Consider the following 226,967-nt stretch of genomic DNA (forward strand, 5'->3'; position numbering starts at 1 on the left):
ATCCAACATTCCACAGAAAGAGGGACGGACAGATCATTGTTGGCTTTAAAGTAGCCAGTATGAGTACTGCGCTCTGCAATGGACTGGCTTCTGCCTTACGCTCAGTGTTACTGTGAAGAAGATTTGGCCTTTGCAACACTACAGTGGGTAGCTACATTCATTAAAAGACATGTCGTCTGCTCTAGGAGAGAGAATGTGCTTCAGTCCAGGACTGCTGGACAACTGCTTTATTCAGTACACCAAATGAACTGTACTGACCTTTGCTTAGTGTCACATGAATCACTCAGACTATTGCTTTGCTGACCTCAGACTGACAAGGCAATACAGCTCTTACATGTTGTTACCCATAGATCAGGTTAGTCTATCAACGGAAAGCTTATACTGGCCCGCATTAAGCACGCGTATGTAATTTATTCTGATTTCAACCACCAAAGGAAAGCTAAATGATGAACATTAGTATCAAATCCTGAGCAGTGAAATCCTGGACATCTCAACACACCGGCTCCACATAAACAATGCGCTGTATTCTCAAAGGCAGTCTGCAGTTCTACTTACTGAAGGTGATTAAAATGTCACATTATGCATACAGTATTTTTAACTGAATTATGATTTAAATACACACACACACACACACACACACACACACACACACACAAGTACTGGCATGTACGTATCCTTAGGAGTTTCAAGAAGCAAAGTAAAAGGACACGTTCTTAAGTGGAAAGACTGTTTCTCATTCTTAGTTAACCTGGCTGAACGAGTTTAAGGATATGTTTTCTGATACAAATCAACAATGGTGCACAAAGACCACCAAGCCTACCAGAATATATAAAGCCATGACAACAGTAACTAATGACAGAGTAAAATATGATTCAGAAAGTAAATGCAAAGTTTGCACATATAAAACATTTCCCATAGCATTATATTTTGTTTTTCAATTACATTTCCTTCTATTTTAATTATCCATCCATCCATTTTCTAACCCGCTGAATCCAAACACAGGGTCACGGGGGTCTGCTGGAGCCAATCCCAGCCAACACAGGGCACAAGGCAGGAACCAATCCTGGGCAGGGTGCCAACCCACCGCAGGACACACACAAACACACCAAGCACACACTAGGGCCAATTTAGAATCGCCAGTCCACCTAACCTGCATGTCTTTGGACTGCGGGAGGACATGAATTAAAAATGACATACAAGGTGTGTGTGTGAAGAAAAAACGAACATATATACTATATGTCCGCTGTGGTCATACCGACATCCACCCATCCATTATCTAATCCATAATATCCTAATTACAGGGTCACGGGGGTCTGCTGGAGCCAATCCCAGCCAACACAGGGCACAAGGCAGGAAACAAACCCCGGGCAGGGCGCCAGCCCACCGCAGTCATACCTACATTGTTTGATAAATATAGGTTTTTTGGTTTCACACAGTTTAAGTATTATGCCAAAACCACCTTCTGACTGCTGTTACCAAGACAAAAATGAGCACAATATGGAGGAAAGTCAAAGTAGGATGTACAGTATAAAAGGGGAAGAAGGTCACAAAAATCATGACGAGTAACACAAGTGTATGTGAACATACTGGAAACTAAAAAGCATGTTGAGCCGTGAAAGAGTTCTAAGATGACACTAAGCTTGTAGAATTATGTGAGAAGTGTTCAGAAATGCAAGCAGATTAGGATGACAAAATATATTTATTTTTAATTAATTAAGTATGGTGTGGCAACATTTAACACTGCTGCCTCATGAATGCATCATCCTAGTTGAAAAGTCTACACCCGGTTGCCGTCTGTCAGGAGCCTGCATGTTTTTCCATAGGTACTCTGGCTTTCCTTCCATATCCCCAACAATGTTCTCGTTAGGTTAGATTGACTAGACATGCGAAACTGGACTTGTATGAGTGGCTGCAGCTTAGGAATCGTGTTTGTCCAGGGATGATCCCCGTCTTGTGCACCGTGCAGCCTTGATAGTGTATCACGTCCAAAACAGCCCAAAATTCGATTAAGGAAAACCCCAACCAAACAAAAAAATGTTTTTAATGTGTTAATAACTCATTGTAGTTTGTAATGATGGCTGTGAAATATTTTTACTGCCATGTTTTCATGCAGAATAGAGATAAAAACATTTCTGATTCAAGTCCAATGCCGGACAACAGCAAACAATATCAAAACGTCCATTATTAAATCTTGTTACTCTTGTCTTATTATCTGTATTTATTTTTTCTCCAGCCGTCTGGAGTTTTTTTTGTTTTTTCTGTCCCCCCTGGCCATTGAACCTTACTCTTATTCGATGTTAATGTTGATTTATTTTTTTATAATTATGTCTTTCATTTTTCTATTCTTTAATATGTAAAGCACTTTGAGCTACTGTTTGTATGAAAATGTGCTATAGAAATAAATGTTGTTGTTGTTGTTGTTGTATGTCATATCATCCAGTTGTATGCACACAATAGCCCAAACACGTATTTTTTACCAAAACACTTTTAAATTATTCACATCCAGAAAATGCTCTTGTAAACTAAAATGGAACAGGCTTAGTATTTGAATTGAGGTTCCACTTCCTCCAGTCCAGCTGAGTAACAGATTATATCACTGGCCAACATTGCACTTCATGCGACATGGACAGTGTAGAGTGCAAGAGTTAAAGTTTTAAAAAAAAGTGAGAATTTGCTCCATACTTGTGCATATCTGAGATACTTCAACAAGCAGAAAGTCAATTCCCCCCATGCTCTTTTACAGACTGCCACTAAATAATCCTGAGGTGCTCCAGTTGTAGCTCACTGCCATAAATATAAATGTAATGACTAAAGGTGAGCGTACAATTCAAATGTTCATTGGCATCTTAGTGTCTTCTACTTTATTTCACAAGAGCCCTTTCCAGAAGGGAATTATTCAACAATATTATGGTAAAAATACATGTGTTTGCGAAGTTGTGAGCATACAACTGAATAACTTAACTTGTAGACCATGCGATACAAGTATTGTTGAGTTTTCTTTCATTGATATTGTCTGCTGTTGTCCAGCTTTGGTGACCACAGGCTTCTATTGTATCAGATGCTTTTTAATCTCCATTCTACAAAAAAACAAGACATTACATTTTTTTCCAGGCCACTGCTATATAAACTACAAGAAGTAACATTCAAAAAAAAAAAATCGGGAGTGCTCTCCCCTCGACTTTCTCGTGTACTCAGATATGGGGATGGATATTTGAGGAATAAACCGCAAGACAGTGATCAAATTGTTATATTATGTACATTAGAGAACCATCAACAACAAATCCATTCAAATTAATAATATATTGAACAATTATTATACAAGTAAAGTTGAATAAATCAAACTCTGCAGCTGCATGAATAAAAGGTAAAGTACCACTTCCGGTTAGCGGAAATAGCCCAAAAGTTGACAGAAATCGATGTTTTGTACCAAATACTTGTATGCAAAATCTGGTTGACCAAACTGAAAAGTGTACTCAAGTTATCGTGTTTACACAAACACACACACACACAGACAGACACAAACATAATTCCAAAAATGGCACTTTCGGACTCAGAGTTGTCTAAAATGCCGAGATTCATGAAAAACTTGACATCAAATCCTTGGACAATTACAATACTTTCCCTATACTTTGTATAAGAGAAAGTAAAAAAGACTTCAGAGATATGTTACGTCATTTTTTCATTGATTTTACTTGACAAGCTCCCTTTACTGTTGGATTTACCCTTATAGTGTTCCTTTTTCTTATGTCAATGCCATATTTATTTTGACAAATTTACTTTTAAGACTAACAACTCTTCATTTGGCCCCATACATACTCAGTCTTTAAATACATCAGGTTAATTATGAGTAAATACACTCAATTGAAAGGCTATCTGCTAAACAGATTGAAATTCCACAAGAATGCCCACGTTTTTTTCTGCCGTGTCTCATTCACAGCCGACTCTTTGCAAAAATACTTACATACCCCTTATGAAACTTTTATTCAAGCACTTTCTGCTGTAGAACAAACACAGAATGTATAATCAAGATTTTTTTTTATTAACAAGTGTATCTTTTTCGATAAAAAAAGCCCTTTTTCAACAATCAAGACAGACAGGGACAGGAGACGGACAGTAATTAAGGCAGACACAGTCATGGACAAGTAAAGCACTTCTGTAGTGTCTGAAAATCTTACACAAAATAAATAGTACCTTTGTAGAGAAAAACAGAATCAGGGCCTAAATTTTTAGAAAGGCATCCCCTGGCACATGAAAACTTGCAATGGGGAATGCTGAAAAATCCAGTGTAAAGACAATGGGCTCTCTCGGCCTTGCATTTGTAGTTTAGACACAGAGCCAGCAGCGGGACACCATTGATATAGTTTGCTCAAACACAATCAGCTCATATTCAGTGTCAGCATACATGGCTAACTGAAGTCATCCATTAAGAAGAAGATAGTGGACTCAAGAATAACAGTCAGGCTAAAGCAGCAGGCTTACTCTCAGTCAATGACGGCTCTCTGCGGAAAATGGCAAGTATCAGCAATTTCCTTCTGACTTTAAGGATTTCTCTTTTTGGGCAATTCCTTTTGATGACCAGCTTCAGGCAGTCTGCCCATTTACCAGACATGTTTATTGTACATCATCTCCGGTAACAGATCATTCCTGAACAATGATTTAATGAAAAGAAATGAAACACACAAAATTCCAAGTAGTGAGGAAATGACATCTGTTGCCATGTGAGTGTTCAAAATGTTCAAATCTTCCAATTGGCAGTATGACCAACACTGCTGGAGGAGAATGGCATCAGTTCAGACTTCAGCAGCAGAGCCTCGAATCTGCTCAGTAGAATGATTTGAATGAGGGTGGCCTGGAAAGCACCCACCAGTGCAACACGTGTGTAGTAAAACAGTTACTTCAGAGCAGCTAGGAATGGAGAAGTAAAACATATGTCTGGCGTTACTTCTCCAGAAAGTGCAAACCCACAAACTGCAGGCTGTACATCACAAGCCTTGGTACACTGGGAACTAGCTACCAACTAGAATGTAAGCGAACAGTGGGCAGCCAGAAAATGAAGAAAGTAAAACCACATCCATCCCAGGGAGAGGGTAAAATAAAAAAATGTGACGGATATTTATACACAGCCATACTCATACCATACAGTCTGTGGGTCATTATTAGGATCAGGGGAAGCTGGAGTGCTCTTAGAAGCACAAAGATCCTCCTTAGTGGTTCCCCCTGAACTGCCACCCCCTTCAAGAGATTTGTCTAGACTCTTTGAACCACTTGTATCTCTGTGTCTTAGCTCTCCACTGTCCTCTTCTTCCTTTGGGGAAACCACAGCTCTCACTGGGGTTACCATTGCAACTTCACCCCGGTGTTGGGTGATGGGACGTACCTGCTGTTGCTGTGCACACCTGGGGGGTGTATAATGCTGCATTGAGTAGTGTGTGGAAGATGGTGTGCTGAATTTCTCTGCTGGAGCAACTGCTGCATTGGGACAGTCTCCGGAAACATTTGTAGATAGTATGGAGGAGTAGAGCTGTTGAGAGGGTGAAAGGGGCCTTTCACTTTTTGGTGGTGCAAGTGACAGTCGTCTGGGGTCAAAAGAGCGGTACTGAAGCTCTCCACTTGGAGAAGACATTCCAGACAGCCTAGCAGACTGGGGTCTCTCACGGCAAGCTGCAGCAGGCCTCCGCAGAATCACACCAGTACTCTGGCTTGTGTCTGTTTGAGGCACTGGAGAATTCTCTGATCTGTATGTGTCAGGTCCACTTGACCGAAGGAGATCTGCAGAGGCCAAACTGTATGCTCGAGAAAGACTATTGCTGGTACTCCTTGAGGCTGCCAGCTGCTGAGACTGTACAACTCTTTCAGTTGGCCTTAATCCCCCAGTTGACCGTACTGGCAATGTTTGGCTCTGTTGGACAGAAGACGTATTCTCCCCAACTACCCTCTGAGGGGTAGGGTTACGAACATTTGGTTTGACACTATGGCCAGGCTTCTGAGATCTTGCATCCAAAGAATCATCTTGAATTCCTTTTAAAGTTGGCATGACATAGCCTCGGGGCATTATGGCACCTTCCTTCAAAGTAGGTGACTTCCTAATGAGGGGTGGTTCAGTAATTTTCTTGAAATAATCACTCATTAGGTCTTCACGGCTGCCTGCCTTGACCTAAAAAAAAAAAAAAGAGTAAAGTCACATATTAACAATCAATTTAGAACCAAAGCCCACCTGAAACATCTAGATAGATAGATAGATACTTTATTAATCCCAAGGGGAAATTCACATACTCCAGCAGCATCATACTGATAAAAAACAAGCAATATTAAATTAAAGAGTGATAAAAATGCAGGTAAAACAGACAATAACTTTGTATAATATTAATGTTTACCCCCCCAGGTGGAATTGAAAAGTCGCATAGTGTGGGGGAGGAACGATCTCCTCAGTCTTTCAGCGGAGCAGGACGGTGACAACAGTCTGTCACTGAAGCTGCTCCTCTGTCTGGAGACGATCCTGTTCAGTGGATTCTCCATGACTGACAGGAGTCTGCTCAGCGCTTGTCGCTCTGCCACGGATGTCAAACTGTCCAGCTCCGTGCCTACAATAGAGCCTGCCTTCCTCACCGGTTTGTCTAGGCATGAGGCGTCCCTCTTCTTTATGCTGCCCCCCCAGCACACCATTGCGTAGAAGAGGGCGCTCGCCACAACCGTCTGATAGAACATCTGCAGCATCTTATTGCAGATGTTGAAGGACGCCAGCCTTCTTAGGAAGTATAGTCGGCTCTGTCCTTTCTTACACAGAGCATCAGTATTGGCAGTCCAGTCCAATTTATCATCCAGCTGCACTCCCAAGTATTTATAGGTTTGCACCCTCTGCACACAGTCACCTCTGATGATCACGGGGTCCATGAGGGGCCTGAGCCTCCTAAAATCCACCACCAGTTCCTTGGTCTTGCTGGTGTTCAGGTGTAAGTGGTTTGAATCGCACCATAATACACTGTTAATGTACAGTGTATATAAAAAATATTCACCTTTGGATATTTGTGCATTTTTTTGTGATGCAACACTGAATCACAGTGAAGTTGAATTTTTGATACTGATGAACAAAAAAAAAACTAGGCTATCCAAATTAATTACAAATATAAAACACAAAATAATTGATCACTCAAGTATTTACCACCTTCAAGTCAGTATTTAGTAGATGCACCTCTGGCAGTAATTACAGCCTTGAGTCTGTGTGCATAGGTCACTTCCTATCAGCTTTGCACATCTTCACACTGCCATTTTTCACCAGCCTTCAATGCAAACTGCTCAAGCTGTGTCAGGTGTCACAGAGATCCTGAGTGAACAGCCTCTGTCAATTTCAGCCACAAACTCTCATTTAGATTGAGGTCTGGATTCTGACTTGGCCACTCTAGCACATTAACATTGTTGTTTGTAAGCCATGCCTGTGTAGCTTTGGCTTTTGGCTTGGGGATGGTGTCTTCCTAGAAAACAGATCTTCTCCCAAGGTGCAGGATTCCTGCAGACTGCTTCAGGTTTTCCTCCTGCATTTATCTGTATTTTGCTGCATCCATTGCACCCTCTATATCCTCACAGGCTTTCCATAGTCATGTTTCACAGTGTGGGTGGTGTGTTTTTGATAATGTGAAGTGTTTGGTTTATGCCCATTAGTCTGAGAGACAAAAAGTTCCAATTTTGGTCTAATCAGACCATAGAACCTTCCTCCAGCTGACTTCAGAGTCTCCCATGCACCTTCTGGCAAACTCTATCAGAAATGTCCGTTGTGTTTTTTCTCTCTGCCATTAAGCCGATACTGACACTGTGTGACCATGAGCAAGTCACTTGATCTAACAAAAGAAATGCAACCAATTGTTTCATAAATGTTGTACGTCACCTTGGATAAAGGCGTCAGCCATATAAGTAAATGCTCCCAATTTGACCCTAGTTCTTACTTAAAGAGGAAGTCTAAAGATAGTATTGTGGGTGACACTGCTCTGTGTAATTGAAGTGTACTAGAACATTAAAGACAAACACTTTCTCTAGCACTATAAAAGGCACCCCATCTGAAACATAGACTTCTGACACAGTAAGTTAATATTTACTGCGTCAGAATAATGAATGTATATGAATAAGGTTCAAAATTGTAATCACAAGATGACTATGCATACTGTTGCAACTGCAAAGGAAATGATATTAAATTTGAATTTTCACACTCATTCAGTTATCCTGAAACTGCAAAAACTGCGCAGAGTGTGAGTGAATGACAATAAAAAAATGAATGTTTTCAGAACAGTGTAACAAATCGGGTCATTTAGAAGAAAATGAGTGAGAAAAGAGAAAACATGAACACTGGAAATATGTTGCCAAAAGAATCAACATCAGCAATACCGTACCTCAACACTAGTAATGATCACACTAGTGGCCTTATCAGTAAAATAGATGCAGACTTTCACCATTATGTCTAGGTGTTCACTATGCATTTTGTTAACAGTCATAATAAGGGTCAATATAAGGGTCACAGAAAAAAGGTGAATTAATAGAAAAATGACAAAATAACTTCTGCCAAAACCAAAAATATTTCTAAATTTCTTATAAATACAAATCTCACACTGCTGCACTTTTCTAATTGTAAAACAAGAGAAGAAATAATAGAGGACAAGCTAATTAAACAGTGAGATTAAAGGTACAATTGGTTAAAGCAGAAGCCTGCAGCCATGGGTTGGCACCTCAGAAATACTGCTTTATTGTACCTAGGAAGTAGGATAAATAAGTGCAAATGAAGAAAGTACAACACTTGTGTAATGTAAGCAGTGTGCCAGCTAAGATGAACAAATATAACAGTAGAAAAAGCAGAAGATACTCATTTTCAAAATGCTTAAAAAATCTGGGTGACTTAAAGGTCACAGTGTACCACTCATTCACCTAAACAAGCAGCACTGGCACAACTAGCCGCTCAGCAAACAAGGCTCTCACCAGAGGCAGAAGCCATGCAACCAATCACAGAACCAGTCAGTCAGTCAGTCATTGTCCAACCCGCTATATCCTAACACAGGGTCATGGGGGTCTGCTGGAGCCAATCCCAGCCAACACAGGGTGCAAGGCAGGAAACAAATGCTCAGGCAGGGCGCCGGCCCACTACAGGAGGTGCTCAAATTAAAATAGAATTTGATTGTACAGTGTTTAGGCCCATCATTTCTTACTAGATATTTTACTAGTGCATATACAGAATAAGCAGATACAGTGAACAGCTGTAATAATTGCCAACTACCACACAAATATTGTATATTATGTTTGCATAAATGATCACAGCCTAAACCATTCCAGAAAGCAGGGAAATACATAGCTCACATTAAAAATATGTATATGATAAAGACTCCTAGTCAAAGAAAAAAAAAAAAGGAAAACCAGAGTGCCAAACTCAGATGTTCTAAAAGCAATGATGCTTGTTCTAGTTTTACTGTCTGTAAGAGGTGACCTGTACAAGAGAAAAGCTCATCTCTCATTTAAAAGCAAATATGTTTAAACACTACTGTCAGCATAACTGCCAAGAGATTAACTCATTTTGTTTGATATATAACATGGACACTATAATTACTCTTCTTTCTCAATCTAATAGTTTAATGAGATCTAAAATGAACCTAAAAATAATGGAGTACAAACCAAAAAGCAAAATACTGTATAATGTATAGTACATATTCAAAGCAAGGAGCTGTCTGATGGTGATTTTCGCTGTTGCCTCACAGCTGCCTGTACAAGGATGTGCAACTGAGCTCCAGCCAAGTTACTATCTGTGAAATATTCACATATTCTTGCTATGTGCAGTATGCACAGGTCTTTCCTCTGAACAATCCTTTTTCCTTCACAAATACCAAAGATATGCAGGTAAGGTTATATGGAATTTCTAAACTGGCTTAGTGTGATCTGAATAAGGGTGTGCGAGAAGCTAACATTACAAGTGATGGAAGAAATAAAAATCCTAGGCAGAGTAAAAGTGCAAAACACACTAAACAACAACACTAAAGACCAATCAACTTGGCACAATAAAAAAGCTCAACACACACATTGCAGTTCTTGCCAATAATGGAATAACTCATGAATTCAGGTCTTCAGTTTTGTTTCAGTTCTTGAATATTCCAAGTGTTACTAAAAAATCAGTAATTCTGATTTTGTTTTAATTGTCAACTCCAAATTGGCCCAATATAAGGGAGTGTAGGTGGGCAGGTGTGTATGTGATTCTTTACGTTCATGCAGTGTCTCTTATTCTATGAAGATTATCTCCCGTACCCTTGAACTGGTTTGAACAGATATTAAAATGAACTGATGGATATTCAAAGTCCTTAAAAGATACAAATCACCTAGACCTGACAGTAAATTAGTGTATCATCTCCAATTTTCAAGTCTCCATATTGAAAAGTGAGTTAACAGATCAACTGCACAACAGAGGGATCATGACTCTCTTTAGTATTGACTTCATTAAGCTAGGCAGTGTGGTTGACCTGTTCAGTATTTTTATTATCTCTCTATTATAAAAAAAATATCTTGGGACGAGACAAGACTTTTTATCCTGCGCTAAGATGTGATCTTTTGAAGAGAGACAGAAAGACACTTTCACGTCCCGCGAGACGGGACAAGTCACGTCATACTTACAACCTTTGGAAGCAAGTCCCGTGAGACTGTGACTTTTGCACGTCACACCCTACCTACAACCATTTTCAAACAAGACCACAGTCATCTAACCTCTCAGTTGTTGGAATGCTTTTGACAAACACACTTCCTGCGCTCTTAAAAATTTTATACGTTCTAGATGACACATCAACGACTAAGTGAAGAAGAAAGAGCAGCGCATCAAAAAGAGACCCAAAAGCGTTGCAGACAAAAGAATGCAAAAAAGAACAATAATAAGCTATGTGCAAATTCTGAAAATAAGGAAAGTAATAATCAGCCCGGACCAAGTGGAATTGAAAATAACAATAATAAAAAGACAACAACAGGTAAAATTTTAACAGGCGACAAGAAAGGTAATGTAGTAAATCTTCCGTGAATAACATTAGACACAAAAGGAGATCTTGATATGTTATTCGTATTAAAACGTTTAGTTTCCTGTTAGAATAGCTTTTGCTATGGCAATTAATAAATCACAAGGACAAACATTCGAAAAAGTTGGTTTATTTATTAGAGAGAAAGAAACGATTATATATATATATATATATATGTTGCGTTATCACGATGCAAGACCAAACACAGAATCAAAATTCAAGGCGATCTTGAAGAAAAGTTAATTCCAAATATTGTTTTTACTGAAGTTTTTAAAATAAAAGTGAAAATAATGCATATGTAACAATTCCCATGAAAATAACAATCTCTTTAAATTGTATTTCCTGTTAAACAAACCCGGGGGTGGATGAGCAAAGCGAGCAGGGGGCAGAGCTCCCTAGTTATACAGAAAAACAAACTCTAACATTGTGCCTCTTTATTGCATGCTGCTTCAGGTTCATTTTTAAGTTTTAGGTAGCTCATATACGAGATGTCATCTCAAACTCCTTCAGACTGTTAATACAGAGTAAGGACTTGCAGCATTTATGCACTTTATGACATGTTACCATTGGTGACCAGCTTTGTTCATGTGCATTCCCAGTGGGAGTTTTATGAGAAATAACCAGGGTTTGATTCTCTGCTTGGTTTTTACAAGAAGTTTTTCATGATTTCCTCTATTTAAATCAAAAGTAAAGGAAATGCAGTGAAAGAGTGTGGATAAGAAAAGAATTTCTTGCTGATGCCATTTTACTTTTTTTTTTTTAAAAGCAAAATGGGATGTAAAGTCAATATCATATCATAATTCTGTTAATTTAACACTAGAATTACCAGAGCCTACGAAAAAACTCGTAATTCCGTCCCACCTTAAACTGCTTCTTAAATCCCTTCACACCTCTCCGCCAGCGTCCTTTGTTCTCTAAATGTGCTGATAAAGAGAAGCTAGGAGCAGCCGACTATTCCATCCCCCCACCAATTTAGAACGTGCACGAACTTCTCTCAGCTCATGCCTTGATTGAGTATCTGGGAGTGAAGTGGAGTTTTAGAGTGGAAATAATAGATCGTTGTTTGGAACACACGCATTTCATGTCTGTTCCGTTTCTACAGTAATCTGTGTCAACACATTGTTAAAACAGAAACTTTTTTTTATATTCTAGTAGTAGATGACAAAATGTAGGCATAAACTATATAATGTATGAAGCCTGAAGTCCAAATAGCAAAGAAACATTTTCACAAGAATAACACAATTGCACTTTTATTCAAACATATAACTGCAGAAACAAAAAGCTGCCTTAACATGCGACATTGACACCAGTTTACTGTAACTGCCTCCGTGGTTCAATAGACTCAGGCCCCGCTTGGGAATCAAGGGTCAGGTTCGATCCTGCGCCCCTCCGTTTTGAGAAGTAAACTGCTCTTATTCTTACTGTTTTAGAATAAAAGCATACATTTGATTTCAGTCTGTAACTGCGGTGCAATTTATGATCCTTGTAAAGGTTAGCTTTTTTATTCACTTTTCATTCTCTCAGTCGCATTCAGAATCAATCGATACAACCCCATCTGACACGGCTGTTTTCACTAAAGACGCGCTATAGCTCTGCAGTGTACCACGATGCATACTAACGCCCCCAAGGGTTCTGACACACAAACGCTGGCGAAGCTGCCTTCTTTGTATCTCACCATCACTTGCTTTTCTTTTTATTCAGTTTTATTGAGTGTTCCTGCCAGTCCCCGCATGTTGCGGGGATGCTCAAAAAATACACATGTAATGCCACGAAAAGTGCACGCAGACACTTCTTTTCGCAAACAAAACAAGTGCACTTTTATTCAAAACTATCTGTATAACCGAAGAAAAAAGAAAGCAAGTTACAGTAGGCGATTGATACGACAGCTTGCATGGTGCAATGCTAAGAAGTGCTGATTTTCATTCCGTGCTATATAAAATCACTGGGGTGTTTGGCGTTAGTATGCATCGTGGTACACTGCAGAGCTATAGCGCGTCTTTAGTGAAAACAGCCGTGTCAGATGGGGTTGTATGGATTGATTCTCAACGCGACTGAGAGAATGAAAAGTGAATAAAAAAAAAAAAAAGCTAACCTTTGCAAGGATCATAAATTGCACCGGCTGTTACAGACTGAAATCAAATGTATGCTTTTATTCTAAAACAGTAAGAATAAGAGCAGTTTACTTCTCAAAATGGAGGGGCGCAGGATCGAACTTGTGACCTCTTGATTCCCAAGCAGGGGCTGAGTCTATTGAACCACGGAGGCAGCTACAATAAACTGGTGTCAATGTCGCATGTTAAGGCGGCTTTTTGTTTCTGCAGTTATATTTTTGAATAAAAGCGCAATTGTGTTATTCTTGTGAAAATGTTTCTTTGCTATTAGGACTTCAGGCTTCATACATTATATAGTTTATGCCTACATTTTGTCATCTACTACTAGAATATAAAAAACGTTTCTGTTTTAACAATGTGTTGACACAGATTACTGTAGAAACGGAACAGACATGAAATGCATGTGTTCCAAACAACGATCTATTATTTCCACTCTAAAACTCCACTTCACTCCCAGATACTCAATCAAGGCATGAGCTGAGAGAAGTTCGTGCACGTTCTAAATTGGTGGGGGGATGGAATAGCCGGCTGCTCCAAGCTTCTCTTTATCAGCACATTTAGAAGACAAAGGGTGCTGGCGGAGAGGTGTGAAGGGATTTAAGAAGCAGTTTAAGGTGGGACGGAATTACGAGTTTTTTCGTAGGCTCTGGTAATTCTAGTGTTAAGTGGGAAAGTGATTAAGTATTCTTATACTAGTACCTTTCACAGCACTCGCCTGTACAAGGCATGTTAGTTAGAAAGCGTTATCTCAATTCCTGCAAATTGTAATGCCAATTAATTCATACACACACATCAGTTTTCCATTCTCTCACAACTCAAACTAATCTATCTCAGGTACAATAAAAACTTTGTTAATGAATTTAGACTTACACAAGGTGGAGACTTATTACTGCTCTCTTGCAAGAACTCTTCTAAGGTGACCATTTCACTTCCAGGTGAAGCAGGCCGGGTAGGAACTAGATGTTTCTGTTGACCTGGAGAACTCTTTATTCCATTTTTGCTTGCTGAACCTGTGGGAGGATGGGTAGATGTTTCTTGCCCAAACATTACTTCATCACTGGATAAACTTGATGACCTCCCTTGTATATAGTCAGGAGAACCTAGAGGGATATAGACACACCAAGAGTGACAGATGAATGGTATGCAATTACTGTAAAAATAAAATAATAAAACAGACTTTACTTCTTTTTCTTGTTCAATGCTCATATTTCTGTAAAGTTTATCAGTATCATTTACTCTCAGGAGTTGCTGATCTGTACCTTATCTTAATCTTAAGATAAGATCTTAACAAGAAAGTAAATGACTTTGAGTGCGGCCAGGGGTAAACAAAGGGCACAATCCTCCCATTCCTGTGGTCCCTAATGAATAATTTTCAACAACTACAAATAAAAATAACTTACTAAAGTTATAAGAACAAGCAGTCTGGAAGACCAGGGCTTTAGCATACAAAACAAATGCCTAAGAATGTTTTGAAACATTTGCCATTTACAGAGTCAGTAGGAAAACAAAATTGCCTCCTGGGTAATGCTGTTCACATTTTGCAGAGAAAGCCCAATAGATACACATGAAGGGTTTTCAACCAAAACAGCTGCACAAGATCTACCAACAGAAAAATGAAATAATTCTTTTGACATTGCATTATATCTAGGGTTTTGTAGCCCTCTGAGCTTAATGAATTCATTGGCATTCTCTTTAGTACAAGCTCCACGTACAATTCTCTAAATATGTATGAGCAGCAATCAGTCATCAGAATACATTTACCGGTGGCTGACTTCCAAGTGATGATAGACTACTGGAAAAAAAAAAAACAGCTGATAATCTGAAATGTAGAAAATCATAAAATCACCTTTAGCCCCATGCACCCTGTTAGCAAATCCTACATCAGTTGACTGAAGGCAGAGATCGTCGTCAGAGGTAAAACCTAGAAGACAAAATAAAAATAATATTTCTTCTTTTCCTGCTCATGCAAGAACGCTTTGTTTGTGAGAAACCAGGGTGTTGAGTTACCTTTGGGTCGCAAGTTTGGCTTGGATCTAAAAACAGGAGAAGAGGTGGAGACATGTATGGCTGATGTAGAATAGGCCATAGAGCCTAAATCCACACGTCTCCGGCGGATGGCCTCTTCCTGATACTCTATGCCTTCATTGCTTCCACCACTCCGGCCGGCATCCTTAAGCCGGAAACCACTGTCGTTCACAGCTAAAATGACAATGGCAGTTAGTATTCATTCCAAAATGATTTTGATTACCACAATAGCAGCAAAGCTTTGGAAAACTGCAAGACTACCGGATTAAACACAAGCACAAACACAACAGGGATACATGTGCGTCGGCAGGCAAAGACAACAAAGACCAATCACGTGAGACTTCTCTTTTTTCTTGGGAGCCCATTGAAGTAAAGGGTGTGCTGAACTAGTTGCTTGGTCTGTGAAAAGAACTTCAGTGTTTTCATTGAAACATGCCACACTCTTTCTTGTTGGAATAAGGAATGGCAATCCCCCTGCTGCTACCCTACTGTAGGAAGAGTTGGTGTGCCCAGTTAGACCACTTTTACTTGTCTCCATATGACAGTTAAAAGCAAGCTATTTGCCAAGTCTAAAGTTGTACTTGAGTCGAGGCACTACTAACAACATATGGTGGACAGACGGGATGTTTTGTTTCATTCGGAACTTTCTTTACACGAAACTACTGTTTATTAGAAGGCTTAATATTTTTAAGAGCTAACATCTAGACAGATCTCAGTCATTGTCAATCCAGTTAATGCATGAAAATTCAACAATGTACAAATAGATATGTATACAATAAAGCAATAATATAATGGGAAGGAAAACCATGAAATACACGGTGAGCTGAAATAGACTACCTTTAGTAATATACATTTTTCAGTAAGAAATTGCTCTAAATAGTGTTGAGTATTTGAGTCCATTTGGGTTTTCACAATGTTACAATTAAAAACGAGCTTAACATAAAACATACAACATGCAAGGATTGTTATTGTAGCTATCAAGTATTTTGCCATAAAACGAATAAGGACCAACGCTCCAGCATCACACAGGAGCACTTGAATTCATAAGTGTACCAAATTTAGAATTTACAGGCTGTTGTAATCCCAGAATTTAACACCATATCCTATTCTAACAAACACAAAGAGTTAAACTTGTTTAGACTCGTGCAGAAGAGACGGCATGGGGACCTAATCCAAGTCTGCAAATTCCTCAAAAGCACTGATAAAGTAGATCCGGCAGAATTCTTTCAAATAAACAAAGGGGGTTTTGGACTCTGCGGAAAGGGGACTTCTCATTATATCTTGACTTTTTTGTATTTTTATATTTTTTTATACAGTTTTAATTTTTTTATTATATCTATTTGGTCTTAGTGGTCAAATTTATCAAACTCGGCAAATATTTTTGGTCAAATATGCAATAAAAACTTGACTAAGAATTAAAAGAGAAAGTAGAAAAGCAAGAAACCTCAGCTGCTATCATTCATCATATTTATCTAGTGCAAGCTTGTATAGTTGCTAATTTGTTGCTCCCATCCTTACTGACAAAAGTTCAAACCCTCATGAGTTGAAAGGAAGCGCCAGGAGCAAAAGAAAACACAGTTAAAGCCACTACAATAAAAACAAAGCATCACAGGATGTCCCCACCATGGTTAATTAACATGAACCTGTCATCAGTATTCGAGATCTATCTAGCATTCAACGCTTTTTGCCTGTGTATGAAAGTTTACTATTTTATTGTTAGAATAGCTTGTTAATATCATACATGTACCTCACTACAGCATACAGTTATGTAATTTCCAGAAGTTTAAATACTCATTCATGAACATTTCAATCGTATATTTTAAATATAATATAGTCTAATATCAGCTACTGGTTAACATCTCTACCAAAAACATTTAGGGCTTATCTCACAATAACTTGTCCAAAGTTAAATTTAGAAGATGTACTAATGTATGTTTTATATTAACAATTGAGTATTTCCTGTCTTTGGAGACTATTTAGATACCGAAAATCCATTTCCACAGTTTACAAAAATATTTAAGTTGGATTTAAATGAGTCAAAGAAAGTGTTGCCGGTGCAGTAGTAGTTTGACACTTTTTTGCCTACTGGAATATGACTTCAGAATGAACTTAGAATGACAGAATACATTGCTATATATTACATATCTGAATTACACCAACTAATATTTTATAACACTATATTATTGCATTGTGACCCAAGCATTTGGTTGGTATCATATCATGGTGTCCTTCGTAATGCCCACCGCTAGTGAGCAGAGACATGGTCAATGCAGCAAAATGTCACCATGATGCAAGACTTTTTGTGGCAAATGTGGAGTAAGCTTGACAGCAGGAGGAAAGACAAAAGCAAAGCTTAAGGAAAGGTGAAGACAATAAAAGGCAGAAGAATGAATGTGAGACACATTTTGGTGCAACATAAAGGCAAAGCTTGGTGCTAACTGACCTGCTGCCCATCCCTTTTACTACACTAACAGCCCCAAGCAGACTTCCACACAAATGCCAATGTATGAAGTGCCAAAAGAAATCACTTACGGGAAAACCCATTTTGAGCTGACTTTCCAGTACACTGGCATTGTTAAATGAAATCTTTTTTGAGTTTTTAAGGAATGGATGGTTTGGTAGAAATAAAGTGCTAAAGTGCAAATCAAGTCCAATTATTCAGCTCCTCTAATCACCCTTCAGTCTTATCAGCCTTGTCATGATGTGTCTCCCAGTTTTGATGGTAAAGAAAGAAATGACTGAGAAAAGGGAGAAAGATGAGCATTTAGAAACTCCCAATATCTGAGAGAGAGGTGGATTTATTCTGAGAAGATGGAATGTCAGAAGATGACCAGAAACGAAGCCGTTTAGAGAGAAGGGGTCGGCTGGACAAATTCTTTGGGGGGTTCTCCTTCTCCTGGCTTTTGCTCTTCAGAAAAGGGAATCTTTTCGATGATGATGCTACAGGGTTGTTGTACAAAAAAAGAAGGAACAGGTTAAGTGAAGAAAACAAAGCTCAAGTAAATGTAGATAACATCCAGCTTCTCCATGCCAAGAAAACTGGCATAGAGTACAATAGAAGAATATAGTGCAAGTCACTCTGTAAAAAGAATGCATGACTTCTACAAAGACATAGAAATGATAAATTCCATGAGAATCATCCATAATGTATGCTCATATGAAATACTATAAATAGTGTTTGACACAGAAATACAAACTTTGGGTCAAGAAAGAAGTGTACCTACTAACATCCACCATTTAGATACCAACCTACTGCACTCTCTCAAAGAAAAATGCTCCTTAAGTACACAGAGGAACACTAGTCTACAATATAAAACAGTGTAATACTGCTCTTTGTCTGGATGTCTCTACTGTTCCCAACACTTTACAACAGGCCTGTGTCCTTACCCTAACCCCTCTCATCACTATGCAGAAGACCACTGAGCTATTGTCTGAGGAGTTGCTTTTCATGGCGCTTGTTGTGTTGCTTACCTGTATGCATCTATATTGCCTTTTCTACTGTCTGAATGCTACATACCAGCACACAAGGCAAATAATTTACCAGTCGCTGGAGTTTTGTGCTAAGTCTGGTTGCAGGCAGCCCAACTGTTATAGTAAACATGAAAATGATCTTGTAAATAACTCAGCTGAAGGCCGCTTATTAATATTTTTACTTAAACATTGTGCTTTTTTGGCAGTGCTTTAATTTAATGACAGTTCTGAAGACCTAGTGTTGGCGAAGGTCTATGCCATATGCATTTTAGGCACTTATTGTGGACAAAGATACTTTTGTTTAAACTTATGTGGACAAAGATCGTCTTCATTAAAAAATACCAGATTTAAATGTAAATGTAGCAGTGTGGACATAGCCTCACTCACTGGATACCCAGCAAGTCCAACACTCATAATGCACAAGAAAGATCCAGTAGCAATAGACTTCTTACTTTGGCAGGTATACCTATTATCCAGAATATAGGGGGCACTTGTACTGACAATTGAAAAAACATCACTCGGCCATTACCATTAACATTATAGGAAATTTATGACGTGATGTCCACTGCTATAAAAACAGAAGGTGCAGTCAAGCTCCTATTGAACATGTGATAGACAGAAGTCTTACATGGAGGACAGGCCACCTAAAGATTAAACCAAGAGGTGAGGTCTGGACAATGACACACCCTGTATCTGTTTCTCTGCATCACAGTTTTCCCACTGTTATATGCCAATCATATCCCAGACGCTCACCTTTAGCACTAGCAGGGGAGGTGTTGTGCTCCAGTAACTGGGGACTCAGAGGACTGTCCACAGCAGGGTAAGAGTTGAAATTAGACAGTTGTTGTCCATCTGGGTTATCCTGTAGCGGCAAAGGGTTTTCACTGGTGGATCTGGATTGTTCTTTTGTAGTGTCTTTCTTTGGCTTAATCAACTTCACCAGAGCTTTAGCGCCAACCCAGTGGTTTTTTCTGAAACAGATATAGCACACAGTTACTTCTTTTCACATTGGTCTCAACTCCAGTTTTTTTTTCCTCTATTAGTAACGGAAGAGCTCTTATCTAAGTGGTATCAGTTACATGCAGTACTTTTAGAATGTTTTGTCAAATCAAATTAGTCTAAGTGAACAATCAAAATATATCTGTTTATGTAAATGCCAAATAAAGTGTTCTGGTAGTAAAACAATTCTTTTTTCCTACATGTGCATATGTGGTGGTGGACTTTGTAACACAAGTCTAAATAACTACTGAGTGTGTTGCATGCTGCTTTTGAAATACTTTAACTGGCAGGCTACATTTCCCTTAGGGGTGGCACGGTGGTGCAGTGGTAGCGCTGCTGCCTCAAAGTAAGGAGACCTGGGTTCGCTTCCCGGGTCTTCCCTGCGTGGAGTTTGCATGTTCTCCCCATGTCTGCATGGGCTTCCTCCGGGTTCTCCGGTTTCCTCCCACAGTCCAAAGACATGCAAGTTAGGTGTATTGGCGATCCTAAAGTGTCCCTAGTGTGTGTGCCCAGCCCGAGGTTTATTTCCTGCCTTGCGCCCTGTGTTGGCCTGGGATTGGTTCCAGCAGACCCCCCGTGACCCTGTGTTAGGATATAACGGGTTGGACGATGAGACATTTCCCTTACGCATTTAAAGAATTATTTGAGTCTTGAGAACATCTGGAACAAAATGTGAGTTTTATGATCCTTCTATTTATTGTGCCCATCTTTCTGCATGTCATACCCTAGTTGTTTAATAAAGTCTATAGACATTTGTTAGCAGGCACCTATATTTTGGGATATTCAGATTAACCCTTAATTTTTTAGATATGCAAGTTAACTGAAGGCATTACTGTTCCAAAAAAGTGTGTTTGGTACAATTATGACTGAATTTGCCATAGACTCATGTCAACAAGGCAAATGGTTATATCTGGCTAAAATATCTGCTTCCACTATCATTCAGTTCTATATATGATTACACCTTTCAAGTTGTGAACATGATTCACATAAGCCCCAAAAATACAGGATTCTGGAAGATCCTATAGCTAGAATGCAAAAATTATCTGCTTAATATTATAATTATAAAGACCCTGCTCAGGAAAAATGAGTTTGGAAGATGGATGGATGTCATGAATGGCATATTTTATCCCTTCTATTTGGGATGTTCTTATTTGAATTGTGACCTACTCTAAAATACCTGACTGCGAAAGAGATGCACATCACAAACCTTTTGAGAGTTTACTCAGACTAATAAAATATTGCTGTGCATGTAAACACAGTCATTGAACCACTGTGGCTGTAGATTTTACAAATTTAATAAATGCACAATCTGAGAAGAAGGGTCTAAATGCAGACCTCCAATGGCAGACCCCAATGTAGCAATTCCACCTTAAGGGCCCTGTGACATCAATCAATGAGTGGCCTGTGGCTGTAGGTTTGAAGTGGAGGGTCTTCGCAAAGTGTGATGTATGCATATAACGGCAGATACAGATACTGAGCAGAATAGCTAAATTTCATTAAAAAGGCATAATATCAGAAATTAACAAGTGTATGACTTCAATAATAAAACATATTTCTGCATTTGTACCATAGCATAAAAGCCCTTAAAACTAGTTGCATTACATGTGTTAAACAGTATCTAAAAGTACAATATCAAAATTTAATACATACAGTATACTACAACATTTCTATCAGTCCATAGTAGTCAATGAGATTAATAAAGTTCATCTAATATAATCTGTCACACAATGATTCCATTTAAAACTTGTATTAAGCTTGGTAATTTAACATTTTCGCAACATGTGCTTATGAAATGATCAGCAAATGCTGCTACAAAACCTAATGTGGGTGGGTTAGGGGTCAAGTCTGGCTGCTTACCTATAGTGGCAAACCCGTCTGCCGTTGCTCCAGGACACAGGACCCTAGCATCTTCTCAAGGAAATAAACTCAGTAAATTTAAGAGTATTTTTAGATATTAAATTGTGACTTTGTTTCACAGAAATAGTATAGTATTGTAGCAGCCAGCTGACTCCTTGAAGATGAGTGGGACTGAATCCTGATTGACAGCAACCTGATATGCTTAGCGTGAATCGCTGCATTTCATGCTGCATTTTTCCAAGAACAGAGAAATTAAAAAATGCAGTCTTTCAGAGGATAGAATAAATAGTTTTATGAGAAAAGATGAGGATGTTGTTGTTGGATCACAAGGAAACAGCACAACAGTGGGAAAAGCAATCAGTGATGTTAGACTTTCTGGGTGCAGATAGATGATTTGTTGTTAAATAAATGAGTCCACTGTTGGGCTTAACTATTATTCCATGGGTGTGTCAATCTTTTGTTCTTGGTATTCATTATGTATATTTAATGTGACAGTGCACTTGTTACTATTGGCAGAAGGACTATCTTGACAATACACAGTACAGTGGGTCCCCAGGACTATGTTTAGTAGATAAATGTATGTGTCAATATAAGGGCAGATATGGATGCCATTCATAAATAAACTGGTTTATATTGTGTGTACATTTAACTAGCAAATATTGTACTCTCCTGTTATATACAATGTAACAAACACAGAGATAAAAGACTGAGACACACACAAAATAGTAGGTACCTCTAACAACAAGAGTATTTATTTTACAAAGACACATCATCTATCCATACTCCAGGAAGTCTGACGTCACTAGTCACACTTTTCTGCTGTTACTGGTCACTGAAGACGGCTCATAAAGTAACAAATACACACTTGGCATGTGATGCAGCTATGCTTGCCCTGTCCTGTGTTGTCTAGCACTGCTAGAATTTCTGGTCGGCCTTCCCACTGTTGCGCTTTCACCCTGTGATCCACCAAACAACAACCTTTAGCTTATTCACTGGGCTACTATTCCAAGTTCTATCTTGGAGTTTGCTAAATGACACCTGAAGGACTCTGAGATGGTGAGAAATAAGATTCTCTGGTCTGATGAGACCAAGATAGAACTTTTTGGCCTTAAATCTAAGCGGTATGTGTGGAGACAACCAGGCACTGCTCATCACTTGTCCAATACAGTCCCCACAGTGAAGCATGGCGGTGGCAGCATCATGCTGTGGAGGTGTTTTTCAGCTGCATGGACAGGACGACTGGTTGCAATCGAGGGAAAGATGAATGCGGCCAAGTACAGGGATATCCTGGACAAAAACCTTCTCCAGAGTGCTAAGGACCTCAGACTGGGCTGAAGGTTTACCTTCCAACAAGACAATGACCCTAAGCACACAGCTAAAATAATGAAGGAGTGGCTTCATAACAACTCTGTGACTGTTCTTGAATGGCCCAGCCAGAGCCCTGACTTAAACCCAATTGAGCATCTTTGGAGAGACCTAAAAATGGCCGTCATCCAACGTTTACCATCCAACCTGACAGAACTGGAGAGGATCTGCAAGGAGGAATGGCAGAGGATCCCCAAATACAGGTGTGAAAAACTTGTTGCATCTTTCCCAAGAAGACTCATGGCTGTATTAGCTCAAAAGGGTGCTTCTACTAAATACTGAGCAAAAGGTCTAAATACTTAGGACCATGTGATATTTCAGTTTTTCTTTTTTAATAAATCTGCAACAATTTCAAAAATTCTTTTTTTTGTCTGTCAATATGGGGTGCTGTGTGTACATTAATGAGGGAAAAATTAATTTAAATGATTTTAGCAAATGGCTGCAATATAACAAAGAGTGAAAAATTGAAGGGGGTCTGAATACTTTCCGTACCCACTGTATATGTATTAAACTGTGTTGTCATTTCTCATAAACACTACCATATATTTGACAAAAGAGTATTTTGAAATATTAGCTGGTTAAACACACATCTAATGTAACTAGTTCTAAGGTGTTTTCCAATATTGTAACAAATAGAAACAGTAAATTCCCTTTGTTATTGAAGTCATACACTCTTTAATTTATTATATTAGCCTTTTTAATGAAATGCAGCCACATTTATTTATGCTCAGCAGCCATATCTGCCTTTACATGCACATGTCACTCTGCACCAACTCTCCACTTCAGATTTTCAGCCACCGGGCCCTGAATTATTTCAGAGGGGTCTGCAGGTAGACTCTTGATTCTGAAGGCAATTTAGGGTTGCAAATAACCCTAGATTGCATGTAGTACACTGGATAGGACAAGACCCTTGTCAGTGTGGCTTTCCCATTTAAATCATTAAGAACTGTAGATGCAGAATACTTTTTTTAAATTTTAAAGTGAGTAGCAGCATTCAGTGTTTTCTGTTAGATACAGGCAAGCTATTTCTGGCTAAATATTTTTAGTACTGGTACTGGATATCAATCCCCTGTAGTTTGTTATCAGAAATGAAATGTTCATTACTGACATCTGTTTAAATTTACAGAATAATGCAAAATTAACTGTAATAAACTGGCAAGCAATGTATTCCTCAGAACAGCACCACCCACACTGTGTAATGTTTCTTAATGGAAAGGGATGAAAACAATGAACCTAAGTACACAAACTGCTTATTGGTAGACATAAATTAGCCACCAATTACAAGATCTGCTACAACTGAAATGTGCGCTAATGAGGTCTTTCAAGACAGCTTAGGTCTGGAGATATTCAAGTAAGCTATCCAAGGGTGGCGCACATCCACTACTCTTCAGGAACAAAGCCCATCTTGCTTACTTTTTAGGTGCAGGATCATAGAACTTGTACTGGTCCATTATTTTCTCTTCCAGTTTCTCCTTCTGTCTTCTAAGAGAATTTAGTTTGTCACTAAAATTCAAGTAAAAAAAAATATATATATATTATTCATTCCAGAATCCTTCTCTTCGGTTTTTAGCCCAAGAAATACTTAGATATTCATTCAAATAACAGCAAATTTGAAACATTCATCAAAAGGCTCCACTTTTATTTCCATTTAGCAAACAAACACGGGTGGTTCTTTCTACCAGTGCATACTTTGTCATTTTTTTGTTATACATGATGTTCTGGTATGTGGGAGGCATGTTAGATCTCCATGCCTACCTTGATAATATTGAAAGTCTTCTTTTTCAAATAGAAATCCCACAACTATTTCTTTGGGAAACAAAAGCAGCAGAAGCTGAGATTTTTCCTGCATATTTAAGCATCTCTCCATGGCCACAGCCTCCAAACACACATTTTTCTAAACTGCATAGCAGGAAGTCATTTTGTTATTTATAAATACAAGAATTACATTATGGAATATTTTTTATGTCTGCACTTATAATTTGAGAAAAAGAAGACTTTTGTTTAATAGAGAAAGGGAATATTGTGCAAAATTACACGTGTTTCTATGTCTTTGTGATGGAACTATGCAGATTTCTATGAGCAAAGCACACACAAAGCAGCAGAATCTCTCTGTTGAAGACAGCAGGGTGAGCATGGGACAAGTTCTTCTTATGCTGCTGTTCCTCTGGCGTGCTTTAGTCATATTACTTCTGCTCTCCTCCTTGTTGCATATTTGGCAGTTTGGGTATTGAGTGGTACAGGCTGGCATCAATGATGGAGGGTTTTCATGATTGTTGTAGGAATGCTATGCAGGATGAGATACCTGTGGTTTATGGGGCAGTAAATATGTGAGGAAAGGTATGATGTTCTGTTCAGGAAAGATGCAATACAACCTACTACAAAAATGATAGTTAACAGATATGTGGCAGGGTAAGTATTAAAATTTAGATTTTGGCATTGATACCAGTTTCCAGACCTCAGTAGCAGTAGCACAACCAAAGCAAACAACTGATAACTCCAAAACTCCACATCATTATTCCAGTCTCCCTGGTGCACTGTACCTTTGTGCTGCATTACAAACCTCAGCCCTCCTTGACAGCCGTGATGGCCCGACGCCATCGTAGCATTAAGAGGGTTTTTCGGTTTTCCCTGTGAAGTCCAGATTGTGTTAAAAAATAATCGGTGTGGGGTTTTGCAGTCAAATCCAATTCACATGTAAGAGGGGGTTGTTCCCAATGAAGTATTGATAGCAGTTTAAAAAATAAAAAAAAAAATCACAAAATGCTAGTACAGTACCATTTTAAAATTTGGCCTTTTTGCGTACTTTTCCTGCACCAGTATACCAAGCAACCTTAGTTGGAAGTAAATGACAAGTTATAAGAAAAGAAAATCTAAGAAATGACTTGAATTATGATTATAAAATGTACATTAGCTAAATGTAAAATATACAATGCGATTAAGCCTTTTTAGAATAGAACTGAGATGCATGTCCACATGACAAAAAACAAACACAATTATTAGATTATCATGAGATTATGCAGCAATGAAGGTGCTGAGAAGTTAAACTCATCAGTTTGATCTCTTATGCACTGGAATGTGAGATTCTAATGTGCACACCACATTGGCAGCAAACTTAAGGCAGGAATTTAATTTTTTTTTTATTTATTTAGAGAAAACAAAGAAAGGGCAATATATTTAAGTAAACATCACCTACACCGCTTTGAATATCTTTGAAAAACTCAAAACGAATGATTTAGCCACAGATATACTTAACTAAACAATATAAAATTAGGCCATAGCAAACAACTGGGATTAGCTATGAAGCTGTTGAAGAAACAGAAGGGGTCAGATGGGCTTTATGCTCACAGATGGCTGTAACACTTGCATTCAGTGTTATATGTCCTATGGACAGGCTCAGCTGTTAGCTTTTTTCAAATTATTTGAGAGAATTAAACTAGGGAAGGGAGTCTTCCTTTGCTGTACTAGACTTTCCTTTTAAAATGCCTGCCATTACTAAAATTCACCTAGACAGTGCCTACTCAAAATATTACAGTTAAATGGTTTTATTGCAAGAATGTAACTTAAATGTGACACACTCCTCAGGCTCTTATGTGCATTTTAAGCTGATTTGCAATTCAATATTATGACTTGAGGGATAGTAAATACAGTAGCCATTAACAAAAACACTCTCACTAAGGAGTTTACCTATTGTCGATTCAGTTTTATTAAAAATGCACACAACCCAAGCTGGAATAAATGCAGTAAATAAAATGAAAACATAAATGTCACATTCATTCAAGAGCCAAAAACAAATTATATTTTGTTGGCACAAAAGTGACCCCTAGAGGCAAAAAAAAGCAGTGAAAACTTCGTTACATAAATTTCTTTGAAATCTATTAAACATGTGGCATAAAATTCTCGGGTCATTTTCCCCCCGACCAGTCTCTTCATGTGACTCTTAGAGGAAAGATGCTAGGAAAACAAACTGAATCTAATTTATAGCTATGCAAACCTCTCATAAATATGCCTACATATCTACTATATCTACATATATATTATATATACAGTATATGTATATATATACTGTATATAAAATCCTAAGCCTAAAAGTGCAATGATTGAAGTGAGCAGTGGGCAGAGCCTCCTAGCAATGCTTATAAAGAGAAGTAAATTTTACAATTCTGACTTTGGGTTTTCAAAGGATTTACATACTGCCAGTATGCGTTTAGTGACACCCAAAATGTTCATGTTTTTGATAGAAATTGATACCTTCTTGTTTATCAAGATATTACTAAATTAATTTAAAAATACAGCCAAGACATTACTAGTATTTCTAATAGCTATTACAGCTTGAAATGACTATTCACTTTAACTGCAAAGCCTCTTTTCAAGAATGCAATGCCTAAAATGAGAAAGTAAATTGAAACATTTGGATATCTTATCTAAATTTAAACAAGTTTAAAGTGCTGCCTTTTCTCTTTGTAGCCAAGAACATAAACACGCATGCAACATAAATTAGGAAAAGGATTGCATTCCAGAGAATAACAAATTAAGTAATGAAAATAACTTAAAAAATAAGCTGCAAATCACTAACAATCTCCCAAAAGCACAACCAGAAATTTATATGAATGCAAACAAAGTGGGAAGGTTGCAAATCAACGCTAACATTTCCACACAGTGCAGAAACAAGCCCTGGATCTGTAATTTGTGACACCCCAGTACCAAGGCATTGTCTCTCACTCCTTTTTCTACCACCCAAGCTATTTATTTTGAACACCTCATTGTACTGAACTTGTATCTTTCCCTGCCTTGACCAACTTATATGCCATTTTGAGTGGAGACTTTGAATTTCGCTCATATTTTATAAAAAGCAGCCCGCTGACAAATACAAACATATGCTGAAAATACCCTGCTCTCATAACATTCTTAACTGCGTAAATAGTGTTATATGAGTGATTAACATATTGACAAAAGAACCACCCAATTTGTTGCATTTTTTTTTGGATGGTGTTGAGGCTTAAATATCGGGTGGTGCACAAAAAACTGAACCATCTCCGACTCCAACATCGACATAAGTTTCTTAGCCAATACACAAAATGAAAGATATGCAATACAAAAATCCAATTCAATTGTTTGAAGGAGCCACGTGCAATAAAATACACATTTTTCCTTGTCGTCTTCCTTCAGTTCTTGGACACAAGTTATTCTGTACGGCTTCATTTCTAGTGAGTGCAACACACGTTGACAAGACCTGCGTGAAACATTCGCTTGTTGTACCAATTTACGTGTCCATTTCCTAGGGCTTTTGGCCATCTGTTCCTGAATATCTGCTACAACCGCAGGTGTACGAACGGACGGGGCCCAATTCTTTTTGCAGTTTGCAACCCAGTCTTACACCACTTCTTCATCAACTCGTGAATACTGCTCTTTGCTGGTAGGTTTGCGCCAGGAAACTTCTGTGCGAAAATGTCCCGCGTTTCCGTAAAAGAACCGGTAGACACATACGCCTCCACTATTCCAATCCCCTGTTGCAGAGAATACATCTTCCGGATCTCTTTCATGCATGTTTATACCCACTGGCTCACAGCTTCCTTACTAATGCACAGTTGGGGCTGCTGACCCCGTTGTGACAACGACCCTAACCCTAAAGTGGTTTTACTCTGGAAACCCAGCATACTGCCAAAGGCATTATGCCCTGACAATATACATTTTTCAACAAAAAAATTGATTCTTTCATTTCATTCATAATAATAAAATACTGGCATGCAATACTGCTAAAATCGTAGCTCTCTGTAAGAAAGATTACTCCCTCAACACATCAGATTTTACTCCTGTGTGCAGTAAGTTAGTGTGATATATGCAATGCATTCTTTTCTGCTGAACTCATGTCAGTTAACAAGCTCCATAACAAGCCACCTTTCTATCTTTGCTATTAGGTTAATTTCTTTGCTAAAGAAAACTCATTTGTTAGATGCCCATTAACCTCTTACATGTACTGCTTCTGCTCCTCATGAAAGAGTTCCTTGCTCTCCATGGTCCTTTCCAATAACATCTGGTTCTGCTGACTCAGCATCTGGATTTGACTAAGCAGATGATGATTCTCTTCCTCCAGGTTTCCTTTCAGGCGGGTTAGCAGCTGCATCAAGGGATGAAAGAGTGAGCATGCTGTTAGCGGGACAGACCAGACGGACAATTTTAGCTCTAAATGAGTACCACATTCGTTAACCAAACCTCTGTCTATTATAAACACTTCCCTAGAAGTGCTGTATTCACTCCAAGGTAAAAGAAATAGTACCTTTAAGGCTACACACACCATGTGGCAAATCAAGTTACACTCTTATTCATGACAGACCTATTGTTGTAGAACAAAAACATTTAAACTTCAATAGCTAAACCCTAAGGGAGAAAGGTGCAAAAAATTACTTTTTTTAGAGGTAGGGTGTGCAAGTTCAGGCAAAATAAATGTTCTTTAAAATGCTTCTTCCACACACTCAATTTTGTTTGAAAAATTCTTTAATTACCACTGAGATGTGTTTAAAGCACATTTAAATGTTTTAATCAAATCAGTGCTTATCTGCTGCTTTTCTGTTTTCTTCTCATGCATAATCAACCATCGCTGCAACACTTAATCTTTAACACTCTTTATGACAGAGTGGCCAAGTCTATGATTCTCCTCACTAAAAGACACATGGAAGCTGGCTGGAAGTTTACAAAAAAGCACCTAAAAGACTCTCAGACTGTGAGAAGTAAGATTCTCTGGTCTGATGAAACTAAGATTAGCATCACGTCCAAAGGAAACGAGGCATCACTCATCACCGGTGCAATACCATTCCAACAGTGAATCATGGTGGTGGGAGCATCATGCTGCAGGAATGGGGACTAAGAGACTAGTCAGAGTTGAGGGAAAGCTGAACAGAGTAAAGAGCCGAGATATCCTTAATGAAAACCTGCTGTCTGGGTTGATGTGTCACCTTTCATCAAGACTAAGCAAATAAAACACTGGAGTAGCATAGGGGAAAACTCTGTGAATGTTTTTGAATGGCCCAGCCAGAAACCAGTTTCGAGTCCAATCAAACAGATCTACTGTAGAGAGACCTCAAAATAGATCTCTGCCAAAGGTTTCCATCCAACCTGACATAGCTTGAGAAGATCTGTAGAGAAGAAAGGTAGAAAATCCCCAAGTCCTGGTGTGTGAAGCTTGTCATGTCAGACACAAGGAAAAACTCCAGGCTAGAAACACTGCCAAAGGGGCTTCGACCAAGTATTGAGTAATGGGCCTGAATACTTGTGATAATGTGACATTTCACTTTTTTATTTTCAAAAACTTTGCAAACATTTCCATTTTTGCTTTATAATTCTGGGGTACTAAATACTGTTTGATGAGGGAGAAAATGAATTTAAATGATGTAGCCTGAGGCTGCAACATGTGGAAAAAATTAAGGGGTCTGAATACTTTCTGAATCCATTGTATAAACTGAGTGGGCACTTCATTAGGTACACATGCTCTTACCATGCACTCGACCACTCAAGTCAATGGTAGCTTCTTACGCAAAAAAAATACATTAATAATAACACATATTGTGTGTGTAATTCAGAAGCAGAATGGGCAAGAATAGTGCTTAAAATGCGTTGAATGTAGAAAGTTATTAGACACCAGAAACACTGGCACAAGCAGATGAGGAACTGCAGTCCTGCTAGGGATTTCCTATACTATGATAGTTTAAACAGTTGTATGAATAAAGGGCTTCTACCAACAATGGCCTGTCATCAAAAACAGGCCAATAGAGGCTTAGGTGCAGAGCTCTGCTGATGAACTCTGGAGCCCACAAATTGACGCTATTAGTGTGGAGGAGCTCGATAAACCTCTGTCATTATCAGAATTACTGGATGCTATAAAGTCACTCCAAGGTGGAAAAGCAGCAGGCCCTGATGGCTACCCTGCAGAGTTTTACAAGAAATTCTCCGCTCAGCTAGCTCCCCTCCTATTAGCAACATTTACAGAAGCCAGAGATAACCAATCTCTTCCACAAACCTTTCGCCAAGCACTAATCACTGTCTTTCCAAAACAAAATAAGGACTTATTACAATGTGCATCATACAGACCAATTTCACTTCTGAATAACGACGTTAAAATACTCTCTAAAATCATAGCTAGAAGGATGGAGAAAGTGCTCCCTCAGTAATATCACAAGACCAAACTGGATTTATTAGGGGCCGACACTTATCTTCAAATCTTCGACGCCTGTTTAATGTAATATACTCACCAACTAAATCAAACACCCCAGAAATATTATTATCATTGGATGCAGAAAAAGCATTCGACATGATTGAATGGAAATACCTTTTACTATTTTGGAGAAGTTTGGGTTTGGCCCGAACATTTGTGCATGGATTAAATTACTGTATACTAACCCAGAAGCTTCAGTTTGCATCAATAACATTTGCTCAGACTACTTTAAACTAGAACGTGGCACAAGACAAGGATGCCCTTTGTCACCACTGCTGTTTGCAATTGCCATTGAACCACTGGCAATACATTGTCGAAATACTGATCAGATAAAGGGGATTAGCAGAGAAGGACTGGAACAGAAAATCTCATTATATGCAGATGACATGGTACTGTATATATCGGACCCAGAAAATTCTGTGCCTGCAGTCTTAGCAGCACTCACAGAATTTCAAAAGCTCTCTGGTCTCAGAATTAATCTGAATAAAAGTGTACTCTTTCCGTGAATTCGCAAGCATATAATATTAGATTAGACACCCTTCCTTTTATCATTGCAGAACAGTTTAAATACCTCGGGGTAAACATCACAAGTAAACATAAAGCTCTTTATCAACAAAATTTCGCGTCTGTATGGAAAAAATTAAACAAGACTTGCATAGATGGTCAACCCTTCATCTCACACTAGCTGGAAGAATTAACACTGTTAAGATGAATATTCTTCCTAAGCTCCTTTTTATTTCAAAACATACCAATATACATTAATAAATCGTTCTTTAAGCAATTAGATTCAACAATAACCTCATTTATTTGGAATTCTAAACATCCACGCATCAAAAGAGCGACCCTACAAAGACAAAAGGCAGAAGGCGGCATGGCTCTACCTAACTTCCAGTTTTATTACTGGGCGGCAAATATACAGTCGATAAGAACCTGGACACAAATAGAAGAACATACACAGGCATGGACCGCAATAGAAGTAAAATCCTGCAGTACTTCTTTGTATTCCTTGCTTTGTGCTCCAATAAACACACGCTATCGGCAATACACTAATAACCCAATTGTGCTCCACTCACTTAGAATCTGGAACCAATGTAGAAAGCATTTTAAGACGGAGAAGCTTCTTTCTGTGGCACCCTGCAAAAGAACCACCTCTTTCAACCCTCACAAACATATGCAGTTTTTAATATCTGGAAAAAATTTGGAATTAACTTGCTTAGAGATCTTTATATAGACAACGTCTTTGCATCCTATGAACAATTACATTCCAAATTTAACATTCCAGCTACAAATTTCTTTCACTATCTTCAAATCAGGAACTTTGTTAAACAGAACCTTCCAGATTTTCCTCATCTTGCACCCTCATCCACGCTGGAAAAATTATTGCTCAATTTCAAGGAGTTAGACTCCATCTCTACAATATATAAAATCCTTTTACAATCCCTTCCTTTCAAAGATCCAAGAGGACACTGGGAAAATGACCTCTCAATTAATATATCAGAAAAGGAGTGGAAAGTAGCAATGCAGAGAATTCACTCAAGCTCCATATGCAAAGCATACAATTATACAACTCAAAATTATATATCGAGCACATCTGTCTCGACTAAAACTCTCCAAAATGTTTCCAGGGCATGATCCAACCTGCGAACGTTGCAACCAAGCCCCAGCCTCACTAGGTCACATGTTCTGGGCCTGCTCCAAATTAACATTATTCTGGACAAAAATTTTAATTACCTCTCAGACAGTCTTGGACTCACAATCCCTCCTAACCCATTAACAGCTGTGTTTGGGGTTCTTCCAGAGGGTCTTAAAGTGGAGAAAGACAAACAAATTGTGATTGCATTCACTACACTGTTGGCACGCAGACTTATTCTGATAAACTGGAAGAACCCAAACTCTCCTCTTTAAGTCAGTGGGAAACTGATGTGTTATATTATTTAAAATTGGAAAAATCAAATACTCAGTTAGAGGATCTGTGCAGACTTTTTCAAAACATGGCAGGATCTAATCAGTAATATTTTGAAATGATTTTATAAAGCACAGAGAATTTGTTGATTTAGGTATTTTTAAAAGCCTTAAATTTTACACCGCTTGGCTTGCTCTCTCTCTCAAGGGTGGGGATCGATCTGTTCTTAGCATAATTCTTTTTTTTTGTAAAAACTTGATTGCTATGTATTGATTGTAATAAAATTAATAAATAAATAAAAAAAAAAAAATAATAACACATATTGTGTGTGTAATTCAGAAGCAGAATGGGCAAGAATAGTGCTTAAAATGCGTTGAATGTAGAAAGTTATTAGACACCAGAAACACTGGCACAAGCAGATGAGGAACTGCAGTCCTGCTAGGGATTTCCTATACTATGATAGTTTAAACAGTTGTATGAATAAAGGGCTTCTACCAACAATGGCCTGTCATCAAAAACAGGCCAATAGAGGCTTAGGTGCAGAGCTCTGCTGATGAACTCTGGAGCTTGCATATGACTGACAATGTCAGCTCTGGTTTCTTGGCTTCCTTACTGTTTGATTACATAAGTCTGTGAATTCTAAATTCATCACAAATCAGCCTACAAGCATTCCAGTCAGTGTGAGGTGGAGATAAAGCCTGAAGGATGGCAGACTGCAAATCATGTGTTTCATATTAAGCATTGTGAAAACCTAAATGAGCCTAAATGCTCACCTTAAACATGGATAAGACATTTAGTGCTAATGCTTGTGTACGTCATCTTTTTTTATATAACACAGAATGGTTTTTAAAATTACAAAACACACCACATTACAAACATTAACACTTCTGTACAGATTCCCAAATCTGTACAAAAATAAAAAATATTCCCCATACTTGGCCTCAGTGTAAGAATACTTCAGTAGGTGTGTAGTGTCATTATTATCATGTACTTCACTGTACTGAATCCATCTAGCTCCAGCTATCAGGAACTGTGGGAGACGCCACCAAAATGAACCACGTATTTGACTTACTTTAGGCCTTCTCTCACTATAACTTACTAACACTCTGCTGAAGAAAGCTAACCCCACTAGGTTTCATCCACACAAAAACTGCCCTTGCACACCAGGTCATCAATATTTATCAGTAATACAGTACAAGTCAGAGGTTTGGAAACAAAAAACTGAGGATATACTGTATATTAAAGCATAATCTCTACAAAGATTTGGGAGTATGACAGCATGTTCCTCAAGCAACTCAGATTCACCTGACTTTTCAGGGTGTCATGTACAAGTGCCAAATTTGTTGTTTACAAGGACCTGAACACAGTGTGATTGAGTTAGGAGAATGTTAAATGGGATTCAATGATTAAACATGTTGACTTTTCACACTGCCCCATCTTTCTCACTCACTGCAATACTATAAAGATAAGAAGAGCTGCTTAAAAAGCCCTACCTCACAGTGGTTTTCCCGCTTGGCCAGAGTAATGTCCAAGCTCTGGCTTTGTTCTTTGAGTTCATCAACAAGTGCCTGCCAGCGGTTTAGATCCAGCTGTGCAGAGTTTAGTGTGCTCTTTAGGTCCTTGCTATGTACTTGAAGTGCACCGTATTCCTGCTGCAGTTGGCTGTGCTCATAGGTCAACCTGAAACGAGAACACTGCTGACTAGGCAAAAGGAAAACAAAAGGACTCTGTAAAATATTTACAAAATGTAGCATAATGACAAAAGTCATACAAACATAAAAAATGTGAAGAAGGAAAACGAGTTCTGTAACACACACACAGGTCAGTCAATAACAAACACAGAGACAATTCATTGTAAAAAGATATGGATGGCCAGGCCAGCCAGTGCCCAGCATCCTCACTTGTGTATTAACTAGAAAACAGTAGGAGGCTATCTGTGAACTACAATGTAGGCTGAAATGTATACACAGGAGTTCTTTTAGTGTATGTTTGCTTCTTTGCTAAAAAAAACAAAATTAAGTAATTCCTAAAATGGTATATTTTACCAGAATGCCACTAGAAAGTGTACATGCCTCCATGACAGTGCTTTGCTGACATTATTAAAGCTGACCACCAGGTGGAGCACAAGACTGCTCAAAACAGCCTATATTTTTCACCAGTCATAACCATTCATGTACATTTTACGTTATATCTGCACTACCACGTTTCATTTAAAAGCACAGACATTAGTTCTGGTTTTCTTCTGAAAAAGCTGGCTTGATGTTGCAGTGTGGAAGAGTCAAAGTGTAGCTCTGATTGGTTTGTGCTTGTTATGCAGCCCTTCCCCGACTTGATCCTACTCATTTCAGCGTCTCATTCTCAGATTGGTCACCCTTCATAGAAGAAAACTGTTTTCCAACACAGAAGTATTGCTTTCCATGGTGATTGCTATGTTGCTTAACTGAAAGTATCTAAATTGCATTTTGTACAGTTTGAATGTTGCACACTTATGCAAAAGGCAAACCATTTACCAGTCACTACAGTTCTGTGATAAATTCCTTGGCCAGCAGTGTTACAATCCCTTCAAACATGTTTCAGCCGATGCACGCATTCCCAGTGTAGGCAAACACCTATATCATATGTCCTTTCGATTATTTTAATGTGGAATAGGATTTATTAAACAATGTTGAAATACTAGTGTTTGGAAACGCCATTTTTAAATGAAAACATAGTAGTGTGGATGTAACCTTAGTTGTTAATTAATTGTTAAGTGGCACAAGAAAACTGGCATTTGTGTAATGTTTTCTCTGCAAAATGCAGGTGCTGATGAGCAGACTAACTTTATAAGTGAGGGACAAGTGGGGGAAAAAAAACTAACAGAAGCTGGTGATTTTGAACATGATGTCCCAGAGTTAGTCATTTATTTGCATATGGTTTGTCACCTCTGAGCAACTCACATTTTATAATGGAAAAAGAGGAGAGAATAACACACATGGCCAGTACTGACCTCTCCATCTCTTCTTTCAGACTCTCTTTCTCTCCCAATAGAAGGGAGTTCTTCATCTTTTCCATTTTTAAACTCTCACTTTCCTTCTTAAATGCCAACTCCTGTTGTTCCATCTCTTCTTTTCTTTTCAGTAGCACTGTGTACCTTTGAAGAGTGAGGTAAAGGAAAAGAGAGATTAAATAATGGAGGAGCCCTGTCACTTGGCTATTTGCATAGTAGATGAAGTAAATACTCCTGTGTTACCAAATTAGTACTGAAACTACGGCAACCTGTTTAAGCAGAATCTATTAACCAGTGGAAACCATGTGGAGAAAACTGTCAGCATAAAGACCAAAGTCAATTAGAAAGAGAAATACCTCATTGTGGAGTAACAAACAAAGCTATAATTGTAACAAAAAATATCCAAAAAAGCTGCAGCATATCCGTACAAATCTTGGGGAGGAGCAAAAGACCATCACTGCCTTATTAAATTAAAGAGGGAAATTTCCCTCTGTGCCAAAGGTTTTAGCCACCTGAGACCACATCACAGTGGGACTGTCTGTCAGAACTCTGTAGTGCTCAAGAGCGTCTGGCCTAATTAAGTGTCTCACTGGTTCTGTTAGAAATTTAATTTGCTTTTAATTATTCAGGGTATTACATCTGGCCACCAGACAATGCAGTCACAAAATGGTGCCCCAAGGGACTCATTGCTCAATTCTCCTACTTCGTTCTTATTAAAAAGTCCACTTCTGGTAAACAAGAATAGTAAGGAAATCCCTGAAGAAATTGATCTTGAGAAAAAAAATGGCTTATTAGGGCAGTTAAAAGAGTGAGCAACCTCTGTAAGCCAAACTCATTTTTATTCTACCAGCAACAGCAAGCAGGAAAGTTGTTCCAACAGTTGACTGGCAATTATATTGAACAATAAGCAACCTCACAGTAAGATGAAGAAATGCTCTCTCTGTATGTGTGACATGTCCACCTCTAGTTCACTGATGCCATACAATACAATACAATTTAATTTTTTACATAGCACAAAATCACAAAAGAAGTGCTGCCATGGGCTTTAACAGGCCCTGCCTCTTGACAGCCCCCCAGCCTTGACTCTCTAAGAAGACAAGAAAAAACTCCCAAAAAAAAAGGAAAGGCAGTTCAAAGAAAGAACCCTTTCCAGGTATGTTGGGCGTGCAGTGGGTGTCAAAAAGAAGGAGGTCAATGCAATACAGTACCATCAACGTGACACCTGTACAGCAGGAAGATGGAGAGAGATATGTGCTGCTTACCTCTCTCCCAGATCGCGGTACTCCTGTTCCAGAGCTCTGTGGGCTGCTTTTAAGTTTCCGTGCTGATCAATTAATGTTTCATACTCCTGAGACTGACGCTCGTGCAGAACCATAACCCTCTCGTGGTCTTGAAGGAGTGAGTCGTGACTAATCTTCAGCTCCTCTTTTTGTTTCATAACATTTTCGACTTCATTCTCCACCAATATCTGCTGACTTTGCATCATAGCATTCTGAGCCATTAGTGAAGCAGTCTGGGAGTTGAGGGTGGAGTTTTCTACCTGTGTCAAGAGAAGCACAGCAAGTCAGCAGGTGACTGTCCAGTGGGTGGAATACCAACAATATGTAGGAAGGGTAACATGATAAGAAAGAATAGTTGACAACTGGAATCTGCAGACAAGTACCAATTATTTTATATTACAAAATAAAATCCCATTTGATATTTCTGCTGCTGCTTCTAATTAGATAAGCATGGATTTTTTCAAGCTTACAGCTGCCAGGCCACACAGAGCCCTTTGGGGTAAATTTAATCACACCTGTAGTGTATGAAAGCAAAGGGAAACATTTATGCAAAGAGATATCTGTCACTGTGCTATCCAATCAGATTAAGAAAAAGATTCCTAGAGATCCACATGAAATCAGGCATGTCGTCATGTTCTCCTTACACTTGTAACAACACACAGTAGAAATATATTTAGAGTTCTGCAAAGGACTCTCATGTATAGGCCTTAGGGATATATAACAAAATTTATAATGCTTAGTGAAAGTGTCTATGGCAATCTTCCACTCATCCCCTTCATGAATACTTGTTAGGTTATATGCACTTTGTAAATTCAAATTAGTAAATACTGTGGATTTAAGCAAAGACAAAATAAGTGTTAAGAGGATTGTTGTTTTTAATTGTTTCCTTTAGCTCCCACTAATCAATATATAGCCATGTGCCAATTTATGGCTGACCGAGTAGACGCAGTTCATACTTATGACCAAAGGCCATATGAAATCAATAGGGTAATAATGTTCTACAAATTGCCAAAACCAGCCATCGTAATAAATCTTTCGTTCATATTATTCACATGTTTTCTGACTCTTTGAGGGATCTTTAAGGTTTTCTTTCATCAGCACTGCTCCACATGGCTAATTCAATGTCTCTGGCCTACACTGCTTTCCTTACTCCAGTATTTCTCAACCTTTACGGTCCTGCACATCAGTTTTAAAATTACTGATGACCCACTAGCAGCAATTGCAGATCACCCCCTTGGTGAATCAAAGTGTGACTGCAACCCATCCAGAAGATAAAAACAAGTTCACTTACAAACATGGAAACACAGCGCATATTGTTGCCAATCGTTTAGGCAACCCACTCGCAAGCCAATGACAGTAAACCACAACCCACCAGTAGAGAAGCACTACCTTACACGGAGTCGGCCATGCAGCCACCAAAAGAAAAACCTTTCACTGTATTTATCAGCCTATTCAGAATCACTCCTAGGAATTGCACTGAATGTCTGATTAGGATAAGAATTTGTTATACCCCAGAGTTGGACAGGAGATGTAATTATGGAGTGTCCTACACCCAATCCCAAGAGAAGTAAGAGTTCATGTTTGAGAATGAATGATGTCAAAATTGGATGGTGCCCGAGCTGCAAAATGCCACTCATGAAGTCGTTTTGTAGTTTCCACAGAAATCATGACAGCATTTTGTAGTTTTTGATACTAATGCCAAGGCTTCACCACAAAGATGATAAATAATAATAACAATAACAACAATATTCATTGGGATGTTATTACGTTAAAAAAGGTTTATGCCTGTCCCACAAAGTACTTTATAGTTGTGCATTCAATGAGGCCGCTTTGCAGCAACATCCAGAATAATACTGTAACAAGCATCAAGATAGAAATAATGAGACACACCAAATACCAAATGAGAGTAAAGCCTGATAATGGGTCTGATATATTTAACAATTAATAATTTACAGCCATACTTCCAGAAGAATCACCTTTCTGCTGTTTAGGCCGCTGAAAAATTGTCTTATAAAATAACGGTTTCTAAAATTGGCAACAGTTATTCGTGTGTTGTTTCTAATGTCGCGTTCACTCTTCAAGTGTTCCATATCATCACTTATTAGGTCTCTCTCCTTATCTTCTGTGAAGCAGGGCATGCTGGGAACTGTAGTGCCATGGAGCAGCCCTGTTGGGTTCTGAGGGTGCTGCCAGGGGGTGCTATGAGGATTCATGGTGCCCACTCTTGCAGACTTCTGCTTAACCCGGGGGTGTTCCCAACAGGCTATACCCTGGCCCCCACCAGGAGCAGATAGTTTGAACTGATTGCCTCCCCCTGTCTCTCCATGGAAGGATTTTCAGTCCAGCCACGCCGTGACAACAGTGAACCCCCTTCCACAAGGGCATCTCTTGTCTGCGTCCTGGCCGAGGCAGGACAGTGCATACCTTTCTTCTCGTGCCTGCAATGGGCTGGCTTCCTGTCCAGGTAAGGAATCTCGCCCCATCCCAGCCATGATACCTGCCCATGCATGTTGTCCGTCACATCACACATACTCAATCAAAGATGAATATAAATGTGAGCTGGATTACGGTATTTACTAGATATGAAACATGCAATAAAAGATTAGACTGAACCGTGTTTAATGGAGAGGTGGCTGTGGAGAATACCATTTTCAAAAAATTTTAAAAATGTTTACTATGCCACAGCACAGACATCCATTCCTAGGGACTACAGGTCAACAATTTACAACAGGCTTTAGCTACTAAAGAAGCTTGGTTCATACCTGAAGTTTTGCTGTCTGAGTCTGCAAGGCACTGTTATGCTCCTGTAATGAGGCTGCCTGCTTCTGTAGTGCCAAGATCTGACTATTGAGCAGATGGTTCTGGGTGTCTAGCTGCTTGAGTTGCTCCTTTAGCAGATGCTTCTCAACTTGAAGTGCTGCATTCTGGAAAAAAAAGCAATAAATACTAGTATCTGATAAAATTTAAGATTTTACAGAAATGCTAGTGATTAAAATTCCATTATCTGACTTTAACCAGGTTGGTTTATTGGTCCAGATGTTTCCTTAAGAGTGTTACATTTTGCTTAAAAAATCATAATCCTCCAACTGTGGCAGCTAAAGGAAATAAGATTCTAAATGGGTGAGGACACAGTATAGGAGACTCCACACCTGGTACAGGTTATAAAGATATAAAAAAAAGCACATGACGCATTAAAGGGTTCTATGTCCACCTACATTCTTTTCTATGTCAATAACTTGATCTTTCACTTTCAGCAGCTCCATGGTGGTCTCCCTGTGTTCTGTTTCCCACTTTTCCATGACTTGTTGGTTGGGCTGCTGATATGCCGGGGTGTAAGCCTCTTCTTCTTCCTTCCTCTGTTTCAGAGCCTCCAGATTCCTTTTCACCTGAAATATCCAAGACAAGCATGTAACCTGGAGTTGGATTAATGTGTAAGAACGCCCTTCTGTATGCAGTTAGGGAGTCAAATTTCACAAATCTAGATCTTCAAATAACCTCAGAGAAGAATTTGGGATGCCAACAGACTTGTTACAGTTTGTATTTAAAAACAGCAAAGTAACTAAAGGAAAGCTTCAAGAATATGAAAGCCCTCCCTACACACTTACTGATGTGAGTTCACTACGAAGCTGTTGGTTCAGGCTGCTGGATTCCTCAAGTCGCGACTCCAGGGACAGAATCTTCTCTTCTTTGATCTCAAGTGTCCTTTTTAGTGTTGACTCAATCTTCGACTCCAAAATTCTGTACTTGCTGTGGGAATACAGATTTTATAAAGCTGGGTTTACAAGACTTTATAATAAGATAATATCGTAGGAAATTTTATCACAAACACACACACAACTGCACCAGGTTGGCAAAAACAATGTTCGCAATTCAGACAAATTGGCAACGTGAAGAGGACATGAGAAAGCTTAACTCTTCTGAGCAACTGAGAAGCGTTATAAACTTATTATAAGTTATAGAAACAAAGAGATCCTGTCCGAACCTTGCAGAAGGAGGAGACACCAGGTTTAAACGGAACCATTGGGGCTCACTATTTTTATGGACTCTCTCTGGTTTTTAACCTCATCATTTTAAAAGAATATTTATTGAACTGTTTTTAACCACCACTAATTAACTTTTTATTTTAATGGATTATTTATTTTAAAAAGACGTTGCACTGCACTTTGGGACACAGTTTTGCTTAGATGATTTCTCATAAAAGTACTGAGCACCTTTACACTATCCCCTTGCTTTATGTGTGTTTTGTCCTCATCTGCCACGGTTATCCGGTTACATTATCGATGGTATCGGGTTCAAGAGGCTCCCAGATAAGAGTGGGAGCATGGAGCCAACCGTCACAAGAGTCTTCCCAGAAAAGTGGAGGTTGTTGTAGCTGGAAAGGTGGCCAACTCCATATTAATGCTCATGGTTTTAAATATACGTTCATATAGGAGTGATAATCAATTATCCACAAACTTTTGGCCATTTGACATTATATGTAGTATGGACTGCACTTACACTCTGTTGGACTTAAATGACAGAGCTGCACTTAAAATGTCAGATGAAAAGTCTACAATTTATCCTAGAACTGGCCATCTAGGCATTTAAAAAAGACAACAGTTAGCATCTCTATCACAGAATTAAATACTGCTGATCCATTTGAGTCGTAAGGGATTGTTTTGGTGTACACAGATGCTTACTTTTTAAACGTTTTAATCAGAGCTGGTTCACTAGTAAAGCCTTTGAGAAACTGCTAATGCACATAATAACAAGCTATGGCTACACATCAGACATCTAGGACTGTTACAACAAAACTGATCAGAATAGCCACTGAACATGTGGATAACTGAGATAACTCTCATGAAGGCCCTTACGATAAAATAAGACAATGAAATTAGCAGCATCACACAACAAAATGAAAGAGGCTGAGTAAATACTAGAATTGCCTTAACTTTACACAAAGTGGGAGCCTGTAGTGTACTATACGACAAATCAATCAGCCTTCCCTTTGATAACACACATAGCATCATTCGATACTGTATATTTCATCAGGACACTTCCCTGAATTAAACATGAAAACTAAAAATAAATATGTACGAACTCAATGAGCTGACCTATTTGTGCAATTAGCTATTGGTCAAATGGGGCTTCAGCTCCAGGGAAAATCAATGTAATTTCAGGCGTCCGACAAAGCACATTACATGTCAATCTCTGGCTCTCTGGGAACACCTCATCGTGTCATCTTGTTATTCCTGAATTTGGTTGTAGTAGGCAGGTTTATACATACAGACTGCATTTAATGCAAGACATTCATCAATCCATTCATCCATTTTCTAACCCGCTGAATCCGAATATAGGGTCACGGGGGTCTGCAGGAACCAATCCAGGGCAGGGTGCCAACCCACTGCAGGACACACACAAACACACCCACGGGCCAATTTAGAATCTCCAATCCAGAATCGCCAATCCACCTAACCTGCATGTCTTTGGACTGTGGGAGGAAACCGGAGCGCCCGGAGGAAACCCATGCAGACACGGGGAGAACATGCAAACTCCACGCAGGGAGGACCTGGGAAGCGAACCCGGGTCTCCTAACTGCGAGGCAGCAGCGCTACCACTGCGCCACCGTGCCCCCTACATTCTTAAATTCTTCTTCTTATTTAGTTATCTGCCATAACAGAGACCTTTTGATCGCCAGTTCTCCCATTGTATTTTGTCTTCTGCTTCTATTTTCATCTGTTGGTGTGATTCACTATCTTTCAGATAATATAACATGCCATGCCTTGGCCTTCCTCTTCATTTCTTTCTCTCCAGTTTATCCTCCAGCACTATTCTCAAGAACCCCCTCTCCTTTTAGTACATGACCCTTCCAGTTTTGTTGCTTTGTTCTCACCAATTCCAACATGCGACTTTCTTCACCATTTCCTTTCCAGCCATATTTTGATAGACAATTTATCCATCCAACTGATCTTTTCCATCCTTCTCCAAAGCCAAAGTACAAGTGCTTCCAATCTATTGATGTCTCCTTTTCCTCATTGTCCATGTCTCTGCTCCATACAACGCAACACTCCAAATTACTATTTTTATTATTCTTTTCTTCAATGTCCTATTCATTCTATTCGTTAAAAATTTTCATTTTGAATTGAAGCCTGTTTACTTATTGTTATACGTATTTTTTATTTCTTTTTTACTTCTTCTGTCAATTGACAGCATAATTCCCATATATCTGAAGTTGTCAGATTTTTCCAATTTTTATCATTACTGGTTTTGCTGCCATTGATTATTAGAAGCAGTTTACTGTTACGTTGATAAGCATTTCAAATCTCTGGTACTACATTATGAATCAGCTGTTTTTAAGTTTAAATCTTTACTGACAAAGAATAATAACAAGAATGTTCAAGAAATACATACAAATGTATTAAAGACGACCATAAATATTGAACATCTGTCACCCTAGGAACTAAAATACCAAAGGGTATTCCCTCAGTTTAGCTAGGTGGGATCCGAACAACGGACACCCTTCCCACTAAGACTGCCCACATACCCCCCCACCCCGATGCCCCCATCCTCCGACAGTTATCATGATCATATCTCTCATAATACAGTAGAATCTATTTTCTGTTTTTTGATAACTTTTTGGGCCTGCAGGTGGCAAAATTATTTCTATAAACTATATGTGACTGAGATGGCATCAGAGATCAACATGGCCTGTAGAAAACCACAAACAACAACAATTTATTTCTTGGATAGTCCAAGACCATGCAAGGAATGCCTGAATGTGCTTTAACAGGCCTTGTTTGTTGACAGCCCCCAGCCTAGACTCTTATAGGGGGGGAAAAAAAATGGAAGAAATCTTAAGAAAAGCAATTCATAAGGAGACCCCAGTATGGAAGTTTTTTTAATATAACATCGAAAACATCAATTGTAAACACTTAGCAGAACACATTGTATGCTGTTGACGTTAAGAGCAAACACTCTACAAATATTAAAATTCATCTACAGAGTCATCATAAATTGGCCTACAACCAATTTCTGGGCAAAGAAAAAGAAAGGATAAAAAGCACCAACACTCAGAGCACACGTGCAGGTCCAAGTCCACATAAAGCAAGACAGCAAACGTCAACATCATGTTAGGCAAAGGCAGCAACTTGAGGAACAAACTCAACTGAACACACATAACATGAAGGAGTACAAGATAATTTCTTTATATAAACTAACATGGCTACAAAACTATGTGACGGTCCATAGTTCAGAAAAATTGCTACTTCCCTCAACCTCAAACTTAACATGCCTTCTGCTGCATGAGTAAAAGGTATGGTGGGAATGTGGAAAAGTGAATTGTGCAATGATCTGCAGAATTGCTTTGAACGTTGGCAGGATCATATGTAGCTGGATGTCAACTCCCCTGAAGGTGATCGTAGTTAATTTTCTTAATTTGTTATATAAAAAGTGTTATGGGCACAGTCTTGTTTTTTTTTGTGCCAGACTTCGTATATATAAAAATGAAGTGTTTGTGAAATAAAAAATTCATTATGAAGGAAAACTAAAATTAAACAGAATTTCCAAGCAAGATCAGAAATAATATAGAAACACAAACTACATAAAAGGCAAAGCTTTAATAACCTCAATCCACATATGTAAGTAGACCTTTACTGTTCAACTTTAAAATGCCACATCCCAAAATGCACTTTAATAAATGAGGTCAAGCACCCACTTGTCATCTGTACTGTGCTCCTCCTGAAGCAACTTCTCCTTGTTCAGTCCAATTTTCTCCAACTCATGGTTCAGCTTCTCTAGTTCGTTGGACTGCTGTTGACTTCGTAGCTTTTCATGCACCAAATCCTACAGATCATACAATTGGTAGTGAGAATGATTAAATAATTTATATTATCTACTGGACATGGTTTGTTTTTTTGCCCCCTCTTACCTCTCTGAGGGTCGCTAGTGTCCGCTTGTCAATGGTGGCTTGTTTCTGTAATTCTTTTATCTCCTTCTCCAGCTCTTTAGCTTTGCTGTGAGCCTCCTTGAACTTGCTCAGTTCCTTTTCAAGCACTTTATTCTCCTTTTCTAATGTTGACATTTTGGCACAGTTCTCATCTAATGCTGCCTCTTTCACCTCCACCTGCTGTCGGAGCCGCTTGGCCTCCTTCTCCAAATGCTTTTTGTCCTTCTCCAGCTGACATACTTCCTGCTCAAGGCAATTCTGATCCAGCTCTAACTTTTCCAATCGTTTGCTGGTGATCTTCAGCTCCTCCATGTTCTTCTGTAGCACCTGGTTTTCCTTCTCTGTATCCTGCAGCTCTTTCTCTAGATGCTGCATCTTTTTGTTGCTATTCTCCAATGTTTGTTGGAGCCTCTGGTTTTCAGAATCAAGGCCTTGGTAAGTAAGCTCCAGCTTCTCATATTTTCTACTCAAGACCTTTAGTATTTCCACACTTCTAACCAACTCCTCCTTCTCTTTTTCAAGTTCTTTATGTTCAGCTTCTATTTGAGACAATTTCACATTTGCAAATTTCAAAGTCTCCACTGTCCTCCTCATTTCTAGATTCTCTTGCTCTAGCTGTCGGTTTTCAATTTCAAGGGCTTCTATCTTGAGGGATGCATTCTGTGCTGTATCGACTAGCTTCTTCAGTTTTCGGTTTTCTATCTCCAGCCCAGAGTTCTCCAGCTCAAGTGCTTTGATTTTGTCACATGTGATCTGTAAGGCGGCTACTTTTTTTTGCAGTCCTTCATTAGTATGCTCAAGCTTATGCACCTCTCTTTCCAGTTCGTCTGATTTCTCTGACTTTTCCTTCAGCAGTAGCAGCTCCTTTTGGATTTGCTTCTTCTCAAACTCCAGCTGAGTCAACTTGCTGCCTGTGTCTGTGATGCTCTCATGAAGGATCCTGTTTTCTTTTTCTATCTCCTTCACTCTGGCCTCAGTACTGACCTGGGTCCTCTGACGAAGGGAATCCACCGTCTGTCTTAGATGTTCGTTTTCATGCTGTAATTCTGAAATCTAAAATACAAGCATTGTAAAGTTTCATTTTCACTGTTGTAGTAATTTGCACCTCAAACAAACATGAAAGCAGTCTAAGTGTGAACACTGCTACTTGAACCAAGAAGCAGCACAGGACAGTTAAGACTATTTTAGAACTCAGCATCCTCTCTCTTTTGAATTCTATTGTTTCTTTCTCTTTAGATACCTTTGCCCATATGCAAATACATTACCAGCAACAGTAAACCTTAATATAATGGTTTGTTAAAAACCAGTTTTCTGTGCAAATGCATTACAGAGCCTGCAGTGTAAATGGCATGCCTAACAACAGGTTGGTTCTGCCAGTCTTACACGTACCTGTCTGTCTCTGTCAGTTTGTCTGCTCTCATTAGTATCCTTCAACTGCTGTTTCTCTTTTAGCAGGTCCTCCACCAGGGTCTCCATGTCTTGGTTTGCTTGTTTCTCCTTATCAAGCTGGGATTCAAGCTGCTCCACCTAAATAACAGAACACTAATTTATCATTGCAGGTGACAACAACTTGAGGTATTCCTTCCTTAATAATCTCAGCAAAATTATCTTGACATTTATACAAACTTTATAAAAAGAAAAGCAATATATACATGGTGCACATTTTAATTGGGATTGTAGCATACATGTGAGTAACAATTTCACTTCATTGTTGTGCAACTTAACTTAGCTCACACACACAGGAATGGACTTATGGGACATGGCTAGCAAGTGTGAAAAAGGGTCTTCATCGCATCACGCATTCTGTTGCAAATGCAGTAGCGTTTCATGTTTATAGTCAAGAACCATTAATGTTCAACTTTTAACACTAAGTGTAAAAAATTGATGAAAGATCTCCAAGTAAAATAATCTCTTTAGTTTTTTCTTACAAATATATCTAAATGCCCAGTTAGTCCATTTTGGAATAACCTTAGAAACTTTATAGTCCTTGACAGAGTGCAGAAATACTAGTATATTAAAATCGAAGTGCTTATAGCCCTAATGATTAATATACAATCATGCGCCACTTCACGATCGACTGTATTAAGGCCATTTATACTTGTAGCCAAAAGCCATAGGAAAATAATAGAGTAATAATGGTCTAGAAATTGTCAAAATTAGCTACTACAAGCCACAAAGGCTGTATGTCTTTTGTTTATCACATACTTGTGGCAGCACTGATAGCCAAAAAATGGTATACTCTACACAAACGAGGTGAAAGAAGCAGTGGTGGAGCTGCAGAGGTAGCAGTTCCCCAGCTGTCTTCCTTCCTGTACTGGTGCTGCACAGTGCAACCAACAAATGTCCACAAACCAGAAATTAGTTATATATATATATATATATATATATATATATATATATATATATATATATGTATGTAAAGCCCTCACTCACTCACTCACTCATCACTAATTCTCCAACTTCCCGTGTAGGTAGAAGGCTGAAATTTGGCAGGCTCATTCCTTACACCTTACTTACAAAAGTTGGACAGGTTTCATTTCGAAATTCTATGCGTAATGGTCATAACTGGAACCTATTTTTCTCCATATACTGTAATGGACTTTAGCTCGATGGCCGTGGGGGGCGGAGCTGCGTGTTACATTATCACGCCTCCCACGTAATCACGTGAATTGACTGTGAATGCAGTACATAGAAAAGAAGGAAGAGCTCCCAAAGAGCGCTGAAGAAAAACGCATACAAGCTTATTCATAAGTGCAGCTACTGTGGAAACAAAGCATGGTGTAAACCGTAAGTTTAAATTAAGTTTATGGACACGCTCCCACTGCCATTTGTCATGCCTTCGACGAATACTTTATTCGTAAGATACAAGTTTAATGAGAAGACACGAGGTATAAACGAGACTTTGGATCACTTTGTAACGGAGTTAAAATTGCTGTTGCGAGAAACTTTTAAGTACCGGGTCTCAGCTAACATTAAATAAAGCCGTGGACATCGCAACATCACACAAGAGAGCAGCTCACGTGAACTGACTGAACGCAGTACGAGTGATCACTTCCATGCATCAAACCTGTTCAAAAAACACATTACACAATTGACAAGGTAGGAAAAGAATATGCTCCGAGCTGAGCTCCACAGCTAACGCAGTCTTGTGGAAGCAACTTCGTCACGCTGCCACCAAATACTCACAGAAAAATCCACAAGTTAACACACATGCTGTCTCTAGAGTTTCTCCACACTCAATGTATTCCTCACGTCCCCTTTATACCCTCTGATCTCCCACTTCAATTCAGATGCCTCCAATTTCCAGTAAGGCTCTGCTTCGCAATGACAAGTAATAAGTCTCAGGGACAGACCCTACAAAAGGTTGCTATTGATTTCAGGCAAGATTGCTTTTCTCCTGGACAACTATACGTTACATTCTCAAGAGTGAGGTCACGCAGCTTTGTCATTTTACAACCGGAGCGCTGAACTGACAACTTTCTATATAAAGAGAACTATAACAATCGTAATAAACGAACAATAAAACAGCGGAGAACCTATGGATTAAATAAAAAGGCAGCTTCCTTGGCGAAGCAAGGAAAAAGGATGGCCTTATATAACGTTCGTTTATAAAACAGCGGAGAAGCTGTGTAAAGGCTGCTTCACAAAAAACCAGCGGAGTGCCTTATATGAGCAGGCAGTCAGCTAAAGAAGGGAATCAATAAATATCTATAATCACAATAAACGAACAAAAAATAGCGTACAAGCCGCAGATTAAATAAAGGAAATGGGTACCTGAACAGTAAAGTAAGTCTCGAATCGCTACACAATAACTATAAGAATCGTAATAAATGAACAATAAAACAGTACAGAACCGTGAAGCAAGGAGAAATGACGGCCTTATATGGCGTTCGTTTATAAAGCAGCGGAGAAGCTGTGTGAAGGCGGCTACACAAAAAAAAAAGCAGAGCGCCACACTCTGAATGTATTCCTCGCATCACCGTTATACCCTCTGATCTCCCATTTCAATTGAAATGCCTCAAATTTCCAGTAAGGCTCTGCTTCACGATGACAATTAATAAGTCTCAGGGACACACCCTACAAAAGGTTGCCATTGATTTGAGGCAACATTGCTTTCCTCCTGGATAACTATGCGTTGCATTCTCAACAGTAAGCTAGCACAGCTTGGTCATATTACAACCGGAGTGCTGAACTGACAACGTGGTATACAAAGAGATCCTTAACAGATAGTTATTGGTACATTTTCCCTCAGTTTAAAAAGGTTTTCTTTTCTTCTTAATAAAAATTAAAAGCAGTACTTCGTCGCTGCGAAGAGCTGGGATTTTGCTATATACAGGATATATATATGTAGATATGTATATATATATATATATATATATATATATATATATATATATGTATGTATGTGTATATGTATATATGTAGATATGTATATATATGTGGATGTGTGTATATATATATATATATATATATATATATATATATATATATATGTGTATATGTGTATATATATATATATGTGTATATATATATATATATATATATATAGATATATATATATAGATATGTGTATATGTGTGTGTGTGTGTGTGTGTGTGTATATCAGCAACACTCATAACAGTGACAAAACAATTACATTGACAATCATGTTATGTTATTTTTAAAATGTTTCCTTTTCTTTTTCATAACTTCTTTAACACACTACTTCTGCTATGCAAAGCGCTGGTATTTTGCTAGTATATATACATATATATTGTAAAAGATGCCCCAGACACAGACAGACACTGAGACAGCCAGATGTCCACAACACACACATCTACTTCTCTATTTTCTGCAACGCAGCACTCGCAAATGGACAATAATGGCTCAGTTCTTATCTCTGTCTTTTCTTCACCGCCTCCACTCCTCTCCTTCAAGTGGAGTGAGGTGGCCTATTTTATAGTTCACCCGGATGTGTTCCAGGTGCTTCCTGATGATCTTCCAGCAGCACTTCCTGGTGTGGCAGAAGTGCTGCATTCCAGGGCTCCATAATTATCCAGGTGCCCCCTGGTGGTGACCATGCAGACCAGGGTGGCTGCCCTCTCATGACCTGGGGGAGGTATTGTCCCTCTCCTGGTCCATCCAGGCATCCCAGCTGGGCTGAATCCCCAGCCATTCACCATAATATAATATTTTATATAGTGTATATATATATGTACACACACACATACAACTTATATTTGCGCTTACGGAGTTCCAGTGTTCAGAGCACTAATTGGCCATCTAGCGCAATATTTGTTTTTGAAGTGCCACTTCACGCAGCTGGCACGTCTTTTCTGTTTCCCATCTGTGCAGATGGTTCACATTTTTTTCTATCATCAAGAAGATAGAAATGCCTTGTACATAGTGACTTTACTGAAGCAGCAGACTCACATCCAAGCCAACTCCTACTAATAAACATAAACAAAAACAAGCCGGATGAGGTTTGATTTAGGTAGTGTCAGATATTTAAACAGATAATTAATACTGTACATCATAATCATGAAAACTTAAAACAGCTCAAGATGAAATAAACACACAAAGTCTTAACAATTCCCTTCTTTTAAAGAGAAACCATAATATTAAAACCTGCTACAATCCTAACCAACTCTCACTATGTCCATCCACAACTTAGCCATATACTCTGTCTCTCTTTCTTTTAAGATTGCCAACTCCTGACAATGGTAAGTTGCACCTCCAGACAACATTCTGTTCCTTTCACCATCAAGCAATATGCTTTATTAATGCTTAATTTGTCTGGAATGATGCAAAGCCAACACTTTTGTAGCAGTTACCCCTGTTCTTCAATCTTTGTAAAAGGACTCTGATAATGACAAGTCAGATACTCCTAGAGAGCGAATCCCACCTTTTTATTCAGCTGCTGGACTTGAAGATTACCCTCCTCCAGGGTAAATGATGCATCCCGCAACTCCTGGATCATATTCTGCAACCCCTGATTTTCTTTCTCTAGCTTTAGGATACGGCTGGATGCAGATTCATTGAGCTCAAACACAAAAGACTTGCAGGCTGTTGGGAACGAGAACGACACTGGACTAAATTATTCAGAAGATATGCATAGATAAGAAACCCAAGATTCTCTCCTTTCCACACAGCCCATGCCCATTTGACTAAAAGACTGGTCTCCATAGAAAACAGAGAAACTTAACTTCAATATATAAATGTACAGAGAGACAGAAACTAAGCTGCAAGTTCCTATGTAAGCAATGGCTCCTTTTGTGCCCTTTCAGCAAGAAACATGGACTGCCTGTGTTTGTTATAAGTGACACCCCATTCCCTAACACAGGATGAAATCAGATTACCTGAAACTATAATAAACATGATCAATTAATTTTGACTTTGGTGAAAAATAGCCTTTATACCCATGCAAAGCTCTGAACCATTCTGATTAATGAACAAGAACAAAAATGAAAAGAACTTTCTCTAACCATCATTGACATCAGTACTCTTGGAGAGCTGCTCCAGTTCCCATCCCAAATGGGCTGATTCATTCATGCTCTGCTTCTGAGCAATCTCCAGCATCATATTTTCTTCTAAAAGTTCCTCAATCCGCTTCTTATCTGTATCTCTGTCCTAGTAAAGCAAAACATACAAGAGAAATTTACTAAAAAAAATGGCCACCAGGCTAGAAGAATACACCCGTTTGAAAGAACTGTCACACCATTTTTTAACTCAATCACCGGGTTGCATAATAAACAAACAGAGACTGGCTTGAGCCCCATTCAAAGTTCCAATCAGAGTCTCCTTCACCATGTCCACCACAGAAAAGTGATGATCATCAATCATGCAGTATCAAAGTACAGCAATTTTTATCTCTCAGGTTCTGACATCTTGAACGAAAACTTATATTTATAGGTTAAAGTAAAGTATGTAGAGCTTAAGATCTGAAGCACCCAGACACCATATTTAAAGAATTATTCCACTATTACGCAAAACTAAACTGCGCTTGCACTGACAGGAGTCAACCTGCTATTACTTTCCCATCATGTTTTTGGTTGGCAGAAGACAAGAAAAATGTGGGTTCCTTGATCTTGCATCACACTTGAAGCCTATTAAAAATGCACAAAGAGCACAGAATTCCCATGTCATGAGAGTGAATGAGATTGCTTTCATCTGTGGGCCAAATATATTTTATTACAACTTAAAAATCCACTTTGCTTGGAGTTTGCCAAGAAAAACTATAGTTTGGGTAGAGTTGCAGCTTATGTGAGGTATGAGATATTGCACATAGAACCAAAACTGTCTATAGCCAACTTACCATAAGCATGTGTTTATACAAAAAATAACTGTACATGTTAAAATCACACTTTTATGAAAAATACTTCAAGTAATAATAATTAATAATATTCCTAAGCTCATAATTCAATTGAGAATACACACTGGGGTGCCAGGGTCTATCCAAGCAGTGTTGGCCAAAAGGTAGAACTAATTCAGATTTGACAGTAAAATTAGCCAACAAGGAGAAAACGTGTAAATTCTACAAAGTCAAAAAAATCTTTTATGGTCCTCAAATAAAGCAGTTCATGTGCATCTCATGAAACACAGAGCCCCAGGTCACTCCACCATCCGATTATCCTACAATCCTAATGTGCCAGTTACAAGGCTGTTAGCTGCCTCACATTCCTTGAAAAAAGAAAAAAAAAGAAAAATAAAAAGACATGCTACAGGTTGCCTACAAGAAAAATGACCAGGATTGTGGCTTCTTGGCGGACAGAGATGTGCTTGCTATGAAATCCTACAAAGAGTGATCAGTTCTAAAATTAAAATTTGCAAAGGACATATGTGCGGGGAGTAGGGGAAGGGCATGGGGTTATGCCAGTAATGGTGCAATGCTAGAGAAAAGCTGCAAAGGCAAAAACTACGCGCTTTTTTTTCATGTTTCATTAAGAAGATCAAATCAGTGTCATATCATCCATCCATCCATCCATTTTCCAACCCACTGTCATATCATGTAAGTGCTAAATAAGTTTGGGTCTTTGAGTGGGATTAAAACTAAAATTAGTCCCTAATACCTCTGTATTTAACTCACCAGTCTGCCAGGTATCTTGCAGATTTGACTGTCCTAATATAAATATAATTCTGTGAAAAAGAAGTGCAATGATTATTCCTACCCATTATTCCAGTTTGCAGTATCTTTGCTAACTTATGTAATGAACGCAACATAACCATCCAAGTAATGCACCTGTCAGTTTTTAAGTGAGATAGCAGATTACAGAGATCTTTTTTAGCATGCCAGGAGCAAAAGTGTAGGTAGGGCAGTGTTTTCCAAGCTTTTTCCTGTGGTGGAACGCTTTTGTAACCCAAAAAATCCCAATGACCAAAACAATTCTACCAAGCACAAAAGCATTAAATCTCTAGACTGTGGCAGACGACCAGGGATCTTGCCCCACCAGGACGCCTGGAAGAGGATTGGACCACGGGAGGGGCACTGTTTTTCCCTGGGCATAGGAGGGCAGCCCCCTTGGATTTCATCAGAGCCACGGAGAACCCTGGCGGGACCAGTGGCTACTGCCAGGGGGCACCTGGGTTGTCCTAGAGCCCTGGAGGACAGCACTTCCGCCACACCAGGAAGTGCTGCCGAACCAGGAACTATGTATGCCCGGATTGCTTCCGGGTGCAAGAGCAGCACTTCCCCCACACTAGGAACAGCTGCCGGAAGCCCATCACCAAGCACCTAGAGCACATCCGAGGCGTGATAAAAGGGGCCGCCTCACTCCCTTTGAGGAGCCAGAGTCGGTAGGAGGAAGACGGAGCTTGCGAGAGAGGAGTGGAGGTGGCTGAAGAGAGGAAAGTGTGGTGGTTGTGCACTGTAGTTGTGTGTTGTGTCGCAAAATAAACGTGGGTGTTGCGGACATCAGGTGTCTGTCTGTGGTCAGGCTATCTTTTTATAAGAGTATTAAACTGTCCAAAGGGGCAGGACAGGGGGGCATTAAAAAAGCAGCTTGGAGATTGCCGTTTGCAGACACAGCATTCGTGTAGACTTTACATGTGCAGGGTATAATTATCAAGCTGTTGATGTTGATGAACAATTGAGAATAGTACTTACAGAGTCTTAGCACAACTTTTAATGTATGCCCATTTTACAGATGTGTATTCTTTCAATTATATCGGACTTTAGCAGTGCATTTAAAGTCAATAGTCATTATGATCATTTTTTTTTTTTACATTGACACGTCTGTTTCTCATATGCTATGCCAATTTTATTAATTCCTTAGTGTTGATTCAGTGTGTATTTAATTCATGATTTATGTATTCATTTTATAATTACATGCTTTAATGTCAGATGTCATGATTAACAATACACATTTCTATAATTTGTTAATTCATTTTTTTAATCGATTCCCAGCCCATATCTACTCTCTAAAATCCAAAGCCTAAAAGTGCAACAATTTTGTGCAACAATTTTATGTGACTCTTTTGTCATGCTTTAAATCAGGCTTATTTTAAAACCTAAATATATATGTTTGGTATCATTCTTTTCAGAATTTATCGAACTTTAATGTGATGTTGTTAGATAATGCAAAGAGTACGCGACACAAGGCTTCACCTCTGATGCGGACGTCCAAGGTTCGATATCCGAGAGGGGGTGCAGTGAGTGTGTACGCTTGATGAGCCCAGAATTAGGGCGAAACACGTGTCGTACTCTTTGCATTATTTGACTTTAAACTATTCAACCATATATATATATATATATATATATATATATATATATATATCACACACATACATACATATACATATACCTGTATATACATATGGGCGGCATGGTGGCGCAGTGGTAAATCTGCCTCGCAGTTAGGAGACCTGGGTTCGCTTCCCGGGTCCTCCCAGCGTTTAGTTTGCATGTTCTCCCCGTGTCTGAGTGGGTTTCCTCTGGGTATTATGTGCGTATACATACAAACATACAAACATACACACACACACACACACACACACACACAATATATATTTTGTGGGCCAACAACTTGAAAACTGTGAGCACAGAAGGTTAAATGCACCTCAAGACTCTATTCTACTGAAACATGCACATTATCTGTACATTTACTTCCCATCAAGAAAAATCATCACAGCATTCTCTTTGTGACAGCCAACTGGCACACCCATGCTTTGCACAATGTGGTTTCCATGCAGTCAGCATGCAAGCCTGTAATCATGTATTGCTGAATAAGCAAGCACAAGACTATTCGCACACACTAATTTTCCTTCTAACACATCTGTGCATTTCTAAATTCAAGAAAAAAAATGTATACATGATGCCTTATGTACTTGATAATTTGCCATAAGTAAACAGATCTGTATGTCCACTTTGTATTTCATATCCTGTTCACAAGTATTACCATTGAAAAGTAAAGTGAATGTGGCAACAACAAAAGGCAACTAATAAAAAAAAGGTTTATGCAGCTTCTCTTGTAAATTAAAAAACTGAACATGCAGACTATTAGACACTTACAATTTCCAAGTCATGCAACTTGGATCTCAGTTGCAGGTTTTCTTTCTCTAATTCATGCAGTTTATCACATCGACTCCTTGTCAGGGTTAGCTGCTCCTCTAGCATCGCCTTGGTTTCCAGCAGTGTAACATTGTCATCACGGACCTCCTGCATGGGTGAGAATCAAGAGTAGGCATGTGCAAATGACATGGTATATATAAATGCACACACTCGCCACCTCACCTTCTTATAGATGGTTTAAATTCCTTGTTTTGCATGTACAAATGGGTGACAGAATTCTTAAAAATACCAGGGTAACATGGCTGTATTTTCAAATTCTAACTTCAAAATATTTTGTGTTTTCTTAAAGGTGAAGAACAAATGAAGCTTGGCATGATTGCTTTTTTAAAAGTTTTTTGAAAAGATGCTCCTTAAATTATAAGATTTAGGAACAAATCCCCACTGAACTCATTTTGATAAATTTGATAGTTGCATATATTATCAATTCCTCACTCACTGCACATATGTTCAGATGATAGTCAAAACTGTGATTAAATACAAAACACAATTAACTGAAAGAGTCAAGTACTGTATATTTTGTGGTATTATTTGCTTTTACTCAGCAGAGGGCGCCAGCTTCCCTAATGAGATCAAACCAGCTTTTGAACTTTTGAAAAATGAAGTCATACACTTTTTTTTGTTTTTAATTCCTTTTTGAAGCACTGAGCTCTGGATGATGCAGAGTCCAGACAAATGAAATTAAGCGATTTAAACATTAATTTGAAGCTGCAATCACCACAAACACACCTCCATGCGGGCTTTGTAGAAATGAACATCTTGAAGCTTCTCCTTGTACCGAGTCAACTCATTCTCCAGTCTGTCTACTTTGCTAGCCTTTTCACGCAGGGAATCCAATTCATCACGATAAGCACGCATGGATCGTGAGTCTGCCGATAGATGTGTGTTCTATGAGTTAAAAAAAAAACAAAACAATTTTTCATTAGCTCCAAGTGTCCCAATCACTATTTTCAGAAGGTCTCATTTGACAGACTGAATTAATTAAACACTACAAGGAAGTCTGAAAAGCTTAAATAGACTTGCCTCCTGCCGCAGTTTCTGCATCTCCACATCTAGTCGATCTACTTCATTTCTGGCGTCCATCAGCTGCTCGCTTTTTTCCTCTCTAGCAACAAAATCAGCAGTTCTTAGAAGGTTCCAAATTATCTGTTCATTTATCATACAGTCATTACTTTAATGAAACATCACCTCGCCAAGACGGACTATAGTATCCAGCTAGGAGTTGCGTCAGCAAAGAAATTCAAGAAGGAAAAACAAGTCTGCCTCAGAAAAATAAGCTGAAGCTTAAGAGTCTCCTTTTTGCAAATAAGCACAGGAAACCCCATCCTAGTCCTTGTGTATCTAAAAAACCTTTGAAAGCACTTTTCTAAATGTACAGTAGGCTCTGCTTACCAGGATCACCTCGCCTCTAGCCCTTAAGCTATTTGACCAAGTTGGCCTTGGCTACAGACTCCCTGAGCTGATTGTTCATAGCCCACATAAGAAAAGATCTTGACATTCATCATTTGAGAGCAACTTACAGCTCCTGCCTTGTCCTACGTAGCTTGGATTTGTATTCAGCCAACTCAACTGCCAAATGCTGTCGGTCATCTTTAGTGATTACGGAGATATTCCCATGTAGTGATTCAAGATTATTCTTCATGGGACTGGAAGGCTGTTGTGTCAGCAGATAATCACGCTCTTGTGTCAAATCCAAAATATGCTAGGAGACAATAAAAATATTTGTGAAATCAATTGATTTGCATTTCAGAAGCAATATAAAATGACTTTAAACAATTACAAACCAGTGAATCGGTTCGCAGCTGAGTGTGAAGTGGCTGGGATGGGAAACTGCACCTCCAAATCCAAGACCATGGTCCTCAGCCGGAAAAGGGTGGAGTGCCCTCTCAGGGTTGGAGGTGAGATCCTGCCCCAAGTGGAGGAGTTCAAGTATCTTGGGGTCTTGTTCACAAGTGAGGGAAGAATGGAGCGTGAGATCGACAGGCAGATCGGTGCGGCGTCCGCAGTCATGCGGGCTCTGCATCGGTCTGTCATGATGAAAAAGGAGCTGAGCCGTAAGGCAAAGCTCTCAATTTACCAGTCAATCTATGTTCCTACCCTCACCTATGGTCATGAGCTATGGATAGTGACCGAAAGAACGAGATCGCGAATACAAGCGGCTGAAATGAGTTTCCTCCTCAGGGTGTCTGGGCTTTCGCTTAAAGATAGGGTGAGAAGCTCAGTCTTCTGGGAGGGGCTCAGAGTAGAGCCGCTGCTCCTCCGCATCGAGAGGAGTCAGATGAGGTGGCTCGGGCATCTGATCAGGATGCCTCCTGGACGCTTCCCTGGTGAGGTGTTCTGGGCACGTCCAACCGGGAGGAGGCCCCGGGGAAGACCCAGGACACGCTGGAGGGACTATGTCTCCCGGCTAGCCTGGGAACGTCTCGGGATTCTCCATGAAGAGCTAGAAGAAGTGGCCGGGGAGAGGGAAGTCTGGGCATCTCTGCTCAAGCTGCTGCCCCCACGGCCCAACCTCGGATAAGCGGAAGAGGACGGATGGATGGATGGAAACCAGTTAAAGACAGTGGATGAATAGAAACTCTACAATGACCAAATGGTTAACTGCTAATTATAAATGACCATGCAAAGGTAGTATAAAAAAATAATACCAAATACACAACTAAGTACCCCAAAATCCATTGGGGCCTGAATCTGTAAAGTGCTAAGATAGTTTTCATATCCACATTTCAAGGTCATGCATTGTTGAATTTTCAATCAATCTGTACTTCAGGCTTATTCTATAAGCAAGGTTTCTCAACCTTTTTTTTTGGTGTTGTGATCCACTTTTAGCCATGTACAGTAAGTGTCTTTATGACCCACCTAGGGTTACCCTTGCCAAATGGAACATGATTGCCATTTCTTTATCATATCACCATTAGTGAAGCCAGCATGATCATCCAGGGATTTTAGTCAAAATCCCCCATGGTGAGTTGAGCATGATCGTCAAAGCGTTGCTCCCTTGGTGAATGGAGTATGACGTGACTGTCAAAGCCCTTTGAGGGAATCAAGGGTGACTGCTTGAGCGGCAACCACTGCGACTCAATACCATTATAAACAATAGCAACTTGCGAACCACTGCTGGTTGAATAACACTGTTCAATAATATGCATTAACTTAAAGAACTTAATACATGAGTAAATATATAACTTACAGTAACATCAGTGTAAACAGTTCATCAAAAAATAAAAGGGTAAATCATTACCCTGAAATGTGAATACAACTCTCAATAATTAATTTGCAGTAACACCAGTGTAAGATGCCGACATCTTATGTCCTCAGTCTTGTTTGGTATGATAGGTGTAGTTTTTAATGCTTAAATGCAAGTGTTCCTCATGACCTTCTGAATCAACGCTTATCATCATCTACCCATGATTAACGTACTAAAGAAATCAGGTAAAAAGCAAACCACATAAAGTTAATGCATCCTTGCCAAGCCTGGCACTGAATGTTATCAGATCAGGGGAGAGATGCAAAAACAGTCAGGAATATGTAAAGACATTAATTTCTTCCGATTCTTGAAAGTTCAGACTCACTATCAAGGGAAACATCTGAAATGTTCAAAAAAGCATTTGCTGTGATCACACACTTGTTGCCACTGCTATGTTGAGGTGGATGCTGGTCCTGCCTGCCTCTTTTACTGGACCACATCACCATGGCGGCAGTCTTAAATTCTGGTAGGTAATTTCTCTACTGTTTCTGTGCATCTGCAGATAAGGTTTGTGGTGAAGTGTTGTCAGGGGTCCGTGGTATATCTGAGCAGGTAGACATATTTTAAAAGAATTGTGCGGCTAAGACCGCATGAGTGTAGGAACCTCAGGGGAAAACGGTGTAGCCATTGAGAATTTAATGGGGTAATTGGCTAACAAGCGCAGACAGCACAGCCATCCCTCATTGGTGCTTTGTGAATTGTTTGCTGCCCTGTTATAAAAATGTCTGAGTAGGTCAGAAAGAGAAGGGGTAAAAAAAAAAAAATAAATAAAGGAAAAGAAAAGCATAGAGAAAGGGAGAGTAGGATCGGGAAGTCAGGCCAGTGCCATCGACAGAAGGTGAAACAGTTGGGAATGCCTTATGGAGGACCGAGGCAAACATCACTATAAGGAGCAAATCAGTCCTGCCAAGCAGCTTGAAGCAGAGGCAATCATGGGCTCCAGGGGTCCTGCTGGACCTTCAGAGGTAGCAGGATGAGGAAGGATGGTGGACTCTGTTTGCCAGTGTCTCTGCCCTACTAAACTGACCCATCGGGGTAAACAAGGGAAACAAGAGAGTAGAACACTGGAAATGAGATGGAAGATGATTCTGACTTTGGTAGCTATTTACTCATTAGATGTTTTATTGACTACGATGGACTGGCATCCTGCCCTGTGATTGCTGGGATAGGCTCCAGCAGACCGCCGTGACCCTGTTCAGGACTAAAAGTGGGCTAGCAAATAAATACCAATAAAAAAAAATCAGTCGGCCAGTTATCTTCTGACACAGCACTGTTTTTATGAATGATAATTCATTGAATGCACCACAATTTTAGATACTATGTATAAAAGTACTATGCACTTATGCATTTGTCTTAGTCAATCCTTGGTTATGACGAGCAATTTCATGGGAAAAGGAAGACGCATACATACACATCACACACGTGCGCATGGGAGGCAGCTAAAGGGCTTGAGTGAAGGCAGTTCTGAGGCATGCCGGGATGTGGCAGAGTGCACTGACTGATGCACTTGATGAGTTGCCAAGAGATTTAACCACGCCCCGAGCCGGAAATAAAAGACAAAGAGTAGATGACAAAGTAGAATGTCGTAAAGATGTTCAAAAATGTTAGCGCGATACACATGCTGAGCAGGTTAGAGATAATGGAAGTAGGAAAATTCAAAAGTCTCAAAAAAATGAGATTGCATTAACACAATCAAACAGAAATTATTACTCAATGAAATAACGGATCCGTGAGAAATAAAAGATTTGTTATTTGGTGAAATTGAAATCCAAAAACACTACAGGCAAAATATTCGAATCTACAAAAATCTGTTCATAAAAGCATCAATCAATGCTTAAAATGTAGATTTACATGATTCAGGACCATAAGCTATGAGAATGACAATTAAAGCTACTACAAGTTTTAATTTCAAAGAAAACACAATTTGGTCAGGTTTATAATTATGATCACGGAGAAGCGATGCAACAAAGAATCAAAGGAGTTAAATGATCAGACGTATCAGAAATTCTACATCCAATAATGGATACAAATGCATACGTCCAAAAGTTTCGCACTTTACATGAAATTAAATTGAAAATCACGGACAAAGAAGTTTTCTTGGATTTCTATATGAGATAATTTCAAGTCACGTGAGACGAGACTTTGTGCCAAGAGATTTAACCATGCCCAGGGCCGGAAATGAAAAACAAAGAGTACAAGACAAAGTACAACGTCATAAAGAGGTTCAAAAATGTTGGCGCAATACACATGCAGAGCAGGTTAGAGATTATGAAAGTACTGAAATAGTAAAGATTGCATTAGCACTAATAAACGGAAAATATTACACAATGAAATAACAGAATGAAAAGAGATCGAATATATACATAGGTGATATGACAGAAGTATGTAGATATTGTTCAGATTTAAACTTTAAGTCAGAGATTTGTAGATCGTCTAATTCATGTTCCCATCAGGGAAAAGTAGTGTTTCTTCCCAATGAAGAGACGTATCCGGTGAGAATTAAAAGATTTGTTTTTTGGTGAAAGTGAAATCCACATAAGTGAGCAGCAGAGACGCGAAGTGGCTGGAACGTAGCGCAGGCCGGGAGGATGGCGAGTGAAGCCCCCTAGTATAAAGTAAAATAAATACATCAAAAATAAATACTAAGGCAAAAAGATAGGCTTAAAGGTGGGATTTTAAAGTGACCAAAGTTGGCGATCACCTAATATAAAAAGGTAGACAATTCCAAAGCTTAGGGGCAGCTACTCAAAAACATGGTCCCCTTTAAGCTTAAGTGCACAACTCAGCATAACCGATAACTTCTGGATGGAGGACCTCAGCGATTGTGAAGGAGAGTGTAAGAGGTCAGTAAGACCATTCAGAGACTTAATAAACAAACGGTAAAATTATAAATTCAATCCTGTAGTGAACACGAAGCCAGTGAAGAGAAGCTACAACTGGTGTGATAGGATTCTGTTTTCAAGTGCCTGTTAGAAGCCTGGCAGCAGCGTTCTGATCCAGCTGAAGATGAGCAAGGGATGACTGATTAACTCCAATGTAAAATGAGTTGCAGTAGTCAAGCCAAGAAGAGATAAACGCATCAATTAGTGTTCAAAATCAAGTACAGAAAGAAAGGGCTTGACCTTGACCTGTAGTTAAACCCCTTGGAGTGAAAAGGTGAAAGTCTATACTTTGTATCAAATCTATTGTGGTGGTGTAAAGACGCAAAATTATGAAAGTTGTGTCACTGTCCAAATACTTATGGACCTGAATGTATAAACTAAAAAAATCAGATTACTTATCACTTATAAAAGTTCAAAGACAAATGATAAACAACTTAGCTAACTGTAAGGATAGGAGGGGATGCACTTGTTTTAACAGCCACAATCAAGAGAAAATCATTTTAAGCTAAACAATGTTATATGACTTAGAATCTCAAAATAAAACTGGGGTTAATTGACTTAAATAAGGTACACTAACAAACCTCAAAGCAGTCATCTCGGTCATCTATGAGCTTGCGAAGATGGGACATCATACTCCGACACACTGAATCCATCTCATCATATGGCAGACCACCAGGCTGTTCCAACCACTGAATATCAAAGACATTCTCTGGATTGTGGGTAACCTTCAAGAAAGCAACAGAACGGAAGCAACGGAGAGAAAAGCCCTGAGTGAGCATAGTTTATAATTCTTTATCAGGCAAAGGTGACACCTGTCAGCACAAACTCCTAGGAGATCATGTAACATCTGCTTATTTCAGCAGCTTACCTCTTGAATGTGACTGACTATAGCAGCTTGGGTCTCAATCTCCAACTGTTTAATTTTCTCAATAAATTCCTCCTTTCGTTCGCACTACGGAGAAAAGTGGGAGAAATTGTTTAATCCAAAGGGGAGAAAAACGTGCCAGCTAGTAATTTGGGGTAAACAACTAATATAAACTCATTCTGTGTTACAAATACGTGCACAAGCAGTTAAATATTACTGGTCACGTGAAGCTCAGTTAACTTTGAGTTACATGTTCTGTATAAAGGATATTGCATGTTTATATCAGATGATTTATTTTTATGTGCTATGTTTAATTCACTGTTTTGTTACAGCATGTTTCTGCATCTTTGGGGACAGGCAACCAAATAATTTGCATTGTACTGTAAGGTATCATGACATATCATATTTATCTGAACTTGATTAAAATGGAAAATCAAGGCTGCTGAAATTCTGATTAAAATAAAAAGGGAGACAGAACTTCTCCCTGTGCATCCCCACGTCTGGCCTTTCTAGTCTTTATAAGAAGAAGATGCAGCAGCCTAAAAGGATCATTGAAGTCTGACAGCTTTAACTGAATGCAAGAAAGCGGATGCTTCTGCCCAAAATAAAAAAAGAATACCCCACCACAAAAATTATATTTTTTAGCCTGTTCCTTACCCCCATATAGTTCTTAGTACTGGCCAAGAAAAAAAAAATAATTTCATGTTTTTTATGGAGAAAGATAGAATGGGACTCATTGGTAACCAATGCTAGACAACAGTGAACAATATCAAAAACGTCCATGAAAAAGTCTCATGTTATTTGTATCACATAATCCACATGTAAAATAATCCAGTCATGTGCCTACAGCATACAAACTGAATGTATTTCTCGCTAAAATAGGGTTAATTAAATAACTTCAGAAAATGAAAAACAGGAAGTCTCTTCAAATAGGATTGTTCTGTTCAATTAAAGACAGGACTCCTGACCAATGAATGAACAGGAGAGGCGGGTCTTAAAGTCAAAAGCACAACCCTGTGTGAGGGGGCTTCTTGTTTATGGAATATTTTCATTTTCCGAAGTTGTTTATTTAAAAATATCTCAGCAAGAAAATACATGCATTTTGCATGCTGTAAGCATACGATTTGACATGTGGATTAGTTAACACAAATAACGAGACAATATTTTAGCAAAAAAAGAGATGCGTTTTGACATTCTGAATATATGACTAGGTGACTGGAGGTCTGGATCATGTGCCACGATTACCGTGTGGCTTTTCCATGAGGTACTACATTCACGATTAGGGAAAAAAACAATATTTTGGGCTTCAAGAGAATAGCTACAGTACATCATAATTGCATTAAAAAATACCTGCACAGCACATCCCAGGATGAGGAGCAGCAATTTCTTCATTTCCTCTATGCTCTTTTCTGTAAAACAACAAAAATGGATGTTTATAGAATGCTACCTTGCAACCACTGTACACAGGCACATCCACTACACAACTGTACACCTGGAAAGGACAGCAGCCATACACAGAAATGTTATACTGAAATGCACACACAACTTGTAGACAAATCATTAATGAACACACACACAAACTCACCTCTCTAAAACAGCAGCATTCTACTGCTCACTGTTTATACTCACAAAGCAAAAGGTTGCAAAATATAGATGAACATCTCAAATATCTGAAAAGCACAATTATTGGAAAGCATCCCTTGAAAGAACAAAAAGCAAAACTCAAAAAAAGTAAGTGCAGTTAAAGAATGTGATCATGTGTCAACTATGTACTAAAGTAAATTGCAGCACATTCATTTTATGACTCCCTCCTTCTTCATTCCTCCCGCCACTCCCAGGAAGGACCTGCTCTGCACTTTGGAACAACTTCCTTTACATTTATTGTTAGCTTTCAATGCAATAAAAATTACTCAAGCTTCTCAAAGCAGGCACCTCTTTGTTGCTATTTTACACTTACATCAAAATGACTACATAGCCTCGTCAGTGATGGTTCTAAACTACCAAAGTGACACTGTGGGACTCAAGAGCTGGTCACCACAAGTTATCTGTTTAAGTATTAAGCTACCACTTCTGCATCAAATTCAAGACTTGTACCTGCCCATGCGAAATTAACAAATTCTCCATGTGTGTGCATGGGGTTTCCCACCACATCCCATACAGGGTACATTAACTGGCAAGTGTAATATGTCCCAGTAAGAGTGAGGTTTGTGCAAAAGCACCCAGCAATGTACTTGCAACCTATTCAGGGCTGAGACCTTCCAAGATAGTCCCAGATTTAGATAAGCAGGATAAGAAATTAATGGAGCACACAAAATTTTTTTTAAAAAGACACAACTAGAGCCATTAGCCATACAACATGCACTTCAGAACAGGTCACCCAACTGAAGCTAAGCACGTTCAGGCCCGGCCAGTACTTGGATGGGAGACCATCTAGGAAAAGCTTGGGTTGCTGCTAGAAGAGGTGGCAAGGAGAGCAGGGGGCGTTTACCCTGCCGTCTGTATGTGGATCCTAATGCCCCAGTGCAGTGATGGGGACACTGTGCTGTAAAAATGGTGCCAACCTTCAGATGAGACATAAAACTGAGGTCCTGACTCTCTGTGGTCATAAAAGATCACTGGGCAACTTTTGCAAAGAGTAGCGTATATCTCCATGTCCTGGCTAAACTGCCCTCCATGACCTAGTCATTCTGGACCCCTAATCATCCTCTGTCTCTCTCACCCCTTCACCACATAACAACTCATGTACTGGTGCAAAAATGGCTGCTGTCACATCATCCAGGTGGGTACTACACATTAGTGGTGGCTGAAGTGGCTTCCCACTTACTATATGTGGCCAAGGTAAAACCTTTTAAAAGGAATAATGAGACCAGAACATGTCAAAAATAAAATGTCTTTCACTGCAATGAATAACAATCTTACCAAGGGGTATCAGGTCAAGAGGCTGCAGCGTGTAGGAAGTTTAAAAGGAAGGGGATCAGCAGAAAAGCAGCTAAAAACTTCAGCCTCCTTGAACGCACAGGGAAACATGTGCATCCTCTCCAGCCTGACCAGTTATATTAGAACAAATGGAAATACAAAATAAAAAATTTTAATGACAATGAGAAAATAAATGAAAGTTGAACTGAATTCTGGCCTTGTGAATACCAATCTAAAGGCCAGGAACTGAATTTTAAGGGCCTGGAAGCAACCTGGGCGTAGGTTCACACAAGTACTGACCCCACTACTTACGTGCATAGCAAACAAGCAGCTAAAAACGATCTGAAAGGCCCCCTGAAAATGGACCGGCCCACCTCCAGTGCGTCATTGGAAACAGCTGGCCTCAGCAAATACTGTCTGGAGCAATTATATTTTGAAGGCAAAATTGATTTTGGGAACACAGCACATCTACCAAACTGCCATTTAAATTACCGAGCTTTACAAAAAAAGGAAAGTAAGATTTTAATTAGAATCAGCACATCCTATAGGCTGTGTGAGGCATACAAGAAAAGGCCACTTAATAAAACTGAGGTTGGAATGCGCATGGCACTCTTCCGAGTTTTAATGTTCATAGTACCTAATAAGCAGTTTGAATTGTGGGAAGTGTGTTAGCAAATTTGAAAATTAAGATCTGTTTTGTTTAAAATTTACGACATTTAACTGAGGCTAGGATTCTGAGCCGGCAATCAGAAGGTTGCCAGTCCGAATCTCTTAAACGCCAGAAGTGACTCTACTCTGTTGGACCCCTGAGCAAAGCCCTTAACCTAAGTCTCTGTTTTTTTGTCAGTGAGGCTTTGACATCATGGACCATAACGTGCCTACTAATTCAGCGTAAGCAGGAACACTCAATAAAATTGAATAAAAAAAAAAAAAAAGTGACAGTGAGATATGAAGAAGGCAGATTCGCCAGCGTTTGTGTGTCAGCTTTTATCCTTCCAGATCAGAGAAGGTCCAGTTCCACTGCCTCAAAACACCACTCACATCTACAGTTATTCCCAGCTGCAGATAAAAAGTAACAGTGTCAGATCCCTGGGGGGCGGGTCGGGGCATTACTATGTATCGTGACTGAGAGAATAAAAGTGGAAAAAGAAAAAAAAAAAAGTAACTTTTACAAGTACTATACATTTACAGCGGATGTTACAGACTTAAATCAAATGTATGTATTTATTGTCTAATAACAATAAGAGCAGCTCACTACTCAAAATGGTAAATATATGAGGCAGGCAGGATCAAAACGGGGGACTCGAATATAAGTCAGCAATTTTTACCGCTGCGCCACGGATGTTGTTGTGTCATTCTTGAACCTTCTGTGAAAGTGTTTATTTGATCTTTGCAGTTCAGGCTTTACACATTGTATAGTTTATGTCTGCATTTTGTCATTTATTACTAAAATATGAAAAACGTTTCTGTTTCAACAATGTGTTTACACAGATTATTGTAGAAATGGAAAACAAATGAAATGCATGTATTCCAAATAACGATCTATTATTTCCATTCTAAAACTCCAGCACTTCACTCCCAGATAATGAAGGCCGGAACAGGGAGAACTTTGTGGCCATTCTGCGGCGGTGGGGGAATAGAATAGCAGGCTGCTTGCGGCTTTTTTTCATCGGCACATTTACAGGACAAAAGGCGCCGACAGAGAAGTGCGAAGGGATTTAAGGTAGGCCAGATTTACGAGTTTTTTCATAGATTTTGGTAATTCTAATGTTAACCTGCATCCAGCCCTGCAAGCATGTCCTCCAACTTACAGGGAAACCTTGGGTGTTGGTGGCAGGATTGGCACTCCGGCCAACATAAAAAACCTCACACAGTTCCAGTGTGGTACTGAGGTGTCACCCACTGCACGGCTGCTCTCAGGTCCCAAATCCAGGTGGTTTGTCACGTGGTCGTTGTGGCAACGTGCTATCAGCGCATGGAGAGATAGAGTTGTTTTTCCATCCATCCATTATCCAACCCTCTATATCCTAACTACAGGGTCACGGGGGGTCTGCTGGAGCCAATCCCAGCCAACACAGGGTGTAAGGCAGGAAACAAACCGTGTTGTTATTCATTTATGTTAATGAGTTACTATTTTGTTTTTGATGTGTTTTAACAAATCTGTGTCCTCATACTGTATGTGACAGCTATGTGTTTAGTGAGTGCTATAAACTGTTCTTGCATTTATGAGGTGGGCATGATAGATTGGCCATCTAGCTCTGTGAAGAGGTTTACTTGTGTTCTGTTTTTTCTGTTTTATTTGCCCTATTTTTTTGATACCCATTGTATGCCCAACCTACCTGGAAGGGGGTGTCTCTCTCTGAATTGCCTTTCCCAAGATTTCTTCTATTTTTTTCCCCTACAAGAGTTTTTTTAGGATCATTTCCTGGTCTTCTTAGAGAGTCGAGAGTTGGGGGGCTGTCAAAAAATGGGGCCTGTTAAAGCCCACTGCGACACTCCTTGTGTGCTTTTGGGTTATACAAACATATGTTAGTGTCTAGCACAGCTAGTAATGGACCAGACATCTGTGGAGCAAAATTAAGGGGAACAGAGCACTGTAGGTGCTTTTGTACTAGAAAACTGTATTTAAATCAAATATTGCTGGAGAGGATATTCATGTAAACACTTAAAGGGATCAAAATGCGCCTTCTTGCGAGGCTTCAGAGCCATGTTTCAGAGTCCATACTGTTTCATTTGATCTTTTGCAGTATGCTGTGAATGCCGTGCTGAATCTGGCCTCATAATGCACTGTAAGCTCCCGGCTTCTCTGTTTTTCCTTGATGATAAAAAGTAACAGTTGTCACAGGTGGCTGGGTGTGGTCAGCAATCAGCCACCTACTTAAGGAGCCGCCGCCCTGCAATCAAGGCTGGAGTCGGGTGAGGAGGAGGACGAGGTCGTGGCAGAGGAGGCGAGGAGAGGCCCGAGTGTGTTGTATATGAAGATAGTGGCTATTGAGAGCCTAGACTTTGGGGGGTTTGGTGGCGGTGCACTTGACTTTGATAAATATTTGTAAATAGGGTAAATAAACGTGTAGTGATGGCTAAACCGGTGTCTGCCTGTGTGTGTGTCCGGGCCGCTATATTTCACACAGTACAACACATACACCCACACATTACTGTAAAAATGTATTTGTCGCTGCCTAATACTCTTCATTACTGCATTTATTACCTCATCAAGTCTTTTTGTGGGCTACAGGAGTACAGTATTTAGAAGAAACTTTCATTTGTTTGGTGTGCAAGGTAACGAAAAGTGCAATCTTCAGGTGTGACCCCCCCTATCCATACATACCCTTTACAGGATGTGGACACTATCAACAAGTCAATGACAAAAACTAACACTGGACTGATGTCTTGTCCAAAGGTTGTCCCTGCCTGGTGCCCGATACCTGCTGGGATAGCCTCCAGCTTCCTCACCACCCTGCCCAGGGTAAGCGGGTTTGCAAACGGAAGGATAGATGCATAATACTGAAGTCGTGAAGTCAACGAATAATGAACTTCACATGAGTTGTGACTCATCTCCTGCATCAGAAACCTCCTGTTCACCTGAGTGAGTTATCTACAGCCACTGAGGCTCCAGCACACAAACAGCTATGCATATAAAGGGAAGCCTGACTTTATGACAAGATTGATGGGCAGACAGTGGAACAGGTTGCAAGCTTCATTTATGTGGGATCCATCTTTTGTGAGGAATGAGGATGTACCTTGGAAATAAAAAGGCCCCTAGCCATGGGCCGGTCAACGGTCAATGACATCACTGAATACAATCTGGAGAAGTAGACATATAGCTAGCACATTAAAGGCAGTTTAGGTAAAGCCCTAATCTGGCCAATTTTAACACATGGATGCGAAGGGTGGACCCTCAAAGCAGACAGACACAAACACAGCAGCTTCTGAAATGTGTTGCTACAGATGAATGCCCCGAGTGTCACGGAAAGAACACCGTACTAACAGATGGGTTCTCGAGCAGCTATATGGAACCAAAAAACTGCTTCATAAAGTAAGAAACTTAAAACTTCTTTACTTTGTGCACATTACATGGAAAGCTAGCTGTATGGAGAAAAACATCATTTAGGAATGCACAGAAGGCAAGCGCAGCAGAGGGCAACAGTGGAGAAGATGGACCAAAGATAATTCTGATTTGACTGGGATGGGAATCAAAGAAGAGGGCGGGGGCGACAGAAGGCCGTGAGGCATCAAGACACAGAAAGATGGCATTGAACAACAACAACATAACTTTATAGCCTTGATACTTAATTTTACCAAAAGCAAAATGAAAAAAAAAAAAAAACTTTTCATATATGTTCTGAATAGGGTGAAATGTCACTTTTCATCCTATCCTCCACTGCTAAGGCAAATGCTATAAACTGATGAACATGTGGTAAAGATGACAGGTAGACCGGAACTAAAATGGACAATGCATAAGCTGAAGAAAAATGTGATTGCAGAAATGATTAATATGAGGGTTGGAAAAAAAAGGGATAGATGGTATGGAAGAGACAGACCCCTGACTCTCCTCTCTTTGTAGTTGATTTATGTTCAGTTCGCTGGTTGCGGAATGTGGGTTCATTTCAAATGTCATAGAAGAAATCATAATGTTTGTATGAAACCACTGTCATAAATTTATGAGAGTGGTGCCAAAAATTTGTACAATCCAATGTAAAGTGGGGGTAATTTCAGAGAAAGCAGAGACATTTTGTTTATGTGACACACTGAATGCAAATGTTAAGAGACACGCAAGTGTTGGAACAGTATCAAGAGAAGAACAAAAGGAAAAAAAAAACAGGATAGGGTTATGAAGTGGGAGACATAAAGGGGCCAAAACCAGGAGATCAAAAATTAACCAGCCCGCCAGAAATTAAAGGACAAGATGTTAATCAGAAATCTGCAAAAATTAGAGTTAAAAGCCAACGCTGAATCTACCACTAAGGCTTGACTTGGAGAATAAGCTTCTGCAGCTATACTATAGTTTATCGAGGATAATGCAGATAAACACTGCTAAGAATTTATAAGGTAATGAGTGAGACTACACAAACACTACACTGAGGTCATGTGACACCAGCATCTCATAAGCAAAACTAAAGCGGTACTAAAATACTTCACTGAAATGAATGAAAACGAAAGTTGGACAACAAAAATGGAAAATGTATCTGCTATTACAGAAATGCAATGGTAACAAGCTGGAGATGTGCATTGAAGTACCACTGGCAGCTGTTGTTACAAATGAAGCTTTGAGGATTTGAAGGCAACTTTGTGTAAGCCATGACCCTCACCAGCAAAGGCGCCGTTAGGTTTACATGCAGAAAAATGTGGACAACAAAGGCAGATAATAAAAAAGTCAGAAACAACTGAAATGACAGTAATGGATGTCTGGAGATCTGAGACTGAGAGAAATATTTTTGTAGAGATAAAAAAAAGAGTCATTTTGGAGACAAACCGGCCGGGTCATTGCCCCTGGCATCCCTGACAACAGTTATTTCTTGAAAGCTCTGCACTGAAGATTAACAGGAAAGAGTTAATTTCCACAGTGAAAACTGGATCTAAATCAAATACTGCTGGAGAGGATAGTCGTGTAAACATTTGAGGTCCAAATCAAAATGTGACTTCTTGCAAGGTTTCACAATCGTGTTTCAGGCCCATAGTATCTCATGTTACAATTAGCAGTGTGCTATGTATGCTGTGCTAAATCTGATTTTACTGTGCACTAAAAACTCCAGCCTTCTCCGTTCTTCCTTGTTGATAAAAAGAAAAAGTACAACTCATGCACTATTGTTAAAATTTATTTCCCCTGCCTAATTTTCTGCATTACTGCATTTATTACCTCATGAAGACTTTTTGGGAGCTACAGACATACGGTATATGTAGAGGAAATTCTTTTGAACATTTGCCTCTCCTCCTCTTTCATTGGTCAAAAGTCCTGTCTTCAGTTCAAACACACAGTACCATGGGAATGACCACTTTCCAGCACTGAGCTTTCAGGAAGTAACTGTCAGTAATATTTCACAACATGGTCTGTGTGCGGATTCTTGTACCCGATTGCAGTGACAGGGACACTGTGCTATAAAAATGGTCTTTTGGATGAGACGTAAAACTGAGGCCCTGCCTCTCTGTGGCCGTTAAAGATCTCTGGGCACTCTTTGTAAAGAGTAGGGTGTATTCCAATATCCTAGCTAAAATTCCCACCACGGCCTAATCATTCTGTCCCTCTAATCATTCCTAGTCTCAAATTAGCTCTCTCTCCCACCACTTTATCACAAAATAGCTCAAGTGTGGTGAGAGTACTGGTGCAAAAATGGCTGCCAACACATCATCCAGGTGCATGCTACGCATTGGTGGTGGTTGCTGAAGTGGCTCCCCATGCACTAAAGTATTTTGAGTAGCGAGGAAAGAGCTAAATAACAGATAACAGAGTTGTGGATTATGCAACATGAGACATGAGAATTTCTTTTTCTTTCTTCCATGGATGTTTTTCATATTGTTTTCCATTGTCCTGAACTGGTCCCTGCATGATGTCCGTTAAGTTCGAATCTTCAATATGTAATCTCTCCACGAAAACATGAGATTAAAAAATTTCACGGCCACCACTACAAACTAAATGGGGTAAGTAACATACAACACAAATTTCATTTTTGGGTGGAATATTCCTTTAACTGCTTCTATACCAAAAAAATCAGGTAAATCGCCACTCTTTTACTTTACTTCACAAGTACAGTTGAGACAAAACACTGAGACCGTGCTGTAAATTGGCAAAATGGGCAAAACAAATTGTAAAGACATTGCTTGCAGCACCACAGTTTTACCACAAGACAAGATCTCTATTTCTTACTCCATCCTCCCTCCAGTATCTTAGAAGAAGTTGAGAATATTATGTATTCATTACCTGAAAAGGGGTCTTTCCCAACAGTCAGCACATTGGGCAAGTTCATGACTATCAACTGCTGCAGAGTCTCCTGTGGTAAAAACAAAATAGAAACATCATGAGACTCATTAGTACACACACACAATGTGCAGTTGAGATGATTCTACAGTTAGCATACAAACTTCATCTTGTCTGACCTCTCGAGAAGCACAGAATGAACTGAGAAGCTGATTTAGCTGGAGCAGGACAAATAAAACACATGCACACTTAAAAATGTCTGTCTGTGGGTATCTTAAAATACACAGAAACTGCCAGTATGTGCTCAAGCAAGATCTGCAGGGAGTTAATTTCACTGGTAAATACGAATAATGCTAAAGATAACATTCACTGTTTGAGAAGTCTCTATGTGTGCACACATGATCAGAAGAGGAAAAAAAAAATGAGGAAGAACTTCACATTCTATAATAAATTACAGCAAACATAACCTGGCGCTAGTGTTGCTTTAAAGAAAAACAACTTGTTTTTTGGCAGGAACAATTGACTTACTAGATTTCTCTACTATCAAAGTTTTTGCTTGATTAAACATCTAATTTTAGCTATCACTGATGCATGATATGTCAAATATAGATATATTATATATATATATAAATTATTTTATAAACTTGTTTTCTTGTATTAGTAAGAGTTTGCTTTCAGCTTTTTTCAATGAAGATCAGTAAACAGATGGCATGTGACATGACAACAGCAGCTGTTCATACAATTAAATTCAGCAATGTGTGCTCAACATTTACATTATGGGCTGCTTTAATCATAATATTTTGTCAGATGTAAAGTGTCCTCCATATTGTTTAGGACAAAGACACAATTTTCCTTGATTTCCCCCTCTGCTCTACAGTTTTAATACTAAAATTAAACAATTCAGACATTGTGATTAAAGTGCACATTGCAGACCTCATTTAAGGGGATATGCGTACACTTCAGTCACACCATGTAGAAATGACAACACTTTTTCTACGTGCCTCCAAACCCAAATATTTCAGGCACCATAATGTTTGGTGTCACAGGTGTTTGTGATTCCTCAGGTGGGTTTCAAGGCTTCATAAGATACCTTGGCTTTCTTCTACCCCTTGGAGTCTGTAGTTGCCATTGTTCATCAAGAGGACAAGAGCTGTTCCAATGAAAGTCAAAGAAGCCATTATGAGGCTGAAAAACAAGAATAAAACCTACACAGTGTGGACTTGAACCCGGACACACACAGACGGACATTGTTGGCTCCACCACACACTATTTATTTACAATATTTACAAGTCACGTGCACCACAAACCCCAGTGCCTCCAGCACCGTTTCCCCAATGTCCAGGCCTCACAGTCACAATGCCTCTCTCCTGGCCGCCTCCAGTCCTCTCTCCAGCTCCGTCTCTCTACCACCCGACTTCCGCTATCGACTGAAGGGAAGCGACCCCTTAAATAGGAACCCGGATGGGCTCCAGCTGCTTCCCGGCACTCCTCCGTAAATACACCCCAGTGTGGGGGAAGTGCCGGCTACACACCCGGAAGCTGTCCAGGTGTCCCCTGTCATCTTCCCCCCAGCACTTCCTGGTGTGGCGGAAGTGCTGGGCTCCAGGGATATTCAGGCACCGGGCCACGGGTCCCTACAGGGCTGGGCTTCCAAGCCTTTTACCCGAGGCCCCAACGTAACCAGGGCGGACACCCCCTCGCAGTCTGGAGGAGGCACAAGCCCTCCTCCGGTCCTCCTGGGCGTCCCGGCCAGGCTCCAGTCCCGGCCGGATGCCACAACAGACAATCGGTAAATCCTTAGGATGACCTAAATCAGAGGTTCATAACCTGGGGTCCATGGATGAGTTTCAGGGGGTCCATAAGGGTCAGATAAAAATCAACTTTTATATTCACTATACAGCCCGGTACTGTTGATTTACAGTGTATGTAGTAGTAGTAGTAGTAGTAGTAGTATTAATGGTAGTAGAAAATGTAGTAGTAGTAGATTTAGTAGAGGATTGTATTTCATAATTATATGTGGCCATTATTTTTTTGCATAAAAAAGGAGTGTTTTTTTATTGTTTACGTTATAGTTTAATATTACTTTGTGTATGTCATATACTTTATGTATGAGACAATTAAATCTCAAAAAAATAAAGTTCCTTATATTCATTGCATGCAAAGTTGTGTTTATGTGAATATTTCTGGGGAAGGGGTCCATAGCTTTAATCAGATTCTTAAAGGGGTCCATAACTCAAAAAAGGGTAAGAATCACTGACCTAAATCAACTGTCTGGAATATCATTAAGAATAAAGAATGCACTGGTCAGCTCTGGAATCGCAAAGGGACTGGTATGCCAAGGAAGACTTCCACTGCTAATGATAGGAGAATCCTCACTATGGTAAAGAAAAAGCCCCCAAATGCCTGTCTGGAAGATCAGATCAGGGGGCCGATGTGGACGTGTCTGAGACAACTATCATCAACTTCATGAACAGAAATACAGAGGCCACACTGCAAGATGCCAAACAATAATTAGCCACAAAAACACAATGGACATATTACAGTTTGTGAAAAAGGACTTAAAAGAGCCTACAGATTTCTGGAAAGAGACAGATGCAACAAAGATGAACATCATCACAGTGATGGCAGGAGTAAAATGTAGAGACCAAAAGGAACTAACCAAGATCCAAAACAGACCACCTGATCTGTTAAACATGGTGCTGGGGGTGTTATGACTTGGGCATGTATGGCTGCCACAGGTATTGGCACACATCTCTTCATTGATGTCAGTCACACAATGAATCCTAAGGTGTGTGGAAACATCTGATCTACTCAAGTTTCAGTAAATGCCCCTAAAACTCAATGGGTAGCATCATGCTATAACAAGATAACGATCCAAACATACTGCTGAGGCAACACTGGAGTTTGTCAAAGCTAAAATATGGAAAATTCTTGAATGAACAAGCCAGTCATCTGATTTAAATCCAGTTGAGCAAGCCTTCCATTTGCTGAAGAGAAAACCTAAGGGGACAAGCCCCCAAAACAAACAGGAACTGAAACTGTATTAAAGGCTTGGCAGAGCATCACTAAAGAAGATCTTCCACACATGGGGATGTCTGTGAATCGCACACTTCAAGCAGTCATTGCACGCAAGGGATATGCAACAAAGTCCTAAATATGGCGGCTTTAATAGATCTGCCATTGCTGTGTCCCAAACATTATGGAGTCCTGAAATTAGTGGACCATGTATACAAAGTGTTGTGATTTCTACATGGTGTGATTAAAATGTATGCAAATCCTATTAAATAAAAGTCAATAATGTGCAATTTAATCAAGATATCTGAACTGTTTGATTTGTAATTTTAAACTGTGGAGCAGAGGGCTAAATCAAGGAATAAAGCGTTTTTGTCTGAAGCATTATGGGTGGCACTGTATGTATTAGCTTAACTGGCCACTCCAAACTGACCTTGTATGAGTGAGTGTGAAGTTTGATGACCTTGTGGCTATCTAGTCATGACACCTAAAATAGGCACCAACTGAATAAGCAGGTTCTAAAATGGATGGATAAAGCAAAGAAATGTGAGGAAAACAAGATGGCGAATGCATTCTCATAAACACCACATATCTTTATAGGAATAAAAGTGGAATGTCTGACTAGGTGTTTTGTCTCTAAAGCATTACATGGATAACAAAGGAAGTCACACAATTGTGGGTTTACACTTCCATTAAACAGAGGCAGGAAGCGGCCCTGATTAAAACCGACTGAAAACAAAAATCAGCCGACTCAATGGCTCTTCAGGACATAGTTGTTGAAACACAACAAAGTTTTATGTAAAAGCACAAACAAAGCAAGAAGGAATGAGGCCCATAATAACTGGATTTCCTGCAGCAAGACCCATGATGAAATGTGGCAAACTGAGCTATGCTATTAACAGATTTTTTTAACTCCTCATTCACGTGAAAAAAACATGTAACTACATCCTTGACACTTTACTGAAGTAGCAGACACATCCAGGCCAATTCCTACTACTGAACATAAACAAAAGAAAGCCAAATGAGGTCTGATTCAGGTACAGTCATGCGCAGATTTATGGCTGACTGAGCTGAGGCAATTTGTATTTAAGGTTAAGAGCCACTGGACATCAATTGGGTAAAAAATTTTCTAGAAATTTCCAAATCCAGCCACAATGATAAACCGTTTGATATTAATACTATTATTATTTCACAGGATCTCATATGTTTTCTGACTCTTCGTTTTGATCAGTGCTGCGCCACATGGCTAATTCTACATTTGGCCTGCGCTGCCTTCCTTATACCAGTGTTTCTCAACCTTTATGGTCTTATAACTCCAGTTTTGTCTTTTAAAATTCATTGACGACCCACTAGCAGCGAATGCAAACACGCTCTTGGTGAAAAAAACTCATTTGGGAACTAGGAAGCATATCACGCACTGCTGCCATCCTTTTAGGTATCCTACCGTAAAAAAACAATAGCAACCTGGGTCACAACCCAGTGGTTGAGAAACACAGGCTTTGGTAAATCAACAAGAGCAACCCACGACCCAATAAAGGATGTGACCCAGTGCTTGAGAAACATGGACTTCCATGAGACACAAATATCAGTTAAAGTATTCTTACTTCTGCACCCCACGGAGTGCAATGACTTGTACACTTTGTGACCGACATACAACCAAATACACATGACTACATTAAGTTCGTCACCTACGCCAATAATTAAGACCTGAAACTGTAGTCATCAGAATGTGGAGATATTACACCAGCAATGAGGACATTTATTTGCTATTTGATTAAAAAAAGTTTATCTGTTCAGACATTTAAAGACAATTACAAAATTTGACAAAACATTTTAAGCACAGTTCGATATTTGTCAATACTAACACATATTTAAGTTAATTAGCTACTATTAATAATTAATCACACAACCAGTGTTCCAACACATTTTTAATCATTATTTTTCTTTAGTAATAATAAAAAGCACTGCACATCACTGACTCTTACACTATCAGAAAGGGGATACCAGGCTGTACAGATTTTCAAAGCGCAAATCACATTTGAAAAGAAAAGGACCTTTCCTGCCACTAGTGAGAAACGTAGGCCAGATTAAGACTCCCAGTGTATTGAAGCTCAAAAAGTGTCCGTCCCACCAGTACTCCCATAGAGTACAGCAACACTTGGCACAATAATAAGGAAAGAACAGACACTGACGAAAAAAAAAAAAACTTGGGTTGACTTCACTTTCTGTTTTTTTTTTTGTCCATTAGTGAATTTGACTGAATGCAACAAACAAACCAATAGCACAGTTAACAGACATCAATTAAACATTGCGAAAGAGAAAGACACGGGGTTCAAAGAGGGTGTGGGGGTGTCAACTGACAAAACCTCATATAATTAAAGAAAACCAAAGTCAAAATAGATCACAAGCAATCAAGGGTGAAAAAAGTCACCAGACTGAACTCCCGGTTCAAATAAACAGCACCCTCTGGTCAGAGGGCCCTCTTGAAGTCTGGAAGAGGCGGGGTTTGGAACAGGAAACAGAAGTGAGGTCACTGTTTTTGTGGCTGGCTGCTGAGCTTCTGGACTGTGAATAAGATGAAGTCTGTTAGTTAATGATGGTGCCCTCTCTTAGCCTGGAGGAGAGCCCTGAAAGCTCTCGACTGGGACCAAGATCAAGCATCAAAGTCCTGGAGAGTACAAATGTGTGTGTGGCAAACAGAAAACCTTTAGAATTTTATTATAACATTAGCACAATCTGAAAAAGAATAGGCCGTTTAGCCCAACAAAGCTCGCCAGATCTTAACCACCTAATTCCTACAAAATAATATCGAGTTTTGAAGGTCCCTAAAGTCCTACTGTCTACCATGGTCGCTAATTCCATGTGTCTATGGTCTATATATATATATATACAGTATATATTGTATATATATATGTATGTGTGTGTGCTGCGGTGGGCTGGTGCCCTGCCCGGGGATTTTGTTTCCTGCATTGTGCCCTGTGTTGGCTGAGATTGGTTCCAGTGGACCCCGTGACCCTGTAGTTAGGATATAGCGGATTGGATAATGGATGGATGGATGTGTGTGTGTGAGTGTATGTGTATGTATATATGTGTGTATATACAGTATGTCACTCAAACCCATGCGGTATGCAAGTTTTGTAAGCCTTGCCCAGACTGTCAAGTTGTTTCAGTTCATAAACCTGCTAGGGTTCACCTCTCCCTAATGCCTATTTTGAGCATCCTTTTTAAGACAGTTGGGTTTAATATTGTTGGTCCAGTTCCCAAGAGTAAGAACAACAACAACATTTATTTATATAGCACATTTTCATACAAACAGTAGCTCAAAGTGCTTTACATAATAAAGAATAGAAAAATAAAAGACACAATAAGAAAACAAAACAAGTCAACATTAATTAACATAGAATAAGAGTAAGGTCCAATGGCCGGGGGGACAGAAAAAACAAAAAAAATCTCCAGACGGCTGGAGAAAAAAATAAAAAATAAGAATAGTTACCAGAATATGCTCGAGTTGGTTGATTGTGCAACAAGACATATCAAAGTGGCCGTATTGTGGAAGGCTAATGCACAGGTTGCTGCTAAGAATCTATCAGCGGTTTTTACTGTTATCGGCATTCCATGCGAGATTTTTAACTGACCAGGGGCCTCGTGTATAACACCGTGCGTAGAATTCGCACTATAATATGGCGTAAGCACACTTACACACAGAAAAATCCAGATGCAGGAATCTGTGCATACTCCAACTTCCACGTTCTTCCACTACATAAATCTCGATCAGCGAGAAAAGTAACGCTCGTGCACACGCTTCATGAAACGCCCCAACTCCCTCCCAGAATTACACCTCTTTGAATATGCAAATCAATATAAATAGCCCTTAAGCGCAGCCTTCTGTGAAAAGACAATGGGAAAAGCACGGGGGAAAATATAAGAATTTCAGCGAATACCAAGTGGAAGCAAAGGAAAAACATACTATTTGTTCAAATAAACCGTGGTATAATCAACAAAAGGAAGTTGATCGAGTGACATAGCGTGTTGGAGAAACTTGAAAGCTCACGTTCACAAAATCGCACAGTGCTGGAAATAAAAAAGAAGTCACATATCAAAGTCGCCGTGAAAAGGCGAGTTGTAGCCCACTGTCTGAGTGTCATATGAAAGCTTATTAGGGTACAGAGAAAAAAAAGGCAAACAGTGGGGAAAAAGCACAAAATGTCAACTTCAATCTCGAAATTTCCACTTTAATCACGTAGTTTATTTTGTCATTAAAATAGAACATCATAAACTTCATCTTAAAATTGTTTAATTAACCAGTTTCTCAAATCACATCGTAATTAAAGTATAGCACGTTAAATGCTTTGTTTTGTATGTGATCTTCTATGTGCTCTATGTGTGTGAATCACTACGTGCTTCTTAAACCGGCTCTCTTCCTCTGACAGGACACAGAATCCATTACATTCGTGATATTACAGCTCTCTGAATAACTAAAATACTGAGATGTATACGTGATATTATTTTCATGATGATAGTTAAAGCATGTTATTGATTGTGTGCGACCTTCGATGAAATTATTTATTGCAGCAGTACTCGTGGGCGGCTCTGTCCAATAGAGAAAGTCCAATGTCAATATGGTATCTTATGCACAGTGGATGGCCACGTCCATTACGGACACTGCATAGCTGCTTCGTGCTCATGACACAAGCGTTTAACTTTTGTCGAAATTTGCCGCTGCGTTTTTAGCTGTGTCGTTATTTTCTCTTTCTGTTTTATATTCAATATATATTGTCATGGTCGCCCCTGCAGTCCTTGCTTTTCTTTCTCCAAGTAACCAATCCCCACACAATCAGCTCTGTAATAGACGTTAAGCCATCTGTAAGCTTAGAGCGCCGATTCTTCAAAACGTACAGTTTGAAGATACGGTGATATAAATACTCAGAGTGGTGCAGTGAGAGTATTATGGAAAAAGATGATCCGCTGTGGCAACTCCGAACGGGAGCAGCTGAAAGAAGAAGAAGGTGCAGTTAGAGTAACAACGCTAAAGCAGTTATGGTATTTAGAATACTATGGCTATTCCCTGGACCATTATATTGTTACAAGTTGATTACAATCAGATGCATTACACTAATAAACAATATGTGGTTAGTTTCAGTGTATTTATAAAGCCATGTCAGGAAAATAAAGAGTAACCACACAGAAACAGTAGCACTGCTTTGACGCTGGGTGCCGCCAATCTGCAAAACCGAGCGGAGAACTTGCGTACGACAAGGTATGAGGTACCGTGGAAATGTGCGTGGCTTTACGCCAAGTGTAGGTTTTATACATCGCGATTTGAATGTGGAAAAGTTCTTACGCAACATTTCTGTGCGTACGCACCGTTTATACATGAGGCCCCAGGTTATGCCCTTTACCTCTTGCGTGATGAAACAGCTATGTGAGAGCCTTGCAATTAAACAATTGAGCACCACTGTTTATCATCAGCAGACGAATAGCCTGAATGAACAATTTAACAAGAATTTCAAATATATCATTCAGCAGGTGGCTCATGATAACTCAACCTCCTGAGACACTGTGCTGCCCTTTCTCCTGTTCGCTGTCCGGGAATCTCCTCAGGTATTTACCAGATTAAGGCCTTTGAAACTGTTATTTGACTGGTAGCCACAAAGGGTGTTGGACATTTTTCGGGAAGAATAGATAGGGGTTTGCACTGAAACTCACTGGGAGGGTGATCTGTCAATTTGGTCGTGTCTCTCCAAGAACAAATTTTTAAATTGTCTTCTATCATGATAGAGCACCAGCAACTCGAACAGGAGGCAAAAAAATGTAATTATAACAGGAAAATCAAACTTTGTGAACTCAAAAAAGATGATCGGGTACTTGTTTTGATCCTAGGTGACTCACATAAATTTCAGGAGAAATGGCTGGGTCCAGCAGGAGTGGAGAAATGCATGAGCCCAGTGAACTATAAAGGTGAAGATTCCTGGCTGGCAAAAGCCAGTGCAAATCTTATATGTTAATCTTTTGAAGAGGGGCACAATCCTAATGAAGTGTTGGCCTTCTGCTACAATCTCCCAGACTGAATTTGCTATTGGTGGTGATTTTTAAAAGACACTAAGAAGGAAGAGTTGCTGTCCCTGATTAGAAGGAACTCTGATGTCTTTTCGGCTTTACCTAGCTGGACAGAAATTGCTGAACACAGAATTGTGACGAAGCCTGGTTTTAAGGTACAGATGTGCCCTTACCATATTCCAGAAACAACAAGGACTGTGATATGCAATGAGGGGAAGATGCTTGAGTTGGGTGTAATTTGTGAGAGTAAAAATGAAAGGCACAATCCAATTGTTCTGGTTCTAAAACCAGACAGTTCTGTTTGTTTTTCTATAGATTGTAGATGCTTGAATAAGGTTTCCAAGTTTAATGCATACCCAATGCGGCATATTGATGACTTAGTGGAGAACCTTGGGCAAGCCTTGTATATTTTCACCCTGGATCTCATGAAGGGTTACTGGCAGGTGCCTCTGGAGGAGTCCAGTTGCGAGGAGACTGCATTTGCCACCCTGGATGGGTTGTTAGAATTCACCAGACTCCCATTTGTTTTCTATGATGTGCCACTGACTTTTCAGCAGATGACGGATCAGAGTATGCGACCCCATTCCATGTATACTGGTGTGTATCTTGAAAAACACCCCAACTGCACTGAACACTGGCACTTAGTTAACGCAGGCAGGGACTGATTGTCTGCTGCTGGTGCAACTGCAAGTTCGCAGACTTCCCGTGTAAAGCGCGTGTCGCCCGCAAGTTTAAAACCCGTCACTGACCTGGTTGTGTGCTCAACTTTCTGAGGAAGGCTATCTGTTCTTGTAATCAGAAGAAGGGAGCTTCTGTAATGTGATGCCAGCGCCACCTCCGCTCTGGTGCAAGTCTGTGACCCACACATCACAATATACATATGTATGTGTGTGTGTGTTTATATATACAGGTATATATATATATATATATATATATATATATATATATATATATATATATATACATACACACACAGATAGATAAATGAAGGCGCATAATTAATAATTATTGCTGGAAAACTGAAGGAAATCAATTTAGAAATTAACTTCTAATTATTTTATGTTGTAATATACAGCCTGAAGCTGAATCTGAAGACCATGCAGTGTGACAGCGCTTTAATATTTAACTGCTAAAATTTTCAGACACTTCACCCCTGGCTCCTTCACACTCTGGCTTGATATGTAAACTAAAGCAGTTGTTATTGTTATATACAGTAGTTCATGAAGATCCATAATAAAGATTGACTCCATACAAGCTCCTAGCATTGTTTTGGGCACTTTTCTGCTACCATGCCGTCTCCTGCTCTGAAGCTTTCTGCTGTGCAAAATAAATACAAAAGGTGAGGCCAAGGAACGGTTTCTTATTGGAACAAAGAGCCAGTTTTGCAACCTTTGCCTTGCAGGCATTCATAACTGCCACTGGAACCTGCCAGAACATGCCCTGGGACCACAAAGCACAGGACGCTATTGTCCCACCGCAATAATGAGTGATACAGCATGAATGGAATGCAAGGTTCCCCATCAGCAATACGAAACTCAAAGGCTTCCTCAAGACTGCTCCTGCCTTTCACTTGTGTTGCCGCTTACTTTCCCTTCTTACCCATCGGGACTTGCTTCTCTTGTTTGACGTCACAGCTGGTCTCAGTTGGAAACAGTTGACAGCTAAAGCCGCTTGCATTGTTATTTGCTTATTTGCACTATTTGACAGCCCCCCTCCCTGTCTTTTCACCTGGACTTTTGGCAATAGGCTTAAGTAGGGGGGCCTTGAAGTGTTTTCTTTGCTGAAAGAAGTACCAACAACAGACAGACCTCACTGAGGAAATCCAACACCTGGGATCTAGTTTCACAGTTTAGGGACTCATCATGCAAGATGGATGTTGCTTTACAGTAACTGACACCCAAACAACTGCAGGCAAGAAGCCAAGAGACAACCTTTAGCAGATGCTAAGCAAACATGGCATTTAATTTTATTACAGCTAGGCAACATGGCAACAAAATATACCTTAAAATACCTGATCATTTGAACATCAAAGCCAATTAACTGAGTGTGTGCTCATGCTTTCTGACAAATATGAATAGTTATTCAAGGTCATTAACTCAATGGGAAGGACTGCACACAAAGCCTAAAGAGAATAAAGGTTCATTGGCGCGAGCGTCAGTTAGGAGTGAGCAACAAAGCAATAAAATGTTTTGTTGTGGGATAGCCTCTGGCCTTCACAACACTGAAATGGGTTGAGAAGGATCTAGAATTTACTTACTCCTAGGCTGCACAGTTACTTGTCCATTAATTGTGATTACAATTACAACTGCTAATTGTGGGAACTGACAATTATGGCATTCACAGACACTAAGCGCGAGTGCACTGGTAAATCACAGGACTAACTATGTGCTCAATGCTAAGCACAATTTTAGGAGTCTGATCCCAAACAAAATCTTTTAGAATGTGTGCAGATATTTGTTTTCTGTTTCTAGCAGCATCCAGAAAATGGAGAATTAATGTTGAGCCTAAATCGGCTGATGTTAACATACCAAAATGAAGAGAATAGTCTTTTTAATATTTTGCTTTGAAAAGTGCACTGCACAAAAATGTATACAGCCATTTAAAATTCAACCGCATAGTCCAGTATGAAGAGTACAAAAAACTAAACAAGCAGCGACAAAGTTACCCATTACCTGCTTCTGCCATAACGCCTGTCTATATCCAGCAGGCTATTTAAACCAAAATCAGATAACAGTAGTCAATGCATTTTACAGGGATTTATCGAAAGACAAGACTCTGGTGCACAACAAAGGTTTTAAAAACGATCAACACTCAGGATAAGAGAAGTCATTTCCCTCCTGCAATTATTTTTATCAAGTTAGGTTGCATTCATTTTATTCCAAACATCCGACACAAAATCCAAAACCAAGCTGAAACGATTAGGGTTTTGTGCAACTACAAGCAATCTGTGGTTGTGTAGAACTACAGAAGCATGAACGAGTGACACAGTTCATTACAAGGTGTCACACACGTGCAACTAGGAGTGTGCTGAATGGACCAAGTGGAGGTGATTACCTGCCAGGCCAGGGGGTGGCGGGACGATCTAAACCTATTTCTGTTATCTCTGCAAACCAAATAAGGGAAAACCTGCCTACTTTAACGTCAAACCTGCCTACTTTAATGTCATGTCCTGTTCTGGCGCCCCGACTGACGTCACTTCCTGTTCCAGTCAAATGACGTCACTTCCGGTTTACAGCCTATAAAATCTCCACCTTGCCAAACTAGTTCAGTTCGATCTGGGAACTCACCCTGAGAACATCCTCTTGTTTCTTTAAACCTTCTGCAGCCAGGGACAATATACGGGTGGCTGCCCCAAACCTTTCTCAGTGCGTTGAGACTCATTCTTCACAACGGATAAGGAATATACTATGAAAAGCAGTGACTTGCAATGCTGCTTTTTTAAATGAGGGCACCTTTCATTACAATCCTTTCCTCAAGAACAGGGACACCACTGCGTAAAGATCGAGTCTGGTAGGAGCAAACAACAGGGCATATCAGAATACTCCCATTATATTTAATGGTTTTACATACATATATAAGAAAACTATCAGATTGCGTTTACATATTAACTTCTTTATCTTATGTTACTTTCATTTCAAGGATTAGTTTGGTATTTTTTAACTCAGTTATTCCTTTACAAACATATTATATACACTACTGGTCAATAGTTTTAGAACACCTCCGTTTTTTCATTTTTTATGGAAATGCATCCAGTTTAATGCCTGAACGTTTAATGAAATCAAAGCATAGTACAAATAAACAAAAATGGCAAATTAAAAAAAAAAAAGTCAAGGAATCATTAGCTGTACAAAATGTTATTCAAATTATTAATTCATCAAAATAGCTCCCTTTTGCTGATCTAACGGCCAAACTGTTGCAACCTTTTTGATTGAGAGTGCCAGTCACCAGCACTGCCATCCAGCTAAAAAAATCCCAGAACATCACACTTCCTCCTCCATGTCTGACAGTTGGTATCACACACTGAGGTACCATCCTTTCACCTACTCGACGACATACAAACACCTTGCATGATGAACCAAAGATTTCAAACTTTGATTTATCAGCCCATCAGACTTTCTTCCAGTCTGCAGTCATGGCCCAGGCAAGCCTCGCTTTCTCATTTTGTCCTTCAAGGAATGGCGTCCTTACTGCCACTCGCCATGTCAAACCTGCAAGACAAAATCTCCTCCGCAAAATAGAGACTAAGACTTGCTTTTTTCAACCAGCACTGTTAGGCTGTTGTGCTGTGAGACGCCTGTGATCACACCAGCTGGTGACCCTCAGAAACCTGTCTTCTGATTGGGTGGTGACTTTGGGTCAGCCAGATCTCTTCCTATCAGAGTTTCTTCCGGTTTCCAATGGCCTTTGGATTGTGTAGGGCACCAATGTACTCTCTGACACTTGGATTGTTTTTTAGTTATTTCTCTAAATTGAAAGGCCTACACTTCTAAGAGTAATAATGCTTGGCTTCATTTCATTTGCTAATTGCCAACTCTGCTTTAAGATAGACAGAGGAGTTTTTAAGTAATCAACACAAGTTGGGACACCGGTGAAAACTGTTTGCTTCAACTTGCAAGGCTTCATTTACTTTAATTGCTGCACAACATCTGAAGGTTGTAACCTGTTAGTTGTTTTCCAAAGAAGGCCCATTTGTAATATTCAGAATTTTCTTTTTTTACAGGTTTTGCAAAACTAAATTGTAAATTTAAACCTCTTGCACTTTACTGCTTACCTTTTCACCATTTTAAGCCATTCATTGCATTTTACTTGATTATATTTGAAGAAAAAATAGAGGTGTTGTAAAACTTTTGACTGGTAGTATATGTATTTGTAATGCAAAATTGTTTTCTAACATGAAGTACTTGCCTGCCCTGCTGCTTTACATTGCAGTCTATGTGGCACAGAGGAAAAGCTTAAAGCCATTTTTCAACCAAAGTCTGTTGTCAAGTTTTCAACCATGTCTTGCGATTACACAAACATTATAAAATAGTTTATACATGACATTTGTGAACAAAAAAACACAAAAATGATGAGATTCAGTGATTTTAAAAGAAGAGCGACAGCTCACCACTTAGTCTTCCTGCGCCACAACCTTTCACCGCCCCAGGGGTGGTTACTTCTCCAAAGACCAAATCACTGTAAATGTTTGTGCCTCATGATTGGTTTTATTCTCACTTACTTCTGTATTTATGTGAGGAAATAGAAAACATAGCCTAACCACAAAAAAAAAAATAGCACCAGGAATATGTGATAAGATGATTACTTCTAGATCACTTTTGTTGTCACAAACATGTGGCGGAAACACGAATTGTGTCGATTAATATTTGCTGTTTTTAAACTTTTTCACTGTGCCCTTTACCCTCCATTGTAAAGCACCAGTGCGGGCAAGATTTTTTTTTTTTTTTTTATTTATAGAAAATGTTTAACTTTAACACAAAAATTCATGTGGCAAATGCATGCATACCATGTTGGTGCAGAAATAACTTTTGAGTTGAAAAATACCTAAGGTGTATTTAAGATTTGATTGTGTACCTCTGTATACCATAACTGTTTTCTTAATACAGCATTTCCATGTTTAACATTTTTGAATGGTGAGTGGTGATGATGGCTGGTTTTCCAGTAACATTTATTTTGGAAAAAAGAAAGCAGAGGAATATGTTTGTTATATACCTACATTTTATTTTATAAATATCTGTGCATCAGTAATTTACTGTACTTAATGCATTAAAAACCAGTGATAAAAACTGTTACTTCACGTCTCACCAAACATACTGGTTTACAGTACAGGAGTAATTTGTTAAAACTATTCTCTTTCTAACTTCTCTCTTTGACATTTGTAAAAATTGCTATTTATACCGATTGGTGCCTTCAGTTATGCCACCACCAGCCAACTCAACTGCAGATAAAAATCAGCCATGCAAAAACTTACACTGTTTCAAAATGAACCACGGCAAACAAGTGGCTAAAAGCAGACAAACTGCAGCCACAGATGAATCTGATTATTTTTTGGATGACACTGCATGACAGCTTACTACACTTACACCAGCCAACTGTGGTATCATCTTGTTAAAAACTCCTCACAAGGGCCGGAGTATCGTACATTTCTATGAGTTTGGAAACCCCTGATTTATAGCTTTATATCTCCCGACTGCTGCAGTCCATCTTCCACTGCATTGTATCAGTACGCTTAAGATGAACAAAAGCCAAGTTAGACACAAGGGACTTATCTGCCTGAAATGAACAGAGCCAGCTCATGAACTCCACCTCGATGAAGCTTCAGGTCATCGGCCTGTCTGCCCTGCAGGCCTAACTTCTTAAACGTTCTTTAGTTGAAACACATTTGGAAGAAAACTCCATGCAAAACCAGCAGTGCCCAGAGCCGAGTACAGCCTGTGTGATTTGCTGGGATTGTGTCAGTTGCTTGTTTTACCTAACAAATCTGATTAACCGACTTTCAAATTAGGAGAGAATTGAAACTTTCACATGTGGCACAGTCCAAGCTCTCCAATACAGGCTGCAGTTATTTCTAAATATGTTAGTGGTTACTCTGCTCTCCAAGTGACTGCACCAAATTCCTCGCTGCAGCAGAACAGTCTTGCTCATTACAGACTTTCCCAGAAACATGAAAGGATTAGTCGATAAAAACAGAAAATTAGGCCAAGGTGTGCATCAGTGATGGCACCACGTTTATCCAGACAACTGCCCAGTGGCTGTTCCTTCATTAAAGAAAACCAAATTGGGGGAGAGATGTGCATTTTAAGAGAGTAACGCTCCACAGCGATATGTAACCTTATGCGTCTGCTACCATGTGTTCCAGGTCAACTTGAGCTGCCCCCACCAACCTACTAAAGCCACATAAGGGAGTGTCACAACTGGTTAAACATTTATTTGCATGGAGATCTCTGTTGCTATCTGTCTGGCGGACAAGGAAAACAAAAATAGAGACTGCTCTTCAGGGTGATTTACAGCAGGTAGGCCAACCATGTTCCTAAATCTAACTCAAAAGAGACCTACTATGGCTGCACGAGACAGGAGAACGGCCAGGCAGGAGGCACAGACGTCACTAAATAAATAAATAAATATATATATATATATAAATAAATGTATATAAAATCTGTGCATATTGCATTTGAGATAGTGTCTTTGAGCAGCAAAAGCAGGGTGTCAAATGCAATGTAAGGCAGCAGAGGGGCAGATTAGATGTTCCATGCTTTTCCAAAAAAAAAAAAAAAGACCACATTTAAATAACAGCCTCTGTTAGAAAAGGAAGCAAACAAGAGGCTGCCTGTCTGCAGGCCAAAGACAGCATTCTTGGGGAGTCTTCCAGCCGCCTTGGTATATAAATAGGAGAGACGGGGTGGGGGAAACCATACAGATGCAGCCCTGTAATCAGGCAGGTCCCCCCCTCCACCCCTTTAAAACCGCTGGCACAGACATGCAGTGTTAACACTTAATTTAAAGTATTTATTTGGAATCAGTTGTGCATGCTAAAGACGGCCATCAGGAGACATCGGAATAAAACTCTTAAGTAATGCCTACTCAATTCAGGTTTAGATCCTTCATTTTAACTGATGTTGCATGGACAAGGACGTCTCTGCATTAAGTGAGTGCAATAAAGAAGGGATGGATGGATTTCATAACTGATTAGTTAAATTACGCTTATCACAATAAGAAAGGATATATTTTTTTTTTACCCTTTTCTTGAGTACAGAAATGTCCAAATGGCCAATATTTGCAGAAATTAGCTGATTTGTCTGTTGTGTTATATTTATATTACAATTATTGACAACCCTAAATAATGCACTCTTGAAGTCTTAAATATTGTGTTTTAAAGCCAGTAGCTTGGTATGCTAATGAGATACGCTTTTACTATGTGGATTAGAATAAAGAATTTTAAGTTTTGATTCTCTCTTTTTCTTTTTTTTTTTTTAAATGACACCCGTAGAACATAAGAACACAGAACATAAGAAAGTTTAATTTGTTTGGTTTATACTGAGTGATGCAAAAAGGAGGACAAAAAACATATGTATTATTTTTCTAACCAAAAATATGCATCTTAGTCAAGCAACCCACAACATTCCCCCTGCTGCCTTAAGTTCAGACAAAAACACAAAATCATTTCTGCCACACCACTTAAGATGTCTCTTGCTGAATAACATTCAGCTATTCATGTTCTGGAACCATTTATTCCAATCATACAGGGTCATGGAAAGCCAGAGCCATTTCTAGTAATTTAATAATAATTATTCACATTTAAGTAACGCTTTAAAGTAATGCACAGCATCCACCTGGATGATGCAAAAGGCATTTTTTTGTGCCAATCTGCTCAGCGCACGTTAGCTATTAGGTGGTGAAGTGGTGAAAGAGAGAGATAGCCAATTAGAGACAGGGGATGGTTAGGGGGGCAGAATGACTTGGCCGTGAACAGCAATTAAGCCAGGACATCAGGATACACCCTACACTTTACGGAGGATGACCACAGAGTCAGGACTTGACCTGCCTGGGCTCCAGTTGGAAAAAAAAAAGAGAGAGAAATGTGACCAATCCTTCTATATAAAAGCGGTCGGGTGTCCTTCCGTCCCGTGAGTGCTACGCAGGCGCGGAGTTTCACACGCCCGTCCATTTTGCAATGCGATGGGATTTGTAGTTTCATTTTTCCAGGTAAAAGATGATTTTCTACTCCAGACTGTGCGATATCTTCTTCTTCTTTCTTACTATAGAAAAGCGGTCGGGATTGTCCTTCCGTCCCGTGAGTGGAAAGCGTAGCGGTATTCCACTTATCACAGACTTACTACTTGCAGCTTGCAGTACGAAGCGACATGATGTGAGCAGAGTTCTGGTGCTCCCATCGTTCCCTTGCTTTTGTGCGCGATGCGCTGGAAAAATAGACAAAATTATGTCTCTGGAAATAATTCATGTTGATGGAGTACAAATGCCTCACCGCGTAGTAAATATCAGGGGGGTTCAATTGGGCGACCTCAATATAGAAAAAAAGTTTATATTTCATCACAAAAATAACAGAAACTACGAGTATTAAAGTAATACCGCTCAAATGCAATATAACCAAATTAATGAGTTTGTATAAAATATCAAATTGATCTACATATTGAATTGCCTTAAGAAGTGGTCAACCTAAAAGTCGGTCGCCTTAAAAGGCGGGTGAGCCTAGTTGTATCATAAATGTTGTAAGTCACTTTGGATTAACATGTCAGCCAAATACGGAAATGTAAATGTAATGTAAAGGACGTGGATTTTATGTCTCATCTGAAGGACAGTAACATTTTTACTGAATAGTGTCACTGACACCGCACTGCGGCATTGGGATCCACATTTAGACTACAGAGTAAGTGCCCTCTTCTGGCCTCTTTAACATCTCTTCCAGCAGCAATCCAAACTTTTCCTTGGTAGTCCCATCCAAGTAGATGCTGGACCCTAACATGCGTAACTGCAGGTGGATAACCTGTTCTGAAGTTTAGGTGGTATGGCTGCTGGCTAATAGTAACATGCATACATCTGTCCATTTTTAGACTTGCTTCATCAGGGAGCTGGAGCCTATCACACACCCACCAACACTCATTATGGCCAACTAAGTGCTACCAACATAACATCATATCTTTGGGCCGTGTAAAGAAACTCTCACTAGCACAAGGAAAACTCCATGCATTTTCCATTCTAAGTTAACATAATTATTTTCATGTTGTGCTCTCAGCTTCATACATTACTTTGAAAGCAAAGATACAAATCCAACTGGTGCATCACCAGATGGTTTGCAAGATCGATGCGTTTATCCATTTTCTAAACCATCTTCCTCCAGAACAGGTTCCTGTGGAGACAGAGGTTATACTGGCAGCAATGGAACAAAGAAACAACCGAATCTACATCTCTATTCCAAAGTATCCACACATACAAAAAAATACCAAATTAAAGCTGTTACCCAACCTGCAACAGACATCCATGTAATGTAGGAGGAATCCCAAAGTATAAGCATTGGGAAAAACTATATGAAGTAGAGGAGCACTCACATTTTACTCTGGGGTCATGAATCCAATTTGTGTGATCAAAAAGCCTAGGACTTTAGTAATTTGTTATACTTAGGAAAATGGTGTGTTTTAAAGTGAAATTGTGTAAAGGTTTAACTGATCAATGTTGGGTCTTCTTGCAGAGTCCGGCACTTTCAACAAGGTTTTAGGTTATAAGAGTAGGAAGCACACTGGGTAAGCTCATTTGTGTCTTCTCTTACTTAAAGTGAAGTTCTTAATACTTCATTGTTCATGATGGTGCTGGTGATTGCTGCAATGCTGCATGTTGGTCAGATTTACAAGTAAGAGTTTCTCTAAATGTGTGATGTTATTAGTACTAGTAGTAGAATTACTGCTTACATTGGGGACTGTGCTAATGAACGTTGTTGGCTATAAAATAATTCCTGATGACAGATTTCTGTTTCGTATTGAATGCATCAATAACTCTACAGAAAGCATAAATCTAATCTGCAGATACAGGCCCTTCTTTTGGAAATACATGGAATCGCTTTGATTAAACAAAGATTTAACATTGTAAGAGACTGGGAACACTCAAGAAGAATACAATGCCGTCTATGTGAGATTAAACAAAATTTCGATTGCTGATGCCTGAAGTTCAGGATAACTTTAAAAACTTTTAGGAGGCGGATCACAAGCAATTTCATTTCACAACCACACCACCATCATCTGCACCTGCGAAACTTGACTGTGCCGTGAGTGTTTATCAGTTATTGTTTAAATGCTTAATGTTTTAATGGATTTCATTTGTATCTGTAATATTAAAAAATTGTATTATTTACTACCATAAATATACACACACATGTATTATAAGTTAAAGTTTGTTACAGTTCACTGAAGAACTGCTGAACTACTTACTTTGTCTGCGGGACGCCATGCATTCTTGTCTTGGCGGCCAGCCTTACACGTGTGATTGGCAGTGCCGTGATCGTTTATCTTGCTTTTCTTATAACTTTTTGCATCTCATTTAGTGCAATAAACGTAGAATGCTGTATAATCATGGGCTCAAAATGTATTTGCAGATTTAGGCATTCGCAGGAGTCCTCTGCCTGTGACCCCAGCAAATCACAAGGGATAACTGAATCTACAATGGGGGATTTAAACAAAGTCAAACTGTACTTGGAAGTTAAGCAGCCCTGCCTTGTTGAAATCCTTGAGACATAAATGTTTCGAAATCCTTGTTAGGGACAACAAATACCAACCTGTATGAAACAAGCTGCCTCTTAATGACACTACCCTGTTCAACACAAACCTTTTAAATGATGGAGCATCAGGACTGTTTGATTACATTACAGACTGTGAACTTGATAAGCTATACTTAACCAAAATGCGACAGAAAACTAAGAAATGTGCACCTCTGGACGAAGCTACACCGTCTGCTCTGTTTCGGGTGCTGTTACTTATAGTTCTGGGTAACTAACCTCAGCCTGAAAATGATACAGGCTCATGTGGAACATCCATTGTCATTTGAACATATGGCTTTGAAATTAGTAACACAATCCTTTCATATTTTGTTTTTGTACTACAGAGTATAATTTACACTTCTTGAACTGCGAGCTAAAGATGCTCCTCTTTGTGACTCTGTTGTTCTTGGTGGATTTAAGCTTTGCTGCTCCTAAATGTAAGCACATCACTGATTTTTTTTTATTTTTTGTGTGTTCTCTTCTCAAGTGTTTTAAGTTTTATTACTCTCTCAGTCATAAAATAATGCTTACCTTTTAACGGCATTCACACATCTCTTTTCAGACCATACTTATGTGCTTTTTAAAGTCCGAACCCCTCTTCCTTTTAACTGCAAGCATCACATTTTAGAAAACTTAAAAATATATGTCCCTTCAGCCTTGCTGACACCAAAGCACATGACAAAATTCTTGTTGCTTACTGTCTGCTAAAATATTAATGATACCCTGAAAAGAAGAATGGGCGGCACGGTGGCGCAGTGGTAGCGCTGCTGCCTCGCAGTTAGGAGACCCGGGTTCGCTTCCCGGGTCCTCCCTGCGTGGAGTTTGCATGTTCTCCCCGTGTTTGCGTGGGTTTCCTCCCACAGTCCAAAGACATGCCGGTTAGGTGGACTGGTGATTCTAAATTGGCCCTAGTGTGTGCTTGGTGTGTTTGTGTGTTGCCTGTGGTGGGTTGGCTCCCTGCCCAGGATTGGTTTGATCCCTCCCAGCCCTGCCCTGTTGGCTGCGATTGGCTCCAGCTTCGGATTCAGCGGGTTGGAAAATGGATGGATGAAAAGGAGAATTCTATAAGCATCAGGTTGTGAAGTATGACCCTGCTCTTCAACATTCAGTAAAGCTACAGCCGACAACTCACCTCAGTGTACACCTTGTCAACCATCAAAGGGCTTTAAGTGATTACACATAAGAATGTCTATTACGGCACAGTGATCAAGAGCAGCCTTAGCTTAGCAGCGCTTGTGTCTTTGTCTCCTAGGTTAATAATCTACTATATGCTTCCTCCCTGCTCTTTTACTAAATCATCCTCTAAAGAATGTCATAAAACTAAAGACTTCAGCACCACCAGTAGATCAAGCTCCTTCTCTTCTTATAATGCTCCCGCTCCCATCTATTAACTTTACCAGACTCTCCTTTCCCTCTGCTTTAGGCATTCATGACATTCCTTAAAATGAGACCTCAAAATTGCAGTGTATACAGGATCTTAACAACTCATCTGTTTTACCTTGAAATCACAGTTCAGATTGCCAAAAAAATAATAATATTGTTGTTGGCTGTATATCACTTGCACCTACGGAATATAAACAGAGACATAATAAAGTAGCCAGTTATGTACACTGGACTATGTGCATGAACCTAGGGGTACAAGTGCCAGACAGGTATTACGAATACCAGCCAGAAAAGGACATGAACATCAACGATATCACCATCATGTAGGATGTTCCAATGACAACAGATAGATCAATCCTAGCTAATCATCCTGATATTACCTGATATTCTTTACACAAAGAACGCTAGAACGATAGACACTTAGAATAAGCTAGCAAGTAGTGTGGTAGACAGTAAGACTTTAGGGAGTTTCACAACTCGACTTGATGTTTTTTAGAAGAATTAAGTGGAGAGGACTGGCGAGCTTTGTTGGGCTGAATGTCGTCTAGAGTGTTCTAATGTTCTAATATTGTGCTGCATAATGAGAAAGAGAGAGCCTGCCTGTTGATCTATAGAGCCGTCCCAGATGACTTGAACATCATGTTAAAAGAAACTGAGAAGATCAGTAAATACAAGGATTTGGAAATCGAGATTAGCAGGATGTGGACCTGTAAAACTAGAACTGTGCCAGTTATAGTTGGAGCATTAGGTACATTAAAGAAAGATCAAGATAAAAACTTGAAGAGTCTCCCAGGCCATCCATCAGTTAGTGGAGTGCAAAAGATTGCACGTATGGGCACTGCATACACCCTTAGAAAGATGTTAGGGTCCATCACTTTGACTTCTTGTTGTAGCCTGGATTTAGCAGTTAAAACCGCAAAGACATCATGCGAGACGAAACAACCATTGAATAATAATAATAAATGTAGCAGCAAGTTTGAAAACACCTTTTGGAACTCTTTTCCTACTAAACCTCTTTGTGTATCAAGACTCCAACTGTTCAGTAATTACTTTCCAATTCAGTCTGGGTTCAGAATACAGCCAAAACATCTTAGAACTTTCATTTTTAAGAACTGCATTCAACACACACCAAGAACATTAAGACACCACTGCAAATCAAACTGACCAGCAGATTTAAGAACCACATTCTGCTCCTAATACAACGGACCGAGTATCAAATGACCATTTATACAGTAACTCAGATAGCCACTTTGATTTAAGAGTCGTAGTGGACTTGACACTATCAACTGTCAGATTTAAAAAAAAGTCCGGAGAAGAGCAACCAGGCAGATTCCGGGGCTACAGGGGATGAGTTATGAGGAAAAAATTAAGTTTAAGCAAAAAGAGATTAAAGAGAAGACCTGACTGAAGTGTTTTAAATTATGAAGTGAATTAGTCCAGTGGATCGAGACGGTGACTTTAAAATGAGTTCATCAAGAACACAGGGAAACAGTAGGAAGACTTTCTTTACACAGAAAAGTACAAACACGTGGAATCAGTGACCAAGTAATGTGGCAGACAGAGGTTTAGAGACCTTCACAGCTCAACTTGATGTGATTCTGGAAGAATTAAGTGGACAGGACTGGCGAGTTTAGTTGGGCTGAATGTTTCTAATATTAATATTAACGTTGCACCTGGCTTTATCATTAAATGCGTGTTTGATTTTAATACACGCTGTATAAAAATCTGCCTGGCATACTTCCAGACTCTTCCTGGATGATTCTTCTAGTACTGGCTAGGACTTTACTGTGCTGCCAAATGCCTGCTTTATAACATGTATTGTGATGACGCACAATCTTTAAAGCACTATATAAAACACTGATTGATCACATGACAACATCCCACTTGAAGAACCGTGTTAATGATTTAATACAAACTACAAATGTACCACAGTTCAATCATTAGGAATTTACAGTATACCACTTTACATTAAAAAAAAAAATAAGAATATCAGCATTAATACAAAAGAAAATGTATAATGAAAAAGTAAAAAGGCTAAATGTAAATCTAGAAATATTTGTAATGATGAAAAGAAAAATCAAAAGGAAACGTAATCAAATTCCTCTAAGGTGACTCAAGACGTTACAGAAGGATAAGCATTGTATCTTGATGTTGAAATAACTATATAACAAGTGTTTTCTGTTTTGACTATCCAAAAGACTTACAATGCTAAGACAAAAAATTAAGAAAGGATGACAAGGGCAATGACCTTTTTAAAAATACATTTTGGTGATGTTCTCCACAGTTACAACATTGATAAAATTAAACGCCACTGTAAAGCCGATGACACATTATGTGACTTCTTGTCATGGACTACATCAGATATGATGACTGCAGTCACTGATCACATCGCTGAACAACATCAAACAACACAACTGAAAATTGCAGGCCATGTCACATTTACTGAACAAGTGCCGATCTTGCAGTGCAGTCGGGCTCACCCCTTTACTGACAGCCAATAACGTGCCGCCTGACGGAGCTGGCATTATATGAAGGGTTAACAGCTGTGGCAAGTTAAGAAGCAGTCTCTGCCCTTTATATTTTTTTCCATTCTGTTATGGTATGTAAAATAAGAGCATCAGACAGATAAGCTTCTCTTCTGTTTGGGAGGTCCACAGCCCCCGTGCAGCCTGGTGGAGCCAGCACCATATGAAGGGTTAATAGCCGTGGCATGTTCAGCTTCAGCCTGGGAAATTTTTTTCTCTTTTTACATTCTGTTGTAGCATATAAAATACAAGACATCAGGCACACAAGCTTTTTTTCTATTTTTGAGGTTCAAAACAAGTCCTCATCATTACATTCTATGCATTATACTTCTGGCTGAATGCTTATTGGTTGTCTGCTCTCACACACACAGCTTATCCCCTATGACTAATGTCAAAATCAAACTTTATTATACCAAGTAACAGACTAGTCGGAGTGAGTCACTGAGTATGTCACATTATGTGACCGGCTGGCTTCACAGGAGCACACTGCCAAATTCCTCTGACTCTCTAAGGTTATGTACATGAAGACTACGAGTGAAAATCACTGGAATAGTCGTCTGATAAGACATGGCTTTAAGTCAACCATGAGTTGAAATTAATAGCAGGAGAAATGGAACATCTAGCTTCAGAACCATGAGAGGGTTCTCATATTTATGTTGTAATGAGTGCGGTGACAGAACAGAGACACAAACACACGCATAGACCGCTGCAGATACTTGGTCCAACATGTCTGAGAAGTACTTCTCACTCCTACAACTGAAAACAAGTTGGGAAATCCATGTAATGCAACATGGCCTTAACATGTTTGTGTGTTTAGGATTGATCAAGTGTCCCAGAGGTTTAAAGGAGAGAAAAGGGGCATAACATATAAATTAGAAAAAGAACTATAGTTAATTGCTTCTCACTGGGTTGTTCTGTTATGAGGTATTATGCACTACATGAATTTTGAGAAAAAATTCAAAATTAAGAACCAAAGTGTGGCCTGGCAACCCCACAGTACCCCTCTACCAAAAACATATTAATAATGTAAACACTTTACTATTACAAATATATTTACAACTCTTTGAAAGATTTTAAGCAGTAAGAGATTTAAGGTTAGAACTACAAAAAGCTAATGTTCAGGACTTTATATTTCAAGTGCCTGATGTTTCATGGCACTTGAAACAGAAAAAAGATAAATGTATTAAAAATGGCTGATGAAGGGGACATAGTGTAGATGACAATTGTACAGGAGACGAGAAACAGTGAGGTAGCTTGAACAATACTAGCAGAGCAACCCGTACTCGATGGGATTTGTGTGGGCATAACTAGTAAAATGCACAGACTAGGAATAAAATGTTATCTAAAAGGAAGATATGCAAATTTGTAGTATTTAACCCATAAAATGTACAACATGGCATTTTTTTCATTATCAGTGGATTTATCAGTGAAGACTTGCCGCTGCATGCACTGATCAGTTGTTCAACTTTCACTTCATGCAAGTCAGCAGATTGTGAAAAAGATTCCTTTATTAATTATAAGCTTGTCAGGTTAAAAAAATATTACATTTTAAGGGGAGCACTTTTTCATAAACAATAACTGCATTCATCAAATCATTTTATACAAAATTAATTGCAATAATTAATAACTTAATTACAATTCTACATTTTAAAGGATACGTATGGTATTTTTCAAAATGACTAATTTACAAACATGCTATATACTGTATATGCATTTGCCACATGAAATTGCATTCAAAGTTTAAGAGCTTTCTACCAAACACTTCATTTTTTCGAGTATTGGTCTTCATTTTCTGTGATTCCAATACATGTTTGTGACAACAAAAGGGATTCAGAAATAATCATTTTAATCGCATAGTACTTCTTTTCTTGCAGTTAGGATACATTTTCTACTCACTTGTGCAAGTTCTCACATAAATATGGAAGTAAATTAAAACAAAACCAATTAAAATGTCAGTGTGGTTTAGTCTTTAGACAGGAGACTGGTGGGGTGAAAGGTCACCTGGGCAGGAAGACTTAAGTGCTGAGCTGTCGCACATGGCGGGTCTTCTTTTAAAATGGCAGAATTTCGTAATACTGGAGATTGTTTTGCTCAAAAATGACATGTATAAAATATTTTACAATGTACGTTTAATCACAAGACATGGATCAATACTCAGCAACTGTCCTGGCGTCAAAAATGGACATACTGTATTAGGTAAGCTTTTAAGCTTTTCCTCGGAGCCCCATAGCCTCCAATATAAAGCACCAGTGCAGGCATGATATTTGTCTTAAATTTACAGTATAGAAAGCACTTAACTTTAGAACACAATTTTTCATGGCAAATGCATATACAGGATGTTTGTAAAGAAATAACATCTACTTGATAAATACTGAGTATCCTTTAGACTTTGTTCAGTCAAACATTTTCAGCTAATGATATTAGTGAATTTCAGATTTTAGGTATCAGGTTAAGCTAATCTCTTTGTGTATTCCAATAATGAAGTGCGCACTCAATACAACAAATTCAGATCAGTCAGCACACAACGTACTATAAACATATGTGCCAGTAGTGATTTGCTTGGTCACCTTGGCATTTCAGTTTCCAAAATTTAAATAATTTGTTATAAATTGCATAGTTCATCATGGAAATCAAACTTTTATCTAGCTCCGACCATTTAAACTTTAGTTAACCATCCTTCAAACTCTCAATTCGGTGTTTCTCAGGTGAGGTCTTGAAAACCCTGGCCCAGAGGACTGCTCCGAGGATAACATCCAGTGTCATGACTGGGTTGCTGACCTCCTAGCCCTTCCAGCCTGGTGACCCCAGGTGTCCCTGCAATTTTTTGCATCCCAATTTAATGGTACCACATTTCACATTCCTACTGCTTACCAATTGCAGTGGATGGCTTGTAGTCAATGATGTAGTTTGGTATGGTGACCATTTCATTATAAACCCCTGGCTTTATCAATAATTACTTTCAGTGTAGTGTGTAAATGAGCTGTTTACATCTCGCCTCCTGCCCTGAAAGCATTAAAATTTACAAATAGCGATGGCCTCCATCCAGAAAATTTTGTGAATTTCTTTACTATGAAAATGCACTTAGGTTTCCGCAGCTTGCAGGCAAACTCGCATTCACTGCTTTCCACTTTTAGGGGATGGCTGGTTAAAATGCATACAAGAATGAAAAAAATAAATGTGAAGTTAAACTTTACATGGCAGACACAATATGCCTATTGTGCCACAGCACGCTGTATTCCTGTCATGTTCCCTCCCCAACTACACTTGCCAGAACCTTCCACCCATTCTAGTGACTCCTATCTTAAGCAGGCACACTGCCATTATGCACTCTAAAGCAACGTGGTGTTTTGCAACCCACTTTTTCCCATATTAAGCGTCTTAGAGGTCCTACTTGGTAATTCCTGTGCAATTGTCAGAGCGGTTGTATGGGGCGTTGGGGTTTCCCCCTTGGTGAATGGAGCATGCTCATCACAGCAGGAGTGGGATTGAGTGCAATCGTCAGAGCGGCGACCCACTGTACCCCACTACTAATGTAAAGAGTAGCAATAATACCAAAACCAGAAAACAACAAAAGAGTGTTAAGCATTTAAAGCTATAGCAAAAAAAGAAATATTTCAAAATATCTTATAAAGGTTAAAATCAAACTAATGTGCTTTTCTCAACACAAAATAAGAGAAGAGAAAAAAAGACCAGCTAAATAAAAGAGATCAATTATTATCGCTTATGATGAATCTGATCAGAACAAAAACCTTCAGCCACAGGGGGTTAACCGGGGAAAGGTTTGTGAACCACTGATTTAGATAATAAAAGGTATCAGCAGTCAGAATAAAAAAAAACACAATGCATGTTGATTAAAACAAAGTTAATGGCATTTTAAATTATTAATGAAAAGGACAGCCACATGAAGTAAATCAAAGTGTAATGATTTCACTCCCAGGGTGGGGAGCAGCCACTAACTCCACAACTGTTTTTAATGAGAACCTGCTGAGGATGTTAATCTCCAAGCTGTATCCAAGTACCACCAGTATGCTTGTAAATATAAAGCCTAGCTACTTAAAAAAATTAAAAGGCAGATTAAGGAAATGGAACAAAAAACATAAAAACTGGGTCACTGCATAAGAACAATGTCAGTTTAAACTTTTGAAGGAAAAAAGAGCACTGCAGACATAAACCAGAGTGAGAGTTGTATAGTTCTGATGCTACTCACCCAACAAGAACAGATATTAGACATGACTCTGAAACATTTACTGGAGACTCGGGAGGTTACAAATAAGATTCTGAAACATACAAACAAGCTTTTAATAGTTGAGGGATTATGTGGGACTGGCATCTGGTATATGTTGGGCAAAAGAGGTCAATACCATATGAAAAAAAGTTAGCATGAAGAAATGTGATCCTACAAAGTTATTTCTGTCAATCCAAGATATCGGATGCTGAGATGCATCATGGACAAGATAACACATTATTAAAAAAAAGGCCATTGTGTCTCGCGGCACAACCCTCTTCATTTCATTCTGCTGCCTACTTAGTGAAAAATCATTATTTGCATTTTTGGAGCGTAGCCAGATTAAGTGAATTAGGGTCACACAGGGAGTCAAGTCCTAAGTCACATGACCTCAAGATCAGCTGCTAGCCCCTCAGCCACCACATTCTACGGGTGAATTGGAAAAACAAATTGATATTTAACATGGTCTAAAAGGGCTGCCCTGCTCAGACCATGAAAATACCTGCTGTTGTTTTGAAGACAGACAAAAATGCTCTGAAGTTCAAGCCAGGTAATAGTGAGATGTGAGAAGAAAAAAAAAGGCAGAAGAGACATAGCTTGCTTTTTAGGACAAGGAGTGTGTCAAGCTGTAACAATAATTAAAACCTGAATATGAAGTCTGGATTGGTCCAGACATAAACAAATATGGGTTTAAAAGGCTTATAATGTTATACCTGTATGAACATTTCCTTATAAAGGTACATGACACTACCAAGGACACCAATAATGTGTTGTTCTCTAACTATATTATGAATTCAAATCTGTTTGCCTTTACCCCATTATGGCGGTAACTTAATGAATAAATCAATCCATGTGAACATTTTAAAAACAAAAAAGCAACAACCAGCCCTTCAGATGACTGCCATATTTCATCTGCAGCATTTCCTTGATGCCCCTGTGCAAGCACCTCTGTCAGCTGCAGTAGTGAGATTAGGGCTGATTTATACACAATGCTGGAGTAAACCCTGCCTGCCACACACAAATTGTTACAGTTTAGATGGGGATTCTTTCCTGGCTCAAGTATATTTTTTGCTGTGTTTTAAATATTATTTTCTGTTATTGATTATGTTCTTGTTTTCATTTTTACTGTGTTTAATTTATTGAACATTGAGTATTAATTAGTTTTGGCCTTAATATGTGTTTTTGTTTTCTGCCCTATCTCCGGTATTTGAACACTAAGGAGATTGGGCCACCAGTTGGGAAACTGGCAACAGCAAGTCCAGTATATAAGGTTGTGGCACTGGTCGTGAGGATGATCAGTGCCCAGGTTTGTCTATGTCCTTTGTTTTCTTTTTTCAAGTGAAGGAGTCTGATCATCTGACTGACTCTCAGTGAAGGAGCGAGTGTTATGATGTCGGCGGCGGGAATTATGACGAGGAAAGGACCAATTGGAACTTGCTTTGCCAGTAAGGGGTGGAGTTTAGGCACAAACAAGTAGGAAAAAAAAGAGAGCAGTTTTTTTGGAATAGGAGACTTACAGCAGGATGGATATAGAAGAAGAAAGAGAGCCTACCTTCAGACGGCTAAGGCACAGTGTTTCACATTTTTTGGCTCACTTGGAAAGGAGCTCGCCTGCGTAATTCCTACCAGTATACTGAACTGTTTTCAATTCTGTACTACCTGGTAGGATTACCATCACATTGCCAGACTTCTCTGCTATTCCAGTCATATGTTTTTCAAATACTTCTGCTTATCTGTGGACTTACCAGACTTTTTCTGGTTCAATTTCCATTATATCATTTGTTTGTTTTTATCTGTTGCCGTGCTGTCTTGTCATATGTGTTCTCAAAGGGTATTTGTTGCACTGTGCGTTGTTTAATTTTCAATTTTTAAACTGAATACTATTTTGTAATTAAAGCATGTGGTGTGGTCTGTAAGGTGCGAAGTTAGTAGTGTAGTGTTGATCGCCTGTTCTACGTATTACTTATTTTTATTTATTATCATGTCATTCTGGGATCAGCCTAGTGAAACCTTAGCCAGTGTTTTTGACTCCTGTTTGTTCGATTTGCACTTCTTTCTTGGCTTTGACTCCTGTGTTCAATTAAAGGTATCTAAAGGTTTCTGGTTTGTGATTATTGGTTTTGTTTGCCATTAGATTTTACATTTTCAGAAAAAAAAAACTATTTTTGTTTAGCTTTTTTTAATATAAATGTAATGCCTCTTTAAATATAAAAAAAAACTCTGCTCTGTTTTGTATTTCACCAGACATTATGCAGTTGTCTTCTTCTGCCTTTGAGAACAATTGTTTATTTAGCAGCCTTTGCTCCATTTTGGCCCTGTGAAGGCCTTAAAGCTCACTTTTGAGTTTGGGGTGAGGCTGCCTGTGGTGGGAATTCCTAACTCAGCGGTTACAGCCCGGTGTTAACGGAAGTTCTCCACCGTACAAATGGGGACACTCAATTAAAAATAAAGTAGTATGCACTCTGTACAGGGTGTTCGTTCAAGCTGTCACACATTTTGGCAGTTGTGCAGACTTGGTTACACCATTGAAATGTTCAAAGGAAAAAAAATAGGCTCATGAAACATTATAATGTACAGCAAGGAGCCTGTGTGTTTTCAGGGGCTTAACTTTGCTAATAATCTCCATATTATACTGTATAAACTGGACAGTGTTTTGGTCATCTCTTCTGTAAGTGGAGCAATTCAATATATAATACTGTTGAAGTGTAATGAACATTGATTTATGTCGGCATGCTGCAGTGAAATACTACTGTGTGTGACGTTTCAACAAACTGAAATTATCCACTAATCAATTGCATGAAAAATATGGACATTCCTCCTCATGGAAGAGATTCCTCTGCATTTTATTAATAACAAAAAAAAACTCTAATACAGTACAAATAAGCTGTTTAAAGAGGTGAGCTGCAAATAAAGCCACGTTAGATGTTGAGGTAGAAGATCCAACAAGTTTGCACAATTGAATCTGTTATTCATAATATAAAGCTGGGAACACAGCTGGAAACTTGTTAAAGGTAAATTCTGCACAAACTTTTGGAAGTTTTTCTTTACAAAGAGAACCATGCATCAGTGCCGCATGGGTTGCATGTACATCCCGACCAGAGGAGGGGATGGTTCCTTACCTGGACAGGAGGCTACAAGCAGACAGATAGGTTATCTGGCCAGAAGAAATGAAGGAGCCAGACCCAGAAGAGATGGTCAGAAGGGATGGATGGACAGCCCATCAGGCACCACGGTGGATGAGTTATTCCCCAAGGACATGAGATGGCAGCAGCACTCCATATACACACCCATTTCGGAAACCAGCAAGGAATGCTGGGAGATGCAGTCTAGAAACACAGCCCTTCTGGACAGCAGGGGTGCCACAAGGGAGCACTACCAGGAGATGTGCACCCCAGTTTATGAGCCCTTCCATATGTATGTCTCAGAAGTACTTCTATCGGGCAGTGGCCCTGGTCCATAACAAAACGGACCACCCTTCCTTATTCAGGCGAGTCAGAGCTTGGAGGACGTGGAGCAACACTCAACTGGAGGAGGGCAGTGTGGTGGTGAAAGGAATTGTGGGCAGAGAGAGAGATTATTTGTACTTGTGTTAACTTTTTTGAGGAACTGTGTGTAATAAATACACTATTAATTTGAACCCGGGACTCTTTGTGTGATCGTGTTTGGGGCTAGCTGACACCCAGATCCATCACAACACATAAAATTAATCTACCAAGTAGTGTGGTAGACAGTTGGACGTTAGGGGCTTTTAAAACTAGACTTGATTTTATTTGAGAAGAATTAAGTGGACTGGCAAGACTTGTTGGGCTGAAAGGCCTGGTCTTGTCTAAATGGTTCTAATGTTCTAAAATAGTAACATATGAGTTAATTTCAGCGCTCTAAAGATGGCCTTTACTCTCAGTACCATATAGCCCTATATTAAAACTGAAATAAAACAGTTCCATAAAGTTGATCACGTCACTTTTATTAAGCAGTCACTTGTGCTCAAATCAATAGGACACAAATAAAAATACCAACGTAAAAAATATCATCTGAATGCAGAGTAGCCTAAAATGTCCTCCTAAAATCATCTGACGGCGGCGGCAGCAGCAACACCAACCTACATACTGCACTTGCTCAGTGGCAGGGCTTTCTGTTTTCACAGTGAATTGTCAGCACTACCCTGGAAGGTGAAACCACATTAAAAAAGACTACCAGCCAACAAATCAGAATACTGAAGAGAAAGCAGAAGATGCTGTGTAATTCAAACAAATTGTCCACTAATTACTGTGCATTGCTCCAAGGGCTTACAGATAAAAAAAAATCTTGAGAGGCTGCCAGAGTGTGCAATGACTCTAATCTGGGCAAAGAGACCACAGGCAGCCTCCATTTCCGCAGTGTAGCCTAACCACTCCCAGTTTTTACAAAGCGTCTATGTGCTTCACCAGCCCCAGGCAAGCTAATGAGCTCCAAAAGAAGCCTACTTGAATGGCTCCTTAGAAAGCTGACACCTCTGGGAACCAAAGCTTAGCACAAAGAGAAAGGCGGCCTTCCATCTTGTAGTGGTACCGCAGATCTGAAGCATGCAGCATATTATTTTGTCCAACAACTTAAACCTAAAGTGAGAGAAGCCTAGGCAGAAATATCTCACAGAAATCCTGATAAGACCTGAGAAAACAAGTGAGATGACCATATTCAGTTAGAAATGAGATACTATTAGTCTAATCCATTGGGCTCTCTGGATTTTATCAAACATGGATTGATTGTTTTATTTTAATTTGGGTGTTGGGGGCTGTCCAGGTAGCAAGAAATTAGCAAAGAAGCAAGAACAACCCAAGGATGCAACTGGACAGAGTTGACATCCCAAAGGAAACCTCCAGGGAGAGAGACAGATGGGAAGAGAGAAACAGTACCACATTATCACATGGGCGTCAGGAAAGGAGCTACATATACCAGTCAGGGAATGAGAGAGTCCTACGAAGCATAATGTGTGTTCCACCCTCAATGAAGCAACAGCAGGAACGTGAGAGGTTTGCATTGTGCAACCAAGTAATTCTCCCTCAAAATGCAAAGGGAGTAGGAAATCCAGCAGGGACACTTGAAATCTCTCCTTGAAAAAGAGACAAAGCTAAACACCTAGAAGACGCAGAAACACCTACTGGCCATGAGACACATCACATGCCCACTGAAGACTTCTCAGAGGTGCAGAGACACATGAAGCTCCCAGACAGAGAGTTCTAGCTTGGTGTTTCGAGAACACATGGAAGGTCATGAAATCGATTTTGGGGGTTGCCTTGAAGAAAAACCAGGAAGAGGGACTATGGCCATGTCACAGCTAGAAGTGAAGCGAGGTCCGAGTCACGAGCAGAATGAGGAAACACTTAACAGGCCGGAGAAGTCAGAATTCTAAGGGATTGAGGGAGAGCTGAGGTGAGAAGTTGAGTGCTTTGTTCTGAGTAAGTGGGCGAATACCAGCTCAGAAAGACGGTATATTTGATGGTATTCTACCTGTTTCCTTTTTATCGGGGGGGAGGAGGTAACAATGATACAATTTTTGTTTACTTTTTCTCCTTATCCTCCTTCCTATAACACAAGCTAAGGCACTATTTGGAGAATGTTTTGTAACAGATTATCTTCTCTTTAGACAAAGCAGCACATTCTAACTTAAAGTTAAAGAGACTGCATTTCTGTCTAGGGAATGAGGCCTTGTGCTTCTTATGCAGATGGCCAGAGCAGAGCAGAGCTGAGAGAAAGCTGAGGAGCACCATGCTGAGATGGGTGGGTCATGTAGTACTAAAGGCAGGAAATGACAGGGTGACGAAGAGCATTGTAATGCAAGCGAAATGAGTGAGGTCAAAAGTGAGCCGAAAAGAAGATAAGGAACGACAGTGGTGAATGACAGTTGAAGAACGAGTCTCTGCCTTGAGAATATGCAGGGTTATCGAAAGAGGAAGACGACAATTTTGTAGGTAAGTAACCAATTTGAGTAAAGTCAGGTGACCTTTCATGATAGGTCCACCTGCAGACCTCCACAGCTCCGTGATTCAGTAGCCAATTGGATTTTGTCACTTGGTTTATTTGACTTGAGTCAAATAACCGTCCCCCAACCCTACTCTTAACCACAGCATAATCAGGCATTATCACTGACGTATGATATAAAGTGACAACCTTCTCAATGGAGTGCAGCTCTGGAGGTCCGCAGCTAGAGTCTATCTTTCTTACACATTAGCAAGTGGCTACTTTATGCCTCCCAAATTCAGATCGACCTGGCGGACATTTATGCTGTCCTGGAATTACTTTCTGGAGCAAGTCTTGTGGTAATTGGGATTTACACACCTGGGCCCCGTACTTTAAAATGAAACACAGGATACTGCCATTGTGTAGCAAACCAAACCCCCCAGTAACTACTTTGCAGGGATCTAAAACTTCCACCAAGCAGTGTGGAAACTTTGGCCTGTGTGTCTCCATTGCTTGCATTGCATCAATGGCAAATAATGCACCATTCCTTAAAAACAGGGAGACTATTCCCCACTTCAAACTCCCTTATATCCTTACCTGCAGAAAATACTCATCTAGAGTCCTTGCTCAGCCTCTTCACTCATGTTTGTTTTTAGAAATCACCTTTGGTTTAATTTCTTCCTCTTTCTCACGTTTAATGCCAAACAGGACTCATACTTTCAATCAAGATTTGTAGAGAAGAAGCCCCATGCCATGGGTTACACTTTGTGATCTCAGTAGGTCTTTTCAAAGTTTAAAAAAAAAAAAAGAAGATGATGACAGAATACTTTGAAATGCCTTGCTGTAGCTTATGTGCTGAGCTCACAGGATCTGTGCCAACAGGGGGTTCGTAAAACCAGCCAGGTAAAAGCAGAAAATGTACGAGACGAGCATGTGCAGCAATACAGAAATCTTCATGCAGGGTGAATATACATAGTCAGTGCTGTGGAGTCTTTCCACAGAACTACAACTCCTACTCCACAGCCCTGTAGACAGTCCCAGTATAAAAGTGAAAACATGATGCAGCATGTAAAATATAAGGCTCAAATCTTAAAAATTAAAGTCAAATGTTGCACTTGTTTAACTAGTGCACATTAAAATAACCTTCTCCAAATAAGATATCCACTAAAAGGACGTACGTGTGTGTGTGTATTTCGATGTATCTCAGTGTTTGTCACCTGGGAGGACCGGGACAGGGACTATGCCTCCCCCGGGCCACGAGAGGGCAGTCGCCCTGGTCGGTATGGGGGCCACAGGAACTGAGCATGGAAGCTCAACCCTATTGGGGCCCGTGGTCACCCCAAGGGGGCACCCAGAGGATCGTAGAGCCCTGGACGTCAGCACTTCCAGGGACACCTGGAGTGGTTCTGGGTGCTCATGCGGCACTTCCGCCACACCAGGAAGTGCCGCCAGAAGATCGTCAGAGGGCACCTGGAGCACATCCGGGTAAATATAAAAAAAGGCCGCCTTCCTCTAGTCTGGGAGCTGGCATCGGGTGGAAGAAGGTAACACTCAGGAGGGAGGAGCAAAGGCTGTGGCAGAAGGACCATTGAGAAGGCCTGGACTGTGAAAGGAGATTGATGAAGGGGCACTGTGCTTGTGCGGGACACTTTTATGTTAATAAACGTGTGTGTTTAGGAACTGCTGGTGTGTGCCTGTTTGTGTTCGGGCTGGTTTACCACAAAAAGGAACATTTAAAAAAGGCAAAAATGTTGAAGAAGGGTTAAAAAAATGATAATAAAAATGCCAAATAAGGGTCTAAAAATAATACAATTATCGGCCTACTCTGTTGTCCATTGTTAAACGCTGGTAACAGCAGTGAGATAGCGACTTCATTGTATCCTCTAGGCCACATGAATAAGGTTTATTGCTGTAATTCTAAAGTCCAATAATTTTGCATGGTGGGCAACGCATGATTGAAAATAATGATAAAGCGAAGTGTATGTCAGGAAACCAAAGACCAAAACAACTAAGCCAGAGTTGCTAAACCAGGCCAATACAGTAGCAACCATTGGCACATTTTGCAGGCAAAATAATCCGACTACAAGAGTGGAACTAGTAAGACAAGCAGCAAAAACAGGTGTCTCTATCTGAAGAAGAAAGGGCCACCATGAGGTAAAGGGATCAGGTGTGAATTATTATACCACAGCAAATGGACAACCCATGTATGACATAAAAAAAAAAAACATGAAATCTATGTTGATTGCTTAGATTTAAATCCATCTTAGACGGTTAGCACAGCTAGTCACAGAATAAAAAGTCTGAGCAAGCGAGTATTCAGTGCAACAAATATAAAAGGCATCCACATATACAGTAAGTTATAAAGCAGGAGGCATTCACAATCTTCTTGCTACTTGCATTTCTTTTTTCCATTCTAAAACTGGACTGGAAAGTAAAAATGAATCTCCATGAGCCGAGAACCCCGGTGCAGTCCAAAGCAATCGATTCTAAGCCTTATTGGCTTGATTAACGTTACCACAATCAAAGAAATAGTTTCATGTCTTCTGAACAGAGGATCCCTATAACTGAAAACACCCCTTTAATGAAATCAGAAAAGACCTCATTCAACCAACTGAAATGAAGAGAAAAACAACCCGTGAACAGCACTCATTGGAAACAGCAGCTACAGTAACAACTATCTGGATGGCCCACAGTCTGAAGTAACTTCACTAACTATTTGTGCAAAAAGACATTTGTTTGATCTCACTGGTGTTTTGGGCTGGGCTGTGCTGTGCTGGTGCAAATTCTACCCCATTCCTGCAGTTTTAAGCACAAGACGTGAACCAGCCCTGGATTGGGTGCCACTCTGTTGAAGGACGCACTTGACAACTGAGTCAACAATTCATGTAGAACACACACCATTGAGAAGTGAGAGGAAAATCAAGAGAAGAATTAAGCAGACAATGAGAGGCAAGTAAAGGTCCACACTAGATGGGTGAACTGATATGCAAACTGCAGCTCAGCAGTCACGGTCACACTTTTCTCTGTCATATATGCAGGCGACTACACTGAGAGCAAAGCAATGGGAGTAATATTTTCATGCAAATCGCAGCCAAACTGCTATATAAACCGATGGCGGAAGTTAGTGCAGATTATTTAAATGATGTAATTTTTCTCTCTTAAACATTTCTGGCTGTTTCCAATTACATTACTTTCAGAGGCAAATCAAGTAAAACATAAAACAAAACATACAGCAGACTCTTTGTTATTTGCTTTAAATGAAGAAAAATGGTGCAATGAAGTCAAACACATACAGAAATGGAAAAAATGGATGGATGACTTAAAGCCATGAATATCAGTACAATGGATTTTGCTTTCATGAATACATTTATTAGCATGGTCAAATAACATCTGAAATGGCCAAGGAAGTTGTGAGGACAACAGTTTTTTTCCCCTTCACCATTACGCAATATACTTGTTTAGTTGGTGCCCTTACAGATCACAAAACTCACATTAATAAAGGAATAAGTGTCTGTGTGTATATGTCTGTCCGGTTTCTGTGTCTCTGTCATTCCAGCGGATGGTGCATCACAAACATCATTTCTGCTTTAAAAAATCTCATACCAATAGGCATATAACACAGACGTATACATTAATTTTGTCATTCCAACAGATGACGCATCACAAACATTAACACTACTTTTACAAATCTCTTACCAACAGAGACGCATCAAAGTTACTAACTTACATTTGAACCTGTTTTAGATAGGTAGCACAGGTAGTCCATCGTAATAAAAGAATAAGTGTCTGTATGTCTGTCTGGGTGTCCATCCAGTTGCTTTGTCTCTGTCATTCTAAAAGTTGCCGCATCACAAACATTTTTTTTGTCATTCCAACTGATGTCACATCATAAACATCAACACTGCTTTTACAAAGCGCGTACCAAATGGCATATAACTGAGTCATATGCGTTGAATTTGCTATTGCAACAGATGGAGCATCACAGACATCATCACTGTTTTTACGAATCCATTACCAAATGGCATATAACAGAGAGAAGCGCATTGCATGTTTCACTGCAGTCGTTAATGCTGAGGTCTATGCTGATTACTCAGATTTCAACCCGTCTTAGACGGGTAGCACAGCTAGTGAACTCCTAAATCTCTTTAGTCAAGCCAAACAGAAAAGCGTCTCATGTTACTATTTTGTTGTTGCTCACATTCATGATGAGAAACAACCACAGAGCTAACAGTAAAACCACCCAATGTTCAGTGAGCATTCATCATTAAGTGGTGTATACTAAATTGGTCATTTGAGCAGTCTAAGTAAACAGGCATCAATATTTTTTTTAAACTTATTATCAGGCAATACTGAAATGATGGGTGATTCTTCATGAACAGGTAATAACTGGACAACTGTTAAACATGGTGTCACCCACCTTTAAAATTATCAGCAGGGCTAGAGAGTTGGTACACAAAGCTTTTGACTCCTACACCTCAATTTATGGTGCCACCAGCCATCCAACTCCAACTAATCCAACTAATTTAAGCCAAAATACGCTGCCAATTAAAAGTTCGGGCCACCAAGAAATCTTCATATGAAGTTTCTGATATAAATTCATACCTTTTTTTTTTTTATTAAGGTATCATTAAACTGATTTTAAAATAATGCCAAGACATTACTAGTTTGTATAATGGCTATTACTGCTTAAAATGACTGATTTTTAATTTATTATTCACAGAGGACTGCAAAGCCCCATTTTCAGCTCATCCTTAGTCATTTCAAAGGCTAAATGGTTATTTGAGAGACCTATTGAACCGCATTAGCATCTCTGAACCATGTAATTTTGTTTATTTGTGTTTCAAGTTGCAGGCATTACTAAAGTTCAGTTCTGGCTTCAAAAATGGCCAAAATGGAACAGCTTTCTTCAGACACATGGCAGATTGTTTTTTGCAGAATTTACAGAGTGAAGGTTATTCCATGTAAACGAATTCCAAGAAGCGGACAATTTCATATACAAAGATGTCTATTACTATCTAGAGAGAAAAGGGCGAGCTGGTTCTGACCATGATAGAAGAAGAATGGGAAGGTCTAGATGAGCAACTGCATAGAAGAAGGAGGACATTAGAGTGTGTAGTGTGAGAAACTCACACCTTACAGGTCTCCACAGTTGTCTTCTTCACTAAAAATACACCAAATACCAGTGTCATCTGCAACAGAGAAAATACGACTATTGCTTACTGCCTGACAAAAATGATGCTATACAAAGGATTAACAAAAATGGTGAGTTCCACCACAATCTCGGCCCTTTTTTCTTTTTTTTTTCTCCATGATAAGCAAAACATAACACATCAGACAGACGAGCTTCATGAAGGTCCAAAACATCCATGTTCCTTATTCCTTGATGCTGCATCATATTCACTGTTCACTGGTTGTCAGCTCTCATGCACACACAGCCCACCCTGAGGAGTAAAGAGAAAAAGCAAACCACTTACACCAAACTCAAACCTGTTTGATTTTGTTGGGGAGAGTTGTGGAGTAGTTGGAGTGGCTCACTAGGTATGTCAGACAAGACGAATGGCCTTCACGGGTTCATGCTGCCAACCGCCTCTAACTCTCTAAGATTACGTGAATGAAGGTTATGACAGAAAACCACTAGAAGAGTGAGTTGTCTGATAAGACATGGCTTTAAGTCAAACATGAGTTGAAATTGATAGCAGGAGGAATGGAACACCAAGCTTCACAATCATGAGAGGGTCTGCATACTGGATAGCTGAATAAGAACTAAGCACACAACAGCAATAGTAGTGTCTGTGGTGCACCAGTTTTGCACCACCTCAGCTGATACTCAAATGAGAACACAAATCTGGGACAACTTATTAAAATGGTTTAAATCTGCCAATAAGACTGCATCCTCAAAACCTGCCCCCAATTCCTTCATTTCCTCCAAATTATACAGCCGTGGCTTTACGGAGAAAGCAAAAATAATTGAACAAAAGACTTGATGCTGAGAGAAGATAAAAAGCTAAAGATGTTGTCGTCAATTCGGGAGATCAGTAGCACAAGGTTAACGGACGCTTAATGAATAATTTGAACGTTGCAATGAGCTCAGTGACAGAAGAGAGATGGACTCTCTCACACATGCTGGTCACTGCAGGTACTTGGTCCAACGCATTTGAGAAGTACAGTAATCCCTCGCTATATCGCGCTTTGACTTTCGCGGTTTCGCTCTATCGCAGATTTTATATGAAAGCATAACTAAATATATAACGCGGATTTTTCGCTGCTTCGCGGGTTCTGCAGACAATGTGTCTTTTTACTTCCTGTACATGCTTCCTCAGTTGGTTTGCCCAGTTGATTTCATACAAGGGACGCTATTGGCGGATGACTGAGAAGCTAACCAATCAGAGCATGCGGTTAAGTTCCTGCCTGCTGAATGCACTGTTAACCAGGAAGTCTCGTCTCGCTCATTCAGCATCAACGTGTTTCTCTGTGTAAAGAGTTGTGCTCTTTTGTGTTTATCTTTGTGCATAGTCAAGCCCTTCATTATGGCTCCAAAATGATCTGCTACTGCTTCAGGGGCCGTGCCCAAGCAAAGCGGAAGATGTTAACGATTGCCGAAAAGGTACACGTTTTGGATTTGTTGAAGGCTACGATTCTTTTTATTTAAAAAGTAGGAAAGGAATATAAGATCTACGGCCGCAGTGTCCTTTTAACCAGGGTGCACAACAAGTTGTAAGTGGACGTAATAAGGCAGTAGTCTGGATGGAATCTGCTTTAGGGATTTGGATTGAAGACTGCCAGAAGAAGAACAACGGCAGTGCTACACAATCGCCTGAAGTGGCTCCTTGAAGGGCTGTAACGCTCTCCTTTGTTGTGCAGTAAAATTAAACTCATTGTTATCGGACAAGTCGTCGTGTCATTGTTGGTGAGTAACCATAATTAATTTTCTACTTACAGTACTTAGTACATGTACGTACGTTTAGTGTCACTGTACACACATTTACTGTATACTATTTTTGTTGCATTGTACGTATTTATTGCTGGTGGCCTGTCTATCGTAATGGCTGTAACATGTGATATTGGAGACACTCAATATCTTTAAAATAATATTTAGGTTTTACTGTATATAAAAAGTGTGTTTATATACATAATTTCAATGAATCTTACCTAATATCTAAGAGAATACAAAGGGATTATGCTGTATAACTCTGCGGGGAATATTTATAAACAGTGTGGGAGAGTTTATAAGGGCTTAAAATATATAAAAATAACCATAGAAACATATGGTTTCTACTTCGCGGATTTCATCTATCGCGGGGGGGTCTGGAACGCAACCCCCGCGATCGAGGAGGGATTACTGTACTTCCATCTGCTATAATATCTTTCTGCCATTTAGACCATTACATCACTATATGGCATAACAACAGCAAACAGAGTTTAGATAAGCATTGTGGTCTGTGGATATACAACAACGTGTTAAAACACTGCGGCTGTACTCTGGCCTGGTATGTTTTAATTCCAATTAGAAAGTAATGTTAGCTTTGGTTACTTGTTGAGACGTGCAGTCGCGTCTGTTGTTCTACTGGTGCCGTTACACAAATTTGTTGATTTGGCTGTTTTGAGCACTTTAACCTTCATCTCCCGTGGCTCTTCGGTGCTTTTGATGAAGTGTGACACACAGTTGTCATCAAAGGCATATTTTGCGATTGATACTTTAACCAACATAGCTGCCAATTCTTTTATCCTTGCATCAACTCCTATACTATCGTCAGAACCAAACCACTGAGAACACACACAGCACCTGCAACATCGTACTGTTCACGTTTACCACTCATCCATTCATATCTTTGAATGCCAATCTATAACCTGGTTTTACAGAAAGATTTTCCCTTGCAAAAACATGCAGCGTGCTCACTGCACACACAACACACATTAATATGTTTAGTACGGTCTTTTAAGAGACTTTTTATTGTGATCATTAAGCGTGCTGTCCATCTGACCACATTAACTAGGGCACCTCTGATCTTTGCAGTTCAAAACCACAACTTCCACTTTGAGCACCACCTTCAGGAGGCATTGGATTGGTTTAAAAATGTGACATTCAGTGAGCTGTCTAATTGTTCCCACCTACTGTGGTTTTAAGCAACATTCACTTATGGTTGTCTCTAGACATATTAATTACACAAAAGACTCGTGATGCAAGAACATCTGGACAAGCTCGGCCATCAGAGCGTATGGTTTCAGTGTGACCCGGCATATTTCTGATAACTAATCACTCCATCAAGCTGACCCACCTTAGCTCTTACCTCTTGCCCCGCAAGGCTGACAAGATGACAACTTTATCAACCTTTATGTAAAACAATATATACAGTCTCTTCTTTTTAGCTCTGTTCTGCTTCAAAACTCCCTCTGGTAATCATTTTAGAAACGTGTGATATTATAATGGTCAAGATTTCATTCTGTATTAACAGAACCCTAGTGGGCACCCTTCTGAAGCTCAAAACAGCCAAAACATTGACATCCGTGGCAGAGCGACGGGCGCTGAGCAGGCTCCTGTCAATCATGGAGAATCCACTGCACTGCATCCACTGAACGGGATCATCTCCAGAGGAGCAGCTTCAGTGACAGACTGTTCTCACCATCCTGCTCCACTGACAGACTGAGGAGACCCCACACTATGTGACTCTTCAATTCCACCCGGGGGTGGTAAACGTTAACATTATACAAGATTATAGACTGTTATATCTGCCTCACACTCTCCACCTTGTATTTTTGAACTTGCACTGCATTTTTATCACTCTTTAAATAATATTGTTTTTATCAGTATGCTACTGCTGGAGTATGTGAATTTCCCCCTGGGGATTAATAAAGTTATCTATCTATCTATCTTGCACACTAAAATTCTCTAATTTTCATTTTTTAGGCACCGTTATTAATAAGGCTGCTCCCAAAATAAATGGACTAAATCCGTCCTTATACACGGTTTTCCTGTAGACAAATAAATGAAAAGACTATTTCAGGATAAATAATGAACCAAAGAAAGTTTTTTTTTCTTTTTCTTAACTTGATTCTTTATAGAAGAACAGAATGAAAGTTGGAAAAGCTGACCTGGCAGGCTGTTGGGAGTCTGATTTTCTTTCCAGAGACTGGACAAAAAAAAAAAAGAAAAAAAAGAGAGAGATTCTCGGCTTGAGAATCTCTTTTTGCCAAGGTGATTTAAATCAGGCCAGGCTGTGATGCAAGCTGGGTGATCAGCAGGCAAGTCACAGTGTACCCAGCGGCATCACACTCATGAAACTGGCCCCCGTGGGGGAGGGGACGAAGGGGGAGACTGGCCCAGTTCCACCACAAACCACCCACAAGGACAAGTAATCTGCTTTGGAGAAAAAGCTTAACATTCGCTCTCATTCTGGAATATTAGTCAAAACCAAATTACTCCAACTGGATCTGAAGCATTCATATTACTATTTTAAATATCAAGACAAAATTTACAGCAGCTGTTTACATTTCTTTTTCAAAAAGCACTGCTGTCATTCTTGAAATTACACCACATGAGTGGTGACTGGCACCAAGTATGGTGGTCTGCAGCACTGGTGATAAAACCTGCTGTGAAATTCTGTCTTCCACATGAGCTGTGAATATCTTAGTTTTGCTTTGAACCTCAACACAGTAAACTTTAATAAACCATCACATTATAATTAGTTGTTATAATCTCTTTATCAAGATTTTTAGATTAGCAAAATACAAAATAATATCATCACATAAAAAATATTTTTGGAAATGCTTCAGGTAAGAGATCTAACATTAGTAGAGCATATACAGTCGACTCCTTATTGATTTAACCAACAGCAGTTTGAAAATATAAAAAAAAAAAAAAATTCAGAAAGTTTCAAAAAAAGAAAACTTGAAATTGCCAAATGCAGAGTACTACACTGAAGGCACATGGGTGAAGTGATTTGTGGGCATAACCTGCTGTAGCCTCCCACCTATCTGAAGGATAACAGGCCTACAACCACTCCAAGATTTGTTGGGTGATGCAAAGAAGAAGAAATGGTTTCCTATAACAATAATTCAAACTACAGCATCTGCGACTGGGAAGCCTCGACCTTCAATGCTTGAGGATCCCCAGCTTTAGTATTGTAGCAACCTCAGGGTCCAGGCCTGTGAGAGACACACTCCTCACGTGACTGCAGAACACCCAATGGGTCAGGAATACGTATAGAAGCCGGCTATGAAGAAGTCCCGTGAGCAGCAGGTAAAGAGGGACACAGACACTGAACTTTCAGAGCAACCAGATCACGACTACCGGCTACTACAACCCTTCAGGCTCTAATCATGTCTACCGGCTACTATAACCCTTCAGGCTGGATGCTTGGCTGCCAGTGAACTTTGGATTTGGACCCTGGGCTTGGATCTACTCACAGAGAGCTGGGGTAACAGTGAGGCATTCAGGTTGCCTCTGACCCATGTAGTGAGGTGGAACCAAGTGGCATGCATGAGGCATGGAAGAAGTAGAGCAGAAGAAGCCTTCATCTTTTCCCACTTCCTGTGGGGTTGATATGGATTAAAGGCCAGAAGTCCACATGACCGTCATCATCAAGTTCTTCCATGTGAACCCTGAATACCATGAGGACTGATTGAGGTCATTGATATTAGGTAGAATGCCTAGAGGGGGCTAGGTGGTCTCGTGGCCTTGGAACCCCTGCAGATTTTTATTTTTCTCCAGCTGTCTGGAGTTTTTGTTTGTTTGTTTTTTCTGTCCTCCCTTGCCATCGGACCTAACTTTTATTCTCTGTAAATTAGTGTTCCCAAATTCTACTTTCTTATGTATTTATTTTGTCTTTTTTCTCTTCCCTCATCATGTAAAGCACTTTGAGCTCCATTGTTTGTATGAAAATGTGCTATAGGAATAAATGTTGGTGTTGTTGTTGATGTGCTTGATGTGCTTGATCAACTTTCTCCATACAGCTTGGTCCAGCAGCACCTCCACTCCAGTCAGACCCTTTTCATTCAAATCTTCACTTATTTTATCCGTTCACCTGTAACATGATATCAGTGATTGGTATCGACCTATTTAAAAACATGAGCAGAGCATCCCTAATGATACAGAGCAAGAAAAAAAAAACTTTCATAAGATCCATTCATCTACTGTGAAACTAACACAAGGGTTTCTAGACATAAAAAAGCCACCATCAATAGTGCAGGCAAACAGATGAGATTGGATGACGACAATTTGAGCCTGAGCCTGAAACAGATTTGGTGTACTGCCGATTTTGTGGTCAAAGATTAGCTCCTCCACGCTAAAATAGTGAAGTACACATTTCTAGCCTTTGTAGTATACACTGTGTGTTTCTCATGTCAGATCCAATTCAACACAAGTGGCAAAAAACACTAAAGCAAGTATTGTGCCATTAGTGAAATATTAATGCAACAGAAACAGTGCATCTTTAAAGCTGGACGTAAGTCCAGTCAGTGCATACCAGGACTTGTCCCCTTCATATACTGTATTACGGTCAAGAGATGGGCCGCAGAACTCTGTGGTCACAGGATGCCCCTCAAATAGGACACAATGTCTGCCTGGATCAACAACAGAAAGAAATGTTGCCACCATGAAGTGAATTACAATGGAGAATCGAAGAGCAACAGTGTATGATAGCAGGCACATTAAGGATTAGTTACAGATTAGGTGAAACCACTCTTCATTAAATACTAAATGAAGCATCACAACATCCAATGTTCCAAGATGAATCTTGAGCTAAAGGAATTCTAAAGGGCAGAAATATAACAGATGATTAAACTTGAGTGCATCACTACGACCCTGTGTCTAAACATCACTCAAACACACCGAGAATATGGTGATTCTATAACATCAAAGAAATTTAAAGTTTAAGGTTCAAGCCTGCACGGGAAAGACCACTAGCACAATTTTTTCTGTGAAGATGACAGTGCAGGCTGTATTGATTACACGCCTCAAAAGATCCACCGAAATGGTCAATATTAAACCAATTTCTTTTAGAATTTCTGACAGTCCATCGGAAAAATGCAGCAAGGAAAGTTACCGGCCATCGGCATCCTACTTCACAACTAGAACCTTTTAAGTTAGTTTCAAAGATGAACGGATTATTTGAAACATTCTTTACTCCACATCGCTAAACTTCATGAGCACATTTCTGCCCGACCATTCTTTACTGAAAACCTTCATCCAGCTCAGTTATATTAATAAATGTTAATGTGCATAGCATGCTGTCAAGTGGAATGACATCCCATTCACGAAGGTAGACTGATGGACCGATGGATGTAAATGCCACAGACATAAAAAGTTAACAATATTTGCCAAATTAGTTTCAAAATTAAAATCTTCTCAGTACGCTACAATTGAAAAACTTGCATATCTTTATAGAACATCCACAAGATTAGGTCATGTGTCTGACCAAGTATGAAGCACAACTCCTGGTCCAGGTTTTGGTCATGTCATGTTATGACGCCAATGCAGATGAGTCAAAATGCAGTGGCTTGTGTGATGTACAACCAGCCAAGGTGAGCACATGTCACTCCTATTTTCAGATATCTGTATTAGCTTCCTGTAGCGGCACATATTAAGTTCAAACCCTTGACGTTTGCCTACAGGGTAGGTCATGAGTCATCATCTATATATATTGAGGCACTTCTGAGTGGTTGAGAAGAACCTCACATCTGCTAATGAACAACATCTGGCAATGCCTCCTCTGTGTGGTATCAAATCTCAGTTCAGACCCTTTTTATGTGCAATGATGGAATGAGCGGCCCACCTCTGTTTGAAAATCTCACTCTGAAGACCCTCTTGTTTGTGTTCTTTTGTCTAACTGAGCCCTTAGGGTTTTGTCACCCAGGAGTTGTAAATCGCCTTTTTTTTTCTCCTGAGTTCTTCACTTACGGTAGTCAATTTTGTACCCGCGTGTTGTAAGACTTGCACCCAAACAGTTCACCAGACTATTGTTTACTCGATTAAGTTGACCTCTTTTCTAACATGCTTTGGATAAAAGCATCTGCTAAGCAAATAACTGTAAAAGTTAATAATATAAACATAAATGTAGCACTCCAAATAACATACACCGTCACCCTGGGAAAATTTAGATACTGGAAACTGCAGAAGATAAGCAACACAGTGGTTGACATAAAGGTGCATTTCATGTCTAAAGTTTACTGTACCAGTGAACACATAAAATATGTGATTTAAACATACACAGTTGATTGTTTGGACTGGCACTTTCGTACAAAGCAACTTACTCTCAACACAAAGAGAACATTTAATTTCATATTCCTGTTGTAGACCCTAGGAATTCACTTGAAAATTTCACTGATAGTCCGGTATGATTCTGCCAAGGATTGCACTACAAACTGAACCTGAATAGGCCGAGGTCACCTCCCCGTAAACTTTCAGGCAATGACGCAACTGCACCACAGCATAACTGGATAACCACCAAGAAAGAGGAGACTAATTTAAAAACAGACAAACTTCCCCGTCCATGTCAGCACGGCCAAAGCCACAGCCACAAAATAGAAAGCAAGGAGTGCTTGAAAGAAACTGCAATTAAAAACACTGAAAGCAGAAGTTGGAGATGAGTTATCAAGTTAAGTCCACGGACAACTTATGTTCCAGAGACATTATTCTAATGCAGGAGCTTATTTAGTACTTTATATATTTCAAGCAGAACTCAAGATGTCTCTGCAGAAAGTTCTCAGGCAGGGTAGTCCCTTTCCCGTCAGGCTTTTGCTTTCCATCAGCACACCACATGAAGGGCACAAAGCAGGAAGCACAAAGCAGCATGCAAGTTCAAGGCACATCATTTAATGCATTGCAGTCCCAAAGACACACCCATGTTCATGACATTATCAATAAAGCGGAAGTGAACCAAGTCCAGCCTCGGATCTTTTAGAAATGATGAGGGTCATACCAAGAGTGACAGGTCAGGCCCGAACAGAACATCGTGCCTCCTGCTTTTACACTGAAAGCAGTTTTTATTCACACATTAACTGTCTTTACTATTGCAGCTGAAGATTTTTAAACTTATTATTTGTTTCATTCTCTTTGCTTGGTCATTGGAAAAAAAATAATAGCTGGGATCTTGATGCATAATATAAAAGTAAACCATGCAACAAATAATTTTGTATTAAAACGTGTAAAAAAAGACCGCTTCATCCCCAGCCAGAGAATGTGAACTTTGAATTAAAAAGAGTTTTTCATCACCTCCTATCTCGCCATAAGCATCTAGCTATCTATTTTAAAATTCACTTCTGTAGTTTAGGGTCGTATGTCTCACAAAGCAGAAACCAACAACAAATGGAAAGCAGATTAAAGAGACAATTTGGAGTCACCAATTAACATTACCTGCTTGTCTTTAGAATACAAGACATAGCAAGACCATGCAAAATTCACAAAGGCTGCGTCTCCTTCAGTTTATTTAATTTGTTAGTTCCCATTTTAATAAACCAGAAACAGTAAAGTAAAAGACATTTCAATCTGGCATAACCAGGACAAAAAAAATGTATATGTATTTGGTGGGAGCCGATTTGAAACATTGTCAAATTTTCAAATTTTGCCAGTCCCGTCTATGTCATCCTGCATGGCTGTCTGAAGATGACCTTCCAGGTTCTGACAATAATAATTCTTTGCATTCATATAGCACTTTTCTCACTACTCAAAGCACTCAGCAATTGCAGGTTAAGAGCCTTGCTCAAGGGCCCAACAGAGCAGAGTCCCTATTGGCATTTACGGAACTCGAACCGGCCACCTTCCGATTGCCAGTGCAGATCGCTAGCCTCAGAGCCACCACTCCGCCTATAAGATACACAATGCCATGCTGGGATGACTGGCGGTGCTGTCGCTAAACCGTATTGTCTCTTTTTCCCTCTGCAGTGCCGAGAATACACCCAATGAGCACACATCCTCTTTCATTGCGTCACCAGTGCAGAATGAACCAATCAGATTGCTCAGGAGAACTGGACACACCAACCTTAATGTTTTACTATACAGGGCTATTCAAATTGAAAGAGCAGATTTCAAAAATTTATTTCAAACAAACTGTATAAGACAGAAACACATTCTGCACATCACTGGATAGAAGAAAAGTTCAGTTTGGTCCTATGGTCTTTGAGGTTGCATGCACTCAACATGAGCACCACGTGTAGCGCAATAAACATCAAAACGGTAGACCGATTACTTGCCACACACGAGTCAACTGGTCCCTAGTCCTGAATTCACAGCGTCCTCAATTCGATGTTGCAAATCTTGAAGATTAGAGGTCATAGGTGAAACAAAAACACCCTTTCTTTAATGTACCCCCATAGATAAAAAATCGCAGGGGTTAAGGTCTGGAGACCTGGGAGGCCATTGACGATGAGCAAGATCGTGTTGTCCACCTCTTCTGAGCTATCGTTCTGGAATGGTGTTGTTCAGGTAATGCCGGACCTCCAAGTGGAAATAAATCTTGCATGAAAATGAAGTTGGTGGCATTCACTGGTACTTTTAAGCGGGCTTTTAAACGTTGAACTTTCCTCTATCCAGTGATGTGTAGAATGAATATGTTTCTGTCTTATACAGTTTGTTTGAAATACATTTTTGAAATCTGCTCTTTCATTTTGAATAGCCCTGCATAAGAGACGAAGATCATTCTATGTGATGGATTTCCAAGACACTGAAGATTTCATACAAACGTGCCCATTACTGCTATGACAAAAGAAGGGGACAGAAAAAGAAGGGGAAGACCCTGATGCTCAACTGCATAAGAGTCTGTGGTTTGAGAAACAAACATCTTACAAGTCCTCAGTTGGCTTTTTCCTTAAACACACCTACTCACTAAGAAGCCCTGCCAGTTCTGGATGGGACCATAAAGAGACCCGAGAACTCCAGAAAGATGGCGACTCAGTTTGGGAAATGACAGACGGCATGACGGAGCTCCTCAATATAGACCTGATCATTTAGACCAAGGGAGTCGAACTCCGGTCCTGGAGGGAGGCAGGTTTCATTCTAACCATCTTCTTCATTAGTGACCAGTTTTTGCTGCTAATTAACTTCTTTTGCCTTCATTTTAATAAACTTGACTCAGACCCCTTTAGTTGTCTCTTTTTTCCTTAATTACCATGCAAACAATAATGAGAGATGAAACAAGCCACCACATGACCAGCTCACTTGTGCCCATCACACAACATCTGAAAATAAAGAAAGATGATGGTCTTGGTAAGATTGATCCCTCAGGTCACCAAAACATTTTGACGGTGTTCTTAGAAGAAACACCAAATCAACAGTTTTGGAAATGGCTGCTGTGGCAGAATAAGAGCAGCAACAAGCCATGGAATTAAATAACGGGTTTAATTAACAGCAAGAATCAGCTTTTCATTAAGATACTGGATGGAGTAAAATTGGTTGGAGTTTGATATCCCAGTTTAGCTGGTCATTTGCCGGCTCATTTCACATCTCATTTTTGTTTGGCTGTCATTTAATGAAGAAAGGAATACATTCAGAGGACTGAATCCTTAACAACAGGGCTATTAAAATGAAGGGAAAAGAAGTTAATTAGCAGTAAAAACTGGTTACTGATTAGGAAAAGGGTGAGAATGAAAACCTACAGCCACTGCAGCCCTCCAGGCCCGGAGTTCGACACCCCTGGTTTAGACAAACCTAACAGAGTACATGGATTTATCCATTGAATCCGAATACAGGGTCACGGGGGTCTGCTGGAGCCAATCCCAGCCAACACAGGGCAGGAACCAATCCTGGGCAGGGTGCCAACCCACCGCAGGACACACACAAACACACCAAGCACACACTAGGGCCAATTTAGAATCGCCAATCCACCTAACCTGCATGTCTTTGGACTGTGGGAGGAAACCGGAGTGCCCGGAGGAAACCCACGCAGACACGGGGAGAACATGCAAACTCCACGCAGGGAGGACCCGGAAGCGAACCCGGGTCTCCTAACTGCGAGGCAGCAGCGCTACCACTGCGCCACCGTGCCGCCCCTACATGGATTTATTTTGCCCATTTTCTGTGTTGCCACTGGGCGGTTACTTTTGTTCTGTTTTTTTATTTTTGGACTTTGGAAGTAAACGGGGGGGCCTGGTTGGCGTCCCACCTTTTCTTTGGGTTTCCTAAATAGCAACATTTTATCCCATCCATTCATTACCGCATTACAGTATAATGCTTTATAACATCATGGGTAACATTAGATACAAAGGCAGAACCAAACCAATATGGGAGGTCACTCACTTTCAGTGTTCTGTACACCCATGCAGTTATATGGGAAACCTTTCAAAGTCAAAGAAAAAAGGACACTCTAGAGCAGTGGGATTCTAATAAAAAACATCAGACTTAGTTTTGTAATTTCTACATCGACTCAAAACATATAAACTGAAAAATATCAGCTTGCTTAATTAGGCCAGGACTGCAATTTACAGTAAAACAAAAACCTGCAGCTGCATGGACTCCACAGGACTGTGTTTGAGTACCACTGCTTTAAAGCATGCATTCACTTGCAAGAGCAGCAAAAGTAAAATATGGCAAAACTAAATTTAAAAAAATATCAATTTAATGACAACAGTTTACAAACTAGACTTACATAAATGCTCAAAGCAAATATGGTGCAAGTAGTAATAGCTGAAAATTAATCTACTTTTGCAGACATAAAGGAACTGGCCAAAAGTCTGGGGACACCCAGGAAAGGTTCATCGGATCCACAGTGATCTTTGTTCGCATTCTAAAGGTTGTAATTTAGCAGCTGGTGACAGTGGATGGCCTGTCCATGTCATCTTTTCTGTGGATAATGAAGTTGCTCATAGCTGTGCAGGGTGAACGAAGCTGTGAAATTTCAAACTCCAACTCCAACAACTTGAGATTCCTTATGTTATCAAAGAAATGGCAGCACAGTAGCCAGTCGATCCTTTTTAAAGTCGAATGTCGAAAACACAAGAGCACATCAGGAGAAGAGAAATGAAGGTTTAACTGCCACCAAATCTCGGCCAATCATCCTCTAAGATCACAGACATGAAAGATCATGCCGCAGCAATCAAGATACGGTACTTCCGGCCTTCATGGTACAACAACCTGCAGGATGCTGTAATTCAAGGAACCCAAATTCAAATAACACGAGACACATGAATCATTGCTTTCATTCTCCTTTTTAATATTATACTTGTATTTGAGCACTTGGCCTAAATACACACACAGACATCTGCATTACCACAAAAATGACATAAAAGGAATCGTAAGAAAAACGCCCCACCCTCATTTAGGAAGTAGAACAGCAATCTCCATCATCCTTCCAACAAAGTGACTTTGGCATGCACCATTAGGTATTAATTACAGACTAGTGTGCAGATGGTCATTTCCTACGCTTCCCATGTAAATAGATGCATCAAGAAGTCTGTGAGAAAGGGCAAATGTTCAAAGAACAATCGAAAAGTGTTGAAAAGTGACTTTCATGATAATCTGGCTGCTTTAAATCTCCACTGTTCGGCACTGATAAAACATTTATGAGCTCAACTTCCTCAGCCACCCAGCTTGCTGAAAGCTTCCACTGAGCAGAGTACAGTATCAGCTCAAGATGGCATGCTGATCCCAACACCAGCATCTCGGTGGTCTTGCAGCTGTTTAATATGTTGAGGGATTAGAGAGGTCCTCAGCCACCGGCAGTGTGGGGTAGCAGAGGTTCACAAAATTCTCGACAGACTACATGGAGCACAAGCAGTTATACACATGGTTAAGAGCTCACATCAGAATTTATGAACCTGTGAGGGTTTACCACCCATGACCTACAAACTCAAAGCTCTCTCCGGCCCCACATCAGAGGCAACCAAAAGTCCTTGTAAGGATTAAATCATGACATGGCTCTGTACTTCTCCAGCATTGCAAACATGTAACATTGTATTTAGTACCCACAAATGACAAACACTACTAAATGAAAAAGCAACACCACCATAGCCGTCACTAAAACTGATGTGATGTTTTACCACATAAAGCAATTTGGTCGGTACATCTACCATTTCAACATCACGGTGCGCTAAGAAGTGCCTCTGGGGGTCTTTTCTGCCCACTGCCATCAGCATAATTCAATGCTTGCTGGAATATCTGCACAATATACTGTACATTATTCACTAATTGACTGATTATATGATTTGTCCTACGAGTCTATATCCTTTTTTTTTTTATGTTTCTGCTGTTGTGTTTCCCCTTGGGATTACAGTTTATCCAATCTAATTTTGCTCATCTTCCGGGTCTGCCTATGTGGGTTTCCTCTGATATTTACAATTTAATTTATTTATTTGGCTGAAGCTTTTGTCCAAAGCAACTTACAATGTTTGAGATACAACTGGTTATTTTTTGCTTTATTTTGCAATTGGAACACAGGCTGGTGAAAGGGACTTGCAGTGTCAGTGGTGGGATTCGAACTTACAACCTCAGGGTTTGAGGTCCAAAGCCTTAACCACCGTGCCACACTGGTGACTGTAAGTTGGCCACAGACAGATTTAAGTTGTAATAGTAGTAAGAAGTAGTAGTAGTAGTAAGAAGTAATAGTAAGAAGAAGTAGTAGTAAGAAATAATAGTAAGAAGTAGTAGAAGTAATAGTACTAGTAAGTAGCAGTAGTAAGAAGTAGTAGTAGTAAGAAGTAATAGTAAGAAGTAGTAGTAGTAGAAGTAATAGTAAGAAGTAATAGTACTAGTAAGTAGCAGTAGTAAGAAGTAGTAGTAGTTTAAAAGTTGAAGTTTTCTGATACAGTAGATGGATGCTCATCTTAAGCTAATGTCACCAGGGCTGTTGAGTTGGGAGTTGGAAGCAATTATTGGGTTACTGGAGTCGCAATTGGTAAAAATGCACCGACTCCAACTAAATGTAAATTTTAATATAATGTGTTAAATTTCCAATTTCACATACCCTGATTCTGTTAAACTATGTTTTCTTCTAGACTGTTGATAAAAAAAATACATTTTTTTTTTATTTTGAAAGTTTTGTGTTGTGTTTAATGCTACTCAATGTTTGTAACTTCTTTAATAAGCAAAATAATAAAGCCACAATGGCATCAGTACAGCCTTTAAACCCACTAATTTAACAGGTGCTAAAAAGTAGCCTAATGGTTCACACTGACAGTGATGAAGTGCCTTGTATCGTGTATGTTGTGTTTTTTTTCTATCAACACAGTAAATATACGAGTCTAATTCCAAAGAGAGGAGTCACAGTCAGTTTTGTGTACCAATGTCTAAGCTCTGCTAATAACCAATAATAAAAAAAAAAGGTGCACACATTTTTCAAGAGTCTCTTTTTAATGTTAAAACTTTTTGTCTTATGTTTATTGTTACTCCATGCTTGTAAGCCACAACACATCCCAACAGCATTTAAACCTGACATTTAACAGGTTAGGATCCTTAAAAAGTAGTCTGAAGATTGACGCTGGCAGTGATAAAGTGCCTCTGTTTCTTGTTGTGTGCTTTCAATCAATACAGTAAGTATACGAGTCTAATTCCAAATAAAGGAGTTGGAGTCGGTGGTACCAAGTTGGAGTCAAAGACTTTCATGTCACAATAAATGACTTCTAATCAGCGAGGATATGAAACTTGACTACTGCGTTTCATGAACACGTTGCCGGAGCACATCAATTCACACGACTAGTATTCACAGAGTATGTCAAATTAGACGCCTGGAACCAAATTTCCAGCATAGTTTCACATTTCCAGAGTACTGCGAGCGCACCCATTTTTCTGACAGCTAATTACATGCTGTCTGATGGAGCCAGCACATGTGCAAAGGTTTTAGGTTTGGCAAGTCCATCCACAATAGTGGCCCTTTTTGTATCTTTTATTTTCATTCACTTGTAATATATAAAAGACATCATATCAGGCAGACATGTTTATCTTCTCTTTTTCAGGTCCAAAACCCCATGGTTGCTTATTCCTTGTCACTTCATTACACACATTGTACTTCCGGGTGAGTGGTCTTGGGCTGGCAGGTCTCCGCACCGTTGCTGGGAATGTCACACTACATATCCAGTGGTCAAGGAGTGAACCATCTGTTACTGACTCACTAATATAATGCAACTGGAGTCTGAAACTGAAAATTGCTGGAAAAGTTGTATAATATGACAGGGTATTTACAAAAAAAGAGCTAATCTTGCCATATTAAAAATTAAGGGGTGCACATCTACAGATCCATTGCTATTTTACAGTAGACACATATAAACACAGAGTGCACGCAGAAAGTATTCAGACCCCTTCATTTTTTTCCACATTTTGCTGTGTTACAGCTTTGTGAAGAAATCCTGCAAAAAATAACAACTCTCCTGAGGCCAGACATCATACAAATATATCCCCCAAACACACGTTCGCAAGCCTTGGACAAATAGCACAAAAACACAGCAAACACGTTTTCAACCCTGGCTACAGCCGTATACCTGAAACCAGGGCCCATAATAACTTGTGGTGTACATAACAAGACCCTAGGACACCCACCTGGCAGTGTGAAATCAGTTCAGTCTAAACAGGAACTGAAGACATCACAGGCAGAAAGAAGGTTTTCATAACAAGCAGAATATTTTATGATTTATGCTTTTCTGCAGCCTAGCAGGATTAGATTAGCAAGCACAAACATGCTTACAATGAACTTTGTTATTGACTACGAACAGGTTTAATCAGAAAGACATACTGCTTAACAGCTCAGAATGACAATCTGCCCTATTTCTGCTTCAAAGGAGACCAGAGGTTAATTGTTGGGAGCTTCCACCAATGACCAAGCTTGTTTGAGCACAGTGGACGCTGTATGTGGTGCCCCTACGTCAAGTAACATCTCCTGCGTGTGTTCTGGTAAGACGTTTTATGTTTATAAGCAAAGAATTAAATGCATCAGTCCTGACAAACACTGGGCCATCAAGAAAATGCAGAAAATGAAATCTCCAAAAATCAGAAAACACATTTGCAATTGTAATGGCTACTAAACAATGTACTGAAACAGCTTGACAGGGTGTGAAGTTAATGTGCTGTTTCATTCTACCGTGTGCATATCCTTTTATTATTTAAAGAAATTAATTTTAAGCCCATATTATACGTGAATCTTTTTTTAATTTTAACATCTGCATCTTCTCTATCAGCATGTTTCAGGTGATATTACTAGCATGTTCTGATGCCACATTTCCAATTGTATAATTGTTTTAAACATAATTCATATCGGCTGATCGGCAGCATTCGGCTTGAAACTTCAAAGCTCATCAGCATCAGATGCACATGCCATGCAAGCTCAGGGTATGCGTAGGGGTATGGGATTGATTAAATCTATGGGGAAGACTTTGAATGTAACACCTGCTTTAACACAATTTCTATTTTTTTTTTTTTTATTAATTTTATTACACTACATACAAAGCAATCAAGTTTTTACAAAAAGAAAAATAGAGTTAAGAACAGATCGATCCCCACCCTTGAGAGAGAGAGCAAGCCAAACGGCATAAAAATTTTACAGCTTTTAAACATACCTAAATTAATAAATTCTCTATGCTTCATGAACTTGTTTTAAAATATTACTGATTAGATCCTGCCATGTTTTGAAAAACGTCTGTACGGATCCTCTAACTGAGTATTTGATTTTTTCCAATTTCAAATAATATAACACATCAGTTTCCCACTGACTTAAAAGAGGAGAGTTTGGGTTCTTCCAGTTTATCAGAATAAGTCTGCATGCCAACAGTGTAGTAAATGCAATCACAATTAGTTTGTCTTTCTCCACTTTAAGCCCCTCTGGAAGAACCCCAAACACAGCTGTTAATGGGTTAGGAGGGATTGTGAGTCCAAGGCTATCTGAAAGGTAATTAAAAATTTTGTCCAGAATAATGTTAATTTGGTGCAGGCCCAGAACATGTGACCTAGTGAGGCTGGAGCTAATTTGCAGCGTTCACAGGTTGGATCATGCACTGGATACATTTTGGAGAGTTTTAGTCGAGACAGATGTGCTCGATAAATAATTTTAAGTTGTATAATTGTATGCTTTGCGCATATGGAGCTCGAGTGAATTCTCTGCATTGCAACTTTCCACTCCTTTTCTGATATATTAATTGAGAGGTCATTTTCCCAGTGTCCTCTTGGATCTTTGAAAGGGAGGGATTGTAAAATAATTTTATATATTGCAGAGATGGAGTCTAAGTCCTTGAGATTGAGCAATATTTTTTCCAGCATGGATGAGGGTGCAAGATGAGGAAAATCTGGAAGATTCTGTTTAACAAAGTTCCTAATTTGAAGATAGTGAAAGAAATGTGTAGGTGGAAAGTTAAATTTGGAATGTAATTGTTCATAGGATGCAAAGATGTTGTCTATATAAAGATCTCTAAGCAAGTTAATTCAAAATTTTTTCCAGATATTAAAAACTGCATATGTTTGTGAAGGTTGAAAGAGATGGTTCTCTTGCAGAGGTGCTTTAACACAATTTCTATTTGTCCTACAAGAGGGAAAGGACTATGCAAGGGACTCTGAAATCACTTCCGCACATTATCCCACCATTTACGCCTCCACCTTCAGAAAAACCACCTGACCAGAGAGAAAGATGAAAAACATCTTCAAAGTGAGGCCATACTTGACATGAACTTGATATTACTAATATGCTGCTATTTTATCTTTTTTTCTGGGCATTAAACAGGGTCACTCTGGTGACTAGTAGGACGCGTTGCAGCAACTACTCAAGTCATGGGTACAATAAAAAAGATTTATCAAAATCCACAAGCCCAAACTCCGGCAAAATTATCTTTTCACTCTCTTATTTGTTTCTCCACTCCTCCCAGACAAGTTTTGTCCCGCTCCTCTCCCAACTCCCACTCTCCCGGATGAGGCTGAGCAGCTTATTTTTTCTTAGACTCAGGAGTACTTCCAGTGATAGGGCACAGCCTGATGGAAGCACTTCTAGGTCAAGTGGAAGTCCCCAAATACAGAGATCAGAAATCCCCACAGCATCCACTGGGGGCAAGCCCTAAACTCCCCAATGCTACTACAGTTCCCAGCATGCCTTGTAAGGATCCATACTAGTAGCTCCACCCTAGGATGCTGCCACCTAAGGTGTCAGGGGAGCATGTAGTCCTGATCCAGTTGCCATATATATGTGTGTGTGTCTATATATATATATATATATATATATATATATGTGTATAAGCAACTTTGTCTTTCTTCAGGGGTTTCATTTTGCCGATGTGCTCGCCTCACTGTTCTATTAGCCGCTAAACGAGTGACTCATATACACATAAGTTCAAAATCAGTTTTTACAAAGGCACTGTCCATACTCGGCAAATCAATAATGTGAATGTCAGTCCATCCTCAAATATTTATGCATGGCTGATCAGACTGTCCCTGTGTTCCTGCATAAATGGTGCATGAGAGGCAGAGGCAGCGGCCACATAGCCAGTACCTTTCAAAAGACATCAAAGCACAAGAACATAAGGAAAACCAAACAGCAAGGCATATTATCAAAAAATGTAACTATTTTATGGTCTCTGAACAATAAGACTACGGAATTTCTTTTTGTTAATAAAAAATGAACAGTTAACAACTGTAATCTATAGTTTAATTATAAAAATATATTTTAATATGAGATATAAAGCTTCTATGCATCTTGTTATGCAGGAGCTTATTGTAAAAAGTTTTTTAAAGAGAAAAAGAAATAAAACATCAGTCTTAAAAAACTTGATCACAGCATCCCTACCCGGTATTATCAAGGTGTACCTAATAAAATGACCGGTGAGCATGTATGTATGTATATAAATGAATTGAGGATATTGAAGAACAAACTTTAAAAACCATCTAAAATGTTACAATTACTTTTGTGTTATGTAAAGAAATAAGAATAACTTATTTAAAACATGCTGAAAGTGCTTTCAAATTGTGTATTTTATTGCCTTCACACAATTATTTGCACACCTGTCCATTGGTATTTTCTCAAAGTCCTGCTCAGTATTTGGTAGGCAATCTTTCAAACAAAAAGACTCTGAAATTGTAATTTTATGACTCCCTTAATGCATCGAGTATTTTGGCAATTTCAGCCATGTTGGGAAACCCAAATAACCCTACAAGAAGCTTGAGAATGAGCACCATGGCTACTTGTAGATACTAAGGGGTACCAATGACCTGTCCATTTGGAACACCTGCTGCTAAATGGCGAGTTATATGATATCGATTGTCACTGGGAATTCCTCCCATTAGAATAAATTTGTTCAACTCTATGAATGGCCAGGTGTACAAATAACTGTTTGAAGGCAATAAAATACAAAACTTGAAAACCCTTCCAGAATATGTTTTGAATTATATTTTTTCTTGTTTCTTTACTAGTTTACATAACACAAAAGTAATTCTAACATTTTCGGGAGTTTTTTAAGTTTGTTTTTCAATTTCCTCAATTTTATTTCCATCTTTAACCATTTTTCACACTGTACAAATAATTACACTGTATGTGTGTATATATATATATATATATATATATATATATATATATATATATATATATATATTCATATTCATATAAACAAAACGATCAGAATGTGCTGTCGGAGTATTTTTAGCGAGAAGCCAGGAGATGTGTGCTCAGACAGAAAAGAGTCAAAGCTGGGAGGTCAACAGAGGTGTAACTAACACAAAGTGTCAGGCAAAAATCGAGGCCAAAAAGATGAGGTAAGAGATCAGTACCAAAAAAAAACAGCAACAAGAAAGTGATCAGCAAAAGGTTTGGTAAGGCTTTGAATCCTTAGATTGGGTAAGGAAGGGCACCTATGGATGACCGTTTTAATGGTCCACAATCTCTGAGGCCAGACCCCTGGCAACATGTGATCCGGGCCTACCGATAGGTTAAAATCAACAGCGCCACCTGTAGAAAAGGCAGCTAAATTGGACCAAGAAATTATAGAACTATTTGGGGAATTGATAAAATAAATGGCAGAAACAAACTCTCTGGCTAAGTATAAGGTGATGCCAAACCAATAATAATATTGAATAAAAAAACTGAATATAAAAAAATGAACAACACAGACAGCAGAGTCTACAGGCTTACAATGTAAAATAAAAGGAAACAAGTAACAGTTTTTAAAACATGTAACATTCAGCAAGTCATACAGCCAGGCAGAACTTTACCCAAATATCTGATCTCGTGACAATGCTCTTGAACAAGTTTTTGGCACAAAAACCGATACAGAAACACTATTTAATAATTTTACTTTGTTCCTTTACTGTATGCACAAAACGCGCATTACTTTTCTCTACAGCAATGCCCCGGATTGCTTTGAAGGAGTGCTGCTTAACAATGATGCCTGGGAAAAGCATAAAATAAGCCCTGATTAATGGACTGAATAACATATCAAAAGAATTACACCAGCATAAGGGTGCAGGTGGCTGCATTCATGAGTGCAATGCAATGAAACACTATGCCATTCCGGAAGTTTCCCTCCGTGCACCCACCGCTGCTAGGCGTGCTTTAGTACCATTCAGGCCCGAGGTGGGACGATGACATTCAACAAAGTGTACAAATGAAATTAATAAATAAATGATATCAGTTACAGCAGGAACAATCTGTGCTTCATACCTTGTATCTACTGGACTATAATTTGGAAATGTTACATAAAAAAGAAACGGCTTAATGGCCTGCACAAGTAGATCAGGCCCCATTCTAAACTTAAGAGAGAGCGATCAAGATTCATTTCTGAAGTTAAGGCACTTAACCTTCAACAGCAAAACTGCACTTCAAACTATTGCCTTAAATGCACACTTTATTTGCTGTCCATAAAAACGCTTTAACACACAACTTAATGAGAGGAAAAACATCATTAAAAGCTTGAGATAAATGATGGAGCAAAGTTTAAAGTAAAAGACAGCTACACAAAAAAGCAGGGCTGGGTGCACCGCTGCAAGATATTTTGCCCGTACTTTGACTGAAAACGGTTTCCTTTTAAACGTCACCTAATTGAAAAAGGAAAGCTTTCATCACCAGCCACATCAAAACTATAATCGTACAAGAAAACGGCAAGCAAAGACAAAACGCTAAACAGTAATGAAGCACAAACCTGGTAGTAGTTCTTGATGTGTCTAACGAGTATAGAGAGGTTCTGGATTCGAAGCAGTGCATCGTTGTTGATGTTTTTATTTACTCGCTGATTGGAAGGACTCGGGTCTCTGGAAATAGAAACACAAAACAAAACACATTTTAAAGATTGTTAAGAACAATTTCCTAAAGTCAAGACTAGAACTTAAAATTTAAAAATGGCAGGGGGGGGCCTAAATACCTCACGATCAATACTCCCACCCCAACCCAAATATAATTTCAAACATTACGCACCTTAAGCTATGAACATACAAATTAAAACTTTGTTGTTTTTTTTTTTAAACACATTTCCAACTACCTTTAAGGCCAAAATGGAAGAAAACAAAGTAGAAGGCTACAGTCCTAACCACACTTTATTCTAAAGCAGGCTCTGGCTGGGCTGGGGAAACAACTTGTTATTATTAACAACAGGAGTCAGGGATTTGGAACCAGAGTCACACAGACATGGAGCCAGACTGGGGAAAGAAATCCAGGAAAATGTGGAATACATGGGCACAGGAAAATCCAGTTCCTTTTAAAAGTTATACCCACAAGAATTAATTTAACCCAACATTCCAATTTAAAAGCATCTATTAACTGATATAGTTACCCCTTCCATAACATTCTTCCCCATTCAATATTCCACAAATATTACAATTTTTCTGTTACTTAATACTGTTCATGTAACCCCATTGGATTCTGTGTTTGTAATCTCGCCATCCATTTCAGGCCTGTTTTAAAGTCCTTTTTTTATTTGACTGGAACCCTGCCGTGGAAAAAGGAATGTCAGGTCTGTGTGAAATGACTATAAAGAATGTTAGATGCTGATTTTTTTTCTTTATTATCAAATTACGTTGATAAGAGTCTGTTGTTTAGTTTGTTCAACATACAACTTTTTACATTCAACAACAATTATTTTTTTACAGCCCAAAATCACACAAAGAGTACTGCATTGGGCTTTAACAGGCCCTGTTTTTTGAGAGCCCCCCAGCTTCAGCTCCCTAAGAAGATAAGACAAAAATCCCCCAAAAAAACCCTTGTACAGGAAAAAATGGAAGAAATCTTAGGAAAGGCAATTCAAAGAGAGACCTCTTTCCAGGAAGATGGAGTGTGCAAATGGGTGTCAAAAAATGGGGTAGATAGAACACACAAAACAAAACACGAGTAATCCTTTTCACAGATCTAGATGGCCAATCATTCCACAGAGACCAGAACATAAATACAATTCTTAGTGACAAGGGGCCTCAACTCCTATATACACACATGTTGTGTTCCTTATATTTCAAATGTTTCAGAGTCATGGAGTCAGTTTACTGGAGTTGGGGTCGAAATCAGTAGAAATGTCTCCTACTCTGACTAAACGTAAACTGTAATATAATGTGTTACAATTTACAATTTCATATATACTGATTCAGTTAAACAATTTTTTCTTGTTGACTTTTGATGAAAATCGAGCTTGCTTTTCAATATTACAAGTTCAGACTTTTGCTTAATGTTACTCAGTGTTTGTAAGCCTCAACAGCACAGCTACAGCCTTTAAACTTGAACTAACAGGCAGGGTGCTAAAAAGTAGCCTGATGATTCCTGCTGGCAGTGATAAAGCGCCTTGCATCTTGTATGTTGTGTGCTTTCAATCAACATAGTAAATAAAGGAGTCTAATTACAAATAGAGGAGTCTTGAGTTTTGGTACCAGAAATTAAGGAGTTGGAGTCGAAGGTTTTGTGTACCAACTAAACAGCCCTGCCAATAGCTAATAAGGAAAAAAAAATCAGGAGTGGTCTCCTCAAGACTTGTATACTTAGATATGGGGATGGATATTTGAGGAGTAAACCGCAAGACAATGATTATATTTTTATACGATGTACATTAAAGAACCATCAACAACTAATCAAATCACATTAGTAACATATTGAACAATTATTATAAAAGTAAAGTTGAATAAATCAGACTCTTCAGCTGCATGAATAAAAATAATTGCCATGATAATTTTATTTTGGCGAACAATTCAGGTAAATTCCCACTTTCAGTGAGCAGAAGTGGGTCAAATGTTGCAAGGGACTTAAGTAATGTGTGTAATGTAATACTTGTACACAAAATTACATTTACGTGAAGCATAAACATTCTCAAATATGTATTACCATTTGAACATCAAACAGAAAATTGCAATTCTCTCGAAAACCGGACATTTTTTGAAAAAATGCAAAGCGACAAAAAATGCTTAGAACGTGGTGCTTTACCATAATATGATGGAAAATTATCTAATTTTTAATATTATTGGGTTAGTGGAAATAGCTGAAAAGTTGATAGAAATCTATGCTTTGTACCTAATACTTGTATACAAAAGTTGGATGGTCTAAAATTTAAAGATTCATAAAAATATCGAAATCGAATTTTTGGACGATTCCAATACTTTCCCTATACTTCGTATATGAGAAAGTAATAAGTAGGTGCAGCATTCTTGGAGAGTTTGTGCGGCTTGTTGTTGTGCTGAGTGACCATCCTAGTAATTGAAAGAATAAATCAGATCAAGTCAGCTTTATTTATTTAGCATATTCAATACAAGTACAAGTGCTTTACAGTAAAAAACCAATTATCAGTAAAAACACAGTTACCAGAAGCTAAAAACAAATAAATATGAAAACAAACAAATGAATAGATAACTAAAAAGCTACACAAATTATTAATACATAAAAATCTTAACACATTTTAAGAATAGCCCCCTTAGTAGCAGACAAATGCCAACAAATAAAAAGATGTTTTTTAATTGTGATTTCAAACTATTAGCTGAAGCAGCAGCTTTTATTTCGTAAGGCAGAGCAGGATCACCCATAAACCTCCAATGCATCCAAGGAATAAATAATAATAACTGATCTGAGGACCCAAGAGCCCTGGATGGCAAACATGGATTAAGCAGCTCAGCAATATATGAATGAGCAGACCCATGCAGTGCCTTAAACACAAATAATAAAAACGTAAAGTTCACCCTACACTCTACGGCACTGTTTCCCAACCTCGGTCCTAGTGGACCCCCTGTCGCTGCAGGTTTTTATTCCAATTAGATTCCTAATCAGAGACAACACCTGATAACGATGATCTCATTTAATTAGCTCGTATTATTTTTCTTTTATTCTGCACTAGCAGAATACCCGCGCTTTGCAGCGGAGAAGTAGTGTGTAAAAGAAGTTATGAAAAAGAAAAGGAAAAATTTTAAAAATAACGTAACATGATTGTTAATGTAATTGTTTTGTCATTGATATGAGTGTTGTTGTCATATCTATATATATCTATATATTATATCTACAAAGTATATATTTTATATATATATTTCTTATATATATATATATATATATATATATATATATATATATATCAAAATACCCACGAGGAGAAGTAAAAAGAAAAGGAAACATTTTAATAATAACGTAACATGATTGACAACGTAATTGTTTTGTCATTGTCATGAGTGTTGCTGGCATATATATATATATATATATATATATATATATATATATATATATATATATATATATATATATACACTCACCTAAAGGATTATTAGGAACACCATACTAATACGGTGTTTGACCCCCTTTCGCCTTCAGAACTGCCTTAATTCTACGTGGCATTGATTCAACAAGGTGCTGAAAGCATTCTTTAGAAATGTTGGCCCAAATTGATAGGATAGCATCTTGCAGTTGATGGAGATTTGTGGGATGCACATCCAGGGCACGAAGCTCCCATTCCACCACATCCCAAAGATGCTCTATTGGGTTGAGATCTGGTGACTGTGGGGGCCATTTTAGTACAGTGAACTCATTGTCATGTTCAAGAAACCAATTTGAAATGATTCGAGCTTTGTGACATGGTGCATTATCCTGCTGGAAGTAGCCATCAGAGGATGGGTACATGGGGGTCATGAAGGGATGGACATGGTCAGAAACAATACTCAGGTAGCCCGTGGCATTTAAACGATGCCCAATTGGCACTAAGGGGCCTAAAGTGTGCCAAGAAAACATCCCCCACACCATTACACCGCCACCACCACCAGCCTGCACAGTGGTAACAAGGCATGATGGATCCATGTTCTCATTCTGTTTACGCCAAATTCTGACTCTACCATTTGAATGTCTCAACAGAAATCGAGACTCATCAGACCAGGCAACATTTTTCCAGTCTTCAACTGTCCAATTTTGGTGAGCTTGTGCAAATTATAGCCTCTTTTTCCTATTTGTAGTGGAGATGAGTGGTACCCGGTGGGGTCTTCTGCTGTTGTAGCCCATCCGCCTCAAGGTTGTGCGTGTTGTGGCTTCACAAATGTTTTGCTGCATACCTTGGTTGTAACGAGTGGTTATTTCAGTCAAAGTTGCTCTTCTATCAGCTTGAATCAGTCGGCCTATTCTCCTCTGACCTCTAGCATCAACAAGGCATTTTCGCACACAGGACTGCCGCATACCAGATGTTTTTCCCTTTTCACACCATTCTTTGTAAACCCTAGAAATGGTTGTGCGTGAAAATCCCAGTAACTGAGCAGATTGTGAAATACTCAGACCGGCCCGTCTGGCACCAACAACCATGCCACGGTCAAAATTGCTTAAATCACCTTTCTTTCCCATTCTGACATTCAGTTTGGAGTTCAGGAGATTGTCTTGACCAGGACCACACCCCTAAATGCATTGAAGCAGCTGCCATGTGATTGGTTGATTAGATAATTGCATTAATGAGAAATTGAACAGGTGTTCCTAATAATCCTTTAGGTGAGTGTATATATATATATATATATATATATATATATATACATACACACACATATACTATGGGGTGCTAAACAGGCAAATACATTGATTTTCTGAATATATAAATTCGGCGTCAGAATATATAAAGTCAAAACTTTAATATATAAAGTCACTGTCGGAATATATAAAGTGAAAACCTGAATATATAAAGTCAGCGTCGGAATTTATAAAGTCATTCCTGATTATATAAAGTCAACATCGGAGCATATAAACTCATTCCTGAATATATAAAGTCAAAGTCAAAATATATTGAATGAAACGACTCTGAACTGAAGTAAGTTAACAAAAACGTATTCAGAAAAATAAATTAAAAAAAACACTGTTCGGTTAATGTTTTGAAAATGATGCATGTGCCCTGCCCAAGATTGGTTCCTGCCTTGCGCCCAGTGTTGGCTGGGATTGGCTCCAGCAGATCTCCGTGACCCTGTGGTCGGATTCAACGGGTTGGGAAATGGATGGATATTCCAGCGATGACTTTGTATATTCCGACGATGACTTTATATATTGAAGTTTTGTCTTTATATATTCCAGCTCTTACTTTATATTGTGAGCTGGAGGGCTTCGCTATTATGTGTGGGGACGAAACTTCACTTTGGTAACTGATCATGCTCCACTTCAATGGTTATACCGACAGAAAGATACAAATTCTCGCCTCATGAGATGGTTTCTGGGCTTACAACCTTACCGTTTTACAGTAAACCATCGACCAGGTTCTGAACACATCAACGCAGACGTATTATCACGACTAAAAATGTGAATAAAGCTGAGGGGGAGGGTGTGAGCTGGAGGGCTGATCGCACCCCAAGAAGATACAGATGCCCCTGGGCAAACCACAACCCCTGAAACACAGACTACCCTCACATTGCTCTTTACTTTCCCACTTGCGCTATAACGCGTAATGCAAACCTCGCGCGATACTCCGCTAACTTAAAGCCTTGTGCAGCACCTGTCAGTTGAAAATTGATTGTTTGCTTGCCTTTATCTCTCTCTCTCTCTCTGCTCCTAGCGGAACTGTCATCTCTGACTTGTCATGGAGCACGTTTAAGCTCATGTGTTTGCAGTGTTTCAATAAAAATCTGTGACCCAAGCGTGACAATATATTCCGACGCTGACTTTATATATTCAAGATTTGACTTTATATATTCCAGCGCTGACTTTATATACTCAGGTTTTGGGAAGCGCTGATCAATGTAATCGGTGTACCAGGAAATCATGCATTGACAGAAGTTCCCCTTTGCTTGTAATTGAAACTGTGATTAAATGCATTATTTTTTTAATGCGTTATGGAGCACATGCATCGAAGCTTCTCAGCTGTGCGATTGTCAATGTAACCCTTTGTAAGTAGTGCCTGAAGGATTCAGTGTGGAGAAACTCTAGAGACAGTGTGTGTATTAACTTGTGGATTTTTCTGTGAGTATTTGGTGGCAGCGTCACAAAGTCACTTCCGTAACACTGCGTGCGTTAGCTGCGGAGCTCAGCTCAGAGCGAAATGAGGTGAATGGGAGGGGAGATGATGACGTGACTTCCCCACCCGACTTAACTGTCAATCTCCCACAAACACAGTCTCTCGGAATTTGCATAAATTCAGCCGTTTTAGTGCAATTTTAACTTAGATACAAAGTGATCAGAACTCTCGTTTATATCCTGCGTCCTCTCATTAAACTTGTATCCCGCATTACCCGTGGGCATGTCAAACGCCAGCGGCAGTCTGTCTATGAACTTAATTTAAACTGCAGGTTTACACCGTGCTTTGTTTCTGAAGTAGCAGCACTCATGAATATGGTTGTATATGTCACTCGCTTGTTTCTTATTGTTTCGCTGCCTTCTCAATTATATAATGCATGCTTTCTTCAGCGCGTTTTGGAGCTCTTCCTGGTTTTCTACGTAGTGCGTTGACAGTCAGTTCACGTGATTACGTGGGAGGCGTGATGATGTCACATGAAACTCCGCCCCCCCACGGCTTTCGAGCTCAACTCCATTACAGCATATGCAGAAAAATACCTTCCAGTTATGACCATTACGCGTAGAATTTCGAAATTCTGCCCAGCTTTTGTAAGTAAGCTGCAAGGAATGAGCCTGCCAAATTTCAGCCTTCTACCTACACGGGAAGTTGGAGAATTAATGATGAGTAAGTGAGTAAATCAGTGAGTCAGTCAGTGAGGGCTTTGCCTTTTATTAGTATAAATTTAGAAATATTGCTGCTTTTGCTAGAGATTTGAATGCTTTGCTCTCTTTTGTTGATTTCATTATATTTTACCCTTTTCTCTGTGTAGTTTTTCCCCTTCATTGTATCTTATTAACGACAATTAAAAATGAGCAGAGCAGACACGCTGGCAAACACTGAATAATCAAAGGCTGCATCTACTTCAGCATCAGACCCAGTAATTACTAAAGAATGGATTAATTACACTATTAGAACACCTAGAAAAGTAGAATGAAAATCAAGATGAAAATATTGTTAAAAAGAAAAAATACATTATTCCCATATAACTGCTCGGTACATTTTAATACAGTATATATATATACAGTGGAACCTCAGATCATGACTGTAATTCGTTCCAAAACTCTGGTCGCAACCCGATTTGGTCGTAACCCGAAGTAATTTCCCCCATAGGATTGTATGTAAATACAATTAATCCGTTCCAGACCGTACAAGCTGTATGTAAATATTTTTTTTTTTTTTTAAAAGATTTTTAAGCACAAAAATAGTTAATAATACCATAGAAAGCACAGCGTAATAGTAAACTAAATATAAAAACATTGAATAACACTGAAAAAATCTTGAACAGAGAAAAGTAACATTGCAAGAGTTCACGCTACAGCCTTACGAACCGCTCTCTGTAAACACTTTTTTTAATGAGTTTTAAGTACAGGAACAAGAATGAAAATTTGAAAAATCCTTAATTTATACAAAAACTAACCATAAATAACCAAGAAAACTAACCTTGCATGCACACACATCTGACCGAGAACCGAGACTGAACACGTGCGGAAATCATCGGCGCAAGCAAACCGGAAGGGAAACTGGCTTGTTCATCACCCGAGTGTGTGGACGTAAACAGATGCAAAAGTTTGGCAAACTTTTTGGTTGTACCCCGATTTGTACGTGTTCTGAGGTGTTCGTGACCCGAGGTTCCACTGTATTAAAATTAGTTTTTTTTTAACCAAACTTAATTTTCTAATTTCTAGATTGTTCCCAAAACACAGAACATGGGAAATAACTCATCACTTAATTAGCCCAGGAGTCCAATTAAAAACAGAAGCTGCTTGGAACAAAAACCTGCAGACACAGCGGGGCCACAGGACCGCGTTTGGGAAAAACTGGTCTACGGGAAGCCAGTGTAGAGAAGCCAAATCAGGTGAGAAATGTGCTCTTTTATTTAGTGCCACGGCTGCATTAGAACCAGCTGGAGGCAGGACACAGATGATCGACAGACAGCAGCATAACGACAATTGTAGTAATCTTGATGTGAGGAAACAAAAGCATGAATAAGCTTGCAGAACATTATATGACAAAAATGGCTTGACTTTAGTAAGAGCCCTAAGTTGAAAAAAGCAGCTCTCCACCACAGCAGGAACTTGTTTAATGAATATTTACGTCTACATTCAGGTAGTAACAACTCTTAAAGACAGAAGGCGTGTCCAGACTGAGGTGTTTGACCGCGGCTCTATCTTTGACTGGCCATGTACTCAAAATTTTAGGGGGTCCAAAATAAAACTTTAGCTTTATATACTGTAAAAAATAAACCACTTACCACTAATTTTCTAACTTTTGTTTGAAAAGGATTAAACAGGTCTGTTAAGAGTGATATTGCTTACAAGAAACCATCAGGGAAATTATCAAATACTAAGATCTTGACTCCTCAGAAGCAGCACGTCTCCTGATTTGAGTAATCACGGCAACATTCAAAGTGAAACTGCACAATGTATGACAGCTTCTTATCTCCACATATAATAGATGACTTCGTCTACACAAGCCGCATCTGATCTACATGTAAAGTATGCATATTTCTTAAGGCAATGCTGGCCTTTTAGTTTAGACCGGAGGAGCTCCATTATGGTCTCATTTCGTTGCAACATTTCATTAAGAATTCTTGGTACTATTGTCTTGAGATAAGAATACATTTCCTGTCGCCTATTTGTTCACAATGACCCTTATGGGTTAGGATTTACATCAGGGGTGTCGAACTCTAGACCTGGTGGCTGCAGGTTTTCAATCAAACACTTTTCAGGTTTTCACTGCTTATTAACTTCTTTTCCCTTCATTTTAATAGTCCTGCTTTTAAGGATTCGGTCATCTGAATTGATACTTTTCTTCATTAATTGACAGCCAAACAGAAATGAGATGTGACCAGTTAAACTGGGATTTCAAACTCCAACCAATTTCACTCCCAACAATCTCTTAATACGAAGCTGACTCTTGCTGTTAATTAAACCCGCTATTTAACTCTTTCAGGGCTGATATCGACTTTTGTCAAAAGGAGGCTTTGATGATGGTAATCGACTGTAAACTGTGACAAAACCACCCATTATGTTTTATTTGGATTCTTGTTTCTAGAAGGAAAGTTAGATTCATTGGTTTGACCGACATCTCCTGTGCTTGCGTGAGTAACAACAGCAAAAATGGCACTGACATTTGGTAAGAGATCAAAGCGAATGTGTAAAGCAAAATACTTCATGAAAGACGTTTTGCCTATTATCTCTGAACTGGACTATGACTTGTCGGACTCAGTTCTTGATACAAGTGATTGAAAACGAGTGTGAGGTTCCACCTTTAGCTGACTGGTACCCAGCTAATCATTGTACTGACAATGTTCGTCAGGGAGGACTGCCACTTAACAATAATAAGAGGTAGAAACCAGATTACAATGCACCAGGCACACAAAGACAGCCTGGCAGCAAACTTGCTGCAAATTCTTGACAAACTGCTAGCCACAGCATGCAACAACAGCTATTTTATGTTGATTTCTGTGTGAAACCATTGCTTTTCAGAAACTATGTTTTTTGAAATAAATATTCAGCCCTCAAAGAGTTAATTTCATGGCTTGTTGCTGCTCTCCTTCTGCCACAGCAGATATTGCTAAAAATGTTTTGGTGACCTGAGAGATCAACCTTTCCGAGACTATCACCTTTCTTTATTTTCAGATATTGTGTGATGGACACAGGTGAGCTGGTCATGTGGAGGCTTGTTTTGTGTCCCATTATTGTTTGGCTGCTAATTCAAGAAAAACAGAGATAACTAAGGGGCCTGAATCAAGTTAACTAAAACAATGTTAATCAGCAGCCAAAACAGGTCACTGATGAAGAAAATGGTTAAAATGAAAACCTACAGTCACTGCGGCCCTACAGGACCGGAGTTTCAACATCCGTGATTTATATTTTCCACAGTCACACCCCCTCCAACTCCATAAATTTCCATAGCCTTGTCGTAGCTTGAGGCCGCATATTAACATCTCTTTGTCTCTGCAATTCTGGTTCTTCCAACAGTTATTCTGCCATGGCTTGATGATAATATGCCATGAAATATCAGGTTTTACTGCCTGCACATGATTCAAAATATTTGCCAGTGCTAGCAACACATGTATACACAGATCATTTTTTTTTCTTGTGCCATATGTACTAATGTCCCATTTTTTAATATGCAACACTGGCACACATGCTTAATTACATACAGATACAGTGGTTTAAAAACAGATCAAATCATATAACTGTTTTTTTCTTAAATGCAGACTCATACACAGTCCAGCGCCACATGGCACCTGTCCTTCCAGCTACAGCCTCAGTGCCTTGTTGGGTGTGTAACAGCAACAGGCAAAGACAGGCGGCTATTTATTGTCAGATTTTCATACACTGCCGGGTCTGCCATGACTGTGCGGCCTTCCAGCATTGTAACCTTCTTCCATGACTTACTCCTTCCACTCTGTGCTATCTTTATCTTCTCTTTTCACCACGTAGAAACTACTGTGGGCTGTGTACTAATTACTCCAAGTTCTGTAATGCCATTATGGATAATTTTATACGTGGCTTTACTTAACTGAAACCATGAACTGAGGAACCTCCCAGGCTACTTTTCATCCATTTCATTCTGTGTTGTTACACTTCACATTGCCTATGGAGTTAGAGTCACACTGAGTGGCAGTGTGGTGCATTTCACTGTTCTTTGCACACACAATTATAAATCTGACTAGCAAAATACCCGCGCTTCGCAGCGGCGAAGTACTGCATTAAAATTTTTATTAAGAAGAAAATTAAACCTTTTTAAACTGAGGGAAAATATGCCAATAATTATTTGTTAAGGATCTCTTTGTATACCATGTCGTCAGTTCGGCCCTCCGGTTGTAACATGACCAAGCTGTGCGCTGAGCTTACTCTTTAATCGGTTTCAGTTTCATGGTTTGTTTCAACTACGACAGTATTTGCAGGATTTGTTGTGTTCAAGTGACATTCGGCATCTGTCAAGCGTTGTAAGCACACAACCGGTTTCATCGATAAAATCACATCCAGCTTTTAAGAGTTTAAACATTCATAAACATCAAAGTGTCCACTACTGAAATCGTCACCCGTCAATCTAAGATTTTTAAGAGGCATTGGCGGTTGTCGAAAGGTGTAAAATATTTGGCCATTTCAGTACACTTGAAAGCGACAACCGAACAATTCAGCGGCAGCCATCAACTCACATGCAGAACCATAGGTGAAGGGCTTAAGCATTTCACTCTTCTAGTGCTCCTGTGTAGTCTAATTATCTCCTGTACCGTCATCAGTCCACACCTTGAACCTGTCCCAGTCATTCAATACATAAGACACAATGTTCCTCCGGATATCAAGAGTGAGCCTGATATGGCCGTGCAATATGTAACAAAGAGAATGGAAAAGGCAGGTGACATCTCCGGGCATGGAAACCACTCGGTAAGTGACAGTTCTTTGATCGATAGTGATCACCTCGATAGACATGGTAATGGGGGTTGGAATGATAAAGGAAATGGGTACCCGAGCAATGTAAAGTAAGTATAAAATACCTATACAATAACTATAATTGTAATAAACAAACAATAAAACAGCGGAGAAGGCGTGGATTAAACAAAAAGGCTGTAGTTATCAGTAGGGAGACGTGAATCCCGTGGCAAAGCAAGGAAGGGAATGTAGAGACCGGAGCGACGGATGGTCTTATATAGACAGGCAGCCAAAAACGTGTGAGGCATTGGGATAGGGGACCCAACGCCACCTCACACGGTGGCCGAGCTGCAGGCTATGGACGTATATATGTACGTAAGTAGGATTCAGTTAGCATTGGGAACCCGTGTACCAAATTTCTTGAAGATGGGCCCATAAGTAACAAAGAGTGTTGAAAAGTTCAATATGGCGGCCAACAGTGGCATCATACCACCGAAATAAGTACGTACATTGGTTTCGGTTAGTGCAGGGAAGCCGCCTACCAAATTTCGAGAAGATGGGGCCATAAATAAGAAAGTTCAACATGGCGGACCTTGTTGACCGTTATGACCAGAATTTCTAAATGAAACCTGCTTAACTTTTGTAAGTAAGCTGTAAGGAATGAGCCTGACAAATTTCAGCCTTCTACCTACACGGGAAGTTGGAGAATTAGTGACGTTGGAAAGTTCAATATGGCGGCTGACAGTGGCGTCATACCACCGAAATAAGTATGTACATTGGTTTCCGTTAAAAGTTCAATATGGCGGCCGACAGTGGCATCATACCACCGAAATAAGTACCAAATTTCAGCCTTCTACCTACACGGTAAGTTGGAGAATTAGTGACGTTGGAAAGTTCAATATGGCGGCTGACAGTGGCGTCATACCACCGAAATAAGTATGTACATTGGTTTCGGTTAGCGCAGGGAAGCCGCCTACCAAATTTCGTGAAGATGGGGCCATGAATAATAAAGTTCAATATGGCGGACGTTGTTGACCGTTATGCATAGAATTTTAAAAATGAAACCTGCTTAACTTTTGTAAGTAAGCTGTAAGGAATTGGCCTGCCAAATTTCAGCCTTTTACCTACATGGGAAGTTGGAGAATTAGTGACATTTGGCAAATTCAATATGGCGGCCGACAGTGGCGTCATACCATCGAAATAAGTAAGTACATCGGTTTCGGTTAGCGCAGGGAAGCCGCCTACCAAATTTCGTGAAGATGGGGCCATAAATAAGAAAGTTCAACATGGCGGACGTTGTCGACCGTTATCGTCCGTTATGACCGTTACGTGTAGAATTTTGAAATGAAACCTGCTTAACTTTTGTAAGCAAGCTGTAAGGAATAAGCCTGCCAAATTTCAGCCTTTTACCTACATGGGAAGTTGGAGAATTAGTGATGAGTCAGTGAGTCAGTCAGTCAGTGAGGGCTTTGCCTTTTATTAGTATAGATTACAACAAAGCCAAAATCTCCAGGTTGATACCAAGTTCACAGAACCTATGAACATTTAACAACAGGAACTTTCAGTGACATGTCGGAAGCACTTCACAATAAAAATATACTGAAGAAATGAAAAGAAAGATTAAGCGACAGAGCTAAACCATGAGGAAACATGAAGCGCCACAAACCAATGATCAAATTTTATAGCACCCGTGGAGTTGCTCTTGCTGAGGATATGGTTATAAAAAACTTAGGACAATGCTTTTGAATGACTAAATAGAATTTGTAAGTTTCATTGTTTCCTCACCGTAAACATTTACTCAAGCCCATAATATGATGAGGTAGTTAAGGGCTGTGATTCATTGCAATTTTAAATCAGCCTTGAATTATTTTTATCACAATCAGTAAAAATTGTGAATGAATATGCAATTTTTTTCCCCAGTAATTACTGTTTAGATATACGGTAATCCCTCCTCGATCGCGGGGGTTGCGTTCCAGAACCCCCGATGACAAAATCATGAAGTAGAAACCATATGTTTGTGTAGTTATTTTTATATATTTTAAGCCCTTATAAACTCTCCCACACTGTTAACATTATTAGAGCCCTCTAGACATGAAATAACACCCTTTAGTCAAAAGTTTAAACTGTCCTCCATGACAAGACAGAGATGACAGTTCTTTCTCACAATTAAAAGAATGCAAATAGATCTTCTTCTCTTCAGGAGCAGAGAATTTCAGAGGGAGAGAGAGAGAGAGAGAGAGAGCCGCTCGCAAAGAAAAGCAAACAATCAAAAAATCAATACTTGTGCTTTTAAGTTTGCCGCGGCATTTTTTAGAGGAGCGTTAGTATCTTCTAAGCAAACAGCCTCTGTGCAAACAGCCCCTCTGCTCACATCTCCTCCGTCAGGCACAGAGAACGTCAGAGAGAGAGAGCGAGATTAAAGCAACAATCAAAAAATCAATACGTGCGCTTTTGTGCTCTTAAATATGCCAAGCACCGCAATAAAGCGGCATTTTTTTTAGAGGAGCGTCAGTATCTTTTAAGCAAACAGACTCTGTGCAAACAGCCCCTTCGTCAGGCGCAGAGAATGTCAGAGAGGGTGAGATAGAGGCAGAGACAAGCAAACAATCAAGCTCCGCGCGGGATGCATATCTTATAGCATTGAGGAGTTTTAGTTAATATGTAATACATGCTCTGATTGGGTAGCTTCTAAGCCATCCGCCAATAGCGTCCCTTGTATGAAATCAACAGGGCAAACAAAATGAGGAAGCGTGTACCATAAATTAAAAGACCCACTGTCTGTAGAAATCTGCGAACCAGCGAAAAATCTGTGATATATATTTAGATGTGCTTACATTTAAAATCCGCGATAGAGTGAAGCCGCGAAAGTCGAAGCGCGATATAGCGAGGGATTACTGTACTACAAAACAGAGACAGCAATTCCATCCTGGGTATCAGGATAAGCTAGAGGAAAGGGGCTGAAAGGCTGCCACGGAGGGGGACACGCAGTGAGGTGAAGCGCACAGCCAGCCTCCTTTTAAAAACGTTTTGCTTTTTTCTCTCTTCCTTTCTGAAACAACATCGATACACTGTTTTAAAATACCTGTGCAATCTCAACACACTGATCAACACTCAATAAGACTCTTTGCTTGAAAAGCGGACGTATCTGATCCGTTTTAAGGCATTCGTTTTCACATTTGGATGGCGTCTTTTTCAGCTCCATTTCATAATGCATGAACAGGATAGGTGTTTTTTTTTTTTTTAATGCCTCTCTTTAGAACATAATTCCATGTGACAAATTATACCATTATTGTGAACAAATAACTTGAAGAATACAAAACTAATTTCTTAACCATGTGCCCTTTATTCTGCATTGATACTCCATTAGCTAAAAGACCTGATTGAAATGTTTTAAAATCACAAGCAAAAGAACAAAACAAATGATAAAACGGAAAGCAGCCAAAAAACATCCATCCATCCTCTTCCACTTATCCAAGATGGAGCTTGCGAGAGAGGAGTGGAGGTGGCAGAAGAAAAGAGTAGAAAAAGGACTGAGCCGTGCAAGTTTATGGTGGTTGGTGCACTGTGTGTGTACAGAAGAATAAATGTGTGTGTTTTGAACATCTGGCTGTCTCAGTGTCTGTCTGTGTACAGGCTTCTTTTACACATTACTGGCCAAACGTTTTAGAACACCTCAGTTTGTCCAGTTGTTTCTTCAAATGTAATCAATTGAAAACGCAAAGAATGACCTAAAAGGGAGAAAAGGTAAGCAGTAAACTGCCAGTGGTTTAATTTAAAGTTTAGGATAGCAAAACTAAAATTTTACAATATTACAAATGGGCATTCTTCAGGGAACAACTAATAGGTTACAACCTACCTAAACTTTAAATTTAAACCTTTGGAACTTTTCTGCTTTCCTTTTAGACATTTGTGACATATTCAACAACTGGTCTGTGACTGGCTAGGATAAAATGAAAAAGATTTGATTACCTTGTTAGTCTGAGGAGCGCGCCGTGTACACAGGAGAGCTGTCAACCAAATGAATCAATGAATGCTCATCCTGAAGTAATATGCATAGTGTAGTGACGAGGAATAAGAAAACATTGTGTTTCGAACCTCGCAAATAAAAACGAAGCTTGTCTGTTTGATCCCTCGTATCTTACATACAGTAACTGAATTTGCTGCAAATGTTAACCCTTTGTTAAGTGCCATGACCATTAGGCAGCACGCTATTGTTTGTCCAAACAAAACAAAAAAACAATCGGACAGGACAAGTTTGCTGGAGGATCAGCGCTTGGGTCAGTAAACGCGACACGGGGTATGATTTTTCAGTTGGGTAATCCAACATGGTGCAGCAATGAGATCAGTGAATTCAATCAGCAAATTTGACTTGCCCCAAAACAAAAAAAAAAATAATAATAAAAATCACGTAATGTCACATTGGCTTAACTGTAAAGCAGAATGTATTTTTTTATACCAACGGCCATCTATTAACAATGGACTACAACAAAGATGGAGTGAGTGTACTGTAAACACTGACTTGTAGGAAATGTTGGGGCTTTTCTGTTCCTGTTCATTGTGGTGGGAAGGATTTCAGAGTCTTGAGCAGATGTTATACAGCAGCTTGACTTTACAGACAAGAGTCTGCGGACTCCAACCAGCACCGCATGAAAGGGACATCAGACCAAATTAGGAGATGGTCCCTCTGTTAAACATCTGTGCATATATCAGGAGAGTTTAACCAGGGATGGTACAAACTATTTACAACTGAGGAAAATGCAGAGCATGAGGCATTTTAAGGCAGTTTATCAATTTATAGACAATAGCAAAACAAAATAACTAGCAAAAAAGGCTTCAGCAGCATTCAGACCTTCAGTTCAAGGTATAAAGGGGCTGCTGAGAAGAGAGACATTTTAAATAACCTCCCCAGAAAGTCTACTCAACCCCTCTTTAAACTTTTGGTTGGCACATCAGAGTGGTAACTTGGCGTTTATATTACTATACAGATAACATTTTCAACCCAGTGTTAAATTGCTCACTTGGGTACAGATGGTAAACTCTAAGCAGATAACACGTCCTGTAGCCGGTCTTTCCATTCCTATATTATGGGATGTGATACAATGACTTTACGATGGCTATCCAACAAAATGATAATAGCACTAGGGGGGGAAAAAAAAATACATAAGAGTGCATGTGATGGAGAGGTTAACAAACACATGAAGTGTGATAGGGCACTTAGAAGCGGTAACGCCTTGAGCTAGGAAAACACATAAATTTCTTTTTCCAATGGCCATCTACGTAATAAACACCTTTATGTGCCAGCTGACTTATCTGTGCTCACTAGCCAGCTTCAAGCATCTGCAGCAGCTCTAATCATCACATAAAAGTGAATGCCATTGAGCCATTAAAGACCATTGTCTGATAAAAGGCAGGCTCAGAACAGAACAGGGCTCATTAGCATGATAAAATGCAGCTAATGTATGCTAATGAGATCTCAAACCCTACTGACCAAACCAGATGAGACAATGAAATTAACGTGCAGAAACACAAAACACACAAACTGGGGCAGAAAAAGGGACCAAGCCACTGGCCAAGTCTACCAGCCACAGTCAGTGTTCTGACCCTCCGAGGCACCTTTAATAATTTTCACTTTAAGTTCAAAAGGACACGTTCTGGGTATGACGTTAAACTGCATCCAGCCTTGCCTCCAACTTGCAAGGAAAACTTGGGGGTTGGTGACAGGACTGGCACTCCAGCCGGCGTAAAAACTTCACACAGCTCTGAAGTGACAGACAGGACTCCTTTCTGCTCTCCACAGGAGTAGCTTTGCTGCTGCGGCCCACAGGGAGCCTACTCGCATTATGAAGGGGATTGGGGAAAGCCCTTGGGAGCCTCATCCCTGGAAGAATCGATATTACCAGAGGGCCAATAGGGTCAGGCCTGTTGGGGACTGGAACTGGTTTGAACCTGAAGTGTCACCCGCTGCAAAGCAACACTCAGGTCCCAATTTGAGAAGGCCCATCCAGGTAGCCACGTGGAACATCTCATTTTTCCTGCATGGTGATCATCTTCCTCTGCAGTCGGAGGAGCTTTGTAAACACCACATTTCAGTGGTAGCACTCTCTGAGGTGTGCAGACCTGGGACTGGCTAGATCTCTGTAGGTGGGTACACCTTTTTTTGGTCTGGTCACTCTGATGGCTGTCATACTTGGGGAGTATAAGACTCAGTTAAGGCACTCTCTGGGGGCTTTGTCTATTGTCACAGTGTATGCTCTGACAAGGGTGAGTGATGTCTTGGTGAATTAAAAATTTTATTTGCAACTTCGCTTGGTAGTTGTTGGGTAACAGCAAGGTGTCACTAGTCTGGTCATGGGTGACTTCAAAGCGATCACTGGAACTGACAGGGCTGGCTATGAGGATTGTGTCAGTCCCCATGGGTCTGGTAACCACCAGTGAGAGTGGCTCCATGTTCTTTGAGACTGCAAACGATCAGGGGCTATAAATCGCTGAATCTTGATTCCAGCACCCTGAGTCGCATCGTTGGTACTCTAATATTAGTGGTGTCGGAAAGATGGATCACATCCTCGTGGGCAGACACTGGGGGCTCCTACAGAAATTGCAGAGTCTACAGAAGTGCCCAGTTTGTGAATTCTGACCACAGGCTCGTTGTTGCTACTCTGAAGATCCAGTTTAGGTCCAGTATGCTATCACGTACTAAGAAAATGAGGCTGGACCAGGCGAAAGAGGAGTTGCAAAACATGTCTTGATGGCAACTCTGGACTGTCCAGGAACTGAGACGGATGGCGGATGAGGGCTCTGAAAGCAGATAAGGAAGTGTTTGTTAGAGAAATCTGTGAGCAAGTGACACACCATCTATGGTCTAGAGACCCACATCCTGCTTACAGAAGAATCAAAGTATTACGCACATCCAAATCTGTTCCTTGGATGACACTGCAGTTGTGACCCGCTGGGCTGGCTAAAATGAGCAGCTGTTTAAAGATGATCCTCTGGCTAGGCTTCACATTGGATATCTCTGGGTCCATGGTTCTTGAGGCCGATCCTCCAATTACCTGTGAAATACCCAATCTCACAATGATTGCACAGGTGGTGAACCAGCTGAGGGATCTGTGGTATTCAGGGTGAACTTCTTTTTCAGGTAAGATCCTTGCTAGGGTCGTTCTCAATAGGATCCGTGATCACCTGCTCCCCAGCAGCGACCAGAGCAGTCTGGTTTAACACCTAAGAGGTCTACCATCAACCGCATCCTGGCACTGAGGACTCTCATAGAACAAAAACGCAAATATCGGCAGAGGTTCTTTGCAGCCTTTGTCGATTTTTGTAAAGTGTTAGACTCAGTTGATTGAGTTGCTCTGTGGGACATCCTGAGACTTTGCAAGATCCTTCCAAAGTTGCTGGACATCATTGCCAGTCTGTACAATGGTACTGTGAGAGCTGTACAGAGTGGCAACAGAACCTCTGCATATTATCCAGTTGATTCTGGGGTTCATCAGGGGTGTGTTCTTGCTCTGAACTTATTCAGTACTTATATGGACTGGGTGTTGGGCAGGGTCATGGGGTCCAGTGGCTGTGCGGCATCTGTTAATGAAGAAAGATTCACTGATCTTGACTTTGCAGATGATGCTGTGATCTTCATGGAGTCAATGGAGGCTCTGATCGGGGCACTCGAGAGACTGAGTGAGGGGTCTGAGTGTCAGGGCTTTTAGGTGTCCTGGATAAAAACCAAGATCCAGGAGTTTAATGACCTCTTGGGCACAGCCATGAGCAGTGTGTCTGTCTACGGAAAGAATGTCAACCTAATCGAGAGGTTTGCTTACCAGGCCAAGAGGACGCCCACATAAAACCTGGCTGGGGCAGACAGATGGTCATTTCTGGAGGGTGGGACTGGACCAAGTGCCTGCCTGGGGGGTTGCCAACTGGGATTCCGAGGTGTTTTGTCATGTAGTGGGTGTGGCAATACACTATACCAGTGCATGCCCCCCAACCAGACCTGACTTGATACATGTCTCGAAGACGTGTGCGTTAGATTGGATTGGGATGTGTGTGTGTACGTCCTGTGATTATCTGGAATCATATGCATGACTGTTTCTGCCTTGCCCAGATGGACATGTTGCTGTTTCAGTCATTGGGTATGACATATTAGATGATTATCTTTATAGAACTGCCACTGACTTGGCTAAGATTATGTAAATGAACGCCACGACTGAAAATACGCTGGAAAAGTCGTCCAAAGAGACATGGGTTTATGATGAGAGTTTCCCTTATACTTTATTTTAAACAGATATCACCCTCAAAGTGACCAGGTTTAGTATACATCACAGATCCAAAATAAAGGAGATAAAAAATGATATGCAACTACAAATAACACTCAAATATGCAAGCAGAGCTGAAAAGAAGAAGAGTTGTTCATGTTACCAAGTGATACATTTGCTTTCTCAAATACTGATTAGGCTCTCTGGCTCTGTAATGTGCATATGACCAGCTCTATTGAAGTCAGCTGAGGATAGAACATGTGGAGCACTTTACATGGATGGGGTTCTTATAAGTAGCACACGTGGGCTGCAGAGACCCCCATCTACAGCTCAACCTGGAAAAAAGAGCCTCTTGTGATCCTAGCTAGCCAGTCTGTTCAACTCTCCATCTCTATACAGCTTGGCTGACTGTCACTAACACCTGCCAAGTCTGTACGCAAAATTGGGGTGGGGATTGATGAGCAGCTACCTTTTTCTGACCACATTTCTACTGTTTCTCATTCATGCAGGTTCACTCTGTACAACATCCTTATGTGACAGAGTATGCACCACAACTTCTGGTCCAGGCTTTGGTCTTGTTGTGTCTAGACTACTGAAACTCAGTTCTAGGCAGAAGTACCCACATGTGCTATCAAGCCTCTACAGATGGTCTAATATGCAATGACCGGTTTTGTATTTAACCAGCTGGGACTGTCACACGTCACTCCTCTCTTTAGGTTACTACATTGGTTCCCTGTAGCAGCACACATTAAGCTCAAATCTCTGATGCTTGCCTACAGAGTGGTAAACGGGTCGGCACCTGCATATATGGAGACAATGGTGAAGTGCCGTGCTCCTTCTCGCCCACTCAGGTCTGCCAGTGAACAACATCTGGTGATGTCACCTCTGCATGGTATCAAGTCTCAATCCAGACTCTTCTTGTGCATTTCCTAGTTGGTGGAATGAGTTGCCCAAATACATCTGAACTGCTGACTCCCTCAAAGTATTTCAGATACACTTCTGTTCTGTGACTATCTGTTGAAATGATTGAAAAAAAAAGAACCCTTGCTCTGTGATCTTTCATAATGTTACTTTAAGTTTAATAGCTTTATCGATTGTTAATCTATGGAGGAGGAGGAGGTTAGGAGCAGGCGCTGAAACAACAAATTGCTGCACCCACCACACGACAAACCAACTCAGGATCCAGATTAGGACCCGAGTGCAGCCATGCACAGGTGACACCTCAGCACCACACTAGTTCAGATAGAGTGGAACAATGTGAGGTTTTATATGGTGTCTGGAGTGGCTGTAAATTTATTAGTTACCATATATTTTCACTTGTGGCAATCGACTTTAGTTACTGGTCCTACTACACTTGCTAAACAAACTGGCCCTAGCCTAATGTTGCTCAATTATGTTTATGTCTTTTATAGGTCGCTTTGGATAAAAGTGTCTGCCAAGCAAATAAACATAAATGTAAATCTCATTTAGCAGTCCACTAAATTTAGAGTGAGCGCAGATGAAAAACAGTATTGACAGTTCTGCATGAATACTCAGGTTCACATCCATGATTGATTAATCCTATGCACACTTCCTCCTTACGCTGCCAAAACAAATACTACACAGATCCCCTACCAGCGCACTGTTTCCTCTGTTATCATTTTGAGGGTTTATCAGCCATGATGATATTACTTTCTGTCATTTGTGGCATAGCGCACATTTGAATCACCATGTGCAGCAACATCCCACTTATTATAGGAGTTGATGTGAAGCTCAACTCACAGCATGCAACATGATGCTGGATAAGCACAAAACATGCAGTGCAGAAAATTAACCAGTAATAATGACCAGTAACGATCACCAACACATTAATCAGGTGGGGATTGTAGATAAAGAGCAGCCCAAACACGTCAAAGAAGCATAAATGATCGTAGTTAACTCACACTTAACAAAAGAGGTAGAAATAAAACTATGATAAAATGCTTAAGCTCTCCAAGATCAGTCTACCTGGCCTTAGGTTACGTGTGAAAAAGTACAGTGCATCCGGAAAGTATTCACAGCGCATCACTTTTTCCACATTTTGTTATGTTACAGCCTTATTCCAAAATGGATTAAATTCATTTTTTTCCTCAAAATTACACACACAACACCCCATAATGACAATGTGAAAAAAGTTTACTTGAGGTTTTTGCAAATTTATTAAAAATAAAAAAAACTGAGAAATCCCAGGCACGTAAGTATTCACAGCCTTTGCTCAATACTTTGTCGATGCACCTTTGGCAGCAATTACAGCCTCCAGTCTTTTTGAATATGATGCCACAAGCTTGGCACACCTATCCTTGGCCAGTTTCGCCCATTCCTCTTTGCAGCACCTCTCAAGCTCCATCAGGTTGGATGGGAAGCGTTGGTGCACAGCCATTTTAAGATCTCTCCAGAGATGTTCAATCAGATTCAAGTCTGGGCCACTCAAGGACATTCACAGAGTTGTCCTGAAGCCACTCCTTTGATATCTTGGCTGTGTGCTTAGGGTCGTTGTCCTACTGAAAGATGAACCATCGCCCCAGTCTGAGGTCAAGAGCACTCTGGAGCAAGTTTTCATCCAGGATGTCTCTGTACATTGCTGTAGTCATCTTTTCCTTTATCCTGACTAGTCTCCCTGTTCCTGCTGCTGAAAAACATCCCCACAGCATGATGGTGCCACCACCATGCTTCATTGTAGGGATGGTATTGGCCTGGTGATGAGCGGTGCCTGGTTTCCTCCAAACATGACGCCTGGCATTCACACCAAAGAGTTCAATCTTTGTCTCATCAGACCAGAGAATTTTGTTTCTCATGGTCTGAGAGTCCTTCAGGTGCCTTTTGGCAAACTCCAGGTGGGCTGCCAGGTGCCTTTTACTAAGGAGTGGCTTCCGTCTGGCCACTCTACCATACAGGCCTGATTGGTGGATTGCTGCAAAGATGGTTGTCCTTCTGAAAGGTTCTCCTCTCTCCACAGAGGACCTCTGGAGCTCTGACAGAGTGACCATCGGGTTCTTGGTCACCTCCCTGACTAAGGCCCTTCTCCCCCAATCGCTCAGTTTAGCTGTAGGAAGAGTCCTGGTGGTTTTGAACTTCTTCCACTTTCGGATGATGGAGGCCACTGTGCTCATTGGGACCTTCAAAGCAGCAGAAATTTTTCTGTAACCTTCCCCAGATTTGTGCCTCGAGACAATCCTGTCTCGGAGGTCTACAGACAATTCCTTTGACTTCATGCTTGGTTTGTGCTCTGACATGAACTGTCAACTGTGGGACCTTCTATAGACAGGTGTGTGCCTTTCCAAATCATGTCCAATCAACTGAATTTACCACAGGTGAACTCCAATCAAGCTGCAGAAACATCTCAAGGATGATCAGGGGAAACAGGATGCACCTGAGCTCAATTTGGAGCTTCATGGCAAAGGCTGTGAATACTTATGTACATGTGCTTCCTCAATTTTTTTATTTTTAATAAATTTGCAAAAATCTCAAGTAAACTTTTTTCACGTTGTCATTATGGGGTGTTGTGTGTAGAATTCGGAGGAAAAAAATGAATTTAATCCACTTTGGAATAAGGCTGTAACGTAACAAAATGTGGAAAAAGTGATGCGCTGTGAATACTTTACGGATGCACTGTAAGTACACTCACAGATTTTTTTTCTTTTTTAACATAAGTGGACATATCATGATTTGATCTTCATTTCAACAGTATCTATAGATGAAGAGGATATATGATAACAAACAGAATGCCATATTTATAGTCTATTGTATAATTTGAATAAACATAAAGTAAACTGAAATTTCACATTTGGAAAAAGTAACCTCAAATTAGAATCAGGCACACCAGATGAGGTGCAAAAGACAAGAGGACCTTGTCTGAAGAGGCTTTATTTAAATCACAGGCATTTAGACTGGTTTGAAGTGGGTGTTATTACCATGCCAAGATTGAAACAGCTCTCTGAGGCCTTCAGAAAGAAGGTTAGAGATGTCTATGAGAGAAATTGGACATCAACCATTTCATTTAGAAGATCATCTGTAAGTTGTGAAGATTTCAAACAACTGTCAGTTTGTCCAGGCCAGGCCACAACAGCAAGCTCAGCCTGAGAAAGTCTCATTTACCATTGGAAAAAGGCTGCACAAATTAGATCTAGATAGGAGGCGTGGAAGCAGGAAACCTCTGCTGGCCAGAAAGAGCATTAGGGCAAGACTAAAGTTTGCCCATGAACACAAAGGCAAAGACCAGGACTTTTGGAACAATGTGCTCTGACCAGACAAAGTAAAAATACGAGTTATTTGGCCACAGCACAGGAAGACATGTCTGGCGAAAACCAAAGACCAGAAGAACCGAATACCAACTATAAAGCACGATGGATGAAATGTCATGATTTGGGGCTACTTGGCTGCATCAGGGCCTGGGCAGCTCACCATCACAGAATTCACTACAAATTCTTCATCGCACCATAGGGTGAGACAAAGATTAAAGCTTAACTAAACAAGGAATTTGCCACACAACAATGCCCCTAAAACTACCATTCAATCCACCAAAAATGGCTGAAAAGAAAGAGATGTAGAGTTCTGGCCAAGTCACAGCCTTAATCTGAATCCCACTGAGATGCATGCTGTGTGAGAATTTGACAAGAGCTGTGTGAGCAAGACACCCCCTAAACATCACAAAGCTAAAAGAATTCTGCGTGGTGAGAACTTTATCCTAGTCGATGTCAGAGACTGCTAGACAGTTATAGGACACAACCACTTTTTCCAGAGACAAAAATGGCACATCTGTTCATTTTTCACTGAATAAATGTAATAATTATTCATATAATAACTACATTTTAATTCTGTCAACTGCATCACCTCTATTTAAATATTTGCATGTTCTCCCTGTGTCCGTTTCAGTTTCCTCCAGATCCAAAGACACACAGGTTAGGCGACATTAAATTGGGCCTAGTGTGTGTTTGGTGTGTGCGTGTTCGCCATGCAATGGAGTTGTGCCCTGTAGGGCGTTTGTTCCTTACACCCTCTGCTAGCTGGGATAGGCATCCCAAGTGACCCTAGTCTGGATTAAGTGGGTTAGAAAATGACATGTCATGATACCTAGAGTTGTGCTTGAAAGTTTGTGAACCCTTTAGAATTTTCTGTATTTCTGCATACATATGACCGAAAACTTCATCAGATTTTCACTCAAGTCCTAAAAGTAGATAAAGAGAAACCAGTTAAACAAATCAGACAAAAATATTATACTTGATCGTTTATTTATTGAGGAAAATGATCAAATATTACATATTTGTGAGTGGCAAAAGTATGTGAACCTCTAGGATTAGCAGTGAGTTTGAAAGTGAAATTCGAGTCTGGTGTTTTCAATCAATGGGATGCCAATCTTGTGTGAGTGGGCACCCTGTGTTATTTAAAGAACAGGGATCTATCAAAGTCTGCTCTTCACAACACATGTCTGTGGAAGTGTATCATGGCACGAACAAAGGAGATTTCCGAGGACCTCAAAAAAAGAGTTGTTGATGCTCATCAGGCTGGAAAAGGTTACAAAACCATCTCTAAAGAGTTTGGACTCCACCAATCCACAGTCAGACAGATTGTGTACAAATGGAGGAAATTCAAGACCATTGTTACCCTCCCCAGGAGTTGTCGACCAACAAAGATCACTCGAAGAGCAAGTTGTGTAATAGTCAGCGAGGTCACAAAGGACACCAGGGTAACTTCTAAGCAACTGAAGGCCTCTCTCACATTGGCTAATGTTCATGTTCATGAGTCCACCATCAGGAGAACACTGAACAACAATGGTGTGCATGGCAGGGTTGCAAGGAGAAAGCCACTGCTCTCCAAAAAAACATTGCTGCTCGCCTGCAGTTTGCTAAAGATCATGTGGACAAACCAGAAGGCTATTGGAAGAATGTTTTGTGGATGGATGAGACCAAAATAGAACTTTTTGGTTTAAATGAAAAGCGTTATGTTTGGAGAAAGGAAAACACTGCATTCCAGCATAAGAACCTTATCCCATCTGTGAAACATGGTGGTGGTAGTATCATGGTTTGGGCCTGTTTTGCTGCATCTGGGCCAGGACGGCTTGCCTTCATTGATGGAACAATGAATTCTGAATTATATCAGAGAATTCTAAAGAAAATGTCAGGACATCTGTCCATGAACTGAATCTCAAGAGAAGGTGGGTCATGCAGCAAGACAACGACCCTAAGCACACAAGTCGTTCTACCAAAGAATGGTTAAAGAAGAATAAAGTTAATGTTTTGGAATGGCCAAGTCAAAGTCCTGACCTTAATCCAATCGAAATGTTGTGGAAGGACCTGAAGTGAGCAGTTCATGTGAGGAAACCCACCAACATCCCAGAGTTGAAGCTGTTCTGTACAGAGGAATGGGCTAAAATTCCTCTAAGCTGGTGTGCAGGAATGATCAGAAGTTACCGGAAACGTTTAGTCGCAGTTATTGCTGCAAAGGTGGGTCACACCAGACACTGAAAGCAAAGGTTCACATACTTTTGCCACTCACAAATATGTAATATTCGATCATTTTCCTTAATAAATAAATGACCAAGTATAATATTTTTGTCTCATTTGTTTAACTGGTTTCTCTTTATCTACTTTTAGGACTTGAGTGAAAATCTGATGATGTTTCAGGTCATATTTATGCTGAAATATAGAAAATTTTGAAGCACAATTAATTGTACTTGTTACACACAGATATAGAATGTAACACATACCGATGTATGGTTTTCATTTGTGCCCCATTTCACAAACCCTTCCATGCTCTTTAAGACCCCTTTACAGCTCAATTATGAATCTTTCCTTGATTTGTTTTTTTAACCCTGTAGCCTGACCACAGGATGATTTACTACACCAGTCACAAGTAAGCAGAGTACTCAATGCCATGTCAGGAAGGAGTCTGATTTTTTTTTTTCTTCCCCTCCCCCCATAGTAGCTCATGACAACCTGCACCCTGCCAAGCAACTTTCCAGGAGTGTGTCAAACACCACGACACTGCCCTGCCCCCTTCCCCTATGCACTCTGTGGATTAGCCGGCCTCATTATCATGGACATCTGCTCTCTTGAAATGAGGAAGAACAAGAAAACAAAAGCAGAGGTTCTGATCACAGAGTACTTTGTGTACAACCACTGGCCCCTCAACACTGAAAATCATCCTAGTAACAACACTGGGCCCTTTAATTGTGGCCGCCATAGGAGGTCTTCATGTAGACAAGTTTTATTCAGGAGGCTGGCATTGCGACACTGCCAAACAGTAACTTACACGACTAGAGTGACTGACCACGGTGATCGACACAGGTGTGTTTTATGTACAATCAGCTCATGTTGACTTTGGACTTCACCAGAGGCTGAGTCACTGTGCCACAAAGGGCCTTTGATGGAGCACTGATAGAAACGAGACTAAAATAAACTACAGAGCACAAACCTGAAAGCTGCCAGGCTATTTATAATATTTTTAGCTGACCGAGATATGTTTCGGCTTCCTGCGTGTGCCGGTGTATCAAACAGGATGTGTGACACTGCCATCAAGAACTTCAATATCAGAACCCAACAGTCTTAATTTGACTTTGGTATACAAATCCACCATGTTATAATAATATTAGGACATATTTTATGTCTTGCTTTATTGTTTTTTTATTTTTGTGAAAAACGGGCTAAAATGAGAATTAACTAGAAAAAAAACAACTTAAAACCCACACCAAGCAAGGCGGAGGCAAACACCTGCAGCAGAGCTCCAGCTAACCAGAAACATGCCGACTTCCTTCCTCTGACTAGCGATGTGAAGACTTGAGGCAAGCACAAGACAGAGATGAAAAAGAATACCTCTATTCTGACACAAGAGACACGGGCCAATGGTGGATATCTTCATCACAAGGGCACAATTACCCACACATTAATATCGAAGTTCTATACATCATAATACATGTATTAGGGTCTGTGCCCATTTTGGCTCTGTAAAGATTTTCATTATTTCTCTTCAATTCTGAATCCCAGCCTCTTCAGGTAACTTTGGACAGGGCATCAGTCCATCTGAGGGCCTACTCACCCACATGCCGTCAATTAGAAATAACCAGTTAAACCAACAAGCATGTCTATGGGATTGGAAGGAAAACACACGTAGGCACAAGGAAAAGGTACAGGCCACATAAAGGCAAGTGGGCAGACAGGGGGATTTGAATATAGGATGCTGCATCAATGAAGCTATGATATAGTGACCGCAATGCCACCCAGCATAAAATTGTTTTGAAAAATTTTATTTGTTTTTTTTGTTCTTGAATAATGTTGTTTACTCTATGAACTGAAAACTCCAATACATTTGTTATTTTTGTAAGGTCTTCTTCAACTCTTTCCACATGTGGTAGGAACAAAGGTGTATTAGTTATTGAGACCTGAGCAGCAGCCGTGTGCCATTAGGTTGCTGCATTTGTGGAATGAGAGTTCTGCTCATGTGCCCATCAGAGTGCAACGCCTAAAATAAATGAGTGCCACTTGCATGTTTTGTCTCCTGTTCTGTCCATGATTTGTTGAGACAGGACATCAAGGTACAAACACTGCTTTGGAGAGTAATCTGGGAATCTAATGGTTACATCTCTCCAGTTTGCAGATGACGCTGTTCTCTTAGCCTCGCTACACCAAGTACAATTCACAGTGATGGTGCTGGGATGATAACTGGCACCACAAAAGCTATGGTCTTGAATCTCCTCCTGGCAAAGGATGGCTTGCTTTCATCAGGGCAAGGAGTGCTTAAGTGAAGGAGTTCAAATACATCAGAGTCTTACTCACAAGTAAGAGAAGTGGAGATTGTAAGAATGGCTAAAGAATCAGTGCAGTTCTGCACATGGTGGTGAACAGGGAGCCACATCCTCAGTTAAATCTTTACATTTATCAGTCACTCTACATTCCCATCCTCACCTGTGGTCAAAAGCTCTGGGCAGTCACCCAATAAATGAGACTCCAGGTTCAAGAGGCTGAAATGAGGTTCTTCCATATCGCTGCTGTGTTTACTCTACGTGACAGGGCCACCATTTCCCCAGATTAAGATAAACCAGCTGAGATTGATTTGCACATGCCGATCAAATGCCTCCTGCATGCCTTCCATAGAAGGCATACCAGGAATGGCCCACCGTGACAAATACCAAGGAGCAGGCCCAGGACAAACTGGAGGGATTAAATGTCCCAACTGGCCAGTAGACAACTGCAAATTCTCCAGAAGAAGCTGGAAGAATTTGCTAAGAATATGGTGGCCTGGTCCTTTCAGCCCAGCATATTATCACTGTGACACTCCCCAGGATATGCAGAATGAAATGGCAGATTGGTTTGCATGTAATCTGAGAGAAGATGAAACAGATAAGTTGCAACAACAGAGTCTCATACACTCATACATTGAATTCACTAATACCAAAAGGCACATGAATATTCGGCAGGTCACAGACCTCATCTATTGTGTCCTTTGTGTGGAGGTGAGACAGAGTACAGCACAGGACACCAAACAAATTTAAAAATAAATAAGTTATTTAAAAAAAATTATATAAAGAAATGTATAGACACACACACGCTATATTTATTTATAGGGTGGTCCAGATCTAATTATGCAATTTTCATTACGCTACAACTTAAGTTTATCCATCCATCCTCTTCCGCTTATTCGAGGTCGGGTCGCGGGGGCAGCAGCTTAAGCAGAAAGGCCCAGACTTCCCTCTCCCCGGCCACTTCTTCCAGCCCTTCCAGGAGAATCCCAAGGCGTTCCCAGGCCAGCCGGGAGACATAGTCCCTCCAGCGTGTCCTGGGTCTTCCCCGGGGCCTCCTCCCGGTTGGACGTGCCCGGAACACCTCACCAGGGAGGCGTCCAGGAGGCATCCTGATCAGATGCCCGAGCCACCTCATCTGACTACTCTCGATGCGGAGGAGTAGCGGCTCTACTCTGAGCTCCCTATCTTTAAGGGAAAGCCCAGACACCCTGCGGAGGAAACTCATTTCAGCCGCTTGTATTTGCGATCTCATTCTTTCGGTCACTACCCACAGCTCATGACCATAGGTGAGGGTAGGAGCGTAGATCGACTGGTAAATTGAGAGCTTTGCCTTACGGCTCAGCTCCTTTTTCACCACGACAGACCGATGCAGAGCCCGCATCACTGCGGATGCCGCACCGATCTGCCTGTCGATCTCACGCTCCATTCTTCCCTCACTCGTGAACAAGACCCTGAGATACTTAAACTCCTCCACTTGGGGCAGGATCTCCCCCTCAACCCCGAGAGGGCACTCCACCCTTTTCTGGCTGAGGACCATGCTCTCGGATTTGGAGGTGCTGATTCTCATCCCAGCCACTTCACACTCAGCTGCGAACCGATCCAGAGAGAGCTGAAGATCACGGCCTGATGAAGCAAACAGGACAACATCATCTGCAAAAAGCAGTGACCCAATCCTGAGTCCACCAAACCGGACTCCTTCAACACCCTTAAGTTTATTACATAGAAAATCACCCGAAAAATCCCGGACCATTGAGAAGTGTGCGAACTGAAAACATGAAGAATTGTCTTCGTGCCGAACTGCAATCATCCCTGCATAAATCAAAGTCATCCAGAAGATCTGGATCACCCTGTATATACTTATACATATACAGTGGGTACGGAAAGTATTCAGACCCCCTTCAATTTTTCACTCTTTGTTATATTGCAGCCATTTGCTAAAATCATTTAAATTAATTTTTTTCCTCATTAATGTACACACAGCACCCCATATTGACAGACAAAAAAGAATTTTTGAAATTGTTGCAGATTTATTAAAAAAGAAAAACTGAAATATCACATGGTCCTAAGTATTCAGACCCTTTGCTCAGTATTTAGTAGAAGCACCCTTTTGAGCTAATACAGCCATGAGTCTTCTTGGGAAAGATGCAACAAGTTGTTCACACCTGGATTTGGGGATCCTCTGCCATTCCTCCTTGCAGATCCTCTCCAGTTCTGTCAGGTTGGATGGTAAACGTTGGTGGACAGCCATTTTAGGTCTCTCCAGAGATGCTCAATTGGGTTTAAGTCAGGGCTCTGGCTGGGCCATTCAAGAACAGTCACAGAGTTGTTGTGAAGCCACTCCTTCGTTATTTTAGCTGTGTCCTTAGGGTCATTGTCTTGTTGGAAGGTAAACCTTCGGCCCAGTCTGAGGTCCTTCGCACTCTGGAGAAGGTTTTTGTCCAGGATATCCCTGTACTTGGCCACATTCATCTTTCCCTCGATTGCAACCAGTCGTCCTGTCCCTGCAGCTGAAAAACACCCCCACAGCATGATGCTGCCACCACCATGCTTCACTGTGGGGACTGGATTGCAATGGCCAGAATACTCGGTTAGTGCATCTCCAACATGGCAGGTCTTGTGGGGTGTTCCCTGTATGCAGTGGTTAGTACCTACCTAAAATGCTCCAGGAAGAACAACTGGTGAACCGGCGCCCAAGTCTCACTGATGTGTGTGGACAGTGAAGGCAAGACCATCTGGTCTGATCCCACAAAAGAGCTACTACAGCACAAATTGCTGCCCATGAGAGAAAGGTGTCAGAACACAAAGTGCATCACAGCTTACTGTGTATGGGGCTGTATAGCCACAGTTCAGTCACAGTGCCCATGATGATCCACGCAAAAGCAACTACGATGGGCATATGAGCTTCAGAATTGGACCACTAAGCAATGGAAGATGTTGGCCTGGTCTGATGAATGACATTTAGTTTTAGATCAGTTGGACAGCCAGGTGCATGCTCATTGTTTACCTGGGGTAGAGACGGCAGCATAATGCACTGTGAGAAGAAGGCCAGCCAGTGGAGGTAATGTGCTGCTGGGAAACCTTGAGTCTTGGAATTCATTTGGATGTTACTCTGATCCGTACCACCTACCTAAAGAGTGTTGCAGTCCATGTTCACCCCTTCATGGAAGTTTTCTGATGGCAGTGGCCTCTTTCAGCAGAGTAATGTGCCCTGCCACACTGCGAAAATTGTTCAAGAATGGTTTGAGAAACAAGACAAAGAATTCAAGGTGTTAAATTGGCCTCCAAATTCCCCAGAACTCAATCTGACCGAGCATCTGTGGGATGTGCTGGAAAAACAAGTCCAATCCTTGGATGCCCCACCTTGCAACTTACAGGACTTAAAGCATCTGCTGCTAGTGCCTTGGTGCCAGATACCACATGGCACACCTTCAGAGGTCTTGTGCAGTCCATGCATCAATGGATGAGGGGTGTTTTGGCGGCATGAGGGGGGCCCACACAATATTAGGCAGGTGGGTTGACTGTTGTGGCTGACTGGTTTATATACATTCAGTTTTTTGATTTTTAATATATTTGCAAAAACATTTCAAAATCCTCTTTTTGCTTTTCCATTCTAGAGTATAGAATCTTGCTTCATGTGGAGGAGAAATTAATTTAAATAATTTGAGCATAAGGGTGCAACATAACAAAATGTGAAAAGAGGGAAGGGGCTTGAATAATTTCTGAACACACATTATATATATTATGTATATACACACAGTATATAAATATATATAGCAAGAGAAATGGAGTCTGCCCTTGTCTCCTTCCTTGGCTTGGCTTAAAGCCCAGTTTGGACAAATGCCAAGAAAACTTCCACCAATCTTCCTTTTTTAAAGTAAAGTAAATACTTTATAAGGCAAAAAAGGTAAAACATAACATACAAACTTCATATTCACATGAGGTCAATGTACGCATTTACCTTTATCTCAATTACCAGTTGTGTGATATGAAAAGGATGATGCTTTTATAGGCCGCAGTTAACATTTCACAATTTTTCTTTCCATTCCAGGATCCGCATTTGTAGACTTAAGTATTTAATGCAGGCAGGCGCCACACATGGAATGACATCAGAAAGTCACGGCTTTACCAAGTTTGTGAACAAGATGCAATCGCCTGCTTCTGATTCAAAACAGGAAGCTTAAAAAGTAAATGCGTGACACTTGCAAAGGTACTGTCATTCAAAGATATGAACACTGCTTCTTTTCAAAGAAGAACTAGCTACACATTTCTTCCATGTTCAGTCAAAATAAAAGATTTCCATTTTGTAATTCTAAATGAAATTTAACCCACGCAGGAGTCCCTGATGACAAGATTTAATCTTAAATGTTTAATGAATTTTTGTTCATTCACCCACTTGTCCTTTGTGTGCTCCCTTATTGATATTTGGTGATTTAAGTATCCATGTCAAATTTTACTGATAATAACCGGCAGAAAACAAAAGATCTCCATCCGCCTTCTAGGGGCTCTCCTCAATAGCTAGTCATGTGGTGTGTAGACCTCCAAAGTAACTCCCTTCAACTATAATCTCACACTCCTTCTCAGAACCTCTCAACACCTTCACATGAGACTTTGCAATAACTGTCCTCTGGACTCTAGACATAATAGCACGAATGCCAGCTAAATCTCAAAATTATGCAGCGTTAGGTGTGGCCCTTCCCATGTTACAAGGACACCAGGTCTATAATCTCCAGGCACCCCTGGTTCTCAAAGAGTCCACTCATGACCATCATCATCAGGTCCTTCCATGAAAACCCTAAATACAAAGAGGACTGTTTGACTTATGTTAGGTAGATTGCCCAGAGGGGACTGGGCGGTCTCTTGGTCTGGAACCCCTACAGATTTTATTTTTTTCTCCAGCCTTTGGAGTTTTTTTTTGTTTTTTCTGTCCACCCTGGCCATCAGACCTTACTCCTATTCTATGTTAATTAATATTGACTTATGTTTATTTTTTATTGTGTCTTCTATTTTTCTATTCATTTTGTAAAGCACTTTGAGCTACATTTTTTTGTATGAATATGTGCTATATAAATAAATGTTGATTGATTGATTGATTGATTGATGACTGTGCCTTCTCTAACTGCCTGGAGCTCTCTACCCTCCTGCCAAGTCACAGAGCGAGTCTCTCTCCTTGAGGGAAGCAACTTAGTGCCAGCCTTTGCAAACCATAACCCCCTTTTACCACCCAGCAGCTAAGAGTTACTCTGACCTCTTATCTTTCTCTCCGTTCACAAGTGGGGGATCAGATTGTCAGGAATTAATGGCCAGGAAAAAAATCTCTTCAGACTGCTTTCTGACCTCAACTCCCACTGGTCCAACTCTACTTCTGGAGCACTCCAGTGAGCTCTCCCTACTCACACTAGATATAAAATACTCCCCTCCTTGTGCCAGTGAAGCCCACAGTATCTTGTATAGAAGGCTTTGGCATTCCTGTGCCATTCTAGCAGTGCCAGCTTTTACATGATGCCAAGTTTAAAGCTTCCACATTAACAATGACATGCAACATCCATCCATCCATTATCCATCCCGCTATATCCCAACTACAGGGCCACGGGGGTCCGCCGGAGCCAATCCCAGCCAACACAGGGCACAAGGCAGGAAACAAACCCCGGGCAGGGTGCCAGCCCACCGTAGGGCGCACACAATGGATCCAAAATATATGAAACTAGTAATGGCATACTGCACGATAACGTGCAGTGAATACACTTGACTGAGAACATTCTAGCTATTCTTACGCAATCAGTGTCTGTTTGTCGTCACTGGATGACGTTTTGTTCTGTCTCATTTACCTTTGCAATTCTGGCACGTCTGACCACTGATTGACGACGTCGATTAGCCTCATCCTCCATCTCATTTGCTCTTGCGCTCTGTGTCAGCCTGTCATAAATGCTGAGTGCACTCTTCATAGTTTTCATACTCTTTCTCTGTACGTTTGCTCAGAGGTTTGATGCGCTTGTGCTTCCTGAGCAGCTCTTCTTTTCTCCTCCCTAGCGGCCAGCTTCTCCTCTTCTTTCTTTGGCATTTTTTTCACATTAAGACTGATGAAGTCAGTGTTAGTGTTGCAGTTACTTAGTACGTTTTCTTTAATTTTTCACTTAAGCTGGCACTTAAATCTTCAATCTGCCTCAAGAATGATTTAAGATATGAAGAGGTAGGGAAGTGACGGCGAAGGTGGTAGGGAATGAGAACGGCGCCCGTACACGTGCTGTACGGCCGCCCTGCTGCCCACTGCTGAAAGTTGATTTTACAATAAAATAAAAATAAAAAGAGGAATAACCTTGGAAGTCAATCATCACCCCAAAAACGGGTAATAGACGTCACTTAGTATATGTGTGTGACGATGCGGGTTTGTTGCATGCTCCCATTTTCTGTCTGGGAGCCCTTGAACCCGTCACTGTCGTTAATGTCACCGATGAGCTTAGCAGTGAGGCAACAACATAGCAAGGGGATGGTGCAAAAGTGTCAAGTGCTTTTATTTAAAAAACAACAAAAACAAAGTGTTCAAAATAAAGTGCAGTGTCCAAAGTTCCAATAAATAAATAATCCATAAAAACTGTTGTAAAACGTGGAGGTTAAACAAACCAATAAATAGAAAAACAATCCTTTAAAATCGAGGTTAAAATACAATGCAGAAAACAGTCTTTTAAAAACAAGCCCACTGTCTTCTTTTACCTGGTGGCTCTCCCCTGCTTCACCCATCTGGGCTTCGCAACAGGAGAGTCTCCTACCTGCAGGAACAGCTGCCTTTCACACTCGTTGGGCTCCAAACTGGACCGAGACTTGGGTTAATTCCCCAGTGGCCAAGGCGCTCACGCTGGGGCTAAAACCAGCCCAAAGCCTTCGACGGTCAGTCGTCTCCTCTCCTTAATCGCTCAGCTGGAGCGACTGCTTCCTTCAGCCCCACCGAGTGTCGGCCACACACCCCTCGTGGGCTCACCTTCCAGCTGCCTGCTTTCTCTCATTCGAGCCTGCTCTTGCTCGCTCACTCACTTACTCTCCTTCTCCCTCACACTGGCAATCTCTCTCCCCACTGCTTCCTGCCTTCTCTCGCAACCTCCTGTTCTTTCTCTTTTTCCTCCCCTTTAGCCAACTCGCACTTTTATATATCAAGAGGGCATGGCAGCTGTGGCAAATCAGCGGCCCCAGGAACAATGTCTGATGCGGACCTGTGCATTTAGGTGAGAAACGCCCACATCGCGAATCGCCCTGAGAACTGCTTCAGCCACACAACCACCATACCCCTCACCAAGCTGCGAGCGAGGTGCTTATTCATTTAAAAGCAGCCCTTTTTTTTACATGAGCTGTGGACCCATTACACCACAATGTGTCAAACGGTTTGCGAGCGTTAGGTGATTTAAAATCCTGGACAGACAAACAGACAGCCACGGTAGCGTATTATGTAAGAAGATACCCAACATTTATGAGGAGATGATAAAATGCTCATATGTGCATTTGGCTATGGTGGCAAATAAAAATGAATCCACCACACATTCAGACAAGTCAAGGAACAACGTTATAGTTAACCAACATCAAAAACATTTGTCTGCAACATCATATTGATTCTACAGAACAGCTAAATGCAGGACAGGCAATACACAGAAGGTGGGAGGCGCAAACTAGACAGCAATGCAACAGAAACGTGCCGATTTCACCAGGCCAGACACCATGTAGCTAAAGTATGAGGGACAAGAGGCAAAAGGGGACTCAAAGCGCCTCTGTTTCAGGCCGCTGCCTTCTCCTGTAATTAAAGCGTAATGACAGAGTGATGCAGAGTCAACTTCCTTTTCACTTTCACATGGAGTTTGGCAAAATGTCAATCACACACGGGCAGGGATAATTTCCACCCACAGCTCTGGGAGGTTTTTGTGACCCTTTCTATTATGACAATAATAAAAATTTCACTTCATTTGTTATACATATGGAGACTGAGAGTTCATCTACAAAATGACATTCATTTTGACAGTGTCTGAGAAAATGCAGAAGGATCTAAAGAGGGAGAGACAGATATAACACTCTACATGGAAAAGAGACTTTAAAACATTTATATGACGGGATACTCACACTGGTGCAAAATATCAAAGAACAAAAACCTCAGCCCACCATATCAAAGGTTAGGTTTGGTATTTTTCAAATACCAAGTAATAAAGTATCTATCTATCTATCTATCTTTCAAGTCAAAGTTATTACTTCTCAAACATGCTATACTGTATATGCAATTTACCACACAAAATTGTGTTCTAAACTTCAACACTCTGTAAATTAAAAAAAAATATTTTGCTTGCAATGGTACTTTACATTGCAGTCTATAGGTTGTGGACGAAAACTCAGACCCGACAGCAGGTGCGGTTATAAAGCAGCTTTATTTTCAGAGTCACGGTGAGAAGAGTTTCAGAAAAGCAGACAATCAAATATACATGACAGCGTCAGGGCCCCGTCTGTTGGGTGGGGTCCAGTTTTACACCCCTAGAATGCGTGATTTAATATCATTATAAAATGCAACAGTCAACACATTTATTATACACAACCCTTGAGCCCCTTTAATGTCCCTTGTAAAACTTGATTTCTTGGCTCCTTTTGTTATGGCGTTCAGATGTAAGCTAAGGGAAAACGATGCTGTTACTTGGTTTCGTAAAGCTTACTTCTCAGACATGAATTAGTACAAGGGAACGAAGAGAACATTCGTCTTCCACAAGGTCAAAGAAGAAAAGCTTAAAAATGTACCAAATGTATCTATTTCTCAAGCCAAGACAGTTGTCGAGTATTTATTTGCGTCTTGTGATTACACACACACATTGTAAAATAGATGATATGTCATTTTACAAAATGATGATAGCAGCCTCGCAGGATCAGACGTGATTCTCAAATGAGAATATTAGTCTAGAGCAGCACTTCCCGATTCATTTTACCCTCGCACCCCCTGTGATGGACGAGGCCGATTTCGCACCCTCTTGGTTTGAGAAGAAGTATGAAAAATATGAGGTTAGCATGAAAAACATATCACCAATTGAAGCTTTATGAATAATGGATACTTTATTCGCCATCAATAATTGTTTTGGTAAAGCCATACTCAGTGTAACCCTCCTTTCTATTTTCTAATTTTTTCGCGACTAGCCATGATTAAATGAACGGTAAAAAAGTAAGAGCGAAGCGACGGTGACTTATTGAGGCAGGCAGGCGAGAACACAATAGCACGCGGACTCAATGTAGTGCACGTCAAGTCAATCTAAAATGCGCGATCAGATTCGAAAAAATATATCTTTTCAAGATCTATTTAGATATAAGTAGGTTCTATTTAGTCGACAGAAATATCTTTGGTAGGAATGTAAGTTGAATTTAGTCTTTAAATTTCTATGGTGAAGAAAAATTTATGCAATGATGACTAAATTTAACTTACATTCCTACCAAAGATATTTCTGTCGACTAAATAAAACTTACTTATATTTAAAATTTAAATAGAACTTGAACAGTTACGATAGTTCATAATACCCACGCAGCACTAAGTGCACGTAAGAGCGGAAGTCATCCGTTTTAACAAGCAGCGTATTGCACTGATACGAAATAACCTGCCCATTTAATTATTTAGGAATGGATAGATAAATTAAGATTTTGTACAAATAATGTTTTCCATTTTTCTTCCTCGATGGATTCTGGCACCCCCAGCAACAGTTGCTCCCACCCCCAATCGGGAAGCGCTGGTCTAGAGACAATCCGCTAAAAAGCGTGCAGTGAAAAGCACCAAAATTAAGAGCTGCAAAGGCCCCACCCACTGGACTTGTTCCTAAAGCACCCGCCCTCAATTCCTTCAGTCCGTGCATTTTAAACCATTGCCGGGGGTTCAGGGAGAGAGCAAAAGATAACAAATAAAAGACTTGACACTGAGAGAAAATAAAAGGCTAAAATTGCTGCTACCCATTCAGGAGCTCAGTAGCGCAAGGTAACCGAAGCTTAACAATTAATGTGCATGTTGTAATGAGCACTGCAATAGTGGACACAGACAGACACACTCATGTAGAGAGTGAGAAGTGCCTCTGTCTGCTATTTTAACTATTGCATCACTATATAACATAACAAGAGCAAATAGAGTTTAGAGAAGCATTGGGGTCTATAGATATACAAAGTGCTAAAATGCAGCAGGTATTTTATTCAGGGCATGTTTGCATTTCCAGTTAGGCAGTGATGTTAATTTCTTTAGTTATTCATTTAGATGTGCAGTCAGCAGGTGGATGTTGTGCAGGGTGACAGATGAGATTAGACAGGAGTCCCATGGATTTTGATGTTTGCTGGTGACATTGTGATCTGTAGAGATACTAGGGAGCAGGGTTGAGGAGACCCTGGAGAGGTGGAGGTATGTTCTGGAGAGGAGCGGAATGAAGGTCAGTAGCAACAAGACAGAATACATGTGTGTAAAAGACAGGGAGGTTAGTGGAATGCTGAGGATGGAGGGAGTAGAGCTGGCAAAGGTGGAGGAGTTTAAATACTTGGGATCAACAGTACAGAGAAATGGGGATTGTTGAAGAGAGGAGAAAAAGAGTAAAGGCAGCATGGAGTAATTTGTGATAGATGGGTATCAGCAAGAGTGAAAGGGAAGATCTACAGGACAGTAGTGAGACCAGCTATGTTATATGTGTTGCAGACGGTGGCACTGACCAAAAAGCAGGAGACAGACCTGGAGGTGGCAGAGTTAAAGATGCTAAGATTTGCATTTGGTGTGATGAGGATGGAGAGGATTAGAAATGAGGACATTAGAGGGTCAGCTCAAGTTGGATGGTTGGGAGACAAAGTCAGAGAGGTGAGATTGCGTTGGTTTGGACATGTGCAGAAGAGAGATGCTGGGTATATTGGGAGAAGGATGTTAAGGATAGAGCTGCCAGGGAAGAGAAAAGCAGGAAGGCCTAAGAGAAGGTTTATGGATGTGATGAGAGAGGACATGCAGGTGATGGGTGTAACAGAGCAAGATGATGAGGACAGGAAGATATGGAAGAAGATGATCTGCTGTGGCAACCTCTAAAAGGAGCAGCTGAAATAAGAAGTTGTTGATTTGGGTGTTTTGAGTACTGAAATCTGCATCTGCTGTGGCTCTTCATTATCAGCTCTTTTAACTGCAGTCCTTTAACGGAGTGTGACATATTGATTGCGTCACATGCCTAATTTGCAGTTCATATTTTCATGAACATAGCTACCAATTCTTTCGAGCATACATCAACTCCAGCACTATAGTCGTAACACTGAACAACAGAGAGCACACTCACATCTACCAATCGCCCATTGATGCTGTTGAATGTCAATGTATAATCTGAGACTACAGAAAGGTTTTACCCTTGCATCATTAGGTTGTGCTTGTTTAAAAATGTGCAATGTGCTCTCTGTACACATGACACACATTTATATGACTAACTGACATTTCATTGAAATCAGAAGCTTGCTCTCTGTCAGACCAGGTTAACAAACACCTCTGATCTTTGCAGTTCAAAATCCCCACCTTTAAGCGCCGCCTTCATGAGGCACTGGATTGGTTTAGAAATGTGGCACTCAGTGAGCTGTCTTAATTGTTCCCACCCAGTTTAATGCAAAATTCACTTATAGCTCTGTCCCAACATATACTGTATAGCATATTATACATCTGGCATTAGGGAGGCTATGGCGACAATGGCATCAAAGTCAACAGAGTTCATAGTAACAGAAAATAAGCAACCAACTCAAATGCCTGCAAGCACAGTGCCACCATTCTCAGAGTTTTTTATGTGGGGAACCACATGCACAATGCTTTAGACATGTTAAGGTACTTTGAGGTTTGCCAATATCAAAATGTGTGCAAATATTTAAATGTTAACACTTTCCTTGAAAAAGAAATTTTCTTAGGCGGATCTCCCACAAAGCACAGTAAAAGGAACAATAAAAGAAAGTCACAAAGGACTTGAGCAAATTTAAATAAGATTAAAATAGTAAATAAATGCATCACTAACAAAAAGAAATCATTAAATGTTTTCAGGAAGGGCACAGGACTCATTTTGAAAAGCCTTGAGAACGGCACACCACATGTGTGATTCCCAGGGTTATCTGGCAGCAGGAGCAACTCTTTCGTGGCCCTCACTCACAGTACACTATGGAGTGCAACATGCAAACTGGGAGCAGTGGGACGGACAAACTCCAAAGTTACTGGATCAATGCCTGCCTGTGCCAAAACTGACAGGCAGAGAGCAGCATAAACCTCAGTATTATGACTCTGTCTTTGTAAAGCACCTCGGCACTTCATTTCAAATAGAAATATTTAATTCAAAATAAAGCACGCTTGTTTTGTCAATGTCATTGACTCTGTTTCACTGCAGTCTAATAATACGTTACAATATACTCACATCTGTACCATAATTTTGTTTAAAAAGATGCCATCCACCAGATCCATGTACATAGACAGCTTATCTCCATCTCCTGCTCCCAGGGGTCCAAAGGTTTTAACCTGTAATTAGGAGGAAAAAAACAAAAGTGAGAACAGGCGGATTAACGTTAAGCACCTTTAGAGCACAAATAAACCGGCTAGCTCTCTCATCGAGTCTGCCCCTTATCACAATAGACAGACAGACCCTTAGAAACAGCAGCGGCCCTCAAATGGTGAGGCGTTCACACAATGACTGGTTTCACCCTATCAAATTAATTGGAAAAGAAATCCAGTCTTTACTTGAGCTCCCTATTTGATTACAGTAATCATTTCTACTAGTCTGACGAATCAAAAATGCACTACTGATATTAGAAAAAGGCTGCACCCAGAAGCAGGCAAACGTACACAGGAGAGTACATGATTAGGCCTGCATTTCCATTATGGTTACAGCCGCCACTATTCAGCTACACATCGGGCTTGACATAAAAGGGCAATCATATGGACAGGAGTCACCTTATAGTTACAGGCGGTGAACGGCCTCTTGTTTGGAAAGGTTTGTTGGTTGTATTAAGTAAGTAAAAATAATATAAGTATGGACAACTCAGCACCATATGCTTCAAACTATGAATTCAAGCTAAAATGATCCAGTTAATTTAAGCCAGATATGAGTTTACAGTCTACATACAAACTGAGAAAATATTTATTTGGCATGTGTAACTCAACTTATGGAGGATAAAAATAGTAAACGAGAATTATGATACTGTATTTCACATCCACCAAGCTGTCACGCACACACATCTGTGGATCATCCTCGGGGTTCCTCTAAGGCAGCGGTACCCAACCTTTTTTTGGCCATGCCCCACCTAGGCCTCTCTAAAATCATGATGTCCCCCACTGTAACATATACCTTATTCTTATTATTACCCATTCAAAAAGTGAACTCCTACTCTTGTGGAGGAAGCCCATAATGTCATTAATTTGGTCTAAACAAGCTTCCAAAGAACATGGAAACAAAACAGGGAAAGAATAGTTGATGTACTGACAAAGAAATTGGTCAAAAAATATATATAATATGAAGTAATATGAAAATACAGTTTCAAAAAAATATAATAAGAGGCATGATATTCATAAATATAAAATAACTTTAATGACAGCTTTTTCAGTAATATTTTGATCATTTTGTATTTTTGTTGTATTTCAAAATTTTATAATCATTGTTACAATTCATATTATTTTAATGGTAAAAAAACAATTTCTAAATACGTAGAAAAACCCAAGCTGGTTGTAAAATCATAAACTAAAGGGTTCTTCACAATCCCTTCTACAGGGTGGTCCAGATCTAATTCTGCAGATCCAGATCGTCTGGATGACTTTGATTTATGTGGGGACGATTCCAGTTTGGCGCGAAGATGATTCTTCATGACGTCAGTTCACACACTTCTCGATGGTCCGGGATTTTTCAGGTGATTTTCTATGTAATAAACTTAAGTTACAGCGTAACGTGCGGTGGGTTGGCACCCTACCCAGGATTGGTTCCTGCCTTGTGCCCTGTGTTGGCTGGGATTGGCTCCAGCAGACCCCCCGTGACCCTGTGTTCGGATTCAGCGGGTTAGACAATGGATGGATGGATGGATATAGCGTAACGAAAATTGCATAATTAGATCTGGACCACCCTATATGTTTATATAAATATATAGATGTCTCTTAAAAATTATTTGTTTACTTTTTTCTATCATTTTTAACAGTGAATTTGTTTCTTCATTTTATAAATTGTTTAACATACCTAAATTCTCGAATTGCCCCCCTAAAAAATCTAATTGCCCCCTATCGGGGATCACCGCTCTAAGGTATGTGGCACCATCCCAGGTCCAGAGGAGGTGCTGCCACTAACCATGTCCTCTCCTATTCCCCTAACAGTACAGAGAAGACACCCCCTGAGGGCGCCTGACTCGGCCCCTAACACGAGATTGGCAGAAGGAGGTGTCACTCTGCGAGCAGACGGAGCTACTGTGACAAAACATGAATTACTACGAGCCCGAATGGGGCTATTTTGTTTGTCTCATTTTGTGACCTTTGCACCTTTGCCTATAAAGGCAAGAAACTGGGGATTGCTACTCAGGGTTCATACACTTCAGTACATTTCAAATTCCCAGAAGTTTTTGACTTTTCTAGTACTAACAAGCAGAAGAATCCAGGCCTAACTTACACTCTGGTTTTGAAAATCCATAGCAACAATATATGAACCTAATAAGAACACATATGAGCTCAAACACAGGGCCTATCTTAACTTGCTTACCCAGAAGCCAACGCTGTTTTCGCAGATTAACAGGCAATTCTAGGCAGGGCCGTCACATGTTGAAAACAGATATGACATTTTGTGGACAATAAATGTGGTGTGCAATGAACATCAGTTTGTGTCAGTATTTTAGTGGGTGCAAGCAAGATTCCAAAGAAAATAACGGGAATAGCATGTCCTGTTAAAGCGCGGTTTACAAAACACCACACTGTAAAGCGCACATAAATATGCAGTAAAACTACTGCAACCTGATGGGAAAATAAATGATAAATAAAATAATTTTGGTTGATTTTAGGTGGTAAAATTATTGGGGATGAAAACAAGCAAGTCCTTGGGAAGGGCTTCCACGCACACTCTATGATCTCACAATCGGGAAGTATGCCCTGAAAAAAAGTTACCCACGTCTTCACCATGACTTGTATGAATAATGGTCGCCCATCACATTCCACACCCAGAGGATTAGCTGATCCGATGGGGACAAATTAAACTGAGCAAGGAGATGGCACAAAAGATGCAAGAGCTTTAACTTATTACAAAAACAAACAATCAAAAAAAAAAAAAAATCAGTGTCCAAATAGATTGAAAACAGCACTAAGTGTTCCAATAAATAAATCATCCATAAAAAGGTAAAAATCCCAAATGTTTAAACATGAGAATAACTTGCAGCAGTCATTGGAGCCACACCAGCCAAGCACAGCTCCTTCCCAGTCTCTCCAGCTCACCCAAGGTTTGCTCAGCTGAAGAGACTTCAGCAGTCGCGGCCCTCTCGCTACTGGCCCCCATTTTGGCTTCCTTTACCGGCGTCTGCCAGACCCTTGGGGTCAGTTATCCTCCCGTCTTCCTTCTCGCACACGTAGTCGTCCCTCAGATCTTTAGGGAAGACGCCACCTCAATTAAACCCACTCTTCCACATAGTCAGCGGGCGCGATCCATCCCTCAAGTGCCGATCCTTCGCTCCATATGGGACCCCTGACTGCGTTGACCTCTCTCTTTCAGCTGGCTGGCTTGTCCACTCTCTTTCACTGCCCCCAATGCCTCTCTCTCTCTCACTCTCCAAGCCTTTCCTCTCTTTTGTATTCTCTTTATTCCCTTTTTCCTCCCGATCCCCTGTGCCGGCCCGTACTTTTACGGCTCCGTGGGCGCAGCTCCGCAATCACGCACCGCAGGAAACCGATTAAGAAATCGAGAACAATCTCACCCTCCCGTGCAGGTGCGACAAACCTCAACTACTTCATCACCTCCATACGGCTGCACAATCACACCCCACGGAGACTGGCATGGCCAAATGGATCATTTTAAAAACTGGCCATTCGTTCAGAGCCGCGGCCCCGCTATACCACAAGTCTGTGCATGTGCTTGAGAACACAACACAAGGCAATAATAATGTACGAGGTCATTAAGCGTTGCATTCATGCGAGATTTGGGTGTTTTGTTGGCGAAATATCAGATATCTTATCTCTGTGTTGCCTGAGCAGTATGATTGGATCATTTTCTTGTTGTAAGATGAAGCACCAGCCAATGAGTTTGCAGGCATTTACTGGAATTTCAGCAGATGTTTCTACACACATCAGAATTCATTGTGCCACTTCCATCATCAATGAAGACAAGTGTGCCAGGAGCTGTGGCAGCCATACATGCCCAAGCCATAACACCCCCTGCACCATGTTTAACAGATGAGGTGGTCTGCTTTGGATCTTTGGACAGTTTCCTTTTCGTCTCCACACTTTGCTCTCACCATCCCTCTGATGAGGTTCATCTTTGTCTCATCTGTCCACAAGACCTTTTCCCAGAATTCTGCAGGCTCTTTTAAGTCCTTTGTCAAAAACTATCATCTGGCCCTCCTGCTTTAGTGGTTTGCATCTTGCAATGTGTCCTCTGTGTTTCTGTTCATGAAGTCTTCTGCTGATAGTCGTCTCTGACACGTCCACATTAGCCCCCTAAAGACTGTTTATGATCTGTCAGACAGGCGTTTAGGGTCTTTATCTTGACCATAGTGAGGATTCTCCTGTCATCAGCAGTGGAGGTCTTCCTTGGCCTACCAGTCCCTTTGTGATTACTGAGCCCACCAGTGTGTTCTTTCTTCTTCATGATATCCCAGACAGTTGATTTTGGTCATCCTAAGGTGTTACTGATGTCTCGGATGGTTTTATTCTTGTTCTTTCAGCCTCACATTGGCTACTTTGACTTTCATTGGCCCAGCACTTATCCTCATGTCGAACGATGGCAACTCCAGATTCCAAAGGGTAGAAGCAGGCCGAGGTGTCTTAGGAAGCCATGAAAACCACCTGAGGAATCACAAACACCTGTGACACCAAACATTATGGTGCCCTGAAATGAGAGGACTGTGTGGAAAAAATGTTCTCAATACTGCATGCTGGCCCTAAAATGAATGCAAATCCTCTTAAATGAAAGTCTGTAATGTGCACTTTAATCAAATCCAAATTGTTTCATCTGTAATTTTTAACTGGGAAGCAGAGGGCAAATCAAGGAAAGACGGCGTCTCTGTCTCAAACATTATGGAGGCCACTGTATGTGGCGTTTCACCGATTGCCAGGTGAAGCCACAATTAAAATGTTTGTCAAAAAGACATCTTTGGTGATGAATCACACTTTTCCACTGGGGCTGAGGACCTCCATATTTTCAGACAATTAACGATATCATTAGAACAGAATAGCAAATGTCGCTGCTGACTGTTGGGTGTTATTTGATTAAGCTAAAGTTTGTGCTACTTTTAGTTAATCGGTGCCAATTCTTCTGTTTCCTACAATATGGGAAAGCAGTGATGTTTCAATACAAAAAGTAGATTTGTACATTTAAATAAAAACAGAAAATAAAAGAGAATACTCTATACTCTTGGCTCATGTTCGCCTTTTCTCCTCAAGAAAATGAATTGCACTTGTAAAGAGAAAACCTTGTCATTTTGACTTCTCTGTTGCAATACTTAGAAGATCATTGTGTGGTATGTCTTTGTTTGAAGTACACATTCCTATTTAAAATAAAAGGAGTTTCATAACGTAGTGTGGGGTTACAGCATCCTGTCATAATATATGAACCACTGCTCCCTTAATGTGAGGCACAGCACAATGCGGAAAGAGCGACTAGAAGCTGAATGCTCAATAGACAAGCTTGGTTGATTTAAATGTTCTTAAGAAAATATGACAGAATAAAAGAAGACCTATAGAGCACATCATTCAAAATTTCCTGCAGCTTATAAAGAGAGGACTTTGAATTACTGATAAAAACAAAATCAATCTACTGCATTTGCTTTCAATTCTAAATATGAAATCAAAAAAGTCAGCTTAACATCATGTCTTTTGCAACATACTTGCCCTTAGATGAAGACTTTGAAAAGGTGCAAGCTAATGTAAAACACGTGCGCATGGGAGGCAGCTAAAGGGCTTGAGTAAGAGCAATTCTGAACCAGACCGGGACGTGGCAGAGTGTACTGATTCTTTTTCTCACTGTTCGGCAGACTGCTCACGGGTAAATACACCCGGCCCTGTTGACATCACTTCCGGCTCCGAACCTATGGATGCCTTTCCCCTATCCCCTCAGTTCAGTTTTGGACTCCAATTTGTGCACACTGGTGCAAACACTTGTTTTCAATTTTGTAGCCAGGAAATAATATACAGGCGGCACGGTGGCGCAGTGGGTAGCGCTGCTGCCTCGCAGTTAGGAGACCCGGGTTTGCTTCCCAGGTCCTCCCTGTGTGGAGTTTGCATGTTCTTCCCGTTTTTTTATGTGGGTTTCCTCCCACAATCCAAAGACATGCAGGTTAGGTGGACTGGCGATTCTAAATTGGCCCTAGTGTGTGCTTGGTGTGTAGGTGTGTGTGTGTCCTGCGGTGGGTTGGTACCCTGCCCAGGATTGGTTCCTGCCTTGTGCCCTGTGTTGGCTGGGATTGGCTCCAGCAGACCCCCGTGACCCTGTGTTCGGATTCAGCCGGTTGGAAAATGGATGGATGGATGGAAATAATATAAGGGTGGCTGCCCCAAACCTTGCTATGACTCTTGTTCGAGTTTGTGACACTAGCTATCTATGTGCTCAGCCCCTGCCATGCCCCTTTGGGCTCAGAATGCCGATTGCCTTTCAACTCACCACTAGCTACACACAAGCTGCCTGACAAGGCCCCGGTTTTCCTTAAAACGTTGAAAGGGACAACTCACTATTGATCTATGGCCTGCAGAGAGTGTTAACAAATCAGGTTTAAAGATCAGTTTCGAGAAATCAATTTGTGTCCCTGCCTACAAGCAGTAAATCAATAAATCTAATTTCCTCCTATAAAATTTATCATTGGCCAACAGGGTGTGGAGATGCTCACTTCAGATTTTGCAGTACAAGTAAGATAAACAGAATGCAAGGTCTCTGAGATGTGCACTAACTGCATGCTGGGAAGCAGAAACACAGCGTATCGCTGAGAGTGCAATGTGCATGCAGCTTTACAGTCAGATAAATCAGAAATCCACCTTCAGTCATCTACTGGGAAAAGGAGCGTGGTGGGTGCTATTTGACACACTAACTACCCCGTCACCGAGGACGTTGTGTATAGACGGTGACTGATCAGGCAAAGCAGATTTGTGGTGACAGTGAGGTGGATTCCCCAGTTTCCAGCTAAGATACATGGCGTGCAGGCAGACACTGCACTGCACAAAAAGCATAATTCAGGGGCCACTAACTGCTTGGTGGGGATGACAAAGACAGATCCCAGAAAACATGATGAATGAGCGAGCACTATTCAATTTCACATTTACAATTCAAAATAGACACCATCAGTCATTTTATGATTTATCAGTACTTCAAACCCAAACATATCCTAATCTTAATTACTGACCAGTAAATCAATCAGCAAGCATTGTTCTTCTCCAGCACAATATGCACACACTCTGTCGTCAATGTAATCGTTCTTCATAGACAGTGACTGGACCAGGAAACAAATCCTGGAGCTGTGCCAGTACACCCTAGTGGTCCATATAAGATCAATCAGTCTGTGTGACCGTCCAGTTGCTATGTCTCTGCTATCCAACAGATGGTGCATCACAAACATTAGCACTGATTTTATGAATCCCCTACCAAATGGTATGTAACAGAGACATAGCATCTGGACGGACATACTGTGCTGCAAATGATAAAAATGAAGGTCTACTTAGATTTCACCCTGGCTTGAATGGGGAGCACAGCTAGTATATACCGAGTACCGTGTACAAATGTAATGAAATTCATTTTTTTAGTGTCTACCTCGCAGAATACAACCATAAACTGCAAATGAACAGCATAATTAACAGTACAGTAATGCAACAGTATAGGACAATAAATACCAAACTACTGAATACTAAACCCTGTGCAACAGCCAACAACATACAGCCTGGAGTGTTAAAAATGAGGTAAAGTAAGGTGGTAGAATAAAGTGACCAGTGTTGTTAAATGAGGAGTGACAATCACTGTAGCCGCTTAATAAAAGGAGAAGTGTCTGTGCATCCATCCAATTGATGTCTCTTTCATACCAATAAATGGTGCATCACAAACATCTGTTGGAATGACAAACGCAATGCATTTTATTACTACATGCATCTCCATTAGATGGTAACCTGCTAACATTAACGCCGAAGTCTACATTGATTACTTACATCTCAAACCAGCTTAGACAGGAAGCACAGCTAGCAGATACAGAAGTACAGCACCTCTTATATATATATTTCTCTTCCGGTTCGGCCTGCTTCCACTTCAAAACTGGTCCCGTCCACACGCAGCCGACACAGCATTTCTCGATTCCTATTCGTCCTCTTCCAAACCCTTTCCCATGCTGCCTGCGGCCTCCCATACTCCTTGCTATTTTCGTTATACTGCGACGGTTGTTTCCTAAGCCTTTGTTATAAAATGAACGACAGTATCTTCTCTGTAGACGGGTTTTTGTACAACGTCATCTGTATTCCAGGATCCGGCAACTGCCTGTTCCTATCAGTGGGTTATTTCTTGACACAAACGGTTGATGAAGGCAATGCACTCTCACTATGACATAGGACAGTAGATTTCATTGCATCACATTGAGACAGATTTGAAGATGTTCTTCCTGTTATTCTTTCCAACGCAAGTCGAGTTATCGCAACAAGTCACGAGTACTATCAATACATGGCAACATCTACAGTTCATGGTGGCGAAGCTGAAATTCAAGCTCTTTCCGAGATTAGATCTTTCGACTCATTATCTGTCGTCTCCAGCAAAACACCAATTCACAACTATGTCTTTCAAGAAGTATTTCTTTCTTCTTGATTTCGGAATTCCTTTCTCACTGTTTTCCGTTCCTTTTCAGTGTTCTTAAGTGAAGAGTTGTAATCATCGTAGCAGATTGGGGAATCCACCTTAATAAAAGCAGAAGTGTCTGTGTATCTGTCGGTGTGTCCATCCAGTTGCTATGTCTCTATTTTCCTGTGTATCTCAAACATCTGTAGTAATAAAACGCTTTGTAATTGCCATTCCAGATGGCACATCACAAACATTAACACTGATTTTAAATCTCACACCAAATGGCAGATAACAGAGACAGATGCATTGAATGCATCATTTCAACAGATGGAACACCACAAGCATTTGCAGTAACGTACTAGTTTTTGAATTCTTAGGAAGTCAAGGCTGGGGGGTGTCAAAAAACAGGGCCTGTTATAGTCCATTGAGACAAGAATTGTGTGATTTTCAGCTATGCAAGAAGTAAATTGTTGCTGTTGTAATGCATTTTAGTACTACAAATGTTTGTGATGCACCATCTGTCAGAATGACAAATGCAATGCATTTTATTACTACAGGCATTACAAAATACATTCCAATAGATGGTGCAATGGAATTGTTAATGCTGAGGTCAATATAAAAAACAACCAGTCTTAGACAGGTAGCCCAGCTAGCTAAGCACTAAAGTGACAGTTCAGGGATTTAATAATACTAATAAACTGCAGATTAAACTACAACAGTGCACATCTCACCAATGTTAACATTGCTACTGAACATTTTACTAGAATGAAAGGAAATCGGCTTTATAAACAGGCTCTGCTAAGGAATCATAGATAAGCAAAAGGCACATTCAGCATTGAAATGTATCCTATTCTCCAAATTGCAACTTGGTTACAGGAGGTTGGAGCCTATTCCAGCAGGATCGGGGGCAGAGTAGGAACTAAGCCTAGATGGTGTGCCAGTCCACTGCAGGGCCCACTTACTCTCTCTCTCACACACAAACACACACACAGTCCTGTGGTATCTGGACATTAGCAGCAGATCCTCTAACTCCTGTAAGTTGCAAGGTTCTTCACCATGACCCTTAAATTATTCATGCAGTGAGATAGGGTGCATCATCCTGCTGAAAGATGGGGTCTGCAGTGTTTAGGTAGGTGGTACACAAATTATACTCCACATGAACACCCAGTACCAGGGCTATCCAGCAGAGCTTTACCCATAGCATCACTCTGCCTCCATCAGCTTGTCTTCTACTAACAACGCATCCTGCTGCCATCTCCAGAAGATGCGAGACAAAATGGGATTCATCAGACCATGTGACCTTCGTCCACTGATTCAAGATCCAACTTTGATACTCACGTGCACTTTGTAGGAGTTTTGGACAGTGGACGGAGGTTTGTCATGGGCACTCGGACTGGTTCTACATGCAGCAGAGTTTGATACACTTTGCGCTGTAACACACTACTCCCATAAGTATCATTAAAATTATCTACCACTGCTGCCACAGTAGCCCTCTACGAAGGATGACCTTCACTGATCAATCACATCAAAGAATCTTAACTGTCTGAAATTCTGTTGGTGGTTTTTCCCACTATGGACCACTGAATGTGAGCACATTAACAAGCTTTACCATTTCGGAATTGCAGTCGTCTAGCCATAACAACTTGGCTCTTATCAAAGTCAATCAGGCCTTCACACCTGCCCATATCTTCTGCATTCAACACGTCAACTACAAATATGTAATGTGAGCCCTCCTTCTCATATATCCCTGACCTTGACATGCACCATTGTTAAGCTGGTCGCCTCGTATGAGAGTGCTCACAAGGTTTTGGATCATCAGTGTCTATCCACACTGGTTCTTTTCCCAGAAGCCATTGATTCCACGCACCACTCATGTAGGTTATCTACTGGTGACTCCAAACCCCCTGATTAGATGGACCAAAGTTGGTAACTACCTTAATGTTCTGTGCTCCTACACAACAGGCTTTCACTCTCCTCACCCTTGATCTGAACCTCTACAGATCTACAAAATGCATGGATGGAAAACACTAACATAAAATGTTTGCTACCTTGCATTTTTCTAAGCATTTTTCGTTTCCTTCTCTATTATATGATTTAAGACTACAAATTACATGAAATCTAAGAAGAGGCCTCGTCATATTCGAGCATATTTCACATACCAAACAACTGAATTCCTCTCATACTAAATCTTTCAGTTTGAGATTCACCTTTGGAGAAGATGAACGTCCTGTTGGGAGTCCAGGATTATGAATGCCACCCACCATTTAAAGGAATCTGTAAACACACAAGTGATGGCGTACTATGAGTACTATGAGGTGCAGAGATAGTGGCGCTTACCAAGTGCTTTGTTTTTTATGTCACCGATGCTTTCCAGCTTCATCTCTGTCACCTTCTCTTAGCTGGTGCTCTGTCACAGCGTCAAGCTGACAATCACAGGGATTGTGTCTGCACTCCATGGACAAGTGATCTGTCGTTGCCTTGTTTGTTTGTCCTACCGGTCGACTGCTAACCAGTTATGCTACTTTTATTTTTAGCTACTTACATATTTTTGTTGTGTGTGTGTGTGTGTGTGTTGTTTATCAGCACTTTGTAGCAAGTTTGCATGAAGATGTGTCCTTACTTGATAGGGTTGGAAAGGTAAAATAAGGCCTACGCAGGGCAACCATCAAATCCACACCGGTGAGGCTTAAAGCTGATTTATATTTCTACATCGAGTCTATGCATGCAAGCTATGCCGTTCAAAGCAATCTCTACTTCTGTGTCACACCGCACCACAGGCACATCCCCTACAGATTTTATTTTTTTTTCCAGCCTTTGGAGTTTTTTTTTGTTTTTTCTGTCCACCCTGGCCATTGGACCTTACTTATTCTATGTTAATTAATGTTGACTTATGTTTATTTTTAATTGTGTCTTCTATTTTTCTATTCATTTTGTAAAGCACTTTGAGCTACATTTTTTTTGTATGAATATGTGCTATATAAATAAATGTTGATTGATTCATTGATTGAATGCTACCTGGCGGTGTTTGTAGCACATAAGAAAAGTAAATGATCCAATAAATTGCCATCCCAGGATCACATTTTCATCTGTAGACAATGGTATTTGTCTGCCACAGTTTTCCATTTTTTAATGAATAAACTTCTCAAAAAAAATTTAAGGAACACTTTGAAAACACATCAGATCTCAATGGGAAAAAAATGATGTATACTGACGACGGGGATTCGCTCGCCAATCCAAGCCTGTGCTTCGTGCCAGCAAATTTGCGTCTCTGTTGCTCACGTATGTGGATTTCACTTTCACCAAACAACAAATCTTTTAATTCTCGCAGATACTACGTTTTGAGCTTTGATTGATGCAAACACATAGGATCTGATAACTGGTCCAAGGATTTCATCCCGATACCTAATGGCAGTCAAGGTGCTGTTGTCTAGCCTGTAGAGGTCTGTGCGTCCCTCCATGGACATGCCTCCCTAGACCATCACTGACCCACCACCAAACCAGTCATGTTGAACGTTGTTACAGGCTGCATAACGTTCTCCATGGCTTCTCCAGACCCTTTCATATCTGTCACATGTGTTCAGGGTGAACCTGCTCTCATCTGTGAAAAGCACAGGGTGCCAGTGGTGGACCTGCCAATTCTGGTATTCTATGGCAAATGCCAATCGAACTCCATGGTCCCGGGCAGTGAGCACAGCGGCCACTAGAGGACATCGGGCCCTCAGGCCACCCTCATGGAGTCTGTTTCTGAATGTTTGGTCAAAGACATTCACACCAGTGGCCTACTGGAGGTCATTTTGTAGGCTCTGGCAGTGTTCATCCTATTCCTCCTTGCCCATAGGAGCAGATACTGGTCCTGCTGATGGGTTAACGACCTTCTAGGACCCTGTCACGCTCTCCTAGTATAACTGTCTGTCTCCTGGAATCTTCTCCATGCCCTTGAGACTGTGCTGGGAGACACCGCAAACCTTCTGGCAATGGCACGTATTGATGTGCCATCCTGGAGAAGTTGGACTATCTGTGCCACCTTTGTGGGGTCCAAGTATCACCTCATGCTACCAGTAGTCACATTGACCATAGCCAAATGGAAAACGAGGAAAAAAACAGATGAGGAGGGAAAAATGTCAGTGGCCTCCACCTGTTAAACTATTCCTGTTTTGGGGGTCATCTCATTGTTGCCCCTCTTGTTAATTTCATTAACACCACAGCAGCTGAAACTGATTAACAACCCCCTCTGCTACTTAACTGACCAGATCAATAGCCCAGACGTTTCATTGAATTGATGCTATACTCTGATTAAAAAGTGTTCCTTTAATTTTTTGAGCAGTATACATTCACTGACTTCCAAACTAGAAGATGAATGGAAAGGCATTTTAAGAAATATACAATTAACAAACAGGTCCATCAGAGTCGTAGGGGTCTTTGTAGGGTTCACTTAACACATTAACACGACACATAGTCACATTTTGTGGAAGTTGCGTCAGGTTCAACGCAGAAGTATAAATCAGTCTTTTGTGTTGGGACTGATTAGGGTGACACCACATGCTGCTGGTCTCTGCTTGTTACTACCTACAAATGAAGTTAACAGCAGCACCAATTCCAGAGGTCTACTGCATGTTAGATTTACAAAGATTTCCTTGTACAGGCCTTACTCTATCCAGGAGCTAAGAAAGTGGATTTAATGTTCCTGTAACCCACCAGCAAAAGCAGGACCACTTAGCACACTCGAGTGAACTCAATTATGATAAACCAACAGATGAACTGGCTGGTGACAGACGTACAGGACTTGTCATCTCCCCCCACCCCAACAGGACGAAGTTGCAGCCCACAGTCCCATAAGACACTGACTGGCATGCCTGGGAGGAAATCTTTTCTTGGGGGAGGAAATCAGCTGCCAAGTGTCAGGCTGGAGTGCTAAATCATTAAAGATGAAAGAGACGCGCCTTGTGACCTGAAATCTCCCCAGAGCTTTGGATTCCCTAGAGCCACGGAAAGGGTCGGGCGATGTGGAGAATGGTGAGGCTGCTGGTGGCTTGGATTACAGATCTTTGTTGGCCTTTCTAGTCACATTGTGAGCAATACAAACACATATTGTACTTTCCCTCATCATTACACAGAACATTGTTCTTTTCTGTATGTTGTAAAATAATATTCTCTCATGTTTCCCTGCTTAAGCCCCCTTTGCATTTCATGCTACTTGTTAAAAAATGAGTGGACTGATATGAGTGAGGATGGCAATGTACTTACAAGATAATAAACTTGAACTTGTTGGGTACAATGTGTGCTGTGTCATGCATGGGCATTCAGGATTAAGCACTACCACCCCAGGGCAGGAGGGGGTGCTGTCTTTAATGGTATCTTCTTGTTTTTTCCATAATAGAGCCATGAAATGCAGAGCAAACTCTACCTCTATTCTGCCATATAAAGCTAGGAAGGTGGCATCTGATTGCTGATCAGAACCAGAGTCCATTAAGAGCTACAAAACTAAGAAAAAACAAATCGCCAAGAGCACAGCTAGCTGATATTTGTGTCAGAGTCTTCTGTTGTGTGTCGCACACCCATTTTGCTTTTATTTTTAGTTACAATTAAACAGGGGGCAGCACAGTGGTGCAGTGGTAGCAGTGCTGCCTTGCAGTAAGGAGACCTGGGTTCACTTCCCGGGTCCTACCTGCGTGGAGTTTGCATGTTCTCCCCGTGTCTGTGTGGGTTTCCTCCCACAGTCCAAAGACATGAAGGTTAGGTGCATTGCTGATCCTAAATTGTCCTTGGTGTGTGTGTGTGTGTGTGTGTGTGTGTGTGTGCCCTGCGGTGGGCTGGCACCCTGCCTGGGGATTTTTTCCCGCCTTGCGCCCTGTGCTGGCTGGGATTGGCTCCAGCAGACCCCCGTGACCCCGTGTTAAGATATAGTAGATTGGACAATGACTGACTGACTGACTGACGATTAAACAGGGTTACCGAAGTGGTACCGAAACATTTCTTCCTGCCTCCGACTGCTTCCATGTGGCCACTCACAATAAACATAATCCAATGAAGTCATTCCAAGCTGCATTGGACAAAAGGCAGTATAGCAGTGCAGGGTGTACTTGGTGGGATTCGAGAGTCCAGGGCACATAAATCCCAAAAAGTTGTAAAATAATATAAAATAATGGCCAGTTAATCACAATTAAACAGAAATAGTGTTTCCGCTTCAACTTACTTATATTTTAGCATTTAATAATTTACTTATTTAAATTAATGCTAGCAAATAAACTCTCAAGTTTTCTGCCTCTCTTTTTTAGCATTTGATTTAAAACCCAAGTGAGTACAAACTGCAGAAGTTCCATTTGGCTTCAAAATAATCATCATCTTCGGTGTCCCTCTTTTAAACACTAGAATCCCTGAAGCCTATGAAAAAACTCATAATCCTGGCCCACCTTAAATCCCTTCGCACCTCTCCGTCGGCGTCTTTTGTTTTTTAAATGAGTCAATCAGCACAAGCAGCAAGCAGCCTGCTGCCCCATCCACCCCCTTGTCGGAGCTCAACTTGGGCAACAAGTTCTCCCAGCTCAAGCCAAAACTCCTTATCTGCGTGTGAGGTGCCTGGAGTTGTATAGGGTAAATAATACAGTATATCGTTATTTGGAATACGTGCATTTCATGTGTGTTCCATGTCTATGAAGATCTGGGTAACTGTAGGATGAAAGGAAATGCGAGAAATGCTGAGCACATACCTAAAGCAGAAACTTTTTCCATGTTATACTGATAATGACGTGAAGTGTATAACATGTGAAGACTTTAGCCCAAATATCAAATAAACACAAGCGCTTGTATTCAAGAATAATAAACAAAGAAAAAAAAAATCATATAATTTACGTGCTGCTGTCAATGAGTTACAAACCCAAGCGCATACGTCAATCAACAGAACACTAATTCGTATTCCTGGATGGTGTAGAGGTACGAGCTAATGCCTTATAACCTTGCTGGTTAGAGACTTGGCGCTTCACATTTTGGGTAGTGAGCTGCTATTATTATTACTATAATACAATATAAACATACATTTGATTTGAGTCAGTAACACCCGGTGTAAATTTTGGCTATTATTCAGTTTTATTCTCTCCGTGACGTTCACGTGGTACAACGAACTTGCTTCTCCCTCTCCGAGTTGATGGCATTTATCTCCATTCTTTTCACAAGAGCAGCGCGGTTGCCGATGCCTGCTCAGAACTATACATTGTATTGGCGATCAAAGACACGACGTCCTGTGATCGCTATCAGACTGTACAAAGGCAGGACCGTAACAACAGACAGCTTTTCTTCACAGCGGTTTCGCTGGTTAATAGACTGCTGCACTGCAACACAACTCTGCTTGGTACCATAAAGTAAAATGGGACTTGCATCTTCAGCTAAAGTCACTTCTGTACGCAAGCAGTTCGCCACGCTAGTGTTTAGATCTGGCAGTGTCATACTGACGGTGTATGGGCCCAAACAGAAGAAGTCTGTCTGCATTTTTCAGTAGCATGCACCATAACGCGGAGTACAGGCGAGATCAGAAGAATAAAAAATGTTCAAACAGCATAGCGTTTTCAAATAGCGTAGTGATAGTGTGTAGGCTTCAGGGTTTCTAGTGTTAACACTAATGAAGCAGCACCATTTTTTTTCACAGGCACTTGTGCCAACTAACTGTAAGGAAGTGCAAAAACTGTCAGAAAAAAATATCAAATGAATTTTTTTTTTTTTTTTATTTATTAATTTTATTACAATCAATACATAGCAATCAAGTTTTTACAAAAAAAAAAAAGAATTATGCTAATTAAATTTTTTTAATTAAATTATGCTAAATGAATTTTTTTTTTAAAGCTTTGAAAAGCGTGTGGGAGTACAATTCCAAAGGTGCCGACTGGTCCAGCAAGGTAGTGTTAGTGATGCCTTTGGGCTGTTCATTCCCCTGCTTCTTCCCAACTAATATAATGTGAAAAAGCACCTATTGTGGTTGCCATATCTATCTGTCCACATAAAACAACTCACCTACCAGCGGACTGATTTTGTTGAAATACGGCACACATACTCTTCTTTCAGATCTCTTTAAAAATTGAAAATCTTCCATTAAGTAGAAATGGGAAATCTGCAAACTCATCTATTTTAAAACAGAGATACATTGTGTGACTTCATTTACGAATCAGTTTACCGTTTCAAAAGTCATTTTCAGAAAAATCACTTCAACCTGTATGTTTTATATATTTTCCTCTTTTACCCATCCATCAAGATTGCCAAAGGCCAGGAGAGGCTTGTGCATGCTGTCCCTCTGCTACTCCTGCTTGAGGTATGTCAACCGTAAAAGTAAAGAAGAAAAACATCAAAATGTGACTTACAACGGAATGATAGTGAGAGGAAAGGAATTGTATAAGAATACAGTAAACAAATATGTAGTGTCACATACAAACGTGTATGGGAGACAACTACAGGGCTTGTCACCTGGTAATTCCACTGCAGAAGGTGGGGTGGCGCGGCCTCATAATGCCTTTCTTCTCTCTCCCTCTGCAGAGCAGACGATTGACAGACAAACACCTATGACATCACTTCCAGGTTCTGGACTCCTGAACCCACCACTTCTGCCTGCCTCGCTTTAAAATCAGAGACATCATCAACCTCCAGTTGAAGGTATTCGAGGAGAAATCTACCTCCATTAATCAGGTTTCTTAGAAGTCAATAAACTGATTTTTCCAACTGGAATAAGGGTTAACAATCCATTTTAGAAATCCGGTTCCATGTAAAAGCGTTAAGTGTAAGTGTCACGTGCAGGATGTATAGCACTGTTCATAATGGCACTCTATTTTGTTTTTATTTTCTCCTCCTCTTCTACCCCCAGGTGGTCCAGAGTGTGCCTCATAACTGATCCTGTCTTCTTAATCAGCTTGTTGATTTGGTGGGCTTCTCTTGAAGTGTTGATACCAGGCCACCACACCACAGCACAGAAAATCACACTGGCCGTGACAGAGTTATAGAAGATGTGAAGGAACGTCACCACCCACATTTAAGTTACACAATCCCTTAGAAAAAAAAGCCTGCCAGTCCAACCTGTCATTGATGTGGACCCCCAAGTACCTGTAGGAGTGGACCGCCTCTACATATTCACTCTCTGAACAGTGACCAGGTGTAGAGGCTCTTTGGAGCGGTGAAAGTCAGTAACCAATTCTGATGTTAAGATGTGGCCACCTGACTCCTATCCCCTGTCTCTACCACCTCATCAATACACCCCATAAGTGCAGAATCATCGGTGAATGTCTGCCAGTGCCCTGACCTGCTGTTATATTTATGGTCGGAGGTGTACAGAGTGAAAAGATGCAGGCAAGTCAGATTTTTCACAGATAAGGGTGTTGTCACTGCAGGGACCCAGTTAACCCTTTCCCAACATAGACCTCAACTCAAACCTGGATTAACTAGGCAGCAGCATTAATCACTGTGCCAACATACCACCTCAAATATCACCTGAGTGGCTTAGTAGATCGATAATCCAAGCTAATCAACTTCCTGTCTAATTCAGAAATAATGGCGAAACGATTTATCTGAGGTGCTACTCCTGAACGTAGAAAGGCAGTCGATTTCATGACATCACAACTTCCTCTGAATTTAAGTGTATTTAAAAAAACTAAAAAGACTCTCATAAGGCTTTGACTTTGGTAACAGTCATTCATATACCATCCTTTTTAAAAAAAAATTTAAAAAAATTAAAAAATTGCAGTACAAGTGCTTGGTGTAGACAAGAGAGGATGTGGGTATGGGACATGCGTGCTCCCCAACTCAATACCACAGAGAATTTGTTCCATTTAAGCACAACCGTCTCAGACCACCACGTGCATTACGGGAGCAGATGAACATCGGTTTCAGTTTGACGTGTGGGTGTGGTAGGAGGCATAATTAAATAAATTGAAGATAAAGGGGCTTGCGTGACATTTTTTGTAGTTTACAACATTTGTTTAGTGAGTTGAAGCAACCCAGTTATTCAAAATGTGAGTGCACGTGCCTTTATGAGATGTGAATTATGATGCTAAGCTGTAGGAGTCGAGTTTCATGCCCTGGTTCACTCTCCATTCCAATGATCAGAAGTACCTTAGTTATGTCTCTGCAACCCAGCAAAACTGAAGAGTTAGGAACAATTCAAACACTAAATAACTTCAAGACAAACATATAATTATACACATAATTGTGCTTAATTGCACACATGGAGGAATGGATCGGTTATGAATACAAAGCCACTGCAGTCACAACATCGCAGCATTAGAAATAAAAACACTTATAATGTGGAGCCGAGAGAGACTCATTTAATGGCTTTGGACTTGTCCAGAGCTCCTTAGCATAATGATGAGAGAAGACACAGCCTTCTGATGTCAAATAGCAGTGTTGTTTTTAAAAACATCATCGCCCAAGTCTCCCATGATGCACTGTACTTCACATAACACCTTTCCTGGGGCCTCTCAGAATGACTATGATCAAACGGGATATAAATTGTCAGGCCTAAATAAGAGAAGGTCCAATGCACAATATTAAAGTTTAATGAAAAGCAGTTGCCGCATTGTGCTCAAGTAGCTAAAGGCCTCTGGGGGATTGAGTGGCTCCAAAGAAAGAACAATAACGTGGGGTGGGCAAGAGGAAGAGAACATACCTACAAGTGTGTGGGCTTAGAATGCAGACAGGGTGTGTGAGAGAGACAAATTATAGTGTGTGAGCGCCAGTAGAACCCGTTACAAAAGCATGGAAGGCATGAAAAAGCAAAAGCGTGAACGGATAAAGTTTCAAATGAAAGGAGGGGACATATTAGAACATTCGGCAAATTGTGATGAGAAGGGGCCATTCAGCCCAACAACTCCATCCATCTTGTTTACTGAAAACTGCCTGAATCAAATTTATAATCACAGAGAATGGAAGTATACTGCAATGACACTGTCCTCAAAGTGGGAACGAACCCTGCCCCATGTGCCAGTCCACTAATTGAGAGGGGGTAACTAATCAAATAGAATGTCTATGGGATGTGGAAGGCAAAGCACAACACCCAGACTGAATGCACACAGACAGTGATACAGGGCGGGCATTTTAAAAGTCACATTGCCCAGCAGTGCTAGGCAGTGGGGGTCACATGCAGGCATAAACATTGTTTTTTTTAGTCCCTATTTAAAACTCTTGACCAGTATGGTGGTACATTGAATGGCACTGCTACCTTATGGATCCAGCATCCTGGTTTTAGATCACATGTCCAGTCAGTATTGATGTGGACAAGCAAGAGTAGCCAGCACTGCCTGGGCTAGAATTAAGTGCAGGTACGGTCACTAAACAAATTCCCCAGGTGGAAAAAAACTGTAGCCCCAAACCAAAATTACACAAACTAAACCCAGCATGGCGAGCAACTTTGCATACCTGTGCCAAGTTCCAAAAATACCTCCTGAGGCACTTCCCTAACAAAGCACAGGTGTGGTCACTAAATAAAGTTCCCTAATGGGACAAGTCTGGAAAGAAAAACAGCCTGAGGTCTTCCACCGCAGAGATGGGGAATCAGGACAAAACGTGGAGGATGTTAGGCTCAACGGTATGGACAGATATGCATACACACACACACGATCGTGTATCTCTATTTATATAAAATCAAACGTCCGTCTGTCCGTCCATCTGCTTTTCATGGGAAAAGTACTTAACAGATTTAGATCGGGTTTTTTCTAGAATTTACTTGAACATTCCGGTTGCTTTTGCGACTTCTCTCATTGCGCCAATGATCATAGTTCGCTTGCAGGAGTGATATATTTGCGCTAGTCCGACACAGAGGCTATGGGCTGAGGGGATGGGGAAGCGTGGCGTCAGGAGTGGGGAGTCGGTCTACCTCTGCATTTTGGAGTGTAACTTGCCTCCCTCCGCTTAGCTAGCGATGATTTATTGATTTTTAAAGTTTGTCCTGGTACACTACTACGTGGGTGGAGCCGCAGTGAAAGGCTAGTACTTTATATATAAGTTGGCGCTTTTCCACTGCATAGTACTGCACAACACGGTTCAGTTCAGCTCACTTTTGGGGGGTTTCCACTGGGAACAGTACCTGGTACCTGGTCCTTTTTTTAGTACCACCTCAGCCGAGGTTCCAAGTGCGCCGAACCGTTACCAAAACGTGACGTGTAAACTCTGCTGGTCACTGATTGGCCGGAGAAAATTGTCATTACTGCGTCACTGAACTTGCGACACGAGACACAACAGACCCGCTAGATTTTTAGCACAGCCAGCGAAGGTTCGGACGCACCATTTTGTTTTAACCAAAAATGGCTGTTTCGTGGTCTATTGAGGAAGTACAGACGTTCCTCTCGTTGGTAGCCGAGGAGCGGATCCAGCGAGAGCTGGATGGGGCGACACGGAATGAAAAAGTTTTTCAGGAGGTCGGCGCAACTATAACGACACGTGAATAATCCCGACTACTCTAAAGCGGTACTGAACTGCAGTCGAAACGCAAACCGAGCCGAACTGAGCCGAACCAAGGTGAGCTGTACTGAACCGTGCTGTGCCGTACTATGCAGTGGAAAAGCGCCAAGTGTTGGATCGATACCAAAAATCTGACTTTAGTATTGGTATGAGCTTTCAGACCTCAGTAGCTGGACCAGAATGGTTTCAAGGCAAAAATCTGATACATTCCCCCCTAGTCGCTGCCATGCACACCTCTGCAAGTCATTATCAGGAACAGGTGAGGGTTGGAGTTCACTCTTCGGAGAGTCCAGGACATTTATTTAAATATATACATCCTAAGACCGAGGGTTAGAGAGTCCCCTTGATGATCTGAGCTCAATAACATACATATCTTCTTATATAATATGCTACCGTAGCGCTCCGTTTGCCTGTCCAGGATTTTAAATCGCCTGTAGCTCACAAACCATTTGACCTACTGACCCGAAATTTGGTACACATATACTACGTGACGTCTACTATCCGCTTTCGGGGGGATGACTTACCTCCAAGGTTATTCCTCTTTTTATTTTATTTTAGAATCAACTCCTGGGAGTGGCCAGCACGGCGGCGGTGTGGCACATGCGTACGAGTGCCGTTCTCATCCCTACCACCTTCGCCGTCACTTCCCCTACCTCTTGATATTTTAAATCATTCTTGAGGCAGATTGAAGACTTAAGTGCCAGCTTAAGTGAAAAATTAAAGAAAACGTACTAAGTAATTGCAACACAAACACTGACTTAATCGGTTTTAACATGAAAAAGATGTCGACGAAAGAAGAGAAGAAGCGGGCCGCTAGGGTGGAGAAAAGAAGAGCTGCTCAGGAAGCACACCAACCTCTGAGCAAATGAACGCTAAACGTACAGAGAAAGAGGATGAAAACTAGGAATGGTCAAGTCAAGTGAATTCACTGCACGTTATTCAATATAACAATCAAAGTGCAGGATGGTTAGGACGACTTGAACTTCCAATTGCGCTAATAAATGACTGAGCACATGGTGTTTGAAAATTATCACTTACTTCTGGTACTGAAATTAAAGAAAGTGTTGGGGTAACAGACAAGACCCCAATTATAGTAGGCCTGCACCTGGGATCTTCTTCAAAGTCCTTCCCTCTTTGATCTGGTTATGGATTTGTTGAGTCGTGTGATAAAAGAGCAATCCACCTGGTGCAGGCCTTCTGCTGATGATACTGTTGTGTAGCAAGGAATTGGACAGGACGTTGGAAGGATGGAGAAGGGCATTGGTAGATAGAGGATTGAAGATAAATAGGAAGAAGACAGAATATCTGAGGTTTAATGATGGTAAGGATTAAGAACTTCACATGCAGGGAAAGCCATTGCAAAAACTGGGTAAGTTGAAGTATCTCAGATCAGTGGAAGCCCAAGATGGAAAACTAGACACAGAGATAATCAACAGAGTGCTAAGCGGATGGAACAATTGAAAGAAGGTATTGGGAGTATTGTGTGCTTGAAGAATTAAGGTTAAGGTTAAAGGTATAGATTTTAAGACAGTGGTGCGACTTGCAATGATGTATGGAGCTGAGATGTGGGCAGTAGTGGAAGCGCAGGAAAAGAAGCTGAACGTGGCAGAAATCAGAATGTGGAGATGAATGTACGGAGATACAGAAAAGAACAGAATAAGAAATGAGACATTCAGAGGTACAAAAAAAGTCAGAAAGATATCTAAAAAAATAAAGGGAAGTAGATTGAAGTGCTATGGACATGTGATGAGAAGAGACGATGAATATGCAGGTAAAAGAGTGATGAGAAATGAAAAGTGCAGGGTTAGAGAAAACACAGAAGGCCAAAGCAGAGGGGGATGGATACTGTAAAAGACGATCTGAGGGAAAATGGGCTTGACTGGCGTGAAGGTGCCGGACCGAGCTGTTTGTAGACGTTTCATGAAGCACATCAACCCCATGTAGGAGACTGAAATTAAAGAAATGCTAATTTAAAAGCTGGCAGTTTTCAATACTTTTTCAGTACCAGTATACAGCAAAACCATAATATTTTAAATATACAGTATATACATACACACGCACTTGCGTAATCTAGCTGTTCCACTTTATGGACACTCCCATGTGAATTGAATGGCTTTGACTGTCTCATAACAACAACGTATGTCAACGAATACTGGATTATACAGTAAGCTGATATCAGGTCCTCATGGTCGACATATTCAATGCAGAAGATATCAGCAGGTGTAAAGAACTGGACGACCAAATCATTATGGTCAGAGCATTTCCAAAACGGCAAGGCTTTTAGCATTAGTACTGCCTATTAGTAGTCTGAGAAAGAAAAAAAACATGAATTGGCAACATGGTGGTGGGCGTTCAAAATCCATCAATATGAGTGGTCAACAAAGGCTACCCTGTTTGGAGGGTTACAGGAGTAATGTGTCACGACATAGTGCATTGAACCGTGGTGCATACGGGACTTTATATCCACAGGGCAGTGAGAGCGCCCAAGTTAGCCCTATCTAACGTCAAAAGGGCATATACGTATCAAAAATGGACCTTGGGTCAAGAGAAGATTGTCACCTGGTCCAATGAATCTTGTTTTCTGTTGTATCATGTGGATGGATGTCCAGGTACATGTGTGTCATTTCCCTGGGGAAGAGATGGCACCAAGATGCACTGTGGGAAAACAACAAGTCAGAGGAGAGAAGGTGATATTTTGGGCACAGTTCTGCTGGGTAAACCTTGGGTTCAAGCATTCATGGGGACACTGGTTAGGGGGCATGCTTTAAATTAAACATCACTACTGACAAAGACACCCCTTCAATGTAACGGTATTTGCTGATGAAGTGGCATCTTTCAGCAGGATAGATGTGCCCTGCCACACTGCACAAATTGTTCTGGAATGGTTTGAGGAACATGATGAAGAGTTCAAGGGTTGTCCTGGCCTCCAAATTCCCCAGAAAGAACACAAATATTATTTTTTTATTATTTTTAAAACTTTATTAACCCCAAAGGAAATTACTTGGCTTTTTCGCATACCCCTTGGGGTCAGAGCACAGGGTCAGCCATTGTACAGCGACCCTGGAGCAACTGAAGGTTAAGGCCACTGAGGTCCTGTGCATTGTACGTGAGCAGAAGCAGCAGAGCGTGAGTGAGTAAAGGAGACTAAAACAGATTAGAATGTGAGGAAGTAACTTATACTTGGCAGGCTGTCAAACCAAGAGGCATGGCAGCACACCACTAGAGTTGGCTTTGAATTCCACAGCCTAGCATTGTCCACCTGAGGTTTACACATTTTTTCCGCTTTCCTTCCACATTCCAGTGATCTACATGCCATGCTGATAGGCATCTTTAACTTGCCACCTTATACACAGGAATGTGCCCTATCACATACAAGGATACCATCCAGGGTTGACTCCCACCTCGACTCTGAACTTGAGAAGGTTTGAACAATGCACGGATGGATAGTTTTTGTGAAATGTGGAGCGACACTGATGGCAACCTCCCTATCTCAAGGCATCTGAACTCTGGATTGATTCGTTGACTCCTGTATTGGCCGTGTTTTTGTGGATTCCACCCCAGCCAAATCCTCAAGTCTCTCTACTCCTGCAGGTCAAGCACAAGCTGTTAACATTTTCGGATGTCCCCAAAACGGCCTAATATGAGAAGGCCAGGGTACGTGTGGTAATGCATCTTGCGTTGAACTGGCACACCATTCGGTTTCATTTTTCTCATTGGAGAACTTGGGTCTCTTTTCAAGGAGTTGAGATAAGCCCCAGTAGAAGAGGACGTATTGAAGGTTTTCAGCACAGAACTCAGTGCCAACTACTAGCATGGCATTTGCACCCACAGGTGGACTAGGACAACCCTATCATGTGCCAGCACCACACACAAAGCATTGGATAAAGATAAGAACACACACAAACACACATGGATGGACAGCTTGTGAAAGAACAGAAAAACATTTCACAAGTGTGTGTATGAAACAGAACAGAACCCATTTTGAAGGTCAAGGAGCCCACAGCACATTCACTTTTGTGAAAGAGTGGCAAACTAAAACCGACAATGAAAATGCTTGTGTTCATGATTTTGGTATTCTCCATATCAGACTTGCATGTTATCCATTCAGCCATTAACTGTATGAACCCGCTTGGTCCATTGTTGGGTCACAAGCAGGAAGGGCCTAGACCGGCAAAACTGATTGCAAGGCAGGAAGCTGCCCTAGACAGGATGCCAGTCTATCTCAGGGCACACACCCACAGTCAACCCTGGTGGTGCCTGGTGAAAGACCCACACAGATGTAGGAAGAACATGCAAACTCCAGAAAAACAGACACCAAGCTCATCCTCCACCTTGACGGCCATCTTTGAACTACAAATTAAATGTATACTAACCTGATCACTCATGTTACTGTCAGATTTAAATATAAACTGTACTTTAGTTGTTTGTAAATATAAACCTTAGTTCACGTTAGCCAGAATACCTTGGTAAAAAAGTAACACTTTATATAACAATGAAAAAAAAACTCATTTAGAATGACAAACAAAGACACACTTGTGAGGTTCTATGCTCCTTCTCAACCACTCAGGTCTGCTGATGGCACCAAGTCCCAGTTTGGACTCTTTTCATGTGTAGTCCTAGCTGGTGGAACAAGCTGCCCACCTCCATTCGAAATTCTGACACACACAAGTGTTAAAGAAGTGTTTGAAGGCTCTCATGTTTGGTGAATTTCTGTCTAACTCATTAGGGCCGAGATGGATTCTTGTAACCAAAGCTGATGTCACATTACACACCTTCTTGTTTTGGGGTAAGTCAGACCTGCTGACTACAGTCACTGATCTCATCACTGCACCATGTCAAGTGACACAACTGAAAATCGCAGCCCGTGTTACAAACAGACAGACAGACAGATAGGAAAGGCACTATATGATAGATCAGGGGTGCCCACACTTTTTCAGCCTGCGAGCTACTTTTAAAATGACCAGGTGGAAATGATCTACCTACATTAAAAATGCTATATACATACACACTCAGTATATTTTATATATATATATATATATATATATACACATACAGTACAGGCCAAACGTTTGGACACACTTCCTCATTCAATGTGTTTTCTTTATTTTCATGACCATTTTCATTGGTAGATTCTCACTGAAGGCATCAAAACTATGATCGAACACATGTGGAGTTATGTACTTAACAAAAAAGGTGAAATAACTGAAAACATGTTTTTTATATTCTAGTTTCTTCAAAATAGCCACCCTTTGCTCTGATTACTGCTTTGCACACTCTTGGCATTCTCTCGATGAGCTTTAACAGGTAGTCACCTGAAATGGTTTTCACTTCACAGGTGTGCCTTATCAGGGTTCTTTAGTGGAATTTCTTGCTTTATCAATGGGGTTGGGACCAGCAGTTGTGTTGTGCAGAAGTCAGGTTAGTTGGACGATCATTTATTTTCAACAGGACAATGACCCCAAACACACCTCCAGGCTGTGTAAGGGCTATTTGACCAAGAAGGAGAGTGATGGAGTGCTGGAAATGGTCATGAAAATAAAGAAAATACATTGAATGAGGAGGTGTGTCCAAACTTTGGGCCTGTACTGTATGTGTGTATGTATATGTATATATATATATAAATATATGTATATGTGTATATATATATATATATATATATAAATATATGTATATGTGTATATATATATATATATATATATATAAATATATGTATATGTGTATATATATATATATATATATAAATATATGTATATGTGTATATATATATATATATATATATTATATACTGAGTATACTTTATACATAAAATATATGTTGTACTTTGCATAACTGAATAACCTTTATGGCACAATAACAATTCAATACATTTATGGTCACTACAGTATTTGGATTTAATAATCGTCATGTGAGAGAAGGCTGACACGTATAAATAAGTAGATCTGAATAATGCAGTCAAGGAGCTTTTGAATTCACCCGAGTGAAAAATGACAGCTGTCTGATTAACTGCGATTTTAGTTCCCTCTCCTTTTTCTTTCTCAGATCGCTTTTTGGAAGGATGTCAGTCTCGTAGTTTTTATGAACAGTTCGACAGTGCCTTTCCACTTTTTCCTTCTTTGGAATAGCAATGATAGATTGACAGATCAGACAAACGCACTTCAAATGTGACATTGTGAGAAAAAAATCCTCTTCCAATTCCACATCCAGCCCACAATTTTTTTTTAAATCCCTTCTTTAGTCGATAAAAATTGGAAGGCTAACTAGATCACAGCCAGAGTTTTGCAGTAGTTTGTGTGTGTGTGTGTGCGGGATGACCAGTGTGTTAAAAGAGAAGAGATCTCAGTCTGGCCACCCTGTATGTCAATCAAGTGTCATAGGGAGGATATATGATAGACTAACGTTTAAAAAAATGTTTTTTTTGAATGCAATGCGATCTACCGGTCGATCGCTATCACCCCTGTGATAGATCGATATGATAATCTGAGGTATAAAACAAAATAAAAATCGCTACACTCTATGCTTTGTACTGCCAGCTCAATGCTCATTGGCTCTCAAGTCTAACACACAAAGACCCCGCCCCTCCAACCTGTTTGATATTATCCTAGCCCAGGGGTCTCCAACTCCAGTATTGGTGGGCCGCAGTTGCAGGTTTTCAAGCGGACTCTTTTTTAAAGAGTGCTCTGTTTGTGCTGCTAATTAACTTCTTGTGAATTCATTTTAATTTACTTGTTTTTTTAAGATTTGTTCCCCTAAATTTCTCCGTCATTCCTCTGAATTTCTTCCTCTCTTTCCTTAAATGGCATTCAAACAGAAATGAAATGTGAAGTGACGGAGCCACCAGAAGACCAACTAAGTCAGAGCCTTAAACTCCAACCAATTTTACTCCAACCAGCTGCTTAATGAGGCGTTGATTCCTGTCATTCACTAAACCTGTTCTTTAATTCCATGGCTTGTTGCTGCTCTCGTTGTCCAATAGCAGACATTTCCCAAATTGTTGATTTTCTCTTTTCTGTTCAAATGTTTTGTGGACCTGAGCAGCTCAACATTCCTGAGACCTTCATCTTTCTTTATTTTCAGATATTCTATGATGGACACCAGTTGTTTTGGCTCATTTTGGATCTCATTATTGTTTGGCTGCTAATTAAGGAAAAAGAAACAACAAAGGGGTCGGAGTCTTCAAGAGCAAGTCAATTAAAATGAATTCAAAAGAAGTTCATTAGCAGCAAAAACAGGTCAATAATTAAGAAAAGGGTGAGAATGAAAACCTGCAGCCACCGCAGCCCACCAGGACTGGAGCTGGCGACCCCTGGCCTAAAGTCACATGAGCTTAAGGAATTGTAACTGCTTACCTTCTGTTAAAACTCTTCCCTTGTGACGGGGAATTATGTACCCTTGCCCTGTAACACTTGTTCTTAAACTGTCCCCCGGCGTGATGTTTGCTTGATTACACAGTATTTGTAAGTCACTTTGGATAAAAGTATCTGCTAAGCAAATAAATGGCAAAGTGAATGACAGGATGGGTATTTTAAGACATTGTGTCGTCTTGTGTATAGGAGACAAAACATGTCTTGGAAAGCCTGCTTGACTCCCTGATCCACTCACACGCTGAAGGGATGGACGGAGGCTTTTAGAGATGAACACAACACATTTTGCGTGGATGGGCATAAAGACAGTCTGAAAGTGCGTTGATACTGAAACAAGCAACCATTTAAAATGGCATTTTGTATTCGTCATTACCCTTGTGCTGAATACATAAATAAAATGCATGCGAATGTTACCTATAAAATGCACTTCTGTTTTGAAATGGTGGCAAATACATCAAACTGCATTCTTTTAATTTAAAGAAGCCATGCATTTTGCAAAACCACAACTTGGCAGGGGTCCCCAACACAACATTCTCAAAACTCTCCCTTCATGTCATTGTTGTGATAGGAAACGGCCCCAGGCGGGACGCCAGTCCATCGCAGGGTGTTCTTCACACGTGTGGAGGTGGTGGGGGCAGAACATGCTGCCAGAAAAGCTTCCAGCCGCTGCAAAGACAACAAATCACAACATGCAGGCTTGATTGATGGAAGGGTGTGTGGCTTTCACTTCATTAAGAAGCATCTGAACCTCAGATTGACTCCTCGTCTCCTCTATTTGTTGTGTTTGCGTGGCTTCCCCAGAGTCTCTGTTCTCTCGCAGGCCAGACACAAGACGTTCCGTTAGGTTCTCTGATGATTCTAAGATGGTCCACTATGTGCAGACCTGGGTGTGTGTGGTAATGTATTGTGAATTTGAAATCTTTGTGGAGTGGCACTGGTGCCCTTCTTGTCTGGAGGCATCTGAACCCTAGAGGTGTTCCTAATCTTCTCCGTTCACTGTCAGTCTGGGTCTAATTTTTTTTTTCCCTCCCACAGGATACACACAAGCTATTAAGTGGTCTGATTAACCTAAAATGGACCAATATGAGCCAGCCTATGTATATGTGGCAATGGATCTTTTGTTGAACTGCAACACCATTCAAGTCCTACATCTTGCTGCCTGCACCACAACGCTATGCACTGGCTGTTACAGAAGAACACAGCAGATTTTGAGATGGCTGGCATATTGCACAGTCTAAAAGTCTGCTTTTCTTTAATGGCATTCTATAAACCCTTGTGCCGATTGATACGCATATACTGTACTTTTTACTTTAAAACTTTGGCAAACTGCTGGCAGACACAAACTTTTTTTCATTATTTTACGAGGCAAATCATCTTACAAAACCGCATCTTGGCGGGTGTACATAACACAACATTCTTAAAACTGCTCACTTCAAATCAGGCTTGTGACGGGAACAAGCTCCGGGCGGGCCGCCAGTCCATGGAAGGGTGTTCAAAACGCTATGTCTGCAATATATATATATATATATATATATATATATATATATATATATATATATATAAATAAATAAAAAGAACATGATGTCTGAAAAGCCGCCAGCCGCTGCGAAGACCACAGATCACAATGCGCAGGCTTGATTCATGTAATGATGCGCGGCTTTCACGCGATTAAAAAATAATGAAAGTGCACGCGTTTTTTTGGGGGGCGTGTAAATCAATCCTCAACCGACCTTGATTTTATTCAGAAAGCTTTACTGAGTGAACCGAACACCAATGCAGCTACCGATGGGACCGATCGCAGTACGTTAAAGTTAAGCGTGCATGTGAGAGGAGAGGAGAGGCGAGTAAGCGCGGCATGCGAGAAAGGGGCGCGTACGGACGCGGTCGTTAATCTGACAAACCGCCAACGCGACTGTCCTCGGGGGTAGAACTCGATCATGAGAACACCGCGCGAACACACGCCAAAGTGCGCAGAACCCATCGACGAAGACGCTCAGGTGCATCTAACAATTTAACAATTTAACAATTAACACCCCCCCCCGTTTTGTTTTGGACCCCCCGAACAACTCACCCAAGTCACCAGAGGGCACTCCAAGAAGTTCCTCATCAACTCGGAGAAAGTGATGTCCATGGTACGAGACGGAGTAATTGTAAGGGCTTTCAAGTCGGGTCGCTTTAGGGCACTAGAGGCGCGAGGCGAAGGGACAAAGCGACCATCTGTGTTGTCTCTAGATGAATCCCAAATAGTAGAAGCTAAAGCGACGCCCGGCTTCGTCCCATCGTGAGGCGATACTCAAAAATCCAGTCCAAAAATCAAAAAATAAAAATTAAACAAACTCGCCGAATACCCTTTGCAAATAACCTCCACTTAGCAGCGTTCTCGGACAGCCATGCATAGATCAAAAGATCGTGAGAAGAAAAAAAAAAGTAACGCCGCCGCCGCCACCACTTCACCACCTTGCGCCTCTCTCGCGCTCCGCTCACTGCAGAGCATCCAACCTGCGACAGTAAGCACCGCCCGCTTCCAGACAGACATCAACGGTAGCCAATCACAAGTCGCAACCGCCCAACCGTCCTGACAGGCCATCCAATTGAATTTTGTGGAGTGACGTAATCGACAACCCACGGGTCGCTGCTCCGCAACTTAATCGGGAACAAAAGGGAAAGGGGGACGGCACGGAGCTGAAGGATTTGAAGTTGGGAGGAGCGGCGAAGAAGGGTGCGAGCAGGTGCTTTCCTTGAGTGCGGCGAAGTAAGCACGTGCCCAGAAGAGACGAATGTAACAACGTGTTTTGTTGTCTCTGGCAACTTTCTAGGACTAGGCTAGTAAGCTAAACTCGGCAGTATTCGATGAATTGAAGTTTGGCTGAACCTCGTTTCTTTTTCTTTCAGTAAGTTACGAGAAGATCGTTCATTCGGTTGCGTGTTCCTTTTTTTTAGCCGTATCGGTTTCGAGTGTCCTGAATAACTGGAGCGGCTTATCTATTACAGTTGCTTAAAATGGCACCAAAATGAGGTCCACCGACGGGAACCCCTGTCGCTGCGTCGATGTAATGGCAACTATCCACGACGTCAGTGTAGCCTACACGCATAGAACAATGAAAAACGAGACCAGTGGCATGTTAAACGTAAGCCAAAGTCGCGGCAACTTAACACGTAATGTATTGTACATAAAGAGACGTTTTCTCAAATTCATCTTGCAAAACCTGCCAGACGCCCGCGATCTCCACACTCGGTACGCATTTCTCAGGGACTGCTGACACCTACTGTATTTGTATGGTGGTCAGTCCTGGGAGATCCTCAGTTCTACCTCAGATAACACTTAGGAACTTGGCCGTTGTTTTTTGTGATTAGAACAGGTATACTTTTTCATAATTAACTGTTCTGTTCTAACTGCAGAGCCCCATAATTCTACTTCGTCAACTTATGGTGCCAGTGTTTTTCCCATAATTTTTTTTGTACAACATTGTTGCATTAAATTGTACAGTATTTTGTTATTTTGCCATTCACAAAACAAATGACCACAATCCAATCTCAAAAATAAAGGTGGATACAGTACCAGCCAAAAGTCTGGACACCCAGAAATGTTCATGTTTTTGAAAGAAATTTATATCTTTTGTTTATTATTTTAATGCCTGTGCTGAGTGCAAATATGGAACCTTCTGTTCCGTACATGGCTGTTTGCTATCATAGGTCTGCTCAATAGAATTCCTTTTGAAACTCTGCAGTCTTGCCGTTTTTATAGGCCACTGGTGATAAAAAGCCAGCTCGTATAATGGGTGTCTCATCCCTGGTTGATGCAGCTTGGCAGCACCATTACATAGTCCTCCCTTCAAAGCTGCTGCCCTAGTGACCACTACCAGCTCTTCGTTTCTGCTGCTTGTGGCAAAAGCACATCATCGGGCATTGTGTGTGCTGTTTCCTACCCTGCCAAGCAGCACTCCAGATCTCAGCCTCGAGATTCTCCATCAACTCCTCAAAAGAGTCGAGCAGCTCTTTGCAGAATCTAACCCACATGTGCAGAGTGCCAGAATGGATCGTCTTGCCTGGGCTCCAATTGGAAAACCAAAAGAAATGTAACTAATTGTATCATAAATGTTGCAGGTCACCTTGAATAAAGACGTCAGCCAAATAATTAAATGTAAATTTTAAATGAAAGGTACTATATGATAGACAGGCAGGCAGATACATCTTCTGAGGTATAAAGCATGCGTGGTCCTTATTCTTTGTCTATGCATTGTACTGCCAGCTGAGTGCTCATTGGTTCTCAACTCGTGCACACAAAGACCCCCGCCCCCTGAATTTATCCTGGTCAGTTATTGGGTATGTCACATTAGACATTTGACTTCACAGGAGTGCAGCACTGACTGGCTAAGTTATGTAAACGAAGGCTACGACTGAAAGGCGACTAATGTAACATGAGCTTAAGGACTTGTACCTCGCTTGCATTTTATTAACCTCCTTAGCATTACATTGTTTGGCTTGATGATGCTAATACCTTATATACTGTCAAAATGTCTTGTGTGGTATATCTTTGAACGGGAAAACTGCTTAGGTGTACGTTCAGTTACCAAACACTGTTCAGCGTAACGGTTCGTCTCAACAACATTTCTTTTAATCACGTCACGATCAAGAAATAACTTTTGGCTGTCAATGTTCACTTTTATTCCAGGCCACCACACATCATCAAAACAAGGTGGTGTTTGTTTATTTGAAGCAGGGTCAACAGCAGTCCAAACGCGAGCATCCCTTTCGGATTCATCAGAATCACTTTTGGTTTCGCTGCCCATTTCAGAATCACATCGTCGTCGTCGTCGTCGCCAACGAGAGGCTCCTCAACATCACTGTCAAGAGCATGCAACACCTGGGCTGTTGAAAAATGTTTCTTATGAGATGCCGTTATGAGGCCTGGAGAAGATACGTCTACACAGTCACCCTAGTACCACTCCGGCCTGATGCTTGTGTAAGACGCGCCTACTGGACTGCCAATACTGATGCTCTATATAAGAAAGGTCAGAGCAGACTATACTTTCTGAGAAGGTTGGCACCCTTCAACATCTGCAGTAAGATGCTGCAGATGTTCTACCAGACGGTTGTGGCGAGTGCCCTCTTCTACGCGGTGGTGTGCTGGGGTGGCAGCATAAAGATGAAAGACGCCTCACGCCTGGACAAACTTGTTAAGAAGGCAGGCTCCATTGTAGGATTAAAGTTGGACAGTTTAACATCTGTGGCAGAGCGACGGGCACTAAGCAAACTCCTGTCAATCATGAAGAATCCACTGCATCCACTTAACAGTGTCATCTCCAGGCAGAGGAGTAGCTTCAGTGACAGACTTTTGTCACCGTCCTGCTCCACTGACAGAATGAGGAGATCGTTCCTCCCCCACACTATGCGACTCTTCAATTCCACCCGGGGGAGTAAATGCGAATATTAATTTTATTTTAATTCTTTTCATTTTTATTACTATCTAATTTAATATTGTTTCTTTGTATCAGTATACTGCTGCTGGATTATGTGAATTTTCCCCTTGGGATTAATAACCTATCTATCTATGTACCGTTATTTGAGTAAAACTTGGGAGTAGCGCCGTTAGCACTTTTACAGCCCGAGTCTAACACTTACACGTGACGCCTCTATACGAGTGACACTAACTAACTAACGCGGTTTTTACAGCCTGAGTGATGCTTGGGTCGAACGCTATAAGGAGGTTAACAGCTCTTCGATTATGACGGTCAATTTTGTACCCTTGTCCTGTAAAGTTATTCCTAAACCGTCCCCCAGCCTGATGTTCTGTTCACTTGATTACATTGTTTTTGTAAGTTACTTTGGATAAATGACTCCTTCTTAATTTATTATTCACATATGGCTGCAAAGCCCCATCTTCAGTGTCCTAATGGTCAGCTCCCTTAGCTCATCCTTAGTCATTTTAAATGCTAATTGGTTATTAGAGAAACCTTTGCGATTGCTTTACCACCGTGGACACCTGTTAATCTGTTCACTTGGTTTGCAAGGTGCTGCCATTCTTAAAGTTCAGAACGTATTCAGACCCCTTCACTTTTTTTTTTTTCACATTTTATATTCTAGCCCAGTGGCTGAAGCTTCTGGGGGGACCGTAACGTTTCTATTTGATTTTTGCTAATCATGTTAACTGCTCACCTCCAAGGGGGGAACAGACTTTAATTTGATCGTCGATTAACCAAGCGCCCCTAAACTTCAAGGTTGGACCCCCACCCCACCACTAGCGCCCATTTGGTGCCAGGCACACCTACCTTGTCGTTTTCAGCTTCACATCGGTTGCATCTTAGAGCTAAAATCACTTACATTCATTTTTTTTTTCCCCCCACACATCAAGCGACACTTGATACCCCATTAATGACAAAGTGACAACAGGACTTGAGGATTTTTTGCAAATTTAAAAAAATAAAAAAATGCAATATCCCATTGACCCAAATATTCCGACCCTTTGCTCTGACACTTGAAATCTGGCTCGGGTGCATTTCATTCTATTGGTCGTCTTTAAAATGTCTGGCGTCGCCTCCTGTGGTCAGTTCAGTTGATTGTACTGTTCAGGATTAAGAAAGGCAGATGGCGGTCTGCAGACAGTCCCACAGCTGACAAAGACCAAGCCCTGGGGTCAAAAGAATTACCTGCACGGTTCAGAGACAGAGTTGTGTTGAGGCACACATGTGGGGAAAGCTGAACATTGAAGCCTGCAGCGCTGAAAGTTCCCAAGTGGCCTCAGTAATTCTGGAAATTTGGAACGACTATCATTCTTCCTAGAGCAGGCTGCCTAGCCAATTGAGCATTCTGGGTAGGATAGACTTTTTGCATAATGTATTAACCCTTAACGACTCACACTGGTGTAATTTGTACACCAATATTAGTCATTTTTGTCCAGCATCCTTTTACTTGAACCTACCAGCAGCATCCGCCATCTCTCTGTCGTCAGCTTGATTTCACTACAAGTGCAGGGTCGCAATGGTTTCCCTCAGTTGTGCCCCCAGCCGGTTTCAAGAGTGGATGCACAGCTGCGAGTTCCATACGGTGCATTTGGTACACCATGTGGGTACTTACGTATGTATGACAACGATGAGATGTTCTTCTCGTCTGCAAAGTGAAACGCGATTCCTGTGCAAATCCTGCAGTGGATGAAAGTGTGACCGGTGACAAATGAGCACTGGAGAAGTAGATCAGGTTTATTCTCAGACTGTGCCATACTATTCAGTAATATGATATTAAACTGCATCACAGACACGCACAATTCAAATTTATTGCAATATTTTATGTTACAACCTCACAACATGCATACAACACCACTATTTATTTCTGGAATACATTTTCATACAGATGATGTAGCTCAAAGTGCATTATATGATAAGGAAACACTGTGTTAACACTGAACATGCCATGTAAATATAAAGATGTAATGGGAACAATAAGCTGCTACGTCCCCGTCGTGTTCCTAGTAATACATTTAATTTGATGATTTGTTATTTTATTTCCACCATCATCATCATAATTAAATGTCGCTAAATGCAGTTTTACCTTTAGCAATTTATCATAACAAATACTATATAATAACTAACACTTTTTCTGTATTTTTAGGTGGTTGTTTGCACTTTGCACGTAATCGAGGTAATGCATATGTAATCATGACAAAATTCCACCACCGTTTTCAACCTCCCTGTGAAAATATTTGAATATAAAGTTTGATAATAAATGGAGATAAATGATTGTGTATCGCAGTGGTTCTCAAACTGTGCGGCGGGGCCCCCTAGGGGGGTGTGAAAATGTGAAAAAAAGAAAACAAGAATTGAAAATCTGAAAAATACAGTGCGTCCAGAAAGTATTCACAGCGCATCACTTTTTCCACATTTTGTTACGTTACAGCCTTATTACAAAATGGATTAAATTCATTTTTTTCCTCCGAATTCTACACACAACACCCCATAATGACAACGTGAAAAAAGTTTACTTGAGGTTTTTGCAAATTTATTAAAAATCAAAAAATTTGAGAAAGCACATGTACATAAGTATTCACAGCCTTTGCCATGAAGCTCCAAATTGAGCTCAGGTTCATCCTGTTTCTCCTGATCATCCTTGAGATGTTTCTGCAGCTTGATTGGAGTCCACCTGTGGTCAATTCAGTTGATTGGACATGATTTGGAAAGGCACACACCTGTCTATAGAAGGTCCCACAGTTGACAGTTCATGTCAGAGCACAAACCAAGCATGAAGTCAAAGGAATTGTCTGTAGACCTCCGAGACAGGACTGAGCACAGTGGCCTCCATCATCCGTAAGTGGAAGAAGGTCGAAACTACCAGGACTCTTACTAGAGCTGGCCGGCCGTCTAAACTGAGCGATTGGGTGAGAAGGGCCTTAGTCAGGGAGGTGACCAAGAACCCGATGGTCACTCTGTCAGAGGTCCTCTGTGGAGAGAGGAGAACCTTCCAGAAGGACACCCATCTCTGCAGCAATCCACCAATCAGGCCTGTATGGTAGAGTGGCCAGACGGAAGCCACTCCTTAGTAAAAGGCACTTGGCAGCCCGCCTGGAGTTTGCCAAAAGGCACCTGAAGGACTCTCAGACCATGAGAAACAAAATTCTCTGGTCTGATGAGACAAAGATTGAACTCTTTGGTGTGAATGCCAGGCCTCACATTTGGAGGAAACCAGGCACTGCTCATCACCAGGCCAATACCATCCCTACAGTGAAGCATGGTGGTGGCAGCATCGTGCTGTGGGGGGCAGGAACTGGGAGACTAGTCAGGATAAAGGGAAAGATGACTGCAGCAATGTACAGAGACATCGTGGATGAAAACCTGCTCCAGAGCACTCTTGACCTCAGACTGGGGTGATGGTTCATCTTTCAGCAGGACAACAACCCTAAGCACACAGCCAAGATATCAAAGGAGTAGCTTCAGGACAACTCTGTGAATGTCCTTGAGTGGCCCAGCCAGAGCCCAGACTTAAATTCGATTGAACATCTCTGGAGAGATCTTAAAACGGCTGTGCACCGACGCTTCCCATCCAACGTGATGGAGCTTGAGAAGTGCTGCAAAGAGAAATGGGCGAAACTGGCCAAGGATAGGTGTGCCAAGCTTGTGGCATCATATTCAAAAAGACTTGAGGCTGGAATTGCTGCCAAAGGTGCATCGACAAAGTATCGAGCAAAGGCTGTGAATACTTCTGGACATGGGATTTCTGTTTTTTTATTTTTAATAAATTTGCAAAAACTTCAAGTAAACTTTTTTCATGTTGTCATTATGGGGTGTTGTGTGTAGAATTCTGAGGAAAAAAATGAATTTAATCCATTTTGGAATAAGGCTGTAACATAACAAAATGTGGAAAAAGTGATGCGCTGTGAATACTTTCCGGATGCACTGTGAATATATTGAAACCAAAACAAATTAACTTAAACTACATTCTGATGCTAGAAAAATAAATATAGAGTTAAATAAATGTCGATAAAAGTTAAGTAGGTATAATAAAATATGCATCTATGATCTATCATTAATTAAAAAAGAACAAATTGGTATTAGTGGGCTCCTCTCAAAAAAAACGTTAGGGGGGCGCGATTAAAACTGTTATGAAAACTCAGGCTGCAAATACTTAAAGGTTGACAAACGCTGGTGTATCGATATTATCAATTAGTTATGATGAGAAACAAAGATATGACATCTGAGAAATGCTTCTGATGATCTTTTCCTCTCTCTCTCTCAGTATACGAGGGGAGCGCACTCCCGATTGTTTTTTTTATTTTTCATACATTTGCCAAACTTTCTAAGTTCCTGTTTTCACTTTGTCATTCTGGGGTGTTGAGTGTTGCTTTTAGAGGGAGGGGGGTGGGGTGGAACTGAAATGATTTTAGTGCCAAGGCTGCAACATAACAGAACGTGTAACAAGTAAAGGGGTCTAAACACTTTCTAAAGGCACTATATACTGTAGATATGCCAATCGTATGTAATCATATATTTTGTAAATACTTTGGCTACACCAACCCAAGCCTGACCAGTCAGTTAATCTCAATTGACCAACTGGAACTCCCAGCCCGGGACAATCAATGCACATCTAAAAAATGCTGGCGTCACCCTCGAGGTGACGTTAGTGACACGCGGTACTTTCTTTCAATATGACCACACGGTTCCCAAGTCTGCCGGCCTCCGACTATTAAACTCGAGCTACCTACGCCTGCTTCTCTCAGCAGAGACTGGATGCTTGCCAAGGGCCTCATTACAAGCATGACATGACTAAATAATTAATCTGATGGGACACCCAGTTTGATTTGCACTGTTCAGTCAAGCACACCCTAATGGCTGAACAAAAGGGCCTGGCTCATCTGAATCAACAGCCCAGCACTGCAACCTTGGACGGTCTGGTGGGATATAAAAGCACCGGAGAGGTTTCCATGACAGCTCTGCCACACTGGAGGCTTTGTTTGGTGGCACCCTTACCGAGGGGTTGCCCGAGTGGCTCCTCGTGTACTGCATGACGACATTCTTCCTTACGACAGGCTTCATGCCTTGTGGACGATACACCAAAGTGTGGAGAATCCCCGTTCCGGTTTGTGTCCACATTGTCCCAAAAAAAGTAGATAATTTTACGCTAGTGCTTTGAGGTGATGCCCTCTGTGAAAGGCACTATATAAAGTGAACTGTATATGAGCTGTTGACTGCTGTAAAGCATAACATCAGGATCCGAATAAGCAAAGCAATCTCAGAGAATGTCTGAAATCAAAATATGGTAGGTCTCTCTCGCTCTGATATTCTATTGTAAAATAAAAACTTCTATCATCTCACCAATTGTCACCTCCTGCAAGGGTTCGGCTTCCTGTCACCTGTTGTAATTACGTATCTGTGTTGCGCCCACACCCTGTTTCTCTCAGTAGGACTGTGACCCTGACCCCGGCTGGAGGGGACGTGACGCTTCTCTTTGATGGAGATCATTTCAGACAGCTTCTGCTTCCCCTACACGCAGCCCACCATTCAGCTTCGCTAATGTTTACAGCTCCCGACCTTTGTTCTGACCTTCACTCTCCAGTCCACGGCGGTCAAACAAACAGCCACTGATTGGGCCTCGTAATGACTTCCTCTTAATCCCGCTTGAGGCGGTGACAGCGGCTGCATCTGGGCAGAGCTGATGAGACCCACCACCTCTGGTGTAACACTTAGGGGCTTTTCATTTCCCAGCAGCATCAGTGTGTGTGGGCAGTTGCGAGACGGACACCATGGTGTGAAGTTAACAGATGTTTACGGTCATGGAGAAACAGAATTACACCCCATGAAATGCTGTCTTCTTTTTCTTTATTTTTAACGTACACTCACTGGCCACTTTATTAGGTACGCCTGCTCAACATTAATATCTAAATCGGCCAATCACATGCCAGCAAGTCAAAGCATTTCAGCCTGTAGATGTTGTCAAGAAGACCTGCTGAAGTTCAAACCGAGCATCAGCATCAGGAAAGAAAGAAGACTGAAGTCACTTTGAACGTGGCAGGGCTGTTGGTGCCAGACAGGCTGGTCTGAGTATTCAGAAACTGCTAATCTTCTGGGATTATCACGCACAACCCTCTCTAGGGTTTACAGAGTGTGGTCCAAAAAACAGAAAATATCCAGTGAGCGGCAGTTATCTGGGCAAAAACAGAGGACAGAGGAGAATGGTCCGACTGGTTTGAGCTGATAGAAAGTCAAGAGAAACTTAAATCAGCACTCGAGGTGTACAGAAGAGCATATCTGAACACACAACATGTCCAACCTTGAAGCAGGTGGGCTACAGCCGCAGGAGACCACACCGGGTGCCACTTCTGTCAGCTACAAACAGACAACTGAGGCAACAATTCGCACGGATCGACAAAATTGGACAACAGAAAACTGGAAATATGTTGCCGGGTAGAATGAGTCTCAACTTCTGCTGCAACGCTCGACTGGTAGGCTCAGAATTTGGCGTCAACAATATGAAAGCCTGGATGCATCCTGCCTTGTATCAACGGTTCAGGCTGGTGGTGGTCTAATGGTGTGGGGGATGTTTCCTTGGCACACTTTGGCCCCTTAGTACCAACTGAGCATCGTTTAAATGCCACAGCCTACCCGCGTATTGTTGCTGGCCAAAGTTATTATAATTAAAGAAAACTAAAGTCAAATCTGAAACTATTATTAAAAAAAAAAAAAACATTTTCGTAAACTGAAATAAAATTAACAAAACTGAAATGAAAAACTAAAACTAAAAACTATTAATGTAGCTGCAAAGACTAATTGAAATAAAATAATTTACTAAAAATGTTTTGTTTTTGAAATATTCTTGGCGTTAGTCTTTAACTCTTGTAACTTTTAACTCTAAAACAGAAAGTCATCCACCACAAGCCGCATGCATTTATTCATCCAGTGAACGGCGGCTGATGACAGCATTTGGCGGTGACAGGGCGACCTGAATACAAGCGTGTGACGAAGAATGCGAGTTACCGTGCGAGAATGGCGACAGTTCTTCAGGCGTGACAGCTTGGTATATTGTAGTCCAAGTGGTAGTGAAGCATACCAAGGTGAGGATTTTGCTTTGAATGTTCTCAGAAGCTTTCAAACCTGCCGTTCACTGGATCTCCGGAGCACAAGAGAAAAGAGTTCGATACAGATAATCCTTTAGAGAATTTCATTCTGTTCATTAATGATGGCTTGTTAGTGGTAGTTCTGACTGAGCTCAACTGTGACACGAGCGCCAACAAAATAGCGCCGATTAAAACGCGCCGACAAAATTGCGAAAGTTTCATTAAATATGAATTACTAGTTTAAAAGCATATATAATGTTTATTTTAGAAGTCAATATTATGAGACATGGCACGCAGATAGTCCTTAAGATTACACCCTGCATATGTAGGAAGAATTGCAGCAAGACATCTTGATAGTTGAGCGTATTTAGACTTGCTGGCTGCCTGACTGCTGGTAATTCCGCTTTGTATACGACGCATTATGCCAACCCTCGACTGAGTAATTTGTTCGCGGCATGCCATCAGCAGTTATAACAGTTATAACCTAGCACATAATGTGTACATAATGCGCACGTACGTGTCCCACTCTCTTGGCCTCTCTCACGATTTTGTCGGCGCGCATTTGTCGAAAACCAGTTAGCGGGTTTGTCGGCGCTCATTTGTCCATCGTGGTTTTGTCAGGGCGCATGTGTCTATCGCGCTTTTGTCGCTGAACCGAGCTCAAGATAAGGTATGTACACATCAACTAACAGAACAGCACAAACGAAGGTAAATCGCGGGCTGCGTGAGTCTGATGTCCGTTACGATGAGCTGCCTCTTTTCTTTGTGCTTCTTGTATATCAACATGTAACTCAAACGTCTGAAGTTGGAATGTGCTGGTCAACCAAACCTGTACCGTACGGACAGAAAAATCACAAGTGAGTAACGTTTCAGTTTATTTCTCAGGTGTCTGCGTTTCATTGACAATAATTCAGCTGCCACTTTCAAAGGAGAAATCCTTTATGAAAATAAAATGGCACCGATCAAGAGACTGACTAGGACATCACATAAGATCAGCATATTGTTACTGACCAATCAGTTTTGCCTTAAAAAGGTCGTTTAACAATGAAGCGATACAAACCTTGTCAAATTCCTGACAGGTAATTAGTTGAAGAGTCTGCCAACTGCTGAAAAACTGAACATGCTAATGTGTTTTACTATTTATTCCATGTTTATTAATTTATCTTTTTTTAGTTTACATTCACAGCTTAAAATAGCCAATTTTGTGAAAATAATCCAGCAGCAGAATTATGTTTTAAATATTTCTTCCCCTTTTTCAATTTTTCTCTCTCTCTCTAAATAGAGGGTCAGTTCAGGCTGGACAGTTGGGAGACAAAGTCAGAGAGGCGAGATTGTGTTGGTTTAGACATGTAAAGAGGAGAGATTCTGGGAATATTGGGAGAAGGATAGAGCTGCCAGGGAAGAGGAAAAGAGGAAGGCCTAAGAGAAGGTTTATGGATATGGTGAGAGAGGACATGCAGGTGATGGGTGTCACAGAACAAGATGATGAGGACAGGAAGATATGGAAGAAGATGATCCACTGTGGCGACCCCTAATGGGAGCAGCTGAAAGAAGAAGAAGATGCAGAGGCTTTTCAAGTCTCACCACCCCTAACCTTCACACTACATGCTTGATTTTCTTTGTTTCCCTCAGTAAAGCCAGTTGGGGTCTGCACACTGATTCAAGCCTAAGACCCCATGATTTTCATGATCACAACTGTCAGAACGCAGTAGAATCTATTTTCTGATTTTTGATATCTTTTCAAGCAAGCAGATGGCAAAAGTCTGTCTATAAATTTTCTGTGCCTGAGATAGAATCAGAGATCAGTATAGCTGGTAGAAAATAAAGTCTAGTATGGGAGATTTTTGAACGCAGTATTGAAGCTGGCCATTATAAGTACATTGTCTTGGAGCAGGATATGGTGTGGGCAGTTGACATTTAGAATTAAAAAAAAAAAAAAAACCCTCAAACATTAAAATTCACCTAAATTCCATCACAAATTGTCCCATTCTGGGCAAAAAAAGGAAAAGATGAAAAGTGCCAACAGTCGGGGCACATTTGTTCAGCACAAATGACACAGAAAATATTTTAAAAATTTTAAAATAGTATAAAATTGATCATGTTTAGTATCGGATTCTGGTTATGCTCGTTTTTAGGCAGACAAAAACAAAACCGGATAGTAAACCATGTAGTGGAGTAAGCTTCTACTAACATTAAACTCCATTATTATATCCAAACCCATTTAAGCGTACAGTTCTGTCCGATTGTGACACAAAACTAAACTCCATAGTAGCTCTTTAACCATACCATAATTACTAAAACTAATCGATATAAAAATAAATTAGAAATGTCTTTGTGAAATAAAAACTAAAAATGCATGATGAAGGAAAACTAAAACTAAACTGAATTTCCAAGTTAGAAAGAATATAGAAATAAAAACTAACATAAAAAGGCAAAACTATAATAACCTTGTTGCTGACCATGTCCATCCCTTTATGACCACAGTGTACTCATCTTCCGATGGCTTCTTCCAGCAGGATAACACGCCATGTCACAAAGCTCAGATCATCTCAAACTGGTTTCTTGAACATGACAAGGACTTCACTGGACTCAAATGGCCTCCACAGTCCCCAGATCTCAATCCAGTAGAGCACCTCTGGGATGTGGTGGAACAGGAGATTTGTATCATGGATGTGCAGCTGACAAATGTGCAGCAACTGCATGATGCTATCATGTCAATATGGACCAAGCTCAATGAGGAATGTTTCCAGCACCTTGGTGAAGCTACGCCAAAAAGAATTATGGCAGTTCTGAAGGCAAAAAGCGGGTCCACCCCGGTGCTAGCAAGGTGTACCTAATAAAGTGGCTGGTGAGCGTACGTGGACATGCCCAGCTTCGATCTTCATTTAAATAGTATCTGTAGATAAAGATGATCTAATATGGCCAACATCACACCACATTTACATTTTGTAGTCTAGTGTGTAATTTAAATAAATATAACTGCAAATTTGGAATTGTACAAAAAGTAAATCCTCCCGTCCACTTCCTCAAATACCTTAAATTAGAATTCCAGTGCCAATGATGAGGACATCATTAGAGGGGATCTTAATCTCAACCTTCTTGAGCATCCGATGTTTAGTTTGGTTTACTCTTTGTTGTTCAAGTGTGTGTTCTTACCATTCTAAGATCTCAAAAACTTCAAAAAGACGCTAAGAGATTACAAACAAAACCAAAAAAAAAGACCATTCCAGATCATTTACAGGTGGAGAAGATTTCAAACAACTGCCAACAAACATATCAAGGCCTGGGCACCCCAAAGCAGAATGCAAGATGCCGCTAGAAGTTTCTAAGAGCCCTCGAACTTCCTCATGGGACATCCCGGTAGCTCATTTCACTGTTGATGTTAAAATACAGAAGGATACCGTTAAAAAAAAAACAAAACAAAAAACACACACATGGCTGCACAAAGGAGATCTACACGAGAGGTTTGCCAGGTGGAAACATTTGCTGTCCAGAAAGAATATCAGGTGAAGACTAAGGTTTGAGCCTTAATGGCAGGACCAGGACTTCTGGAACCGCAGAGATGGGACTTATTTGACCAAAACAACTGGAGACCAGCATGGTGGTGGAAACGTTTTGGTTTGGATCTGCTCTGTTGTATCAGGGCATGGACAGCTCACCATCACAGTACGTGATGTACGAGAAGGTGCTTGAGGATAATGCGAGATCATCTGTCAGAAGACTGAAGCTCAAACCACAGTGGACCTTACAACATGGCGATGACCCTAAACATAGCAGTAAATCCAACAAGGAATGGCAGAAAAGAAAGAAACTTGAGGGTTCGGGAATGGAATGGCCAAGTCACATGCCGGTTATGATTCCCATCAAGATTGCGGGGGATAGGGGTGGATTTAAAATGGTCTGTGGACATAGGATACCCCTCAAACATCACAAGGCTGAAAGAATTCCACATGGAGGACTGGGAGAAACGTTCACCCAGTTGACGTCAGAGACTGCTAGACAGTTATGGAAGACCCCTCCCTACCTGAAGGCATCACCAACCGTCAGAGACAAAGGTGGGCCTACTTTTATTTTTTGGTCAGACGGAAGTGGCATATTTGTTCCTTTTTCACTAAATTATTGCAAAGTCACTTTTTTATTCTAATCCCCTTAGAGTTCTACAGATACTACTACTAATACATTTTATTAATATAAGGTGCCTTTCTAAGCAGTCAAGGACACGGAACAAACAAATAAAACCCACATTATTAACAAAACTTAAAACATCAGAAAAAAAATACAGTTTACATGAAGATTAAATCTCGATATGTTCACATGTTCAAAGAAGAAAAAAACTAATCGAAATGAGGCGCCAACGTATCTTGTTTAGGAATGCTTTGGCACTAAGCTTTTGGAGGTTAACGCATCAGCATGCTCATGCAAACTGTATTTTCCAGATTTTTAAGAAATATAATTTAATAAATGTGTTACTGGGTTGTCATTACAAACACATCTGGGAGGAGTGCGTGTTCCACATACTTTGAAATCCAGATTATGGTGATGACTTTCAAGGCACTATACTGCATTAATGTGACCCGACATTTGCGAGATAGACATATGAGCGCCGACTAAATCGCGCCGATTAAAACGCGGCATCAAAATAGCGCCGACAAAATGGCAAAAGTTTCATTAAATATGAATTACTAGTTTAAAAGCATATATAATGTTTATTTTAGAAGTCAATATTATGAGACACGGCACGCAGATAGTCCTTACGATCACGGCCTGCATATGTAGGAAGAATTGCAGCAAGACGTCTTGATAGTTGAGCGTATTTAGACTTGCTGGCTGCCGGACTGCTGGTAATTCCGCATTGTATACGACGCGTTATGCCAACCCTCGACTGAGTTACTCGTTCGCGGCATGCCATCAGCAGTTATAACAGTTATAACCTAGCACATAATGTGTACATAATGCGCACATACGCGTCCCACTCTCTTGGCCTTACTTGCGATTTTGTCGAAAACCAGTTAGCGGGTTTGTCGGCTCTCATTTGTCTGTCGCGGTTTTGTCGGCGCTCATATTTCTATCGCGCTTTTGTCAGTGAACCCTGCATTAAACCTTCAGCGGGAGTGCTAGGTTACTACAGTGACAGGTAATGAATGGACAGCGACATGAAAGCAAGAATGGCACGGGACAAGAGAACCAATTCATCCTTAATATGATTGATTTTTTTTTTTAACCAATACTAAAGTATGGGATATTAACTGGTTGGTCTAAGCAGTCAGACATTGTGGAGTAGAGCAGCAGGTCAGTTAAGTGTAGATTTTGCCATTTGCACAGGAGGCAGTGGGATAAAGAAACATTGGTGACCCCATTTATCACCTTTTTTTTTTTTAAATAAAACGCGTCTCTTGCTGTATGAAGCACAGCCACAATTCAGGTAGACCATTTGGATTGGAGTGCTTGGTCCTCAGTTAACAATACAAGACTCAATGTGATCAGGCAGAAGTTGACACATTCTTCCTCCATGAAAACACACACAGGACACCTGGAGCCACAAGTGGACGGCTTGGTGTCCTTTCCTATTTTAGGAATGTCACCTCCCACTGCCCTTATTACGCCACATTGTTCGCCCCGTCCAGTCCGTCTCTTGGCAACAGACCGCAACACAAATGAGCAAATAGAAGCCGGGGTCGGAGCCACGGGCAGACTTACATTCACTCCCAGTTTTTTTCCACACCTGCTAAATCATCCCCCTAGCATTTTCACCTCGTGTTAGTGGCTTGGCATGTTCAGCACAGTGACCGCTAGACTTTCCTCAGTTCTATCTCCACATCTACACACAAAGGTTGACCTTATACAAAAGCATGTTTGATCACCTTAGCCAGTCCACAAGTGGCTTCGACCACTTATGCTAGACACACAGGCGACTACTACATGCCCTCAAGTCTAACACAGATAATGTGCACAATAGCACCAAGGACAATGACTTCATAAACGTTTAGTTAGGAAATCAATGCCAACCTGATGAAGTAACAACAGCCCAAGGTAAAGTACAGCACAGAAAAGCCCCTCTGCAAAGCAAAGCAGCCAGACAGCCAACAGACCTGTAATTAGACAGCAGTCCTTGGTTTGTCAAAAGATGCCACCATTCACAGCAGGTCCATCACTAACCCTCTCCTGAGCCCCTGGGTTTTCGTGTCTGATGCCTGGAATGCAGTTAGAAGTAGCCATCCCTATAGGCACATAATCTGCACTCCCAGTCCTCCACAGTGCTGGCCCAGTTTTCTGAATGTTTATGAAGACACAAATATCTGCACAGATTTGAAATCTCTAACCATGCTGACCCCTAGTGGTCATTTATATTAAATTCAGCTGTAGCAGGGATCAGTTCAAAATTTACTTCGCTTCAGACCCTTCACTTTTTATACATTGTCATGTTGCACCTTTGTGCTTTAAAAAAAAAAAAATTAATTTTCACCACGTCCGGTAACACTCAACACCCCAGAATGACAAAGTGAAAGCAGGACTTGAAATGTTGCACTTCATTCTGTTGATCACCTATGAAATGTTTGGAGTCACATTGACTAAAAAGTTTTCAGGCCTTATATTTGGTGTTTACATGAAACTCCTCATTGCAGCGTTTCCAACCTGGGGACCTCTTGGGCCTGACACAAGCTTTGCAGCCTGATCTCTACCATTCTTCTGTGCTGATCCTTTCAAGCTCTGCCAGGCTGGATGGAGAGCATCAGTGGACAGCTATTATCAGGCGTCTTCACGGGTGCACACATGGGCTCATTTCCAAACCCCTCAGCAAAATGTAGCCGCCACCACCACCACCATGATTTAACACTAAAATGCAATTGGGCAGGAGAGGAGTGGTGCCCAGTGAGCCATTAATCTTGGTTTAATCAGACCAAGTAATCTTGTTTCTCAGTGAGAGTGTCCTTTAGGTAACTTTGTGCAAACTTCAAGCAGGCTACCACGTGTCTTATACGGAAGAGACGTTTCCATCTGGCCGCGTTGTCTTCAACCTCAGACTGATGGTGTTGCAATGATCGTTGTCCTTCAGGAAGCTTCTCTAATCTCCATACAGGTTCTCAGCCTGAGTGACCACTGTGTTCTTGGTCACCTCTCTTACCAAGCAGACCCCCCGCACACTTTTGCAAAATGGCAAGCTCTAGGAAGAGTTATGGGTAGTCCAGGCCTCTTCTATATAAGAATTATGGAGGCCACTATGTTTTTGGGAACCTGAAAGTTTTTATCTGTAGCCTTCTCCAGAGCTCTGCCTCACAACAATCTTGTCTGCTGTTTGATCAACCGTGGGCCTTTCCTACTCCTGTCCAGTCAACTGAATTGACCACAAACATCTCAGTGATGGTCACTGAAAAGGATGCACCTAGAGAAACTTGAAGTGTCACGGTAAAGAGTCTGAATTGTTTGCAACAAGTGCAGAATTGAGCTGCTGGAATCCTAACTAGGAAAAGAAAATCCGAGCACATCACCCCAGTTTTGATGTCACTACACTGGTTACCTTTGTCATTCAGAATTGACTTTAAAATACTGCTTATGGTTTATAAAGCCTTAAATAATCTGCTCCATCTTATATAATCGGAATGTCTGACACGTTATATTCCAAATCGTAACCTTAGATCTTCAAATGAGTGTCTCCTTATAATTCCAAAAGATAAACTTAAAAGAAGTGGTGAGGCGGCCTTCTGCTGTTATGCACCTAAAATCTGGAATAGCCTGCCAATAGGAATTCACCAGGCTGATACAGTAGAGCACTAAAACACTGCTGAAAACACATCACTTTAACATGGCCTTTTTATAACTTCACTGTAATTTAATCCTGATACTCTGAATGTTCAATTCATCATAACTATTCATGGTGGCTCTAAGATTCGTACTGACCCCAACTCTCTCTTCTGGAGTTTTTTTCTGTCCTCCTGGCCATTGGACCTTACTCTTATTCTATGTTAATTAATGTTGACTTATTTTTCTTAGTGTCTTATTTTTCTATTCTTCATTATGTAAAGCACTTTGAGCTACATTTTTTGAATGAAAATGTGCTATATAAATAAATGTTGTTGTGTCCTGTTTTAGTTTATTTTTAATTAATTTGCAAAAATATCCAAAAATCTTGTTTTCACCTGGTCATTCTGAGTTACTGAGTGATACTTGGCAAGGAAAAAAGTTTAAATTTACTAATGTCAAAAAAAGTGAAGGGTTCTGAATACTTTCTGAATGCACTGTAGTTAGAGAGGAAAATGTTCAGCTTCTGGGACTATATCAGCCAGAAGGAGAAAGCAATAGATTATTCAAACTGCAAGGAGAACGTCTCCATCCCTACATAACAACAACTAGTTACAGGTGCGTGCCTCCCACAGTTTGCTTTTTATACAGTGCATCCAGAAAATATTCACAGCGCATCACTTTTTCCATATTTTGTTACATTACAGCCTTATTCCAAAATGGATTAAATTAAATTTTTTCCTCAGAATTCTACACACAACACCCCATAATGACAACGTGAAAAACATTTACTTGAGGTTTTTGCAAATTTATTCAAAATAAAAAAATTGAGAAAGCACATGTACTCAAGTATTCACAGCCTTTGCCATGAAGCTCAGAATTGAGCTCAGGTGCATCCTGTTTCCCCTGATCATCCTTGAGATGTTTCTGCAGCTTCATTGGAGTCCACCTGTGGTCAATTCAGTTGATTGAACATGATTTGGAAAGGCACACACCTGTCTATAGAAGGTCCCACAGTTGACAGTTCATGTCAGAGTACAAACCAAGCATGAAGTCAAAGTAATTGTCTTTAGACCTCCGAGACAGGATTGTCTCGAGGCACAAATCTGGGGAAGGTTACAGAAATATTTCTGCTGCTTTGAAGGTCCCAATGAGCACAGTGGCCTCCATCATCTGTAAGTGGAAGTAGTTCGAAACCACCAGGACTCTTAAAAGAGCTGGTCGGCCATCTAAACTGAGCGATCTGGGGAGAAGGGCCTTAGTCAGGGAGGTGACCAAGAACCCGATGGTCACTCTGTCAGAGCTCCAGAGGTCCTCTGTGGAGAGAGGAGAACCTTCCAGAAGGACAACCATCTCTGCAGCAATCCACCAATCAGGCCTGTATGGTAGAGTGGCCAGATGGAAGCCACTCCTTAGTAAAAGGCACATGGCAGCCCGCCTGGAGTTTGCCAAAAGGCACTTGAAGGACTCTCAGACCATGAGAAACAAAATTCTCTGGTCTGATGAGACAAAGATTGAACTCTTTGGTGTGAATGCCAGGCGTCACGTTTGGAGGAAACCAGGCACCGCTCATCACCAGGCCAATACCATCCCTACAGTGAAGCATGGTGGTGGCAGCATCATGCTGTGGGGATGTTTTTCAGCGGCAGGAACTGGGAGACTAGTCAGGATAAAGGGAAAGATGACTGCAGCAATGTACAGAGACATCCTGGATGAAAACCTGCTCCAGAGCGCTCTTGACCTCAGACTGGGCGACGGTTCATCTTTCAGCAGGACAACGACCCTAAGGACACAGCCAAGATATCAAAGGAGTGGCTTCAGGACAACTCTGTGAATGTCCTTGAGTGGCCCAGCCAGAGCCCAGACTTGAATCCGATTGAACATCTCTGGAGAGATCTTAAAATGGCTGTGCAGAGGTGCTGCAAAGAGGAATGGGCAAAACTGGCCAAGGATAGGTGTGCCAGGCTTGTGGCATCATATTCAAAAAGACTTGAGGCTGTAATTGCTGCCAAAGGTGCATCGACAAAGAATTGAGCAAAGGCTGTGAATACTTATGTACCTGTGATTTCTCAGTTTTTTTATTTTTAATAAATTTGCAAAAACCTCAAGTAAACCTTTTTCACGTTGTCATTGTGGGGTGTTGTGTGTAGAATTCTGAGGAAAAAATGAATTTAATCCATTTTGGAATAAGGCTGTAACATAAAATGTGGAAAAAGTGATGCGCTGTAAATACTTTCTGGATGCACTGTACCTGTTCAAATCATTTTAATTGTATACTTTTCCATTCTTCTTTTCAGAAGCATAGACACTGAAATTTTAATCTGAAAATGTGGGTCTTTTAACTAGATTCACAGCAAAAAAGAGTTTGATAGTGGTTATAATTTACAGAATTTTCATTTGACAAGTTTTGAACATAAAAGGTGCAAAGAGAAGCAAATTTGGTTATTTGCTAAGCATTATACTTGCTAATTTTAAGTCTAAATTTTAACTTTCAAAAAATGAAGCAATCATCAAAACGAATGCTGAACAGCTTCATTTGTTTTCCTTGAATGGACTATGTGTGCTCCACATGGTGTCCCCAAAGTAAAGCTCTTGTGCAACTCAACTTTTCCATGTCCTTAACCTGGACTTCTTCCTATGGTGTGAGACACAATATTTGTTTATACCAACCAAGTTTACCAGTAAAAAAACCAGAGTATCACCCCAAGTAACGCTCTTCTGTTCCTCCAGTCCAGTTCTGGTTCTCCAATGTGAAAGCTTTGCTCACAATACCATGAAAGGAAGATTTCAGAGGATAAGTTCATTAATACACTCTGGTCCCCTAACCTAAAATCATCTTTGCTTAGATTCAACCTGCTCAAAGAAAACCGATACACACCTCTCCAATATTTGAAATGTTCTTGCTATTTATATATTTAATTACAAAACCAAGATCCTTATCCTTCTAGCTCATTTTAAAAGCCATCAACACAAATCTGAATGTTGTCAAGTATCATTAGGGAAAAAAAAAAGAATCTTCACCTGTGTAATGGTTGGAGAATGTGTCAAGTTAAATTCCACCTTGTAAATGGTCAGTTTGTGCATTATTTATAGGATTTAACATTTTCTGTATTTTAAACCAATCATTTCTGACCTTTTACATGTGCAACATAGTAATCAATTAAGCAGAAATCCATGGAATCAAATATCCTGAGACACAGCAGAAAAGAGTAGGCTTTATAAAAATGTTATGAGTTTTGGGAGTTCTCACCTCTCCAATCCAAATCGTCAGAATTACTTCAGACCACTTGACAGCCATGTGCAAATCCAGATCTTGAAGACTG

The 226,967-nt window shown here is 40.4% G+C and overlaps 1 protein-coding gene and 1 long non-coding RNA gene across 4 annotated transcripts; one reads left to right on the forward strand and one right to left on the reverse strand.

Moving 5' to 3' along the window:
* Nucleotides 1–4,018: 4,018 nt before the first annotated feature.
* Nucleotides 4,019–222,015, reverse strand: ccdc88c (coiled-coil domain containing 88C). 2 transcript variants are annotated; one of them, XM_039742336.1, is made up of 29 exons: nt 221,997–222,015; nt 175,027–175,127; nt 133,935–134,043; nt 72,518–72,587; nt 64,036–64,094; nt 62,689–62,772; nt 62,402–62,545; nt 57,212–57,393; nt 56,715–56,796; nt 56,421–56,579; nt 55,635–55,781; nt 51,613–51,757; nt 51,033–51,193; nt 46,538–46,675; nt 45,131–46,201; nt 44,918–45,045; nt 40,830–40,971; nt 40,440–40,610; nt 39,987–40,148; nt 37,207–37,484; nt 35,945–36,088; nt 34,452–34,638; nt 28,819–28,964; nt 24,263–24,352; nt 19,382–19,599; nt 15,140–15,331; nt 14,979–15,053; nt 14,003–14,232; nt 4,019–6,154 (listed from the first exon to the last, which is right to left on the reverse strand). In XM_039742336.1, the coding sequence occupies exons 2-29, from the start codon at nt 175,077–175,079 to the stop codon at nt 5,114–5,116; spliced, it is 5,808 nt and encodes a 1,935-aa protein (XP_039598270.1). In that variant the 5' UTR covers nt 175,080–175,127; nt 221,997–222,015; the 3' UTR covers nt 4,019–5,113. The 2 variants fall into 2 exon arrangements, with proteins under 2 accessions (XP_039598270.1, XP_039598269.1); XM_039742335.1 differs by lacking the exon at nt 221,997–222,015 and adding an exon at nt 205,441–205,899.
* On the forward strand, nt 128,587–193,769 carry LOC120519167. 2 transcript variants are annotated; one of them, XR_005631402.1, is made up of 3 exons: nt 128,587–128,721; nt 192,100–192,216; nt 192,425–193,769. It is a non-coding gene; the product is annotated as an uncharacterized LOC120519167 (long non-coding RNA). The 2 variants fall into 2 exon arrangements; XR_005631403.1 differs by lacking the exon at nt 128,587–128,721 and adding an exon at nt 176,469–176,509.
* Nucleotides 222,016–226,967: the final 4,952 nt, after the last annotated feature.

Source organism: Polypterus senegalus, chromosome 18 (genome assembly GCF_016835505.1).
Source record: "Polypterus senegalus isolate Bchr_013 chromosome 18, ASM1683550v1, whole genome shotgun sequence".
Taxonomy (NCBI): domain Eukaryota; kingdom Metazoa; phylum Chordata; class Cladistia; order Polypteriformes; family Polypteridae; genus Polypterus; species Polypterus senegalus.

Excerpts from the sequence above, each read along its gene's own strand:
- ccdc88c (XM_039742335.1), bottom strand. The coding sequence starts at position 205,500 with ATGGACATCACTTTCTCCGAGTTGATGAGGAACTTCTTGGAGTGCCCT. Across the intron at positions 19,600-24,262 it reads TATGATCCTGCACCTAAAAA|AAAAAACCACTGGGTTGGCG; the intron begins GTAAGCAAGATG and ends TATCTGTTTCAG. Across the intron at positions 6,155-14,002 it reads GTAATAAGTCTCCACCTTGT|GTCAAGGCAGGCAGCCGTGA; the intron begins GTAAGTCTAAAT and ends TTTTTTTTTTAG.